The sequence below is a fragment of the Hylaeus anthracinus genome, unplaced genomic scaffold, assembly GCF_026225885.1.
Source record: "Hylaeus anthracinus isolate JK02 unplaced genomic scaffold, UHH_iyHylAnth1.0_haploid 11981, whole genome shotgun sequence".
Lineage (NCBI taxonomy): Eukaryota > Metazoa > Arthropoda > Insecta > Hymenoptera > Colletidae > Hylaeus > Hylaeus anthracinus.
This window is the reverse complement of record NW_026534329.1, coordinates 1,282,126-1,492,715: the sequence shown is the minus strand read 5'-3', so window position 1 is coordinate 1,492,715 and position 210,590 is coordinate 1,282,126. Positions and strand designations below refer to the sequence as shown.

The following is a 210,590-nucleotide window of genomic DNA, read 5'->3' as shown; positions in this document are numbered from 1 at the left end:
ATATAGAATCGATGAAGAGGTGTATGCATTTAGGTATCATTTGCGTAATATGAAATGGTGATACGATCAGAGTCCTGTATTATTGGGCACCTGCCAACAGTCATTAACAAACAATCACTGTATCGATCACCAAAATCGAGATTGCTATGATTTGATATCGAAGCACGAAATCAAGCCTATTACATCCTAAATAACTACATCAGAAAGAGGCTATCATTTGAAGAATGCCAAAATGAAACGCATTAATTTGTGTTCATCATAAATTTCATTGATTATTCAAACTTTTAACTCACAATACTATGGTACCAACGGCGCCATTTTCGCGCTCCAAAGCTTCCAACACGACGCAAGACCGCATCGGGGGCGCTCTGCGCCCTCGTCGGCCATTAATTCAAAGTGGAACCGTATTGCCCCGTTGATTACAGTTTCTACGCAAAAATGCCAGCACTTTGTGCCACCGTCTGTGTCCGATTAGCGTGTACAATGCTTCTCGCGTACTTAAGGTCGCCCGATAAGATCGACCCTTTTCGCGAGAGGACTCGCCGCAATTTTACCGTCACACCCGTGCACGGCCGCGGTTGATGCATTAGCGCGATTATGGAGCCCCAATTTGTTGCTGTTGCGGATAACGGCCCGTTATCGACGGCTACGATCGTGGAGCTTTGCGCTTCGCACGAAACCAACACGCTCACGGTTACGCCACAGGACTTATGATTACGTCGCGCTCGTGCACGACCTGTCGTTCACCGTGATCCCCAGATTTCCTTTTGGTTAACTGACCACCCTGGATCGCACCATTGCGTTTCGTCGAGAAACCTTTAGATGGATCACTCGTCCAAGGTACTCTGAATATAATTCAGTCGATAAAACTCTTCCATGTAGAACCACGAATTCGGTGATCGCCTCTTCGATTATATTGCTCTATCGAAGCTTTACCTTGTATACTTAAAAATCAAATTAACGAGTAACCAAATCACGAGAACACGGTCCAATTTTAGACTCGAATCATCGCTGAATATCCCCGTCTGGAAGAGACGCAAGGCTTCCTTCAGGAAGGCTGAAGCCTCGGCCAGATGCAATTGCATCTCCCTTTCCATTCGGCAGTAAAACGATCTCTGCCTCTACTCTCCTCCCCCCCCCCCCCCTCGGCCCGTGGGTCTCTCACGCTCCGCTTGGCGGGTCGAAATTAGAAAAGTGCCGGTATAAAACTCAGGGAACGAGTTAGTTACAACCTATGGCCGAACAGCTGCCGCGGTAACCGCGAGTCCAACGTCGTGGTATCACGCGAGAGAGACGCCAGCGTCGAGGAGGACGAGGATGGACTCGAGGATCGAAGGAGGAGAGAGCTGGACGAGTAGAGGCGAAAAGGAGCACGGCGTCGAGGGGGAGGAGGTGGTGTCTGAGGCCGAAGACAACGACCCGCCACTCAGAGCCTCGTAAAAAGGACGGAATGTCACTGAATGACGGTCCGCGGGTCCATCGAGACCGGTAAGTAATTCTTCGCCAATTACATAATTACTCGTGGTCGGCGGTTGCGCGTTAGGCCGAGCAATGGTGCTGGTGGCGGGCACCAAGAGCGGTCGTTACGATATTTACTACTATATAATGGCTGCCCCTGCCGACGAAGAAACGGGCCGCTCGGCAGCGAGCGCGGTTCGAGCGGCGAGGCGTCCTCGGGCATGCTTCTTCCCACCAGGACAGGTGAGCCACGACGTCCCTTTTCCTCGAACGGCGCCTTTCCCGCGCGACCACTCGCTTCTTCGTGTCCTGGGGTTCAAGGGACGGTAATTCGTGTTTCGCGTTAGGAATGTATCGCCTTCAGGAATGTATCTTGGGGGCAGAGGAATAGGAGAAATGGCTGGAATCGTTTCGCTTCGATCATACCGCTGCGTATTTTCCTGACTATCGAAGCTGCATCTTGGTTCTGTCACAGTGGAGAGGGTGGAAAAGTAGTAATAGTTTAACGTATCGTACATTAGGACTAGTTTCAGGTAACAAAGAAGACCGAGAATATAATTGGAGTATGTCGACTTGGTTTCTCTGGTAATTATTGCATCGAGCGTTGGGCATCACGGCTAATGTCCCAAGACTCGTGACCATTATCGCTGGGGATTGATAGTGGAAGGTTCTAGAGTCCGTGGGGAAGTCTATGGACGCTTCTAACCGGAGGACGAGCGGATTACGTGGAATTGATGTAGCGTTACGAACACCGCGACGGCTGTAATGGATGTACTGCTGCTGGTGGCGCACGATAAGCCGCGAGAATGGATGCACTTTTCACGCATGTAGCTTTCGCTCACGGCGATGCACTTCTCGCGCTGTTGCAGGTGGTTTCCTTGTAATTGTGGTCACTTTTCTTATGACAGAAGGTAGTCCCGTATCGTGCAAGCCTAATGAAACGAGAACCCCGTGGTCTATTTAATAAAATGTCACTTGTCACTTTCATAGCATTGCGCTAGAGTAGCTTCGAGTACAAATCGAAGTTCGTTGACCGAAACCTGTACTCCATTGATCACGAACGCGTTGTAGATCTTCGATCTTCCCACAGCGAAAAAGACATTTTTTTAGAAGAAATGTATAGATTTCACCGACACTCACTAATGGAGGGCCCTGCCTTGTCAACAGGGTACACTGCATTCCTGACAGGGTGCTCTATAGTACCAACAAAGTATTTTATCTTATCGATTGGGTACCCCTTCCAAAGATCGTCACTTAATCGTTTGCGTGGTTACATTTCTGACGAGATGCTAGATGAAGCTGACGATCTTTGTCGTAACAATGTTTCAACCACAAGTGCGGGAATAAAGAATCAACAAGTAACGCGAGATCGACGACGACGACACCCCAACGCGTGATGGAAACGGTCGCTAGACATAGCGCGCGTAATTTCCGTAATTCCGCGCTTTGCTCCCCTTCGCGAGGCCATAGCGATCGGTGCAATTCGCGGTCCGTGTTCGCAACAGGCGTCCCCGTCGAGCACGCGAGAGCTGCGATTAGCAATTTGAATGGCTACAACCGTCATTCCCACCGTTTCCGAAGGCCGTCCACTCGACTATGTACCGAATTCCCAATAAGAGAACGCATTATAGCCCGTGTTGCCGCCAGCCACCCCCTCGTGACCGGTGTTCACGTGCGTGGAATCCTTCTAACGATGACTTTTGGTACGTGGACAGCAGGTAAATACGGCTACGGTGCTGAAACGAGAAAAAGGAACACGGAGACTGGAAGGACGAAGCATGGGGGAAAAGAAAACGCCGACCAAAACACGCGTGACCTGTATTTAAGGTGGTTTCGCTCGCTCTCGGCCCCTGGACCAGTACTTTTCGTTCTTATTTGCAAACCGCCCTCTTCGACTCTCTTTCTCTTTTGCTCGGACTATTTCCCCCTTGCACGCAAACGTGAGAACCTGGATCCCTTATGTTTGCCATGCAAACGCGGCGAGATCACCCTAGATCTCTAGATCCACCGACGTGTAGAGTCACGAGACACTGACGTGGCTGCTATAGGTACGGGGATCGCCAAATCGTCACATGGTGTGTTTTAGACGATGTGGAAGCTTCAGTCGAGGATAGAAATTGTCACATTACTGGCAAATCTAAGCATACGTGATCCAACCTTGGCTCTTTGGTCTGGACGAATTTTCACGCCCGATGCTCCATATTTTGAGATACGAGAAGTGCTAATTACAATCGGTTCGCCACGTACGATCGTTCTCAACACCTCGGTTATAAATCGCGAAAGTAACTGACAGAGGAGCGAACAAGATCATTTCCGCGATTCGAAGCCAGAAGGAGCAAGATGCATCCAAGCACCGGCTCTCGAGCCTGCGGACCGACGACCATAGTGCCTAGAACTCGACTCAACCTTCCCTCTGAACCCCCACCAACGATGCTACGCAGAAATATGATTCCAAGAGCCGCGGGTACATACGTTCTCCATCCGCTACTCCGTAGCTTCAAAGATCGTAACCAAAGACTTACTCCCTCGAGAGACTTCGGGGGCCTTGGCCACGGATCTCCAACGTTTGTTTCTTCCCCTCCACCTCGTCGATCGTCTCGTTTCCACGCGAAATCTCGACTGCCATTAATTCAGCGCCGCCTGACAGGTCACTCGAGTAGAACAGCCCATTACAGATATTACGGAGCCGCGTAAGGCCCCGTTCGTTCCTATCAAATAATTATTATTGTTGTTTGCTTTACAACTCTCCCACCCGTGGTTCTGTGCTTCCTTCCTCACTGCCCCCCTCCCCCTCCCCCTCGCAACCCTCGACTCCATCTGCCAGACGATGGGTCGTCGAGGTGAGCGGCAATTTGTTTCTAAATTTATTACCGATGACCGATATACTCTCCACGGCACTCTTTCTCTTTCTCTGCGTCGGTGATATCGAATTGGGATCGCGACGACGATGATTCTTCGGTTCCCGAGGCTAGGGGTTGGTACCAGCGAGGTCAGTCTCGAGGTTATTGTAATAAATATCGGGAAAGCAGATTGCTCGATGCGTTTCTGTCTGGTGGTATGTTTCTGGGGTTGCTCTAAGCTGAATCCGCCGTATGTCGTTATTTCAGAGGCATTCGACGCTGAGAGTTCGGTATCGATAATTTTCTTAGAACAGAATTTCACTATACTCGTACCTTACCTAAAGCAAAGGAAGTTCGTCAGACATTTCCCAAGGATTCGATCATCAATTTTAAAACCGTTTTCTACACTCTCCATATTAGTCTGAGCACTCAACAACATAGAATAACGCGGCATTCGTACGTTGCTAACGAATGGCGGTCCGCCTCCTGGGTCAGCGAAGCGTCAGGATAGGAAATTAGTGCGCGATTCGCTACTTTGAAACGTTCAGGCACGATGGGAGCCTCCCTCGACGCGGTTTACGATTACGACGCTAATCTCGTTTTAATGACAGGGTCCTGGGGGGCTCGACGAATGATGAAGTGTCAAATCGGGGCCCGAGGTGGGCGTCAGTTTCCGTCCATGGTCCCCGGTTCTCGCGACCAACCCAGAATGGCAAAGGTGATGTATTCCATGGGCAGATTTTTAATTAGCACAGGATGGTTCCTGGCCCTTCTACCATTCCTCTCACCGTGTCATTATACCTTCCGACTGCTGACGGCGTTCCTCGTCTAAAAGAAACTTATCCTCCTCGCCACATGCGCCACCCATTTTTCCTGCCTTTTCCATGACGTTTCACACCACAACCAATGGTCCTGGTGGCCATTTCGCGTGGGTGGGCAGCTTTTGGAAAAATAATGGTAGCTCTCGACGAAGGTGTGAGCGTGACACAGAAAAATTAGTAGATATTAACGTTGAGAACGTGTTAAACGACACGATTTAAGTGTTCGAGTTAGGTGGAAATAAATTCTCGAATCACTTTTTCTTGCCACTCTACTCCTTCTACGGTTTGTTTCCATTCTACCTGTGTAATTTGTTCCAGATTTATTTCTACGGGAATGTAAACACCTGGTGGGTTAGTTTACGTTCGCTTTTGCTCCCTTTGCGCCCTACTCGTTTCGACCGAGGTTTATTTTCGAGTATGCTTAGCTCACGGCTAGCTTTTTCTAAATACGAATGTAATACGGTTTGCATCGCTATTTCTCCATAAAACTCCTAGTCACTTGGCGAGAGAGAACAAAGAGAACACGGCGGAGAATATCTAAATGGGGAAGGAGCTCTGGTGAAATTTTCGATGGAAATTTCGTCCGAGGACGGACACGTGGGTACGCGTAACAGCGGTTTCAAGTCTTGTTTCGAGGTTGGCTGAATATCGCGACAGGACGATGCAACGTCGCGGGCATTCAGCCCAATCCGCCGAAAAGGAACGAGGGTGGCGTTCCTTCATCCGGCTCGTGGCATCCGCGTATTGTGGATTCGCGCATACGTAAGTGTCTGCGCTCTGGCACATGGTGAAACGCAGAAAGACGTCCAGCTTGTCGGGGATTAATGTCACGGTTTGGTATGGTCCACTCGATACTGGCAAGGAGCATGAAGACATAATGCAACCTCTGGGAACTGAGGTTTCAGACCTCTTCGGCATGTCGCGCTATTTGATTCCAGGAAACGATGGAAAATACAAGGGTGGAGTAAAATCTTGGCAGCTGTTTAGCTCGAGGATGCATGAATTTTACTTTCTTACTTGAAACAGAAATTATTTCTTGGATACTCGTGTCGTGAGAATCAAGTAATGACATCGTAGTGAAGTAATGCATCAATCAAAAGATCAAGCTAGAAGCTTCGGTTCCTAGAGTGACACCAAGGGTTCAGCCTCGGTGAAATAGTCCCTGAAACTTCGAGTTACCCCGATCGCGGAATCGGTGGGCCCCATCGGAACCCCCTCGAAGTCTCCATCGCAAGTGCATCCACGGTTTCGCGTCCGTCTCTGTCTGGCTGACGCTTCTCCCTCGCGAAAATGAGAGTTTACTGCCTGGCAGCGCCGGGCCAGAGAAGAAGAACGCTCCTTTGTCTCTTTATGGTCTGAAAGTGGCCCGTGGAAGGAGCGAGGCGCATGGACGGCCGTCGCCATCGACGTTCGGGCCTGTCTTCTTCTTGGACGCCACGAAGAAGTACGGTCGGATAATAACGAGTTTCGCTGTCGTCCCTTTCGCCCTTTCGCGTAGCGCGAGTCGTAAAGTCGACTCGCCTTGCCTTCTTCCTACCCTGGTCCGCCCTGCGTCGAACGTTTTTCTTCACCAGCCACGAGAGATGCGGTGGACGATCGTGTCAAATTTTTATTGCGCCAACGAGAACGTCTCGCTAGATCGCCTCGCCTTATACGGGACCTGGGTGACTGGGAACCGGAGAACTCGTCGAACAAATGCCTCTCGCGATGCTTTTCTCAAAGTTTCACATTCGTACAACCTTTCATTTTAATCGGAATTTTCAGGTTCGAAAGTAAAGCATCTTTGAACGTGTTAAGTTATCTGGTCTTTCGAGCGTTTCGTCGATTCTCGTCCAAGTTTTTATCGAGTGAAATTAGCGTGGAAAACGACGAGAACGAGTTGAACGATGGCAGGGCGATATTACGGCGTCAGTGGTGCCACAACACGGGGCAACGTCGGTTATCGGGAAAGCGGGCACTCCAATCAATGCAAATCAAATCGAGAGCCGTGAATACGAAGCGTATAGTCAAATCAACCGAATAAAAGCTTCATGAATGTAAAAGACTGGTGAATGAAAGCGCCGCGAGCCAATTTGGTAATGCGTCTTCCCCCCCCCCCCCCCCGCGCCGTGGCTTTCCTACCTTCCTCTTAACGGGGTGGGAAAAATAACCACCTAGGCATATCGTGTTACGGTGCTACTGCTTTGGATTCGACAAAGCGTTTAAAAAAATATCGCTTCTTCCTCTCGCGTGGCTTCTCACGCCTCCACTTCGGAGTTTCCGAACTGTTCTTCGGCTTCAAATGCAGGAGCCTTTGAATCTGGATCTAGGTAAAATTTCTCTTCACTGGTACTAGGAGTTCATGTTGCAGTCGATCCGCCAATTAGAGCGAATGTGTAGATTTAGTTGAAGTTTTAGTGAAACGCAATGATTAGCGTGTGACTGATAGAAAGCAGAGACTTTTCATAAATAATGTGTTATGATTACATCACATTTATTTTCAAACCTATATTATTCTGGAGATTCATTTCGAACCTCCCTGGTTTTCAAAAAATTGAAGAATCCAGAGGATTTTACTAGATAAGTTTATCCAGTAAATTATTGTGATTTTTCATCCCCCAAAATTGAAGTTTGAATATATTGCTTGTAAAATATTCTACAGATGATTTTGAAGCCCTTATATTACGGTTTATTCGCCATCGACCGATTTGAAGCTAGGTTTAAATATGCGTTTTCGATTTTAAGCGCGTGCCACTTCTTTTACTTCGGTTTATGAGCCAAGCCATCTTCATATACTATCAACATGATTTTACAAGCGTTTCCCTAAATTACATCCTACCTAGGGCTTCTCATAATTTATTAAAGTTCAAGCACCAATTTTTCTCAGCTCCCAAACACTACGCCAAATAAGTAGTTTCACCATCCGACGTTACAACACGGACTCCCATTGTGCCCCCCAAAGGTTAAACGAAACTCGATTGATAAATGTTCTCGAGTCCCGTTTCCAGTCCATCTCTTCGAGGTTTGCTCAATGTAGATTTCCCAACGTAAAAAATGAGCCCAGAGTCGGTGACCCGATCAACCCGTCAGGATATCGAGTCGACGCCGCGAGAGGGACAGGGGGTTAAGAAAAATCCGTCGTTTAATCGTTCCAGAGTGAGTCTGAAGTTCTTTTTTTCCACTTGCAGTTTGGGGACCAGATGGGAACTTCTCAGACGAAATTGATTCGTACGCCAGCGTTTTGCTGCGATCCGACGGTAATCCAGCGTTCCCGTGGACATCATTCATCTCGCTGCTATACTATTAGTACAGTTATTTATGGTGAAAAAAAGTATAGATCGCCGTCGCCTATTATGTATCGGGACCGCTGCGTCCCTCGGGTGATTTATGCGCCGCTGCAAATTGCCGCTTGTCCTTTGTGAGAGCCAGCAAAGCGACTCTGATTAAAATCCTTTCGCCGGCCGTAATTTAACGATGCTTAGAAGCGGTCCTTAGAGAGGGAAGGTGGGGACGTCGCGCTTCAAGAAGCTGGAAATCGTCCTCGATCTGTCTTGTCATTAAAAATGCGCGCAATCCCGCAGCGAGGTTCAACGATATAACAAGACAAATAATAACAGAGAGAGGAAGAACCCTAACTATCCTAATAAATTATGATTTATTGATTAGTAAAAATGTTTACAACACTTTCAGGAAAGTCTAAATAGCTCATACACGATTAAAAATCACCAAAATACAACCACAACACTTCTCATCATCCCAAAATCAAACGTAATCATTTCAACACCATATACTCGACATTCACTTCCTCAACCGCAAGCTAATCCAGTCTAGAACCAGTCTTAGCTCGTGTCTTAACGAAGCTCCATCTGGGGATGTCTTAACGAACTCGTCACTTGGAACATCCAGTCGCATAAATCGATCATCTTTGATAAGAGAATCTCCCAAGAAAACAACTCGACGAGGTCCATTAACAGGGGCAAAAATAGCGCCTCGGTGTATGATCCTTCTTGTCGTCCTCGTCGTCCAGGGTCTTGAAGTGGAAAGTCGGATAGCGACGAAGCCTGAGCAGCTCGTGCTCCGTCTGCAGCATCAGTAGCTCGGCGTAATTATCCTGCAGCTTCTTGATCAGACGGGATCGCCTCATGATCATCCTTATCTTTCTCTCCATGTGTTCCCGCTGCCTGGCCTCGCCGATACGATCACGGCGCAGCTCCATCTCGCACCTCGCTACGTTCATCTCCAAGATTCGACGATCGAGCTGCTCGTTCTTGCTTCTGGTGATCGAGATCTCCTTCTCGATAGACTGCAGCCTGGACCTGTAGCCGACTACGATCTTCTCGAACTGCCTCTTCGTCGCTTCTATGTCGTCACTCAGATGCTCAGGGGTCTTGTCATCTGGGAAGCCTCTAGCCTTGCGCTTCAAGTACAGTTGCATCTCCTTGGTCACCGTCACCGACTCCAGGAATCGCAGGTCCTCCTGGAGGTCCTCCAGATGATGCCTCTGGCACTCGTGCTTCCACTCCTTCAGCAGAGTACCTGGAGGAATATTAAGACTAGATTAGGTGATGAAATTGATGTTTCATTGTAGTTTAGGAAAACTTAGATGATGCTTGAAGAGTTCTGATACTTTAAAGAGTTGAGTTGCTAGCAAGATTCTATTACAAAGTCCTAGTATCAGTTCTTATCGATATCTAATCCAAGTCAATTTTCCACAAAAGCATTCGTACCTCTCCTAAAGTTGAGCAGCTGTGACAAGGCCTCCAGTTTGCACTCGCCAGCTGCCCGAATGAACTCGTTGACGCGTTCGATTTCGCTTCGCGTAACCAGGATGGCTTTCTCGGTGTCGTCCAGGTCTCCATTGAGTTTGATCTCCAGTTGTCCCATTTTCACCACCAGCTGTATCTCAACGTCCAGGTCAGAGATTCTTCTGTGCCTCCTCGTCTCGTCAAAGTCTCTGGTCATGTTATCTATGTCGACTCCGCATTTCTCGATCTTCTGCTCGAATCCATAAATAACGTTCTCGACCTCTATGATCTCAATCTCCTTTGCTCTGACCTTCAGCTCCATCTCTATCCTCTGGCGACGCAGTCTGGTCAACGCCTCCCAGTGAGAGGACACTATCGTCGGTGGAAAGACGTTTGGCCGAACGTCCAGGTGGTCTAGGGCTCTGAGATACTCGTTGCACTCGGATGGCAAGTACGTAGACCTAGTCCGAGCCACCACGTGGCTCTCCAGATCCAGGAAGTCGGATGCAGTCAGGTTCCGTAGGTTCGTCCTAGGTCGACGCTTATACTGGCGCTCCAGCAGCTCGGTTTGCAGCTTGGTCAGCGAGGAAAACTCTGTTTTGAATCTTCTTGGCATTGTTTTTTCTCTAGCGCTCAACGTCTCGTGCTGGGAGATGAACTCCTGGTGAACCTTTCGAAAAGCTTGCACGTGAGCCTGCAAGGTAGCCTCGTATCGCCTTTTCTCCGAGATCTGCTGCTTGACCTCTTCTTCCTGGCGCAGGGCTTTGATTCGATGATAGTTTCGCAAGTAACCGCGGACGTATCGCAAATGTATCTGATTTATGGCTGACTCGATGCTTATCTTCAGCTGTGGGATCATCGCCAGATTCAGTACGGCGGAGAATTGGTTATTTCAATAGATGATTATTGATTTAGATTGATATTTGATTCATCAAGATTGTTGGAAAATTTCTAGGAATAGAAAGTGTGGAGAGTGATGTAATTTGGTGAATCAAGAGATAGGATTATTTCTTGTTACCAAGTCTAACAAATACATCTCAGGAAGCCTTAAAATTTTGTGTTTGTTTTGCTATCGAGGCAAGAGACCTGCAGCAACACATTCGAGAGCTCTCCATAAACTATTCAATAGGTAAAAGTAATGATAGACATAGAGATACAGGAATGATCGAACCTACCCTAAACAGTTCATCGAGTTTCCCATTGAACTTGTCGACCCCCTCCCGTAGGAGTCCCATAACTTTGATGTACTCCGCATCTAGCATTCTGTTGTAGCGTTCCCGTTCCTCCTGGAGGAATTTAACGTCCTTCTCGTATCGTTTCACAGTTTGTATGTCCTCCGAGGTGTAGTTTTCCGGTTTCTTCTCCAGCATGCAGGCAGGCTTGGGCACGTCTATCTTGATGATGTCCTCCCATCGAACCTCCAGCACGCCGTCCATCATCGCCATTAGCGCGCGCTCGCGAAAGTCGTCGGCGAGTAACAACAGTCTGATTCGTTCTTCCTCCGCAGCCTGCTTGTCTAGCATTCCTTGTTGGGACGGCGAGATGTAAGGTTTCGCGTCGACCTCGTGATCCAACACCGTGATAATCCCTTCTGGCCTCTCCTACGCATGCAATACAAGCTTTACACGCCTGACTACGCTTTCAAGACGGAAGGAAAAACTCTGGATTAACTATCTAGAACGAGTATTAGGAGATAGGCATCATCTGTTGGAATATAAAGTCGATGAGGACTGGATAATTGCAAGTTTCGTCGCAAATGAGGTTTTCTTCAATCGCTGATTATTTTTGGAAAGATAAATCAAGGTGAAAGTTGGACTGTCTCATCATCTTCTAAATTCTTAACACCGAGGAGCTTAGTACCTGCCAATGCCATCGGAGATGAGGTGGAACGTACGACAGGGATCGCTGAAACATGGTTTTCAGTTCGGAGTTTATGTGATGTATCCTCTCTATTCTTTCGCGTATCACGTTCATCTCCCTCTCCTTCAGCGCGTACACTTCGTCGAACGCTTTGTTGAAGTAAGCACGAAGCTTCTCGCTGTCGTGCATCAGAAAACGATTGTTTATCATCACGTGATCGAACCCATAGGATTCCAACTGGGAGTAACAGGGCGACGTCTCGATGAACTTGTAAGCAATTGTTCCTTTAAGCACGCAAAGAAGATACAGTCTATTTTATTCAGGTACTCTCACGATTTGAAAAAGTATTTTGTTTCTTACCCTCCCACGCCCTTTGAGTGCTAATTTCCTCTTCAGTCACTTCCTTGTCCTCTTCGTCGTCGAGCAACAAGTCAATTCTCAAGTCCTCTTCCCTGTGCAATGTTATTCGTTTGTTCAGCTCAATCTGAAGCTGCTCCTGGGTGTACACCTTCCAGGGTTGAAAAGTGTCACCTTCCATGAATCTCCTCACAGCATCTTTGCTGAAGTGCGCCCATTCCAGGTGGGCCTTGGTCAGTGGATTCTCAGCAACCGAAGGATAGTTGGTCACTTCTTGACTACCTAACATGGCGGTCAGAGATTTACCCACAACCACCTGGGGATCCCAAAAAGTCCTTCTTATCCAGCTGGACACTCTGTCCATCTCGCTGCAATTGTGCTCCATCTTCATACGAATATTCTCGCACGTGTCACGGCCAGCCTTTAATTTCTGATCACGACCCGTTATATCCAAATCGAAAGCTGACAAAGGGAGCTTTTCGATCTCTGGACAGGTCTCGTTATCATCCAACAGTTTCTTCACTTTGGCTTTCAGAATATCGAAGTCTCTAAGGATGGCTGCCCTTTCTTCGGCGCACTTGACTCGTTCTTCTTGCAACTGCATCTCGTCCCTCCATTCTGTCCAAGTTTTGTCACTCTCTTGGGGATCGGGGATTTCTACCTTTCGCCGTAGCAACAGATCCTCGATCGCTGGATCGAGGCTGGCGTAGTCCGAGAGTATCTTCTTCTTGTGCTTTTCGTACAAAGTATAGTCTACTCGGTGGGTGGCTCTCTGATCATCGGCAACAGGGGACGTTGGATTCTCCTACGCTGATGAAAGGAAGAAGCGAAAGAAAGTTGTATTCGAGGATTGGAGTTTGATCTCATTTCGATAAGCTAATAAAACTTTATGTAATCAAACAATGGTGGTTTAAAAGTACAAAAGCAAGAGAACCTTTTTGTCGTCAGGTGCAGGCCTCATGGCGACCAAAGAGCCATTGTACCCTAGACAGACGATCAAGTTCCCAGACCTGTTCGCCATGGTCTTCACGCTGCCAAAGTCTGCCCTGTGATGTGTCATGAAGTGCGCGAGTATGCGCTGCACATTTTTGTCCCTGACGAAGGCCAGACCATCGAAGGCAGCGGTGGTTATCCAATTTCTATCGACGAAAAGATTGGCCAGTTTGACGTGATGCCCTGTCATCAAACCATCCAGCGCTACCACGTCTTTGAAGTCCTGAATTCTCTGCATGCGCAGGAATCGAGTCTTGTAAGGTGATCCTATAAGGATCATGGCGTTTGTGGGGATCTGCCACAGGGTTTGGTAAACGCCAGGCAACTCGAGAACAGCGGTGATGTTGGTGATCAGGTTTCGATCCTCTGGTACGAGGAATAAGGCCAACTGTTGACCAGCAGAGTAATGATGTTTTGACATGAAGAGCATTAATACGTTTATTCTACTGTGTCCCTCGTAGATCAGAGCGTCGACGATCGTTTGATTGGGTTGTAACAGAGCTTGCACCGTGTACGCTTTGTTGTCACGATTGAGGTTGATGCAGTAGCAAGTGCCAAGCATCTTCTCGGCGGCAAGGAGGGATCTGAAAAAAGGAAATGTTTATCGAAAGAATTTTTCGAATATATCGAGATGAATGAAAATGAAACACTGAAGAGCTTTACCTCCCACTATGCGAGAACTTGATTAAATCGAGAGGAGTTTGCTGCAACCTCATGCTGGCAACGACCTTAGGTTCTTCAGGATCAAGAAAATTAACGAAAACCAGTCCACCCTGCGACGTTCCCAGGACGATCATCGGATAATCAGGATGAGATGCTTGAGAAGTGATCTCCCCATCGAGCTCCAGATCCATCATCGACACGACAGTCCCACTGTAGCATTCAACGACAACCAATTCCTTCAAATTATCGGTGACAACAAGATGATGGCACCAAGGGTACACAAAGTCCGCAAAGCGATATATAGCGCCGTAGTCCAGATACTTCTCGATCACTGGAGTCGTGCGTTCCTCCGAGTAGCCGATCTTCATCAAGTAGCCTTCCAACGTGTGGTAGAAGAAGCAGTCGTTTCTGAAGGGGTGGGTCACCAGGACACACGGCTTCGTCATCGATTTCACGTACCACACCTTTTCCCATTTGCTGGTCCTTGCATTTTTCGCGAAGAAACGAATCTGACAGAAGGTCGTTCGCAACACGATCCCCTCTTGGAACCAACGCACTATTGGTAGCTCTAAGTCCAAGCACACGCCGCAACGTTGAGACAATATGATGCGGTAAATGTCACTGCCGTCGTAATTGCTCAGAAAGATATGACCTTCTGAGTCTGTAAGGGCAAGCAAAGGATCGCTGGATGTTGGAGACCAGTCCACCCAAAGGATTGGTTGTTTGTCTGGGAGATTCACCTCGTGATCTGGAAGGTGAAAGGTGGGATTGCTTGGAGATTGAGATTTCGAACAATTTGCAATCCAAGTTTGAGATAGTTTGAAGGCTATGGTTTATTTAGAAATACTGGGGGCACTTGCCTTTCAACGTCACCATTTTTCCCGCCACATCGAGCTCCCAAGTGGTTAGTTTCCCACAGGTCTTGCCCATCTGCGCGATGACCATTGGACCTATCTGAGTGACTCGAATTATCTGGCCAACGTTGTCGCGAATGGACGTGTTCACGGTTACGAGCTTCTCGCCAGTTCTCCAGGACCAAAGGATCATCGGGAATTGGGGGTACGAGCCAACAGAGACGAGCTGATCGTGCATAGTGAACGCAGTGGCCAGATAGCCGGATTGACAGCCACCTACGCACTCGGAGATTTTCGTCATGGAAGGGTAGGCGTAGACCAGTATCCTAGGCTGAATGATCTTCTCAGCAAAGCAGAAGATCGACAGGATCGAGTGTCCTGATAGACACTGCGCGCCTTCTCCAGTTTCTTGGTTACGACACCAGCGCAGACTCAGCCTCTGCAGAGGGATGTCGAAGAAGATGAGGTTCACCCCTGTGCACCAAGCGAGGGTGTTCTTTCCGATGCAGACTATGTCTTCGATTCTGCTACCGCGAATCCAGGCTGGAATCCAAAACTCCTGTTGCATTTTTTATAGCAATCAAGTAGGATTCGTCGAGGTTGGGATTGCGATACGATGACAAGTAACCTCCTGAACGTCACGGGACTTGAGTTGTCGGTCGAGAAACAGTCGAAGAATTTGTTGGGGCTGTTCGTAATTTCTCTGTAACATTGTGCCTAAAGCGTGAAGTCTGATTTACAGTGGTATTGATCAAACTTCCTAAGAGTTTTTGATTTAAATATCCAATTTATTAATTAATTTCTTATTCAGCTTCATCTGATATGTTTATATTTCCATCGAGGAAGCGGTACGATAAAAGGGACAAGGATCGATATCAAAAGCGACTAGTGTCGAGCAACCGGGGGTGGCTAGGATCCTCTGCCAGGAGCCAGCAGACCGACCTCGGAAGAATAGTTTGGCAGGCTTAAGACAAAAGGTGATTAGGATACGCGCAGTCGATGGTGGTTTATAAAGACCCCCATAGCGTGGCGTGATGAGGTCAAGCAGCAGGGAGTCATCCGTATACCGAGAGCCGATCAAAAACTTATCCTTGCGACGTGATATACTGCCAGTGGATGCCTGCCGACCTCTTCCTCCCCTGTTCCTTCCTCTGTTCGACGATCTGGTCCCGACTGACTACTAAAGCGACTGCTTGACCGCCAGTGATGGACTCAAGACGTTTCGCGACGGCAGAAAACTGAATCCTCAGATCTCGAGGAGCACTTCAATCTTCGATAATCGTTCTGATTAAGCTTCATGATGCCGAATGAGTCATTGGACACAGAGAACCCTTCTGTGCTGAATACTGCACCTAATCAACATAAACAGTCCATAGATTTAGTCTTCTACGAAAGATTATGAGGTTTATGTGTTGACGAATTGAACATTCCTTGCAATGACGAAGCTTACGGTAAACGAAGTGACTGAAAAGCTGAAGGATTATTTTGCACAGCTACTTAACATTGCTCGAGAGCTAAGGAGAGAGAATCGAATGTCCATCACTACCGGTCTAACTGCGTTGCCCTTTCCCCCCGCTTCACCTTTCCGTGAGCGTTCGTTTAGCGAGCGTTGCATATCCATTGCCCGGAGATGCGTGGCCCGCGTGCCCGAACCCGCGGCTTCGCCATTAAATTGACGCCCGCTGAGACTTGTATTTGCATAACCCGACGCCATACGACCGATCCTATCGACGTCCTCGCGACTGGCTGCCGCCTTCATCGCGGCTCGCGCGACCCGCGTGGGAACCACCCTTTCTATTTTTTATTTCACGTCGCCACAGAGCGGCGCTAGTATTGCGCTTTGGATTAACTTTCAAGTCGTTTTTTCTGAGAGAAGAACAATAATTTTCCTCAGTATTTATGAGCTCTCTTCTTTGGACCCTGCTCGAGCGATGGGGTCACCTCCCGAGCAACCAAAATGTCCACTCCCGACCTTGCGAAGGAAACGGGCGACATAGCTCCTCGGTTTGGACGTACACGTAGCAGCACGCGTGCAGGGACGGTGATAGTCTCTCGTGCGGTACGCGTCCATGGAGTGTGGGAACACGGGTCGAAAGACGAGAGAAACGGCGTGGAGAGCGACGAAAGGAACGATGGAAAACGAGAAAAACGAAAGGAGAAGACGAGGAAGCGGCCAGTCGTGGTAGGGGAACAGGGCGAGCGACGGCGGGTAGCATTTAATCAGAGCCCACCGGTTGAAGTGCACACGACTAGCAAGTGTACGTATACAGGGCCCAGCGTGTATGGTCCGGTTAGTTTTTGCTTGGGAGGTTGCTTGGAAATTGGCGCCAAATTAGTAAGGAGGACGAGGCGAGGCTCACGGTGCCTTGGGCTGCGTGACGCGAGACATTAAAAGTAACCTCTGCTCTCTCGTACACCCCCGTCCCTCCGCCTGGACGGCCACCCTCTTCGCTCCTCCTACGGTGTTAGCTTCATTTTTTCCTCTCCGTCTCTATCTCTCCACCTTTGTTTCGTGCGGCTCGTTTCCTCGCGCTGGAACGACCAACACCACCTCCGCGGCCAAGGAACGGTCAGCAGCTTAGAACACTCCCCTCGCGGTAATCACGGCCGTCCGAGCTGAGCGAAACGCGCGAAAAAAGGAAGGGAGAGAGTGGAAATCGCGCTTACGCCTGGTCCAGAGCTCGTGCACCGTGCCCGAGAGGGACGGGGAGGGCGCAGGTGATAGCGGTCGAGGTGGTCGTTGCTCGAAAAAGGGTATCACGCCAACCTGGTCCCCAGGAACGATGGGTAACCGTGGCTCGTTCCGCAGCCACCATAGCGCACGAAATGCCTCGACTGCCGAGACCAAAAGTCTCTCACGGGACCCTGATCACCGGCCCGCCGTTTTTTTCCCCGTGAGAACGCCTGCAGAACCTGGGACCTGCCTCCTCCCTCCCCCGGAACTGGAGCAGAAACTTATCCCGTTCTTTTCTTCGTCGAGCATTTTTTGGTGTCTTCGAGAGTTTCAAACGGAGCTAGTGGTCCACGAGAGCACGAGTTTTGTTTGGTTGTCAAGGAGTTGATTATCTATCTTTTCTGTTAAGATGAAAAACAGAAACGTGAATTATCTCCTTTCTTCTTCTTCATGTTATGACTGCCATTTTTCGCGTAACATTGTCACAATTTCGATAATAAACCAAGAACAGAAGCCTCCAGAGCACAACGACGACGTCCACTGTCGGCTAAAGTTTGAAACTGGTCGAGGAAAGGAGCGTCTGTCGACACAGTCGAAGGCAAACACCGTTCCACCGAAGAAAAAAAATAGCGAAAAATAAAAGAAACTATTCTCTTCATCTGGGAGCAGCTGCGTTTTAGTAAGTTGCATGTCCGAACGTTCGAACCGAGCGCAGATTATAGATGAGTCCCCTGGTGATCACAGACAAACGTTTAAATCGCTAAACGTCGAATTAGACGCGATTCACTGTTCCGCCAGCCGTAAAAAAATAATAGCACGCCGCGCGCATAGACAACGGCTAGCTCCCGATCTTTTGGTAGCGTTTCTCCAACAGCTGCCATTTCCGACGAAACACCCTCCACCTCCGGAGCTTTATTTTTTCGCTGGTCCCGATCTTTGGTATTAATTCTCCCGAGATCTGTAATCTTCGTTCGACTGCCTCCTCACGAATCCTTCGACGAATCGAAGCAGCGCGTGTCGAGGCGTATCCTTCTCCTTTTTCTGGCCACGTTGTTATCCACGAAAATTTGGCCCTTCGTCCGCGATACGCGCGTTTCACGGTCACGGTGGATTCACCTTTCTTCTTTTGTGGAGACGGAGAAATGGGAATCATCAGCATCTTCATTTGGAGGATTGAGAAGTCTTTCTGGTGCACGACTGATTTACTCCGGGATGTTCGGGATATTCCTAGGGTACTGAGACTACTATGAAAATATTCTTCACTCTTGAAGAGCACATGCTGTCCAAAGATACCCTTCTGTTGATCCTGAAAAGGTCCGTAATGCCTAACACGTACGCATTTCTCTTGGCATTATACATTGAATTAACGAAATTGTCCAAACAATTATAATTTAGGCTAAAGGAGTCGAAGGATTAAACGGTGGACCACACACGAGGTCCGGGTCACTCGAAGTCACTAACATCGATTAGCATTGCAGTGAGCTCGCCGGTGGCGTGACGGCGGTGCTGGCAACAGGCGTGAAAAAAAATGGATGGGAAGGCATAAATGGCCGCGGATCTATCGTCGGGAGCTGCTCGACAAAGCCGAGCGTGGACCATAGAGTTGCCACGATGACATATGAGCCACCGGACCTCTTTGTGTCGCCTTGAATACCTCTTAAATTGGGGAACCAGCCGTCAGAGGCTACTGAATATCGTTGTTGATATGGCCGCCACGCTCGGGACCGTTCCGCGATTTATCACTGGCCCGAGATGCCTCGGACGTCTCGCAGTCGTGCTTTGATTCACGTGAAAATTGTACTTGCAGGGATTTCTTCTTGTTGGCTCGCCTCTGGTCGTGTCCCTGAACTCTTTAACAGGTTGGTTACCAAGCTGAAACTTGTGAAAATTTGTACAGAGTTAAAATTTAATTTTTTTTTTTTTGTTTCCATTGTTATCTCACCTTTGGGGTTAATACTTTTAGTTCCTTAATGAAAACTCCTGTCACCCATTTCTGGGTAACCAACGTGTTAAACCAAATAATCACCAACGATTCTCTACATCCTTCTCGTTCTTCGCTCGATACAGAATTCATAAATGATTAAACCATCCAATGGGAGCCATCAATGTCAAGTCTGCTTCTCTCTCGATTCATTTCCCGACCGAAATCGACCCTGAAAACGCCACGAAGGAATCACTTGGGCGCAAAAAGACCGCGGAGGTAAGCCCCCTCGGCCACTCGACGACCGCTAAAAATTGTTGACCCTCCATGCGAGAGGCAGAAGGGGGAGAGCGGATAAGCCAGGTAGATATATAAGAAGCAGATGCGTCTGTCATTAATATGAGCCGGCTAAGCTATTAATAACCAGTTAATGAGGCCTCACGTCCCTCCCCTCGTGTCGTATGTGCGTGCGAGACTGGCTGGTACCTATGGCAGGTAGGGATGCTACGTACGCACACGTCTCTGCACGAACTCATGCTTGTGTGTAACAAGCAGTACTGTGCTGGTGGGGTGTGCGATCGTCGGGTCGTCAAAGAGTCCTGGTGGATCTTGTGATTTATAATCGCGTGTGTCTCCCCTTCCACCGCCCTTGACACCCTCGGTTATCCTTCCCAATGACGGGAAATTTCGCTTTTCCTTCTCCAAGACCACGCGATGTAGTCTTCTCTGAAACTGAGGGTACGTACAATGGGTTCGAGTGGTATTAGCTCACTCACTTGTCTTATGATAACTTCATACGCAAAGTATGTTTTACGTACTACATAGTCTAGCCTTAAGTATCATGTAGCAATTAGCATAATTGCACATAGCACACAACTGCCGAGCTGATAGTCCATACAGCACAAGTTTCATAATATCACTTCTTTTCTCAGTTTTACGCCATCTTGTCCCACCTTAACGAAGTACCACCTAATGCAATCTAACAAAGTCGCTACTTAATTAGGACGTCTCGAGAGGGGGCTGCTGATTGAGCGGCTCTTTTGTTCGATATATTATCATTGTTCTTCTGGAATCGTTTGTTTCACGCAAATAACCAATTTAGTTGGGTAATCCCATTATTGTTATTCTCGAATTTAATTAATTCGCCTTGCTTTAAACTGAGGTAGCACAGAACAGTTGCATGGTCGCTGTAAAATCGCCCGAATGAAAGTACATACGTCAGATTCTGACAGTAAAAAGACAGCCGTTCGAGGATGCCGTCTTATTGCGAATTCGCTGTCACGACGCGACTAGATGGGAGACAAACGGCTGTCAAATTACACGTTTGCCGTGCGGGCAGTTAAAGGTTAATCTGGAAACTGTTGAGTGAATATCATAAACAGCGTGATTTCCAGGAAAGTGAAAGGTGTAATTCACTTTTCTGAACGATGATCTTTCACTTCGACCTCCGACGAAGTTGTAACGGATCGAGGAAGAACGAACGCGATGCTTATGGTTACCAAAATTTGTTGTATAAAATTGTGCTAAAGACTTCTTTTCATTTATCGAGACACGTTATACTTGACGACTTGTACCGACTGGTGCTCGAGAGCAGAGATAAATGCGATGCTCGGTGTCATAAGTTTTCCAGCTGCTCGTAGCACTCGAAGGAGGGCATCTCGTTTCGTCCTTTGCTGTATTATTATTGGCTGTATTAACAGTGCACCCGGAAGACTTGCGATTTTCAAAACAGGTATCGGATGCGGCGCTGGTGCCTCGGTGCTAATTAATAGCACCATCTCGAGCAGTAATTATCTTTATTTCGAGAGTATCGACATCCGCCGCCGTTCTCGCAACGCCAAAGTGACGCTGGAAAAAACCTAAACAACGAGGTAGCCATCGATTGTTCAATCACGTATCGGCATCACCTAACGACTTGATAACAGGAATTACCGAAAAGGCAAGAACCGTTATTTGCCGATCGTTTGAAAAATTTCCCTTGCGTAACTCGCGAATCAACTGTCGCCATAGCGTGAAAACCGGAGACTAGGAAAGGTTGGGTCAGTGGTTCTTAACCTTTTTAATCGTGGTAGGACTTCTGAGATCTAGGTTGACACCATGTAGTTAGGTGGCACGTTTTTCATTCGGGTGTATTGCTTTTTCTGTGGTAATAATTAGTTTTCTAACTGATCTTATTTTGTTCGTTGACTTAAAACAGGTGCTCTTTTCTCTGTGTAATTTACATTATAATAACTATGAACGTCCCAATTGATTTTTAATTGTTAAATACCGGTCTCCGATACTTGGTTCTTTTTTTATAATATCCTCAAAAATGATTCAGATAGCAATTCCGCTGTAGGTAAACGAGAAATGGTGGTCAAAGGAAAAAATGGCACGCGATCACGATCATCGAGACACGATTCCCATCGTGCGGGAAAACCTGGCGGTTAGGTGAACGGTAATTAAATGAGAACCCCGGCGTACGAAACGCAGGAACGCCCACGCCATGCATCAACCGTGACGTGGATAGGTATTGCTGCTGCAGATGGAGAAGATGGTCCTCGAAGATATAGCCTCGGTTTCTACGTTAGTTAGGGTCAGCTATCTCGCGCGACCCATCTCCGCCTATCCAATCACACACCGCACACCGCAAGTATGGCACGCAAGCGATAATACACGGTGTCCCAATTATCCCGCGACACGGCAGGGCCCACGCTCACTCCCTCTCGCCTCCGTGAGAGAGGATTTTCAACACGCCCCTATCGCCCCCACCGATCCACGATCCACGGATGCACACCTCGAGATCCAAACGCTTACCTGGCACAGGCGTCTCTATTTCTCCTTTTCCGTCTATCTACCTCTATCTCTCTCTGGTTGCTCCTCGAAGGCCCTGTGCTCGAAAGAAGGACATGGGATACATTTGTGGTGAATCAACCCCTTCGCAACTGTGGCTGTGAGTTGAATTATCTAGCGTGGTATGGATGGTTATGGGTACTCGAAAAATCATAATTCAAACATATACTTGTTTGAGGTGTTCATATTTCTTTGGTCCCAATATCCAGCTCTGAGGAATAGTCTATGTCCGGACTCAAGTTTATTTAGAATTGGAGCAATTGGTAAGATAGAAATCCAAGATTCGGAGATCTAACGCTACAGACTAGAGATGCTCTTTACTTGTTTAAATGTTGAAGTACGTTTCAACCCCCTCTTCGAATAAATTGTAAAGGACCTATGACTTCTGGTATCGACTCTAGGTTGTCGATGCAGGATTGCGTGTTGGATACACGGTACGAAGGAGGAATAAGTCGTCGATGCGATAAGTGAAGCGAGGCCAGCAGCGATAATCAGCAAAAATAAGAGCAAGGTGGGCGTAAAAGGTCGACGCATACTCGGTGCAATTATCGAAAGACAGCGATGGAGGTTAACCACGCCTCTGTCCCCTCTAGCGACCAATCGGAGCTGTTGTTGGTGTCGCCCTGCAGCGGGGACACAGCATGACATTCCAACTCGACGAGAACGAATCCGTTCGCATGGAGAACGTTCCTTCGAGCAAACTCAGCTCTCTTCGACTTCCTTTTCTCGTCGACTCCAAAAACTGACTGCTCCATTTTAATCACTTTCTGTGATTAGTAGAATCGTCACACTGTCCGAAATGTAAAGGTTACAAAGTTTACATAACTTAGCTTGCTTTGAACCTGCACATACACCACTTTTTCAAATATTAGATAAAAAATAATTCAGCAAGTCTTCGTTCTCATCCTCCTCCCCATTTTCGTGTCCTCGGCCTAGCAGGATCTAAAAAGGCCTTTGAAGATTCGGTGTGTCAGGGACACACCCACGAAGGGCGGCGACCCTGCGTGGAATCTGTCGCTGGCGAGAGGGTCGAGGCAGGTCGGTCGTCGGCAGTTGGTTGACAGAACAACCCTGTCTGGAAGGAGGTAACCCAGCGACAAGGGTCGGGGAACATCCAGAGAGGGTAGGAGAGTCGCAGGCTGAAGCAGAAGGGAGGGTGGCGCGTAGAGTGACAATCGAGAAGACTGTCACCGAAGTTGGGCGAATCAGGAAGCCTGGCGACGTCCTGGAGGACAGGGAGGACGTCAGGGCGCAAGCGCTCGTGACCGCTGGACACGCGGGCGACACATCGATCCGCGCCTCTACAACCTCCGTCTCGTCCACCCACGCCTTTCCCCGACCTCTTTTCCTCCTTTGCGTCCCTTTCCGCTGTCTCCCTGTCCTTCCTCTCCCGTCTCCGTTTATTCCTTCCACCTCCTTCGTATCATTATTGCTACCTGCGACGAGGGGTCACGACCTGCTAGAGAACCCTCTGGCACTCGTCACATCGAACCAGATTCAACCATTCGTCAATGATAGTTTATCTAATTTAGTAGGAATTTACTGTCTTCACTAATGATATTTAATTGTACACTTTGCTTTGAGGTTCGGTGGACTCCCAACCATCGATTTTACTTTTATTCAGAAACAATATAAGGTGTGCCATCCTTTTACGAATTACCTGCATTACACGTGTGACTGAGTTCGATTCTGATTCCCATCCAAGAAATAATCGTGGTATCAACGTGGCCAGAGGGGTTGCGAAAACCGATCAGCCAAAGGGGTGGAAGAATCACGTAGTTAGCCGGCTACTGCGCTGATAAGCGTATCGATATCGCTCCTCTGTTTCTCCGGTGCAATCTAGCGTGACCTTTACTATCAGGCTGCATTGACATCCGGTTGTCAGGAGCAGACTCGACGAGCTATAAAGTTCCATCGCTTTGAGCAGTTTTCATCCACCTCCTGGAGGCGGCGCGCGCGGACGATCGATCGCCTTCTGATCCATTTAAGTGATTTTCGCCTAGAACTCTGCCCCGCGATATCAATCGGCGTACTGGATTCTGTAATCATCGTGGAAAGCGATGCTGTATCGCGGGAGAATTTTTTGTATGAACTATTCAACCCCCTATGAAGTGACCGAGTACTTTTGTATCGAACTTGGACTCTCGATATTTGAAATTTTTGTCATCTAATAGTTAAGTATTTATAAGGTTCAAGGAACTATTTCGTTTGGAGCAAGTACCTCGCAGGTACAGTAAATTTATTGACAGGTTTTCACGAGTACCAATCGACTCTCACGCAGTGAAACTTCACGATCGAGCTTGATTTGGGTGTATATTGAACTAGAACCCATCTATGAGCAACCAAGAATCCGAGATGCTACTCGTTGGCGAGAGTCGCGAATACCTACTAGATATCGATTCCCTCTTGCACCTCCGTCGGAGGTGGTCGGGTGGTGAGGAGTAGGAGGTGGGTACTGGCCGACAGGCTTACTCGCGTCTCACGGACGACAAGAGGGTGATATATTGCCACGAACCACCCACCCCTACCCTCTCTGACGTTCCTTCTTCGTTCCGCGTTTTCCACCGATAGCGATGGCTTCGACGCGTTTCGAGACAAAACTAAAACTGCGTTCTTGATGTGCATTAGATATTTTATTTTTCTTTCTGTTCTGTTGAAAATCTGTTGAAAATGTCCAATAGAAGCATTAACACTGTGGAGTCTTCGGAAGACTTTTAAAATGTCGTCGATTGCCCAAATGGCCAAATCTGAGGGAAAGAATCTAGATCCCATCGCTATCTACCACCCCATCTCTATATCTTTCTCCAACCCTGTATCAGCACTTCAAACTACCCCCTGCTCGCTACCCGTTCCAAGCTTTATTCGAAGGAAGATCCATCTCCATAATGCCCCCCCTCCCACGTCCTCCTCCGCCTTTTCACACGCTCTATCGGCATTGTGTATACACCGTGCTGGATACTCACCTCCTTTTACTGCTTTTGAGTGGAGGTTCTACGAATTCGCGCAAAGATGAAGACGTTCCTTGTATTCACTTCCGCCAGCCTATCTGGGATAGTCACTCGTGAGTCTCTGGAACAAACCAGTTACGATTAAAATGGCGTATTAAACGCAGCTTTAGTCGAAGCAGTTAAATACTCCCAATCTCTGGCGAACCGTGCAGAAACCGGAAGACGATGATCGACACGCCTGGCAAAGCAGTCAACTGAAGAGCAGGTAGCGTGCAAGGATCCTATCCTTTCGCTCGGGATCCGTTTTTCCTGGGATCTAGTAGAACGCGTCGATATCTACATTTGGGATTTCACGCGAGTCAAAGTCCCTGGGGCTGACGAGGATGGCCGCTGTTGGCTCTCCTGGTGTTCTCACGCTACGCCTTGCATCTCGGCGACTTTTTTCTTCCTGCTCGTACAGGAGATCCAGGGAACACGAACCTTCGGGGACGAGACTCCCTATTATGCGAAACCGATCCGTGGCGCCCAAGATCGGCTCGAGTTTCTGGGTGTTTCGGTGTGGAACGCTGCAACGAGCAAATAAGGATCCTGGAGACAGTCCATGGAAGAGATCCGAGGTATTGAATCGCATCCTGGTTATCGTGTCAATTAACGATGGAATACTTTTAACGAATTTTGAATTCGTGCTACGTACTTTACGCAAATCCGTGTGTGACATGTCAGCAGTGAGATTCTCAGGTTGCGCGAAATCGCATAACATTGGCCTTGCAAGCCGTGCGTACGCGATGCTGTTTACGAAGATATGAATACGCATGAATCACAACGCGATAATTCATTAACCGCTGTGGTATAAATACAACATAACATTTTTGTAAAGCTTCCTTGTACTTCGATTTAGCGAATCTTATCAACCTTCGTGATAAAAATCTTGATTAATTCGCTTGCAAAATTTAACAAAATTTTACTTACATTATAAACATTATCTATTCGTACTTCGCAAGTGTATTTTCCTTATCTTTACTTTGTTTAACGTTAACTGCGTTTCCTATTTCTGTGGAAAAATACAATTACTTTTCTGTTCAGTTTGACGTTGTTCGCGTTATCGGTGCAAAGTCAACACCAAAGCCTCGAATATCATGTAATCCAACTGAAGTCAGTTTAGGGTTAACGCAATCGACTTCTGATAAGGATGAGGCGCTTATAAAATCGTTCCGTCCATAACAAATCGACATTTGTTATTCGAACAAGTGACTGTGTACATAATCGTGTTACTTCGACTTACAATTTTTCGACAATTACGCGATATGGAACGTGAGTGCTCTGTAAATTTAGAAACAGTGGAAAACATAAAAAATGATCGATACACAGTAACAACGCTTCTGTTTTATCAATTTCAGGAGTAACTCTACCATTGCTCGTCGCTGCGATGACGCTGTCGAATATTCTACCCAACGTTGCATCTGCAATCCTAACCGAATGTCCAAAAGTTGGTACCATTTCAATTCCTCACGAGACTGACTGCAACCACTTCTACGTTTGCGTTAAGGGAAGGAAGGCGTACCTGTCTCAGTGTCCAGTCTCGATAATTACATTCACAGAAGTGTTCGACCCGGTGACACAAACTTGCGTTCTCCCAGCAGGTCACGACTGTGGTAATTCACCACTTTCGTCTAAATATGTGAGTTCGGTGCCTGTCGAAGTGCCCTACGCGTTTCTTCAAGAGTGCGCTGGAATCAGCTGGGGCAACGTCACTCACGAATATGATCCTACGATGTTCTACTCGTGCCGCGACAAAAAGGGATATCGGATGCAGTGTCCGTATCACCGTTGTTGGACCACTTTAATGTTCGACCCAGTGTCATCAGACTGTAATTATCCATCAAAAGTGAAATGTTGGAAAGCGCCTAGTAACTCGACCGAGAGCTCGTCGACTGATACAGCTACGACAACCGTTGAACCGTCAACGCCTAGTCCAAATGCCACTGAGAAGAAAACGGTTGGGAATGCTATCACGGAATACACGAAGCAATTTATTACTCTTTGGATACTACTTTCGAAATCTTGAGTCTAATGAGGCGTAACGACAGACGTAACGATTTTTTCAGAAATCGTTAATCATACTGTTTCAATAATAATTATAAGACGAGTTAGTGTTACAAGTGACAGATGTCAAAAGGAACACTGAAGATATTAGTTCTGTGTTTTGCAGTAGATGCATCAAGAGATGACATGTATTTTCCATCATTGTCCTTCATAGGTCCTGCATTCAGTTATATATTATAATTCTTAAAATATAATGCTTTCTTTGTTTCGTACTCACGAATACCACCTAGAAAATTGTCCTCTAGATCGGAACACTTCCTTAATCCTTCAACGGCAGTCGATGACGTTTCAGTCACGAGCTAATTCCTTAGCTTCCCCCTACTTGTTGGAGTTTCCTTCGGGAACATGGGTTCAGAATGCTGCAGAATAAGCGGGATCCTCAGTCAAGTTTCCTGTTTTCGCGCATGCGATACAGCCGCCTGGAATTGAAATTTCACCGAAGGATAAAAAATTATGAAAATCCACGGCTAGGAGGCGCGGGCGTGCACACACCTGCCACCCCCGTGCCGAGTTTTCCGTGGCCGTGGGGTCGGGAACAGATTAAGCTTTAGAAAGGAGATTTATGGGCGAGCGTGTAACGAGCAACTTTTTCATACGATGCGCACGCCAGGGTTAGCCTCCGGGGGTGGGATTAGCATAAGATCCGGCAGCTGCAGACCGCGCGCGCGACGACTCTGCTTCCCTTATCCTGAGGAACCCGCCCTTCATGATGGTACCATGTCTCCTAAATATGCGTCGTTCATCTAGTAATGTCCAGTTAGAGCATTTTCCCAGGTAGAGAAATAGCTTGAGAAAAGAGATAAACAATTTCAGGCATAAGCATACGATATAAAACAGTATGAAGAAGAGCACAAGTCACACTCCTATTCCTACCAACTCTGACCACCTCATTCTTTGCTCTCGTTACCGAAAGCATTAACAGCCAAAGACACCCCAAATCGTATCACTTTCGCCACACCACTCCAGCTACCCTATTCCTCCCTTGAGGTCCTAATTCTCGAAAAAAATCAGCGTCAGATACTCAGGGCATCCGCTTCGATTATCCTTCGAGGGAAGTATCCAGTGGCTGCCGTCTCCCAGAGTACGTCCGATAGATCAGGAGGATAAAATCCTCGGGCAGCAGGATAAAAAGTCCCGTGGAGAGACGAGCTGGAAGCGGGGCTGGGCGCGCGAGCGCCAGAGGAGAGGGTTACTTAATTGAATACTCGGAGCGAGGATTGATGCCCTGTGTCAGTAGCCGTGTACAGAGGCATCGGCGTAATAGACGTATTACGGGGGCCTTTACGGGCAATTATGCTAAGGCCGAAAGCCTGCCCTCGCCTCCCAGCCGTCACGTATAGATAAATGCACACGGGCGTTGCGTAAGTCTAGGCGCGCCGCGCCGATTGGTAGCAGGAATAATAATACCAACGTGCGGCAATCGGCACGAAAGACGCCTATATTCCTTGGCTGATCGCCGATCTTTGTCCCGCCTCTGAAAATTTTCCCCGCGGTTCGTTCCGTAATCATAAGGATGATTCGCGGACGTGGAGATCGCAGAGTAGCTATGAAACGCTATCGTGCACCATCATGCTGAGATTTCTCGGTGTTATTTGGATTCCAGGAGCCGATTCTTTCGAGGAGAGGTTGGGTGCAATTGAGAGGTCTCGAAGGATTTGAATGGATGGCGAAAGGTTGCGAGACAGATTGGAATGGGGGACAGGTGATTTTGATGATTGGGGGCGTGTGTGGGTTTTGTGTGTTGTTAATAAGTAAAAGCTCGTGCAACTTAAGAAAAGGTACAGTTTTCTGTAAATATCAGGATGAAAAGTAACGTAACAGCGGTCGGTTGGCAACGCGAGCCCTTCCGTTTGTCCGTAGGTGCTCCCGGTCCGCGATCTCGATGGCTCCTCGACAAGCCAAGAGGGGAAGCGGTAAAGAGTGAAGGACCTGGAACGGGGAGAAGCAGGAATAAAGTGGAGTAGACCGGAATAGAGTACAAGGTGTATGCCTAGAAGGTATAGAGAGAAAATGGTAGCCAATGGCGTTGGCTCGGCGTCGTTGCTACAGTATTGAACGTCTCCTACGTGGGCTCCAGATCTCTCTCAGCCTTTACTCTCTCTCTCTCTCTCTCACTCTGTCCGTTGCTCCTCTTCCACCTCCCCAGTCTCTCGACCTCCGTTTCCTCCTGGTCCTCTCTCGTCCTCTGCCTCTTGCCTGCCCCTGCCCCTCGAAACGGTCCAGGAGATCCATCCGTTTCTCTCTTTCCCCGCGGCCGTTCCACGCCGTCGCCACCGCCTGGGTTCCGTCTCTCTGTCCTTCCTCCGTCGGCTTCTCGTGACCCGACGACGTCCTCCCTCTCCTCCTGGTCCCAGGGTGGAGGACCCTCCCTGGTCCTCCCTCCCTGCTCCTCTTTGCCACGTTCCTCCTCGTCCCTCGTCCCGACAGGGGATGGCGGAGGCGGGAGGGCCGCCGTAACCTCTCTCCATCGGTGAGGATCCCCGTGAGTCTGGCAGCCGAGACCTCGGTGGTGGTGTGAGACGGCCGCCTCCTCTATCCTCTCATTAATATCCAGAGACACGACCTCGGGAGGTCCGAGCCGGGTCCGCGAGCTGCGTACTCCTGATTGGCTGCTGCTCGCGGCGACATTTCGACGGACCTCTTCGCGCCGCAGCCAGGAATCGGAACTACCTCCGGAATGATGAGTATTTGTAGAGTATTTCACCTCGGAATTTGCTCATAATTAATTTGGTGGAAATTACTCGTGAAAGTAGGAATATCCAAGTTTTTCATGAACGTAACAGATCGTCAATGCTTCGTAACAATTATACGCAACCAGCTGAAACCAAACGCTGCAACCATTCGGAAGCCATGAATAATACTCGCGAAAGCCTTTATTTAAAAATTGTACGTAATATTTATATTCATACGTAAAAACGTCCCTTTCTTTGAAGCGAACGTCTTCTAATCAGTTTCAAAGTCACCATCCCCAGTTGCAAATAAAAAAATAACCATCTCGATCCAAATTCATTTTAAACGGAGCCAAATCGATTCAACAAAAGTTCATACCTGGTCCAGACGCGTCCAGTTTCATCCAGAACGACCACGCGAACGTTATTCCGAACTGTTTTTCGCGTGAATTCGTTCCAAGCGAGGTCGAGTCGCATCCTCGGGGGTTGAAGCTTAATTTCTGCGTTTTCGAGCCGCGTGGCGCCAGATCCCGTAACGTGATTCGATAATTGGCGTAATCTGGACGGAGAGGCCTTTCCTTATTCCGGCCATATGCCGTCCGAGTACACCCTGCAGCTACGTTCAGAGCTACCCGCTGTAAAACTTCCTGCTGGACGTATATTTCTTTTTCTTTCTACTGTAGAGGTTGGAAGCCCAGGAAACAGTCGGCACTCGCTGCCACGGGAGTTGTCAGCGAATTTCGTTGCATTTTTTTCTTCGTACTCGTCTTCCACAGTGCTTCCCGTCTGTTTGTGGATGAACGATCAACAGTTGCAGGTAACTGTAAGACTTCTTAGTGGCGAAACTGTGCAGGGAATGTCTTCTACATTTTGTATTACGAATTAATAATAATTCTCAACGAGACTCGCAGTAATCTGCATGGTTTTTAAATCTTCGGACTTGTGACGAGCTATTAAACAAAAATTAAAACAGCTAACGCAAGACTATCATCAATGGGTACGAACACTAACCCAAGTAGAAAAAGTGAGTAATGGACAGACACGTTGGCCAGACCAAGCTTGAATACTTGTTCCATCGCGTATCCTAGAAATTTTCATTACTGATTTCTTTAAAAAGGCATTCTGACACAAAGACACTTTGTCTTAGACTTCCAATTTACTTTTATTTGATGCACTATGCTTCTACTTTTGCACTGACGAGTATTACCTTCATTTTTATTCAGACCTATCGACGCAACGTAACGATCCAATAAGACAAATGGCTACCAGCTAATAATCAGATGCTGAGCAAAAGTTTCGCTAAAACCGTTGTATTTAACTCCAGGGCACGGTTCGACGGAATGCAATTCCACGTTCCCCGCAGCCAAATGCATTAGCCAAACGCTGAAATGTTATGGCGGCCGGGGAAACTTTTTGGTGGTGGAATCTGGCATTACGGGAACTGATTGTTCACCTTTTGGTCTCTGGGAAGTCCTGAAAAATTCGAGGAAACCGTATTCTGACTTTACTCGACAGACCAAGCATCCTTGACTATGATTGAGGAGTGGACAAGACGAACATTTTCGTTTCTTAACAGTAAAAAAACGGAAATTTAAGAAAGTAAACGAAAACTCATACTGTAAGTATGTATTCAGGGAAGGGAGATGGAAATACTTTTTTCAAAAATATTACACGCTAATAAATAAGTTTTCGGTGTGAATATTTTTCGATTTATTCGTTAATATTTCTTATAAAAGTATAATTGTTAACAGAACGTGATTATGTCATAAAGCTCTTGTGAATTCACTTCAACAATTTTATACATTCAACAATCCAAATTTCTCAGCTGACTTATCACTCGTCGTTCAGTAAGGCAATCAATGTACGATACGAGTTAAATTTTGAATAAAAGTATTACTATATTAATTACACTGTAATCACTTTTGCTGTGGTATTCACTTCGGTCCCTCAGTTACTCGAAGCAATGTAAAATGAAGTCAAATGCAACGTAAGCAACTTCTTAACTCTAATAAATATCATGTGTATTTGTATAATTTTATAAACGATATAAACTCCAGGAACAGAGTACACGTGACACGTATTAAAAATATTATTTTTTTCTATACGATACGATAATAAAATCGTTTTTAACTGTAACTAATACTACAAGCTTTTATAACAACTTTTAAGGCTAGAGTATATTCATTTCTTAATAATAATAGTTGTATAATCTATCCTCACATTAACGAATACAGACGAGTTTTATAAAAATAAACTACATAGTTCAGAAGTTTGTACAAATTCACATCGATGTATTTAAATAGACGTATAAATATCATCGATTATATTACTTCACTAAAAGCATCATATTTGTATCGTCTCTTATCGCTACTTATTTATCACATTATTTATTTATTTTTTATTTATTTTTTTCAACATTTTCTTCAATTTTTTTTATATTCTTGCCTCAACTCATGAAACTCAATTTTCCTCTATGGGATCATCGACATCCATGGCAGTAACTACATCTTCTGGGTCTGTATTATTTTTCAACGTTCCGTCATTGCCTTTAATCGTTGACGATTGCTCCTTCTTGTCACTGCCGTTCTCCGTTGGAACCGTGCCTAAACGACCTTTGCTTTCCATCTTAACATCAGACTCGTCTCTCTCGGATACCCCCTGATCCTCAGCCTGTACGTTTTCAGAACCGTCTTCAATTACGATGCAGTCACCATCCGATGCATCATCTTCACCCTTCTGCGAGTCCTTGTTCACAGATTTCTCGCTGTTGATAAAGTTTTTCAACAAGCTCTTCTTCGACGACTTGGAAAACTGCTCCCCTCTCCCGACAGAGATCAGAGTCGCCCTCTTTGGAGTTTTACCCTGACTAATCCTGTTCGTAGGAGTAGTGCGATCAGGTTTAACGGTTAATTGTTTCTTCATCTCCTCCTGAGTGATCTTTTTCGTGAACTGTGTGATAAGTGGCACGTTCTTCTTCTCTTCCTTCTCCGTCTTCTCAACAACCTCGATGACGTCGCTTTTCCTCGTAGGAGCCAAGGTGTACGACCAGCGATTGGGCAGTGAAAGCTTCTCACCGAGGTACTCGTTTTGTATATCTTCAGGCACGTACCAGCAAAACTTCTTATGCATTGGGCCTTCTTCTGGGCACAACATCCACTTGCCGATTTTTCGGATTTTTCGGTACACACCGTACTTTGACATTTTGTTCTCCTCGTTCTGCGTGCTCCAATAAGATACGAATTCCCTAGCGAGGAACTTGCTACCGTGAGTGTTGCCGTGTATCAGTCGGATCAGCTCGGGCAGAGCCTCTTCTGGTATTTTCGTCTTCTTCGACGAGGACGCCGCTTGTTGCTGTGTGGACAAACCATTCTCCGCAGCTTCGTTTTCGGTGGATGTTGGCAACGTCACCGGTACCTGACGCGCCCAGGCCTCGTGGGCTGACAGAAAGTCCATGGTTCTTTGCGGTACTGAAAGCAGAAGACAATTTTCTCGAGGATACGACGCGAATCGCGCCATCGTAAGGTACCGACGCGCGCGTGCGACGGGTTGCCTATTGCTAGGCGCGCCCAAGAAGAATATCGCAACATATTTCCAACTGTTTTGATCGATTGATTTCTTTGCCTGTTAATGAAAATTTCATAATACTCACCGTTTCCTAAGAACGTATTTTCAGGGCCCCTCCACACGCAGCCAATTATTTTTGGTTTTAATTTCGACGTCTTCGTGTTTCTCTCGGTCTCAAATTGTTCCCCCAATACCTTTAATTTATATTTTTGCGTTTCAGGCGACTGCAAACAAACCAAAACAAAGTTCGAAAATCAGATTCATTTTATAAATAATCTTTAGTATAGAATGTGTATAGAAACACTTACCATGTCCACCTTCTCTTCTTCGTCAGCCCTTAATTCCTCATCGGATAGGTACCTGAAACATTGCACAAGAAAAACCAATTAAAGACAGATGATTTATAAAAACGTTAAAATATAATGAAACTCTCTCTCTCTCTCTCTACTCACCCGTGAGGTACCATGAATTCATTGTCCACGTCATACTCGTTATCATCTGGATTTTCTTCGTCCCGTTCTTCGTCGGAACCATGCAGAGACTCGCCTGGCTCCTCTTCCTCCCACTCCTCGTCCGAATCTACCTCGTAGTTGAACCATTTCTGAAACAAGAACGTGGAAGTTCCCTTTAATAAAACCGGAGGACCATTGTGGTTCAAAGTTTCCCCTTCTTTTCTTTGCCCTTGTGGATTTACAAAATGATTATCAAATGAAGCAGATATAGCGAGAAAACAGCAATCATTGTATAAAAAATAAATCATTGTAACATTCTTTTTGGATCACCTAGGCGTCCTTTAGACAGGCGTCGTGGTTTGATAGGAGCGTCACGACGCATCGTGCAAGGCGCGGTCGTTTCTCGGCTCGTTATCGTCAGTTTTCCATGCCGTTTATTTTAGTTACGATCACGGCCACTGGATTTCACTGGAGTCTGCTATGATTAAGCAGGACGTCGGTATCAATGCGACTTCCTTGACGAGCGATAATCGCGGCTTCGTGTCGACCAGCGCGAGTGCGCGTGCCGGTCCACGCTTGTTTCTCTGATTCTTTCCTCTTATTGTTAGTCACGGAGCAATTGGAGCCGGGAATACGCGGCGGTTCTTCTCTCTCAAAATGTAGATAAATTCTACCCCGTGTGAAATCGATTATTCCACCTCACGGCGTATTTTCACCATCGACAACCAAATCGTTCGAAGGGTATCGAATTCGAGGAAAACGCAAGAAGGCATTAAGGGATAGAAAGCTGGCGACCTTTGGCGCAGCGGTGAAATGTGTGACATTCTGAGTACTTTAAACGATCCAGACGACGAGTAATACATCCAGTCGAGACACGACGGTAATCGAGTCAATCTACAAGGTGAAAGCAATCTTCTATTTACCAGAGACCCACTCGATCCGCATTCTTGGTCCTGATCCGGAGGAACAAGTGGTTCATGCAAAAGTCAAGAAGATGGACGAGTATGGAAACTAACAGCGTTAACATCGAGAGGAAGTCACCGTGTCGCTTAGGAAAAGTTTCCTTTTGGAAGAAATAATACATTTTTTACTCTCTAATATACGTCAAAGATCGAGAAGCTAAATAGACTCAAACTTTAATCTACGTCTCGACTGTCCAAGGAACAAAACCTTCTCCATTTTTCTCTTTTTCTGGATCGTTCAAAGATTAAGGAAGCGACGAGCGCGCAGCGTTACTCGTCAAATGCAACTTGGTAGCTTATATTTGTAGCTATTTTTACTGATCTATTTAAAGCGATATCGCGTCTAAATTCTACATTATACGACGATAAGTGAGCGAAAGTTCTACGCGGGACGAAGACAGAATACGGTAGAAATTTCGTGAACGCGATTAGCCTCGATTGATATCGCCAACGACAAAACCAGCAACGTCTTCTCGATCGAACGTATCCGTGGTCGAAAAGTCGATAAATCGTCGGGTTTCTTCTCTTTTGTGGCGCACCACGGTGCGATTCTTTGTTCGATAAATCAACGTCGATTTCATCCCCGCGCAAGCATCAATTACAAGAGATTCCCGGGACATTAATTTATTATTGAAGAGAGAAACCGCGAATGATCGGCGCCCCTGCGTCGTTGAAGACGTAACGCGGAAAACCGGACGGAGAAAAGGGAACCGGATACCAGTTGGGCAGCTTTCGGCAGCGACGAAGAGGTAGGTGCCCTTTATTTACCCCCGATTAATAAATGACAATTACCACGTTGATAAAAAGTTATTTTTTGATGAAAATGTTTGCGTTATATCTTCAAGCATGCATCATCTCTCGAATAGAGAAACACTGATTACGAAATGTATCAAGTGAGGATAGAACAAAATTCGTGAAGGAGTGCCTTTTTTCGAGCCCGCAAGCATCCCTAACTCCTTAAGCCAGACGACTGCAAACGATGAAAGAGTGAATTTCACATTAATCACGAGTAGGGTGGCTGATCTAACGTTTCCACCGCGGCGTGGAAAAGCGTGCGACGTCTGGCAAGATGCACCCAAATGCAGTTATCAGGCTAACGCGATGCGTGACGTTAAATCGGTGCCTGGCGAAGTGACGTACATTATTTACAGCGTGTTGTCACCCGCCGGGCCATCTGTAATGGCTGTTTTATGCCCCATTAAGATTATGGCCGGTGCTCCTCGTGGTGCACACCGGAGATTAAAATCCCTCCGGTCGGGAATTGATTTATTTCACAATTTCGGCTCTCTCGCGGATTTTATTGCTCGTCCATTGCTCTGCCACCGTTTAACCGAAGCTTATTCGTTTATTTAAGGTATGTAGGTAATACAACGTCGATTTTAATCCTTCAAGGGAGGACATTCTAAATTATGAATTACGCCTTATCGCATGGGACGTGAGAAACGGAGAGAATCGTTTATGCAAAATTACATTTTTAAAAAAGCAAGGTATATTGCGGGTTTCGCGATATCTCGGTATCGAAGAAACCGATACTGGTTATTGGAACTCGCAACGATTGCAAACGAGCACATTAAATCGCGAAACTCTTTTATCGAAGCGAGGTGACGCAACCGAGTGCAATTAATAAATATCCCTGGAGGGTAGATAGGGTCAATCTTCGCGAACGGTCAAGTAAATTTTAGACACCACGATTATACGACCGGGGCATGGTTTAATCGTTCTACGACGACGAGAGTTGTCCAAACGCGTCATTAGATAATCGTGGTTGCTATCTGCGAGCGTATAAATTTCGTGGAATACATGTTACCATCGTCGATCAAAGTTATTTAGAAAAAACAAAATGGCGGAGAATGTAAAATCGACGATACGCGTTTCTTGTTCATTCATGTTTTGTTTTATTTGAATAATATAGGAATTCCCTGGCGCGTCCAGCTTGATTTTCTCGAATCGCTTTCGTCGTGAGCGAGTGTAACGGATCTCGAAGCGTTTACGTTAAAAGATACGCAACCCTCTCGCGGACAATCGAACAGATAAGAGACAAACGATAGATCGATGTCGACGTACGGTGGTCTGTTTTTCATAACGCGTGATAACCATTAGCACCGTCTACGCAGAGCATCCCTTAACTTTTTATAGTAGAGAATGATGATTTAGAAAATGTCCATTCAAGAACAAAACTATTATTTTAATAAACTCCCTTTGCAAAAAATCACATTATGATATCCTCCACCACTTTAATTCATCTCACCTTTCCTCTGTATTAAAGGTCTTAAAACTACACGAACTTTGATAATAATTGTCAGCCTACTTTTCCACTCATCTGTTAACGAGTATTTTGTCGCGAAAGCGCGTAAACAAACGTACACGTACACGATCGAACACGACCAAAAGGAGCGAGCATTCGTAACGAAAGGTTATTACGCAGGACGTTACGCTGCACCTCTCGGGTTGCAGCGTGCTCTTGACTCTTGAATCAATGCAAAATATATATAATTGTATCTAAGGTCAGCCTCCCTCGATACGGATAAACGTATTACAAGCGATTCAGAGCCTAGTGGCAGTGACTTCGGCCACTTTATCGCCGCTATGTTCTTCTTGTCGCTCTAGGTCAAAGCCACTGCATTATATAGACGTTTCATTGATACATTCGTTTGGAAGTGTACGAAACGGAGATATACGTGACGCAAACAACCTGTATAATCAAAAAAGATGGTCCTAAATAATTATTCCGCGCTTCAACGACGACTAGAGGACCTTGCATGGAAATTTAGCAATGCCTCAGCAAGTGGGTAAAAATATTTGACAAACGCGAGCGAAGCGAGTCCCCCAATAAAAAGTGGAAAAAAATAGCGCAGGCCTTTGGGACCATGGTGTGCGAATTTCTTGCAAAGCGTGCAGAGTGACGGTGGAAAAAAACGAATCAACATCGTCGCCGTCGTCCAGATAAGCGTCGAGAGGCCACGTGCGGTCCACGCTCGGACAATCGTTCGGTCATCAGCGAGGATCGCTCGTCCTCGTCGGGAAACCTCTCCCGCGGGTCTGTCTCGCAGAAATCTCGCGAGAGAGGCGCCGATTATCGGACAGGGTAGTAGGTGGTATCGTAAATAAGCGAGTTTAACCGACCAATTAGCCAGGAAGCCGATTCGCTGGCGCGTCTGACGGTGTTCTGGGATCGGCTGCCTCGATCCCTGGGGAGAGCCACGGTGACGGCGCCGGGTGGCACAGCCTCCGATTATCTCTCGAACCGTGTGCCCTGTCATACGACTCGTCCGCGTCTTCTGGATCCACGAACGCAGTCTACACGCGTCACTCGGCCGCGAAACTACCGGTCCAAGAGGGTGCAACCGTCAGCGCGACTCCTTGCACGCTTGAACAAGCCTTTGGCTCGCGGACGATCGATAGGTCCTCCTCAGGAGTGGACGGTGTTCGTCTTGATCGTCTTCGGAGGAGTAAATTATTAGAATTCATCCTTGTTTATCGGTTCAGAGTGATCATAGTCGTTTGTTGGACCTGCGAAGCTGATAGGTCCTGGTTTAGAAGTGGACACTATCGCTATCAGATACCATAATATATATATATTTATGGAGTGAAGAGAACAGAAGCTTGGTGTTGAGTTCAAGAAGATTTTGAGTGATAAATAGCCGATACTTTGCAGACACTGATCAGTATTTAACGAGTTAGCTGCTTGCCTTATCCTCCACAGCGAGTGGACACTATTCGAGTGATCATTCTCAAAGTGACCGCTCTTGTATTCGACACTGTGATGTAATCTTCCTGGGACTATTGCATATCCAAACAGGAAGTCAAGCGTCGTTACAGTACAAGAAGACTTTGACTCAGACCTCTTTTGGCAAACGAACGCTACCGTACCAATCATCATTAAACCCAAACCTTGTAGGCTATATTTCAAGATCGATAGAAATTGAGATCGAGTTATTCGAATAAAAGTCCCATCAGAGGATTGTTTTCATCCCATATCGAAGAACGTTTGTGATCCGATAAACGGCGAGAAACAAATAGCGTGAAAATCTCTACAAGCAAACAGAAGAGAAGTTTGTTAGCCACCGACTGATTGATCTTATGAAACAGATATAAAAGACTATTTCAAGAGTAGAGTTGATTGAGGAAAAAGAGGCGCGAATTGATTTGCAACTTGTTCGTCGCGTAACGTCGGGAACCTTGTAACAGTGGAAATCGGAAGTGATAATGCGCAAAGAAAATCGAGACAGTGATTGATGGTAAAACAACTGTATGCGAGGAATTAATAGAAACAGATACAAAGAATTAAACTGCAGCGTTGATTTAGCGAAGAAACGATTTCAAGTTCCGAATCGAGGGTAAAATGATAGAAGAAGCTGCGATGTTCGACGTGAGTACAAAACGACGTTGTCTTCGTGATACGTAGACTTTCCAAACATTACACATCGTCCATTACATAATTAAAGAAATTAATTAAATTAAATGAAATTGCGTCAAGCGTCTGCTCTAAGATTAACAAAATTAGATTTTGTTATAAACAAAATATTCGCATAGAATTGATTTCTACAAATAACAGCGAGATTGTATGTCATAATTGAAGGCTCGATGCGTTCAGACGCAATCAGTATTAATACGTCCCGAGGCTTCCGGGTGGAAGCAGCGTCCAATAGTATCTGGACAGCAATGTTTCGCCACTGATACACAATATCAGTGTTCCATCCGACTGATGAAACTGCGTCGCTGACGGAACAGTTTGACGTCCAGACATTACTAGACGCGACTCGCATCGAGGAACCTTAAGTCATTGTGCCAAAATAATATGATCCAAATTGAATATCCACGTGATACGTGAGAAATGGCAATACTTGTCTCGCTAGAGAACTTGATCGCAAACTTGACTTTGACTTGACGAAATTTTCTGAGTCGTTGGCATGTTCGTACTGAAACGACGTTAACAGAGATTGTTACATCCTGCAATAGCGACTATTACCGTTGGTATCTATCGTATCTGACCAGCACAATCCACCATAAACGTTCGAACAGCTATCGCGACAGAAATAAACGAAAAGGAGATCGTTCATCTCGGCCATTCCATATATTTCCCTCTTTCTTTCGGACTCCGATATCTCGAAATAGAATTGAATTTTAATCGACAGATATAGACCGTTCGCATTGCATGACTTATGGTCGGTATCGCCGGGCAACCGTGCGATTAATCCAGGCCAAGCGTCGCGGTGCTCCCGCAACAATAAACAGTCTCGAGCGTCATTCCGTCGTTCAAACATTTACTTTTTTTTCGATTCAGATGACGGACGAGTTATTGTTCTCCGCGTTGGGCCTGACCACCGACACAGGTATCGAGAGGCAACTATTCTCCTCCAACTCCGTCACATGCTTGCCCAGCGACTTCGAGACGTCGTCTTGCAGAACGACGCCGTGCAGCGACGACTCAGAGACTATCGACAGACACGTGACCAACGTCACCAACTCTATCGAGTGTTACACGGACCTGACTTGCCCTACGAAGACACCATGGAACGAGTGGTCCAACACCTCCGCGTCCTCAGGTACGTCGTAATTTAATTCGGAGGTTCTCAATGTTTCTTAGCTCGCTGCATAGTCTAGAAGAAGGTTCAATTGGCATGTTAAAGACTATTCAAATATCTATTGAAATCACTTCTTGATTATTGTTATATGCAGGGTGTCTGAGCGAACTAAGCGAACTAGACTCGGAGTTGGAATGGTGCCTAGATAAAAGTTGGAACTCTGGGCTACCAGAGAGGACACCGTTGTGCACAGCGGGTTGCGAGGGTTTTTTACACTTGCCTCTACCAAACCCTCAACAAACGTTTCAACGGGAGGAACCATTATGGGTGCTTGGGATCGATTTGAGAGCACTCGAGGATACTTTAGAAACGAGTGGAATAGGCAAGTTTGAAGCATTATTGAAATATGGCGGGGGGAAGAACGTTTAGACTAAAATCGAGCTCGAGAATCAACAACAGAGGGACCACTGAATCCGTAAACATTGATTTAGGATGAAAGGCTGCTTCAGTTCGCTGTCAATGCAAACCATAATTAACTTTCCGATCCTTTATCTTCTCTTGTCATTTAAGTAATTCCCATCCTCTAACTTCCAACGTCTGTCGATTACAGACTACAATAACAATCAATTAGAGGAGAACCTCATCTCATCAGCAGCTACCGCAGCACTAGCAACACACGACTACACTAACCGCAGTCTGGCCAATGCGGCGGAGGACCGATGCTTCCCTTGCACTTACCAAGGATGCGTGAAGGTACATTTCAAACCACTCAACATTCGAATAGAATTTCACTTGGCAAATTGCTCCACAAATGAACGCTCCAGTAATCCGCACGGCGAATTATCCTTCCTATAGACGTTAATCGCACTCTTCTTCTCTTCTGTTCAGGTATACGCGAAGGCATCTCACTTGAAGGCCCATCTTCGTCGTCACACCGGGGAGAAACCGTTCGCCTGCACATGGTCCGGCTGCGGTTGGCGCTTCAGTCGGTCCGACGAGTTGGCGAGGCACAGGCGTTCGCATTCAGGCGTTAAACCATATCCTTGCGAGATGTGTTCCAAGAGATTCGCGCGCAGCGACCACCTAGCCAAGCATCGCAAGGTGCACAGAAAAAACGCGTATCCACTGTTCCACGGTGGCAGAGGACTGCGCGGCGGGAAGAACATTTTGCCAACGGAGATTTAATAAATTGTCCTTAAGTAAAGCTTGACAGACACCACCGGACGAATAAACGTTGAAGGAATTTTCTCTGTGGTTTCCATGATGTACTTAATCGAGAATTACCAACGTCCACTTCGATGCAGCGAAATAAAGAAGCGTTGAGAGAAACCGATAAAAGGGATTAAGTCCGACTACCGCTGTAGTCTAACTTTAAAATGGTTCGAGCTATCGCATCAAATTGAATAAATATTAAGAAGTAATAATAAATGTTGTCGAAATGCCTTGTCTTCTTCAATTATACCATATAAAAGGCGACAAGCTTTGCTGTCAGGTGTACTCATACCAACATACTACCATTCCGAGAAATCTATTCTGTTATAATTATTTCTGTACTCACCGTATCCCTCGAGAATGGTTTTCGAGGGTTAATACTGCAGCTTCGCTTTCGCCACGTGCCCCAATATGGCGGACGCCTGTTTTCTGAGAACTGAAGTAATTTGGTCCGTTGTTTCTCGATGACGATGTTTTGCTTCACGATGTTCGAGTTGCCATCATTTTCATCGTCTATAGACAAATGAAATACGATTATAATACAGTATTTGGAACCAAAAGTTTGCGGAAGAAAATGCGATGTTTACCTAACAAAATTACTTCGTCATCCTTTGCTTCGAACGGCCATGTTTTCGGTGATTTGCGCGGGATAACTTTTTTATTTTTGATCTCATTCAGATACAAGTCTGACATTTGTATATTTTCTTTGTTGCATTGTTCATCCAGTGACAGCTTCTCCTGCTCGCTTAACGTTCTTCTACAGACTGGAGCCAATTTCATGTCCGCTTTTACTTCGAAAGGCATAAAGTTTTTGCCTTCGGTAGCGCTTTCCTCTTCAACGGATTTCTCCTGTTTTTTAGCAACAAAGAAACTGGTGAAATTCGAAGCTGCCTTCTGCTTCTTACGTTCAGCCTCCATTTTTTCTTCCTCCTTCTTCTTCTTCTCGTCCTCTCGCTTTTTACGCTCCTCCTCCTTCGCTTGCTTCTCTTTCTGCTTCTGTCTGTAAACGAATTCATGTTATCTCAGAAATCGATGAAAATTCGCAAAAGCCACGTGAATCGCTACGATCGTAAATATCCGTACTCCATTTCCATTTGTTTCTTCAGGTCTTTCATTTTCCGTTCCATCAATTTTTGCTCTTTCTCCGCTTTCTCTTTCTCCTCCTTCTCGCGGCGTCTCTCTTCCTTTTCTTTCTGTCGATTCTGTCGTTCCTCTTCCAGTCTTTTTTCCTTTTCCTGGACAAGTAAAACAATGCGTTATATATATATATATATAAAAAACAAATTTATTACTTATATAAAAATGTTGCAATTTACCAGCTTTTGTTGCTCTCTTTCTGCCTTCTTCTGAGCGCTCAGTAATTTCTTTTCTTGTTGTTTCGGTGTTACTCTCTTCTGTTTCACCTTGTCAACTTTGGGAGTCTTGAGGATAGTTGGACTATGTACTTTTATATTTTGCTTTGTATTTTCCTTCGATTTCGTATGTTCCTCTTTGTCTTCTTTGTCAGAAGACAGGATGACAATATCGGAATCGGTACGAGGAGAGGGAAGTTTCGTCAATTCCAGTTTCAGAATCTTATTTTCTTGAAAACTAGGTTTTGTACTCTTTTTCGTGTTTTCGGTTGATTTTGTTTGTTCGTCTTTGTCTTCATTATCTGAAGACATATCGGAATCAGAATGTTTCACCTTTTCAAGTTTGAGAGCCTCGAGAATTTTCGGACTACCAATTTTTTTACTCTTTTTTACATTATTAATTGATTTTATTTGTTGTTCTTTGCCTTTGTTGTCCAAAGAGATAGTGACATCAGATTCAGAAGGGAGTTTCACTTTAAGATTTTCGTAAGGTTTTGGGCTACTGGTTTTTGTTCTTTGTTCTGTATTTTGTTCATTGTTCTGACAACTCGAAGAACTATTTGTAACCAAATGTTCAGCTTTTTTCCTCTTAAGAATAGATTCGTCCTCTTGGTTTTGTATAAAATTCTGTTGATTTCCTTTCAGATTCTCCTCATCTTTGTCAGTTTTTTTTAGGAACTGTGATAATGGACTTGACTTGACTTTATCCATTGTCTCTGATCTCTTTTGTCCTGTTGAGGATCGTTTTGGAGTCCTATTCTTGCTTGTACTTTCCACTTTATTGGATATTTTATTCTCTTTCACATCCACTATTTCTATATCATCTACCACCTCCTTTGATTTGTTGCTCTCCTCCAGTGAATTATTAGCATCATCTTTTAATTTATTTGCAATATCATGATTCTTATTCATTTTTGAAATTTTTATTGCTTTTGGATTTGGGCAATTCACAGATGGCGATGTTAATTTTCTTTTTTTACTTTGCACACTGTTTTGTGACTGTTTGGGACTTTGCATTTGAAATGGCAGTTGAGCTGAAACATTTCAAATATTTCAAACTAATATATATCAAGGATTACAAGAATGGTTGAGTCTTAAAACTCAATCAAAGAAATTGTCTTGTCTACGACTGTTCATCTCCGTACCTTGTTTCATCTTCTTTTTTTTGGTAGGAGTAACTCCATCGATGTAGCAGTCATCTTGCTCATTAATGTCCATCATTTTCATCTCAGGTGTCCTTATAACGGATAAATATAAGATAACCTCCAACTCCATTGTGTAAACAATAGAAGAATGAAAATGTAAAAAATTGTATTTTGTATTTATCTTACCGCGATACTCTCGAATATGCCCCTTATTTTATAGCATTTCCACGAGTAACAAAATTAAAGAGCAATCTGTCAATGGCACATTACTATAACCTAAGTAATACTTTATTAGGTAAACGCGAAAGACATGAAAACTAAGATTAACGTATGAACATTTACCCCGTACAAGTTCCAAAATTAAAGTGTTACATAAAGATATTAATTTAATGCACTTCAGTGTACTTTTAAAGAAATAATACACCGAGAACACATTACTACCGGATCGGAATCGTAACAAAATCCGCGGGAAAACAGGTAGTGAGTAGGGGAACAACTAAGCCTGCTGCCTGTATCCATGAACATCAACTTTACTAGATTCATCAACCCAAAACAATATTTGGAATCTCATGATTGGTTAGAAAATGATGAATGAGAAAATCCAAATTTTTCAAACAGCAACATGTCAATGAATTATTTAAGTGTCGTTACTATTATTTAAGCCTTTCCTGCACAGCTTTGTTGTTGGGCGACACGTATTACTATAGTTTTATTTATTTTTTTTAGTGGCGCCATCGGCGGGAAAACGGCTAAGTTTGTAGTGAAAGTAATTCTCTCTATATTCGCCAGATGGCGCGTGGTTTAGATTTAATGGCGCCATCTGTGTGAAAACGGCCAAGTTTGTTGTCAAAATAGTTTCCAAAGTTTCTATAAGATGACGCCACAATATATTTTACAATATTATTCTCTATTTTTCATAAATTCGTAATTAATGCAATTGTTTGCTTTATAATACTACAATACATACCTCAATTTATTGTTTTGTATGAATAGAAATTTAACACGGAAATATTTAGTGATTTTTTAGTTAGTAGCGACATCTTATAGAAATGGTGGGAATTAATTTGACTACAAACTTGAGAGTTTTCCCATTGATGGCGCCACTAAAACTAAACCACGCGCCATCTGGTGGATACGGAGAGAACTATTTTCACAACAAACTTGGACGTTTTACCACCGATGGCGCCACTAAGACTAAAGCACTGAGCAATATGTTTTTATTTGTTTTCTTAAAATGCTAGGCTCAAATCATACACCAGAGTTAACAGTTGTTACAATTGTACATACAACAATTAGATAAGACACTTATTGATTAACTTAGTTATGTATACTAGTTTAGTGAGTTGTGTTCCAAGTAGCCCTCTGGTGACTGGTATAGAATTTGTCACCACAAGTCGCCACAGTCGTCATATCAAGTTCGTTCGATGAGTATCGGCTACCGATCGGGCGGCTTGCGAAGCCGTTTGGTCAATAAGAAGTCCGTCGCGAAACTTGAGAAAGTAGAATGTACATGTTGATGCGAACAATACATCGTGTATCAGTGCGATAAGTGGCGCGTGTTTCTATTTCACGCCACGAAGGCTACGCGTTAGACAGCGATGAAACCGTGCTACAAATAAAAGAGGAACGTGTTATCCTGGATCGTCGAGAAAAGAACAGTCTCAAGAGGGGTGTTTTTCTATAGCCAGGGAAAAGGTCGACCGTTGTCCGGATTCTATACAATGTACCGGCGCCCCACCCCCGTCGACTGTTTATCCTTTAAATCTAACCCCTTACGACGTATTGGAGGGTAGCACGCGTACTATGTACGAGTATTATCATCGCTGTCATTGCTTGCCAGGTAAGACACGACATTGTCAACTTGCTCGTACTGATACAATCACAAGATTGTGCCTCCTTTACCTGTAAGCTAATCGTTCCGTCGCTTTGAGATGCCTCCTTTACCTGCAAGCTAATCGTTCCGCCGCTTTGAGATGCTCCCTTTACCTGCAAGCTAATCGTTCCGTCGCTTTGTTAGACGAAATGCAATCCGTCGTGTCTAATGAATAATCTGTGATCTTGACATTTACCAGTCGCTTTTTCCATAGAGAAAAAAGAATTGTATGTTGTACTCTGTACCTGTAATTACACCGACGGCAAAACAAAGTTTCTGTAGAATCCAGTATGACTGAGAATTTCACAAGAATGAAAGAATCGTGCACTGCGACGTTTATCGTTAGTCCCTGACTCGAATATCGAATCGATTTACAGTATGCCTCGATGTACCTTTCGTAGTACACATCGTATTTACTACGCGTAGTACTTGGTGAATACAAACGACGGATTGATTGCCGTCGGCTAAATCGAGCGATATTAACCGCCGGATGGAGAACATTCACGAGAATAATATCGATGATTTGTCGTTGCGACGGTATTTTGTACTCGCGAACATTGCAACTTTAGAATAGACACCGATGTTAGCTGAAATATTATTTTCTCTCTTCGCGATCGTATTTGTCGCGTGATCGTAATGGAATTATTTTTATTTCGAATGTAACTCTGTTCGTATATTTCACGACACGCATAAATAAATATTGATTACACCTCAACACATTTGTCCATATTTTCCTTACACTAAAAACTACTTATTGTCTTTTGCTTCTGAAGTTAGTTTTTACGTTTATGGTAATGCTTCCTTTAGTAAATCCTTGCACTTTATTCCTAAACATCTCTATTTTTGTTTACTGAATCTTTATGAGTCAACATCTCAATTCAGATCATTTTTTATTTATCTTCAACTAATACTTTTCTAGAACCAAAATAGATAAATTCATTTGTTTCAGTAATATTCCACTTATACTAAGCAGTTTAAACCATTTGTTACTGCACACATTACCTTTCATGGTATCTATGACTTAGTACATAAGTTGATATCAACAAATTCAACATGTATGCGTTAAAAATGCAAACTGCCTGCCAAAGTGAAGCCAGTGGGGAGCCTGATGATCCAAGTACTCATCATCAGGAACCTGCTAGACCTCCAGTGCAGGATTGTAGTTCATTTGACATTGTTAGAGCAACACAGGTAAGTGAATGTTTACCATCACTTATCATGGCTTGATATGTTCTGTTCTTCAAGAAATGTATTTTTTCTAGTTTGGGGCATTGGATCGTGTGACAGAATTAGTGGAAGCTGGTGCTGATGTAAATCAACCAGATTCAGAAACTGTAACACTATTACATTGGGCTGCAATAAACAATAGAAAGGATATTGTGAAATATCTTATAGCAAAGGGAGCTGTTGTAGATGCAATTGGTGGAGAGCTTGCTTCTACACCATTACATTGGGCTACAAGGTTAATTTTACATTATAATGATAGGTTTTAACTTCTTAAATGTAAGCATTATGATAAAATAAGTATCATTTATTTCCAGACAAGGCCACTTGGCTACAGTTGTGTTATTGATGAGAGCAGGTGCAGATCCAACTCTCAGAGATTCAGAGGGATTCTCTTGTATTCATTTAGCAGCACAATTTGGTCATACCTCTATTGTTGCTTACTTAGTCGCGAAAGGAGTAAATCCAAATATGCCAGACAGAACTGCCATGACACCTCTCATGTGGAGTGCCTATAAAGTTAATAGGTACATACAAGAAAGTAATAGGATCATTTGCAAGCGATTATATTAATTATATATCTAAAAATTTTGTTCTTTACAGTTTAGATCCAACACGCTTGTTGCTGACCTTGGGAGCGTCCCATTCGCTCGCGGATAATTTACACGGCAACACAGCTTTGCATTGGGCTATTATTGCTGAAAACAGTACAGCAATATTCACGTTAGTTAACCACGGCGCATCGCTAGATGTGCCGAATATGCGAGATGAGACAGCGATGACCTTGTTAGGTCGTCACATTGGAGCCGCCTGGTTGGGACACAAAATCAATCAGGAAATCAAAGAAAAACAGGGCAGATCAAGAACGTGGTGTAGAGATAAAGTATGTAGATTCGTCGTTTAATTCCTTACGAGCCGGATTACCGAGACGATCTTGTCCTCTAATCTGTATTTCTTTCCTTTCAGAGAATGCGTTGGTACTGTATGGTCAGTACGCCATTTATAGTTTTTTATGCAATCGGAATGATTTTCCATAGCGGATTGGAATATCTAGAAAAAATTGGTGCCTTTATTATACTTTATATGGCATTGTATTTAACAAATCATTTCGTGTTTGACGAACGATTGTGTCATATTTTACCGATGTCAATTTATCTGGCTACGAAGGTGAGTGCTTGGACATTTTTCGATGTAATGTATCGCATGGATTCATGATGGGTTTGCAGGGATCGACTTTTATATGTATATCTTAGGTAGATAAGAAAACCTTCTTATCGCGAAACATCTTTTTCGGATAACACGCACGACAAATTCATACAATGATATTATCAACAACTACAAATATTCCTAACACTATGTATCTTGATTGATGTTCATTCCCTTTATTGAAAGCCAATATTGTTCATTTTTCTTATCGTATTTTAGATTAAGATTCCTCGTACTCCATATTGATATCTATCCGCGTTTTACTAACGAATACAACTATCATTTATTCTGAGAGATCAAGCAAGTCTTATAACTATTATTCGTATATTATTTTTTATTTGTTACAGATGTGGATATATGTTACATGGATATTCTGGTTAGGCTTACACGCTGCATGGTATTTGTGGTTATTACTGGTAGGAGGATCGGTACCATTGTGGATATGTTTCTTACAATCCTGGAGGGGCGATCCAGGTGTAATTACAGCTACGCACGAGGACAAGTTGAATGTAAGATTCAAAGAAACGATTGTATTTTCTCTATATAAAACATGTTCATTAAGTTCTTTATTTTTCAGACGATTATAGAATTAGCAGAATCCGGAGGCTTCGAGCCGCAATCATTTTGCAGCAGTTGCTTGGTCAGAAGACCTTTGAGGTCCAAACACTGTTCTACGTGCGACCGCTGCGTAGCGCGATTCGATCATCACTGTCCTTGGGTCAATAATTGCATCGGTGAGTCAACGGAAAACAAAATTGTTGAAAGATTCTTTACTTTTGTAATGTGTCTAAAGAAGCAGTAACTCTAGGCCAGTATTTCTCAAATTAAGAGTTTTTGAACTGCAGTTTGAGAACCACTGGGCTAGACAATCCAACGTAACTAACGTAAATTTTAACGTTCTTCCATTCTTGGAAACTGATTTCAGGTGCGCATAACCACAAGTACTTTCTGGTATTTTTAGTGTCGTTGTTAGGGCTCTGTATTGTTATTTTATCCGCTAGTGTACAGTATTGGCAGTTTGAATGTTGGACAAACTTAACAAATGGGCACACCGCTGACAATTATCTGGTCGCTGCAGCTACTTGCGACGCTTGGGTAATGTGGATCACGGCGAACACATCTCTGCATTTCTTTTGGGTTGGTATGCTGCTCGCATGTCAGTGTTATCAGGTAAGGTTATTCGAAATTTTCGGTTATTTGCATTATTACCCGAATTTGTTCATAATTGTTTTGTTTTATTAGATCATGGTTCTCGGCATGACAACAAATGAACGCATGAATGCTGGACGCTACGCACATTTCAAGCAAGGGAACCCCTTCCATCGCGGTGCCCTTCAGAATATAGCTGATTTTTGCAATGTGAGCTTCTGTGGAGTGAAGGCAAAACCCAGCTCAGACTGGTTACACAGTTTCGACCATAAACAAAGCATCGAGAAGTTGCCCTTACTCGCTACAAAAGACAACTTCCAATATATATAGGATTTTTCTTAATGGTCGAAGAACTAGCATGAAAGACGCGTAATCAGCCGTCAGAAGCTAACAGTGGTGTCATATCATTTATGCCTGAAGCACTTCCGGACTACCAAAGAGTTACTAATGAGATTTGGAAGTGACTTTTCTGGAAGAGTAGTGATTTTGCATATACAGATTTAAATTGCAGGTAATATTGTAAGTAATTTCCTACAGTCAGTGATTAACGAATTTTAAAATTCATCTATTATAAAGACTGTTCTACGACGTAAGTATGCATATCCCCCACCATTTTGCGTATTGTATCTTTCAAGCATCGAACGGTAGAACAAGTTGCACAAGTACTTGGATTTCATTTTTACGAAACATTTTAAAGTATCCCTTTTATTTTTACCTGTGCATTCAAAGATACAAACTTACTCGATACAAACTAAACGTTAACACAATCAATGAAATATAGTTTCCATTATATTACATTGTAAATACCTAAATTTTTATGTAATCATAACGTAATCATTAAATATGAATACGTTACAGCTTGATAGCAAGTCTTTTCTTCTTTTTCTTTTTTTTTTTAAAGTTTTTGAACACTTTATTCTAAACTAAAATTCGACAGGTTCGACTTATAAATAATTTACACGCGAAAAGTACAATTTTAATCGTATCGAGAAATAATAATAACTTTGTAAGAAAGAGCCATGACAGTCAGTTCTGCGAGATCGTTGTATAATGTATTTTTATCGGTATTATTTATTACAATTATTTGTACTTTGTAACTTTTAAGAGCTATAGAAAATACACAACAGAAACATATGAACAGCAATATTGTAACAGTTTTTGCTAACGCGTTACAAGATTATCATATTTAATAAAATATATAAAAAAAAAACACAGGAACACGAAATGTAAACGAAACGTCGAGAAAATTGTCAATAAAAAGTATTGACGTATATATGTCTAAGGACACGTGATCATTGATGGAAGAATAAAAATCAAACGCTGCATTATACGGTTATGATGAAAAATTATATTGCATAATACTGTTGGCTATGTAATACGTTTTTTCGTACTTACGAGTAAGTTTACCTGACTTAAGTGCCATGCTTGTACACCTCGAAAGACATCCACGTGACACGTACAACTTAACACTCTACCCTTATAAGATTTGATTAACGTTAATTGTTATATCTAATTCATTATTACATTGCGTAAACAAAAAACATTTTAATAATAGCAATATAAAATATTTACAGCATATAGTGTATATAAATTGTTTACAATGTCTGTTTCAATGGATGTCGCACTTTAATAATATCGTAAAATTTTCGAGGAACTATCGTATTAATTGCATGTAGCGTTAAAGAAAAGACAGGAAGTTAAAAAAAAGAGGTTCAGAACATTTTTCGAATCTTTTGTACCATAAATTACAAAAGTAACGATAGATGTATAGCGAGTAATTAAAGTGAGTCAAACATTGTTTTACATTCCAAAAATGTACTTCGATCTATAATTGTTAGTTTTTCTTCTTTCATCTTTAATGTTAACACGTTGTTAAGCATGTACGCTCCTTGAAGGCTCTTGTTAATGCTGCTGCGAGCTGCTGCGCGTCAATTTCACTTCTTAGCGAAGTGATTAAATCAAAGTGATTTTCCTTCAAAATTGAGTTCATAATTGAAAGTCAAAAATTTAATTTGAGCTGAAAGTCTATTAAAAGACACTTCCGTCTACGATTACGCTGTTAATTATTAGCACTGAAGACTTGAGCGGAAGGAGCGCATATATTTTTAACATCGTATTTCAAATAGGTGCCTAAATGTCTGATTATTATCTTATAAGAATTTACAAGAAGCATTATTACGAATCGATCAAGAGTACGAGTGTATTTTATGTTTAAGGTCTTATTGCAAATAAGTTTAAAAACTCAATTACGTCTTCAGTAGTGTCTACAAAACGGTACATCGTGTAATTATTCACTTGATCGGAATTGAGAATTATCTTTTTCGGTAACAACCGAATATAACAATTATATTTCACATTTTATCGATGGTACTACATAATTTCGCCATTCTCAGGCTGTTTTTAACTTGTGAGACAAGTTAGATTTTCTGCGAGTTCTGTCCGTCACTGAATAAACACGAGTTTTCAATTTTAAACGCTTGTACAGAATGTCAAAGTGGTGTTTGTACAAAACGTACACGTAGGTTTAATAATGGAGTCAGATGGATATTAAAAAACGAATACTCCAACGTCAGAATTACCTACAAGAAACGTGTATAAATATTATAAATACGAAATATAAGTTAAGTATAATTACACTGTACTAGACTACTCGTTGAACAAATGCGTTTGTTAAATATTTTGTCTTCTTTCGAAAGAGTGGTGTACTGTTTAGTATTTATACTTGAATTTTGTTCTAGTCCGATGAATATTAAGGTAACTTGATATTTAGATTTTTTTAAGTCATACGAGTGATGGAATGCACCCCCCACTATTTATAATAAGTAGCTTTCTCATTTTGTAGACGTGACAAAGAAAAAGGATTTCGTAACGATCGAAAATGAACCATTAACGAATAAAGAAAAAGAAATTCGAGCTGTATTTATAATATTTTGAGAAACATATACGCAACAAGTGGATAAATACAGAACAGAGGAAACTTTTATATAATTGATATTTTTCAATATTTCATTTGTATACCGCAAACGATTTGCTTTAAAGAGTATAAGAAAACCAAGAATTGATTACCCACTAAGGTCGCGAAGATATAAGGAAACAAAGGATTTAGCAAGAATCAAGCACTCGGATATTTAGACGATAGTTGAAGTTTCTGAAAAGAAAGTAATTATAGTTGTAAAACATTTTTGTGACTTGTTACAAATTTGAGAATTATAAAGCTTTTCCGAAGCGTTATGTCGCGTTAGATCAATTTACAGCTATTGTATTGAATCATATTAGGGTAATTATACCATTCTACTTCCAATTGAATCAATGTAAATAATAATCTCTTTTACTTCTAACAACGTTCTAAGGATTAAAAATGTTCCGAAGAACGAAATGTCGAAGGCATACGAAATTTTGGTAAATAATTAAAAAATTAAGTAAAAATGACTATGTGTTATAAAATAAACAGAAAAATAAAAATCGTTTATTTGTCATTCATTTATGTTCCACCAAATTTCATTGCAGCAATAGTAAAAAGTAAAAGCAGTTTTATTTATAAACATATGAAGGTACGTAACTATACTTGTTGCTGTCAATTTGACAGTTTAGTTTCGAATTATATCGTGTTACTTTAATTTCAATCTTGTTTAATTTGTTTTCAAGAAATGAGTTTATCATGGTTTCTGCGGAGGATTGCCTTTATACAGATACAACGGAAGCTTCTAACATAACGTCCTTGCAATCCGACAGTTCTGCGATCATTACTAATACGAAAGATTGCTTTCCCGAACCTATAAATAAGGAGACTGATGTTTTCAAAGAATATAATTGTACGTAATCCAGAAATTTAACGACTACTGAAACTTAAGCTGTCAAAATATCGTGTAAACTTAACAATTTAAAAAATGTAAATTAAGTACTATGCATATTAAGTTAAAGAATGTAAATGTCGCGAGATACATTCAACCGTAAACCGTGGTGTACCTCTGGAACAGCATGGAATGGCAGATACAGTGCAGCAGTCACCTAAGAAAGAGCCACTGATAGACCAGCATTCAATGCAAATTCAATCCACCATGCCATGTTTATGCCATGCCCGTGAGATGTAATGCAATCATTTCTATTCCATGTAGCAATTATTAAATTACCAATTCTTGTCTTCTTACAGTGCCTACACTTTACCTCTGAAATATAGAAAAGGTAACAACTGCAGCTATTTAAATCCTTTTACGATATAAACACTTGACATTTTTATTTCAAGATCCGTCGCATTCGAAACCATTTTGGTGTCCCTTTAAATGGAAATGGCCGAAAACAGGATGCTCGGAAAGGAAGGACACAACATATAAAGTAAAATTGAAGCAAACAAAGTGTCCTCACTATGCAGAGGTATACATTTTCACGTGGAAGTACGATTTCTTTCTTTCGGATTAATATTATTCATTATTATTATTATTATTATTATTCAGCCGTACATGTGCTGTGAGATATCGGAAGGTATACCAAACAAAAGAAAATCCGATGACCCAAAAATGACCAAACCGCCAAGAATCGAAAACAAACATATAGATAAAGAAATGGGGACAATGGAAAAAATCGAGATTTATTACTTCGACCATGGTAACTCTGCGTAGGTATAACCACACAATTGTTGTTATTCATTATTCGTGATAAAGGACCACTAAACAGGAATGAAAAAATTTCTATTAGTTATGTAAATAAAAAAACAATGTGACTTTATTGTTTTGTGTGACGCGTGCGTTTATCTAAGGCCTGTGTGACGACGCATTTGATACACCCCTCAAATCGTGTTGTCGCCATTTTTTTTTTTTTTATACAGTTACTATCGAACGACGGATTCACCACCGATATTAGCCACTGAAAAATGTGCAGAGAAGACTGACCAGGCGGCGACTCGTTTCTGGGCTGAGATATTCGGAACGATTCACATAGGCACCGCTTTCGTGACAGCGTTCATCCTGCAACTAATACGCTTCGTACTCTACAGCATAATTAGGCCACTCACCGTGGGCGTTTTGCAAATGCTCGCCGACTACTTTATAAAACCCTGTCTGTCGATCGTCTTCAACGCTCTTATACAACCAGTGTTGATATTATTGTACAATATAGCGACGTCTTTGAGGGATCTCTGCGAGCCTATCGCTGAGGCGATGGGTCTGTTCCTAAGGGAGTTCGCCAATGTATGCGCGGCGATTAGAATTGTAGAAGTGAAACAGTGTTCTCCTTCTGTTCCTTGCACTTAACGAACACATGCAAAGAAAAGTCGATCAAAGTTGACTGGTGAGTATGAAGGAGTTAATGCTATTCTAATTTCGTATCTACATATTTCGTTGTGAGGTAACAGGTGATAGAAAAGACGAGTAGACGATTCGCGATCGTTTCGCTGACCTCATCTTGGTTCTGAGAAGCAAGCGATGATGATTCAATGGTAATCCAGGAATACCAAGATGCCAACCAAACTAGATGATAGAACAGCCTAAGCGACACGAGTTTCAACGAATATAACACATGCCTTAACACCAGGTATATATTTGGTATTACTTTAACTTTACAATATTATTATCGTTTCATTCATTGTGGTTTCATTATTTTTTTTTCTCTTTTTTTTTACAGAACAAATTACTTCTTATAGCAACTAACTTTGTCAATAATAATCAATAATCATCCTTCGTCTCTTTCGTATATCTTACTGTTTAATAAATTATGTACAATCTCACAAACAACAAACGGAGGAACCTAATTACATCTTGTAGTTGTTCACACTTCGCTATGTACAGGTACTACTGGTTTTTACAGAACTGCGCTTTCGCTCCACCTGCGTGTAGTCATTTATCTATAAACTCGGTTGTTCACGTACTCTATTTAAAAAGGAAAAGAAAGAAAGAAAAAACCAAGGGAGAGTGAAAAGAAAATGGAGAAAAACAAACGCCTATCGTCACCTAGTCTCAGGAACTGCAACCTCTTGCTTGCTGTGCATTGCGATCTAAGTGGTTGTGGTCGGAGTTTCCTGGATGGCTAAGGTTTGTGAAGGCGCAGATGATGATGTCGAGTCACCTGCAATTAGAAGAATATGTTTAGCAAATAAGTACTAACGCAGTCGTTAATTATAATGAAGCACCTGTACACTCGATATAAATAAATAAATATATGCTAAAACCTACGTTTTAATTTAATTAATATCGTATGTCAGCTGGAGCCATGGTATCTTCGTGCGTGACAGTGTTAATTTTAGTGTAAAATGTGTTCTGATGATTTGGTCCTGCCAGTTTAAGAGAGGTGCCATATTGACCTCTTTTATCGCACCAAACCGGCAGACCATGTTAAGGTGACCTACTTTAAGTGGACCATCCTGTATAACCGAGTTGGCATTACTTGATAAGAAATGCTACTCTGAAGGCCACGTCAATCATACAGGAAGATAAGTTATACTCTATACACTTAAATACAGCGTCGGTTCCGATAAAGATTAATGGTACCACGTTGTTTCATTGAATATTGTTTATCTATACACGTACATGCATTGAAGAACCTTATTTTCAATACGTTAAGCAAAAACAGGGTTCGACAATTTTAATGGGCACGCTTTTATCGCAGGAGTGCCTCGACGCTCAAATGGCGAAACAAAAACATCAACAGTATATGGACGTTCTTAAGCTCTTATCTAGCCGTGCGTCATCCTATCCACTTATACAACCGTGCGATATTAGCGGGCTGGTATCAGTAGTATCACTATGTTATGTTTCCACTGAGACTCTGTAATCCTATTACGATAGATAAATAAATACGTGTCTCTAGTTTCTTTGTTAATGATGTATCAAAACGATAATGAGAACAGGGAATTCTCGAGCAATAGTTTTAATTAGTTGGGACGTTTCGCATTGCGTATGGGATACTTCGATAAAGCAACTAAGGAATAATGATAACTCTTCCAACTATACGAATACAAATGGCGAAAAATAATAATGTAAAGTATATACTTACACCGAAGAAAACGAAAAGTAATTACCGCAGTTATTAGTCCTTATTTTTTAAATGGGTTGGATATAATAAAAATATATACATTAAAAATTATACATTTCCATGCAGAGAAATTGAATTATATACACTCAGTCCCGTAAGTATTTGTATTCTTGATACTTGTGGGACTGACAGTGTATGTTATAGTGAATGTAATCTTCGTTACTACAAATTTATATACCATCCACTGTAACACGATAACATATATAAAAATAATATATTGAACGAGTATAAAAACTAAATATACGAGCAAACGTGAATCCTCGTATTCCGAGTTGGGGTATTATATAATAATATTGATGTACATCAGACAAAGCTTACCCAAGAGGGCAGCTTCTAAGTCCCCTAAGATCTCCGTCTCCTTGGGGTCGATAAGGTTGAAGCGTTGATTAAGCAGCGTGAGGTGGGCAAACACACAGTTGAGGTGGGCATGCAGCCCCAAGAGTGCTACCTCTCTGAAGTGGCAGTGGTAAATGTGTGCCACCACGTGGTACAATAGCCGCAGGATCTTACGCACTATCGATTCGAACGAGCTAGGAAATTCATTTGCTGGAACAATATGGAAACCGACCAATTAATGCGATTATACCTCCAAACGGCGCCCACACTTGCCAAGTTTCTCTTGCGAACCAACGCTACACACGCGATGTTTGTTTCGAATTTTGTAAATATAATCGTGAACTGGTAATAGTCGACGAGACTGATAACTCACCATATTTCGTAGGAAATATAGTTTCATCGCTAACGGTGCGTTGTGTAAAAGTCATAACATAATCTATATACTGTGGCGCTGCCACTCGCGTTTTCTTCCCTTTCTCGTCGAACCACAAATACGTCCTGAAACGATAAGAAAGCGAGTTACTCGTCTGTTAAACACCAATTGTTAGTAACATCGCCGTATCAAGTCGGAGGACGAGGGATCCGAAGTTTAATTCATTCCTACCTCCCCCTAGCGGAGACGGCGGGGATAACGTAGTCTCAACTCGGTGGACAAACTTCGTCTCAACTTGATGGACGCTACATTAGCAATTTCGATCAATTTAAAAGCGCAGTACCTTAAGCCAGGACCAGTCATGTCGGGACAGCCTGTCATGGTGCAGAACTCGGATATCGTCCCGTAAACGAGGTTGATATGATCGAATAGTGCGAGAGTGTGGGAGGCCAGCCACTCGTTATAGTCCAAGCCTGGCGGTAGATCGACCAACATCCTCAAGTCCAGCTCGGGCAGTTGCCTTTCGAGGGCCGCCTCCTCGAGGTACAGTTTCGGATCCTCTGTTGTTCCCGCATCCTTCTCCTTTCGTCGGGCTTTTCTACGAACAGCGTTCAAATCGCTCGTTTAGTTGCAATCGCCTAAAAGGCGGGGGAGAGAGCTCTACCGGTTCGTTCAAGCGATCAAGCGAATTGTTGCTTAGCAGAGGAAGCCCGCGTGACGCGGTCAACGCATCTACATAGATGCTCGGTGCGTTTGTTAAAAGAAATTCATTTTTAAAAGGCTTGGACCATTCGAATGATACATTATTTCAATACTTTTGTGATTGTGTGGTCGAGTGCTGTGAATAAATGACTAGTAGAATGCGCCATTATTCGAATATGCGAGCATTCGAGTAAGAAGGTCTTTGGAAACATCTCAATAGAGTATAATAATCAACGACGAATAATTCTGCGCATCTACCTTGCGCACCAGCGCCTCCTCGAGAATCCAAGCGACCTCCAACATTGGAAATGGAGGAGTTAAAGCAGTTCCGAGGAAGACAGAAATTACGTCAACGCGAGTAAGCGTTGCGTTCGCATGAAATACGAGCCACCTGGCGAGGGATATAGTGCACGATTACGTTAATGCGCAAACATCTTCCTTGCTCTCCTTCCTCGCTCAGGGTTACCCTGGCCTGCCTCAATAACGAAACCCGGAGCCCACTAGATTTCTCGTTGCCTCGAAGGTCACGTTTTGTTTATATTTCACGAGCATCCGCCACGGAGCTCGTGAAAGTTCTCAATTGAACAGAGAGAAGGCACGTATTCGACTAATTACTAGGGAGACAAAGCTGAGAAAAGTTCTCCAGTGAAATCAATGGAAACGGACAAGTTCTCAAACTCCATTGCACCGATTCTGTGCCGAGGGGAATCCTCGGTTCGAAACAAACATAAATGACTTCTGTAATTTATTATTACGGATCGTTTCTTTTGTTACGTAGGCGATGCATGACGCGATAACACTGGTTTTTATAAGTTAAAGGTAGGTGTTGTTGATGTCATAAGGCGTGATCCAGTCAGTCGTAGATCGCGGGGCTTTACCGTCTATGGCCTGGTGCACCGAGCATGAATGTTGCGAATGCAGTAGCTCGTTAGTAGATGCATTTGTCTCTGTTTCATTGTATGAAGTTGTGTGAATGTATTAGATTGTTCTAAAAGTTTCGTTTCGTCATGTTTTACGTTACGTTACCGAGTTGTACATGATCCATTTTCCTCTATCCACAGTGAAACCTTAACAATTGGTTCCTAACGACCGAAGAAATCCTTTATATCAGTAATCGTGTTGTAATCGAAACGACACTTTAGACTTGCAACACTCGCGTGACTCTGGGAAACGTCAATTATCGCGCAAGTATCAATAACCTCGTCGCGACACATAATTTGCGATAGACGCAATCATCACTGTACGAACTTCGCACGCTATATCTTTGATTATAGGGAAACGTAACGCGTGATTCGCTTGAAATTACATTCCATTGATTTCGGTGCATCCGACGACTAATTATCGACGAGACACGCGACGTTGTTCATAGCGAACTGTGAATGTCTTTTGTTCATAATAGTAGACATGGTAACCATAAACGGAATTTTTTATGTCCATGTTTAATCATTTTTCCTTTAATATAGCCACGTGAATCCTTTTCATCGTGATTAATTCTTTTTACATTTTCTGATAAGAATAAAATTCTTGTCAACGAATAAAGAGCAGGTCAGATTGAACGGATAAAAGTTGTTTCTTCATGGTTGCCGTGGTGGTCCCATCGAGGGCACATTACGGTCGACCAATGGAAAACAAATTGCAAGCCAGCGTGTAACTCGAAAAAGCAATCTCATTTCGGGACGAAGGACAATATTACGTTGCCCTAAATGTACTCCACTTTAGAGGCCGGTCCGCAACGCGATTTTCCCAGGCATTTCCTCTTCCCCAGCAAGTTTTGGAACACGTTCAAGCTCATTAGCCTGGTATCGCTAATACTGCCAGCAATATGTTGCTAGGATGTTCCTGCGCTCGCGTCGATTCTATCCTTCACCTGTCGGCTAGGCATAATTAGGAAATAAAATCTAATAGCATCGACGAACCACTTTATCTTGGCTCAATTTGACAGAACACCTTTCATTTTGACTCAAGTGTACAATTGTGTAGTTTATATTCGAGTTAAAGCACTTCTAGAGTGCTTGTTTTGATTATTATTAAATGTTATCGAATTCAAAAAAAATAAGGATCTGAGTTAATGGGGGAATCCAAAAACCTTCAGAAATGTTGCAAGTGAACCAGAATGAAAATAAAGAACTGAGTTGAAAGGATATCATAGTTTGAATTGCTTTTGGCGACAATTTTAAGACCAGGATGGTAAATAAATTATTCCAAACGGCAGAGGACACTTAGGGGTGTTCCAAGTGGACCAAACTCTAACTGGAGAGCAGGAAAACGAACCCGTACGGTTTTCAGGTAATCGCGAGTCCCGAGCAGGCTTGTTCCAAAATGTTTCGGTGCACTTGAGGAGAGAAGAGGCGCGACACAAGTGCATCGCCTCTTCGCCTGTCCGCTCGGGTGTCTTGTAATTAGCAAGTTTCCATCTAGCCGCTGAAATTGTGGCGTTTCGCGAACTGTCTCGCTGCCTGTACAGACCTAATTTAGCTTAGGCAGAATTAAACTTAAATTTAACCGAGAATAACTGGCGTCAAGACATAATAAACCGAAAGCTGACTAAATTCTGGCCGACCTGATGGCACTTAGTATCCATGAGAATTTTAAATCCAGTTTCAATCGAAACTTGTATGCGATTGCGTTTGAAATAGCTTGGAAAATAGATATACAAATTGTCAGCATCGTTTAAGAGATTGAAATTCAACACAGCATGACCAAAAATAATTCCACAGCACGTGCGGTCTGAATAAGTTAATTAAGTCTCGACGAGACTGAGTCGAAGTAACGTTCCCTGACCCGCTATCCGACATTCCCTTAATCCGTGTTTAACTAAAACAGAAGCCGCGATACAACTTGGATCCACCCTGAAACTAGCCACCGTTGATTTTCAGAGTATCCCAAATAACGGTCGATAGCCCAACGAAATTATTTTAGGCAATGCCTGGTAAATTGCAAAGTTAACGAACGTCCGCTAATTTAGACTTTGTAATATATTATCGAAATATATATAACGTATATTTTACATGAAGTAAAATTTGCTAAGCGGATGAATACTTATACAGTGGATTTAAGATCAAGTTTCAACGCCAATTAAAATAAAATTTTTGCAAATCCTCGTTAATAAACAAGTTATTAGTAACAAGGCGCGTGCAATGCGCGCCACATTTTTAATTGCGACACGCGACATATTTTATCAACGTCGCGTCACGGTCGTTTCTTGTTCGAAAAAAAAAAGTAATCATATTTTAATTAAAATTCACGGTTTGTCGCGTTGCAATGACACTGCACCGCCGTCATCGTATGCGTTGCTCGTTTGACGTCCAATTAACTGCGGAAAGATGATAAACCAAGGCTTTGCTGAGAACTTATTTCAATAATTATATCAATACTTTGCTAAGTACTCATTTCATAAATAATTACTTCGAAAATTTGTTAAAGTAAATATTTATCAAGTGAAGCATAATATCGTGATTATAAGAATTGCGAAGACAAGTATTAATGTTCCTGTAATATACTTTTTTTTCTAATCGAATGGCTGGGCCACTTCTGTCGGATGTTTTAGTATGCCAATCGATTAGGTGATGTAATTTCAGTCGAAACGAAACGACGATGAGCGTGAAAAAGTGACTGCCATCGGTCTGATAAGGATTCGTTCGAAATGTAAGGGAATAAAGGAACTTTAATCAATTAGTTATCGTCCGAGGAGAAGCCTCATTTGTCCTTAGGAACGCTGAGCCGGAATCGGGAACAGGGAAATGTCCATCGAAGACTTGGTGATAGATTAAAAGCGGATTGAATGGAGCCAGGTAGCGTTCGGTACCGTTCGACCGCTCGTACAAATCCGATAATTCGTTAATCTGATTAGCAGGCCAGTCGATTAAAGACGAAATGTTCTGTACGCGACGGGATTAACATAGTCATTGTTCACCAGACGCAATTACAAAGCTGGAACACGAATCATCCAGGCATCGACTACATCTGGAATTGGCCAGCGCTATTACCAGGTTTGATCACTGCAAATATTTAGGTATACCCTTCAAAATGAAACTATACGAATAATCGATAATTTTCTTACTAGAAGGATCTTATAAACTCGAATGGAAAACAATATCACGTTCTTACATAAGAACTTATTTGTAAATCCCTCAAAAATCATTCTAGTTATTCTAGATTCGAATTAAAATAATCGCGAGGCAATATTGTTACCTTGGTTAATTGCCACGAATTTCTCAACTTCCTTACCTTTGAGACACCTTGCAACAAGTTTGTAGGTCTACATGTAAAACGAGATGTACCGTCATGTTCTACAGGGACTGTAACCGATCCTACCTTGTCAATCTTGTACACCGAACTGTTCGTTCTGTATCTGTCAAGGTAGAATAATAAATAAAATAAAAAAAGTACTCGAAAGGTGGAAGTCCCAGCGTGTGGGAAAAATTTCCATGTATATGGAAGCATCGTAAATCGAACGTGCGTCGAATGTTCCAAGATTCGATTCCGTGGGATGGGATATATATATTGTGTAGAGCTGCCTAATCAGTTTCCCGCCATTCGTGAAAACTCTAATCGCATGCAATGATAACTGGAGGCAGAAAATTCAGCACGTCTACACTTGTCAAATGCATCAGACCTTTCCTCTACGAAGCTCATGCCGCTGGAAAGAAGCTACGCTTGGAGAAAACTGGCCCAACTCGTTCTTCCCCGCGAATTCTCGACGTCGTTCGCCTTTCCAATTAATTAAACCCCGATCCGACAACTGCGACGCACCTTTCTTTCATCGTTCCCTTCAACGTTTTGCCAGTTTTTGCCAGAAAGTCGCTAACTAAGTCGCTAAACACATCCAGTCGCTAGAGACAGGTCGTTGCAGACCATCGCTAAAGTCTACTCTGGTCTACTTAATAGTAATTAAATATTAACGATGATTAACCTCGACGGGGGATAATTAGATGTTCGAATCTGGTGGATGGTTTGATAGGACTTTGCATAATTGTTGGCTAATTAGTCTAATTAACTGCGAGTAACCCTGTATTCCGTGAATGATATTGTATCGTCCAAAACAGACATTATTTCTTGGATACTTTTATGGTTTCTTTTTATTAAAATCAATCACCTTAAACATCACATGATGATAGAAGCTTGTAAAACAAGTAACTTCACTTTTATGAACGGTAGCATATTGAACTGTACTCTTAAATATTCAATTCCACGAGTATCGAATCGATACTATAGATCCTTTTATCTACCAATTCGTTTCTCCCAGCAATTTTTCTCAGAGTCGTCGGTTGGTTCAACCGCAATGTACATTCAATCGGTTCCTCGACTCTTAGGTCGATTCCCCTCGATTTCCATCGACGAACAATAAGAAAATGTCATGGAAAATGTTCTCAAATCGGACTGTTCTCGCGAAAACGGTCGTTTGGTCGCGTGATTTCGTCGAAACGGAAACAGAAAGACACCTAAGATCGACCAGCGAAGCGCTAAAACGAGAAACGCTTCGTTCCTCGGTGCGTGATCGGAGAACTATGCCATGCAAAAACATAATTAACGATTTTCAGCCGGCCATACACAGACAGGCGTAACAGGGTTGGCCTGGAAATCGTTCAACTGGAAACGAGGCGATTTACCGTATTCGAATTGCTCTAAACGATGAAATCATTTTTCTATTCGCTTCTTAAACTATACTCTTCAATTTCCAAGTACAATCAGTTACTCTAAAAAAGATAAACACACCGAAGAATTCACTTTCTCTCGGGGATCTTTGTAAATTATTTGGATACACTTCGCTGTATGGTCCACAAAGACGAATTTTCTCCGAATAAAAATTATTTTAATTCGCCTTAGTGGAAGAATCAACCCCGTTTCTGATTGCACTGTTATTTTCGGCCAACTCTTCGCACGGAGTGCAAAATTAACAAGTGTTGCAGATGATCTCCAAAAGTAAAGGATTCGTTGAATTTTATTTGGTACGAAGTAGCTTCATTTTTCTCATGGTCCTTTCGTGTCAAACAAAATGCGATCAGTTCCAATAATTTCAGAGACCAGTCTGTTACATCTACTATTTTACACCTTGCATACAGAGGACGTCCGCAAACGAAAGAGTTGTGGTTTATCGGATAGGAAATGCAATTTTTTACTAAAAAAGGTTCCAGTAGACGTTCAATGGTTCTTGAGCAATCTTAGGTATCGTACCTTGAACGCCGTGTGTTATTCCTTGTACGGTAAAAACGAGCCTGTTATCTCTGAACAAGTCCAATCGATACAAGCGCAACAATGATAACCAGGCTCGAGTTATTTCTGTTGCTCGATAATGACAAATTTTAACAAAGTTACAGAATAGAAAGTGTAATAGTAACAATAGAAAAACAGTTCATTTTTAGTTTATCATTTCCTTTTAATTCGTCTAGATGGGAATTTCGCCCATCTCTGGTAAAAGCGAATATACCTTTATGCACGCGTAAGTTGTTATTCAAAGTGCGTCACGTAATTGATTCAGCTCGTGCTTCTTTTTCCATTGAAGATAAAAAAAGAACGATAAAAAAAAAAGTTAAATGGTATAACAACAAGGTCTACTTTCCTACAATCTCCCTCGTTCGATAGCAACAACAGTGCACACGCAAACTGCAGTTATACTTCTTTCCTTTAAGTATAACAGGATTTAGTGGAAGTTGTTCGATGAACGATAGACTAGACACTATTCGTATTTGATTCGGAATAAGGCAGTACTTTCAATCCACTGGAACAATATTTATTAAAAATTGCACTCCCCCCCCCCTCCCACGCTCTTCCGAAATATATTCAAGCTAAACGATTTGGCCGTTCAAGTTTGCTCCCTACTACTGAGGCTTTTGTTAGACACGCCCTCAATTTCCCCACCATTCAGCTTAACCACGTGCTCTTGTGCACAGTGCGACACAAAAGCGTGATTATTCTTTCTCTGTCAGCAAGGGAATGCAACCCCTTTCTCAACGATTCCTAAGGCACTAAAACGTAGTTATCTTAGTTGTTAACCACCTTCCCTTGCTGGCCAATAGAAGTAAAATGCACCACAGTGGTGGAGCCAGTAGCAGTGAACTCGAACGGCCAAACCATCCTGACCAAACTCAGCGTTCTTTCGTTGGAGGGCCCTCTGGACGCATATACATACACATAGAGATCTAGACGTGACTAGACGAGGGACTCACGCGACAAGCTCGCCGAAGAACCTGATCTTCCTGTGGCAGGTGTCGAGAAGGGAAAGTCGCGAGGAGGCAGTGGAGCCGCTGGCGGCGGCGCCGTGGTGGACCGGCGTCGGCGGCGCCGACAGCGTCGAGGACGTCGAGGCGGAAGAATCCTGGAGGACGACGCGCGCCGGTGAGCGCAGCATCGCCGTCGTGGTGATCGTCGTTGTGGAGGACGATCTCTTCGGCGCCCCGTCCTCGTGCCCGAGGATCTTTTCACGTACGCTGGGTATGCACCAAATCTTGTTCGGTTCTCATTGAACACCGCCCGCGACACCTAATCGCCTGGTGTTCTCGCCCGTTTACCCAACGACTTCCTCAAGGAACAAGAAAATTGTCCACGTGCGTTTTCCTTCCAAACGGAAAGAATTCTCACCCTTGTTTCTTTCAAACTGTTACTTCCACGAGTTCTTAGACATTTTCGGAAGTATCTTTCGCATAGTACTCAAACCAGCTTTATTTATAGCGGATTTCACAGGCGTTCATGGTGAGATCCTCTTCTGGGTCGAGGTGAAACGACATCGAGAGCATGTCCACTGATTCAGCATTGGTGATTAACGACGGAGGCCGAGGAACAGTGCTTTCGAGGAAAATTGTGGTCAAAGGCAGACCTCGATTGTTATCCTTGGACTGGGTGCGCCCCCGATTTCGTTAGCACGACAGGTATTCTGGGGAACAATCGTTGGCCTTTGCCTAACGGAGATCGTCTCATTGGCAAGTTTAATATTTTTCGCTGCACTCTATACATACCAAGTGTAATAAAAATCAGAGATTGTCAATTGAATGACGTTCTTTCTAACAATAAATAAAGATTAGATGCTAGCACCGTCGTCTCGAGATCGGTACTCACCTAACAGGACTTCTCCGATTGGAAGCGTTGAACGATTATTTTGTAAAAAACATTTCAAAATATCGACTGAATTTAATATAACTGCACTTCGTAGACGGAACTTTGTTTGTTGTTTGGTTTTACCGTTTAGGAAGACTTAGAAATATCGAGTCAAACACCTGCGTGATCGAGAGAAAGGTACAGAGTTGAAAAAATAGTGGGAGTTAAAAGAAAACATGTGGTACAGTTCGATAATTGTAACAAATTTTTGTTCCAAGGAATCCAAAATTTAACCGCCCCTTCTCCTCCAAAGGTTAACTTTCAATTCTTTTTTGATCGAAAATATGAATTTGCATAAACATCCGCAGTCTAGGGATATGCAACGTAGGGACTGAATTCCCTGGATTCCATTTTTCGAGAAATGTAAACGAAAATTCACATTAGTCACAGAATGTTCCAATATCATCCAGCAGCAATGATATATCGCTGGACGAATGGGAAACGTTCGAAAAACAAAAGGGAATGAGGCACGTAGGACCTCGGAACCAGGGAATCGTAGAACCTCGGTACCACGGAGACGATCGCGATTACGATTCCTCCGCGGATGTTTCCACTTGACCATATCTCCCCATCCTTCTCTATCTCGCCCCTTTTCTGGTTCTCTGTCTACCTCTCTCCTGAGCAGGAATGCAGAGGAATTTTTCGAATATGCGCTACTGGACCAACGCCAAACACTCGAACGTGGCGGCGTGACTTCGTCGCAGATTGCTTTGGTATCTTTAGAGGATCCGAACGCGACGTGCAACGACGGGGCGCGAAAAAACCACCCTAAAAATCGACCCATCGCCAGTGGTGTGACTAGGAAGCTAAAATACTTCAAATGGTAAATAGACTCCTTAATCGTAAATCGTATTCTAGAACTGCTTAAATTTTTTAATTGCTCCAGTTCTCAATGAAAGATTTCGTTACGATACCGAGGACGAATCAAGGCCCATCGATTCTTGGTATTCAAGGTATCGACCCATAAGCGTCTGCTTCAACTCGTTTAAGTGTTTCACCGCCAGTGTTTCAAGAATTGATCCTCACGAGAAACATTATCCTGCTACTAAAAGTCTGATTATTTTTTCACGCGTTACATCGAGCAGTAGCTATAAAAAAAGGAATATACAGAAAATGGTTGGTTCGCGGAACGGAACGAATCTTTGGCAACCAGGCGAGCGGTTAATTCTTTTCTTTCTCTCTTTCTCGAGCGGAAATAATACAGTGTTCTCTATGGTGGCTTGGTTGGTGATCCGTGGCTTCCTACTACACGCGTGCTGAGACGGAAATAACGAGTGCGCGTCGAATGTAAGCAAGACCATAAATTCGGCCCGATTTATCGACCCCTCATGCGCGATTAAAGAAATGCCCACCTTGAGCATCTACATTTCGCACAAAGTGCGCCCGTATCCTCGATATTTATCGCTCAACGTTTCCGTGGTAGCTTTTGCTTCTTTATGGAATTCTCCGATAGAAGACGACACATAGTTTTATCCTCGTCTTACGAAAAAGGTTTCGCGATTAATGCACTCCCAAAATTCGTAAGTTTCCCATTTACAAAGTTCAAGGGAGTACATGCATTTATGTGAAACGAGATATTAAATTAGTATGTTGATTAACGGATTATATTCAGCATACATTATGTATAATTTCTGTATGTTTTTCATTTTACTGTTCATAAATGAATAAAATTCCGCAGTCTAATCATCATATTGTAAATAATGGGGCATTCTAAGTGTGTTTCAGTGTGATGGCTGTCACTAATGATGATGAATCCTATCTTCATTAAACTAATCGGGATTAGCAAGGTTTTGCGTGGCCTATCCATTGTAGGGCTAAAGAAAGACCAGTCTTCAAAGGGGTTGCAGTGCGTATTGGGTCAGACGCTCTAGTTAGACTTCGCGAGGTCTGTGTCTGGCCAAATACCTCTGCCCTGTCCTTATTCTACTTACTCGCTCTATCGTACTGTGGGAGCTGCGAATTATAAACATATGTATAATAATAATTACACGATGGCATAACAAGCCTTTCATCAGACACTTTCGACCATTTATTTATGAACATCTTCGATCATTTAAATTGTTCCATATAATAAAGAAATTACGTGTAACGGAATAAGGCACGTTGAGTAGAAGATGGTTCCTTTTAAAGAAAATGAGAAATACAAAGGAAAAGAGAATCCTTTTTAATAACTCGAGTGGCTATAAAACTCCTTACTTAGCTACCGCTGTTTGTCTGGTTTATAAAGGAAAACAAATGTTTCAAAGGTAATGAAAACTGAAATTGCGAAAACAAAATTAGCCTGATCTTTCTTTTCTCCAAGCATACAGAAGAAAACAAACTAAAGCCCCGTTGGCTTGAAACGACGTCGAATCGAAATATCCTTTCTAATTTCGACGCTGAAACGTGAAAATGATATTTCGCGTAACGCGACTACGTGAAATATCTCTGATCCAAACGCTACAAGATTAATGACATTCGATCATCAGTATTCTGGTCGAAAGTCGCTACGGTATAAATAGATTTTTCGTCGACGAAGGCAAGGTCAATTCCAACGGTGGCAACAACAATTTACATAACCAAAGAGGGAAAGCAACGAGACGCGCGTTCTTGCGGTAATTGGATGAAAGTATTAACGATGTAATGATGCAATGTAACAAAACCATTTTCGGAGCGTTGCACAAATTGTATCATCAGGGCTTATGTTTCGTCGTTGAAAATTTTCCCTGAGGGATCCGGTGTGACGATCAAAAAATTAAGCTTGTGCCTTTCAGAAATTTTTGTCAACTCTATAAAATAAAGAACGACTCCAATATTGTTTCTAATGATAGTATTGTTTAAAAAGAGTATAAAAATATTTTTGTACGAACATTACAATGGTGATGGTTTAAGTTAAAGTACCCAAATGCATTCATGAACCAAGCCTGGTCCGCGATGAGAGACTATCGACTTTCATCGAGATAACAAGTGAAATGTCCGAAAGTGTTAGGAAAATGAACGTTACTTTGGAAGACGTGTCGACAAGGATTTAATTCTTGGCGATGCTCGGCCGTCGGATTGGGTCTCAAAGAAATTCGATTCCAAGTTAAGAATACGCAATCAAGGGACAGCTACCAAGTTCTCTTGCATCCTTTTACCATCAAATTACGTGGAAATTGCTTCTCAGCGTTAAACTTGATGACTGTCCGAATAGCGTTTTCTATCTAATTTCTTGTTTGCCTTTTATTCCTCGATCGTGTAAGCGCTGGCTCGATAGAGCAACGCTAAACGGCTGAGATAAAGTTGAGTAAAGATGAGCAGAGTCGTGATACGAGCTGTGAAATACTTTCTTATCCGCGGGAGCGTTTCTTGTGTCGATAAATCGAGACTATATAATGTTTTAAAAGGTTCAATGTTGAATGTCTCGCAATATTTGCTAATGTGAAACTGATTTAACAAGAACCACGATGAAGATATTTAAAATAACATCCATTGTAAATATTTATGTACTAATTTCTGCTTGAGAGAATCAAGCTAACAATTTCCCATCAAGAAAATGATATATTTCCCTTGTAATGGTTATTGAAATTGAAACTTTGCGTGAAACCAAGCAAAACCCAGATACACCTGCTGACAAACTTGCGTGGAGTTGCTCCCATTTATTGAACGTATAACGAACGGAAGAACAACAATCGTCGGTGCACACTCTGAACAAGTTGAAAGCTAAAACTGATGCAGTGAGAACACCGACGAAACATTGGCCTGGCAGAAACAAGAACTTCCTTCTACAAACGGTTCTCGTAACGAGTTTGTTAACTAGCAGAAGGGCTAACGCTAGCGATTGGTCTTGCGAGGGTACTTCTTCGTACATTCGAAAGATAAACGTCTCCCAAAGAGTTCTAGAAACGGCTCCGTAGTTACGTTGCAACGTGATATGCAATTGCTGCTCAACTGTGAATGTAGTAGGAAAAAACGAGAATGGAGATAGAAATAACCGAGAGCTTGTTGCAAAGTGGGAAGAAAACAGAAGAAAATAATATGTATATATATTTTTTCTTAATTAGCGATAGAGTGAAAGTCGAGGGTATATATATTCTTTTAATTGGCAATAAAGTCAAGCTTGAAAATATGTGTTTTCAAAATTAGAAGTAAAGTCAACCTTGAAAGAACTGACGCTACCTTATTTCCCAAGATTCTCGGACAGGATGACTTCAGTGATACATCACGTGAGCAAAAACTGTCTGACCTAGTTTTCTCGTACTGCTCCTGTCAATGGTTGACTGACACGTCGAGACACCTGATCGAGTACTCAAACCCGAAGAGCATGGCGTCCATTACAACTATCCAAGAAAATCAAATTTACTTGAGACAGAGGGGGGAAGGGGGGGGTGAGGACTCGTCATACTTGCCAGGATACCCAAACAAGATAGCTTCATCAAAGAAGCGTCCTAGTTTCATCGCCAACATCTCAGCGTCCTTAACGAAAGGGAACACTCTTGAGACTCCAAACATCATTCCACGGATGAATTAACTAATTACGCGAGGGAAACACTGGTGCATTGGCCAACTCGTAATGTGTTTGCGATGAAGGGGACTATTTAGAATGCACGGGATGCAATAATTAATTAACGTGGACTTTGCCATCGCAGGTTATCAAGTGGTACTTGCCAGGATACCCTTTGTAGCTGAATGTCTTTCTGATAAAACGGTAATATTATTTTCAGTGTCATAGTGTCGTTCAAGATGACCCAGAGATGGCCAGTGATCATACTGATTATACTAGTTGCTAAGGAATCATAGTTACGAATTACGTCTCACTCAACTTTGCAATAGACTAATACGAAGATTGTGATGCAAAAAACGAGAGTAGTCTCGTTTCTTCATTAACATCTTAATGCCTTTAATTGAAGTGCACATATCACTCCATCATAAAACATGAATGTTACTCTATTAACGTTCGTTACACAGAGCGCGACTGGTAAATGCCAGCACTTCGATAACAGCCCCAATTGGGGACAGTACCTCTCCGATTCGAGATAAGTTAACGTCTTCGCCGATATTCAATATCGCAAGGGTTAAATGAAATTGAAGGAATTAAGTGCAATTGTAAGAACAGGATGAAATTGTACTCCCACAGGGCATCTCAGCTCAATTCAAATTCCACTAAATGACTAAACTTTCGATCGATTTCTTGGGTAAAGGGACGTTCTCAATTTTCCAAAACAACCTTAGAAAATTCCTACGAAATCTTCGTTAAAGAAAACTCTTAAAGTGCAAACAGTTAACATCTCTCTATCCTCATACAAAATAGACTCCAGCATTACCCAAACGAACCAACAAATTGGAAGTAAAATTCCCCCGAGGCCTGTTTCAGCTGAGTCAAGATTGACTCGGAGGAAATACTCCGTTCCTCGCCTCGGAGCAGTTCAACATCTCCTGGCTATCAAAACACTCGTACGAGCCAACATCAGCGACACATTCCGATAGAAAAAACGAGTCTGTCCCTAAATGCAGCTCGAGTATGGTCGTAGTAGCCAAAACTGAGGAGTCGGCTTGGACTCGTTTCAAACGAAAGCGGTCGTGTTGAATGGAGGTCCAACGAATGACCAACTGAATGAGTAGAAAGAGTGGGGTGTATGAGGGTATGGGCTTCCAAAACCGTCGCGAAACCGTCGACCAGCACACGGACGATTGGTTTAGGGGACGATAATCCGTCAGTCGCGACTCGTACCGTGTTCACCGGTTTTCCATCGAGGAACCGACGGCACTCGACTCGACTCGACTGGACACGTGTCTCTGTCGGGAGTTCGAACGAGACTGAAACAGAAGTCCTTGCGCTACCCCGCCATCCCCCTTCCATTGCGTCGCGCACTAGGCGCCATGTCGAATGGTGGGGGAAATGGGAAGACCATCCAGGCGTGGGAGTCCCATCACCCGGAAACGATGGACAAAGAAGCGTGGAGGAAACGCGGGGAATCCGGTGTCTTTGTTTAAGAGGGCATGGCCAGGCAGAAATCTTGAAATTTTCCATTTTCTTTTTTCCATTTTCTTAAGATACACGATGGTAGAAACAATCTATGAAAATGTCAAGCTAATCCGCTTAAAGTCGAAGAAAATATTCGACTTCGTACATAGGTCGCTCCGAGCTGATGCAAACCGAAGTCGACGATACATTCGTAAGCTGAATGCGAATATTTATGCAAACTTATATGCTTCACGATACAGAAAAATAATTTAAATTTGAGTAAAAGTATGCCTTATCTTTTAATCGGTATAACATCTGCAGGCTATTCATGATCGATGAAGAACTCGTTCGACCTCTTAGGTAAACTTGTCTTTGCAGATTTGGGTAAAATTTTCGTGACCTTAAACTGTCCAACCAAAAAAATTACAATGTCCTTTACAGACTCGATAAAGACAATTCCCGCGAGGGATATTTTTCCCTTCGCTCCACCTCCAATAGTATTTTCGTATTCCGTGAGGCAACCGAGACATTTAGGTGTGCCCTTTACGTGCCTCGGCATAATAATTTCGAGTCTTATGCATCTGCGTTCCACGCTCGACGTCACACTTTTACGCATTCGTTCTAATTTCGCTGTGAACGCAAAGTATGATTTTAAATACGAGCACCACTTGTATCGGGTGAGAACACTGCACGACAACGAAAGTTCGTTAGAATATTCGGGGCATTGCTATTCTACCCTAAACATTTCCGTTCCAATTAGCTCTTAGTTGCAATTAGTTCTGCTAAACAACAATTCACATACAGGATTATATCGAACGTTCCATTTCAATCTAAAAATGGATTTAACCCGAGATTACGTATTGAATACATTAAGTAGAAACAAACCATTATAAATAAAGAATTTAATTAAAAATAAAAGCGGCTAAGAAGTAAAACCAAAGGTGGTTATTATTATCTCGAGAACGAGCAATCCCTTACTTCCCCTGGAAAATAATTTTTCATCCATATTATTGGTCACCGAGTTCGTCTCATTATACTTCATCACGATATAACAACGATATCTTGACTAACAACTGTTGCAAAAAAAAAATCAGAGTCTGGAACATCCTGAATTACTCAAAAGCTTCGACCTAGAATTTAAGGTTGAATTGGTTACGTGTAGGTTCACGTGAAATCGCTACGTATCTGGGTTGAATCAAGATTGACTTTGAAAAATACTTACATCGAGCTTAGCGCCGAGATCAGGAGTTAAAATGGGTCATGGTTCGGCTCACGAATTATTTACACTGAATTAACATTGACGAACGGAAAGTTTAAGAACTGCTTAATAGCGTTAAATAGTGGAATCGAGTCGTTTGAGTAAATACATTGGATGAGAAGAAAACGATTAGAAGTAAGTCAATTTCAAATAAAGATTTGTTATAGAATAAGGGTGGACAAAGTTTTATGTACTGTTATGCCTACATACTGAGTACGGTGGAAACACCCAGGTCGTAGTGCACCAGTGGGAGTGAACTTGAAGATAAGATAAAACCAATGGATTAGGTCGGGATTGAATCTAAACAAAATCTGGGTCACGTTTGGATCAAGTTATAAAACGGGGTCTGGGTTAGATCTAGGTTAGTATACGTATGCGAGCTTCGAGATAAGGGCTTAACCGTCGGTTATGTAAGGATTAATCTTCATTACGCGGGAGTACAAGGCGGAAAAACGACAAAACGATACCATAAATCAAGGTGATAGACTCAAACGGAGCGATAAATGTGAAAGAGCAACGCAGACATACTGGCAATTTCAAAACCTGTGCCCCAAACGAAAGTTTCTGTGGTTAATATTCATTAATTTATTAAGTGTACAAATTTATTCTCTTGTTTTTTCTTTCTTGAAGCTTGAGTGATAATTGAATTGAAAAGCAAGGAATTAATTTCTACACGTAACAAACACAAACAAAGCAAAATTTTCCAAGCGGAGTGCGCACAGCCGTCGAAAATTTGATTGCGAATATAAAATGTCCCATTTGCCGTGACGGTATCGACGTGACACCGTTGGGATGGAATTATGACACCGACTGTTATCGTTGGAATTACTGCGACCCCTGTACATTGCGTTCCCCTTTGTATCGCAGAGATTGGGGAAGGAAGAGCGGAGAAGCACCCAGGACTAGGAATGACGTACAAATACCTACATGCACGCGACAAAGCTACGTAGAACACGTTATTGCAACGACAAACAGGACGAGGCTGCCGAGGCAACGAAGCGCGATGGGAAAATACGTAGGATAGGGAAATACGTTGGATGCGGACAAAAGATTCGAGGCGTCGACGCGCTGGCTACGAACTGATTGAAACTAGCGTCACTCAGCCCGTTCCTAATAATCTCCACTGTTTATTTCCACGCTCTTGTTGCTGCTATCAGTACCTTTCTATGTATAAATTTTAAGCCCTGCAGATTGAAGTGAGACTAAGTCGATTACTTGAAATAAATAATCGGTAACACCTGATGTTTCGAGGAAAACTGTATTACCTTTAATTAAAGCAGAGTACAAAGCTGGCAGACAGGTATCTAACGCGTGATAAGTATGAACGAAGCACGTACCGTCACGATGCGACAGATGGGTAGAATTAAAAGTAATTTATTATCGGTCAGGCAGCGTGCATATTAGTAGAGCCTAGATAAGCAACAATGAAACACGCGAGAGAATATGTTTATTGATCACGTGGCGTTTTAATTTATTACGAGGGAGCATAACGATGTCCACCCACGTTACGCCGATATACATCATTGTTTGTTGAAATCGCGACGATCGGGGATAATGGAATATTGACTACTCCGTGCACAGTTGGTTCAAATGTTATTTCATAATTGCAAAGTCGATTCGAACCCGTCGCGAAAATTAAAATTACGCGATAAAAGCTCCTTTCGAGCGTTGCTCAATTTTCATTCCGTTACAGTATTACGATTTTCAGTCCTCTGGTATGTTTCATCGAACATTTTAGTATTAAACAATTTGGAAATAAATCGTAAGAAACAGAAGGTATCTCTGAATCAACCTAATACGATTTAAATTTCCGTGGCAAGCAAGCAATTCCAACAAAAATAAACACACCGACGCGAGCAGCCTCGAACGTTGCGTCTGGTCCATTTCTTCCCCTTCGTGGAATCCACACGGCATCGAGTATCGGGATGAATTTACGAGACACACTCTGTATAGCACGAGGGGCCAGCATAATTCATAAGGTCGCGTAATACTTTGCGGAAGAGTGGGGTCCGTGCAGAGAGAACGGAGGGAAAATTGGGAAACGCGGGTAGAGCAAAGTTGCGGAACAGAATGGACGCACAGCGAAGGGCGAAGGGTGCAGGGAGGGGCGCGAGGGCAGCAATGCGACGGTAGTTGCGCCGCGACGCGCTACGCCGTGTGTCGGATCAGCTGTGAGCTGGCAAACTCGAGTCAGCTGACTGGCCTGCCCCTCTGCTGCCACTCCAACTCTGCGACAATCAATATCCCGCTCTGCCCCCGCGATTCTGCCCGCGGCTCCCGGTCTTCCTACTTCGAGATCCACACACCTTCTGTCCCCCACTTCTCGACCCGCGAAGCATCTTCGGAGCCCGATTTATCAACGCCCACCTTCGCGATGCTTCACGCGCGCAGTGGAAAACTTCGGCCTCTCCAGTTGAATCATCGACCGCGCTCTTCGCGAGGGCACACTTCGATGATACGCTACAATTCCCAGAAGATGGATTTGCAACACGTTCTGGGAAACTTTTGTTACTTCCAGCGAGTGCTAGTACAATTAGCACAATTTTTAATCTCACCTCGTAGCAGTCATCTTCTCATTAACGGTCCAGCAACTATGCCCAGAGATCTATACTCCTTTGCACTCGGATTTCCCCTCTGGGGGAACTATTACTGATTACACGATACAAACAGTAACCGTTCTCGTCTAAGAAAAACTCTTCTAAATCTCTCATCATGAAAGTCTCTATGATAAGTCATGTCAAGTAACCAAATGTCTCACCAGACCAAATCATTTATGGTGATAGGCAGATAGGCCAAACACGTCGTAGGACGCTGACCATCTAGATTCTATGGGAAGACCTGGGTACTGGTTTCTGTCGGAACGAAGGCAACCGGAGGAGGTCTTAACTACGTAATTATCCAGACAATCGAGCATTTCCCGGTGCAGGGAAGGAGAGGTGTAGAGGAGGAGCCGGTGGTTCGGAGATTGGCGCCAGCCTCTGTCGTTCTACTCAGACCGGCAGGATTACAGAGAAGGATGCGATCGATGGATGAACGGCGCCCGAGAGGCGCCTCGCCGTGGCGTCGGGTCGCTTGCTTTCGCGACGAACTGTTCCTACGTTTTGTTTACTCGCTCATCCCCCGTAGACGATCGCAGCCATTAGTTGCCCCTATGCCATCTTCGACCCCGTTCTGCAACAACATTAGCAAAAGCGTTCCATTGGACGACCAAGGACCCCCTGCTTTCGATGAGGAGTTGGCGAATGACGTGGACGGTTAGGAAGCACCAGGGTGCAGTATCCTCGGTCTTGATATGCAAACTATAGCGATTTCTCATTAAGAGTTTAAATGAAATGATACGCATTCGCTCGTATAAATTCCTTCTTTAGTAACTTCGTTTAAAACATCCATTTCCATCCAGTTCCATCTTCGATCGACGTGTCCTTCTTGTACATGACATATATACACCGTTTGCACCCCTTATATCGCTCCCTTGCGTCGAAGAAGGTTTCCTTTCTCCAAAAGGAGCGGAAGTCCATTAATCGGCTCGTGTTACGTTGGTTTCGCGCTACCGCCATTTTTCGTCTCGAGGAACACACTTAGAACGCCACGAAAGGTTTCATGAGGACGTCTCTTTGCGGAAAAAGTAGAAAGGTCCGAGTATATCTAGCTCTAACAAAGACAATTTTCACGACGTAAGACGCGAGACTACATACAAGAACTCGATATCAATTAATTTTAGGAAAAATTCAATCGAGGAACTTGATATAAATTTGAATCGTCGCGCACTTCTGCTCCTCCGCCTCTTATTAGTCGAGTATTCTATTCAGAGGTTCGCAAAAACTGTCGCGAGTAACAAAGAAGCGGAAAAAACAAAAGATAAGAATGTGTACAAAAGATCGTCGGAGAAGCTTCTTAAGCAGCGTTAAAATCCCTCAAGGTGTTTTTCAGATCGTCGCCTCCTTTGTACCGCAAACAAAAATGCATTTCCGGTACGTAGCGGTGTTTGTTAGAGCACGAGAAGTTCGTGTCAAAAGGGGAACTGAAATTTTCAGGACTGAGACCATTACCAGGGGTACAAGTTGTTCGTTTTCTTGGTTAAAATTTACTTCGAAATGTAGGCGAAACGGTTAATTAAGCGAAGTACTCCTTTTTACCTGTTCGCGTGATGAGGCGAAGGACCACCATTTTATATCCGACTTCTTCTCCAGCGTCGACGCCATCAAACCTGCGAAATTTCTTGCAAGTTACGAGAGGGAATTGAAATAATTAACTACCGTCTAATGTAATTACTTCCATCCACTTCCAGACTGCGTAAAAGATAGTAGAAACGGTCTAGTTAATAAAAATCCTGACGCTAACGGTGAGTGTCTTTCGAGTAGAAAATGCGATATATATCGTAATTTTGAACATCGTGTTCTTTTATCGAGGAGGTCTACGTCAAGGTGAAATTTAAATTGCACAGCGACGATCTCACCTTGTTGAAGCCTCCATAAAAACAAAACGAATGGTACAAGGAAGATTCAATGGATTCTAATTCCTGCTACAGTGGACAAACAAACCGGCCTTCAAAAGTCCTCGATCGAAAGCAATATTTTACGTAATACTCATTGCGATCCAAGGTCACCAGGGGATTGTTATAGCCCGCGAATCCGATTTCATATTCCATCGCGTCACACGGCATCGAGCAGCTATTTCAAGGGCAACATTTCCTCGTCAGGGGATGATATGACTCTGGAATTCCTTTCAGCCGCTGGTATTTCCGAAGTGATCGATTCGCTGGTAATCGAGGAGGATATTCCGCGAAAGTGATCGTAGCCGTTGAAAGCGCACGGAAGACTAACGAATGAAACTGGGCCACGCAAACAGCCACGAATACGACCTCTCTCTCCCTCTAGCTTGTTCTGTGTTAAGGGTAATCAAGGTCGGTATGCGGAAACCCTGATTCCTCAATGTCGACCTGACACTTGGTGATCGTAGCCTGTTTACCATCCTTCACGCGAAACGGTTTATTGAACCCTATCTACGTAATAAACATTTTTTTTTTTTTTTTTTGTTCGACGAGCACACTTTTGTTCAACATTTCTAAATTGGGGTCAACCTTGGCGTGCTCTTGAAATAAGTAGTACGTTTTTATAAGCGAAAAGGCATCCGAAAGACGAGCGTCGCGACGTCCAATAATAACGGGGTATCGACGCAAAACGTCGCCAATGTTTACCCCGTTTTCCGCTAGTCTGTTCCGGGACGGTTGCGGCGTGGGCATTAAGGTTAAATCAATGTTTGATTTCCGTGCAGCCCTGTTCGTTGAAACATCACGCCCCCATAATAAGAGACGGAAGCCAAAATTAATACACGACGCGGTTCCAATCTGGACATCGGTGTAGATAGCGTCGACGAAATTGAATTTTCACCGGAATATAATTGCTGCGCAAATATTGACCGGCGACCCGCGGATAAAAATTTGTTATCCGTTCGATCGCCACGGGATGAACTCGTTCAGAATCGGATACGTCGGTTTTATGCAATTTTGAATAAGCACATCGTCGACTGTTTGTTCGATCAGTGGAAGGTAAGGCCCTTGCGCAGAATAAATTTAACGATTCATTAGTACTAAACGTAGGTGATAATTAAATACAAGTCAATGTAGTAGTCTGACTTCGGTCCTAGCATTCAAAGGGTTAAGTAAATACGATTGTAAACATGTGTCCCACGAAGAGAACTTCAGATCAAAGAGTCCAAAGCCTAAACAATTAACAATTTCTAGTAAATCGTCCTTTGATTTTCAGGAACATTTTACAGGAATCGTTTGAAATATTTAACGCTCGTGGCGGCTCCGTTGAAAACGATCTCGCGAGACTAGCGGGGAAAAACGGGGAATCAGCACGTAGAAAGTTCAGAGACACGCGAAGCATGAAGCCGCAGCAATGTACGGGCATCGTTGACGTAAGCTTCGAAAGCCGCACGCGCGGTCAGCCTCAGTACGCTTCGCCGTGTTCCACGCACAGCGACGACCACGGGCACGTGCTTCGGACCGACACGTCACACATCCGCCAAGTTATTATGTCAAACACATACACGTGTAACCAGAAGAGAGAGAGACGAGCCTTGGTGGTCGCGGAACCGCGTGCAGCACGACACGCTGCATCGAAATTGAACGTATCGCGGTGCAAATGAAGCAAACTGGGGGGCCTGAAAGACCCTAACGATTTCATTCTCCGGGACCATTTTAATCTAGGGTTCTTGTACAGCCTTGTATCTTAACTTTGGATACAACTTGTATCTTAACTTTGCCCGTCTTTGTGTCTACAGGGAAGCGTCGTTTTTCGAAATAATATTTGGAATTAGTTTGTGAGATATTTTAAACAATTGTCTGCTATGAAAATGATGCTCTTGTTAGAGTCATCTGTTAGCGTCGACGTCATTGTAGCTATGGAAGAAACTGATGACGGGATGCGTTGGTTCTTGGTTTCTAATTTTAGCTTATTATGCTATAACCCGGCCGTTTGCTACGTGCCTATAATTAAGCTACAGAGATAGCCGAGGGTCTATCTAATTAAGTTACTAAGTTAGCCAAAGTCAAGGTCGACGTGGCTTTAGGCAGCCTGTCTTCCTGCAATAGGAAATATTGGTTTCTGAACTCCTCCTCTCTCATTGAGAATTAGAGATAACTGTTACATGTACATTATTCGTCTTACACACTTCAAGTGTATCATTAACAATGATGCGTTGAATTGTCGACTAAAAAAAATTAAAAAATCATACCCAATGGAAAGGTACACTGTTCTTCGTTTTTATCGACGACACAAATATATCTACACGCCTGTTCAAATTGTTTTCTTGTATAAGGATAAAATTATCTTCGCAGATAATGTTGCACATTTTTGCTTTATAGAATATTTCATATATGAAAGCTTTCAACTATAATTTACACGCGTCCAAGGTGTCTTCTCTTCTTAATAGCTCGCTAGGTATTCGAGTGTAATCAGAGTTAGCAAATACAAAGAGTTACCAAGTTCTTGTTTACAAAAGCATTTCGGAAACTAAACAGCCTACGAAAATAAAGATAACTCTTGGGATTGGAACGACGTTCCGCGAATACGTCTATCGCTGTTCCGCTCCAATGCATGCTAATGGTAAAGTTCTTTGAGTTTTATCTTGCTTGTCTCTAGATAACGTTCATTTAGCACAATACCGTTCCAAGAAACACTCCGTAGATCGTGAAAATTTACAACGAGATATTTCTTGAATCAGTCGTTTCGAAATCGTGTCTAAAAATAATACTTCCTGGCCCGCACAAGACAAGCAGATGTGGAATTGATCGAAGAATATCCACTTAGGATCTATGAAACACAGGTGTATATATATCTAAATTACTTTAATTCGAACCCATTCGATTCGTGACATTTAAAAGGGCCCTAATGCTGAATACCACCGCTGATAAGAGTCTAATTCGCTTCGCTCCAGCCAATTGTTTGCACGTGTCTCATTTCGCGTCGACGCGTCAAAAACGTTTTCTCGCTTGCTTGTTATCGCCTAGCTCAAACAATCCTGGCGTCAGCAATGGGCAAAACACTTATCTTAATTTCAAATAGAGCCAGCGAGACAAACAACCGTTTTACTAAACAAAAGTAGAGTTGATATTTCAGAATGAAATACTTGACGATGAACGAATAAAAAATTATTTTATTTTGTATGTTTCTTCGTTTTTATTCTTCGGTTTTATTCGTGACCTATTATTCGAATTAAAAAAGCTATTTAATTCACATCGTCACCTTGGACGCTCTTTATTACTAGTATGGGTACAAAGTGCAACTACTGCACTGATATACCAGCGTTCAGGCAACGATTTTAACCGCTATTCGCGTAACGTGAACAGTCTTTTTTTTTGGATCGAGTAATTACTCATCATTAGCCTCGAGGCGCAACTCCAACAGCAGAATGTTCGCCACCTTTTTTCTTGGCACGTAAATGCTTCCTGTATCTCAAGGAACTGAAGAATCCAAAGAAAAAGTGCTCTCGCGTTCCTGGCACTCTAGTCGATTGACTCGAGCTTCCATAAAGAAATTGAAATTTTAGGTCTATTTTCATTTAACTTTAGTTAACCTACACCAGCACTGTGCCTCGAACAGAAAAACAAGGAATTTGACCCGATACAAATTATATTTGACGCCAGGCGCAGAAGTGGGGAGTGACCTTGAGCGGCCAATTGAGCTTAATTCGATTGTAGTATTCACGCAGTAGGTCAGAACATCGCACGTGAATCGAGATAGGATTCGAATGGAATTGAAATCATTCCGAGTTGATCTCCTATCCCGATACAACTGAGATAGCCTGACTGTAAGTGTAGCAGTAATAAAGATGTGTGAAAATAATAATAGTGTTAGAGTGATATAAAAATACCACCGATTAGGAGATTCGTATCATAACGAGCCACTTCCCATTGGTACGAGTCACTCGGAACAACTCGATCACCTGTTGATTACGCGAGGTATCGAATTGTTCTGTTGGACAGATTCCATCATGGGGTCTGAGCGAACCGAATCACCACCCACTCGCTTGAGGATTCCTGAACAAGAACATGTACAGAGCGCAATATGGACGCTAGGTACACACCGTTGCTATCTGAGAAGAATGTCTCTGAATGAGAAAAGTTCCACAACTTCATAATTAAACAGTAATGTTGGAGTGATTCTGATAACGTAAATAGTTTTTAGAAAGGCTTCTCAAGGGTAAAAATTTACCCTTAAAAAAGAAAATTCTAAAGAAGTCAACAGACTGTATTCTAAGTTTGGTTAGGTTCCTTCAATTCCAAAGTTTCAAGAATCCTAACATCAAAATCTAATCAGTAATCAAGCACCCTGCGAAAGAAGATTCTAGTCGGATGATGACGGAGGGGGGGGGGGGGAGGGAGGGGGGAACAGGTTGATCCCATCGCTCGCCAGAGGCATCCTTCTTGGCTCTCCAACTATAGAACTCTCACTGACCTGCAGAAGCACGTGACTGTGTCCTCGACGTCGATAGAGAGAGACGTGTCGATGGCCGAGTACTTAAGCACCTTCCTGCTTCCCAAGCCGAACATCGAACCGACACTGAACCAACTCGCGACCAAAACGTAGGGAAAGGAAACACCGAAGAAAGGGAACGCCGGCCAACGAACTGCGAGGTGGGGGAATTCGAACGAAAATCAAAAGAAGAGAACAAAATACGGGGGAAGAGAATAAGAAAGAGGCTGAGGCGGAGGGAAGAGGGGAAAACGCCAGGAGTCGCGACACTAGATCGACGGAAACACACAGCCAGTCAGCAACGGAACACAGACTGACGTCGCGGCGTTCTCCAGGCGTTCGCCAGGTACCAGCGCCGCGGTCGCTATCGGCTATCGGGCCGTCGCCAACGATAAACGGAGAAAGCTACTCGCGGATCGCGCCAACACCGAGGAGGGGGAATTCCCGCGGTAGGGAGGGACGAGGGAAGGGACGGAGAAACGAGGGGGGCAAAAAAGAACCGAGAGGAAAGAGGAAAAACGGAGGCGAAGAAACGCGTTTCGCGCCAACAGTCCAAATTGATGTCAGAAGGGACTCCGTTGTGAGTCTGAGTAAAATATTGTCTGAGATAGTATCAGGTTGATTTCATACGAAATGTGGTTTTCTTAGTGTTTGAATTACGCGACATGGTGTTAAAAAAAAATACGTATCGATGTACATCTTATCTATGCGCGAGTTGGAGCAGCCCTTTATTGGCAAAAATGAAAATTTGAAGGAAAACAGACATCATGACAGGGACAAGGTATGGTATCACAGATTAGCAAATTAAAATCATAGGAAAGAATGAGGAGTAACAAGAAGAAGATGTCTCGGAGGGGATAGAATTAAAGTAGGAAGTGTACAAGCGCAAAGATTGAAAGCGCAAAAGGATAAAGATTGCTCCAAAATCATTTGGAGTAGATGAGGTTGGAAATGGACGCTATAAATATATAGTAAGATACTAGATAGATGAACTAGCGACTTTTTTGATGGACAACTGACGAGGTGAGCCTAGCCAAAGATGGAAGTTCGTGCGTCGAAGGCTGCGCTAGACAGAGAGAGAAGACGCAGGTGAATATAGGAGGCGTGCTCGTGCGACGAAGAGAGAATCCGTGCACAAAAGGGGCTTCCTCCCTGAGGATGGTACTTTTGTTTCCGTCTTTGTTCTGCTCGTGAACGTTTTCTCCAGCTTTCCCGCGCCGCTCTGCTCGCCTCTCTGTCGGTTTAATGTAATTACCAAGAGAAGCTAGCGCTCGGCGAAACCGAACAAGTTCTTTCTCCTCAACTTCCACGGGACGGGATCGTGGTACCTGTTCCTCAGGGTCGCGGGCAATGTGGGTGCACCTAACGAAGCTCGAACGGAAGGCTGTGGACGAATCGTCGGATCGATTCTAGGAAGACTGATGAATTATTGGAATTTCGTGCGTCGTCGCCGAAAATAGGTTACTTCACCTTTCGATGCCGCGAACAAACGCGTTTAACAAACATTAGGACCGTTTGTTTACAAAAATTTACACGTCGCAAATTGATTACATTTAATCATTCCGGTTATATAAATAATACTACGTGATTCGTGTCTGAGTTTGTGACAGGAGCGACGACAAAGACGGGACATAGTACTACACGTCTTATTACACGCTTTGAAAGGCTAGGTACAAGACAAACACATCAGTCCACGCGTTACTACGTCTTCCAATTCGAAACGGTCGATTATTTTTTGCCTGTTAACTGCTGGCAGCTGCTGATGTAATGGTACTTGTTTTTTTCGTTCTATAGGATGTCTAAGTCAACAGACATTCGACGTGTAAATCGGTTTCGACCATCCTCGGTTACGTAAGAATACTCTCATCATCCTTTCTCTTCAATTTCCGGTATCCAGTGGTGGACTGATAAACGACAACAGCTGACGATTGTTTGTTATCGGTCAACCTCGATGGTTCACATCATTTTTCGATACTAACCGAAGACCTAAACGTGTAACAAAAATATCCAATTAATTTTTATGATATTGTAGACTAAGGACCTCAGGGAGGAAGTCTAAACGAAGATTAAGCCACGGAGATTTGAACATACTATCATTTACATTTGATATAGTCTTGGGTATGAGAGACGCTGATACTACGGTATGCAAAGAAAAACATTTTATTTGGCTTCCCAGAATAATTACAACCGTGTTTCCATTCTCAACGTTTCGACCTTTGGTTTTAGATCCTCGTTCAGGAAATTTCCAAGAGTTATGCAACCAACATTGAATTACATGAATAATTTTGAATTTGCTGAATAATAATGCCACGGGTCGCGCGTAACAGGGTAGAATATTATTGGAAATAGTGAAACAGTGTGTTTCATCTTAAACCATGATGCAGAGCTGCGGAAATAAAGTAGTTTATTTGTTTTAATTCATTCTCGTATACAGTTACATAGTTCTAAGTAGGGTGAAACTAAGTAACTTTGTTTTTGAATAACGTGCACCGTGTCTCGCGTTACTGGATGGTGCATACGTGCATTATCGCGGTATATGTATATATTTTCTGCGCGAAGAAGTGGGCGCAACTGGTTCACGGGCTTCGCGCGTAAAATACTAAAGGTTAAGGTCAATCGATGCATGATATTATTATGTTTCGTAATGCATGACATAAGTGAGAAATAAACCGTCCTTAACGAGTCCCAATCTCAAGGAACTTCTCTTGCGACGAGACACTCTTTGTAATTCTCTGAAGCAGCGGTTGATTTAAATGACAAACGCCAGGGAAGTGATTATCGATCGATGTTATCCAAAGGTCAGCGATTCTTTTAAAGATTAATGTAATGAATGCATTTGTGTATCGTTTAATTTATTTAATCTTACCCGCGATATTTTAGCATGCAATCCAATGTGAGTGGTTTTGTAAATCTACAAATGTAGCTTGGCGCACACAGTCGAGAGATTCCAACGCACCAAGAGTATCAGGATTTATTTTCTCGCAAAGTATCAGAAGACCGAGAATGTAGGACAAGAAAGTTGAACAAGAGTCTCGACGGAACCCGACCAAAGTTAAAGAAAGCTTCAATGGTGGTTCTTCGAAAAAGAAAAAAAAGAAAGAAACGGGCAATGGACGAACGAAGCCCGATAAAAAAAAAAAAAAGGCGTTTCGTTGGAAGAAACGTTGATAAAAGAGAAGAGAAAAGAGGCAAATTAGTCCGCAGGACATATCGGTTATCGATAAAAATTCTGCCAAATGAATTACGCGGAACCTCTGCAGTATCGTCGATAGCCACGATCAGGGAGCCAAAGGGACGAAGGAGATATGGAACGTGAAACGCGAGACGCGCTGTCGGGAGCCAATTCGGTTATCCCGTTGCCGGCAACGAGATAAATATCAATATTAATCAAGTCACGGGTGCGTAACGATGTAAACTCGCGGTGAATCGTTCAAATCGCGACGGGATTGACGGTTCTGAAAGCTGACAGGTTCACATTGCTATCAAGGGACTGGATAAAAAGATAAGCATTCCTGTATGTAGCCATAGAGCATAAAACTGAATAGATGCAATATTTTCTGATACACTTCAACAACTAGGAAAAGAAGAAGAACAGAAGATGTCGACATCGATCTCAACAGATTAACGCAATCCTACGGTTAGCGGAGCTTAACGAGAACTTGTTCACTTCGATTCCGTATAAAGGCAAGAATCGTAATCGAATTTGCTCCAAACATTGCGCAACAACGTTGTTTGCGTCAATGACACCCCTCGTGTTACGGCAACAGTTTATGCGCCATGAAAATAAAATGGATAACAAAATGATATTTTCTATACTTTTGCATTTGCGCGTTTTCTCATACATTTCGACCATGTTTCGACTTGTAAGTCCGTAAACATGCGCGCTCTGGTAATTAATGATTAAAAGGTAAGAGTTACGACAGTATCGGATGCGCGGTGGTTGAGGTGACCTTGAACGGCCAATGACTGCTTCAACTAAATTGGGTAACCCAACACGATGCGGTCAACTGCTGGTAAGTCATTGAAGAACTTGGCGAACTTGTCATACACTTACCTTCATGATCATTTCACTTAGCAAATGGTTCTTCTGGGTTATCATCGGTACCTGACTTGGTTGTTAGAACGGTAAGCAAAAAGTTCACGTGCTGAGTCGCACTTCGTCATAAATTACATTCCCGTGGCGCACCCGGCTACCAGAAAAACTTGTTAATTACGTCAGCGACCACCTACTCCGCGTTTCTCTTAGGCAATCAGCGTTTGTCCTCTGTCTTTTTCAACCGGGGAAGACTAATATTCTTTTACTCCGCAACGGTGATTTGGTTAGACTCTGCGTGGTTTCCTCTTAGTTAAATGGAATTTAACTCTTGAGTAATTGTAATAAATATTTGATGTTTTCAACCTTTTGACTGAATGCTTTTGAATTATACGAGGCTGTTGGGATTTTGTTTAAAACGTCGTTTCGGAAGGGTAAAAAAAAGCCTTCTTTGTCAGAAGCACGGCGCATAAGACGATATTACGCGATAAGCGTGTCTGTGGATAAGCGACAACCCACACGAACAGCTGCATGTATACTCTATGTAACCCGTATTGTCGGCGAAAACTGTTATCGCGAAAACCGTTGATAAAACCGTTTTATCTACGCAGGCAATATACATCGTCGGCCGTGGATTTAAAGTACAATGCGCCACGACCGGTTTTGTTTTGACGTTCCCAATGTTTATCTGATAACCATTGCCGCGAATAAACTGTAACCACGGATAATTTTATTTAATCATCCATCTCGGTTTTTAGTTTTTATTGTCGATAAATGAAGTACTCAAAATGTGTTTTATTGCAATGTTTGGAGGCCTCCTCAGAAATATAATATAGTATTACGTACCACGTGAAAAATATTTTTGAATAACCGTCAGCAATGAAATAAATAACTACGCATATGGCGATCTAGGGTAGGCTCGCGTTTAAAAATTCACCGTCTTCGAAATAGACTGCTGGTACCCGAGGACCGAATTCAGGTTTCCAGAGATCAAAGTTGCTCGATAAATTCAAGTTAACCTACCGATGGAACAGCGATTATTAATGGTCTCACGTCGCGCCGAAACGACAGGGTGTCCAAACAGTTTTGGCGAGCGAAGGATTCGCTAGTGATTCACCGTGGCAAACCGATCGCCAGCTATGAAAGACCAGCGTGAGTCATCATGGCGCTCGGTTTCGAGCCAGCGACCACCACTGCTCACTTTCCTTGTTGCTCGGTGTGCAAACACACATAGTAGGTGGAAGTGTTTTCAAGAGTACACGACGGACACGTATACAAGCCGACCGGCCAGTCACCGAACCATTGTCTTTTGTTTTGCTCGAGAGATCTCTCTCTTGGAGAACAACGTCTCTAGCCCCCCTATCTTTTACGATCGAGGAACGAATTGCCAGGTCGGAATTAGCCGACCTTTGCTTTCGTCTTAAGAACATGGAATGGCAAAATTGTATTCGATTAATACAGGAATAAGAATATCACCATTAGCATGACTTGCATCGTTATTTAAGTACGTCTAGTATCATTGGAACAATTACTCATCGACCTCTACGTGAAAATAAATATGTATGCATATGTATACCGGTTCTCCAAGGAATACGTCTTGCATACGATAGTAACTGAGGACGATCAATATTAAATATACCTATTTGTATACCGCAAAATATATTAGTATAATTTGCTTTATTTCAGAAAAGAGCGAAAGGAACATACATTTTTGCTTTGATCAGTAACAACTCTCCAATTTCGTACAAAATCTTCTAAAACATTTCATCTACTCTGTCTAGAAATGGAAATTAGGAAATAAAATTCTAAGCACAAGTACGTCTCGAAGACGGAAGGGAAAGGAGGATAAAAAAAAACTGGTTTCGTTTCTTTAAATCCCTGTTTACATCACGTGCACGTGGTCCGCGATCGAAGTAGGAAAAAGGGGAAACGTCGTACAACCAGAACAAACGTGCCCAGCGGTGTATAGAAGATACTTTTCCATTGTGTCGATTTCGTTTCCTTTTATTTTTATCCCGGCGACATTCGAGGAACAATAGGATCGCGATCGTGCGCAAACGTGAAGGTCCTTGAATCGTTACTGATCCTACGCAATTCACCTATTATCGTTTCGCGTTAACATTTACCAGATTGGAGCACACTTCCCCACGAGTTTCTCCTTCTGTTCGCTGGAATCGATAATGCCAGTCACTCGATGTTGTAATTAGAAATATTGACCAGCTTTTATCTCTCTTATTTAGAGGTATGGTCTAACGTGACCTTCATTTTGAAAGTCACGCCACAGGAACTAGCTGGAGGATCCAAATTCTAAGATATCACACAAGGAAGCTCATCCAAAGTAACTCTTAGTTTCGGAGTTTGCTTTCAAAAATAGAAGTTACAGTTTTAGTAAAAACATTATTGACCTTATTTTCTTATCGATTAGTATTTCGTCATCATTAGAAGCATCAAACACAATTAGGACCACCCGTTATATAGTGCTAACACGTCACTTCACAGGAAACTATTTCAAAGAATACATTACAAAATTATTCATGCTTTCCGAGTATAACAATACTCCAATAACAAAAATTAAGCATGATAATTGTTCACATATTAGAATATCGCTACATCGTCTTTATTAAGATACTAACACAGTTAGTTCCATATTCCATCGTTGCGGTGCGACAAACCATACGTTTTTAACTGTAACCGCAAAAAGTAGACCACAAACTGTTATCAATTTATAAGAACATTTTTTCACATCATTGAAGGCAACGGAGATACATATTTGGAGTGGTCACCTTAAATGGAACACCCAGCATGTATATATCACGTCACGATTGATCAACACCGTTCTATTTAAGGGTATTTCGCATTAGGCGACGATAAGAGATCATTTTATCGCTAAAACGTAGACACATTCGTGAAAATATTCCGGTATACGGTTACAGTACAAAAAATCTAACTTAAAATAAACAATGCACTACATTTTTATACCACATCATACTTTATCGTAAAGAACAACATGTATCGGGTACCATACCGACTCCAAAACCAGCACGATAAATACGTGCACGTGTCATAGTACATTAAATAGAGAAAGAATAAAGAAAAGCGATATGATATATTTTTGGATCTAGGACATACACGTACCCACATTTCTATTTCTACGGACAACCTAAAAAGAACAATGACCATACACTACCTTACTCCAACTGTCTAACTACTTTCTATCTTAAGTAACGACTTATTGAACGCTGATAAAACACTATCAAAAATATCGACAGGGAAATCGTGGAACAAATATATAACGTATAGAGATGAGCAAAATTTTCTTCATCGAATAAACGTTATCGGTTTTATGGAAAGTCGCGCGCGATTCACGTTTACGTAAGTCGTCCGAAGCAAACGATATACGCTTCCTCTCCTACGTATCGAACGATAAAAGGTTGGAAATAAGAAATCCAATCAAGATAACGTAACTTCTCGGCGCTGAACAAGCACACGTAAAGACTTTTTTTCCCGAACTTTTTCGTTCGATGTTGTCCTTTCGTACAGCAATATCGATATTCTCGACTTACGTTGGGTCTTCTAACCTTATCGACGAGTGTAATCGACGCTGTCATTGTCGTTGTCACTGGTTATCGCGAAAATGCGACCGATGGTGCACGTTGCGAAACACTTTGTGTCGGAACAGCGATTCTATATAACACGCGTTATTTCGTGACAGTGGCGGACGAAATTTCTGGGTTGTCATTGCGCGCGGAGCTGTTGAATTTTTCGCATCGAAACGACGGCACACGGGGATTACTTTCTCACAGAATAAGCGAGAGGACACGCGATTTTACCGAGAGCGTCAACCTCGACAGGGAGGTTAGGCCGTTCGACGGACAACGAGGTTAATAGTTCCTTTTTCTTTCCCTCCCCTCTGCGACACATCGCGAACGTGAATTCGGTTTTCTCGGAGGGAGGAAAATTCGCGGCGGATCGCGCGTGGAATAATTTTGCTCATGATACAGAAAAAAAAAACTTACCCCATAAACCAGTCCACGGTATCGCGGAGATACTCGGGTAACCTATCCAGCTTGGATGATTTTCAGTTGGATCACCGCCGAGGAAAGTAGCACGAGAGTCGAGAAAACAAAATAAATTCTCTCTCTCTCCACTAGCACCAGCAGCAGCAGCAGCGGCGCACGTTTCGCGATCTCGTGAAATCTAACATGGCGAAGCTCTATTGTCACCTGTTCCCGTCATGCCTCACTTGTGCCCTCCCCCCCCTTCGCCCCGAAAATACTACCGATTTATCGCCGCCACCGCGTAACCTCGCGCGCGTTCACGCTTTCCGCTCGGTTCGGTGCTTCGTTACGCGTTACTCGACTGGCTGTGTTCTCCGTTGTTGCTGAAACTTCCTGGCGTCCGACACCACACCGCACGAGGAATGTCCGCCACGAACAGCGCACAGCTGATCGCCTAACGTCGCGACGAATACACTCGCGCAACCCCCCGTTTCCCTAACTCACTATAGAGGGTAGTACCTACCACGACCATTTCTGCCGAGCAGTTCTCGACACAGACTGAACGATAGGCAGATGGTAACCTACTGCGCGTCGGTAACAGACCCCTGGCCTTTTTAAAATGGCGGATCGACAGTAACGTAGCCAGTAGTCACGGGGCCAGGGTGCCAATACTAAGGTACGTGCAGTTAATCTTTCCTCCACGTTAACGCAGTATTTACTTTTACTTTCTTCTACCTTGACTTTTACCGTCTCTAACTTGACTAAACCTTTAATGTTTAAAGTTTTGCCTTTGTTATACTACTCGATGCTTTCATGGAAATGTGTACTTACGTACATTCTATATTCAAATCCAGATGGCAGCACCACACGGAACTTCTTTCGGATCATTCCATTCCGGATGTTGGTTAAAACGATACAAATTGGAGGATACACAAAGTTCATAACGAGGTTCTATGTGGAAGAGTGTTTAGCTCCTATTGTACAGTCTTTATATTAGAAGCATATTCCAAGGTATTCAGTTCAATATCTGAAATTTTCAATATAGCAACGATAGTCACACAAAAAGTAACAAATTACATTTCAAAAGGAATTAATATAGTATAGAACAGTCTCCTGACGTAGGTTAGAGTTATCCTCTAATCTTATATCTTCAACAATTGTCTTGTGTGAAGTGGGTTTTAAAGTAGATAAAGGAAGATATTGTAACCCAGTACAGTACTGGGAATGATTTGTCTATCTTATACATCTGATGCAGGGGCATTGATATTCGCTAAATAAATATATTACATTAGTCTGTGTAGCAATATATATTATTTCACAATTTTACACGTTATTCATTGATAAGAATATTTACAATTTTCGCATTAACTATTAAAAATAAAAATATATTTACAAAATCGACAATATACGAAACAACAATACTTGAGCAAAATATTGTTGAAATGAAACAGATTAATCTGAATAATCTGACGACGAGCTGTCCTCGTTTATGTTAATGATAATAGGTTCTGTATTGTTTTCAATAATATTGTCTAGTTCCCACATCATTGTCTCTACTTTTTCTTCAACATGTTGGACAGCATGTTTCCACTTTTTTAAACTTATCGAATTCGCTGCCTCTACGACCAAATGTTGAATATCGTTAAATTTAGCGGTGTTACTATACGATGCTACGTAACTTTTAATTTCCGTCCAAATCAATTCGATCGGATTTAACTCGCAGTGATAAGGCGGCAGTCGAAGCACAGTTTTACCGCTTCTTCTTGCCAATTCGTCTATGACATAGGCATCGTATTTACTTCTTAATGTATTTACTATCGCGAGCAACTCGGCTTTCAATAAATTCTCGTCAAATTGAATATTCTTCGATACTAGCCAGCTTTTAATAGTTTCTATTTTAGTAGCAGTGGTTGGGATTTTTTCAACCTTTCTGCAATGGTAGTGAGCGTCATCCAAGACGATTACGGAATGTTTTTCTAATTTTGGCAGAATCTTTAAAAACCAGTTTTCAAAAGAGTCATGGGTTATTTCTTCCTGGAAATCACCAGACATTTTCGACTCGAAAGCCCACATCCCCCCAGGCACAAAACCGTCTCTGCTACCGATATGACAAACGATAAGTCGTTTTCCCGTGCTAGAGGAATTTTTCACGCCTGTGTATAGTCCCGATGAAGTAGCTTGCATCGAGGGACTAATGGTCTCAACTTTCACAACATGTTGCCTTGTACGGTCAGCGTTTATCCAAGTTTCGTCCAAATAATATATCTTGCGTCCGTCGTTCCTATAGGTTTTTATTTTTCTCAGGTACTCTCTCCTCCACACTACAATTTCCTCTCTGTCGAACAACATGCTACTTCGCCCTCTACGAGCGTGTTGAAAATTCAATATTTTCAATAATTTATACAAAATCGTTCTATTAACGTTAGGCACATCGTTGTCATCATTCACAACTTTCAGTACTTTGTCGGCAGTAGGAATTTCGTTTTTCAGATAGAACTCGTGCACCTTCCGCCGTATCGCGTTTTTGTCTAAATCGTCTATCGCATCGATAGTCCTATCATAAGTCCTTTTCTCTTTGGGAATCGATAACGTGCGTGTTCGTTTGTATTCTCGAAGAACCCTATACACGGTAGACTTACACACCCCTGTAATTATCATCAGCGTGAAAACACGATTTTTCGTATTAAATGAAACACTTTCACACGTTTCAGGGCCATTTTTGCCACTAAAATCAATTTTTTATCAAATCTTAGGCACATTCAAAGAACGCAATTAATATCTTCATCGTTTAATAAAATTTGAAAAAGATCGATTACGCGGCAAAAGTGACCCAAATCAATGAACCCGTTCATTCAAATGTATCGCATTCGCTCACGGAACTCTTTCCACGGTAATTAAAATTATTCTTCTTGAATCATTACCTGCAATGGTTGCAGCTTTCTGAACGATATCTGTTATTAACATGGTCGAATTCTCTTGAATCAAACTCTTATATATGTTCAGAATCAACTGTTTTTCCTCGACGGATAGGTGCGTCTTTTTAATTCTTTTATTAGGGGGACCCAAAGTGAAATCATTAGTATCAATTTCGTCGGCAGTTTCCGTACTGGACATAGTATTTGATTTACAGTAACTGAAAGTTGATTTTTAACTTTATTCATGCGAAAGACGCAACGTTTAAAAATGTTTTGAACTTTTAATATATGTAACGGTTCCATGTTTTATTTGCCAACACGAGGAAGAAGCTGATTTAAAAACAGTAGAGTGTTAAAAATGTGTACTGACCCCGAAGAGGATGAAGCGACGAGGTTTTACATCGGGTAAGACCCGAAGGTTTTGTCGCTTACCCTCGCTTTTTCCTGATCACAACACATGCGCTGTGATTAGTTTACATTTCCAGCGAAAGTTTAAGGAGAGTTTTCTACAGAATAATCCGATGCAATTGCTCTCTACCGAGAAATAAATCCTTATAGTCGACGACGCGAACTAAGTTTATACTTACAGATAAAGACGATCTTTCGACTCTGAAGCTTTACATGCGAAGACCGAGTAAATGATGCGCTATTAACGGACGGTATGTACCGTCTGACTTGCTGTATGTTTAACTGGAAAGATGGAGCGGACGAAAACACTACTGCTTGCTTGAGGTTCACGTGATCATAACCTCATTGGTCCGCTGTATCGACGCGCCGATTAGCCCAGGGACGAACAGTAGCGGATCCGTCGGGATGGAACGTGAATAGACTTAACAAACGGTTAGAGAACCGTTTGCAGAGCTTTCATTTTACAAAACTGCTCGTAATATTGGTAATAGCACAATAAAGGATGTACAAATACAAAGTATTCTTAGATTATTCTTCTCCCTAGAAGCATCCAATCACTAAACTACACTAATACTGGTTCAGTGGGGCCATCGGTGGGAAAACGCCAAAGTTTGTAGTCAAATTAGTTCCCATTGTAGCTGTTAGATGACGCAAAGTGTTTGTTAATCAGTGGCGCCATCGATGGAAAAAGGCCCAAGTTTGTAGTAAAGTTAATTTCCATTATTGCCATTAGATGGCGAGATAAGTATTCGTACATTTTTTTGTTATATCCAATAACAAATTAGTGAACAAGCATTGTAATATTAAAATACGAATGAGAATTATTTCTCAACCCTTCATTCTATATTTTTTTATTAAAACAAACAAATGGCCTCATCTAGCGTTGACAGTAGGAACTATTCGAGGACAAACTTGGGCGTTTTCCCACCGATGGCGCCACTTGATTGGAGTTTCCTGCAAAAAATGGTATTCATTCAAAAATGAAATTAATATTCCCGCTAAAGTGTTATTTTGTTTAATAAGAATATTAGTTGCTGAAAATGGTTAATGTCACATCTGGAGTACATGTCGGAAAGGTTAAGGAATTGTTGTTTCTTTGTACTTAGGTTCATATGTACATAAGTTGTGTGTAAAATTATAAATATGGATAAACCAGAGCTAAAGAAACGCGGTTACTATTCCGAAATCGTCACTGGTAAGTAATCAAGTAAAAGTAAAGCAATATCTGTATGAAATTATTAATAGTACAAGATTTCTGTAAGTAAACGTATAATATACAGGCACCGCGGAACATCCCGTGAGACCAGAAGTAGTTCTGTTAACCACTGCACCCAGAAGAACCAAACTTGCTTGGCAAGTTTCCACCGAACATCACAGTGCTCGCGTGCAACAATTAAACGACGAAAATACTTACAAGCTCCTCGGCGAAGCTAAGAGATGGATGAGCTTCCCCGAGGATCGATCAATCGTGAGCAGGAGATAATATATACGTATATACATGAATATTATATAAATTTGTTTAAAAATACGGATAGAATCGTCACAACAATGAATCGAATAGAACCCTGAACGAACGTTTCTGCCACTGTTTAAATTGAAAAATTGATTCTATCCACAAGACGTTTCCCGCGACAACGTTCGCGCCCAAAGTGCAAATGGAGAGGAACGTGGTGCCAAAACGATTGCCGAGAAACGTTGAGATGGAGAGACGGCGCAGATTATACCGAAATTTGAAAATCGAGGACGCTTTGAACGAGGTGAACGTCACGCCAAAGGAAATGCTGCCTCCTTCCGCTATTTCGCCGCTGCTGTCCACAGAAGAAATTTATGGCTTGTTCGCCACCACCCATATCCTTCCATTGGAGATCTTCGACGACGAGGAATACGACTGCAGGTAGGGGATCGATGGAAGTTTCGAATACGCTCGAAATCTAGATCACCACCCCACGGTGTAGCGAAATAATCGAACAGATTGAATCAAGACTTTCCTCGTGGTAATTTAAGCATTCATTTTCCACGTACATGAGCAGAACAATCGAGGATTGGATAAATCTTGGCGTCATCGATGGGGAACGGTATCCATTGCCAGCCACGGTATTTGTTCCAAGATTTCAGGAGGAAGACGAGAGATTTCAACATATAGACGACCTGACGGTGCACCTATTTTCTTGGCACAACGCTGCAGTCACCAATTATGATTATAAGAAGAAACTGTGGACGGTGCTCACTCTGGATGGAAGAAAGCGGAAGTATTTCATACCAAGAATCTACATCCGATTTTATGCTGAGAACCCTAGGATTTTTGCCAAGAGAGTTGCCGTGGCTATCGAAAACAGACGAATCGCAGAGGCATCCATAAAGTAATAACTGCAACGCTGATCCTTATACAGAGTATATGAAAATATACAGAAAATGTTTCTACAGGTACAATTTCTATTTGGACTGCATGCAGATGGACGGTATGCAGATTTTGAACGAAGAACAAAAGGAAACCATCATTCGCCTAACAGTGATACGTAGTCATTTCAAGAGAAAGAAAAAATCGGCAGTGCGTAGACATTTCTTGTATAAATTCGCGTGCCACAAGGATTAACTCAACCTTGAAAATATATTGTCAAATTTCTCTGTGTTTTTACATCGAGTTTTAGAGCCACACTGTACATCGCTCGTTAATTACCGTGTGTTTCAGCTGATGGACGAGATCTGTCTGGATTACCAGCGTACAATGTGCGATCTCATGTGGAGGCAAATGATAGAACGAAATCCTGAAATGTTTAAATTCATCACGTGGACTCCCTGCGTCGAGACGGAAGCGGCGCCAGAAAAAGGAAAAATCGATACGAGCATGGAAAACTTCACGGTGATCTTTTCGCTCGTTAATTATGCTTGGACAATTGCTCCTACGTGGCTTAAAATGTGAAGAACTTTTGATAAAGTACAATAGCGAATAATGTATATAATAATTTTCATTTAGGAAACAAAGAAGTTCACTCATTGGATTACGCTGTACGTGCTGAGAGAAGTGTACGAAGCGATGGCCTGCGTTGTGGCAGAATGCATCCACGTGTCTAGCATGAATCTCTTTGCTTCCAACTTGGGGAAATTCATGCAGCTGGAAGAATTTGAGGATATCCAAACCTTGGCCATTACAACCGTCATCAAGTATCTGAGAGAGCCGTGGCTGGAAAAAATATCGCAATCCGTGAGATTGTGTTTAAGGGACGTTGGGAAGGGTTGGTTCAATCTTGAACAAAAAGTTCACGGTGTCTATGACATGATGAAGTTAAACCGTTTCATGAATCTTGGCACTCTGCGTATGCAGGTGTGTACAAATCAATGAAATTGTAGTGGAGCTAAAAACATCAGGGATGAATAAACATATTATGTTCGTGCATTACGTTTTTTGGAATCTGAGAAGCATGCACTTCGGATTCTCGTGGAGAATTCTATCCTGTCGTACAGGGAGAGTCTAGAGAGTCCTGCATTGTGTGTGTTAGACGTAGACGAATCCTTCGAGTGGGGGAAGAATCTCGTCGAAAGTCAATTTCAATCTAGGTTCAAGCCTATCTTCGCGATAGAGATTCAAATGAACGATCGCGAGGTATTCTATTCAACGAATCCCAACGAATTCGTAGTAAGTACACGTTGTTACCGTGACATTTTCGAAGTTCTTCGTGAAATCAACATTTTTCTGTTCGATTCGAAATAAACTCGAGAGTTTTTCCAGCACATAACACTTTTTCGTTTCTATCAAGGAAACGATTATATCGTTGTACGACAACGCGCTCACCATGTGCCATCAAGTTCGTCAAGTGCATCCCTTCCTACTTCTCGAGCTCAAGTTCCCAGTCGATCTTTTCTTGAGCTCCGTTGGTTTGCTCGAGGAGCACGTTTGCGACGTTCGCGACAGCTTGAAGTTGGCTTATCAAAAGTCCGCCATACCATTGAGAGCCTATGCGAGGAAATATCATAAATTTCTGGATCTCTTCAATCTCGACATTACCAATTACATCGAGTAAGTACCAAATCGGATTCCTTATACTCCAATACACTCTTGAATATTCCATCCTTTATGGCGTTCTAACTCGATTGTTCCGCAGCATTGTATTAAATTCTATTATACTGCGCAGCGAGTTCAAGAAAGAGGAAGATCTCACAACGGCGGACATAAAGGAAGCGATAGCGACGCAGATCTCGTTAAAACATAATATTGAGGTTACTATACCTAAAAGCATCATCATCGGTCCATTCTACGTGAACGTACGACCCTTGAGGCACGTTCTCACTCAGAAACGCCACGATTGTTCTACGGGGTTGCTCGCGATGCTCACAGAAAGGTTACGCACAGAGATTGATAAAATTCTGGATGACTATAGAGAAATCAGGATTAAATTGAACGAGGTGCCGCAGAGTATCGAGCACATATTCGAGATGCGCGAGTGGATGGAGACCATACCGCTTCGGGTGCAGGATCTGGAGGGCAGAATGGACACGTTGAAGTTCGACTTCGACGTTCTGGATAGCTTCTGGTGGAACTTGTCGGACGAGGACTTCGAGGCGAAATGGGAGGCTATTGGATCTCCTCTACAGATACAATTGCAGGTGAACAAGCATCATGTCGACCTCTTTTCATGTTTTTTTTACAATATATACATTTAACGTTCAGATCAAGGAAACTAACGAACGATTCGTCGAGGAACAGGAGAAGTTCTACAAAATTCAAGTGCAGGACGAGGTCCTCCTTCTCGAGAGGATAGACACTCTGGTGGGCAACGTTCAGAACATTGCTCTTCAATCGGACATCAACAGGGTGCACGAGACAGCGCTCGACGTTAAGCGCGTTTGGAAAGCGATGATGGATTGTCGCGAGACGGGACTGCTGCTCAACCAACGACAAAAGTTGTTCGGAATGAAAGTCGTCCCCTTTGAGCATTTGCACAAACTAATAAGGGAATTCGAGTCGTACAGGAGTTTATGGGTCACCGCTTCAGGCAAGCATCGAAGCGTTAAACTGTGAACCAATATCTATTGTAGTCTATTCACAGCTTCCTGTTCTCAACGAGATTCTCTTCCAATGCAATCGAATGAAATCTCGATAATGGCACTTCCAATGTAATGTGCAGGGTGTTCCTCGTTTATATAGAATACCTTCGAGTCTCTTCGAGGATGTAGACTCACGTATAGCTATGTAATTAATTGTTTTACAACGAGGTGTAATTGTTATACGCAGACTGGCTCAGATGGCACGAGGTGTGGATGGACAATCCTCTGATCCACGTCGACGGCAGTCAGGTAGACTCCCTCGTTATCGATATGTACCGAATAATCACTCGATCTATCAGGACGTTCCAGGAACAGCCACGTAGGTTGACATGGTTTGATTAAATTATTGAAACGTATAAGACACTCTGAGAATTTGTATTGTCTATTGAACAGAGGTGCAAGCGATAGCAACAACCATAAAGGACCAAATCGACGAATTTAAACCTTATATCCCTCTGATACAAGCCCTTCGAGAACCAGGAATGAAGGACCGTCACTTCGAACAACTGAGCGCCCAAACGGGGATACAAATGACACTTACGCCGATCATAACATTCAAAAATCTCTTGGTACTCGGTATTCACGAGTTCGAGGAATTGGTGAAGACTGTCGCTGACACTGCAGCGAAGGAGTACGCCACAGAACGTACCTTGAACAAAATGATCGCCGAGTGGGAATCGATCATAATGGAAATTCTTCCTTATAAGACTACTGGTGAGCATACAGAGAAACTGACGAGACAAAATCGCTATAATTATTCGCAGTACTACAACTCCAACTTTCGTTATTTGTAGGCACGTACATAATTAAGATTGCAGAGGAGACGATGATGCTTCTCGACAATCACATTCTCGGAGTGCAGCAGCTTAGTTTCAGTCCGCTGAAGACCGCTTTCGAGGACGAAATCAACGAATGGGAGACCAAGCTGAAGCTGACGCAGGAAGTGCTTCTTCTCTGGCTGAGCGTTCAGAGGTAGGGCGTGGACTGTAACGAAATAGAAATGAAACGTTTGACGATGGAAGTGCGGTCCATGTGCAGGGATTGGCTGTACTTGGAACCAATATTTACTTCGGAGGATATCACCACGCAGCTGCCAGCGGAAGCGAGGAGGTACAATGCCATGGAACGAAACTGGAGACGAATTATGAAGAATGCTCACGAGAATCCTTACGTAATCCGAATCCTTGCTATCGTAATATCGATAACTTTGGTATTTCACGTTCGTGTACCGTATCGAAATTCTTCTCGTGAACAGATCATCAAGATCTGTCCTGATAAGAATCTTCTGGAGAGCCTGCAGGAGTGCCACAGCCTCCTGGAAGTGGTGCAGAAGGGATTGTCCAACTACTTGGAAATAAAACGAAGAGTCTTCCCGCGGTTCTATTTCCTCAGCGACGAGGAGCTCCTCGAGATCCTGGCTCAGGCGAAGAACGTTCACGCGGTGCAACCTCATCTGAGGAAGTGTTTCGAGGCGATACAGGAGGTCAGGTTCGAGAGCGACTTGGAGATAACGAGAATGTACTCAGCAGAGGGCGAGGAGGTGATCTTCCGGCCGTCCATGTACCCCTTGAGAAGCGTCGAGTATTGGCTCGGTGACTTGGAGAAGGTGATGCGTAATACCATCAGGGAAATCATTCGAGATGCTCTGAGTGTCATCGATTCGACCCCGAGGAAGAAATGGGTCTACATGTGGCCAGGACAAGTGACTCTTTGCTGTGGTCAGACTTATTGGACCGCCCACGTTGAAAATGGAATTCTACAAAACAGACTCAACGACTATTATCAAGAGCTGCTGGGACAGGTGGATAATCATGGCTTGGACATTTATTTTATTTCATTTGATTGGGTTCCGGGTGAAATTAACCATAAGTACAATGGAAACATTACTTTTTATCAAAACCATCTGAGTGATTTTATTGAAATAGGCAGCTACTAACGAGAGGAGGGTATTTGTGTCCGTCTCCATCAGCGAGTAGAGCCTCTATAATACCTCTGTAATACTTTCAGTTTTCTATGATGCAATCTCGCATAAGTCGAATATGATCCATGTAAATTTGGCCTGTCGCTTATGGATCGAGTGGAAAATCCCATAATTTTCACTACACATTATCCTATCACTATATCTCTCATGTCTGTTCTCTGGGCGTGCTTCGGATTCACTTGAGAATGGATCTCCAATAACTAGAGATCCATTCCATTATGTTTCTAATCCAGGCTCTGTAATGTCGGATGTAGCGGTAGATCTCATTCGGAGTGATATCAGAGGATTAATTGAAGCTTTGCTATTTGCTATTTGCATTGAACCTGCAATGCCTCTGATGTATTAAAGTAGTACAATGTTACCAAAATGTTACTTTCATTAAAAATCGATTTTGATTTGGTCATAGACACTATGGAAATATTAACATTGACTGAAATTAATGTTGTGTGCAATGTTCTCGCATTTGTCCATCTACCACTTAAAACGATTTGATTAAAATTGGCAATTAGCCACCTTTCCCCTCGTTAGTAGGCGGTGTCTATGTTCTAGTGGGCGTGGCGAGCGGAGAGAGACGGTTCCAGTAGATATCTTCCGTCTTTTAATAAGAAGTATAAGTGTACTTTAAATAGTCATAGTTTAATTATTTGAACTAAATACACAGCTTTTTTAAAATCAGTATTGGCCTAGCTAATTCTGACGGGATGGAATTCTCACGCAGCTTAACGATCTACGGGAACTGGTACGCGGCCCTCAAACAGAAATTCAGAGGTTAATGCTGGAAGCCGTGATTACTATCGAAGTACACGCCAGGGACGTTCTGCACACGTTGGTTGTACAGAACGTATCGAACGTCAACGACTTCGATTGGATATCGCAGCTACGATACTACTGGGTGAACGACAGCGAGCTGAAAGTGCGAGCGGTGAACGCCGAATTTCCATATGGGTAATTTGAATTCTTTTTCCACTTTTCTACAAAACAAGCAACAGCTAATTTAATCCCCTCGAGGGGTAACAATTAGGAATCATTGACAAGTGTTAATGGGACCACTGTTCAATGGATATTGGTTGCGGAAAATGGGGCAATATTTTGTGAACTCTAGAGATCGTTACTGGTCTGTTATCAGAATTGCATGCACGACAATTGTGATTATATTTTTCGAAGATACGAGTACCTGGGGAACACTGGCAGACTCGTCATCACCCCCCTAACCGATAGATGCTATCTGACCCTCACTGGAGCTCTGCATTTGAAGTTTGGCGGCGCGCCAGCTGGCCCAGCTGGAACTGGAAAAACAGAAACAGTAAAGGACCTCGCTAAAGCATTCGCTATTCAGTGCGTGGTTTTCAATTGCTCGGATCAATTGGACTTCATGTCGATGGGGAAGTTCTTTAAGGGCCTCGCAAGTGCAGGTGCATGGGCGTGCTTCGACGAATTCAATAGAATCGATATCGAAGTATTGTCCGTAATAGCTCAGCAAATCATGACGATTCAACAGGCGCAGCAAATGCGTGTCGATACGTAAGTTCTTAAAATGACAATAAAATTAAGTTCAGGATGCTTTGATGTTCGTTAATCGAAAGTCTCATAATTAAAACTTACCTTTCAGATTTGTGTTCGAAGGAGAAGAAATAGTCTTGAAGCCGTCTTGCTCCGTGTTCATCACTATGAACCCCGGTTACGCTGGTCGTACAGAATTGCCAGACAATTTGAAGGCTCTGTTCCGCCCTGTGGCCATGATGGTACCCGATTACGCTCTTATTGCTGAAATTTCATTATTTTCCTATGGTTTTTCCGAGGCAAAAGCTTTGGCTGGAAAAATAACGACAACGTTTAAATTGAGCTCCGAACAATTAAGCACACAGGTCAGTGATTATTAAACCCTTTTCTTTTTCCTCCCTTTTTCGTATTTTAATTGGCCATACCATCTCTGGAGATTTTCTAAAGCGTTACGTACAGCATTTAAATCACGCTACTATTTGCATACCGAATTTCAAGGCGCAATACTTCTTTTATCATCGATTCGAATTACAGTTCACATAAACGATTAGAATAAATTTACGTTCCTCGACGTTGTTAGTTTATTTTCGTTTAGGATCATTACGACTTCGGTATGCGAGCAGTGAAGACGGTCATAGCAGTTGCAGGGAATTTAAAAAGGGAACAGAAAGATTTAAACGAGCAACAGATCTGTTTACGAGCTCTGCGAGACGTAAACGTTCCGAAGTTCCTCAAAGACGATTTAACATTGTTCAACGGTGAGCAGCTTTTATTAAGACCAACGTGTTGCGCCCATTCAACTGTACATGCAATTTCATATTAAAACCTTCTTTTAATACCACTTCAATCTGCATGGAAATACTAACACGAAGGCGTACACTGTCGACCAAAAGTATGAGAATGGTTTATTGTTCTCGAGAAATACTGCGAATGCGAGATAAATTCTTTCTTAAACCAATACTATCTGTTCCAGTATTTATCTACCAGTATATCGTTTATCTTTTAAAGAAATACACGTTTGCAATGATACGCGATACGATACTTCATTATTCATGCACTTTTGAACAGCAGTGTACTTGGAGGGCACGTAGACACTTTAAAGTTGAAGCTTAGCTCTTGATACCGGTTGTTACGCAAATGACTAACGTTCATTTGTCCGTACTACTCTTACTTTAATTAGGCATCGTCTCAGACCTCTTTCCGCGTCTGGAGGAGAAGAAAGTAGACTACGGGATCCTAGAGGCGGAGATACGAGCAACGATCGTTAGGATGGGCTTGGAGGAAATCGATGGTATGAATCTTTCTTGTAACTATTAACTCTTCCAGTATTTATTTATTTGAACACACAGAAGAATTATCTCTGATTCTTTAAGATACATATGAACATTGTCAGTTCATTTTGGAGAAATTAGCTTGTCCAGTCTCATTAATATACCTGAACATGACTCCTCCGTTAAAATGTCCCGATTAATGCGACGTCACCATGTGACGGGACGGGCTGTTATACCTATTTATACGTTAGTTTATGTGCTGCTTTAGGTAAGTAATGAGGGATCGTTTGTTACCTTTGATTGCGCGTGAAACACACAGGTGAACGCTACAACCCCTGAAAATGTTACGCTCAGGTGCTTTGTGCCAAATACTCATTAAAATAGATTGAACGCCTCATGGCAAACAGGGTGTCTCGCACGAAATAAGGTTGTGGTTTTCTTACGTGTACCTCTATATAATTTTGATTCATACAATTTTCGCTTTGGGATATTTTTGACGTATTAAATTATTCAACTTCGAGTTCATATACCTGTTTTAGGTAATTTCAATTAAATGTTCTCATTAGTTTCTCAGCATTTCTCCCTTCATAGGAAAGTGGAAGTATTAATATGGCGATGCCAGTCGGCTGAACAGTCGGCTTGTATTATGTTACGACTACCGTACCTTTGACGTTGAAATTAATTTTACGTAATGCACACGCACGGGGATATTAAATTTTGGCACTATAATCGTTTGAATATTCTATTTAATCCTTTACTCTTTCTTCTTATTATTGAATTCGGATATACGTTCTAATTAATGGGTAGAGATAGTCCTCGGTAACTATGTATTTCAGAATCGATGTATTCATTTGAAGGCCTGTAACGATCTGCCTCATTAATTTGAACCAGCTTAGAAATTGTATACTAAACATCTCAACAGACCAAGTATTCAATGATAAGCCTTCAGGTTGATACTGTTTAAGGCTTACGACTATAAAATGTGTCTCGTCGATAGAACATTTGGATGTTTCCCTATAATTTCCCTGCCTTCATCAGAAATTTCACCGTATCGATATCGTTAGCTTATACAGAGTTAAAAAAGTCGATAATTTAACCACTGAAGCTCCTGGAAAACGGTTATTTTAACAAGCGAAGAAACTCCAATAGTTATGGACCTTCAAACTCCAAATGAGAATGAGTTCGAGTGATATAAATTGAGTTGCATGTTAAGGTACACACAGTGCAGGAACGAAAGTTGTTTTAGGACCGTGTAGTTCAAACGTTAGGCTCGTCCTGGATCTCTTTCAATATTACGTTGGGTACTCACGGATATTTTTCAAATAAGTTGTTTTTAGATAATTAAGCCACCCTGTATGATACACAATGTAACAACTATTATTTATTTTAAATATAAAACCTTACGAGTCGATCGAATTTTCACACTAAAATTAATGGAAGAGTAGAAAAGTAAACTTTCCCAAATCTCCAGTTCGTAATTTCCTTAGAAATAAGATGATTGCCGAGGCGTTGGGAGGTCCTAGCTTAATTAACGCTGCCATAAAGTTTAATAGAGGTATCTGGAGTAATCAGAGTGGGAACACTTGGTTGAATAACAGGAACCTTATAATGGAACTCGGTTTTGACAAGACTCCGTGAAATGTTACAAGGTGACGTGTCATTAAATTCCGTTTCTTTGATTGCAGAGTTCGTGAGGAAAGTCATCCAGCTGTACGAAACGACGGTGGTGCGACACGGATTAATGCTCGTTGGTCCAACTGGGTCGGCGAAGACGAAGGTAAGTGCTATTCCATAACCAGAAGAACCACTCGAATTAACTCGATCGCGAGGATCCTCGATCACGGATCACGTAGTCGAAAATCCCGCTCAGAAGGACGCTCTCCATTCGTTCTAGCAACTTCGTAGGATTTCAATGAGACCTTGAGTGTCCTTGTGAAAGAATAATTTTCAAGTCCCCTCCACGTATTAGGAAAATGTTCCTTCACTGCATTTTTCGTTATAAGAATTTGCGAGTTGTTCCGAGCGTCGTTATCGACGCTAATTTGTCCTAGAATAGGAAAATTCTCGCTCGATGAAGGGCACAGATGCTTTGCACCTGAAATAACGAGCTGTTCTCTGTCGCTTTACAAGCAATTTTCAATATGTTAACGCGGCGCTTGCTGTTAGCGTTCACTACGAGTTTGCTTCGTATTTTTATTTCAACACTTGTTTTGAACAAAATTAATAACAGCGACACACAATTAATCAAACGGTATGTAACTACGTCTGACACGGATTGAAAAAGAAAAGTGTCGTGAACTTTGCGTCACTTATACGCGAAAAAGATTATAAATTGATTTCAAATATTTATTTTGTCACTTCGAAGCGGCGCTTCCGTAAAATCGCAGTGTTGTTTAGTTGAGTTTATTTAGGTACGTTTTATACGCTTAGAATATTAATTTTGCACGAGTTCTATCTTCTGCAATATTTTGTAAGTTTCCAATTCTCGTGTCGCAAGTTTGAACAATTTGAACAATTTGAACAATTGTCCCAGTTTCGTATCAGCACGCGAATGTCAAAGATAGGAGATGTTTTTCGTGCTTCAACTGAAGAGGGAACGTTCTAGAAATTGGTATAGGGGTTATACGGCCACTTTACGTATCGTAAAGGCGTGTTTCAGGGATCAGTCGACGAAAACAAGTCGACGAATAAAATGAATCCCACGAGTTGCTTTCAGTTAGGCTTGTTCCGGTTTCTTTCCATGCGAGGCAGAACTTTGATACGATAGCTCGAGGAAACCTATGTTACAATCGGAGAGGATTGAGTGCTTCCCTTGGCAGACGATGATGACGAAGGTGGCACCCCCGAAAATGGCGGAAAGGCCTACCACGGAGATTGAGGTTCGCTGTTCGTGTATAATAGGGAGAGATAAACGGGGATTTAGAAGCACCCCTACCCATGTCAAATTGGCTATCGCCGGAATTACAGCAACGTCGTAGAGACAAAAGGAGCATCAGTCGATGCGAACAATACCATTTGTATAAAACACCCTTTCGCGGGGCAAATAAACCAAAATGGGAGAGGATCGAATAAAAACAAACTGTATCGCTTTTATTTAGAGGGTTTTATCCTCAACAAGTCCCCGATATTCCGCGAATACACATTCTAGCGTGAAATTTCGTACACAGTTGTCAAAGATTGGATAAAACTTTAGAAGTAATAAATAGATCCTCTTTTGCCAGAGGATAAAGTTAATTTAGTTGTATTGTCTCGAGCAAAAGAATGTGAACTGCAAGTTTACGTTATATTCATCAACTTGAAACGAGAGCAAAAAAAGTGGCGAGTTAAAGGAGAATATCGATAGAATTTGAGATAATTAGAGAAGATTATGAATGACGGTATGCAGAGGAAGAGATGCTTGATAGAACATTCTTCTTCTTTGGTATTTCTTCGTATCACCAGCAGTAGATGTTTATTTATTTACAAATGTATGGAATGAAGGTCACAGTGGGTTAAGAATAACGGTGTGGCAAGACTGATCCAAAAAGTTAACATTGTTCGACTTTTTATTCGCAGTAATAAACTATACTTACAGATTCTGAGAGGATTACACATTTACATTTGCGAGAGTGCTGTGTTTACGTGTACGTTTAGCGAGTTCTATTGCACGATGTTTCGTGTAGCCCTCAACTCGTCGACAGTAACGAAGATACATTAAAGAAGGTAGATTCTATCATGTTTCCTTAATATCCGTAATACCGTTCGCAGAGGCGTTCGAAGGATAGTTAAAATTTACATATTTTATACAACTATATCGACTAACACGTTGCTCGAGGCGATTAGAGGATCGTTCTCATTGAAGGAGAAAAAATAATCACCGCTATGTCGTACTGTTATACTGTGTTATCCTAACGAATTATTCCTTTTAGTAATGTTCAACATAAAAATTCAGCAACTCGAATCCTTCTTTAAATCGAACGATAAATCCTATGAAAGTGATCATTAATTGCACTAAATCCTCGCCTACGTCAAGTAATACTCAAATGTCCTCCTCTAATTGTGTCGAGCAAGATAATCATAAATATAGTTTTAATATTAATGAGATCCGACATTATACATACATATATTACACGTTACTCTAATTACACATCGATTCGCCTGCATCGCGGCGCTCGTATTTACAAACTACGTAGGACACTGGTGCTTCCAAGGACGATGCCTAGAGTGAGACATGTATGTCACAGAAGTTTGTCGTTTGTCGACTAACACTAATTAGCAACGATCGAGGGTACTGCATTTGTACATACACGCCTACAAATTACGTATCTGAGTTATATACATACGCGTTCTACAACTATATACATTTACAGGGTAGATATATTGTGAATCATTGCCTCGTCGAAAATTGTATTATAGTTAATTGCTGTAAGTGTGGTGAAAGTATCTTAAAGTAACGATACCTTAAACGATTATTATCCATACGTTGTCATTTAAGTTAATGCAGAAGAATCTTCCTCATCTGTCTATATCCTGCATGCTTATCTGTATAAACATCCACGGTATAGTCATTACGTTGTAACATTTACGATACAATTATACGTAGCATATACTGTTTGACATAGATTACCTTATTAATTGCATTTACAGTATGTTCGCTATACACGGTTAAATCTAATTACATATACATCTCTAAACTCTTATAATTTAGATTCTTATTATTTAAATTCTTAATGTATACAGTGCGTTTGCCGCATATATCTTGCCATATTTTCATAAATGCATAAACAATTTATGCAATTTATTCATTATGCTCTTTTCTATACACGTTATCATGTACATGGGAACTGAACGTCACTTGAACAGGTAACAATGACAGTCGATTAGCTATATCAAACTGTACGGAAAAGAAACAATTAATTCTGAAAGGAATGACGCCGAATGCATGATATTAGATCAGACATGTTTTTTTGCATATTGATGCACACGTTCAATGCAAACTTGGAAATTTTGTGACGATGGCGCGTGCTATTTCGCTCCTTCGTCCTAAGTGTTATCTTTTGGCACTCAACCTCTCTTCATCGACACTTAACAGCATTTCTCGATGTATTTTTAAAATATTGACAACCATCCAGCAAGAATGGCGAAGACACTAAAAGTGAAAGTGACTCAGCCGTCGAGAAGCACGAACAATTCGATAAATAAATAACAAGGCCTGCCTGCTGACGTGGGACTCTTGAAGCTCTATAAAATACATTTTGTGAAAAATATAAATCTCAATGATTGCCAAATATATGGCACCAACTTCGTCCTACCACAAGGTTCATCCCGTTTACAAATTGAATAAACAAACAAAAATATCATAAACCTCTATCGTTTGCCTTTGCATGTTCAGCGTTCGTCGTGTCGAGTTTCAAGCGAACCAAATATCTCGCGTTCACCTTCCCTCTCCCAGACGGGACACGTCTCGTCGATAGCAGACAGGTCGATTAGCGGAAACACTGATAAATATTCGGAAAGCCATGGAAAGTCGAGCAACGTCGGCGGCCCGTGTAAATCAGCTATAATGGATGTGATCTTCGACGCGGAAGAAACAGCCAATCCAAATATTGACGTTGGCACCCAGTGCCGCGACCCTTCGTTCCCGTTTCAAACTAGAGAACCTCGATGATGTCTTGATCGTTGGATAATTCCATTTGCCTCTTTCTAGCGAAGAAGTGCGATACCAAAAGTTCAAAACGTATCTACGTTTGCGCGCGAAAAGAGTGAATCTCTACTTTCTTAAATATCAGTTCGTTTCTAGTTTATTCGAATTTCTGCTTAATTAATACAGTGTTTGTCATGACAAAACATCGTGGAACATTTAGCCCAGAAGGATATCAAAATGCTGATGTCAGCATACTTGAAGTAACACGAGTACTTCTGTGACTCACTGCGCTGGGTAACAACATGTAATTTCACACGATATACGAGAATTGTTATCGGCAATCTTAACGACTCCATTTAGGGAAACGTTTTCGTGATTTACTCGTTTTCACAGATTCGTAGAACGCTACGTTTGGATGGTTAAGTATTCATCCTCACGCAAGATTTACACACAGACGAACAATTTCATTTCTACCCCTCGCGTAGGTTTATTAGCGGTTGATTGGATTGTTGGAAAATTGCTGCATAGAGTAGAGGTCGAGTTTCATTTATTCACAAAGAAACCATACAATTTTTAATCTTCCCTCAGTCACATATTCGTTTGAAAAGAAAATGTTCAAACAAAAGCATGTTACAAGATGAACTTGATTTAGCCACACGAGGAGCATTCGTTCTATCAAGGAAATTGACTATCTTTTTACGAGGCACTTATGCCCGCTGGGTAATACATCCCCGTTTAACTTGGAAAATTTCGCTGAAATTTATTCGTCGTAAATTCAAACTTTCTATTTTTCATGCAGATCCGTAAAAGTTTTACAGCTTTTTCCCGTGGAGGGGGAGAAACGTTCCCCAGACATGAAGTTTAAGAAATTCTTCCGTAAACGTTGATCGAGAACAGAAGACAAAGACTCGCGAAAATGTTTTCCCTCGAAGGTTTCAAATCGAATACTTCACCGTATGTAACTAACACCGTATTATGTAACTTGTCTTACATTCGACTTCCAACTCTCGATCAGATAACTGCTTCCAACGCAAACATTATTTTACCTTTCCGTCGGCCCATTGCTTTTCCACACCTTGCGCCTCTCTCCTTAGAAGTACTAGGTAGTTCGAAAGTCGGCGGTCACGTTTCCTTGGTCGATTCGTAGCTTTTCACGCCGCGAGCAATAATTCGATCTACTTCAACAATTACAGTAATTCACGTCCTTTTTTTCCAGTTTAACAGCGTCGATATTTACGAGATATTTTCCACTCTCGTGGGAACGAGGAATGGTCGAACTTTTTCCAGTAACTCTTAGGAGTCTGTATCGTTTTTCGATACACAATCATTTTAGACAACTTTTCGTGAAATCCAATTATCCATCTGTTTAAGTATTTTCAAAATTTTTTCACATATTTTACATTATTTACTCGTATATCGTGTTCGATTTTCGTACACTTGCATATCTCGTCGCTCAATTTAATATTTAAACTTGCGGTTGGTAATTTCGCCCATTAAAAGGAAGAAAACTTAACAAGTTGCAAACTAATATCGAGGAAAGTTCTGCCACAAAGTTACCAGCTTTATAATCTTGTTTTTGTACTCCACCAATAAGCCATCGTAACGAGTTCATCTCTCGATAATCTAACTATAACAGCGTGCCGTTTCGATTTTTATCGGAATCGTATCGATACATTAATTTTGTCTAAGAAATGATATTATTTTATTGATTGAATAACTTTCAAATTGATAATAACAAGTCTCGGTTATGGCTAAGTCATCGTTGAAGATGCTCGTGCTCTGTCTCTCGGAGTAGAACCGTTCTCCATCGATCGCACGATTTTATCTTTAAGCAATTATTTATTGTCTCCCTTGGGGCGATAGCGCGGGGGCCACTGATAAGGAACGCCTCGTATTCGTTACTGATAATAGAGTTTGTCAACAATCGCTTAGCAAGATATCGATCTACGATGTTCTGGTGGCGCTTGTAGCTCAATGTAAAACGTATTGCGTCTACTTACGAGAGAACATCGAGAATTTGTCAGACGCTAATTACGATGAAACTTAGCACAGATGTGCAGTGGTCCAACCTGGCAACCGAGCTGTATTTCATTGCTGCCACGTTCCATATCAAAGGAGAAACTAGCCCCTGTATTGCAATCACTCATTCTAGTCACTCTATATTGCTCTTGTATTGTTAGTGATAGTGAAACTTGTTTCAAATAAAAATTTTACTGTTTATAAAAATGAATTCTGTGCCTCTATGTTCAATATTTTATAACTCTAGTTCAAACAGATGTCATTTCGGTACATTAATGTACGAACCTTCTAAATCCTTAACTCTTGTTAGGCGTGTAGTGTGGTCATAATATGCATTATTATGACACACAATTTAAATATGAGAATGTTATTGAAACATTGCTCTAGCGCGGAGTTTCGATAATGCGCGTTTCCCTGAGTCATTTAGGAACAATTCATTGCCAAATATTTGCGAAACTTTCGTATCTCGTACTTGTGCCGTAAATTAAACAGATAGAGAGATATGGTAGAGAAGTGATAAAGAAAATTGCTTCAGGTAAAAGACAAATATAACACAACACAATATTTTTGTCGAATTGATTTCGAAGTTATCACTTTCATTATTATTACACCATTTACGCTTAGCGACTCGACTAAACGGGGGTCTCATCGATTAAATTACATTTTGAAAAAAGAATAGTATCCTTTGGTACAATTTCCTTCTCGATATTCCAGATTCTAGCTTTTCGAAGCGGATTGGATCGGAATCCAATTACTTGACGATTTAACGTATTACGGTGAACAATTACCGTTTCTCTGTGTCATATTAGAAATAAATGTTTGCGTTGCGTTCGGTTCGAGATCCATGCAACTCGAACCATCATCTATATAACCCATTTGGCGATTTAATTGGATCGAACACGAGCCAGTATCGAGTATGAATGAGACCCCATCCGTTTCAGAGATTTGTTCACTGAATTGTTCGATGGAAATAATACCGTAACAAAATTGCACACGCGGGTTTCTGCGTATTTCTATTAATTACGACGGATGCATGCCGGATTCTCTTCCAAACAAATTTTGCAGATCGATGCTTCGGTCGGATACGTATGCTCTGATGTTGCTGCGACAGGTTTCATTAGTAAGAATAAATACAATGGAAAAAATAACACAGATAATTTTTGGAAATTAAAGCTGTTAAAAAAAAAAGATGGTAAAGAAAGCACTTTTTAAATGTAACAAGCATTTAGTAACAATTTTCCTTGTAAATCGATCCTTTCGTCTGGTTTGTATACATGGGACACCCTGTGGGTGGCCTGTCAGATAGCAAAGGAATCGTCGTAGGCCCAGCACGTTCTAACGATCCCTTCGGTGATGGCACTCGAGATCTCGTCAATCTCCCGTTTCATCCGTCGAGATAAAAACGTTGAGCTGGATTCTTCTTCTCCTTCTTCTTCTTTTTTTCGTCGACAGGCGAACACCTCTCAAGGATTTCAGTGGCAAGCTCCGCTGGATGGTGAGACACCGTCCTTGTTTTTCGTGCTCACGTGCGAACCGATGTCAAACTTTCCCCGAATACGTGACGATCCAGTCCAGTGTGCACGAAAATCCTGGATAATCCACCGGATTTGATATGAATTCGACGCGCGAGCAAAGTTCGACGTGCAGAAAAAGCGAATTTCGAATAATCAACGACGAAAACACATGTTCAATTCCGTAGCCTGCGAAAGTTTGTTTTGGAATAAAAGTTTCGATGAACGGCTCGTGGATATACTATAGGATGCTTTCGTACTTCTCATTCGACTTTTGCATCATTTATCCATGAGTGTTTAGTTATCCAGATATTCCCACAATGAACCAAGAAAGAAGACGATTACCTTCGTTATGGAAAGAAAATGTCCAACGCTGTCGCGTCGAAAGGAACACCTTGTGTAGTCAAGTACACGAAACGAACTTTCATCGTGATTGACTATAGCGATCAACTTCGAGTGGAAGCTACACGCGCTGGCGAGAGTGCTGTTGGAATTTCAATTAAAAAGTTGTTTGATGACGCCCTTGATAATTACTTTTTGTTTGCACTATTTACTGAACTCAACGGTGTTGGAGGAACGACGAAACGTAAACACGAGGGTGAGAGATGTGTAAAACTATTTACCCTCGTCGATAGTGTCGCTCCAGAAGTGTCTCTTCGCTACGAGTAGACAATTTTGCGAGCGCTGGTTATTTCGAACGAGTGTTTTCGTTTAGACAAAAGCATAGAACTTACTTGAGATTTGTTTAATTATCGATTAGCATTCTTCATTGTTTGCAAAATATTCTAAAACAACAATCTTAATGATATCTCTACAAATTAAAGATCAGATTAATGCATACGTAGCATTGGTATATTGATTTTATTACGGTGACTCATATAAAAAAAAAATGGAGTCAACCCTACACGCGAAGAAAATAAGAAAAGAACGAATAATTCTGCAATTTATACGCAATTACCCTGTCGACTCGAGCAAATACGATTTCTCCCCTCGTAATATTCCAAGAAAACTTCGCTCGAGAAAATTCGAGGCATTCGAAGCCGAACCGCGTACGGTTGATTTAGCAGCTTCAATAAGAGCTTAGGCGAATCTTCCGGGCGCGATAAGAAACGGGAAACCATCGCAACGGCCTCCGCGACGTGCTAAATCTCGAAAACTGCGTCATTTCCAGTGAGAGATCCAGCAGATACTCGTAGAGGTATCTTCCGTTCAATTGCTATTGCGTACGCTTAGCCCTAGATTGGAGGCCTGTCCTTTCGGATCGGATTTAAATCAGATTTGAATCAGTCAGAGCATTAGCGACTGCGGTTTCCTTTATACCGGTGCGATAACGAGAGATTGAGTGCATCGAAAGGGGCACGTTTTCCAAAGCTATTTGGCGAAATAAATCACCCCATTGTTGAACTTAAAGGAATGCTACTCCGCTAGTAAAATAGATTCTACGCAGTATATTGTCTCGTACCTTAGCAAGTGACTTCCAAAATACAAGTTAAAGCGTCTGTGGCTCCCCCAATTTCAACGACTGTACAAACACGTACCAGTGATCATCTATGCAAGAAACGATATTCTATGGTTCCACTATGTATAACTGTACTCCGTTTCAAGGTGCCAAACACGATTATAGTGGGATCGTTACAATTGATCTCGGCTTTCATTCAACATATATTCGCGTACTTAGAGCAAAATTCAATTTCGTATCAAGCCCATCGAGAGTGGCCTCGAACGATCAGTCGAGTCGCATTCAACTTACCAACCGTGCATTAAATTCTCTCATTCGTTGCATACCCATCTGTTCGAACCTATTGATAATACAGAAAAAGCTACCTTCCTCAAAACATGCATACTTTGATACCTCAGAGGTAAACTGTGCCTATTCCAAGTTTTGGAGATTCAGAATAAATACTAATACATCGCTTAACTAACGTCGTCGCTTCCATTGCCACTTGAAAATCTGAAACTCCCAAGGAATCAGCATAGGCCACCTCCAAAGTACATAAAAATTGTATTTATCGAGGACAGGTGGAAATTGACCTACATTCAATTCTCAAACTGACCAACGTTAAATTTGACGATGAACAGGTTGGACCAATTGTCCTCGAATGTCATGTTTCCAAGGGGACGTTCGATTCGTCGATCGAATTCGGTGTTACGCGAACGTGATCCCTTGTCGAGCAATCTGTCATCTTCAAGACGTCTGGTTTCACGGCATCGTCCTGTCATCTATATGTATCTCTGCGGATTGCAATGATACCTGGTCATGCTCTTCAGCACCTTACGCAACAGCTGTTGCAGACAGCGACGGAACGTAATGCCGCACATGGCGTACAGAAGGAAGTTGATGCTGAAGTTGGTGTAGTAGAGTAGCATGAAGAATTGTTGCAGGCACCACAGAAGATCTGGGGTGTCCTTGCGGGCCAGGCTGAAGAAGAACACGCATAGTCGGATCACGTAGCTGGAAAAGAACGGGATCCTTTCTCAAGCTGGTGGATTGAACGTTAATTGGAGACTAGGAATGCGGTCAATTGAGAAAATTTAACGAAGAAAAGGTGAGAAGGGAATAATTGTACTTTGGAAGGGATGAAATATGTTGGTGTGCTATACGACGACGTTTGATATAATATAAATGATATGGCGATATAATAATATAGTGGAATGATGTGAAAATCTTTGAACTGTACGACTATCACTTTTCATTTTGTATTATGTAAGTAAACGTGATCAGTTCAACGGTGTAAGTAGTATAGGTCAGCCAAGGGTCAGACGCAATGTTTCTCTAGCTATAGAGCGATGCTGCTAATTTGTAATAGTGAAATTTTTATTTTTATGTAGAGCCAACTAGTTAATCAATGATATATTATAGGTGATTATTGCAAATTGTGGTGGTGTAATCAATATAGGGATTGTTTCGACAAAAACGAGCGGATTGAAAACGAAGTTTCGTATTGGAGAATACCGAGGTTGAAAGATAGAAGCGTATAGGTGCAATCGACTATACATTGATTAATGGACGCCTCTACAACTCATTGTGTCAACTCTTTTTTGTCTTTGTAAATATCGACAGTGGAGTAATTTGTTCCCGATCGATTCCGCTATATTGCTTTATTCCTTACTTTCTGTCCAGCTGCGAACTCGGATGCTGTTCAATGCTGCGAAAGAAGATCGACAACACACAAAGAAAAATAGAAATGTTAAGTATGAAGTGTTTATTCAAAATTTCTGTAAAATTTTCAATTTCAAAACTTACGAGAAATTTTTCAATTGAGAATATAAATGAAATTTTTATACAAAGTTAGATTAATTGCAGCCAATCGACCATAAAATACACAAAAATTATAAAAATAATTTTTATTCATTTAATAACTAATAACTTACCTTGGTAGATTAAGGAGAATGAAGACGGTGCTTATGAGAAGCAGCATTTTTGTGATGCTCTGCTGACTCCTCGTCGACACGAGATTCCTCGATGATGACCTGATATCTGTAACATAGAAAAATATAAAAAAAAAAATGTAACGGAAACGAAGGGAAACTCTTGTGTGAAATTACCGTGGCTACTCGAGCTAATTTAACTTTGTCATTCAACGACCTCGTTTTTCATACCGATCGTGTTCAGATTACGCGCTTCAAAATAACCGTGAAATCATAGAGTATGTAATTCTAAAGCAGAGTTGTCGAGGCGCATGAAACCTGTCGAACACAACTCAAAATTACCCTTTGACTGCGTAGGTAGTTGGGAGTACTACTAGACAGAAACAAATCGCAAAGACTTTAATTAAAAAACGGGTAGCAATCCTTTTACCTCTACCATATCCTCTACCAGTGGTTTTAGAGATATCATTCTGATCAATTGTACTTTCACTTCACTTTTATTTCATTCGTTTTAACTTCTATTCGTATCAAGGATGCAAACGAGAATTTAAAAGTAAATTTGTTCGTCCAGTTTGGAATTCTAAAATATTTCGCAAAGAAATATTTGTACAATGGAGAAAGTTACTCGATTCGAAAACGTGAATGCTAATGAATATTATTGTAACCTATTATTAACATTTATTGGAGAGCGTGTTAAAGTGCTTGGTAATCGCATTCGACTGCTCTGTACGATTGAACGTTTATAAACGCCGGCACGTGGAAAGGGTTTAATAGTAATTGTGGTTATTTATTCGCGAGCTTTCCGCTCAATCGCTGACCAGATTTACGAGCTTATAGGATTATACGCGTTGGATACTCGAAAAGGACGTTTCAATTTAAGCATTTTCTTTTACAGAGCAAAAGTAACGAGCTGTAACACTTCGATTTACAGTGAGAAAGCGTACTATCCACCTTCCGCAATATTTTCCCTCGGAAGCAGTGACATGTCGCAAACTCAGGATGAAATTTATAGCATCTTTCTCTTTTTACTTCTCTTATGATATCGGACAAACTGCAGAAAGAGCTCCGAAAGCACAACTTTTGTTTCTACAGACTTTATATCTCGCAAATCCCCAAGCATAGAAATCCATCGGATTGAAATCTAAGGAAAATTCCGGGCCAGATCAGGCGATTTTTGAAACGTCGAGGGAATCCTAACCCAATAACACGTTCATCGAAATGTGTCTTTACCTCCTGCAAAACGTCTTCAACTCTCCATGGGATACCTCTCTCCTGCATAAACCGATATCGCTCGATCAAATCATGATTGTCGAGGGATAACTACATTCTCTCCCTCAAAAAACTAAACCTTCTTTGGGAAGGTTTTTATCGCGATGTATGGGTGATACATTGATGGCCTGAGTTGGGTTCTTAGCGATATGTGATATCATATAGTGATACGATATGTTGTGACGATATTTTTTACATAATACTAGTTATTAGACAATCCTGTACATATATGCTATATTCCCCTGTAATGAAGTTTTATTCACTCAAATCCTCTACCTCTCAAAATCCTGATACGGTAAAGAAACTTTATTCCCAGATTCGAACTCACACCTAAACGTCTGTAAGACACGCTACGAATTTCTGAGGGGAACGTAACTTTCTTTTTCGGTCGAGTAGCCTAATCAGAGAAGAAAAGGTACACTTACGTATACAGCGAGCCGCTACTTCCGGCTGCTGGCAGGCGATCCTCGGCGTGGAAGGTAGCGCAGAGTTGGTCTGCTGTCGGGAATGATGGGAATGGTTGTTCTTCGACGAGTGAAAAGATTGCTGGGAGGGCGGCCTTCGACCTCCGACTATTGGTCCCATATTGATGCCGCCTACGCCATTGTTACTGCTGCTGGCACTCTGGAAATGAAGGCGTACGGATTCGAAGCGTTACTCTTTAAACGCAAATTATATTAATTACGTTGAAAAATGTACAAATAACTTCAAAATGGCATAATTTGGTGAAAAAAGATTGCTCACTGCATTTACGGATCAACCTCTATACCCCTCTGCTTTGCTCTAAATTACGTAAGCAATCGTTTCCGGACAGGATCCACGATCTCGATTAGTCTCGGAAAGGTACGGTCTTATCCAGAATTTATCAAGATCGATGTCTCCGCCTAATATTTATTGTCTGTACAAACCTCTTGGCTAATATTTTATTTAATGGCAAATCTCCACTTTATCTTGATGTCGTGAGTTATTTGGGGTTCTGACCAGAACCTTCTCCTCTAACTCTTCTGCTTATATTTGTATTTATTTTTGTATTATTCATACAAGATACGAATTATTTAGTCAATTCAATTGGAAGATGAAGGTGATTATAAACAGAGTGAAACGTAAAGGAATAGCTTGCTTGGGACTGTAGGAAAGTAACCCTCAAGCTTCTATATAAACCAGCTTTTTATGAGCATTTACGGAATCGTTGGAAGCCAATGAGTTCGTATCATAACTGCAAAAATTTCGAGCATACGTAAGGGCATTCAGAGTTTCACAGTCAGACAATAGACGTAGGCGAGAGTACATGTTACGTGTCTCATCTGTTACATCACCAAGAGAGAAGGCGGACAATGGATAGGATGGTTTCGAGTAACGTGACGGGACTTTACACGGGACGTTGAAATGATATAGAATTATGCTCTACCTGTTTAGTATGCACGGCGAAAAAATGAGGAAAAAATATGACAGGAGATGAAGTCAAAATGCTCGTGCGTGGCCAGACGAGATGTGGGCATGTTTATTCTATCGATGCAGTCGTAGTGGAGTTCCACTTTGGTATAATTAGAACAAAATATTGAAACTCTTATTAAACTGCATGCTTGCCATTTATTTAACCCTTTCGAATTTTTATGTACCTACTCCGTTTATTTTACGCGTTTATTCCCCAATTAACAGGAAGGGCAGATTTAACACGGAATGGAAAAGATAACAAAGGCCAAAGTAGCGAGACGCAGCTGGAACTGTGGAAACCCAACCACAATTACAAACACAACGTCAAATGATTAAGCGTCGTATCTAGCGAACGAGGGATGTAACTGTAACAAATAAGTCCTTGCGTAGGAGAATCTGTCTGTAAATTTGAAACAGTTGCAGGTGGAACAGACGTAGTACGACGATAATTGATTTTCTAGAAATTCTTCCAGTTTACGCATTGATATGCTTTGTAGCGACAACTCGCTAACAAGAGAATCGTCGACCAATTTTGAATCTTTTTTTAGTTTTAATTGAATAGCCAACAGTACCACGAATCGCGTTACAGGGAAACGAAATCAAGGTTTGCTTTATTCGATACACTACATGTCGATTGCACCTAAAAGTAAAAATTTATTATACCAAAAACGTGTCCTACCCGATAAATATTAATTAGGTAGAGTTCGATGTACATGTAAAATCGACGTTAATTTTGAATTCCATTGAAATTACGGATAGATTGCAACAGACGCATCGGAAAATGATCTGAATCGAATCAAATATGAAATGATTGTAAATGATGTAAAATATTTCGTATAAACTCTTACAATTCTGCTGAATGACATGATCAAAAGGAGTTTTCATACCCCATTTTTCAAAGGATAAAAAACAAAAACCCTGCGTATCCTGTCAAACACGAATTTATCATTGGAAATTATTTAGAATTCTATATGCGTCAGCAAGACATTAATAAATCTAGCAATATCAAAGCTACCATACTATTGTCCAATTTGCAATACATTTAAAACAAATACGGAGATTTCCAATAAAAATTTCAAAAGTTATATCACTTATTAACATTGTAGACAATGTTTTCCATTATGTAATGTACATTATGTCAGAAAGTATGACGGGCGCGACGTTTCAATTGTGCTATACTGTAGACTAAACCATCACAATAGATGTCCACGGGGTGCCAATCATTTTTTATCCATGTTATCAGCTACTGCAAACATTGTCTTCATCAGTAGCGTATCGGAAACTCGTAACCTGTGAGATCATAGAGAATCCATCCACTTTACAACCTCTCACTTGCTCCCGTTCGACTTTTAATGAAAAGTGAAAAAAAATTTCCAACAGAATACACGTAATGACAATTAAACTTTGCAAATTTTTCTTCGTGCATTATCTACAAGAGCCATCAGAAAGTGAATACGTAATGGAGAAGTTCTAACAGGCACCTCGAGAACCGTTCAAGGTTAAAAATCGTCGGAACGGGCGACCGTTTATTAGATTACTTCCTTCGACATAAATCAACGTCTAGCCTCGCCAATTAAAATTTGTCGTTGTAAATTGCCTCGCAAAACGCTGTACGCCCAACGTATCGGTAGACGCGTCGTTCAATAATGAGAGAACAGTGACTTACTCTCTTCTTTATCATTTTCAATGGCAGCAAAGGCTGAGGGCAAGTAGTAGTTTCGCAAACTCGAGAAGTTTGCGATCCCCGACTTTCACAACACGTGGGGAAGATTACACGAGTGTCGTTCAACTATCGGCGTTCGACTTTATATTAGTTTTGCGCTGATCTTGGACCGTTCAGTATTTTGATCAATTTCATAAATGAATTCTTCGAATTCTGATGTTCCCCACTTTGAAATTACGAAGCTGAAATTTGGGAGATGAAGGAATGGTATTCGAACGTAGGAAAAGTATCGATAAAAATTAGTAAAGTCTTTAGGAATAGAACAGAAATGAAACTCCTTTTTTCTTTCTACCAAGAATAATCTGTACTCTATTCAACGAGTACTTAAATTAATCTAAGAACGAAATAAGTAATCCAGTGCCATTACATTAAGAATATAATTAATTCAATGCCTCTTTTAACAGAAACGATATTACATGGAATAAAAACTCTCCAATGACATTTGTTCCGGATCTTAATAAAGTTCATCGCAAAAGAGGAAATCTCTTCCAATGACATTTGTTCCGGATCTTAATAAAGTTCATCGCAAAAGAGGAAATCTCTTCCATAAGGGATTTTCCTCAGAAACTAATCGATTTAAGCGATTCGTCGATCCCATTTGCAATAATCTTCATTGTTCTTGCGTAAAGAGCGGCTTAATTTGATCGCGGGGAATATTTTCTTTGATGTTCCCTACAATATAGCTTCTGTATCACGGTAGTATTAATAATTATGGAAATCGGACCGCCGAGCTTTAAGTCAAACGAATTTCTTCGAATGGAAATGTAAACAAGAAAATATTGCATCGTTTAAAGGAGCTAAATGTTCTTTTCATTGCGTCACCGTGTCTCAGGCTACATGGCGAATATACAGGGTGCTCCACCAGTAGTGCCTGTGTCATTTTTGAATAAAGAAAGAAGAATTGCTTAAAGTTACATGAAAGAAGAGGAACACATTTCAATTTTTTTTTATTATATCTGACTGGTGCAAAACGAAGTAACGTCTATTAGTTATTCTGTCTTGTTAAGTTATACGATCTTAAAATAAGTATCCCCCGAAAAGCTGTATCGCATGAATGGCGTTTCCTGTATTAGCTGCATAGTTAGATTCTGATTAACTCGATAACGACTTTAATCAGAAATCGATAACACCAGACGCTCTAGAAATCCGTAATTTTTGCGAGCTATTGTTTGAACTGAAATACTTGATACCATGTTGTACAGGTATTAATATTTTTCTTTCTAGTAATTCAGCTATGTAATCAGTGAAATGAAAATAGAAAATTAAAAGTTCCAGCTTCAACAGCACTTTTTAAAACTCCAATATAAAAACTCTTTTTAACCCTTCTTTTTCAACTGTATTCTTTCTGCATAGGATTTTTCCAATTTGAATCAATGTCAAGCTTTCGACGTGTAAACGTACCATTTTCCGCGTGCTCAATTCATCATATTCGTTATTTCGATAGAGCTCTTGACAAATCGGAATTGCCATAGAAGAATTCAATATTGCGCACAGGTGAAAGATTCGAGTATTGATTGAAATGTGTCATTACAATACGGTAGACTTTACTACGGCAGCATCTGTGTACGGTGTTTAATATTTAAATTTAATATGACGAACATCGCAGGGAAATGCAATATCAATTTTAATGCCAATTTAGAACTTCTATACACAATCGTCGTTACCTTTGCCGATGAAACTGCAATTTATGTTAGGAAAATAATGTATGGTTATTAACCATAAAACTAGGATATCATTTTAACGATAGGCTACTATAATGCGATCGTCGTGTATACCAATAATAAAATTAATGACTGGATTTGAAGTTACCGCCTCGCTCGAGTATTAGACGCTCTTCCTATCACCTGTGATTCGATAAAATTTCATGTGTAGATCGCTCATGCACGAACCAGGAGCAAGTGCGGGGCAGATTTTTCAGGTCGAACAGTATGAATAATTCAGTAGCGCGGTCTGCGAAGTGTGCTTGTTTCGAAGCCGTGAAACGAACGATATTTGACGAGTCGCCAAACACTTCCGTCTCGATGATTCGGCAGATACGAGCATTGGATCATTCTGCTTTTCGGGTCACGGTCTTGTGCCGATGAGAAAAGCGCACAAAGATACATGTAGGTTCCATTGAGGTGCATTCAATATTCGTACTACCATACTACTGTACCACTGTACATCCTCAGGGGCTATGACTGTGCTTCCCCGATATACTCGAGCTCCTTTTAAGCCCGTTGGTCCTGAGTGCCATAGACTAATAAGAATATAACACGTAAAAGAGATAAGTGTATGGAAATCTGTTTCGTAAAGATCAGTAACAAAGTTTCCCCAAGTCACAAATATTGTTCAAAAAAATGTTATTGACCTCCATGATCTACGCACTGGGTAACCTCTTGAGGTAATTTTACAATACATTTTGGAATTGAAACATATACCATAATTATCTTTAAAGAATTAAACCATCTACCATATGATTTATCAAAACTCGAACCCGATCTACACGTGGATTGGATTATTGAAATTGGAGATAAATTGGGATAAATTGCGAGCGATGAAAGTCTGAATGAGATTCTAGGAACTGATCCACGTGAAACTGTACCGTCGATTGGCTCGCAAATACGTGCTGGTTTATCCACGGCCGTTGGTCAATTGGCAAATATTGGAAAAATAAGAAAGATGGGTAAGTGGATTTTTTGTCGATCGAATTAAGTTTGAATATGCTGCAAATGGAAATAGCTGTTTCATTGGGACAAATGAACAGAATCCAATTTGCAAATTAGTCCCTTCCAGAATGGGAAATAAACTCAACATGTAAACATACAAACAATATCATTTCAAAAGTGCCTAGATTTGTTTCAAGCATTGTTTAGAGTACACAGTGAACAGCTCATATATAAAAGTAAAAAAAATAATTTTTCCATGGATCGATCTTCATTGTACTCTGTATAAACGTGTAATGAAAGACCTTAGCAAAAACTGCTTATCAATTTAATATATCAACAGCGGCACGTTACCTTTGAAAGAAGTCAATTGACGTAATTCTTCTCCTTCAAAGTTGCTGAAGTCAACCTTTGCGAGGTTGCAAGTTAATAGCGTGCTTTCGTTTGTGCTGTTAAACTAATATTCATCAAAGTTTTTTAAGCGTGTTATCAAGGTATTGCGAGAAATGGGCGTTGCGTGAGAAACGTTTTTCTTTTAAAATATCGTAATATTTATAACTCAAGTTTCAATACGTTCATCTCTTTCCCATATTATTGTTTTACTCCGATTTGAAATTCGACATGCGATTTTCCGTTTCATTTGCTTTATGAAGATCGTCAAAGCAATCGAATCATTTGTTTGGTAACATGCAACGAAGTAACGTAAGCAATGCATTTTAATTCCTCCCCCTTTTTCCCTTTGGTATAGTTATTCCGTGTTACGAGATTCACTAAAGCCATGATGAATACTGTTTCCATCTAAATAGGATTATAGAGATTAAGCCAGTGGATGGAGTTAAAACCGTTGAATCTACCAATCGACCAAGTTTATATTAGTTGATCGCTTCAGTAACAGTCGCAGAAAGTATCAGTCATTATTTTAAATTACGGATCGCTCTGGAAAATAATACAATTGCGCGCAGAGTGCATCATTACAGAGAGGATTCTTGTAGAAGTTTTTATTTAAATATCAGGATTTCAATTAGGCATAAAAATACGAATTTCATACTGCCCTTAGAATTGCTTATATTTGTTTTGTTGTAATTCATGAAATACAGAAAGTACTATACAGATTATATTTACGTTAAGTATAGAAAGGATATGTATCGTATATCGAATATGTTACGGTTTAGCTTCTGTATACATCTAGATACAGTGAGTACTACACAAATTCAGCCTATCAAACCTATCATTTAATTTCTACAATGGACGTACTTTAACACGTTCAGAACGTGGTAAGTACAGAAAGTACTAAAATTTCATTATGTCATTTGTCTAAACTTCTACCCCAAACTTCTGGACCTCTCTTCGATCAATATTCCCCCCTTTCGATGTAATATGTCAACATTCTTACTTGTTCGATTAAGAAAAGTTTCACTCTTAAGCTTTACATAGTGAAATAGAACTGTTCTCCTCGCCAGTTTCCGCTTTCTGAGCCAAACTACTCCTTTCAATCGATATTCATTTCAACACAGAATCTCACCGTTCCCCGCTAGTCGATTAACAACAGTTTCCTAAGTTTTGCTAACGTCGACATCGCCAACAGAAACTCCATTGTCCCTAACCTTGAAGTTCAACCAGAACCCATTGTCAGCAGTGAGCACAGCGGTCTTCTTGCTGAATCTCATCGGGATGGTGGTTTTAGCGCAGGGCTCGATCTCACAGCGCAACAGAAGGTAGAATAACATGATCTTGTTCTCCAGCAAGGCGAACCTGTTCCCTATGCAGATTCTTGGGCCTATACCGAATGGCATGTAAGTGTTCTGAGATATTTCAGCGTTCAGGAACCGATCGGGATCGAATTTGAGTGGATTGGGGTAGATCTTTGGGTCGCGTTGCGTAGCGAATGGCAGAAACCACACGACATCTCCTGGTTTCATGGTGATAGGTTTCGAGTCTGGGTTTGCTGGCTCTAACTCAAACTCTTTCACGCAAACACGATCCAGAAAACCTGCGGCAGGGTAGAGCCTGTTGGTCTCATCTAGCACCGCATCCATGTATTTCATGTCTTTCAGAGCGTCGTAGGTGGGTTTCCCATTGGTCTTGCGCATAACATTCTCTATTTCCGCTCGCAGCTTGGCTTGCACGTCTGGATTCGCTGCTATTTCGTGAGCAGCGAAGCACATCAGGTTGGAGGTCGTGTCGAACCCTCCCAGGAAGAAGACGAAAGCCTGGTTAGTCATTTCGTCGATAGAGAGTTGTCTCCCGTTGGTATCCCGTGATTCCATCATCAGCTGGATCATATCTGGACGGTGGACATTCTGTTTATAGACAAAGAGAAGTCATAGTAAAAGGAAAATGAGGAAACATAATGGTACCTTAATTAGGTACCATTCGCTTACCTTCTCTCTCCTTGTTCTAACCGCCTCATCAATGATACTAGTGAAGTATTTGCGAGTCTTGGTACTGAACACTCTTATCTTGAGTAATTTGGACAAATTAGGGAAGTTCCTTCCCAACAGAAACTTCAGCGACCTAATGGGTGTGATGGCCATGCTCTTTTTAACAAACACGTAAAACTCGTTGTCCTTATTTTTCATGGAATCAACAGCTATACCAAAATTGGTCGTCGCAATCACGTCGGTACTGCATCTTCCGAAAATGTCCTTCAAGTCGTAGATTTTGCCATTTTTTGATTCCGCGGCAATGTGCTCCGCGAATCTTTCCACGCAATCCTTCATCAGCGTGAACATGGTCTTCATTTTAGAAGAGGTGAAAGATGGGCTCAGGAGCTTTCTCATTTCTCGCCAGTGATCACCGCGAAGAGAGAACAGGTTCTTCCCCATCAGAGGGTCCAGCTCCTCGTCAACCAAGCCCCGATGGTCGGTGAAGTTGTCGAAATTCTTGATGGCGATCGATGATACTATGTCTGGATCACGGACCACTATTATTGGCGTGGTGAACATGTAGAATCCGAAGTACTTGAAGTTTGGGAAGCTATTGTACAACTTCTGAAGATACTCAGACATGCATACACGACAGAAGATGATCGGTGCCATGTTCCCCAGGATAGGAAGAGGCGATTTGTGCATGATTCCCATGCGCTTGAAATAGTTCATTGATTTCCATACATACTGATAGACGAAGAGGAGGACCGTCACGAAGAACAGGGCTGCCGTGACAAGATCCATCTTGGTCGTGTCTCGATCGTCAACTGAGTGAAGATGATAAACACCGTCGTTGTTCACTCGTGATTGAGTCTAGTTAGCAATCGAGAGAGATTGCGAGCCCGCGATGTGACACTTAAGCCTCGATAACTGACTCTTATATAAGGCTGTTGATAAGAAATATTAAGGTGAAGCGACTTAATCGATAAGAAGATGTCTCGTTTGTAGTCTACGTGAGTCTTCGAATAAATAAGAATCGAGGTTGGCACTAGGTTCTAATTAACTACAAATAGGTTCTTATTATTTAATTAAAAGTGAAGGAAGAGAGGGACAATTTCAAGGCAAAACTTTAGAATTGACATCTAGCTAGGTTACTTTAGTACAGAGGATTCTTTATTCTCTTAAATAAACAGTATGTTAACAAACAGTTTGACCATAGTATCATAGTATTTAATCTTAATACATAAGTATATCACAATCAAAGCATTTTCCAAAAGAAGCTTCCCTTTATCCAACAATTCTATTCTCAAATAACAGCTTCATCCCTAGCCTTGAAGTTCAGCCAGAACCCATTGTCAGCAACCAGCCCGAATCTCTTTTTGTCGAATCTCATTGGTAACGTGGTCTGAGCGCAGGGTTCTATCTCGCAGCGCAATAAGAGGTAGATTAACACGATCTTAGCCTCCATCAAAGCAAATCTCTTCGCTATGCAGATTCTTGGGCCTATACCGAACGGAACGTTAATGTTTTGAGGAACGTCGTCGTTCAGAAACCTATTGGGATCGAACTTGAGTGGATCAGGGAAGTTTTTTGGGTCACGCTGGATGGCGAAAGGCATGAACCACACGAGTCCCCCTGGTTTCATGGTGAATGGCTTCGAATTCGGAGTCGCTGGTGGAAACGTGAATTCTTCCACGCATACACGGTCTAGTCGTGTCACTACAGGGTATAGTCTGCCTGATTCCTTCAGGACTGCGTCCATGTAAGTCATCTCCTTGATGGCATCGTAGCAGAGACTTCCACCTGTCTTTCGAACAACTTCCTGGATCTCTGCTCGCAACTTGGCTTGCACGTCTGGATTCGCTGCGATCTCGTGAACAGTGAAGCACAGGAAGCTAGAGGACGTGTCATACCCTGCCAGGAAGAAGACGTACGCTTGATTTGTCATTTCGTCGATGGTTAGCTCCGTTCCGTCCTTGTTCCTCGCCTCCATCATCAATTGGATCATGTCTGGACGGTAGATACCCTGTTCGTGGAGACAGATCAAAAAACAACACTTGAGACATTCTAAACTCTCAAGATCTTCTACAACGTTTTAGATCTTCAACATTTTTAAATCATTCAATAAGAGCCATTGAAGAGGAGCTGTAATAAATCGAAGACATGCGTGCTATTTCAAACATTCAAGAGTCTCGAGTTTTCAAGGGCACCCGTTCTAACACTATTTTTAACAATTTCAGAATCACGCTACGTACTTCCGATGTGTTCACGTTCATTCGTATCAACTACCAGTCCAATTACTTGATAACCGTGCCTCGTAACGACCGCTAATCTAACAAATTTTTTGCCTTTTTCTCGTACCTGTTCTTTCCTCGTAGTAACAGCGTTTGCAACAACACCAGTGATGTAACGGCGATCCTCATCGCTCATGATCTTAATCCCAAACAGTTTGGTCAATCTAGGAAAGTTATTTCCTATCATCAGCTTTAAGGACTTGACAGGCGACAAGTTTATCGAGTTTTCAGCGAATACGTAGAACTCGTTGTTGGGATGCTTCATTGAGTCGATAGCGACCCCGTAGCTGGACGTTGCGATAACATCGGTTGCGTATCGTCCAAAGATCTTCTTCAAGTTATACACCTTCCCTCCTTTCGATTCCTTGGCGATGTGGTTGGTGAAATTATCTGCGCAATCGACGATCAGGTTAAACATGATCTTCATCTTGGAAGAGGTGAAGGATGGACTCAACGTCTTCCTCATCTCTCGCCAGCGATCACCGCGAAGAGCAAACAGGTTCTTCCCCATCAGAGGGTCCAGCTCCTCGTCAACGAAGCCGCGATGGTCGGTGAAGTTGTCAAAGTTTTTCACTGTGATCGAGGTGAGAAGTTCAGGGTCGCGAAGCACTATCACGGGCGTGGTGAAATTATAGAATCCAAAATACTTGGCATCCGAGAAACGATTGTACATCCGCTGAAGATAATCTCCCATGAAGATACGACGGAACAAGGGAGGTGCTATGTGGCCTAGGATCGGAATCCAAGGTTCGTGTGGGATTCCCAGTCGCTCGAAGTACTTCATCGGCTTCCACAGGAAGTGGTACACGAGGAGGAACGCTGCCACGAGGGTTAAAGTTGTTGCACACAGGTCCATCTTCAAAGTGTTTTCGAGACTGTCACCAGCTAGTCGATGATCCTGGTATTCATTCACGACAGACTTGTGGCGCTGTTATATAGTTTTCGTAACAGCTTGTTACATAATACTATACCACAGAACATCACGAGCTTGCTATTTTGTATAGAACGCCTTATCAAGGTTAAATGGAACTCTGATTTATAATGATGGCTTTATCAATACGGAACACCTAAAAACAATCGTTAACAATGCTGAACCAATGAATAATTTTAAAAAACATTGTATTTTAGAAATTCTCAGGTAATTCCAATGATTTATCGACCTCCATAGGAGACGATAGCAAAGATTAGATTGTTGTTAGCAGATCCATCTCGATCGAGACTCGAAGAGGATCCCGTCCCAAGAGAAATTCGCGAGAGCAGCGAGTCGAAACACTTGTTGATACTCATATCAGGACGACAGGAGTGGATGAACACTCCAGTATGACAATTATGTGGCATACGACTCCTGGACAGGTTTGCTAAAAGATTTGGAGTGGATTACGAGATAAACGTTTCGCACTAGTGAAACTACATACCCAATATTGTACGTGTACTATTCTCAACTTTGTTCGATACACTTTATCATATTATCACCGAGTTGTTTACAAAACTAAGATTCTACATGCCGCTAATCAAAACAAATAGAAAATAGATATAAAATAATGATGAATGACTACGCGCTAATGATAAAAAGATAAACAAACGTTTGAATATTTGATAAACTCTTATCACGCAACCGGCCACGAGTTGTTCATATAAAGAAGCGAGGTTACAAGCTACTACATACACGAGATATCTAATCAGATTTAATTTAGGTATGCGTCAGAAGTCACGTGCTGACCACTCATATGCCTACCCCTACAGTTGGCAATATAATTTTTAGTTACGCTGCGTTCTTCGACGCGTAAAAAAGTACTTCGGAACGCTATTCATATTTTCCTGGAGCAGCTCATTCGGATTTGATCTAACATGGATCCGTTCACAGCAGCTCTAATCCTTGCTACAGCGACTCTATTAATCTATCTCTACCTGTGGAAGCCGATGAAGTACTTGGAACAAATGGGAATCCCTCACGAACCTTGGTTTCCGATCCTAGGCAACATGGGGCCCATCATGTTTCGTCGCGTCCACTTCGCTGAACATTTCCAAACAATGTACAATCGTTTTCCAGACGCCAAGTACTTTGGAGTCTACAGTTTCATCAAGCCTACGATAGTACTCCGTGATCCTGACTTGATCGCTTCAATTACCATAAAAAACTTCGACAACTTCACCGATCACGATAGCTTCACAGACGAGAAAGTGGAACCTTTGTTAGGGAGAAACCTAGTCGCCCTTAAGGGCGATCGTTGGCGAGAGATGAGGAAGGTGTTGAGGCCAGCCTTCACGTCCTCCAAGATGAAGATCATGTTTAACCTGATCGTCGATTGCGCGGATAACTTCACCAAGCATATCGCAAAGCAATCCAAACAAGGGAAAGTGTTCGATTTGAAGGACAGCTTCGGTAGATACACAAACGACGTTATCGCGACCACCAGCTTTGGGATCACCGTGGACTCGATGGAGAATCCTGAGAACGAGTTCTTCATGTTCGCCAAGCAGATTGTACAGGCTTTCTCTACGCAGATGTTGAAGGTTATGGTTATACGAAACTTTTCTAGACTGGCAAGGTTCCTCGGTTTAAAATTATTCAGCGATGAGACTCGGAGATACTTCACCAACGTTGTTGCCGAGACAATTAAAACGAGAAAGGAAAAGGTTGGTATCTTATTTGGTCCACTTGCAACATTTTTCATTCATCAGACTTTTGATTACCACTCTCCTATATACGAATCTTGTATCAAGACGTTTGAACTATGTCCCAAAATAGGGTATCTACCGCCCAGACATGATCCAGTTGATGATCGAGTCCAGACACGCGGACGGACAAGAGCTCAACATCGATAAAATAACGAGCCAGGCGTTTTTCTTCTTCCTGGCTGGTTACGAAGCGTCCTCGACCTTGCTGTCCTTCGCTGCTCACGAGATCGCCGTCAACCCTGACGTACAGGCTAGATTGCGAGCAGAAATCGAGGATGTCATGAAAGCTACCAATGGAAAACCCACCTACGACGCTGTCAACAACATGAAGTATATGAGCGCAGTGATAAACGAAGCTGGCAGATTATACCCTGCGGCAGTCGCTTTGGATCGACTCTGTGTAAAGGAGTTCGTGCTCCCCCCCGCAACAGAGAATTCCAAGCCTGTGACGATGAAACCGGGAGATGTCGTGTGGATCATACCATTTACGCTCCACCGAGATCAAAAGTACTTCCCAGAGCCGAAAAGATTCGATCCTGATCGGTTTCTGGCGAAAGAGATTCCTCAGAACGTGTTCGTTCCATTTGGTATAGGCCCAAGGATTTGCATAGCGAACAGGTTCGCCTTGATGGAGGCCAAGATTGCGTTGATTTACCTTCTACTACGCTGCGACATAGAGCCTTGCGCGCAGACTACCATTCGTATGAAATTCAGCACAAAGACCTTCTCCATGGTGCCTGAAAATGGATTCTGGTTGAGGTACAAGACCAGGGAAAATGGAAATGCGTAGTTGTAAATAACGTTGATACTGACGAAGCTTTTGATTGGTCATAACATTGTTTGAAGAATGGAAGAGTTTGAATGATATATACGCAACTGATAAAGCTTGTCTGGATGGTGTTATAATCTTTCTTTCTATACAATTTTTATTATACATATTTTATAAACGTATTTTATCTGATCTCTGAAAAAGTTTTATTAAAAACAATCAAATATAACATAAGAGAATAGGAATTAGTAACATTACCAATTATTTTTTAGCATATGTTCCATGTTTCAGCAGTGAATAAATTGACTTCTTTAAGATACGTTAGTGTATCCTAAGAATACTTATAATTTGATTATTCAATGCAGAAATGCAAATGCAACTTTGCTTGCTTTTCATTTGGCAATCTGCATAACAGAGAACTGCTAACATATTCCATACATTACATGATGCAACAGAATATTTCAATGAGCAATTATCTAGCGCTACTTGTCTGCGAACAAAGTATTGGGTAATCAAGGTAAACGAACTGGCTATATGTATACATATGTGGACGACCAGCACGCATGAGTTTTGTGGAGAGAGGCAATCCGGCGTAGTATAAAAGTAGGGGGCATGGATGACGTAACTCGCATAACAGGCTCAGTTTCTCGGTCAATTGAATTTCATTCAATTGTACTTTTGTGTACATTGATACGGCCGAGAGCTTACGGTCAAGGTCATTTTGTGGTAATATGACAGGTCCCAATTAAAAGACGACCAACACACATTTCTACACACATGCATATACAATATTTTTTTTTCAAACAGCTTTTCGCAATTTCTAGGCTCAATTTATATCTGAATATCGAAAAAATGCAAAACGTTGCAATCTCGAATTTGTCTCGATAGTGATACTCTCGGTATAGATTCAGGAGAAGCTGCAAAAATGCAAAAAAAAAAATAAAAGAATGATTCAATCGAAACATTCACTCTTGCGAAACCTTATTTAATTTCGCGTTGGTTACTTTTTATTCACTCGATCAAAGTGGTTCACTCTGAGCGTTGACAATTGTACCTGTGTACGTCTTCGACTATAACCAACGTCAATCGACGATTCCAATCAGCAGGTGATGGTTTCAATTATAATCGGGAATCTCAAGTGACATACAATGACTCCAACTACATATCAAGTTGCAAATAACAATTTATAAGAGATTCGGAGCAGGTTAAGAGATAAATGTTTTATTCAAATACATTTTTTATTTATCAGGTGTAGCATCCAAAGCTTCATCGACATCAACACTGACGACAGTTACGCGTTTCCATTTTCCCTGGTCTTGTACCTCAACCAGAATCCATTTTCAGGCACCATGGAGAAGGTCTTAGTGCTGAATTTCATAGGAATGGTAGTCTGCGCGCAAGGCTCTATGTCGCAGCGCAGTAGAAGGTAAAACAACGCAATCTTGGCCTCCATCAAGGCGAACCTGTTCGCTATGCAAATCCTTGGGCCTATACCGAATGGAACGAACACGTTCTGAGGAATCTCTTCCGTCAGAAACCGATCAGGATCGAATCTTTTCGGCTCTGGGAAGTACTTTTGATCTCGGTGGAGCGTAAATGGTATGATCCACACGAGATCTTCCGGTTTCATCGTCACAGGCTTGGAATTCTCTGTTGCGGGGGGGAGCACGAACTCCTTTACACAGAGTCGATCCAAAGCGACTGCCGCAGGGTATAATCTGCCAGCTTCGTTTATCACTGCGCTCATATACTTCATGTTGTTGACAGCGTCGTAGGTGGGTTTTCCATTGGTAGCTTTCATGACATCCTCGATTTCTGCTCGCAATCTAGCCTGTACGTCAGGGTTGACGGCGATTTCGTGAGCAGCGAAGGACAGCAAGGTCGAGGACGCTTCGTAACCAGCCAGGAAGAAGATAAACGCTTGGCTCGTTATTTCATCGATGCTGAGCTCTCGTCCGTCCCCGTGTCTGGACTCCATCATCAGCTGGATCATGTCTGGTCGGTAAATACCCTAGCACATGAATGTCTCAAATAGAATTCGTAAGAGTATTCGTCTGGCAGTCAACCTGTTAATAGTGGGATACCAACCTTCTCCTTCCTCATTTGAACAGTGTTGGCAACAACACTGGTAAAGTATCGATGTGTCGCCTCGTTGAACATCCTCATACGGAGCAGTCTTGCCAGAGTAGGAAAGTTCGTTATCAGCATCATCTTCGCCGTCTGGTTATTGAAAGCCTGTACAGTTTGCTTGGCGAACACGAAGAATTCGTTCTCAGGATCCTCCATCGAGTCCACAGCAATTCCAAAGCTGGTAGTTGCGATAACGTCGTTCGTGTATCTACCAAAGATGTCCTTCACATTGAATATTTTCCCGTCTTTGGAGTGTTTCGCGATATGCTTGGTGAAGTTATCCGCGCAGTCGATAATCAGGTTGAACATGATCTTCATCTTGGCGGACGTGAACGCTGGACTCAACACCTTCCTCATCTCTCGCCAATTGTTGCCCTTCATAGCGAACAGGTTTTTCCCCAACAGAGGATCCAATTGTTCGTTAGCGAAGCCAACATGGTCGGTGAAGTTATCGAAGTTCTTTATGGTAATTGAAGCGATCAAGTCAGGATCACGGAGCACTATCGCAGGTTTGGTAAAACTGTAGACTCCAAAATACTTGGCGTCTGGAAAACGATTGTACATTGCTTGGAAATGGTCGGAAAAATAGACCCGACGAAACACGATCGGCGCCAAGTGGCCTACGATCGGCAGCCATGGTTCGTGGGGGACACCCACTTGCTCGAAGTACTTCATCGGCTTCCACAGATAGCGGTAAACGAGGAGCAACACAGCCACGACGATTAACGCTATTGTGAACGAGATCATCTTGATCGAGACTCGACAGACAACTTCTCGAAGAAAATGCGGCTGAGTGGCGAAATAAAGCGTTTGCTTGCACGCAGAGGAGCGTCGCTAAACTGGCATTCGCGCAGATAGCGGTGATCTAACGTCTGAAAGTGGTGGTCACGTGGACTCGTGAGTCACGCGTAAATGAAATCAATGTTTGGCGCGCGAAGTTACTTCTGCACGCCATTACCTGAGAGGGAATGACTCGAACCATGTTTCGAGATTAAGCTGTTTCACAAAATTTAAAGTCTGGTTATCTGTCTAATCTTATCATTGAGCAGTTCTTGATTGACCAATAAAGAATTATTCGTAAAGCTGGAGAAGATACTTGGAAACATGCAAGGCAGAAAGTATATTCCAAAAAGTACTATTACAAAAGTGAACACAGGTAAAATAATTATAAAATAAAATAACGCGTTATTCGAAATAACGTACCAAATAATATGTACAATTTCAGAAGTGCCCAGGACCCACCCTAAAATTCGCCATTGGCGTCATTCGTTCGCAACACAGTTTTGTTTTCCCTGGTCTTGAAATTTAACCAGAATCCATTCTCAGCAGCCAGTAAAACGCTCTTCTTGCTGAATCTCATGGGGATCGTCGTCTGAGCGCAAGGCTCGAAGTCGCAGCGCAATAAAAGATAAAACAATGCAATTTTCAGCACCATCATAGCGAATCTATTTCCAATACAAATTCTAGGTCCCAATCCAAAGGGAAAGAAGTGTTTTTGGGGTATTTCACCGCTCAAAAATCGATCAGGGTCGAATCTGAGCGGATCTGGAAAGTACTTTGGGTCGCGTTGAGTTGCAAACGGCATGAAACCTATCATGGTACCAGGTTTGATCGTGACAGGTTTCGAATCGAACATGGCTGGTGGGAATTCGAACTCTTTCACGCACACGCGATCCAGAACTGTCGTCACAGGGTACAGTCTGGCAGTTTCGTTTAGCACCGCGTCCAAGTACGCCATGCCTTTGATAGCATCATAAGTCGGTCTTCCATCTGTTTTCCTCGCAATTTCCTCGATTTCTGCTCTCAATCTGGCCTGAATCTCTGGGTTCACGGCGAGTTCGTAAACAACAAACGATAGGACAGTGGAGGATGTCCCATAGCCAGCCTGGAAGAAGCTGAAAGCCTGGTTCGTCATTTCGTCGATCGTTAGCTCCTTCCCGCTCGTGTCCCCAGACTCCATCATCAGTTGAATCATGTCTGGACGGTAGATACCCTGTTTTGGGACATAGTGTATATGTCATGACAAGTGAGTTTTCTATGTAAGGTTGAGGGATTAGAGGGAATAATAAACATTGGATACAGATGTAGAGAGAAGGTTGGAAGGTTGAGATTTTAGTAAATGCAGGAGGCTGGATTATTTTGGCAATAGTGTAGTAATTGTTTCATCTGCTGGCAAGGTGGCAAGTGGATAGGATGGATCACCCAGACCTAATTCAGACCTACCTTCTCCTTCCTCATATTAACAGTCTCGGTAATGACTCGAGTAAAGTAGCTACGAGTTTGGTCGTCAAATACTTTGATCCCGAGGAGTCTCGCCACACTTGGAAAGTGTCTGCCAATCAATACTTTCAGCACCTTGAGAAACGGGAAATCTATCAGCTGCTTAGCGAATACATTGAACTCGTTGTTGGGGTTCTTCATGGAGTCGACGCTGATTCCAAAGCAGGACGTTGCGATCATGTCGGTACCGTATCGACCAAAGGTGTCTTCCAAATGGTACACTTTCCCATCTTTGGATTCCTCGGCTATATGTTTGGTGAAGCTGTCCGCGCAGTCGGTGATCAGGTTGAACATGATCTTCATCTTGGCGGCGCTGAAGGCTGGGCTCAACAGCTTCCTCATTTCTCGCCAGCTGTCGCCTCGAAGGAAGAACAACGTCTTCCCCATTAAAGGGTCCATGTCCTCGTTTCCCATGCTGAGGTGGTCGGTGAAACTGTCGAACTCCTTGATAGCGATCAATGTAATCAGTTCAGGATCACGGAGAATTATCACAGGAGTGGTGAATATGTAGAATCCAAAGTATTTAGCGTCTGGGAAGCGATTGTACATTTTCTGCGCGTGCTCTCCGAGGAAGCTACACCGAAAGAGGACAGGCCCAATGTGGCCTAGGATTGGGATCCAAGGTGCGTGAGGGATTCCCAGTTGCTTGAAGTAATTCATTGGCTTCCATAGATACCGATAGAGGAGCAGAAACACTGCCACGAGGATTAGAGTCGTCGCGAACGGGTCCATGCTGATTTCGAATAGAGTAAACACCTAGTTTACTAAGTTTATCGAGGATTCCCAGGAATTAATAGAGGTATTTAATTGACTTCAGACAAGGCTTCAACCAGGAGGCTTTTGTGAACTTGACATGACATACCTGTTTCACTTCTATATAATTAATAGATAATAGACAATCCACATCTAACCAAAACACTCGCAGAATTAGCGATAAAAAGCACACTTGTTGATGCGCCGAGATACATTATGCGACTAACTTTGCGCTGGCAGACATGGAAGGAAGGAGTGGTGATCACATGACTCATGAGTCATTCGTGGATTTAATAAGAGTGGAACATAGCAGCCTACATGCAACGAGAATAACAATGTTACACAGAACTTAAAATGTTGTCTAGCAGGCGCTGCATTGCGTGGATCGACGCGCGAATCTTGATTGGACATACGGTGTTAAGAAAGTGAAAAGAAGATCAACATATGAAATAATAAACAAATGCTTTCAGTAATGTGCTTGACCTCTTGATTAGTATATTGCTGAACATGTGAAATTAAAATTAACGAAATAAACAACTGGTCGTTAATGAGATCATCTACTTAATAGCTGGTAGTTATAGCTGATTATTGGAATAAGAAATGTATTCAGACACTTCGAATGAGAAAAAACCTATCACAAAAAGTCTTCCAGCGGACAGAGTACTCGTTTCCTAGCATTATGCCATAACAGCAATCACGAGCAAAACAAGTCAAGGTTTCACATAGCAAGAAGTTTTCGCATAAAGTTGCTTTCATACTTGCTTCAGGAAAAAACGATTCAACTATACCGACCAACGTTTGTTGAATAGATGCTAGTTACCAAAATTAATTAATTCGTCATAATCTTCAACAATGAGACACGGAAACAAACAATAGATGATCACCCAGTGATCTATGTAACTCACTATGTAACAACTGCGGATTTCATACATTTATGATATAAACTAATACTAAATATAACCAAAAGGTATGCACACTCATGCCAAACGAAGTATTACATGTAGTGACTGATGATCCGTATTGTTCACTTTTCTCGTCAAGAGAAACTAGAAACGAGATCAAATATTCCCATGCAATTCAAGTGATGCACTGAACAGTCTACGCTAATCAATGGAAATGATCAATCGGCTTCATGTCAAGTCCGGACCTACATGTTGCACGTCTAATTATCTTTGTCATTCACCTTGTTCATCGAGGTAACAATGACCATGCAGGATCAGAACGAGTGCGATAATTCGTATTTCGGAGAGGGTTAGGTTTGTCTCCAATTCGTATTCACCTTTCCTCTCCTGGTTTTCACCGCGCCGGCAACGACGTCAGTAAAATACTTCTGCGCCTGTAGGCTCATAATTCGGACGTTCAGCAATTTGAACTATAAGTCCAGTATCTCGTTGACAAATGTACAGAACTCGTTGCCGAACGTCGTTGTTTGAGAAATTTGAATTTGGATCGTTCAATCGATCAATACTGCTCCACTATTCGACGCAAATTAGTAGAGCATCATCGGCAATATTATGTCACGTCAAATAATCTGCAATTGTTTATAGAAATCTAGCGCGGTCACGTTTCACTACCTGATTTTTCAAAGATAGAAGTTTTAATGACGGTTGTCATTGTTTCATCAGCGATTGGTCCAAACACGTATCAGTTTTGTAGCTGGTCAGCGCAACGGGACCGCTCGGATAAAATTATCACGTATCGCTTTGAATGCGTTATGACTATAAACGAACGAGCGCGCTCCAATGAATCGCATCGAATTGAAGACCATGGAAAGTCGAATGTTTTTCCTCTGCCCCGCATTTTTTTCAACGCCAATCACAGTCTTTTTCTATGCGTTATAGTTGCGAACACGAAATGCAAAATGCAATTTTACATACAGATACATTTAAAAAAAAAACAGGTAATAACGTGCATTCGCGTATTTGAAATTAATTGAAAAGAAAATTTCGTGAGATTCCTCCCTTTTTGGAATTTTGCAAAATCTCCAAAGATGATTTCGATTTCCATCGGGTCATCGCGAACGCTCGATGTCAAAATGAAGTTATGACAAAAGGCCGTAAATTACCAGTTGTCCACGTGGCGTGAAAGAGGTTACCGTTGGCTGGACGTCTGCTGGAACCGCGTACATTTCAATTACTTGCAGTAATTGAGTCCCCGGCGTGGGTGGACGTATACATTCGTTACAATCGGCACACGGTGCCCGTCGACGGAGCAAAACACGATTGGCTCGTGAAACGAGACATTGTGTAGTTCGACACACCACGAAGAGATCAATTCGCGGGCAAAAGGGAAACACTTCGAGGTTGTATCTATAAAGATGAATGGTGACGGTTACGTAAGCTGTGAGATATTTATAAAACGTTCCAAAATAGCTGAGAACCTCGATAGCCGCAGCCGTCTTCCAACCAATGGGGGCGTAGGGACAAATTGTATGGAAAGTCAATGAAATATGTAGACAAGCCGGAAAGAGGCAGCCAGAGGAATCTGAGAGGGTTCCAGTTGACTCCAGACCTCAGATATACATTTAACAGAATTGTAAAAAATTATTTAAAAGATTCAGAGAAGAAGGAAACATTAAAAGTTACGAGTTGGCTACCTAAAACTTTCGATTTAAATATTATGGAACATGTTCGGGATTAGTTGAACAGGGCTCGAAGAAAAAGGCTCGGTACGGATTTCAGAGGTGGTAAGACTTCTAAGCTGTTTATAATAATTTCACGCAGACGCTGAACCGGACCTTCTAAATCTGGACAGAGCAAGGTTGCGTGGCATAAAAACGCCATCATTGTTGATTGTAATCAGAGCTGGATAAAATTTCGTGGAACAGTATTTCAAGTACTGTTTCAAATAATAGCGACGTGTAAAACCGCATTCTAAAGTCGAATGATATAATTTTATCGCATCGAGTTAATGTTTTTGTTTAAATGGTACAGGATGCGACACGAATCAACTAAATACAGACGTGATAAGAGTTTTAAATTAAACGAGTGTGAAATCAATGGTGGCGCTGTTAAAAATAGATTTCCAATCAATGCGCTCCTACTGCAAACGACACGCCCCGATTTACAGTGACTCATTGTCATTTGTATCTTACCTTATAAATTTTGCATACGCAGAATTCACTAGAAATTCATAAAACATGTTCTACGACATGCGAAATCTTTGCTTACTGTTTTAATCGAACACGAGCGTAACTCAAATTCGAGTGGGATAACAATACACCTGTTAATCCTGCATTCTATCCGCGTTCCTCGGAAAACCAGTTTTTCCGCAAAAACGGCTTTCGCGTAACGTGAGGACGGATGAACTATTTCGAGAATTGTTGATACGTTGATCTAAGCACGGCGGGCGGATCATCCCGCGTGACTAGAATGCTTGCTCGAATAGTCCACGCACTCGCCCCGATGACTCTTCCGCAGCAGCTCTTGTTTACGTTTGCCGATCTCTTGAACAGTGGTTCTTCGCATTTCTTTAAACTTCTGGCGTGATATAGAAGATACTTTAGAAAGTAAAAAAAAAACACACGACGGAACGTCGAACAGAAACACGTGGACAAATTACTCTAACTTTTTTATCTTGTCTGTGGTTTTTTTATCTATGTACACTGTAATAAGTATCAAAAAAAAGTTGCGAGTCTGTTAATGAATATCATTAGAGTGCTGTATTAAGAAAAATTGTTTATATAATAGTTTATTTAATTCACCAGTAATAATTAGACTGCGGATGTTTATACCAGTTTGAAAAAAATATCGAATTCATCTTGCCATTGACCAATCGCGGCGTAAACAAACCCCAGCAATGGAAATCATCGATGAGATTGGACAAATATATTCTACATCCGTGATCTATGCTTTGTTTGAGTTACTTTGTGAAAACTCGACTTGTTTTCGCATGGGACGTCTCCCAGCGGTGGGTAAGAAAAATAAAAAGTCCTCGGGTCGTTCAACCGGAGACAGGAGCCTGCGTCGCGGCACGCATTCAAAATAGTGGCTTCCATTAGCTATCGAATCTTGAGACGTAAGGGCGTCGGTTTTTACTACCTGCTGATTCATCGTGCGCCGCTAGAAATAAATTAAACGTCCGGGGAAAATATAGATTACCTACACCCTCGTCTCTGTCGATGTCGGGTGAAAAAATTAAGCGTCTTCGACTATTCCCTGAGTCGACGTCGCCTAATTTCTAGGTCACCGAGAAGTCGAGCGTTTCCACCTTCCCGAAGGGAGAAACAACATCCTCCCCAAGACGTCGAAGATAATTAACGAACCGCGTAGATGGTTCCCGCGTTGCAAGGAGAAAGATTATCCACAGACTAAGGCGAACGTGTAAGGGAAACTTCGAGTTTAGCACTCACCGGAATTCGATTCAAGTTGATGTCAGACCTTTCCCTGCTGGGCCAGTCGGTGGACGAGGAAGACGTCTCCTTGAACCGCCTGCTGAACTTTAGAAGATTCCTCATGATCATGGTGTTCATTACGATAATCAGAACCAACGGGGCGATTAGACTAGCGATGCTGTCGATGATGCTGATAATCTTCATGGTCTCCAGATACTCGACCTTGAGGTCGCAGTACTCCTCGCCCTCTCTGTTCAAAACTACCCCGGCTGTGACGAAGGAGTACGAGTGGCTAGCCAGTGCCAAGATCACCAGTACTAGCACGATCGCCTTTGCTCTGGCGATGGTGCATATGTGGGGGCGATGCAGCGGGTACTGGATCGCTATGAATCTCTCCACGGTGAAAGCAACGATCAGCCAGACACTCAGGGAGCTGCAGACGGCGCTCACGTAGACCAAGGTCTCGCACCAGCCGTCCTTGTTGAACACCTTCCAACCCAGAGTGTTGTTCAGCCAGACCAGCAGCAGAGTGATCAGGAAGCCAAAGTCAGCGGTGGCCAGGGCGGCAAGATAGTAGCTGGAGCTGCGTATCCTGAGGTGGGTGTTCAGAAAGACTATGCAGGACAGCAGGTTGCCCACCAGGCCCAGCAGGATGATCGAGGGGATGTAGTATTGATGGAAGAAGTCCAGGAGGAAGTACAGCGAGTGGCAGGCCTCCATCGGTTTCTCCTCGAAGTCCAGACCGGGATCGAAGCTGCGGTTCCTGTACGCGTAGTGGGTCAAATTGGCCCATATGGTCGGAGAGACCGATCGCCTCGGACGAGTCGAGACGTCCATGGTCGATGACTCTTCCGCACACCTCGCGTTTAGGTTGAACGTCGACGTCATGGAGAACATGGCTCTTGTTGATCGCGGAAGCGGTGAGTCGACCTGGTATTGAAAGCTCAGAATTCTTGAAAGCTTTCAGTTCTTCTCAAGGATCACGTGCTACATGACAACGCGAAACTTGGCGTTTAAGTCACCGTTTCTCCCAAAGCACCAGTTTCCACGTCACGACACACCAGTGATCGTCAATTAGTACGCTAGTGCGTGTTTTGCCTACATTGGCTAGCTTATTCGAAAGCTTCGACGAAACTCGTTGCGGCAGGCGTGATTTTTGAATTAAACTTGCTAGGAGCGCTGGTTAATTACACCGTACAATGGCTACCGGCGCGGCGCCCTGCTTCCCGCACAGCGAGACTTGGCTGAGGTTAGCGTGCGATTATCGAGGCTCTGCTCGGCTCAAGATGAATCGGCACCCAAAGGCGAGTCGCGTGATCTCCGATCGATGATCCTCTGACATCCCGTGCGAAGAATACGTCACCAGTGTGAATGGATGCGCTTGATTACTCCACCTTCGTCTCAATTTCGAGGTGACGAAGAGCTTTGTGCTCTGGGGAGCTGCAAATTGCTCTGTTTAGCCTATCGATGTGTCTACGTTTCGATTATCTATCAGCAACCGCAAAACGATTATCAACTAGCTGACAAAAGCAGTCCTCCAACCGACGGAATTCGAAGACTCGGCAGAACTTCTCTCCTTTGTCGCGAAGTTTGGAAATTAAGCTGTTGGGAAGAGATCCTCTTTGATCTCAAGTAGGGCAAAGTTTCCGAGCGAACAACGCGTTAAACTCTCCGCAAAATCGCGCCTTTCAACGATCGATGTCTCTTTGTACTTTACTTGCTGGAGCAGTTGCACGTTCGACGAAGTAGCTTGCTTCCCAAGGAATCGCCACGCAGGATCAAACGTGTGAAGGAACAGGTAGACTTTTCCTTGCCGAGAGATTCTTCTTCTTTCAGCAACCGTGTCGAGATATGATTTCTAATAGGAGTCCTTTCCACTCGAACGCTTCCTGTTGAAAGTATCTCTGCAATATCGTAACAGAGATAAGAATTGGAATGCTTGTTATCTTGACACGTGTCCTGCTATCCGACCTTTCGCCGTGATGTTTGACACCCCCGACACTTTGCACTTTGACTTTACCCAATCGAAAGTTCACCAGGCGTAGAATCTTCGAATTAGAATTTCCGTTCACTTGCTTTCTTCGGTTTCTCTGTATCGTTTCTGTGACTAGAGCTATATTCGATCCGCAACGTTCGCCAGATGGAATGTCTTCGCGTCCATTGATTTTAGAAAAGTCTGTTTTCTTATCCCGGCACGAAAGACTTTTATGCTTTGTGTTCGCGCGGCACCCTAAACCAAATAACCCAAACTTTTATTATGTCAGACGTTAATGCGACCCCCCTGGCGTTTCTTTCGCGGAAGTTCCCCGTTGAGCTGATTCCTCGCAAATCTCCTCTGTTATGGTTGGCGCTGGCTGAAAAATCGCGATTTGTCCCTTCGCGCACTACTGTCGTTGTAGAAAATCCTCTACACCTTTATTTTAAATTAACACTTGACGTTTTAGCACACTTTTTATCCTTAGAGCACTTTATTTATCTTTGTTTACAGTTTACCTCGGGTCGAGATTAGATTCCAAAGCAAACTACGTTGCGACGCGTACAGGTCCTCTAGATATACGTAATTAGACCGTTACAATAATCCTCGAAATTTTCTAGGATATCAACTTCACTTTGTCTTTCGTACCGTCTTACATCACTTTGAATTTGAAAGCATCCATCGACGTCTCGGCGTTCTCCCAAGATATCAGTAATCTTCCAACGGTTATACTAACGGTAATTATTCGTAATTTTTAGCTAGGTCGTCGAGATTCTTCTTTATTTGTATATAGACCGAGGATCCAGCGTGTCGTTGGATCCACTGCAGCCACTGTCGCGACAGATCGTGAATCCTCCCATTCTTTCGGGCGGGATTCGCCTAAACTGAGTGCCGGTACTCGTCTTCCGAGTCTCTGCACCGGAATCTTAATCCACGTTCGTGGCCTTGACGGTCCGCCTGCGTCGTTCTATAAATCTTCCACCCGCAAGGTCGAAAATACGTTACACGTTCCAGGAGTTCAACTGGTTCAACGACTCGCTCGATTTCTCAGCGACTCCTATGGATCTGGCGCACGAAAACGTCAAATGACGTGTCATTCATCCTTTAACCCACCTATCGTGTGTATATAGACATCTACAGGTCTTTGTCTCAGCGAATAATCGTGACGGATGTTCGATTCCTCTCGGTTATCGATCGCTACGAACAGAATAGGTTGGATTCAATCTTGTCAATCTTGGGAAGATAAATACTACTTCCGGCAAGAATAATTGTAAGTTTCCCTCGTCCGGGAGCTGTCTGTTTGAAAAGTGCTTTGTGCAGTACTTGGATAACAGAGGTAGATGAAATACTTCACTTCCAGTTTTTCTTCTTGGCGTTCGATCACTGTGAAGAGAATAACGCTAATTGATGGACGTGGGTTGTCGAAATGACGCGAAGGTAAAGAAGACCTTCCTCTTCCAGGAACAATATTCGTGGGTTTTTCCTCGTTTGGAAGTTGTCAATTTAAAAAGGGACGTGTACAGTTCTCGGATAGTAGAGGAAGATGGTTACTGCACTTTCGGTCCTTTTTAGATTTTGGTCACTGAAGCAAAACGCTAGTCGATTGACGTAGTTCAGTTATAATAAATCACTTGTCACTCTTCCGGAGTTCCACTTCGAGGAAGTATATACTTTGTTTTTCTTCGTGTCGTGGCTGTCAATTTAAAAATTCGAGCACTCTTTAATCGATAAAAGAAAAAGAGATTCCTTTACTTCCAGATGTTCATTTTTGTTTTCTATCCAACTGATTCAATTCACACGTTCTCGCGATATTAAAAATTGATTTCTAATACTCGTTCGGTTTTCAATGGCGACGATCTCAAGAATCGTCGAGTCTCGATCGAGATTTTCGTTCGAGGTTGGCCGCAAAGCCGGGGGACGCGGTTGAAAGCGAAATCAGAGCGTCGCGCGACGGAAACGACGTCGGATAAACTGGAAGCACGATCCACCGCGAAGAACGCGTTTGCCGCCAGACGTGTGGCGTCGCATGCGCTTTGAAAACTCCCTCGGCGCGGTGTCGTCGACGCTTGGCGTCCCCGGCGCCGACCACCGCTCATTCATGAGGCCTGTCCATTGCCAGACTACACAGTACGATAAGTAACCAGACGAAATTTCTGTTACAAATGGTTTCGATATGGCTCCGTCACTTTTCCACGTGGATTTGGTGATTGAATTAATAGTGACTGATGTGGTTCATTTAAAAGGGAGGTAGCTATCTTGAATGCGTAAAAACCATCGCTATTCTGTGGCTATAATTAAATTTTTTGATTAATTTTCATAATTTTCCAGCTCGTACATATCCTTGGTTTGTCTTGAAGGAAATCCAATTTCATTCTTTCCTTCTCTGTGATGGAATCTTTCCCTTCGCTTTGATGGGGAAGAAGGTTGTGTGCTACTCGGTAGTCTGCGTTGATCGTTGTACCATGAAGAAAATCAACATACTTTTTCCAACCCCAAAAGGATGCTGCCAGAACCTTTCCAGCCGAGCGTGTTGCGTCTGACATCCACCTCCTTTTTTCCATGGGGCAGAATTACATCATTACCCTAATGCGAGGGGAAAATAACTATTACGTCAATTATTTCATTATTTTTAATTTACTTTTTTGGGATTATTCTTTAGAGAAACATTACAGAAAATTGGGAATTTCATTCTTCTTGTGTCTCGAGCCTGCAACGTTATTTATCCCTACCTGAATTTTTACCGCGGTCTTTGAGAAAATATGGGAGCATGGTGAACACGAACCGCGTCGAAACAATTTATCTAAATCAAAATTAATAAACCTAGCGTTGGATTACCGCCAGAACGTGTGCGCATTCCACCTAATGCGAAGCATGACGCCTCTGCTAACGATCTGGCTTCTCAGGCGCGACGTTAAACATCAAGGATGAGGGACATTTTTCAAGGACGACAGGGATGGAACTTTACCTTGCTATCTCATAACATTTCAGGCTTTCTTTTTTATGCTTCTACATAAATTAACGACGCAGGCGGTAGAGAGAAATGGAGAAGAAGAATGTTTCTGTTCGCAAGTTTAAAATATTTATATAAGAAAGATTGAAAATGATCTTGCAAATGGTTTGAAAAGAACACAATGAATGTTTGTTTAAGTGTAAGGAAGGAAAATACTTAATATCATGTAATGTACTCGTCGACATCTCTAACCGGAGGTCCTTAGAGTCCTGCGAATGGCAAGGAACGTGCTTGGCCGTTTGCATGTACAAGAATGCAAGCATATCATTTTACATGCTGCTTGAGTACACCTCCAGGAGTTTACTATGCCCCGGAAACGATATGTATGTATATAACGTCGTACGTTTTGTTATTGGTGAATCTAGAACGCAGTTCTGGGAAGTTTCTTCTAAATTAAATTTTCCTTTGTGGAAATGGATCTTTCAAATTGAATTCTTCATCGAGAAATACTGGTGGCCATCTGGCGAGCTCATGACTCCTCGAGAAAATTGATATATACGTGCCAGAAATAAGAATCAGCCACATTTCTTAAATTTAACTTCCATTATACATTTGACGATAACAGTTGCGTTGATACGATACTTTGTTCTCACGGTACGTCACTTTCACCCTTGCGAGATTTAGCACTCCAGCCTGACGCAATTTGGAGACCTGACGCAATCCATTCAGTGTGTACGTCCCCAAAATTTTTCTTTGTCGAAGTCGGACAATAGCGTCGAAACTAATCAAACTGAATCAAAGGGTGTTGCGCAACAACCTTACTCTTTCACCCAGCAACCGTCGACGAATCCTTACGCTTCTATGACTCTGTATCAATAAAATGATACTTATGTAAACTTTTCTAATAAAATGTTCAAAATTGCATTTACCTTGAACAAATAAAGTATCGTTGCGTTGCCTTTATGTAACGATAATGTTGCCAGAGTAATTAGCATCTGTTGCTTGTCGTTCTTTATTTAGTAACTACAGTTTTCACACGAACGTGGAAAACTTTCGACCATATTTTGGTACCTATGCAAATGGAACTTTATTGTGCACGTTTCATTGAAGTAGGGTTTCAGGTCTTGTTAGATAGAATTGTAACCTTAAACGAAGTAATTACGTATGTATAAATAAAAGGTTAATTTATTTTGAACGTTGAAGGGCGCTGGAAACGTTTGAACAGCAATGTAGACATTGCAAAATTGAAATGGAAAACCATGTTTATTATCAATAAAGCGACAAACAGAAGCTTTTATTATTCAGACAAGAATATTACGATGTCGAACATTATTTGTCTTCTCGTTGCGAAAAATATATGTATTGTACGACCAATTGCAATTTATATAATTGATTTCACACTCGTAAAATATAATACAATAAAGAGAAACGAGGTATGAAAATTGTGTATTGATATTTCTTTACTGCTTCAGGCAGAGACCACCCCTACTACTCTAGTTAGATGTGATTTTAATTAATATTCGAGTCAGAATTGGTTTATATCAAGTGAAATTAATTTAGTACATGTTATATTCAAAATACAATAAATATTATTTGAAATATTAATATGAAGAAATGAAGAAATTGAAATTACGTATGCGTGCCGCAAACGTGTGAGATTTGCATTGAATTGCGTAGCCTTAGCTACGCCATTTCTCGTCCCGTCTCGACAAGATGAACGCGAAGATCTTTTTTTTATTGAACATTAAAGTCTGCCCAAGTGATAAAGTCTTCGAAATAAATGCAAACCCTCTGGTTACGATTATGAATCAAGAAATTTTTACTCATTCTCGGAAGCATAAAAAAAAATGATTACGTTCATATTGTTTTAATTATAATATAAATTCCCAGATTTAATACAGTGGTGTCAATTTCATACAATGGCGCAGGAATGCATTCACTTGTCTTTATTAAACGTAATATTGGCAATACTAAAATGTAAATGATAATATTGAAAGAGTAAGAATGAAATATTGAAATCAACGTAACATTAATCCACGAAGCTTAAAGCTGATGGTTGAATAGACCAAAGGTCGGGAAAAAAGAGAAAATTGATCGTTACTCGCTGAATTCAGCTTATTACAATTGCAATTGCATAACAAGTGAAAGAGCGTGGTTCAACGAAAAAGCTGATTCACAATTAAACTCATATATTTGTTAAAGTTACTTTGTTCTTTAACGATAGCGCTTCAGCTGCATCTCGTTGTTTAAACACATCATGCATATTCTCGATAAAATTATATTTCTCTGAGGACGTGTATAAATTACAACATAATTACCAATATTATTATTCATATTTGTTCAAATTCCCTCGTGGTTAATATTCCAGCGATATTAATGAATGGGAAAATTATACCTACTAGGAGTAAAATAAACCAAGAAGACGATCTACAAAAAAAGACCACATAGTTTTATTTAGTTTTAGAAGTGCAATCGCACTTTAAATATAGCGAAGTGTATAATAGTAATCTATACTCCATTTCTTTAAAAGCGACGTTTATATTCTATCTGAGATATTTTTATTTCCTACAGTGCTATCAAGTGCTGAAAGAAGCCTCGACGAAATTGAAAGGTAAGCTACAGCCCAGCGGAAGGCCGTTCACGCCCGTGATCACGCACGTGTTAAATCCAAAATCGATTACTATGGGGCAGCTGTACGGGGAATACGATCTGAATACGCGAGAATGGTGAGCGAATTTTTGAACTAACGTGAAACTAGCCTTTCTGCGATTTTCTATGGAACTCTGTTCGTTTCTTATTTTTAAAACGTCACCAGCATCTGGAATGGAATTCGAATTAAACTACGTAGGTATCGGGGACGAAGGAATCTTGCCCTTCGAGGAAATAATTCACACGTTTAGCAGGAATTAGAGCCTATGAACATACTGACACTGTACATGATGCATAAATCACAGCACTAAAATGGAAACCATGTTCTATCGATAGTGTATATTCGCAAGGAAAGCATCAATCATTTTGCTTCCATAGTAGATCGTGCAATCAGATCTTGCGGAGGCTTTCTCGACCTACTTTCTTTCAATTAGTATTGTTACTGGCTTTCAAATGTGCATACCATGTAGTTTCATAGATTCACCGGAAGGTTTGAAAACACGCTGTTATTGATGATGGTCCTGACACCTTTAATAAAGCGAAGGAGTACGCTAGGGGTTGATGAGGACCTTAGATTACATCTCCAGAATTTAACTCTAGGAACACAGTCGTGTCTTATGAATTACACAATAAACTCTCCAGATTTGTCACTTAAAAATAAAATAATTAAAGATATGTTGTCACTTCCCACATGGTTTAGCTGATGGATTAGCCACTCAGGCTGTCCGAGCAAACTTCTCCTTAGACGTGAGCTAAGATTGAATATAACACACAGAAACCACAATACCCAATTCTATTGTACTCTAGACTTTTGTTCTGCCCTCCAGGACCGATGGCATTTTCTCAACCCTGCTGAGGGCTGGAATAGCCATGGACGATGACAACAAGCGCTGGTACGTGTTCGATGGTCCAGTCGACGCTCTTTGGATCGAAAACATGAACACGGTGCTGGACGACAACAAAAAGCTCTGTCTGACCTCTGGGGAGATAATGAAAATTCTACCAACGATGACGATGATGTTCGAAGTCGCTGATCTGAGGGTGGCCTCGCCAGCCACTGTGTCAAGGTATAGCGCTCAAGTTCAAGTGGGAGGAAATGGCTGTGGGCCATAAAACGGTAGTATATTAACACTATATTCGTGGGAGACGTAAAAATACGTCTCATAGACTGCGCACCATCTGCCAGCGACGTAAAACGTAGTCTTTCGCTTACGTTTCATGGGCGGTTACTCATAGCCCTGGAAAGCTTATATTCTTTTAGGGGAATGTACCTCTCATTCGTCCTAATCCTTTCTGGACCGATGACTCCATATGGCATCACTGACTTGGAGGTTCATAATTTTATGTATAAATTTCGCAATGGTTTCATTTCGTATCACTGTTCGACGGGTTGATTCTAAAGAGGATAATCTCTTGAATTAAATTTGATCAGTTGAGTGAAGGTACACTCACGGTTTGCAATTTTATCGTTCGTTCACTCTAAATGGCACTCCATTATTTAATTAGAATGCTGAAATTTTCAATGCTAATAGCATCAGTGAGGCGTCCATTATTGTCATTTAATTAAAACATGGAATTTAGTATACAGACAAGAAGAAGGGAAAGAATTTCTTAAACGTTTAGGAAGCTTGAGTAATATTTAACAACATAATGACGTTACTATAATTAGTACAAAGGACGAATTATTATTTAGAAAGGGTATTTTCCATCAGTTTCTGATAAATTAACAGTTCCATAAAATTCGTTTTATTTCGTTTTATTATTTAAGCGAGAGATTTACTTTAGAGAAAACCTGTTAAATATTTTCCTCCCACGATACTTTGTTCGAAAGTAATTATACAAATCTAAATTTTCGAAATTTCTCGAACATTTCAAACTGTTCAAACTTTGTCGCTGCAAGGAATCCAACTGTGACGGAATGGTATGGTTAAATTCATCTTATATTGAGATATCATTAATGATCCACGGTAAGATGTTTCGAAGTATGTTTCAATTCTGCACGATGTTTTTCATCCCCTTCCGCGAGATACAGCCGTTATCGGAAGTCAAAGCCAAGCACGAAATAAATTCGAGTTTCGTATAATCGAATCGCCTCGAACTGCTGTTCGCATCAATCATCGATGGCTATAAATAAAATATGAAACGTGTACGGCTGAAAATAAGTGAACACATCCGGCCATAATAAATGGCCATGATCGAAGGAAATGCTTAACCTTCAAGCTTGAGATGCTCCGAGATTTTATTTAAAAATTTATATGTAGGAAAAAATGAAATTTATTTTTCCTAAACAAACAATTAATTAACTCTATGCAGTTTTGTAACATAAGTTTTTCTTTAAAAAGAGGAATTCAAATTCATTTAGTAGAATCGATCGCCATGAAACAGTGAGTTGATGATAGATAGCGTGCAAAAGCTAAACAGTGCTCTGCAGTATTAACTAAGAAATTAATTGCATGCATTTTATCTCATCCCCTCAGATGCGGGATGGTGTACTTGGAACCGGAGGGTCTGGGCCTCGAACCGATTATTAATTGCTGGCTGAAATCACTGCCACGAGTGAGTACTTTATCAATCGATGCTAGCTAATCCTGGCGTTAAAGACTCTGAAAAATAGCAGCAACTAAATTTATACTGTACCTCTACTCAATACTCTACTCTGTTAATAGCAACCACATTACTCTTCCAATTTGAATTATTTAGAATTTTCATAGTAGTATTTTCGAATAATCCAATTCCAAGGGCATTCACCTTATCAAGCATAACGATTCTAATTCCCTGCCCGCCTCATCGATTTTCTAATTTTAAGACCCAAGTTTTGCACGTACATTCGGAGTAAATGCAATTATAGTTTCGTTAAACTCTGAAGGCGTTGCACTCCGTTTCTAATTCACTTACAGGTTAATTGCATTGTCCCTCCAAAGGAAGAACGTTCCATCACGCCCAAAGAGTTACTTCTCTAAATAGATTATTGTTTCGTCATTTTTCATTTTCCAGCGTCGCTCAGTTTTGATTAATTTAGATATATTAGGACACAGAATTTTAATTAAAACGCATTATTTACGAAGGATTCGATTTCCCTTAGTTGAAGCATTCATCTTCCACAGAATTATTCATTAAATCGAATCGTAAGAGATCTTCCTGGTAGAATTAGGTGTAGCATTTTGGATAATTAATCGCGCGAGGAATCGATGTGGTTTAATTATTTACGAGGGATGAAATTATCTCTCTAACGAAGAGAATTTACGTGGAAAAATGTTCAATTGCAGAACATGGCTGATTACGTGGACAGAATCGCTGAACTGACGAGTCACTATCTACTTCCTGGTTTGAAGATTCTGCGCAGCAACTTGAGAGAAATTGTGGGCACCGTGGATTCTGGAATTGTCCAGTCTTACATAAATTTGATGAACTTCCGTATCGGGCCGATGGCTGGTCGCGATGGGAAACCACCCCCAGCAGCTCCTTTTCAAAATCTTATTCGTAAGACACTTTTTTGTATAAATTTTCAAGATCAAGGATATTTCTAATTCACATATTCTAAAGGTCTCTTCTCGTGTCAAAGTCACCCCACAATAATTTCATTCTCCAAGTTTCGCACTACATCAAATTCAAATTCGAATCCGTCCATTGATCGTTTTTAGCCGATTTGCTCTCGCCCTGGGCAGCTTTCGCGGCCGTTTGGAGCGTGGGTGCAAGCAGCGACTACAACAGTCGTCGTATGTTCAGCGAATGGATCAGAAACGTCCAGAATATTCATCAACACGACCTGCCGTTTCCCGAGCATGGCTTGGTGTTCGATTACAGGTGATCAAAGCGTTGAACAACGCGATGCAGTTGCGTCGTCCTTTGTTCTGATAGTCTTGAATGTTCATCTGTTTAGACTGCACGACGGTGGTTTCACCGATATGATCGATAGTCAGGATCCCGTACCGCCCAGGTGGTACAATTGGTTAGACGATATCTCGCCGATCACGATTACTCCAGAGACGAAGTACGCAGGTAAATTTTCCAATGTAATCGATCGCGAGTGTGAAGGTAGCTGGATTAATTGATGTAGGAAAGGTCTGTAGGTGTACAAAACGTACAGTTTATAAAATGTTTCTTCCTATTTTTGATAATATTTATATATAATCGAGAAATTTTCAGAAATTTCCGTTCATTAAACTTCCCTTGATCCGAAATAATTTAGAAAGGATATTTATACACTGCTCGAGGTAACGACTAGAATGACATTACAGACTCTGCGGAGGCTGCATTATTTAGCAGCTCATCCTACATTGACCCATCTAAAACGTCCTCTTTCCATTATGTATTTAAACGCCGAATCAACGTACACCACATGGTCTAACTGCAATGTCGTGTTACTTATAAATAGCTTGGGAATTCACTGATTTAGAAAAGGGTAAATTGAGTGGCAGTGGATATGAATAACGTTTACTGTTACATATACATAAGTTCTACACCTAATATTGCAACGAAAGAGTTTATCGTTCATGGTAGACATCGAGGTACCTACAATGGACAGTGTAAGAAGCGCGTCTTTGCTGGGTTATTTGCTGATCAACGACTCGAACGTGCTGTGCGTCGGACCCACCGGAAGCGGAAAGACTTTAACCGTAGCTGGGAAGCTCTCCCGGAACATGCCTAAGAAATTTATTTGCGATTTTATCACGTTTTCCGCGCGAACTACTGCCAATCAGACCCAGGTGCGCCATAAAACTCGTTATACAAACATCCAATATCCAGAGAATAACCGTTTAACCCATCATGCATTCCATTCGCGAAATCTGTCGAGAGTATTTGCAAGGCAAATGTACACGTTGATTAAAAATTTCATTTTTTTTTTATTCGATAACGAAATAAAAGTGTAAATTTTACAGTCTGATTTAATATATAACTTTTTCACATATTTGTAATGTACTTTAAGAACGCAAGTAATTCAACGTTCAATGCTACATGTGTTTTTGGTAATTTGATAAACTCTTGTAAAGAATGTTTTACAAGCAAAGAGAGAACAAAGAGTTCCCCTAGGACTGTAAGTGCCTGTCGGATGGGCTACTTTAAGGGCGAGAAAGTTAAATTGTTTACGGTTTTTTGAAAAAGGATTTGATCGATGAAAAGTTAACCAAGAGACGAAGAGACGTTTACGGGCCACCGCTCTTAAGGAAACAAGTTTTCTTCGTCGACGACTTGAACATGCCTGCTCTCGATACGTACGGTGCTCAGCCGCCTATTGAGTTGATTCGGCAGTTTATGGATTTTCAAGGTAAATGTATTCTTTACGATTTTCAACTGTTTCCATTACACATGTCAGAACATGTAAAATATTCGCGCAACTGTGAAATATTTTACTCGTTATTTTTAACGACTTTGAATGAAAGTATACGCGTAAATACTTGATAAAAACATTATCATAATCGAATCTAAAGTGACCAGGCTAGCAGCGTTCAAGGGACGATCGCAATCATGTGTTGGTGTTCGATTAACGCTCACTGAAGATAAATGGTACTTTTAATAAAGGAATACTATAGAATAGAAGAGTAAATGAAATGAACGACGAACGTTTCAGGTTGGTACGACTTGGAGGAGATCGGGTCGTTCAGACGAATCGAGGACGTAAATTTTGTGGGCGCGATGGGACCACCAGGAGGCGGTAGGAACCCAATAACCGCCAGACTGTTGCGACATTTCCATTTCATTGCGTTCCCGGAAATGGAGGACGACGCCAAGGTAATTCATGAGCCATTCTTTGATCGATTAACCGACTACCGACTTACTACCCCGAGGAAGTCGTTAGTAACGATCGAGAGGCAGCAGACAGTTTAACCATCAAATGTCAGGATGTAACCATCGTTATTAATTTACTATACGACGACGTATCGACGAACGATCCGTCAAAAATAAATTTTCAAAAGTTTCCCATACACGGGGCGTCGCACGCCTAATGGGTTGTGCGAAAGAAAAAGAAGGAGAAACGAGAATAATTTATCTTCGTCTCGTGGACCATGTCAGAGCTTTGCGTTTAGCAATCACGGTCTAAAATCTCTCAAACTACACCACTTCAAACTTTGTTTTTCAACCTTTTGCATCTAAAGTTGGCCTTTCCGATGTACAGTCTGCCATACAAGTCTACGTATCCCCATTCAACTCCAAAATGACTTCCAATTACAACTTGTGGGGTTACTTTGGACACATTTTCGAATTTAAACTTCATCAGGCTGTCGCTCAACATTGGAGTAACAATCGCGTGGTACATAATCGTATAAAAATAATTGAAAAGCAAGAGAGAATGGATTCCTAATGATGAAAACTATCTATTAAATAGTAGAAATTCAGCTCTTCAATTTGAATTTTGTTAGAATCAAATCGAGCGACTTAATTCCAAGTTACGACACTTCACAGTTTCCTACTTAATAGTAATATGTAGTATAACAAAGTCATCTTTGGTTAACGTTAGCAGGTGTTAACTCTTTTGTATTCACGAATACAAATTTTAGTAACAGTTTTACAATTCAATACCCATTGTCCACGCGTCGCAATTTGTGGAGTGCACAAAATCTTTTACTGCCGACTGTACAAAAAGACTGATCTCGGGAATGCTCTAGTCTGCTTCGCGTTCAACTATTTACAGTCGCTACTTCGCGCGAAGAAACATCCACATGGTGAAGTGTGTTGGAATAAGTTCACCGAGGCGCCGACAATAAAGCTGGACAATATCCCTTCGCTGGCTCGGAGGGTGTGACGTTTTATTATCTTTTTACGACGTGCACGAAATCTCTTGTTACGCTTTTTGCGGTCGACAGCCTGAGATAAATTCGTTTATCTCTCGACGACAGAGGTCCTTATGTGATGTTGAATTTTAAGTCACGTGTATATTATATTAGAAGAAACATATCATATAATCATCATCCAGAGCGAAATGATTTCTAGAATACCTTCGTTTGGTTACAATTCTAACTGTGCGTTATTTTATTAAACAGAGTTCTCTATAATTCTCGGTAGCCATCATCCCGATGATTCTCTGCACGATGGCTCCCATTAAGCGTCTGGTCGACTTCTCGTAAAAACTTGTACGCTGTTCTCCTCGTAAGTGACTAATTTAGTTAGAAAATTCCATTCGTGGAGGATCAAAGAAACAGGAATTGTTCGTCGGTTTCTCGAAGACGAAAGGACTCCCAAGGCAAGTTCCAGAGCGGTGTTGCTCTCGCTTTCCAGTTTTATTCCATCGAGTCGTCAATCCACGCCCACGTGGAATAATTGGCGCTCCTGAAAAAGACTGACAGTGCCGATCGTGGCCAATGTTTGTCCTCCTACCCTCTCGCGGTGTGCAATTAGGTCTCGTAAATCGTGTCCGACGCCGAGCCATAATTTATCTTAATCAGCTGCTCGACCAATAACAAGGGACCGTAAATACCCCTGCGTAGCCACCGTAGAGGGAATCTCTTTTTCACCCCCCGTGCACGCTTTAAAGGGTTCGGGGCAAGGTCGATCGGAGGGCGGGCGACCGTTTAAGCCTTGGGAACTTGCGCCCGTGACGACTCGTGCGAGTATGCGAATGTACGCGGCCCTTAGCTGGAATTTTTCCTCCCCATTTCTCGAGAAATTCAAATTACGGAATGTTTCAACGTCCGTGGAACCAAGCAGGAGACATTTTCTACGCGGGAACGCGCGCCTCGTCGAGCAGAAAACACAGAGGAAATGGAAACACGAGATGTTCGGAAAGCGAGGCACCGATGACATACACGGGGTATCTTGGGAACCGTGGTACAAAATCTACGATGGTTCATCGCGCGGGAGCGAATGATCTTAAGAAAAATGGATGCTGAAGTTTCCGTTTTTCTTTCACGACCCTACTTGGTTCGAAGACGGCCACGCTAGGGGTTGGAAATCGTATCTCGAAAGGCTTTGGTGTAAGAAGTTCAACTGCCTGCGAATTATTCGGACTGAGACTTTAAACAGATCTTAAATTCGATGAATTCATACGTATAAGGCTGCACAATTTAATCTCTCTGACGTGAAATACGAACACACACCAGTCGCCATTCTTTTTCTTTTACTTGGAGCTCTTGTCATTCCATGCAAAATCTCGTGCATTCTTGGAAATAAATGTGACGCGCATACTTGTGATTAAACATGCATTCCAGTTTATAACGCAGATGAAAATTGCAGTATTATTCGTTAACGAAATAAAGAAATAAATATAGGAAATGGAATTAAGTAAATAAATGAATAAAATGTGAGGTAACAGATCGCTACGATAAATGACACTGTTCTCAAATTGTTGAACTAGTTGAAGAGTATCATGTAAAAGAGCTTAGGGAGTTTATTTAGTTGCAAGAGAGAAGCATGTGTGCTTGTGGTCGGGAAAGATAAAACGAGCGAAACTATGCATTTGGGAAAATGGTGGTTGAGAGCCAGCTGGGAAGGAAAAGACGCGTGAAACTAGACCCGAGAGGTGTAAATAGCGAAAATAGGAGAGACTGGGCGTAATACTTTATTACCTAGTAACACATTCACTCTCCTATCTTTCTTCCTCGTCTCTCTGGGATTGCGTACTTAATTCCTCATTGCTGTCATTTTAACTATGTACGAGGTGTTGCGACAGCGTATCTCGTTATTTAAACAGCTTACGATTACGATTACAATTTCATCAAAATAGTTGTGTACGAAATTTAATAAGCTTCAAGGGTAAAATTTGTACTAAAAGTACTAACTTTTCCAGAAAAAGGATTAATGTTGTATCTTGAAACATTTAAAGGCTAGAATAAACAATTAATAATTTGGTGTTTTATCGTTACGCCAGAGACACATCTTCGGCACAATTTTGCACTCGTGGCTGTCCGTTACGAAGGGTTTTGGACACATGCTGAATACGTTCGTTGACACAACGCTGAATGTGTTCACCACGATAAGCAACGAATTGCTGCCAACCCCTCATAAGTCCCATTACACTTTCAATCTCCGTGATCTCAGCAAAGTGTTTCAAGGGATGCTCATGATGAACCCAACGAAGATCGAGGTTAGTTTCTCGTTTACGAAACGAAAATTAAACGATGAAATAATGAACATCAAAGTGAAAGAATATTGTTTAAAAGTTTACAATTAAATGATAAAAAATGTTGCTTTTTGCAGCATCGTGAAAAGTTGCTGTTGCTTTGGTACCACGAGAATCTGAGGGTGTTCAGCGACCGTTTGATCAACGATACCGATCGTAAATGGTTCGACGATCTCCTGAGAAATATCATCAAGGATACCTTCGAGAGTGATCCTGACATAGTGATCGGAGACGCAGTATTATTTTACGGCGATTTTTGTGGAACGAGCAGGGAATACGAGCAGATAACCGACGGGAAAAAAGCACGTATCTATTTCTCTCCATTGTCACACTTACGTTTTCCATCACGTTTCTGGTATAGCGATTTCTATTGTAGATGGAGAAAATATTGGACGAATTCCTGGAAGATTATAACGCTACGACAACGTCCCCCATGAATCTCGTGCTTTTCCAGGATGCAATAGATCATATCTGCAGGATCAATCGAGTCCTGCGACAGCCACGTGGAAACGCCCTCCTTTTGGGGATGGGGGGATCAGGTAATGCAAAAAAAGTATCGCATATATAGCAATGCAAACAGAGTGAAACCGTTGTTTATGTCTAAACGTGGACCATTCTAAAAATTAGGTCGACAAAGTTTAACGAGGCTCGCTACACACATGCAAGACTACAACTGCTTTCAAATAGAGCTCAGCGGAACTTACACCTCAAACGATTGGCGCGACGACATTAAGAACACGTTGATGAAGGCTGGAGTGCAAAATCAACTTATGGTCTTTTTATTCTCAGACACGCAGGCACGTCAGCCAATCGAATTTCCATACCCGATTCCCTGCCAATCACATTTTATTCGCGGATCCATTTCACCGAATTCGTCCCCTTGGATTGAATTTACCTCAAAGCGGACTTCGCTTACAAATATGCCCTAGAAAATTTGCATTTCAAGTACTTGCCCCAAATGAGTGTGTTTTAAATTCTCATTCGCCTAATGGATGGATCAGCGGGACGGATAATGAAATTACTTTATCCTTTTCCACGTAACAATTGTCTTGATTCGTGGAAATCCTGACGTTTAGTCGTTTCAACGTTATTAAGATGTTTCATAGTTTTTATGGAAAGCACGAGTCTATTCTTGACCTAAATTCTGAATAAAATGGAAATGCATTCGTCAGGAACTAAATTCCACTTACATCGTTCCTTTGTCAGAGCACTGTCCGATTTTGAATAATGCTTCATTACAGATAAAAGACGACTCGATGCTGGAGGATTTGAACAGTATTTTAAATAACGGCGACGTACCGAACATATACAAGGTGGATGAGATGGAGAAAATATTTCATTCCATGCGGGGCGCCGTGCAAGAAGCTGGCCTACAGATCAATAGGAGCAATCTTTTCTCCGCCTACGTGAAGACGGTCAGAAATAATTTGCATGTCGTCATCACTATGAGGTACAACCGTATATTTAACTTCAGGGGCACAAGAATACGTCTATTTATTTATATAATACCTTACAGATCCTCTTTAGAATTGCAACATTTAGGTTAACCTACCACGAGATCCTCATAATTAATTAGTGTCTGATTCAGATCTCCACTGGTCCGTAATGAATTGAATCATTCGAGCAATTTGATTTCATATCTAACGGCTATTAACGTACAGCCCCATTATCAAATTGGCTTCCAATTGTCTCGACGCGACCCAAGTTAACGAAAGATTTTTGTAAACTCGCAGCCCCATCGGAGAACTTTTCCGTTCTCGCATCCGACAGTTTCCAGCATTGGTGAACTGCTGCACAATCGATTGGTTTTGTCCCTGGCCAGAAGCAGCGCTTCAGGTTTGTAGCGTAATTTACCGTCCCTTATGGCTACGTTGCCGCATTATCACGTATGCGAGTAATGCTCTACGAGACTGTCTATTCAATCGTGAATAGATTAGGTACGCGATGCACGTGTTAATAGGTGTTTGTCCGCTATCACGTGGGCTTGTCAACCATAATCGTTGTTATGGAAAACACCATTTTTCCAAATTAAACTTTCCTAATTTCGATCGATATCCGAAGAAACGGCAAGGGTGGAGGAAATCGTTGTCCCGATAAACCGCCTTTGTACAGCAACCATAAAGGCCTTTATTGTGTAACGTCTACTGATATTTTGCAACGATATCACTTTCACGAGTCCACAAGAGGCTAGCATTTCAAAAACGATCCATATTGAAAAGGGATTTTAGGTCTTTGATAACTCCTGCGTCGCATGCCGCGCATACGACAGCATGGCTAGTTCTATTGCATGGATCAAGGATTTCAAAGGTACCAAGGCATGCATGCACATGTAGCTTTTTTAATTTTACAATAGTTAGATAATATAAGATTGAGCATTGAGGGAATTTAGTACGTTCATGGTCAGACACAGAACAAGTAAGAGCAAGGTCCATGTGGAAACAGACTGTATATAGTTAGACACCGCGTAGCCACCGTTAACGTAACTTTGAACGCCGTTAAACGTTTCCAATCACTTGGAACATTGCCTGAGAAATTATTCGGAACGAACGTTATTTTCCGAACTTTAAAAGTTTTTATGAATATCGCAGCGATTCCATTAAAAGTTTTCGAATTTCATCTTCGTTCGTCGCGCTAGTCGCTAATTTACATATTATTGCCGACGTGCAATATGGAAAGCGTTTACGTAGCTTGAAATTAAATGAAACAATTACCACGTTATCGGTAGTAAAATTACGTCGAATTAATCGCGTGGTAATTGTCGACATACCTTGCATATTTATGACACTGATCGGTCGATACGAACTTGACCGATTACTAATATACGACAGGGGAGTAATTGGTTCGTTTATGCGTCGATTATATCGAAATAACGCCATCCGATCAATTAAACGTTGCCATTAATTAGCATCATTATTCCGCGAACGCGTGCATAGCATTTGTGGAGTGGTTACAAAAACTGTAATTTACTCTTTTCCTCTCTGTGTTGCGGATTTACTGTAAATATACTGTCAATCCTTCGAGATACACGATCTTTCACTCGATTCTAAACTTCGTTTATCCCATCGATCCGTTAACGTTGGTTTAAACGTAGCCACGATCGAAGGTTAGGTCGTTTCGCATTATCGACAGCTAATCCTTTTGCCACAAGTCGGCTTTAAAGTATACACTGCCGCTCAAAGGTTTTCGATCACTTGTTCAGAGTTACTTTTACGGTGGCTACGCGGTGTCTGACCATATATAGTCTTTTTCCACTTGGAGCTTGTTTTTGTCGATGCCTGACAATCCCAATTTCACAATTACAACATTTTTGACGGCCGTGTACACCGGATGACGCGAAAAAGGCCATCGACAGGATGATACTGACGTTCCATGCGTTTTTGTTTCTCAGAGCGTCGCAATGGGATTCCTGTCCGACATCAAAGACGACTCCATCACCGAGGGTATCCTGCGATCGATCGTGAGAATGTGCCAGTACATGCATTCCAGTGTGATAGACGCCAGCGATCTTTATCTAAAGGTAAAACGACGAATGGTCGGGTGATCAGAGAAAAAAAAATGATTCAATAAGTGTCCGATTAGATCACTTATCCCTAACCACAAAGCCCAATCGAACGTTTGTAGCTGTAAGAGTACCTGTCACAAAGAAAGTATCGATCTCAGGACCTACGTTAATTAAGCATTTTTTACTTCTCTCAATGAGTTCTACAACCCTCTGAGATCCTTTTTTTCTATCACCCTGTGTATATACGATAGTATCCACAATAGCTCTCGCGACCGCGCAAACAAAGTTCCAAGACCAACGAGAGAAAAAGAATCGAAGGCGAGCGACTCCCCTTTATTGACACCACACAAAGTAATTATTATCGTTTCGAAAAGCTTCCGTCTCTGGAACTGACTCCTGGCCGCCCGTTTAACGCCGGTGTCGGCTAAATAGAGTCGATCGAAAGCCCCTAAGTGGATCGCCGCGGAACAGAAACGAAGTCTTTGAAGTGAAACCGACCGTGTATAAGAATGGCCGTGGTTTCAATCCATCGCGTTTCACGTTGGCTCCAAGTTTTGCCGCTTCACGTTGTCGCGCGGAGAGTTATTTACTGCGACCAATAAATTAGAAACACGACAGGGTGAATTTAATGGAGCCAGCACGAAGATATATCGGGTCGCCGCGGGATCTCCGATGGATCCCTTCTTATGAGATTCGAGTACCATATTTAATACTCAACCGACTTCTCAGCGAGCTGCTGATGACAGTTTACGGGGTTTGTGGAGCTGCCAAAAATAAAAGACACGTGTATTTTTCATTTTTGTGATCCGTATAACTCATGCTGGGGTGAAATTATCGTAAGAAGTTTCGACCCTCGGGGATGCAAGAGGAATGGGGAGTATTTCGCGACAAATGTTTATGTGTTTTAGTTGGAAAATACGTGTAAAGTTGCAGGAAAGATTTTTGGACAAATGTGGTTGTTTCTGGATGAAAAATACGAATGGTGGGCGGGACGATAATAAATTATATTATTCTCGAGGGTTCGCGGGAGATTCGTGGACAAGCTTCTGTGTATGTCTGAAATCTGGTCACTTTTAATTAATGTCATGTCAAAAGAAATAACATCAAATAATTTTATCATTCATAAGAAGACATGTGTAATAACAAATTCGTGTAGGAAACTACCCATCACAGTCCTCCTCCCTTCAGCAGACAAATGGATTATGACGAATCCTGAACAAAGAAGTAGATTGTATCAGGCATTGGTCAGACACGTAGAATATGGTCGTATTTCATCGTGCAAAATTAATGTCGCATCAAATAGAATTGAATCTTTGATTATTTATCAAAGTAACTAAAATCCACCATACGTCTGATCCAACAATTGAAATGCACAATTTTTCTGATCCGACAAAGAGAATAATCTATCATTGTTCAGCCAAATTAAAAATACTGAACTATATTGTACAACAAGTTAATTTCTATGTAAAAATATTCATAACTTCCAAATTACAACACGATGCAAACAACTTTCGCATTTCTTACTAAATTTATTACTACGTTACCCTGGATTAAAAACTACGAAGCATTTGTCCCCCGAGCTCGTTCACATCCCCAGTCGTTTTCAAGATAATGCCTAAGGGTTGGAACTTTTAAAGGGTAACCTAATCCCTTAAGCTTGAATTACTGGGATCAGGAAGGGAAATACGGGAGCCTTATGTTTGGCTGCTCTAAAAAGCTGTTAAGTTTCATTAAAAGCGACGCCAAATGCGTCGTAGGAGTTCTTTGGAATAATGGGAGTTTTAATTGCTGATTAATAAACTGCCAACAATCTGATTTAGTATATTTTCTTTAGTTTATTATACTAACAAGCAAACTCTGAATGAATTTTCATGGTAGATACCTTCAGAACAAAATTAATTATTAAACAGACCCCTTTGTTATAAAAGTAAGATAATATTTACCAAGAACAGAATATTTCTCCATAAATGTCACCAATGGTTTCGTTGGTTCGCGGGACTGGAATACAGAAAGAACAAAGTCGGATTATCGCTATTAAACATGCATCGACGAAAAAGATTAATTTTGATTCCACCGAGCATTTCACTTGCGTTATACTTTTTTAATACCCGCATGCAATACGTGACAGTATGCAAAGAGAAACTAGGAGATAAATTCAGTATGTAGAAAGTGTCAGGACGAAAAGGCACGATATACGGTTCAACTGAAAAAAAGGTAAATCCTCTTGGAAAATGTTAAGTGAAAGGCTTACGAGGTTCAATTTAATCGCGGTTTTAATTTGCACGTTTCTATTTGATGTTCAGAGACATTTACGTTTAATACTTTTAATGACTTCAACTAGTGGAAGGTAAACTATTTAAATACTACAACTCCGACTGGATTTTTGAATGTTAAATCGTAGACAAGTATTTTATGGCTTTGAATAAAAAATACAGGCGACAAGAAGTGATAAATGGATGTGTTGAAGGTGTCAGATAGTTTGTTCTATAAATTGTATTGCTCTAACGACAGTTACGGTATCCTTAATGGAAGAAGTTTCGAGGAACCTAAACTCTGTAATTTTTATTGCGCAGGAATTGGATCGCCACAACTACGTTACTCCTACATCCTACCTGGAACTACTTTCCGGTTATGGGGATCTCTTAAGGAAGAAGAAAAACGAGTTACATTCAGCGGAGAGTCGACTGTCTACAGGTTCGAGACGAGAAATTAAATTTTTTTCTATTTCACTTAACTTGTAGTAGACGAAGGCAAACGACATCATCTCCTGACTCAACTTTCTTTACAAGATAATTGTATTTTTTCATCGATATACTTTTACTTACATTTCAGTATTTGCTATAAATATTTTGCTTCCGTATCCAATGAATCAAGCAATCATTGAATTTACTCTAACCATCGGAAATACGGTTGATCAATGTTTAATATCTATAAAATAAACTGGGTCAAAACGTAAAATGTATACATAAATTTTAACCAAATTGAAAATATTACTTTGAAAAGCGTTCAATTAATTTTTTTTATTTAGTTCAACTTATTTTTCTGTTGGTTACGAGACGAACTGGTTACGGTTTCATCTGTGAATTAAATTTTAAAAAATTGTGGATTATAAGTATGCTATGGCCCTTTGTGTTTTAATAAGTGTATCGCTCAGGATAGACTGTTTATACGTTCAGTAATTATTAAACTGAAAAAAAAAGTTGGCTGGAAAATATCGATCCAGAATGCCAAAGAGGTTCAAGGCGACCACGGCTCAAAGGTAAAGGACCTGGGTTGGCTCGTTATGGAGCTGATAACTTAATCAAAGATTCAGTAATACGAGTTGGCGATACGTGCCAGCGTTGGACTATCGATCTCCTCTGCTCGCCAGCTATATATATATAAATCTGAGATTGGGAACAGTGGAATCTGCGGAATTTGCGGAGACGTTCGAAAATGAAATAAAAATCTGCTGGAATAACAGAAACGCATTTATACCACGACTTTGATTAGCGCGATTTACGACTGCTGTCAAACTTTGACTATTGAGACATCACCCTTAAGCGATGCTAATTCTCTTTTATTAGCGTGACCCAGAAAATCAGAATTGTTTGTCCGTCTATACGCGAGCACTATTTATTACCGCGTTTCGTTGTCAAACCAAAGATAATTTCAATAATTAGAATGAATATTTTTGTGGAAAATGGCGACTACCTTTTCTAACAAGCAATTCAGCTAAATATTTGACAGAAATTTTCTTCGGTCTCGTCTAAACAACGCTGTGGGTTGCATGGTAAGAATATTTCACGATTTACCAAGAATGATTTGACTTAATAATTCAAAAAGCCCGTGTCTATTACAATCGTGACGTCCACTAGTGGAACGCTTTATTTTCCCGTAAATTCTCAGCCAGGCGTGTAAATGACGGAATTAAATTCCGCCCAGATGTTCCGTTCACTCTGTCGCATACGTAGAACGAGCAGTCTTTAAAAAGCGTTATTTAATTCCGATGACGACGGGAGCTTGGCGAAAAGTCGATCGGAAAATTGAATATACCTTGCCCCCTCTTGTACCTACAAACCAATCGATACGCTTTTAATCAAGGGGGAAAGCAAACTATTAAACAAGAAAGAAAAGATTGCCGTTTGGGAATTCTTTCTGAAGAGAATAAATAACTAATCTAAGTAATATGTAGCTACGTGTATTAAAAGTAGACACTTCAAAGGATGTTTATTGTCAAATATAGATTAACATATTAGGTGTAGAACTATTGTACACTCAATAGATTCTCTTCTCATTCGTAGGTTTAGACAAACTTGCGAGCGCGGAAGTCGAGGTGAAGCATATGCAAGAATTATTGGCGAACATGAAACCGCAGTTGGAGAAGGCAGCAGCTGCAACGGCCAAAATGATCGAAAGAATCACCCACGACACTGTTAGTATTGGCAGTTGAAAATAATGACAAATTACAAATAAGATAGATAATGGAAAAGGGCTGTTATTATGAATATAATACAATGAAATTAAATAACCATAATATTGGCCCTCTTTAAATTGAACGATAATTCACAGTCTTTTCGCGACTATAACTTAAACACTGTTCACCCCTGTTAGATCGAGGCAGAGGAGACGAGAGCACAGGCGAAGGAGCAAGAGGACGTGGCTGCCAAGATGAAAATAGCGAATCAAAAGATAAGGGACGAAGCAGAGGCAGACTTGAGTGCGTTTGTATTCCTTTTATGACCATAATTCTACATGTATGTTGAACGAAACAAATTTCGTGATTTCCTTTTTAAGTTTGTTAATCGAATTTTCCGATTTTAATATTTCAAAGCTACATTCGCATGCAATTCGTTTACTAATGGTCAGCAGTGTTTCCTATTACAAACACAAACACACACACAGACACACAGAGCGATTCTCGAATTCTCAGCAAATTCCACGTTACGCTATCATACGAGCATCCAGTATGGAGTTCCGCAGTCACGTTGTTAATCATACAATCGATATCCCATTTGCCGCAGGTCTGGCACGTCCGATGTTGATCGCTGCAGAGAAAAGCCTGAAAGCCCTCAATAGGAACGACATCACGGAAGTAAAAGCGATGAGAAGGCCGCCAGTAGGCGTTCTCTTGGTCATCGAAGCTATTTGTATCATAAACAACGTGAAACCGCACAGGGTTAGCTTGTCGATTGCTTCAATTTTCTGTCAACCACTATCAAAGTAATAAAAATCAAGCTTCTTACACGTGGAAATCCTACAATATTTCGCGCAGATAGAAAGTGGCAAATTCAGCACAGAAGTGAAATTAGATTATTGGACCCCTGGCAGTCTGATGCTCTCGGATCCAGGTCACTTTTTATACACGATGGAGAATTACGACAAAGAAAATCTCACGGAAGAAATGATTAATAAACTGAAGGTCTACATTGAAAACCCAGACTTTCAGCCAGCGAAGGTTTGCTTTACCGTTAAAAGCAATTTCTTCTGCCAACCCCGACGAGGGCTTGTATAATTCGATAAAAACATGATTGCATGCTGTCACAGCGTTTGTAATGTTTTTGTTGCGATAAAAAAAGAATCTCAAATGACTGAATAATCGTCGAGAACGACGCCTTTGCAGATCCAATACGTCTCGAAAGCCTGTCACTCGTTGTGTTTGTGGGTGCACGCCATGTACAACTACTACTTCGTGAACGAGAAAGTGAAACCGAAGATGGAGGCGTTAGCCAAAGCCGAGGAGGCGCTCGAAGAAACGGAAAAAGCCCTATTAGCCGCTGTAGAAAGGCTGCGACAAGTGGAGGAGGGTATCGAGAAGTTGAGAAACCTCCTTCGTCTGGAAGAAGAGAGAAAAGCGGAACTGGAGAGGCAAAAGCAGCTTTGCGAAGATAGAATGGCAAGGGCTGTCAGACTGATCGTCGGTCTGGCTGGGGAGCAAAAGCGTTGGATGTCGACCGTGGCTGACATAAATACTTCCTTGAAAAATGCTGTCGGTGATATCCTACTTGCTTCAGGTAGAAACTATTCTCTCGCTTCTCGAGACAAGTCCATATAAGTTACGGTAATTTTTCACCTACTTCAATCGTGACGCTCGGTCCTCGTAATAGAAAGTTCAACTTGTTCTACAGGTGCCATAGCTTACCTGACACCCTTCACTGACAAGTATCGAGTGACTCTCCTGTCGTCCTGGCATCAACTGCTGCAGGACGTGCCGCATACTCCAGGCAGCGATCCTGTGTCGACCCTGGGCGATCAGGTGGAAATAAGAAAATGGCAGATCGAGGGTTTGCCTAGGGATACGTTGTCCGTGGAAAACGCCGTTCTGGCGATGCACTCTAACCGCTGGCCTCTTTTTATCGATCCCCAAGCGCAGGCGAACAAGTGGATACGTTCACTGGTGAGTAAAACTTTTTTCTTGTAAATCTACGTAATTTGAGATGCGCTTGGGCTCCCTGCTTTGGATTGAATTTCTCCCAGAGTGAACCAGAGGATGCCGCACGACCTGGAACGATTCATTCCATTCCTTATCCTTTTAACTGTAATATCTGACTTTTTATATGTACTTAAAGAATCGCATGAAAGGTGTAAAAATGATGAAAAAATGAATTAACGTCATCATTTTCATACTTCGTTGATTATCTGCGCATTTTTATTGGCATTGACACACTTATTAGCGATGCCAATAACCTGTAAGTAATTCCATTAGTTAACGAAGACTCGTATATAGTAAATCTAATTTTCGCAAAGAGACGTCTCCCAAGATCCTCGAAGGTAACGTTTAAAGCAATTTAATTGCTTTGCCTTTTACTATAAGGGAGTAGATGAATATTCTTGCAATCGAGTTTGGCTGAAGTAATACCTCGCGCGTAGAAGGCTTGAAAGTTCCATCAAGCTTTATTCGTGTTTTGTACGATGACGGTCACCTGAGCCACGCTTTACGAGGGAAATCATTATCGTCGACGCTTCCTCACCCTAAGTCTCTCGTGATTTACAGCGCGTTTAACCGTGTTCCCGCGTAATTAAACTATGAAAATAAAGTAAGAGAAGCTCTCAAAATGAAAGGAGAACGCAAGGGAAATTAAAAAAGAAAAACAACGTGATAACTATAGGGTGCAAGTTTTTGTTATAAATTATACATACGTGTCTGATCAAAAATTCGATCATAATAAATATTGAAATTTCTAATGCTTCAACGGAGAACAGTATAAGGACAATGGGATATCTATCGCCAAGATGGCGGACAAGGACATCTTGCGCGTTTTGGAGTCCTGCGTGCGATTTGGAAGGGCCTGTCTCATAGAGAACGTTGGCTTGGAACTCGAGGCTGGCTTGGATCCCATATTGTTGCGATCGTTGTTCGAGCATGGTGGTCTGATGTGCGTTAAAATAGGAGAGAACATTGTCCCCTACAACTCGGACTTCCGTTTGTTCCTTACCACCAGACTCTCGAATCCTCACTATACGCCGGAAGTGTCCGTGAAAATACTGCTGGTGAACTTTGCGCTCACCACCACGTAAGCGCCAAATTTTTGGGGAAATTTTGCTCGTGTATACGAGAATGCGATACAAAAACTTCATTTATTTGGTAAAAGTGGCTTGGAGGATCAGATGCTGTCGTTGGTCGCAATTCAAGAACGACCGGACCTCGAGCAAACGAGGAACGCTCTAATCGTATCCAACGCTGAAATGAGAAGGGAATTGCAGGAAATAGAGGATAGAATACTTTATAGATTGTCGGTGTCGGAGGGCTCCGCTGTCGACGATATGGATCTCATTCTCACCCTGGAGGCGTCCAAAGTTAAAAGCGAGGAGATCAAGGTACGTGAAAGAAAAGAAAATACAGTGATGTGGTCGTACTTTGTACATTTTTTCATTTTGCGCTTTCATAGTGACGCATAACTTGTATATGCTTAAGGTGAAAATGCAAGAGGCAGAGATCATTCAGGCGGACATCGAAACAACCAGATCGCTGTACATACCCGTCGCGATCAGAGGGCGAATACTTTTCTTCTGTCTCTCTGATCTACAGTACGTCGATACGATGTACCAATACTCTTTGGAATGGTTCGTCGAAATCTTCAACAACAGCATAATCGCCACGGAAAAAAGCGGTAAGCACCACGTTATTATGTAGAAACCGAATAATACTAGAATAATAACCGAGTAACAGTATCGTGACAGTTTTAGGAGCCCTGCGCGTCACTAGTAATAAATTTTGATAAAACTTCTCAGACCGACGGGGTATCGGGAAAATATTATGGAATGTGGATTCCTTTTGCGACAGACATTAACGTTTTTATCGCTAGGCCACCCACGACTGCATTTCTCGCCCTGAATGAAAGAAGAGCGAGAGAGGCGATAGCAGAGCGACAGAAGCCAAAATTTAGAAGAAATTTTTCTGCTCTGATAGTTTCCGACACACCATGCAATTTTATTGGACGAATGGCTACAAAAATTTATTAAGACTAGATTCATAGTCGGGTCTCTTACTAATTACATAATCGATTACATTTTCCAGCGGACATCGCGAGCAGGGTCGCAGGTATTAATCGCAAGTTCATGTTCTCCCTCTTCTCGAACGTTTGTCGCAGCCTGTTCGAGAAGCACAAGTTGCATTTTGCGTTTCTTGTATGCGCACGGATACAAATGAACGACGAGTCGATCAACCTGATGGAATGGAGGCATTTTTTGGCTGGCCCAGAACCATTACACGTAAGATCAATTTCACTGAAGAACTAAAAAAAATTCATTCTAAAAGCCAAGTACCAAGGAAAATTAATTTGAATTATTTAATTAATTAATTAGAATTAATTCTGAAAGATCAAAACTTGTTATGCATTGAAATTAATAGAATTGGTATGTGCCAGGCGGAGCAGAAAAATGTTTGCCATAGTGTCGATTCATTCGATGCAATTTGGTCCGTTTCCCCAAATTTTCACAGGTGCATCATTCCACCAATCGTCACTCTAGTGTGTCAAAGGAAAATTGATGCAAATGAATTCACCATTAAATGAAAGTCTAAACACCAACGCTTTTAATGATTCCGTGTATTTAATGTGAATCAAAAACAAAATATCGTGTTGGATTTTAGAAAGAAAATTCCACGTGTTTGATCGAGATCAAAAAGAATTTAAAAAAAAAAAAGAGATTTGAACGAGTAAATACAATAAAACGATCCCACGTGCCCGAATCAAATTCAAAAAGAGATACGAAGTTTGGTAAAAATAAAGTGGAAAAACTACGTGAAAAATGTCACCACGCTTCTCCTCGTCAAAGAAAATGTTCACACTTAGTTTTATCCGACGTGAAAATTTAAACTCTATGAAATTAAAAATTGCACATACTCGCTGTAAATTGAAAGAGAATACCACACCGAATTTTAGAGGAAAATGCTTTATACGAATAAATTCTCTAAAAATATTTCACCTTTTTCCCCCCCTCATTTATCACGAATAACTACCGAAAGTGAGAATTTCCATTCAGCGAGAAGAGAAAAAACAGACAAAAACCGCGTAGAATTTCACACAGGTCGTATTGCTTTCAACGAATAAATCCGTTCCGAGTTGCAAACTCGAAAGCCTCGAATTCGATCGTGAAGGATCGAGGGATTTGAAATGAAAGCGAACGATGGAATAGTTCTCCTCGTTCTTGGTGAAGAGAATTTTCGATTCACGGAATTGATAAGCGGTGGCAGGTGCGATATGGTTTCCCAACGATTCGAGTTTCGAGTTTTTTCGCTTCTGTGCCGCAGGACAGACCGAATCCCTCCCCAGGATGGATTACCCCGCGATGCTGGAAGGAGATACAGGCGCTGGAGAGCCTTCCTAAGTTTGCCAACTTCGTAGAGTCCTTTCAGCGGTCGCTGACCGAGTTCAAAGCAGTCTTCGACGCTCAAGAGGCGCATCTGTGAGTAAAATCGTGTCGCTTGATCCCTTTACAACCCAAATCGATGTATCAGGTCGTTGCGTAATTTTTTATATGATTTATTACCCGCATTCAAGTAGGTTTTTGGTGATTTGAATAATCAATTCATTAAATTACATTATTATATAATTACATAATCGTTAATTAGATAACATATTGCCTGTCACTGGACTGATAGACACGGAATTGAGTTCTCTGCATTTGGATAAATAGAAATACTGGTCAACCGTGTCCGCGTTAGTAGAATAGGATCGCATATGATCAGACCAGCGAGCAGCGCTCGTGCACAGTGTCCATTCGAGTAGAATGGTGCTCGTTCATCGTCAGACGAAAGCCATAGTGCTGCCTCGCAGTCGCACAAATCGCACTAGTAATGCACAAAGTTTTATCGTAATAAAAAGAAGGTATCATGATTTATACAACGTGGACACGATAGAATAGTTCTTCGATTCATTGGATATGAATTGTATCATTCTAAAGGGCTTTGCAATATACTTTACAATATCGGAAACACATCGAAACGACCATTTTTAGGGTCAACGAGTGTCAACGAATACAAACAAAAAATTATTAATAAATTTCGTTTCACTTAGAGCCCCGTTCCCAGCGCCATGGGACACCAAGCTAGACGACTTTCAGAAGATGTTGATCCTGAAATGTCTTCGACCTGACAAAGTGACTAACGCGATGCAGCTCTATCTGTCCAAGCACTTGGGCCGAGAGTTCGTCGAGCCACAAACCACGGAATTATCCGCGGTTTATAACGAATCTTCACCAACCACACCGATAGTTTTCATCTTATCCACCGGCACAGATCCAGCCGCTGAACTGTACAAATTCGCGGACAGGTTGAAAATGGGCACGAAGCTTCACGCCATATCTCTGGGACAGGGCCAAGGACCCAGAGCCGAAGCCATGTTGAAAATGTCAGCCGAACAGGGATTTTGGTGTTTCTTTCAGGTGAATAAACGACCTACTGACGAGATGGAATTATTTTCAGGTGTCTACAAGATTAAAATCGAATATATCTTCGCAGAATTGTCACTTGGCGCCAAGTTGGATGCCAGAACTAGATACACTAGTCGAAGTTTTGTCGAGAGGGAAAAGTCATCGCGATTTCCGCTTATGGTTGACCTCGGCACCATCGCCGGATTTCCCTGTCAGCATACTTCAAAACAGCACTAAAATGACAATCGAACCCCCTCGAGGCATAAAGGTAATTTCTGATGTTTTTAATAAATAAATACCATGATTAACAGTAAACATTTTTCCTTGTTCAGGCAAACATGTTTCGAGCATACCTGACGCAAGTGATCGAAATGCAAAGCTTCCTCGAGTCCGACCATGAGAAAACCCCGCAATTCAAATGGCTGGTGTTTTCCCTAAGTTTGTTCCACTCTGTTCTCCTCGAAAGGAGAAAATTCGGGCCTTTGGGTTTTAATATCCCGTACGAGTTCACAGACGGCGACTTGACCATATGCATATCGCAACTTCACATGTTTCTTTTGGAATACGAGACTGTGCCATTTAAAGTACGTCGTTTCTTTAAATTCTTATAAGAAAAGTGTACATTAACTCCAATCGCGATTGTAACGTTCAACTATTCCGCCAAGGTGCTGATATACACGGCTGGTCACATCAATTATGGCGGACGAATAACTGATGACTGGGATCGCCGATGCGTTTTGACCATCCTCGAGGACTTCTACAAACCGGAAATCCTCTCCGAATCCTACACATTCGACGAAGAGGGACACTACTATCAAGTAATGCTCATACACCTTCAAAATTGTATAATAATCGAAATCATTTCTTCTTCGATCTCTCATGCTTTTATATACTTCAGTTAGCAAGCACGGCAACGTTCGACGAGTACATCGCCCTTATAAAAACATTCCCTTTGAACGACGACCCTTCGATGTTCGGGATGCATCCGAACGCTGACATAAGTTGCGCACAGGCAGAGACTTATGCTTGTCTCGATACTCTTCTTGCTCTTCAACCACGTGAAGTCGGAATTGCAGCAGCGAGTACCGAAGAAGTCACTACTCAATTGGCCCAGGACATGTTAGCGGAGATACCACTAACATTCAACTTAGCTGCTATGCAAGCAAGGTACGTCACAGATTTAAATGAAACGTACGAATGTAAGGCATATTGAAATATACAAAGAACGATTTCTTTTTCTCATACACCCTTCGTAGTGAAAAGCGTAATAATTGCATGTTTCGACTCGAGACACTGACTATAGTTAAACATTTTAGGTACCCTGTCTTGTATGAAGAGTCATTTAACACTGTGCTGCTACAAGAAGCCATACGTTATAATGGCTTGCTGGAAGTGGTAAAGACAACATTGGTGGACCTCTTGAAAGCCTTGAAGGGGCTGGTCGTAATGTCCCAGCAACTGGAAACTGTGGCGAATAGCTTGTACAACAATAGAATTCCAAAAGTTTGGCAGGATAAGGGTTACCCTTCCCTGAAACCTCTCGGTAACTTTACCACTTCCTCTTTCATTCGTACTTGAATAACTCTTTCACTCAATGCTCGAATGTTCGATGTATATTTATTATTTCATACTAACGGATTTATATTAAATTATGAAATACCAATGCAGGTGCTTGGTTCTTTGACTTGAAGGATCGAATCGCATTTTTAAGGTCTTGGGAAGCTCGCGGTATACCCGCGGCTTTCTGGATTTCCGGTTTCTACTTTCCACAAGCTTTTTTAACCGGAACATTGCAGAACTTCGCACGAAATCATGTTATTTCCATCGACACTATTGATTTCAGTTTCCAGGTATTCCTTAATTAACATATATTCTCAAACTTCGTGAACCTCAATGCCAACAGACATCTACACAGTCATTTTTAATATCGTAGGTATTAAGTGCAATGCCCCAACACAGGCCAAAAGATGGATGTGTTGTTTACGGTTTGTTCCTAGAAGGATGTCGATGGGATAAACATTACTTGAACGAGTCCCTTCCGAAGGAGTTGTACACTAGTAAATATTACTACAGGGAACATGTTAATGATCGAAAAAATCTTCCAGATCATTCACAAGTAATTTTTCTTTCATAGACATGCCTCCGATTTTACTTCTACCGGAAGTCCACCATCGAACGCCCGTAGGAATTTACTCTTGTCCTGTTTACAAAACTATTAATAGGGCAGGAACATTAAGTACAACCGGACACTCTACAAATTTCGTTTTGGCGATGGAAATTCCTAGCAGGAAACCTCAAGCTCATTGGATCAAAAGAGGCGTTGCCATGTTTTGTGCTTTGGATTATTAAGACCTTCTAGATATTATTTCTTTTACTTGTCACACATTTGAAATAAAATTAAACCACTCGTTACGGTAATGGTATCTATTATAAAGCTACGATCGACTTCCACTATTGTTTCCAAGAAGTGGAGTGAAAATTATTCTATTCTTGAGATTAATAGATATACACAGACACCGATAGAAGTATTAATATTAAACACATATTTAAGAGAATTGCACTTTAATAAATTGAAACCATTTTCAAATGAGTAAGGAACAGCGTGACTTGGAATTCCTAAAACTATTTTACGTATCGTTTTCATATAATTTTGGGTTCTTCCTTTTCGATCTCTTGTGCTCCGCGGTGCTCCATTTGATAACCCACACCCCAAATATCACAGCTACGAAAAGACATTAACCGATCACAAGGGGATCAATTTACAAAATGTGCAAAGGTATAAAAGTCTCTTCGTCTATTGAATATATTTATGATGTGATTAAAGAGTGATTTTGATCTTGATCTTGGTTCATCGTACCTGGTGCCATTGATGGAAGAGCTCGAATTGCTCGTTTGATCATATTTGGGAAACCGTGCGATACCGATTTCGCCCAAAATCTTTGTTCCATGGAAGATAACGTGTAATACGCGACTCTTCTAATTCGAATAGGCAGCTGTCCTAATTCTAAACCCATAACGAATGCTAGTTTTTTGAATTCTCGAGATCTACGAACCTTGAATATCTCCAAATGTTAACGAATCTCGTAAACAAAGAAACGCGTACAAATCGATCTTGTCATTGTTTTCAAATTTGAAGTATGTAGATTAAAAGAAAATGTTTTCTTTGGCTCTGCTGAATACTATTGTAGATAAATGTCCACAGTGGAAAGAATAAACTTCTTTCGCTTCACTTTATTCCATATAAACTTCGTTTATATAATTACGATTAATAAAAGGACATGTTTTATGTTGTCATAAATATTTATTCTAGCAAAATACATAGAATTCTACAAATTAATGGTAGCATTGTATACATTAGATGTACACGAAAAATGTACAAAGATGGTGGTGGAAGTTTCAAAGGTGTTCTTTATTTAGAAATTGTTTCCTAATCTTAAAAACTATGATTGCCAGCAGGCATATGTTCGAGGACTTTCGACGGAATAACAAATTTTTCGGGATTCTGTTCTAATAAACATCCGAGAAGACGCGGTACAGACAACACGGTACCAGATATTATGGAAGGAAAATTTCTTCCAGCCGATGTCTGATACGCTATCAGTAGTCTTTTGCTAAAGTAGTCACCGCAGATAGAGATATGACCAACCTCTACGTATTGCTGGGAAAACGAAGACCACAATTCGAAAGACACGCGCATCGTTTCCCAAGGTCGCAGTTCGGATGCAGGTCTCACGACAATCTGATAATGACTGCATATGTTGTCGTAGAGTTGACAAACAACATTTAGTAGTCTTTCGAACTGGGTACGATACTCTGCGCTATTCGTATCTTTGACTAATGCAAACACATGCGCGGCTGATGTTTGGCATACGGTGAACAAACCGATTGGCGCGGTACCGGATGGAAAAGGAGTGTACTGTTTTCCCGTGGAAAAGTATTTGATCGGAAAATGGTTTGGGTCTATCAGTTGTTTCGCGTGCATGGCTAGAAATGCAATTAAACTAGCACCTCCGACGAGGTGCATACGATTTGGGGAGTTGTTCTCTACTTCATTATGATTATCTATTACGAAAGCTTGTAACGGATCCTCGTGATTCAAACCTGAACCTTCTACGACCAAGCTACGGCTGAAATCCGAGCCTATTACTCTAATCATATCATCTGCACTAAATATCGTCCCTGCATAATTTAATACGCCGATTTCAAAGAGAGCCGCGTCATTGCATAAGTAATATTGCATAGGATTTTTATATTCCAATAAACCGAGACTCCTTCCAATTTCGATGTGATTTTTCTTTTTTCCTGTGGCCGAAAATTCGTGCAACGCACCCGCACGTCTTAATATTTCGGGAGAATGAAGCGGAGTCTTTTCGTCTATTTCATTTGGTAATTTCAACATTCTTTCTACGACACTTTCGCTTAAATCCCATATGGTTTCTTTAATGTTTCTTAACTCTGCTTTCAACGCTTGACACTGGAGAGTTAATTTCTGAAATTCTGCGACTTCGTCGCTGGTTAAATGATCATTGGTATGGTATTTTCTCAATTTACTTTTTATGTCATCAGCTTTCTTTTCTACTCTAGATTTAACAGAGTCTAGCGACTTGTAAAATTCCCACATTTTCTTTACATCTTCGGCATTCACGTTCAGTCCTCGTGATGTCAAATCTCTTTGTAATTTGTCAATGTCTGTTAATTTATTATCGAAATCCAAATATGGCGATATAAATGAAAAGCATTCCGTGGCTTTTCTGCCCGAAATATATAACGCAGAACTGTATAGTCTATAAAAATTTAATGGCACACTGGCATGTCTCACAGTAGCATGCTTTACAACACTGTGAATAATACACGTTCGAAAAAAATGTGGTAAACAACTTGCCATTGTTAATATGTAGTAAATCACCGAAGGATTTAAAAAATATTTTCACGACACATAGACAATTAATTGAATCTAAACAAGTATCACTTTGTCCACAAATTTATTCTTACACATCTGTTTTAGCCATTTTAGCTTGAGGCAACAATTCTGACTCTGTGTCCATTTTAAAACTATCACGAGTTATAGTTTCAATTTTGCGTTTTTGTGGGCTAATATAACTTCCTTTTCCAGCAGCTCTTTCAGATTCCTCTATACTGTATGGTTCCTGTTCAAGAGCTTTTAATCTACGTTTATGCACTTTTGTTGATAAATGATCCTGTAAAGCTGTGTCATTTATAAAATACCTCCTGTAATACCAAGAAATAATTTTTTGATTCGTTTGGCTGTTCTAACAAAATTCTAATTTTATTCAGTTGGGCTATGCACAAACATTTATTACAAAAAAAATCGATAACGTGTGAGAAGCATTTGAAGGTTAATTAACTGATAGAAACACGAATAGTGTAAGTACTTACGCGCAATGTATACAATAATATTGAGCCGCTCCTGGTTTCTCTAAATCCACTTCTTGATTTAGCAAATTTTTAACATTTTCGTCTTTCAAATCCTCGTCAATCTATATTAAAAATAATACAATAATAACTGACGATCGTCAAAAGCACATTATCCACGTGACATGCTCGAAAATTAGGTTAGGTAACCTCACCTGGTCTAAATCTTTCGCTCTTCTTCTTGTTCTCCAACCCTTTTTTAAATGAGTGTCTCCATGGTGATATTTTTTGCGTTTGTACGTCATTTTTAATAAGAAAATTAAATATTCTAACGAAATCAAATCAATGACATTGTCACAGCACTATTTAAATGAGTAATTTAAAAACAGTGGCGCCATCGGTGGGAAAACACCCAAGTTTGTAGTGAAAGTAGTTCCTACCCTTGTCGCTAGATGGCGAGTGGTTTAGTTACTGTGGCGCCATCGATGGGAAAACTTCCAAGCTTGTAGTAACAATAGTTCCCATTGATTCTATTAGATGGCGCCGTTAACTAAACGATCGATAACTAACCCTACAATGAGTAACAATTCATAAAACTGATAAATTTGGCATAATCACATATGCTCTTCCTCTTTTTGACATTTTTAGTGAATGATTATAGATCACAGTTCAAGTATGAACAATAAATTATTATCAATATTCATGATGTGGTGGACGCACTCATCATCGTCGATAAGAAGATTTATGAAGACCGTCGATAAAGAAGAATTAACTGTTAACTCGATGATACTCGATGTTATTCATTTGATTGTCTTTTGTGAAACATAATTTAATTTTGTTTGCCTTTCAAATATTTAAACACACTTTCTGTCAATCCATTAAGCAAGAGAGATCGTTTAAAAATAAATACCAGAAATTGTTATTCAATCAAAACTTTTATTAAGTCTACATTAAAATATAATATGGGTAAACCTTCCCCATAATGAAGATGTCGGTGGCTCCATCGTAGTGCGACAATCCGAACTATTGTTCCCATGAACTTGGGCATTTTACCACCGATGGCGCTACTGATATTAAGAGAGTATATATAGATATACAGCGTATACTTCTATATAGACTAGGGCGCCGGCGCCATTGGGAGCCATTTTGCTTCTCTTGCTATTCTGTGGTGCTCTGTTTTTCGTGGTATCGTGTTGAATTCGTATTATAGGCCCGGTCGACTGGATTATTACGTCTCTTTCGAGATTAACATTTCACCCAAAGAAGAAACATGTTCGCAGTTCAGAACGTAATTAGGAAAACTTCGCAATTAGGAAAGCTTGTTCTGAATCAACGCAGAACGATCGTTGCTACACCTCCGAGATGTAAAGTACCGAAAGCCGTGAGTATTATTTTCGTTGAACGTAGTTACGTACTTAGATGGTTATACAATATATACAGAAATGTATAACACAGTTTCCCTTTTAACTATTTAAATAATATTTCGACCAACTTTAATCCCCTAGTATGGCGCATATTTTTGTTATGTAATGTTTCCAATTTATATGTGTGTGAGAAATATGTGATTTTGTTAAAGTGATATATGCAGTGTGTATGAAGAATAAGTGAAAAATCAAGTTTGCAAAGTTGTACAATACGAATGAGCTATCGAGGCATGTATGACTGATAGAAACTGGTGAATGTTAAACTTGTAAAAGTGCTTCTTCTCAGCAATCACTGACAATATTTTTGTCGTAGGAGCGGTTGGCACTTGGAGCATTTTTGTGGGTAGGTGTGATGACAGTGCCCTTATACATTGCGTGTCACGTAAGGGACTATAATGGAACCAGATATCAAACGGATTCAGATTAGATGTATTAGATGTATGCTTAGAATTAATCTCTTGCAGTAGGAACTGTTTAGTGATACAAAAGGAAATGGGAGGAATATCTCCTCCAGAAAATATCTAAACAATGTATTAAAATGTAAAGTTTGGAACACCGAATTAAATAGAATTAATTATATAAATCGTATTATGTAAATCCTTTTAAACCTATTATATGAGGGAAATATTTAAAGATTATACAGTACAAGAGTAAATAAAGGAATAACGAATTTGTGATATAAGATTCAAAGTTAATCTTTATTTATGCTATTTAATTAAAAAATATACCGTGTATCTGTACACAAACATTTGCACATCGTGCGAATTGTAATTTCTGTATTTGCACCGTTAGAATTACGGGAGTTGCAAACATCACAAACTCCCTGATTTATCTACAGTGTTAAAATAATTAATTTACACGTATATTATCAAACGTATTAATACGGTTTGAGTTTCACAAAGGGAGCATTACCCTCGCGGCGGACGAGTTTCGAGATTCGTTTTTCCGATGGTTCGTTAATCGTTCAATCGTCGACGATGTGACGTTTATTTTGGCGGCCGTGTTTGCGTTTTTTCAAACACGTGGCGCAACATTTGTCTTGAACGATCGATGACATGTCGCACATGCGTCTGTACGTTGTGCACATCGAATTTGGTACGATGGTGTCCCTGCATTCTGAAACATATACAAATATATATGTCTGTATTACTTAAAACAATCAAAGACAGTCCTAAGAATACACTTAAGGGAAACTTGTCGTGTTTCGGGTGAAAAAAATTGATGCGAACGCTTAAACTGTCACGTTTCCGATTAACGAGGATTCTCGTTATGTAATTACCAGTTTTATCATTTGGACACTGCCGCCTGTGATAACAACGTCTTGTATCGATTGGCCTTCTCTCGGGGTTACAGTCGTCGGTCAGTAATCCCGTTATACGATCGCGACACTCGACTTCTCTGCGTTTAACGCCGAGTCTCGATGAGCAAGACGCGTTGCAGGATCCCCAACTTTCTGCAATTATGAATATAACGATTTACATACGTTTTATAGGCCTTGAGAGAACGCTACATGTACGAGAACTGTTTTATTCTATTACCAGTGACCCATCTTCCACCCTGGCACAGTTCAACAGTGGTCGGTTTGCTTTCGGGACTACAGTCTCCTTGTACCGAACAGGTCACTTTTCTGCTTCTCTTTCCGTTGGCACAGTGGTTCCATTTCGAAACGATCCATTTCGATTTGGTATTGTACATCGAATTGTCTGGGTTCTCGTCGACGACGTTGTCGAACTCGAGGATTTCCGGTTCTTCGGTAGTCAGACCATCGACGATCGCGATACCATCTTGATCGTTCGAGCTTACGTTGTAGAAGGAAGCGTCCTTGTTATCCGCGTAGACGATCAAAGGGTGGTCAGTGGTGGAACCGCAACGCGGTAAATTGGGACACGGGCTAACTTCCTCGGGCCTCGCATCTTTGTTGCAGTCTCGGTCGGGCAAAGCCAGGTCTGAACGATTCGAACCCATTCCCGAGGAGACGCACATTACCGATCGCTTCCGAAGGGCACCCTCTCCGCAAGTTACAGGACACATTTGCCATGGCCCGACCCACCATCTGATTTTATGATATTTTATCATACGAGTGATAAGAATCAATCTCTCGTACGTTAGGTACGCATGTTAATGCCAAGTTGTTAGGATAGCGTAGTAGATGTAGTTAGGATAGCGCGTAATCGTAGGAATTTTACCTGGCAGGACAAGGGTTCAGGTTGCACTCTCTCAATATCGGTTCTAATCTTTCGATGGCCTCGCAAAAATGGTCCTCGACGACTTCGCTCTTCTTCTCGGTGCAGAGGGCTTTCGAGATTTGGGTACCGCCTCCGCAAGTGGCTGTGCAGAGCGACCAATCCGAAAATACCCAAGTATATTCTGGCGCACGATCTGGCTCCTTCTTCGGAACAGTGTATTCGTACCTCAATCCGAAATTGCGATAATGTCCTCTGGAAATCAACTGAAAAGATCCGTTATCGCGAATGAGAATTTTTTCCCTTCGAACTTTTACACTTGTTTTCGTACATAGAAGTTAAACGGATCGAACGAAGTTTTCGAGCAACGTTTGATAAAGTCGACTCGGTCGCTTTAAATTTAAATACGTACATAGATTGCGATGTCCTCTTTGATAGGGCCAGGAATTCGGATTTTCTCCCTATCGCGATCACGTTCGTACAAAGCTGGAGTTCCAGCCACTTCATATTCTCCCGCTAAGGTGATCTGCCTGTCCAGTTAGAATAGAGATCTAAATTCGTTAAAATGTTTCACGTGTTTCGCTTAAATTTCAATATTCGAGTACCACTGTACATTCGAGTAAAAATGTTTGCTACGGTATAATTTTATTATTAAAAAGACGTCTAATTCTTTTTCGAAATATTACCCACCGTTTCCCATTGAGGAAGTACTTGTCGGAATTCGGCACACCTATGCCAATGTAGTTCTTGCTGTTACCGATTTCTTCGATTTTGATGTTTCTCGAGCCAGACGAGACAACGACCACCTGTTTGTATCCCGGACCATCGTTCTTCTCGTAAACACCTCCAGTTGTTTCGCATTGGGTTCCGTCCCCGTGGCAAATGCCACACCGGTCTTCGGTGGCGTCGGAATCGACCGTCCAGTCGCAACCGACCTTCTGCGGTTCCAAATTTTATTATTCGAAACCCGGTAAGTAAACGTCGCATGTATCGTTATCGAAAAGAACATACTAACTCGACAGATTCCAGAGATACACATGTCCCTGGTACCAACGTTACAAGGTGTACCATCCATAGCTGCTTCACCCCATGGAACGATTACGCTTTCCTCTGTATCGGTGCAATACAATTCGCAAGGTTCCGCTTCAATTAACGACGATATCGATTATTATACTAGAGAAGTGGCGAACGATTTAAGTCGATCTAGACTAGTCTAGATTCTCTAGAAAATCTAGTTTTTCGTGGCAAACAGTTAAACGATCGATTTTCCGAGTAATAATTACTGTATGGACCGATTTACCGTGCGAAAGTCTGATCGTTGGTTAGGATGGAAGGAAATGTTAGACTGTGTTTCGACGTTGTCTATTAAATGGATATCTTACTTTGATCGAAATATGGTAACCAGGTGTAATTTTTCCCCTTGTACTCTTTGCCGTCGTAATTGCTGCACTGAACGGCTCTGAAGCTGGCCGTGCCTTCCGGACAAGCTTGCGTGTTGCAAATTTTGTATCGACGCCTCTCACCGATACAGAACTTGCCGCCGTGCGCTGGCTCTGGATGATCGCATTTCCGCTCGACGATCGAGACACCCGCACCGCAGCTTCTCGAGCACTCGCTCCAAGAACCCCATTCACCCCATCCTCCGTCGATTTGCCGTGGCCTGTCCACGATCGGCACGCACTCTTGGTTTTGACACCACTGCGATAGGGAAATATCGTTGTCAGTGATGCAACCTCGGGCTCGTCTTTACTTATTACTTATCGATAAGCTTCGAATAGTTAGGGGATCGTTTCTTTTCATCGTACGTACACACTCGCGATTTTAACGCACGATCTAACTTCGAGTTGGCGATATTTTAATATCTCTATGTTCAGGGTGGTTATATCTTAGTTTACCTACGATCGATCTAGGGTTTATTTCGAACAGAACGTTCACGAAGCGTGGAGAGATTTCGATCATCTCGACGACGATACTCTAATCGCTGTACTCGCAATTTCATCCAAGTATCTCTCGACTCGAGTACGATCGTAGAGAAACCGTTTTTTATTCAGAAAAGTAACCAGATACGATCGTTCCCGTGGTTTGTAACGTGTTCAAGCGCGCGAAATAATTAGCAAGGGTAAACTGCGAAGAGAATACCAAAGTTGGTATAGTTTTTGTACCATGTGTTTCCCACAGTGGGTTCCTGGAGCAGCTGGATGTAGCATGGTGGTGCAAGTACCGTCAACGATGCACCACAATTTCGAACAGATCTGTAAAGAATATTATCGAGCTTTATCGACCAGTCCGAATTACCTTGCATTTAATTGTCTTTTGTTCGTATCACCTCCTGCAAGGGTGAACAAACGGAAGCCTCTCTGACGCCGAATTGAAGTCTGCATTGATGCTCCGCGTTGTACATCGCGCCAGGCGGTAAATCTGGATACGCGTAATCGTTGTCAGCTGGTTCGTCTTCCAAGCATTCACCTTTCCCTTGGCTGAAAGAAGAGTATAGGTATTCTTTCCAACCGAGCTGTATCTTTGATATTGTGTTCGGTCACCTAAACAGACTTACGCCATCGCAATTATCGCGTGGATGACTCGACGAGTTCGAGATTTGGACGTTTAAAAGCATTTTGTGTAAAAGTGGTTTGTCTACTCTATTTGTCTTACTCTAAAAAATTTGTAATGTCTCTCCTGGAGCATCTCGACCAGGCCACACCGATGGTGTCGACTTCGAAGGTTGGTGTCATCACGTGCAGGGTGTCGCCGTCTCGTTTGCTGCACCCGATTTTCTCCGTGTCGTGGTACATCCCAAAGCTGTAATTTCAATCGAAAACGGCAATCGTACCCTTAGTTTCGGCTTGATCGTGCACGATTACACATTCGATTTATTTATTGGATGGTAGGCAAACTGTTGATGACGTCTTGGTGTTTTGATAGAAAAAACGAAAAAGTGTTTACCGTATCGTAAACTATTCGTGAGAATTGTTTTCAAGTTATCACGGCTGATTTTGCTCACTTGTGTCCCAATTCGTGAGTAATCGTATGCGCCAGGGTGATTCCGTTGTCCTCGTTGACGCTGCAACTGCGTTCCGGTTGGCACATTCCGGCTACGTGGGCCACCCCCAGAGTGCTGCACGGCGTGTTGGCCCTCGAGCAAATGTCCTCCCTCGTCACCAAAATCGCCACGTCGTGGTGATTCGGGTGCGAGTCGTCCGACGGATTCAGTTTCTGTTGCCATTTGCAGAAATTGTAGAGCGTCCTATCCGCGTTCACCGTGATGTCCAATCCTTGCTGAAAGAGACAACATACCTATGTTTTAAACGCATAGTCATCGATATAAACTACCGAGAGGTCTATCTTCAGTTTCTTTAAATATTATACGTATATGTATAATTTATGGGAGTAATAACTGGTCGAATTCACACGTACTTCTGCCTCGTCCTCCTCGACGAGAATAATTCTAACCACGACGACGTTGATGAAATTCCCGATGGTGGGGTCCAAGTAGAGCGACGACACCATGTTCATGATGGTCAGCAGATATGTCTCGACGTCGCCGTCCTGATGGAAAGCCATCATCGTCGTGTCGGCGACGACAAGGGCCTCGACGTGACGGGGTCGGCTGATCGATCTTTTGGAGCGTTGCCATCGTTTCGTCGGATGGTGTTTCCTTCTTCCTCGTCCTTGAACTTGAACGAGACCTGGCTGCGTCTGCCACTCGAGCCGTGTTTCCGTCAATCTCCTCGGCTCTGTGCAACGTTATCGATCTTTGTTACCTTTTAAACGAAGGTGACGAGAGACACGAACATCGAAACGTTCTTTTCTACATGTAATACAAACTGAACGATGCTACGAGGATGAGAATTTCGTATTCAATGTTTATTAGTTGCTCGATTATCGAGTAATTTGAAGAAATCGGATCAAAATTTCACAGGAGATCCTCGATCTTCCTTATATCTATGTGGTCTATCTAGGAATCGGGGCGGGCACGTGCGAGCCCAATCTCGAAAAAGACGTACACGCGTTGGGCACGAAAGACGCGTTAGCTCGGTCCCTTAATTTATGCAGATTGGCTGATCGCAGCCGTGCAATTAAGATTTCATTCGAGCCTATCCCGATAGATCAGCCGACTTACCGAAACGGATATTCGTTGTAGCTAATTACGGGTTTGCAGCGAATTGGATTATCCCGTGTTGGCCGTAGCCGCGTAGCGGTTCGTTCGATGCCGCCGTGTATCAACTATCAACCGTGGCAATCTTACTTCTACCACATACATGCATACGTACATACGTATATCAACCACCTCGCAATCGTTTAATCCCCCGAAACACGAACTCGTCGCTCGATTAATCACTTCCTCTCGGAAATTTCACCAAACATCTAAAAAATACCCCTGGTATACGATTTCGGACGAAATGGTCAAAGGGACAGGGTGTTTGCGATCTCGTAACTCGTTCTTGTGGATTTTCAGAGATAGAACGCCTCGTCTATCAAATAAAACCTAGTCACGTTAATGCGAATCGTATCGAATCATCGATGTAAACTTTGACGCGATCAATATTTCCAGTAATATATCAACGTATCCAACGGCGAGATAATTTGTGGAAGAAGCAGGACGGATCATTGGCGCGGATATTATCGCAGGTGTCCCGGTGGCCGCTGGACAAGCTCGTAAATATCGAATTTCGATTTTTGTCAAGTAAGCGTGGTCAAAGATGTTCGCGCCGGCAAAAAGACGCCCATGTCGTCGCATGTGTCGTCGAAACGCCCACGTTCTCTATCGCAACGCTCCGATTACAATATATGCGTAGACGGCATAAATAGATGTAATACGTGCCGCTAAAAGAAGAAGAGCAAGACTTGGATGCTGGAACAGGAACGATCTCGAAGATGAAGAAAAAGAAGGCGTCGCGTCGGTCCGTTCTCACCGTAGGCGTGGGTGCCATTCTCACCCTTTCTTGTGGCGCAATTAATTATAACTAGCAATGGAAACGATGCACCTGGACGAGTAAAGTTTTTTTTTTTATCCCACCGAAGAAAACAAATATCGTCGCTTGATCAGAAGGTAATACGTTATTTCTTAATCGAATCGATTCGTACGCGAACCAGTGCCAAAATTGGTAACAAAGATGACAGCAAGTCGAGCGTAATCTTCGAAACCATTGCTATATCTTACATCGATGTTATTAAGTCGTACAATTAGAATGGCAAAATTCATCGTGATCGTAAACAATCGCATCGATAAGGGGATGGAACGCATTCGCATGTATCTCGCGAGCAGAACCGACAGATAAGGATACGGGATTGAAAATATTGTATCGTTTAATTAGGGATCGCTGTAATAATATCTGCGTCTGGGATACGCTCGAGCGGCACCTTTAATTACACAGCTCCGCGATTAACGAAAGAAAAATGTTCGATCGGTAACGTTCCTCGTATCCCGGAGCGATTTCATCCGATAAGATGTTCGGGATCGACACGCCCACGTCTTTTGCGGCTCGTGTATCCAATTACTCCGTGGCCTCGGACGCGTAAATGTACGTAACGCGAGAAATCGGAAGTAAAAGAGGGGGACTGGCCAAGGGAACGAGTTAGAAACGTGCGAGGGGAGTCGAGGCAATATCTGGGATACCGATCGTGACGAGCGAAATTTTCTCGTCCTTGAGGAGAGTTCGTGCGGTTTGTAAAAAGAAAAAGAGTTATAAAAAGAAACTTGGTTTCTTTGCCAACAAAAAAATCGTACAAATTTTGTCCAGTACCTAATAGAAGAGAAATGTTTAGATACAAAGAGACGTAATATCTGTGAGTAATAAGGTAGAGGAGAATGGTGCCGGTGTATTCTCACCGCGAGTGCCACAGTTTCTCTCGAGTTTTCTCTTCTTTTTTCGTCGACGCTTGGTGCGGCCGGTTGCTGCGGCGCCGATTTCGAGCTGCGGCTGCTCGGAGGATCTACGGAACACGAGATGCGGCCTACCGAGCACAGAGTGGAGATTCCGTTGCCGCCCGCTCGCAGACCGATCCTCGGCGCCGGCGTCTTCCAGTCTTTCCTCCAGGCTGACTCGTTCTTCTTCCGGGGAAACGGCGACTGGTTCCAACCAGAACTCCCCGTGCTCGCCGCGCAGCATACCCGCCTGAAACACGAAACCCGCTATCATGTTACTACGAGTCTCTTTGTTCTGATTTTGCCTTGCCACCGGATCATCCCGTAACTAACGCGAAAGAATGTTCGTTTACAAACGGTGTCCCGCTAGAAACATCGGGTGCAAACGATTCGAGACGAACTTTATCCAGAGATCCAAACAAGGATTACGTCGGAGATCTCTTCGTTACCGTATGTTAGGGTACAACGTTAATTTCTCGGCAACCTAATAAATTTGTATTTTTAAATCGTATTCTACGACGGATACAAGCTTGAACAGCTTCAAACGGCCACCTCTCGTTGGAAAATAGGCTGTGTATACCGTGTAAAATACAGTCGTGAATAATGGGTTCGAATGGGAGTGGCGAAGAGGAGCGAGAGCAATAGGAGAATCTGAAATACAAGTCGCGCTGCATCGTTTCGACTATTCCCCGACGCTGACCGTGAAAAATCACGGCGCCAGGTCTCGAAGAGAGGCGCCGTCGAAGGACCCCAAAGTGGAAAAGGTCTGGGCGTGATTCAGCGCCCTACGGGGCCTCTTTCTCTCCTCTCCTCTCTTCCCTTCTCGGTCCTTTTGCTCCGTCTGGCCCCGGCTCGTCACGGCTCGGCTCGGATCGTTTCTTCTCTTCCTATTTCTTCATCTTCATCTTGTTCTCCGTATTCCGTGCCGCCTGACTTGCTCCTTTCCAGCGATTCTTTTCATTTTGTCACAATGGCTTCAATTACGCCACTAACATTGTCGTAGAGTCGGTTAACGATCAAGTCCGATTTTTTTCGCCTTTGGGTGGATGTCGTGCGCGAATGTTGCCGTGTTTAGAAGTTCATTAAGCGTTAAATTTATTGTAAACCCGGCATTTTTTAGCTCGATGCTAACTAGTCGAATCTACATAAATTGCTTGTCGCATAAATTCACTGCCCCGCTGGCAATTTACACAGGGAACCGGTTAACTGGCAAAACTTTTATATTTAGTGTAACTTTATTTTTTTCGCGGCAGGCTCGTCGAACTAAGCCAGATTTATCTCAGCAAAGGTGTAGCGTGTTTCCGTCTTATCGGTAGAATCGATTTCTCGGTTTCGACATCTCTTTTGTATACATATGGCCGAGAAGAAAGCTGGCCGTTAGCGGGGAATACGCTCGAGCTATATACGCGTATGTAATTTCAATGAGTCGCAGCGGAAGCAGCACGCGAGAACGATAAAGACGATACGATCCGAGACTGTCGTAGATCATTCCGTAGTATCTGCTAAATAACGATCACTCTGAACGTTCGAGCGGAACCCGCGCAAATGAAGTAATTTCGTTCTAGCGAGGTGTTAGTCTAATCCACCGAATGGAAATGGATGAGGACATTATCGATTCTGCGATCTGCCGGTCATTCGTTAGTCGTTCTCCAGTGCATGCGTGTTCCGGCGGACTCGTCGCGGGAACTGAATACGTCCAATCATAAGTAAATATGTTTCTACGACGCCAAAGGCCTCTAGCTGTCCATTTCGATGGCTTTGTTCGTTTAATTGGTCCCTCGAGCGTTTGACCGACTGATTTTAAGATGAATGAGTACACGAAACGGACGCATCTCGTCGTTCGTTTCTACGATCCGATTAATCCCGAGCGTCGGCCAATAATTTATAGCCTCCTATGCGTTACGTTCCGCACCTTCCTCTCTGCTCGTTTAGCAACCAACCTCTTCGTATCCGTCCCACTATAATCTAATTGCCCCGAACACGCGACTGCATTCGAAGATTCTCGTTTCTCTTCGCGAGGAATTTCGAGCTTGGACGAAAATTAGACGCGACAATGCTTTGCCAATTGTAAGCGACGAGTTTTCCATCGAAACGTAAACTGACCCCTCGGGCCACTCGATGGAAACGAGTTTACCGCACCGCAGCGATTACGGCACTTGTATCCATCGCTTCGTTATCGTATTTCAGAGGTGTTTAAGTTAACGACGAGCACGTAGAAATCTGTGTTAGTGATTCCGAAAGAAACGGCAAAGGCCAAGCAGAATCGACGCGATCTAGAGAGCGAGCACTGTGGGATTAGCACAATGTGCGGAACCGACGCGATGCGGTGCGATGCGGCGGCGGCGGTGGCGGCGATCAGATCTGGAATGGTTCGATTGTGGATAGTTAACGATGACCAAGCAGTCATTATTCTCGCGCAGTAACACGTTGCGATTGTTAAGGCAACTTTACCGTGCAACTCAACAGCTCGATCGCACGTATAAATTATGGTTGTACGACCAACGAGGTGTATCGATGGGCGGTCGCAATACTGTCGCTCGTCGACGCCCATGTTTAGCGGTTCAACGCTGGCCTTTTGCTTGAGCAGTAGCACCTGCGATCGTTGGTTGAAAAGAAAAGCATTTAGGTAACCGTAGATGGTTCACATTTTGCTACTGGAACTGTTTACAACTGAAACAAATGCGTCGTCCTGGGCTACTAGGAGCCTCGCAGATTCCTTATGGGACAGAGAGTCGACAAATATGCACGATTCATGGTCTGTCAGCGAGCGATAATCTCAGGCGATCCACGCGAGCGTTTCTCCGTTAACTTTCATCGGTCGCGCAGGTATGTCGTGGCCGATTTGTCACCGGCGCGAACAGTTACCAACGAATGTCAAAGCTGATTGAATTTGATTGCTCGACGGCCTGTAAAGCATCGCGTTATGTCACGGCAACAATAGTCGCGATTTGTCGCCTGTGCAATTCTTCGTTTCGCTCCTTTGTTTTGTGGGCGCATTTTTATAATTCCACGAGGTCACCGTATACGCCCATTGCCAGTAGATTAAATGATTGCATCTGCGTCGTTTCATCGTTGGATGCTGTCGATACTTCGTTTCTATTTCTTCCTCGTGACTCACTTGTCGCTATATGGAAAGAAAAACGTGTAATCTTTACGCCATTGGAGATAACTATACCGACGACTCTATTTTTTGTTTCACTCGTTTCATTTCGTGTATTAAAAGCTTTATTTCGATACTTATTAGGGATAACAGAGTTCAATTCTGAACTTTACACAGAGTAGAATATAGTAGTTATGGATGTTACGGTTGAAACTGTGAAAATTTATGAAATAGTCGTGCGAAGCGTCGCGTGGTTCGAGTAACTACCGCGAAGCGATAAGTATATTCGAGCCAGGTACCGGGATTATGCCCTTCTGCCTCGGTAGAATTTATTAACGAGCCAATAAATTATTTGGAATGTCAATTGCGCTATATCGTTCGCGGTACGACTTGCAGACTAATCGTACGAAGGATCGACAATGACATCACACCCTGCGATCGACCACTTGTTCTTCTTACCGAACGCAAGACGCATTAATCGCGAACATGGGTGTGTACGTACATGTGTCACGAAGAGACGATAACGCGACAAGCGTGATTACGTCTGCGATTCCATCTCGGAAAAACTCTTTTGCTCGTAATCAATCGGTACGTTGCTCGTTAATCGACCAACTTCTTGGAATTTAATTATCGCACCTGAAGTCATCGACGCCTGATCGCGCTCGTTAATCGATATATCGATCGACGTGCCAGGACGACTGAGATGATTTTCTCGTTAAGGATTTCAATTAAGTCGTTGAACGTCCCATCGAGACAAAGCTGCCGTTTGAAGCTTCGATACTCTGAAGGCATCTCCTCAGTTACGATCGAGTCTTTTTAATATCAACTTTGCAAAGTCTTGAATAATTTCGGAATTGCAAAGCGTTGCTCAAATAATAGACGAACAGTTCTCCAACAAGTGTCCATGGTCTATGGAAATTTCAACGCTTATAAATTCACCGCGCCTTTGTTTCGTTACACGCGTTTCTTGTCAAGTAGAACAGATACAACAACGAGATCGCAACCGGTGAATAACGATCGCTTTTATTTCAACCGCGACAGTAATCGGTCCATTCAACGCGTCGTGGAACGTAACACCTTGATCGCGAGAGTTCGCGGAATCTGTTCCAAGGCGGACAGTGCAAGAATAACGAGATCAAGGAATGCCTTGCTCTCGCGATGCACGCGCGAGCATCGATAGTCGATCACGTGCGTTTCTGTGTTACGTAGGAACTAATCGGACCCGGACACGAATCATCGATAACCCCAGCTGTGCGAACCGGGTGCTCGAAAAACCTATCGGCCGGTACGAATTTACGAGTCGTCGAGTGTCGAAAATATTACCGTGACGTACACATCAACCATTCTGTCAGCTTAACCGATTCCATGTCATTCGAACCCTTCGCCCATCGTACCTATCGTTACACGATACTTTAGACCTCGTGTCACCGAATCTAAAGCGCACGCCCACACTTCGAAACGTACCTTCCGAAGGTACTAGGTAACAGATGGACGCGTAAACCACTGTTGGAGTTGCTTTGGAAATTATGTACGTGGCTAAGAACGAAGCATCGAACTTTGCACAAAAGAAAATCTAACCTACGCTACGAACGAATTTTTACACGAAGAATTTACGTGAAACGTGTTACATAGAAAGAAAACGTGTAACGGATCCGCGTGATTTCTCGCTAAAAGCCATGCGAGCTCGTGTGCCCGAGGGTGGTTTTAAGATGTTTACGACTACACGAGGCAAGGGAGTAGACTCGCAAACAGAGTCCAAACGGAGCGAGGAGGAACTCGAGCGAGGAAGGAAGAGAAGAATAAGAGGAAGGGAGTTAGGATCTCGATAATGATAAATGCTTCCTGCGGAGGAACGTGATTTATGCTGTCATTAGAATAGTCGCCACGAACCTCCCGTGTGGGTGGCGCATAATGATCGCTACCACGTAAGTAGCTAGGTACTACACGCGCACACGATCTCGGCGGCTATCCGAGGAGGTTTGCAAAAAAGGCTCCCGTTGCTCGATGATTGCGACGCCCATAAACACGGTCCGCAACGGCGCATTGGTCGCTTATTATCCCAACGTTGCGTCCGAGGCCTTCCACATTTCTCGGATCCTCGTCGCGTTTCTCGATCGACGCATTCCGAGGGACGTTCCTCTCGAGGATCGTCGATTCGCTCAGTTCTTTCGAAACATTTTTACCTAGTAACACGACGATCGACGAACGAGAGAAGATCGAAGACTTCGAGACTTGGGTCTGTCGAACAAAATCTTCAAGCCTCTGCCAAGTTTCCGCGGATGAAACTATTCCAATTCGAATGCGTTGAATCGTCTTCTTCGAGTTTCTTCACGCGCTATTTATCTCAGGCTAGTCGTTTTATTTGTTTCGAATGTTCAACCGCTTACGATTCTCTTGAGCAGACGGAAGCAACGGGATCCGATTTTCTAAGAAAACTTACTTATCTTGGAAATAAATTTCAGGAAGGAAAAGGTCTTTCGATTACGTTTATCTGGAATTGTCGAGACACAGGAGTTCCGTTTACCGCGATTCGTATTCGCGTGAGCGCTCAGTGCAGGAAAATATGATAAACGCGACGCGCATTCCGCAATTTTTCGAGATGTTTCTCCTCGAGGAGGGGTCGATTGAACCGGTCGATTAAAAGTCTAATTGCCGAAAGTAATAAAGACCACCCATCGTCCGGTTTGATCCGGCGAAATAGATACATATTAATTGGACGAAGGGGCTACACTTTTGCGATTATCTATTACCGATAATTATATGTTCACCGTGTATCCAGACGCGACACCGACACCGCGACACTTACCGCGGAACCTGTTTTTCTTCAGTGGCGAATATTGAATCAAATTGCGCGTCGCGTGCATGCGAATTTTACGCGAACCGTATACGCGCTTTCTAACCATTCGCTACCGGCTGGACTCGATTTGATAATTGACGTAAAATGTAATTACGTTAATATAATTTGTTAAGGAAGAAACATCGCACGATAAGATGCATGTCCACGACACATTGTGCAGTCGTGACCCGGTCTATCGTAGCTAGAAATCATTCCTCGATCCTTTAACGACGATACCGCACCGCGTCTAGGACTTCGTGCGATTCGAGATAACGGATAAAGTAGCCGCACCTTTCGGTATCCCGATGATACCTTCCACCCTTTGTTGTTTCCACGGTCTACGAATCGTCGTTCGTATATCTTCGCGAGGGAAAGCGGAGCGATAAGATTCGCGTGTTGGTGTTACCGTTGTTGATAATACAATAGCCGGCAGCTGGCTTCCGATAGGTTTACTCGATAAGGCTACAGCGATATTTCGAATTTGTCTTTGGAAAAAATGTGCTCGCTGCACCGTGACACGGAAAGATGGCGGTGCAAAAATTTACCTCGAAGCTGGTAGCGCGAACGTAAACGCTCGCGGAGATAGGCGTGCGCGCTTACAGGTGGACGCGCGGTCTAGGTGCGCCGTCATAAATCTGCCAAGCCATGGCAAATTAAATCATTATCTGGAAGCTGCGAGCAAATTGCGCCGATGCATGCTCGGTGGCTCCTCCCTCTTTCGTATCCGTTCTCTCCTTTTTCCCCACCTCCATCTTCTACTCCTTTTCTTTCGTCCTATTGTCCTCGCGTTTCTTTTCCTTTGCTTTCCGTACCCATCTCCGCGTTCTTTCTTCTTTCTTACGCGCCGTTATCACGATTTTACGTCCGCTATCCCTCAGCCACCCCCAACCGCTTCCCTTTTTCGTGGTAAACTTCGCCGAAGCTTTCTTCGATCAAAAGAGGTACTAGCGCAGCTGGTACTAGCTGGGTGCCGAGAATATGCATACGTTAATATTCGTAAATTTTGCCTTTCGGTTTCGCGAGTCGGAGAAACTATTCTGGCCGACTTAGAAATGTAATTTCGTCGAGCCCAAGATTCGACCCACTTTAACCGCGAAGATACACAACCGACACCAATTCGCCCTCTTTTGTGCGGGAAGACAGAAATGGGATGGAGAACGTTTTAATAAATATTACATTCTAGGGAAAGTATCACCAAAGATGGGAGAGAAATTTTCAAAGTAATAACAAAGTGACAAAATACCATTGTTTACGCCTTCCTTTGCAAGCACGTAAACAGGACGTATCGTTTACCATTGGGTTTGCTATTTAGTAGGTCGCCTGCATTTTCTTCGGAATTTACTTTGCTATAGCAAAGCGTTGGTATACGTTATCTGACAGATGCCACGGGTGAACGAAGACAAAGTGCACGCGAGGAATAGAAGATGCAGCTAAAGGTCGTGTGTTATTTTCTAACGGAACAACGATATTTTTTTAAGCGTTCGAAACTATCGGTATGTATTCTCTCGCATAGTAGTTTCGCTATGCGTTACCGTTCGAGTAATGACAACGAGTTCGTTCGCACTCTATTGTTGTTGAATATAAAACGATAAATAATACTAAACGCGCAACGAACGACGATCGTATACAATTGTAAAATAAAATCCATTGTTTTCTCTCCTTTGAAATTATCGATCTGTCTTGGGGCGTTTCAACGTTCGACGAGCTAAATTTAAGTAGAACAACTGTACGATATATCAGGCGAACGAAAACTGCATCATTTTGTTGTCCTATTCTACTTACCAATTTTAACTTTTTCAATAAAAGTTTCTAGAAACTTTACATTCTCCTTTAGCTGCTTCGTTTAGCGCTACTGAATAAAAATAATTATAAATAATTTTGCTTCCCCGATCGAAAGAGTTTCGAGATAAACGGAGAGCAAGAGCAAAGAAAAACTCACCAAACCGTCACAGGCCGACAAGGTAACTTGAGAATTTCGATGTCCACGAATGAATCCTCGATAATGGCATTTGCTCGATCGATTCTTCGGCAGACTGCGGACGTGTACGTCTCGTTTTCGTCTTTCGACCACCATTCGAGGCCCGATGAAGTTATCCACGGCCGTCAACTCGAGGTGGTACACGTTACCGGTCACCGAGAACCGATAGTGGACTACCGATCCATCCTCGTGGTGGTGATGGGTCACGTTGTGCGAGACGAGCTCTCCTCGGTGGTTCACCTTTCGCGGTATCACGATCTCGTGTCCGTGAACGTGTTCCTGCAGAGTGTATATACCTGAAGCGAGAATAATTTCGATAAGTATGGTCTTGAAGTGAATCTTTAAGATGCAATAAAGAGTATGAAGTTGAAAACAAAATTTTGCTACTTATGTATCTTTTTGCAACTATACTATATGTCTCAAATTGTCTTCACGTTATGTATCTCAAGTACCAACAGGGGTCTTCGCCCCGTTAATAAATAAATAAATTGTGCCAACCGAGCTCCCATCGTTTTGGCAACGTTCCTTCTTTGGTCAAGCAATATAAAATTGAACAATCGGTGGAAGAACCGCGAACGAATAATTATCGGAAACATTGTCGAGTCGAAAACGATCGAAAGTAATGGCGTGGCAAGGGCGGTCGAGAGACGGTGACCACAATATGAAAAGCGGTCTGTCGATCGGGCGACAACGCGAGGTCGAACAGACGACAGTTATGCACCGTAAAAACTGGTGTAATAATTTCCGATTGATTTAATGGGCCGCACATGCGCTCAGGCAAACCGTTTAGAAAGGAACCGTCGTGGATTCGATTAACGCGCCGTTTCAGGGCTGCCATCGATTTTCACTCGGTCAATTTTGAAAGGTGACCAATTTTACTTTATCGATAGCCTCGCAACCTTTTGCGCGTATAAAGAGAATGTCTCTCGAGTAATTTGTCAAGACCTTGTTCGATAAATTTCAATCACGGATACGAGGGAACAGCACGGGCAGATGTCACGGAAGCTTGAAAAGCGGGCGCAACGATACTACGCCTCGGCAGATTATAATTTCCATTTTTAAAGAGGGTAAATTGTCTTCAAGAAGGGACAATCTGGAACGGAATCGTTCGTTTCATCGAAGACGATATTCGATCTCGGTATGCAGATTGGATCGCAACGACGTTAACTGTCGGCTTGTTCTTACACGAAGACATATTACCGCAGCTGAACCATGCCTGCATTCTCGACGTCCTTTCCTCTCTGTTCTCCTCGGGCAGAGGTTAACCGCAATTATTCTATTAGGCGTTAGATCACCGTCAACAATAGTAAACGAAGGAATCGATCGATGGAAAGCACCAACGCTGAATGCTCGATGGATCTTACGCGACATTTCATGGGAACGATAACCAAAGGTTGGACGATTTACACTGTTTATCGGTTAATTTCATCTCTATGCTAACATCGAGTCCTATTCAGCCTGTTGGCTATCCGAAGCATCGGTTCGACGCGTAACCGCGAGGAGAATTATTCGCGTTACTTGGCTTATTACGAGCGGGCTGGAAACGCGACAGAAACGTTCCCGAAATTCCAGCGGTTCTATTGCCGTATAAATTTTCCAAAATATACGGTCGTCGACGAATGATTAATGTAAACAGCTGTAATTAATGATGCACGGCTAAAGGACGTGGAATTATACGCGGATCGCGAATGGGATTATCGTGGAATGAATTGAATTTACGACTGTTCGATTTTCTCCGCGATATCGACAGTTGGAGAGACCCGGCGCGGGTGGTTGAAATCTCGGAGTTGGCCAAGTCATCGGTAGCTCGACGAGAAAATATCTCGATCGATCGTGCGACGACGCCGACGCCGACGCCGACGGTAAGTCGCTTTCCACGCTCGATACAGGTTTCTGCGATGCGGATAAATAGCTGGACGAAGAGAAAGAGAGAGGCACCATCTAGCGCGTTCGGTGAACGGTATAATCATCATTATCCTATTATCATTAAAGCCGGAAAAATGGCGGGCGGACCAATCAGCGTACGCCTCGAGCGAGTCGGGGTTAACCGCAGGTGGGGACTCGGATGAATACTCGGACCTCCCATACAGCCTCTACCTACTGCAACGATCGTGGTGCACACGATCCAGGACACACGAGTGCTGATCCTTCCCACACCGTGCCACGTTGGTAGCACCGTATGATCGCTATGTACACGACTTGCTTAATTACGCAGAATAGATGATGCGTTGCGTCGTTGCTCCTCCTAATTACCTATACATCGTTCGTGTTTTCAGTTATTGCGTATCTCACCCTACGCAACCACAAATTAGACCATCATCGTATGCTCTTCATTACGATCCTCTAGAATTTTTAAGCGAGAAATAGTTGAATGTTACGGTCGTCGACAGCGTTAGATTCTCAACGAGGAAGGTTCGGTCCAAGAAATTCGGGCAGACAATTTGAAATTCGTTAAACTGTTCGTCGAATTACCCTAGTTTCCCGAATGAAATTTCGACGAATTGACGCGGGACGCGTCCTAGTTATACCGGGGCTCCGAATAAGAGAACCACGACTCTACTTCGGAGCGTTGAAAACATTCGAGCCACGTCGAGAGTCTGCGAGCATTCGCGTAGCTTTAGATTCCGGTTCCAGCGGGTCGTGGGGGACTGTGGTCGGAGTTCCAGGAGTCAAAGTTATTAGTCGTCGGAACGATACTTTATCGTTGATACGTGGTATTACGGTAGAAACCAGTTCTCTCGAATGACTCACTCTCCGGACCCATCTCGGACCCATCTCGTTCAGCCCCGCAAAAGTCTTCGCCCATTAGCGTATACCTACCTACTTATCGAATTCGTTAAGCTCTCACGATAGCTGCGGAAACACGCTGCAACCTCGGCACATCCAACTCCGCGTCACTCCTCTGATTCGAACTCTTTTATATAACTTTCTTTCGGAGGAGAACGGTAATTGACGAGCGCTAATTAAACGCTAATTTGCCCAGTCGTGTCTGCAATTTTCTACGTTACAATAACGATGTAAACGCATACTTTCGCCTCCTTTCGGTTTTTTTCTCGATCGCTGAAAACGAAGTTCCAGTTGTAAGGGGAGCGAGTACATAATATGGTTATCGCTAGATAATACATCAACGAAAAAAATAAATACCGTTGTAGTTTGGAAGAAGGTTTGTTTCTAATAGCGATGAAACATTTCTTTCAGCCATAAGAGCACCCGTACGCGTTTCTTCGGTGCAACAGATGGCTTCGGTTTTACGGAGAATTAGACAATTTCGACGAAACGAATCGTGACTCAAGGTTTCGCCAGTATAGTTGAATGCGATCATTGCGTTTTATTTTCGCGACTAAAGAAACTTTGCTGAATTTTCTTTGCAGGGGGGACGAAGAAAATTGTTTCTGAATCGAGCTACAGATTGCTATTCAAAACACGTGAAATCTCTGACTATTTTAGCTACGTTTTGTGGAAAATATTTCTCTCTCGAGTTTTCAGAGAAAAGATTCGACTCGTGGATCGAATGGTGCGCGACGGAAAGTATTCAGTAGTAAAAGGGTTAATTCCAGCCGACGCGACGCGGCGTGCATAAAACAGAACGCGGTCTACCGAACAATTTTCCGGGTATTCATCGTATCTCCGGTCGGAATAGGGCTAAGTCAATTCGAGACAACGATTAATCATGCCCATACAACTCAATTATTGTCCACGCCTTCTTTAACGCAACGCACTCTGCCGCACGCGTGCACGCGTTCCATTGGCTCGACGATTGTTCTCCATACCGTGATCTGCACTTGTGAATATCGTAAGTTTCAGGTTTCGAAAGTTTTACATTCGAATATGTTTCGAAATTTGCTAAAGTATACGTAAACCATGCGAGTTGATCGGCAGTGTCGAGGATAATCGATCGAATACAATTTTCGCGCGACCCGACTCTATGGGAATGAGTTTTTTAAAGGCAAATCTACCTCTCGCACGTGGGTGGCTATCGAGTGAGCACAATCTCGGTGAGCTGTCTTGGCTCGTTCGGTTTTCATTAATTATCTTAGGCACTTTTGCAGATAGGATCGCGCTATTGAGCAACTTTGACGCTTGAAAAAGTGGAAACTTTCGGTTTGATGGATTTATGGGAACGCATGTGGACTTTGTACACCAGAATTTCCTCTTTTCCTCGTTGTCGCGGGATTATAGACAAGTACACGTGCACGTGCATTTCCAAATTGAATTGGCACTTTGTTAATCTCGTTTCCAAATTCCTCTCTTCTCAACGATTGCTCGAGTGGCTCGAATAGAATGTCTTCTTTGTTAATAGCACTGTTAAAAACATGAAACACGCCCCTTTGTTCTTCGAGTACTTACCCCGTCTCTCGTTATCGTGAATCTTCCTTATCAGCGGGAAGGAGTTAAATTACGACGACCGGTTGACGAATTGTTATCACGAGGGCGGCGTGCAAGCGCGGCGTTGTCTTTGCTGCAAAACGCATCTATCTTTCGCCGGACTAATAAATCCCGCGTATAACCACTCGCGGCTATTTACGCGGCCGCTCTCAACTCTCAAGTTCTCCACTCCGCGAGGTACACGAGCGCGCATCTTATCTCGTTAACCATTTTCGCGAAACAACTCTCGACATATTTTGGTGTTTGGTATACGATACCGTACCATTTTCTCTATATTATCCAAATGCTGCTTCGTGCAAACATTGTCTCGAACTCTTGTTGGAGTGGCACAAAAGAATCCAGGACCAACTGCAACAATCCTCACTGCTGTAACGACGTTTCAGAAATGCACTATCCAGATGTATACGACGAAAAGAAAAATAGAATATTTCGAAGGCAATTCTATTTAAAAATAGAAGGGATGGCGCTTCATCGTGACATATGCAGAAGCTGACGGTCGTGGGTGAAAACGACGGTATCTTTCGAAAAGGATCGCACTCCCGTTCCACTCTCGAGACTTGTTCGCGTGGGTTTCCTTCGTTATTGCCGATCAAGAGAGTACCAGCCCACGCATGACGCCGTGTTCCTCCCATTTGCCCCCTCAGGTGCGAATCGTTCGCTCATCCTTCGTACCTTCCCTTCGTACCAATTTTAAGTCGATGGTGCAGTGGAACTTTTTCAAATAATTATTCTAATTTATCGGTTCGGTAGAAATCGATCTTCCACTGAAGAAAACAAGAAATTTAACGCTACGCGAAATAAAGAAGTTTTCAGGACAATCCAGTAATATCGCAAAGGCAACGACTATTCGTTCGTTATCACGATATAACCAAATATTCACACGCGTTATGCGCAAGTACGCAGTGCCAATATTTACTCTAATATCCTCGCAATCCCCTAGTTAATGTTTACTCTCCATGGATACGCAATCCGAATCCCGACATCGTTCGAATGTAGCTCTACCTCGAGTCTTCCAACGTCGTTCTTCTCTACCATCGAATTTTCTGCTTAGTTTAAAGTTGCAAAAGTAAAATATAAATCTTATTCGAAAGAATCATAATCTCTTTAATGCCAGGATTACTATTTGTGGATCTGGTGCCTCGATAAGCTTAACAGAAGCTAGAGATATAGCGATGAGCATCGATTAGTCCAGTGATTTGGTACTTGGTAGTTGTACCAAAGAAAAAAGTTTCAAGTCCATTAATGGTGCTTTTACTTTAACTGTTCTGGATCCAACAGAATTATGTAACGATTTTAAGCGAGGAATGGGAGAAGAACGAAGGTGGCGCTGTTCGGGCGGCAGTTTCGAATGAAAATAAAGATAACGCTTCGTCATCGAGTGCCTACGCGAGTCGGCGGCATTCACGTTTCAGCGTTTTCGGATTTGCACGATGTAGCCCACGCGTGGCGTGCCTTTTAATTTCCTGCCACTTTCGCATCGGGTATAGCATATGGCCCGGCTCGGCGAGAAAACGAGAGAAGGAAAGACAAAAAGCGAGCGTGTAGCGTCTATTGATGGCGGTGCCCACGCTTGCGCCCGCGCACCATCGCGCCAGCATTCATCGAACATCATGCGTGTACCCGTATAGCGGCACAGGTGCGTGCCTCTGTTGATGCCTATTTCTCCACGATTTTCCAGTCTTTCCATTCCTTGTGTCGGGCTAGATTTCGTTTCGATAACGAAATCTATCTGCTATCAGACTATACAACGAACGACGATGAGTATCGGTAGCCCTGAGAAAAGGCTTAAAATTCTTTCGAGCACATTACACGGATCAACTAATCTTTCTTTGAAGGGAAAGCAAAGTGAAATTAGTATTGAAATTATTACGAGGCATGCTTGAAAAATTCGAGTATTCGAGTATCCTTTCGATACGTACGGAAGAAGCAGATTGTAGTAAATCTTCGATCCTTCTTTGCGAAACTTGAACCGCGATACTATGTAATTCACAGACTTAAGATTTTACATCGGCTTAGAAAGTTTGCGGGAATCTGAAAACCAGGGAAATCTCGCAGGAATCCGAGGTGTTCAAAAATTGACAGTTCGCGATTCCGGAGACACTTTCGAAGTTTCGAACGGTTCATTTGTTTCGAAGGCGATGAAAGAGAGATAGAGTTTAACAAACTTTAAGAAACCACGAATCTAATTACCAATTGGACTAGTTTCTTCGATCGTTGGTTTTGGTGACCTCGAACATTCTTCGAATTTAAGAAATCTTTCAGAAATTTTAATATCTCGATGGAAAGTCAACTGTCGCGTGTCTACTTTTTCTGTGGCGATGCATCATCTTTTCTGTAATATCGGGTCGAACGAATAAGATAAGTTTACTTTATCAAATTTCGCAACATCGTGAAACGAGAAATGGAGAGAAATCAAACGCGCTTCGAGTTGCGTCGTTTCAATCGGTACGCGTGTGCGTACAAGCGAGAAACACGTGCCCGCATGTCAAGAACTTATTCAGAGAACGAGAGAGCGACTTTTCAACGGGTTCGGACCATGAATGGGCGATCGGTGCTACAGACAAGCCGCGAGCGTTCCTTTTTTCGTCGGTTTTGCGGATGCTTGGCGCCATCCCAGGAATTCCACTTTTTTTTCCTTGGATAAAAAAATCGAAAGACGTCCCGAACAACCGTCTACGGAAAAACTGCTTTCGATCAGGTTTACCGATTTATGCATGATTCTCAGGAAACACCCAAAGATTCTCCTCAGTTGGGAACAGGTTAAAGCTTCGTAGGGTCTGATCGTAGTTGGTGTTCAATTTCAAATTAAGGAGAAGTTGCGCCAATTAGGTTTCCCAATATAGCTCACGATGTTTGACAAGATGTAATCCATGCTTACAATTATCAAATAATCGGTAATTAATGAGCTTCATACGATTAGAGAGTGATGTAATTTAAATGCAACTTGGGAGATTTTTCGTTGGCCCACTTACATCATTCTACTCGCATGTACTCCCTTGAATAGTTGGAGTAAGCTTCGTGACGCACGTGGCAGACGAAGGAACAAGGCTTCAGCTAGCATCGATTACTTCAAGGCGCGATGTCGCTGACGCCACCGCGTAAACGCGTCTCCTTCGTTGACTGTAATTTTCTCTTCCTCGATCGCGATAATTGCTTCCTAACAACAGGCTAATTTCGAAATGCAAGTCCGTTTTACGACGCTAATTCGACACGACGCGACTCGACTCGACTCGCATTGTCTCCGCGCCCACAAGACGAATAAATATTTACGAGCGGCTTGTTCGCTTCGTTCCATTCCGTTGAGTTATCTTCATTGAAAAGACACCGTGGGGGTCTCTCTATTTTTCATATTTTTTCGCTGAGAAGAAGATGACGACTCAAAAATTAGTACATAATAGAAACAAAGTTCCGTTGAAATAAATCCAAGACATCTCGATGATGCGCGATTCGTTTTAACGAGAAAACCACCCTTCTATACGACTCGATCTTGATATACATGATACGCGGGGTGAAATACGAGTTTCTTACCGGACGTTGCTAATTCAATTTTGCGTGCCAAGTACATATTTATTTCGTATCTTTGCCTTCAAACTTGAAAGCCGAGTAAACCTGATCTACGTTGATTCTAGGAATAAGAAGAGCAAATGAGTCTAGTTTAAATCTCGTGTACCGTCTATTAGTTGTCCAACGCAATATTTGTTATCGCTTAGTTCGAATTAACGAGAGAAAATTATTTGGAAAGGTGTCCTGTTACTTTTTCGACACGGTGGCATCCCTGTGGGACGCGATTTTCTCTCGAAGAATCGACAGGCGATATCTGTAAATCGCTCGATAAAAACGCCGTCCGGCCCGGTGTCGGAATCGCGTTGTGTCGGGAACAGATGAAAAATGACAAAAGCATACGGAGAGGTCGATTCGATAGCTCCGCATCATCCGTTCTCTCTCGAGTTACTTTTGTACGAGGACTTGTCACAGCCAGTTCTCGCGCAGAATCCTCGGTTTTGCTCAAGGCAGTTCTCCGTTAAGTGCACACATAGCGTCCAATTACGATTTCGAGACATAAACGAAAACAGATCGAGCGGATAACAGCGATGGGGAAAAAGAAAGTGGTTCGAGCCACGGGCGAGAGAACGATCCACGTTCGCGAGTGTCATCAAATGTTAATCGTCTCTTATTTATGCTTCCTTTGCGCCCTAGAACGTCTCCGAGCAACGGTTGTTAGCGAGCGGATTTGATTTTTAACTATGTCGATAAATATTTCAAATACGTCCCGGAGACACGGCTAGGCCTGTAATTGATTGTCATTTCGTGATAGCCAGCCACCGACACGAATACGCGCTTCATCTTCTACGAAGATTCTGCTGATCTTATCGGAATATCAGCCCGACGCGAAGCCGCTGTCTGGCGGACGGCCAATTCACATAATTTCTAGCCTCTGTTTTGACATAACGTGCTAACCAATCGCCGATTCTGCAAAAATTTGCCGGATTTCGTACCACCTCGAAACGAGGGTAACTTGGATTATCACCACAGCGATTTTCACTTTCGAAATCCACCATTTTCCTCGATTCGTTCGTTTTCTTACTATAATGTAGCGTCGAGTGCGGTTTTCGAACTCACCCCGGACGTTTGGTCGATGCAGACGAGTTTCAGGCAATATATGCGCAACGGTGATGAACGCTTGAAGTATCAATGGATAGCGCATGGTTGTGGCTAAATTGAAAGTGCACTTTATAATAAATCAGCAAGGGTCGGTAGGTCGATAAACTCCCGTCCTTTAAGCTGTCGTCTGTTTATCTGTAACAATAAAATATAATTGCAAACTCTGTATAAGAATCACAGTGTACTCGAGTACATTCGCCAAGATCTGCAAGGCTTTCGTCGAGAATCATAAATTGAAATGTATAGATAGTAGCAAGAGCATGTAGCAAGAAATCGATCTACTGTGACGTAATTAAAAATTACGTATAACACGAGCGTGTAGACGATACTCTTACCACTTTCCGGAACGCGTAATGATAATAATTCCGACAACGATAACACAAAATCCACTGGAACGCATCGATTGAGAAACACGAGCGTTGACCGAACCTTAATAAATGCGTGGCTTGTTTTATTCGAATCGAATCGTTACGCTGAAACCCGTTCGAAACGTTTATAACGCGAGCGTGTAAGTACGCGTTTAACGAACAAACCGTCCCGTGCGTATCAGATGAGGCCACTTAGGATGCGACTGTGGAATATTTATAAGGAAGACGCGGTTGTAAAGGGTTTCCTGTCGTTCGGATTGAGATGTCGCCCGTATAATATGCCACACAAGACGAGGACATCGTCGAAGATTAACGACACGAGTGCATCGTGAAATTCTTTCGACCAAGCATGCACATCGACGAGCAATCGGACTCCGCTCGCACGGCGTTTCTCCATCGAATGTTCCTAATAAGAGTTTTAATAGATATCATTTGAATAATTTTCCATTTTCCATTTATCATCGAATCGAACCATTGCTACGTAACAAGAAACCGTCACAGACACGCGCGCATCACCGGATAATAACGCTTTTTTCCCTCGTTTGTTATCATGGAATATCGTGGTACAACAGACTCGGGTGTTGTTCCATTCTTAATCAAACAAACCACTCCAGTTATTCCATTCGTCGATTAAAAATATCCTTTGAATTCGACGTCGAACGTTTTCTATATTTTTCTATCGCGAATCGACAATCGTGCAACTACCCAAATATCCTAACATTCGCTTCAGATGAAAATGGCTAATAAAACAAAACCGTTTCGAATGCTATACGACGGTTAACAGTATTGTTCTTTGAATCGTTTCACGTTTTGTTGGACGGTTGGAGCAGACAGTGAATCGAACTAAGAGAAAATTGGAGGTGGCAGGATCCACTCGAAAACCTCGAGAACGTGGGCAATCGACGTAGACGACGAGGACGAGGAGGATGGCGACGACGGTGCAAGAAAATGGTCCGCGAAGTGAGAGGCACCGGAAATGCGTTTGAGTAAATGTTGGAGCGCGTGGGTACTCGAACGCGTGCGAAAATGCGTACGCTCGAGGAAAAGAGGAGCGAGCGAGAAAACGAATCAGCGAAATTACCATCGGACACGTTCGAACGGGATTTACTCCTACGAATACGTATCGACGCTCGCCTCCGACTAATTCGCTAATGTTAATAGCAGTTAATCGACAGGCTGCCACGACCGGGGACGCTGGAGTCGTTCGAGACGAAAACGGCGTGGTTGTGTCGAGCGTTGTGCAATGTTGCACGCTTAAGCTTTATTATGTTAATATAAGGTAAATGGTCTAATTTACTAATTTATCCAAACAGTTTTTTCGCAATAATCAAAGTACAAAACTCTGGCTTGATATTATTGTTTACCTACAATACGTTGTTCGTTTTTCAATGCGGAAGTTTAATTAATATCGGTGAAACGCAAAAAGAGGAGGTCCGCTGTCGGGTATCATATTATAGATCGAAGCGCTCCAGACTATGATAACAAACTCTGTACAATGGCTATACCGATACAACTATCGTTTGATATGTGTATTACATTAAATTTGATAACCCACGTTTAATTAATTTCAAATTTGCAACGCAAGTTAGGAGACGCGTGTACCTACAAGGATGCAACGAAGTGCTGGTAATTCTAGTGCCGATTCTGTTCGTTGTGCAGAATTTTCGAATTAATTCACACGCGACGAATTTGCATCAAGTCCTGATAAAACAATACATATACTCGTATATCTAGCGGTTCGCGCATAATTTACGACACCGAGAGATGGCCGTCGGAACGAGAAAATGTTCTCGCCAATGGCGACAGGTACGCCCGCGTCGAAAAACAACGGGTACGTCGTCGAATAAAGCGTGATTCACGCCAACTCGGGTCGCGATGCAAATCGAAATTTATTCCTTCCGTGGTTCCTTGCGGAACGACACGCCTGAATAGTCCCATTAGATATCAGCAGCGGAGGAGGTTATTCAAACTCGTGGAAAAACGTGAACAGGAAGCAGTGGAAAGGAAGACCAAGATTGCTCGAGAAGCTCATCGAGCGGAGTGTAGCAAGATCCAAAGGGTCAGGCGTGAACCGGCTCGAAGAGTTCGTCTCGATCGCGAGTATGGGGGCGACCGCGACCGCGCGGTGTCAGGTAAATATTCGCGTGTGATTTATGCGAGGTATGCGAACCACAAAGAGCATTCATTCAATGGCCGAGACGCCACTGGCGCTGCCGCGACATCAACACCGCGACATCATTGTTTCTCGAGTGATCGATCGGAGTAGAACGGGACTTTGGTTATTTACGTTTCCAAATTAATCACTACCACCACCATTCACTGAACTGGTTCGTTGATAGAATAGGCGACATCCCTCTTCTTCGTGAAATTACGAACATTTCCCGATAAAATTTTCCCGATTCTCTCCGTAAAGTGTAAAATTCTCCATTGGCCCGTACGCCCATTAAGATATGCCGCGCGAATTATCGCATGTATAATTAATGAGATGTTTATCGCGCGTAAACAATTATTTCAAGGTGCAATCGCTTTAACGCAGAGAAACGAATTTGTGCATCGTTCGCTCTTCGTGTATTTGGGCGCGTTTGAAGCTCGCGGCCGAGCGCGCATAATTAATCGGTTCAACAGCGTACGCCTTTGGCGCGTTAATATGCAATCAATATAAAGTGAATTCACCGAAAAGAACGTTTTCGAATCCAATTTTTCACTTCGAAACGGCTATTTTGATTGGTCTATTTTGTCGAACAGACGCCATTTCAGACGACTACCAATAAATCTGAAAACAACCATCTATTAACTTTTGAACGCGTTTGGACGGTTGCTCTGCAAAAGGATAAATCGAATTTCGATGATTTGTATCGTGTTTGGTTAGCGATTAGGCGGTTATATCGACAGATCAGAATACGTACCCAACGATCGTGTCGGGTTTCTGTTCGGAGCACGTGGTGTGGAGTTTGACGGCGACGATGGACTACTCCGAAACACCTGCTCGCACGTTCTCCGTAGGTACCAACGGTCCCGTGGATGTAGCACTGGAGATGTTCTGCCACCCCCGTCTCACAAACGAGCGATCGGTTCATCGAGTTCTTTGGTTCATCGCCTGACGTTTCACTTTTCGCCGGAAGTGTCGGTACGGATCATGGAAACGTGCTCGCGGTCGCGGCCGCGTTCGCGCCCGCGGTACGGAACGAGGACCCGTGGGGGAGGGTCTGGTACTCGGGAAGGGGGAGTGCGCGGGTCCACCGTGAACCACAGGTGGGAGAAATATAGAGAGACGCAAGAGGAGTGGATTCACAGAAGCCGTGGAAGGAACGGTGACTCGAAATGGGGTGAGAAAACGAAGGGGGTAGTTTTTCTAGCAGAGAGTCAGAGTGATCCTTCGCCAAAGGAGGTTCGGAGGTGGAAATAGGTACGGAAACGTAGCGAAACCGCGAAACAAAAAGGGGAAGAGGAACGACGGAACACGGATACCGACTCGGCGGTGAAGTCGTGGGCACGGTCGCCGTCACAACACTAGTGGTCTGGTACACTCTTCCGATGCTCTACGTACACACGATCCTCCTCTCCGTGTCCCTGTTCCCTCTCGGTCGGCTGGCCCTGCACTCGCTCTCCTCCCTCCTCCCTTCTCCCTCCTCCCTCCTCCTGCCTCCCCCGTCTCGCGGTTCGCGTATGGCACGTCCGTACGATACGCGGATTACGTATGGCCTCTACTGCGCGCTCGCATTCACGTTCGCGTTCGCGTTCATGCTCGTGCTCGCAATCGCGATCTCGCCCCTCTTTTCCGCCTCTTCTGACTCGGTTACGTTCAAACGGAGAACTCGGTGGTTCCCACCTATGTACCTCGGTCGGCCGCAAAAGCACGGACCGAGAATCGAGACAGGGCAATCTACTAGGTAAGACTAGTTCCTCCACCCAGTCGTGGACCCGTTTTCCGCCCGACCGCTCTCCCTTCCTCTGTCTTTCGATCTGTTACTCTTCCAGGCTCTCCCTCTCCTCCCGTCATGTCGACTTCTCTCCCTATCCGTTGCTCCTTTTAGCGGTTCGTGTCTATCCCTCCTTTTCGATCTACCTTCCCCTCTACCGCGACTATGATTCTCCTTTCCGCGTCTTTCTCCTCCATTTGGCGACTTTTATCGGGGTATTTGATAATCGCAAATTCATTCGACGATTTCCAATTCGCACATCCAACGCTTTCCCACGCATCATTCAACTACGATTTTCGGTCCTCGTTGCTCTTTACCCGCGCGACTTCGTTGCAAATTTATTTACACGTCGTGCAATCGCGCATTGCGAAATTTGTTCCCTTTCTACCCGTGTCTCGAGCTTTGCTGCTGTCGCTTTGTTTTATTCCTGGTTCTCATTTGCCGTGTACGCGCACGTCGTGTTTATTCGCGCGACATGTTTTCAACGTGTATCGCGCCTAACTTTTTCCTTCTTTCTCTTCCCACGTCGGATCTTTTCGGTTGTTTCCTCTTCGAATTTCGTTCCCGTTTGTTTTGCCTTTAATTCGTTTTGTTCGTTACGGATCGCGTGTGCGAGCACCGTGTCCATAAATCTCTCTCGTGACGCCAACTTTTTCTCTTTGCGATGTATTAAAAAGACGTACGGCAAGACCTCGATTTAACGGATTTCAGATTCAGATGTGTTTCCGAGTTGTATACCATTCCCGTTACTTCCCATTCGGATACTGCCGCGAAAATTGTCCACCGAATCTCGCGACGTCAATGTCTCGCCGATATGAATACATAATAACTCGGAACAAAGACGGAAGGATTTAAAATGTTTTACGGTGTATTCGATATAGGTATGACATATCTAAATAGGACGTTTGTGGCTGTCGAGAATTGGTTTGTGCAATGTATTCCCTCGCAGACTGAAAAAAACTTGGACTTCGCTTGGCGCGAATAAATTTTGAGCCGCTGACATCTATGTTCCTCTGGTTGAATAACGTTCTGGGTACAGACGATAAGTATTGACGGTAAATGGTCTCTTTGTCCATCATCTTCTTCGACATCGACTACGTCCTTCCGTCGAGTTCATAAATACTGGCAAACGATCGATTGTTTCTCTTGATCGCCATGCCGCACCGTTTCGCGAATCAACATAAATAATCCGTTCCACGGCTCAGCGCAGTTATAGTCAGCCATAATCGTATGTTCCCTTTCGAGTTTCGAATCGGGGAAATCGTAACGGGATCAGAAAAATGCGCAGCGTTACATTTCGGAAAACTTCGAGTTCTGTGTATCTTATTAGCCATGCCTCGGACGCAAATAATAATTAGAAGTGTTATTTAAAAGAGCGTATTCGATGGTGAATCGAACTATGGATAAATAAAATGGCGCAGAAGGACCACCCACTTCGTATTCGCGATCGAGGTCGTTTCCGTTCGACTGTACGAAATGCAACGACGAGTAAGATTCGTTTACTCTCGCGTATGACAAACGATCAGCCATAACGTCGAATTAACTTCCAACCGGTCGGAGTACGTTTGATTGAGTCTACCGGACCGCATCCGCCAAGAAGCATCGAGTTCCTATGCGCGGTAGCAATCGATCGACTGTAAAATGCTTGCAAGTAGGGTAACGCGATCCAGCGGGTTGTCGAAATTTTTTGCTGAACGCCATACGTTGAATCCATTCGTAGTAACTCGAATGATGCAACTTTTTTCAATGACTTTCGTGCAAGTTGGAGAAAATTTGGAATTACTACCCAAATTACTGGCGAGACGAAAAAATATCATCGATACATCCAATTACCGTTCCGCTTTTTATTTTCGAGTTCTCGCCATTTAGAGTCCAGGGTGGTCGTAATGATTTATCGAAAAGATCGCTCGACTCATCCGATCTACGTAATCCGGTGAGAGAGCAACGTAAAACCCGCTCCAGTTTTACTTGCTCGTCTCTGTTGAACGAAAGCATACACGAGACGGAGAGAGTCTGTCTCGAGCCGGATGGTAAATTCTCCAGGGTGGTCCGTTCGCGCTCGTCACCGTGGTTGTTGATGACAACCAGTCATTGGCCAGGAAATATTGCAATCAAGGCTACGAATCCAACAAGGGAAGAAGGTCCATTCGAAATGCCACGGTAAACAGAAATTTTGTCTGGGGGCAAGCACGCGCGTACAAATCCTCGAGAAACGTGGCTACTTTAATTTCAGACATTCTTCTAAATGTTTGTGGTGTAATATCGCAGAGGAAGTGATGTTGATTGTCGCGTGGGTATGACTTCTGTACGCTGTTTTCAGAGATTTTGATCACCGGCTATAAACGTCGACGCGACGAATAACGGCTGTTACTGTTTGGAAACAAGTGCATGGAAAGTGACACCAAACGATCACTTGGTAGTTTACTAAACGTTAGATAACAATAATTATTATCGTTCGTGTAAGTTTCTACAAGTACTTGTAAACCTTCCTATAAATCCTTGTTTAAACGTTGAGTCGTAAAGTCGCCCGACACGATAATTGTACTTGTTATAAATTAACATAATATAGCTGTTCGAGAGTTCGAGTTACGAGTTTTTGAGAGGAATGAGATTCGAACCGTGGCTAGAGAAATACTTTTATGGTACTACGTACCGTTTCCTTCACGATCGCATAATGAAATGCCTTCTACGACGCGAAACCACTTGTCGTTCGGATCCGAACAAAGTGCAACAAGTGTACTCGAAACGATTGCCGTTAACCGAAGCTGAGCGTAAAATTGAACGAGTATCGACTCCGATAATGCGGACGGTAATATAGCGCGGTGTCGCTTTTATCTTTGTTCGTGGCTCGTCGGTCCGTGAAACCTGCAACACCGGACCATGCTTTTTGCGGTTCGCGTTTCAATTTATATTTACCGTATAGTTCGCGTCTCCGTTAAAAGGCTTTTCCAACAGAGTATCGAGTTCGTTCGCGATGAGCGAAACCGTATGCTACCCTCGCGGTACTCCATACCAGATTTGGGGAATATGATACTCGCCTTCGGTTCAATTACAACGGAATAGATTGACTTTGGTTTACGATCAATTTAGTAATTATA

General features: G+C 42.4%; 19 protein-coding genes and 4 long non-coding RNA genes across 37 annotated transcripts; 11 read left to right on the top strand and 12 right to left on the bottom strand.

Annotated features, from left to right (window-relative positions):
* Positions 1-9,065: 9,065 nt before the first annotated feature.
* LOC128885568 (cilia- and flagella-associated protein 43-like) lies at positions 9,066-15,138 on the bottom strand. The gene is made up of 8 exons (XM_054139666.1): positions 14,577-15,138; positions 13,717-14,464; positions 12,995-13,637; positions 12,064-12,865; positions 11,704-11,987; positions 11,019-11,444; positions 9,826-10,690; positions 9,066-9,634 (listed from the first exon to the last, which is right to left on the bottom strand). The coding sequence occupies exons 1-8, from the start codon at positions 15,136-15,138 to the stop codon at positions 9,066-9,068; spliced, it is 4,899 nt and encodes a 1,632-aa protein (XP_053995641.1).
* Positions 15,139-26,117: 10,979 nt separating this feature from the next.
* Positions 26,118-27,260, top strand: LOC128885363 (uncharacterized). Its single transcript, XM_054139376.1, has 2 exons — positions 26,118-26,256; positions 26,343-27,260. Exons 1-2 carry the CDS (start codon positions 26,250-26,252, stop codon positions 27,008-27,010), a joined length of 675 nt encoding a protein of 224 aa, XP_053995351.1. The 5' UTR covers positions 26,118-26,249; the 3' UTR covers positions 27,011-27,260.
* Positions 27,261-31,405: 4,145 nt separating this feature from the next.
* LOC128885349 (chromatin assembly factor 1 subunit A-B-like) lies at positions 31,406-44,535 on the bottom strand. Its single transcript, XM_054139347.1, has 11 exons — positions 44,272-44,535; positions 44,116-44,205; positions 43,930-44,021; positions 42,749-43,818; positions 42,516-42,667; positions 42,020-42,432; positions 41,779-41,945; positions 33,734-33,882; positions 33,590-33,641; positions 33,367-33,505; positions 31,406-33,184 (listed from the first exon to the last, which is right to left on the bottom strand). The coding sequence occupies exons 3-11, from the start codon at positions 44,009-44,011 to the stop codon at positions 32,178-32,180; spliced, it is 3,231 nt and encodes a 1,076-aa protein (XP_053995322.1). The 5' UTR covers positions 44,012-44,021; positions 44,116-44,205; positions 44,272-44,535; the 3' UTR covers positions 31,406-32,177.
* Positions 34,304-41,664, top strand: LOC128885359 (Wilms tumor protein homolog). Of its 2 annotated transcripts, none has more exons than XM_054139360.1 (5): positions 34,304-35,444; positions 39,980-40,241; positions 40,375-40,602; positions 40,831-40,973; positions 41,109-41,664. In XM_054139360.1, exons 2-5 carry the CDS (start codon positions 39,980-39,982, stop codon positions 41,403-41,405), a joined length of 930 nt encoding a protein of 309 aa, XP_053995335.1. In that variant the 5' UTR covers positions 34,304-35,444; the 3' UTR covers positions 41,406-41,664. The 2 variants fall into 2 exon arrangements, with proteins under 2 accessions (XP_053995335.1, XP_053995334.1); XM_054139359.1 differs by lacking the exon at positions 34,304-35,444 and adding an exon at positions 38,171-39,064.
* A 629-nt stretch (positions 44,536-45,164) lies between the features above and the next one.
* On the top strand, positions 45,165-52,850 carry LOC128885350 (palmitoyltransferase Hip14). The gene is made up of 10 exons (XM_054139348.1): positions 45,165-45,769; positions 46,752-46,993; positions 47,065-47,264; positions 47,344-47,553; positions 47,630-47,909; positions 47,993-48,193; positions 48,580-48,741; positions 48,810-48,966; positions 49,158-49,402; positions 49,475-52,850. The coding sequence occupies exons 2-10, from the start codon at positions 46,856-46,858 to the stop codon at positions 49,709-49,711; spliced, it is 1,830 nt and encodes a 609-aa protein (XP_053995323.1). The 5' UTR covers positions 45,165-45,769; positions 46,752-46,855; the 3' UTR covers positions 49,712-52,850.
* A 139-nt stretch (positions 52,851-52,989) lies between these two features.
* LOC128885365 (uncharacterized) lies at positions 52,990-55,296 on the top strand. The gene is made up of 2 exons (XM_054139379.1): positions 52,990-53,993; positions 54,204-55,296. The coding sequence occupies exons 1-2, from the start codon at positions 53,839-53,841 to the stop codon at positions 54,625-54,627; spliced, it is 579 nt and encodes a 192-aa protein (XP_053995354.1). The 5' UTR covers positions 52,990-53,838; the 3' UTR covers positions 54,628-55,296.
* Positions 55,056-90,616, bottom strand: LOC128885360 (MOB kinase activator-like 2). 12 transcript variants are annotated; one of them, XR_008459596.1, is made up of 9 exons: positions 71,596-71,689; positions 65,868-66,025; positions 64,982-65,757; positions 57,457-57,711; positions 57,114-57,238; positions 56,723-56,950; positions 56,391-56,404; positions 55,324-55,438; positions 55,056-55,199 (listed from the first exon to the last, which is right to left on the bottom strand). XR_008459596.1 is itself a non-coding variant. In XM_054139364.1 (9 exons), exons 3-8 carry the CDS (start codon positions 65,161-65,163, stop codon positions 55,368-55,370), a joined length of 900 nt encoding a protein of 299 aa, XP_053995339.1. In that variant the 5' UTR covers positions 65,164-65,757; positions 65,868-66,025; positions 71,596-71,689; the 3' UTR covers positions 55,056-55,199; positions 55,324-55,367. The 12 variants fall into 12 exon arrangements, 11 of the variants coding, with proteins under 11 accessions (XP_053995339.1, XP_053995347.1, XP_053995336.1 ...); XM_054139364.1 differs by having other exon boundaries at positions 56,366-56,404; XM_054139372.1 differs by lacking the exons at positions 64,982-65,757; positions 65,868-66,025; positions 71,596-71,689 and adding exons at positions 73,298-73,344; positions 77,224-77,294; positions 90,118-90,291 and having other exon boundaries at positions 55,056-55,438; positions 56,366-56,404.
* LOC128885367 (uncharacterized) lies at positions 84,159-85,881 on the top strand. Its single transcript, XR_008459598.1, has 3 exons — positions 84,159-84,209; positions 84,295-84,866; positions 84,949-85,881. It is a non-coding gene; the product is annotated as an uncharacterized LOC128885367 (long non-coding RNA).
* Positions 90,617-90,622: 6 nt separating the features above from the next.
* LOC128885368 (uncharacterized) lies at positions 90,623-93,985 on the top strand. Of its 2 annotated transcripts, XR_008459600.1 has the most exons (3): positions 90,623-90,775; positions 90,954-91,110; positions 93,604-93,985. It is a non-coding gene; the product is annotated as an uncharacterized LOC128885368 (long non-coding RNA). The 2 variants fall into 2 exon arrangements; XR_008459599.1 differs by lacking the exon at positions 93,604-93,985 and having other exon boundaries at positions 90,954-91,405.
* Positions 91,392-93,731, bottom strand: LOC128885358 (uncharacterized). Its single transcript, XM_054139358.1, has 4 exons — positions 93,602-93,731; positions 93,385-93,458; positions 93,021-93,232; positions 91,392-92,744 (listed from the first exon to the last, which is right to left on the bottom strand). The coding sequence occupies exons 3-4, from the start codon at positions 93,211-93,213 to the stop codon at positions 91,552-91,554; spliced, it is 1,386 nt and encodes a 461-aa protein (XP_053995333.1). The 5' UTR covers positions 93,214-93,232; positions 93,385-93,458; positions 93,602-93,731; the 3' UTR covers positions 91,392-91,551.
* A 1,092-nt stretch (positions 93,986-95,077) lies between the features above and the next one.
* LOC128885567 (dynein axonemal heavy chain 1-like) lies at positions 95,078-96,015 on the top strand. Its single transcript, XM_054139665.1, has 3 exons — positions 95,078-95,316; positions 95,453-95,782; positions 95,847-96,015. Exons 1-3 carry the CDS (start codon positions 95,078-95,080, stop codon positions 96,013-96,015), a joined length of 738 nt encoding a protein of 245 aa, XP_053995640.1.
* Positions 96,016-96,147: 132 nt separating this feature from the next.
* On the top strand, positions 96,148-173,966 carry LOC128885565 (dynein axonemal heavy chain 1-like). The gene is made up of 54 exons (XM_054139664.1): positions 96,148-96,282; positions 96,397-96,744; positions 96,841-97,056; positions 97,178-97,437; positions 97,523-98,024; positions 98,089-98,413; positions 98,653-98,784; positions 98,859-99,179; positions 99,260-99,437; positions 99,504-99,636; positions 99,721-100,266; positions 101,165-101,391; positions 101,611-101,967; positions 102,056-102,311; positions 102,542-102,704; positions 103,127-103,237; positions 104,903-104,994; positions 147,911-148,065; positions 148,816-149,055; positions 150,466-150,544; positions 151,255-151,468; positions 151,630-151,792; positions 151,869-151,987; positions 152,489-152,694; positions 153,092-153,254; positions 153,558-153,718; positions 156,792-157,007; positions 157,121-157,345; positions 157,420-157,582; positions 157,671-157,840; positions 158,285-158,493; positions 158,777-158,879; positions 160,432-160,560; positions 163,119-163,239; positions 164,829-164,959; positions 165,139-165,244; positions 165,549-165,703; positions 165,800-165,982; positions 166,148-166,538; positions 166,653-166,921; positions 167,728-168,038; positions 168,117-168,342; positions 168,440-168,635; positions 169,043-169,236; positions 170,276-170,430; positions 171,042-171,408; positions 171,485-171,664; positions 171,729-171,980; positions 172,062-172,214; positions 172,295-172,563; positions 172,713-172,939; positions 173,065-173,246; positions 173,330-173,453; positions 173,531-173,966. Exons 1-54 carry the CDS (start codon positions 96,148-96,150, stop codon positions 173,743-173,745), a joined length of 11,424 nt encoding a protein of 3,807 aa, XP_053995639.1. The 3' UTR covers positions 173,746-173,966.
* Positions 112,138-141,486, bottom strand: LOC128885357 (thyrotropin-releasing hormone receptor-like). Its single transcript, XM_054139357.1, has 4 exons — positions 140,433-141,486; positions 117,434-117,632; positions 115,743-115,848; positions 112,138-114,822 (listed from the first exon to the last, which is right to left on the bottom strand). Exons 1-4 carry the CDS (start codon positions 141,309-141,311, stop codon positions 114,591-114,593), a joined length of 1,416 nt encoding a protein of 471 aa, XP_053995332.1. The 5' UTR covers positions 141,312-141,486; the 3' UTR covers positions 112,138-114,590.
* LOC128885352 (cytochrome P450 9e2-like) lies at positions 123,859-126,068 on the bottom strand. The gene is made up of 2 exons (XM_054139352.1): positions 125,192-126,068; positions 123,859-125,110 (listed from the first exon to the last, which is right to left on the bottom strand). The coding sequence occupies exons 1-2, from the start codon at positions 125,978-125,980 to the stop codon at positions 124,364-124,366; spliced, it is 1,536 nt and encodes a 511-aa protein (XP_053995327.1). The 5' UTR covers positions 125,981-126,068; the 3' UTR covers positions 123,859-124,363.
* LOC128885353 (cytochrome P450 9e2-like) lies at positions 126,324-128,390 on the bottom strand. The gene is made up of 2 exons (XM_054139353.1): positions 127,538-128,390; positions 126,324-127,202 (listed from the first exon to the last, which is right to left on the bottom strand). Exons 1-2 carry the CDS (start codon positions 128,324-128,326, stop codon positions 126,483-126,485), a joined length of 1,509 nt encoding a protein of 502 aa, XP_053995328.1. The 5' UTR covers positions 128,327-128,390; the 3' UTR covers positions 126,324-126,482.
* On the top strand, positions 128,876-131,237 carry LOC128885354 (cytochrome P450 9e2-like). The gene is made up of 2 exons (XM_054139354.1): positions 128,876-130,107; positions 130,220-131,237. Exons 1-2 carry the CDS (start codon positions 129,319-129,321, stop codon positions 130,937-130,939), a joined length of 1,509 nt encoding a protein of 502 aa, XP_053995329.1. The 5' UTR covers positions 128,876-129,318; the 3' UTR covers positions 130,940-131,237.
* On the bottom strand, positions 132,088-134,094 carry LOC128885355 (cytochrome P450 9e2-like). The gene is made up of 2 exons (XM_054139355.1): positions 133,007-134,094; positions 132,088-132,929 (listed from the first exon to the last, which is right to left on the bottom strand). Exons 1-2 carry the CDS (start codon positions 133,793-133,795, stop codon positions 132,210-132,212), a joined length of 1,509 nt encoding a protein of 502 aa, XP_053995330.1. The 5' UTR covers positions 133,796-134,094; the 3' UTR covers positions 132,088-132,209.
* LOC128885351 (cytochrome P450 9e2-like) lies at positions 134,154-136,123 on the bottom strand. Its single transcript, XM_054139349.1, has 2 exons — positions 135,272-136,123; positions 134,154-135,041 (listed from the first exon to the last, which is right to left on the bottom strand). The coding sequence occupies exons 1-2, from the start codon at positions 136,058-136,060 to the stop codon at positions 134,292-134,294; spliced, it is 1,539 nt and encodes a 512-aa protein (XP_053995324.1). The 5' UTR covers positions 136,061-136,123; the 3' UTR covers positions 134,154-134,291.
* Positions 136,002-136,646, top strand: LOC128885369 (uncharacterized). The gene is made up of 2 exons (XR_008459601.1): positions 136,002-136,127; positions 136,254-136,646. It is a non-coding gene; the product is annotated as an uncharacterized LOC128885369 (long non-coding RNA).
* A 711-nt stretch (positions 173,967-174,677) lies between the features above and the next one.
* LOC128885356 (serine--tRNA synthetase-like protein Slimp) lies at positions 174,678-176,281 on the bottom strand. Its single transcript, XM_054139356.1, has one exon. The coding sequence runs from the start codon at positions 176,279-176,281 to the stop codon at positions 174,830-174,832; it is 1,452 nt and encodes a 483-aa protein (XP_053995331.1). The 3' UTR covers positions 174,678-174,829.
* An 80-nt stretch (positions 176,282-176,361) lies between these two features.
* LOC128885364 (zinc finger protein 593 homolog) lies at positions 176,362-177,175 on the bottom strand. The gene is made up of 3 exons (XM_054139378.1): positions 176,985-177,175; positions 176,794-176,894; positions 176,362-176,625 (listed from the first exon to the last, which is right to left on the bottom strand). Exons 1-3 carry the CDS (start codon positions 177,072-177,074, stop codon positions 176,385-176,387), a joined length of 432 nt encoding a protein of 143 aa, XP_053995353.1. The 5' UTR covers positions 177,075-177,175; the 3' UTR covers positions 176,362-176,384.
* A 647-nt stretch (positions 177,176-177,822) lies between these two features.
* Positions 177,823-178,776, top strand: LOC128885366 (uncharacterized). Its single transcript, XR_008459597.1, has 2 exons — positions 177,823-178,150; positions 178,507-178,776. It is a non-coding gene; the product is annotated as an uncharacterized LOC128885366 (long non-coding RNA).
* Positions 178,777-178,872: 96 nt separating this feature from the next.
* LOC128885347 (A disintegrin and metalloproteinase with thrombospondin motifs 10-like) lies at positions 178,873-207,190 on the bottom strand. Of its 2 annotated transcripts, none has more exons than XM_054139346.1 (17): positions 206,479-207,190; positions 203,163-203,339; positions 194,118-194,452; positions 186,207-186,492; positions 183,791-184,110; positions 183,378-183,652; positions 183,029-183,175; positions 182,703-182,853; positions 182,539-182,628; positions 181,759-182,074; positions 181,392-181,486; positions 181,067-181,314; positions 180,789-180,906; positions 180,380-180,642; positions 179,732-180,246; positions 179,473-179,646; positions 178,873-179,309 (listed from the first exon to the last, which is right to left on the bottom strand). In XM_054139346.1, exons 2-17 carry the CDS (start codon positions 203,245-203,247, stop codon positions 179,158-179,160), a joined length of 3,570 nt encoding a protein of 1,189 aa, XP_053995321.1. In that variant the 5' UTR covers positions 203,248-203,339; positions 206,479-207,190; the 3' UTR covers positions 178,873-179,157. The 2 variants fall into 2 exon arrangements, with proteins under 2 accessions (XP_053995321.1, XP_053995320.1); XM_054139345.1 differs by having other exon boundaries at positions 181,392-181,519; positions 206,479-207,189.
* Between the last annotated feature and the right edge of the window lie 3,400 nt (positions 207,191-210,590).

Bases quoted from the DNA above. Each gene is read 5' to 3' on its own strand.
- LOC128885568 (XM_054139666.1), bottom strand. From the start codon at position 15,138: ATGCAACAGGAGTTTTGGATTCCAGCCTGGATTCGCGGTAGCAGAATC. The intron at 14,465-14,576 runs GCAAGTGCCCCC...TTCACCTTCCAG, and splicing joins AAAAATGGTGACGTTGAAAG to ATCACGAGGTGAATCTCCCA. The intron at 10,691-11,018 runs GTAGGTTCGATC...ATGATCCCACAG, and splicing joins AACTCGATGAACTGTTTAGG to CTGAAGATAAGCATCGAGTC.
- LOC128885359 (XM_054139359.1), top strand. From the start codon at position 39,038: ATGATAGAAGAAGCTGCGATGTTCGAC. The intron at 39,065-39,979 runs GTGAGTACAAAA...TTTTCGATTCAG, and splicing joins AAGAAGCTGCGATGTTCGAC to ATGACGGACGAGTTATTGTT. The intron at 40,242-40,374 runs GTACGTCGTAAT...TGTTATATGCAG, and splicing joins CAACACCTCCGCGTCCTCAG to GGTGTCTGAGCGAACTAAGC.
- LOC128885349 (XM_054139347.1), bottom strand. From the start codon at position 44,011: ATGAAAATGATGGACATTAATGAGCAAGATGACTGCTACATCGATGGA. The intron at 41,946-42,019 runs GTAAACATCGCA...ATTTGTCTATAG, and splicing joins TGACGAAGTAATTTTGTTAG to ACGATGAAAATGATGGCAAC. The intron at 33,883-41,778 runs GTGAGTACAGAA...TTCTTGTTTCAG, and splicing joins AACCATTCTCGAGGGATACG to AAATGGTTCAACTACGAGGT.
- LOC128885350 (XM_054139348.1), top strand. From the start codon at position 46,856: ATGTATGCGTTAAAAATGCAAACTGCCTGCCAAAGTGAAGCCAGTGGG. The intron at 48,194-48,579 runs GTGAGTGCTTGG...TATTTGTTACAG, and splicing joins CAATTTATCTGGCTACGAAG to ATGTGGATATATGTTACATG. The intron at 48,967-49,157 runs GTGAGTCAACGG...AACTGATTTCAG, and splicing joins TTGGGTCAATAATTGCATCG to GTGCGCATAACCACAAGTAC.
- LOC128885365 (XM_054139379.1), top strand. From the start codon at position 53,839: ATGTGCTGTGAGATATCGGAAGGTATACCAAACAAAAGAAAATCCGAT. The intron at 53,994-54,203 runs GTAGGTATAACC...TTTTTTATACAG, and splicing joins TTCGACCATGGTAACTCTGC to TTACTATCGAACGACGGATT.
- LOC128885360 (XM_054139362.1), bottom strand. From the start codon at position 65,163: ATGCTGCGCTCACCGGCGCGCGTCGTCCTCCAGGATTCTTCCGCCTCG. The intron at 57,712-64,981 runs GTGAGTCCCTCG...CGCTGTTCGTAG, and splicing joins TTCTTCGGCGAGCTTGTCGC to AAAAGCCCGACGAAAGGAGA. The intron at 56,951-57,113 runs GTGAGTTATCAG...ATATTGTTCCAG, and splicing joins TATATTTCCTACGAAATATG to CAAATGAATTTCCTAGCTCG.
- LOC128885358 (XM_054139358.1), bottom strand. From the start codon at position 93,213: ATGTCCAGTACGGAAACTGCCGACGAAATTGATACTAATGATTTCACT. The intron at 92,745-93,020 runs GTAATGATTCAA...TGATAATTACAG, and splicing joins GAAAGCTGCAACCATTGCAG to GGGTGTGTAAGTCTACCGTG.
- LOC128885567 (XM_054139665.1), top strand. From the start codon at position 95,078: ATGGAGAGGAACGTGGTGCCAAAACGATTGCCGAGAAACGTTGAGATG. The intron at 95,317-95,452 runs GTAGGGGATCGA...GTACATGAGCAG, and splicing joins GACGAGGAATACGACTGCAG to AACAATCGAGGATTGGATAA. The intron at 95,783-95,846 runs GTAATAACTGCA...ATGTTTCTACAG, and splicing joins ATCGCAGAGGCATCCATAAA to GTACAATTTCTATTTGGACT.
- LOC128885565 (XM_054139664.1), top strand. From the start codon at position 96,148: ATGTGCGATCTCATGTGGAGGCAAATGATAGAACGAAATCCTGAAATG. The intron at 158,880-160,431 runs GTTTGTAGCGTA...TTTGTTTCTCAG, and splicing joins GGCCAGAAGCAGCGCTTCAG to AGCGTCGCAATGGGATTCCT. The intron at 172,564-172,712 runs GTACGTCACAGA...TAAACATTTTAG, and splicing joins TTAGCTGCTATGCAAGCAAG to GTACCCTGTCTTGTATGAAG.
- LOC128885352 (XM_054139352.1), bottom strand. From the start codon at position 125,980: ATGGATCTTGTCACGGCAGCCCTGTTCTTCGTGACGGTCCTCCTCTTC. The intron at 125,111-125,191 runs GTAAGCGAATGG...GTCTATAAACAG, and splicing joins TTAGAACAAGGAGAGAGAAG to AATGTCCACCGTCCAGATAT.
- LOC128885353 (XM_054139353.1), bottom strand. From the start codon at position 128,326: ATGGACCTGTGTGCAACAACTTTAACCCTCGTGGCAGCGTTCCTCCTC. The intron at 127,203-127,537 runs GTACGAGAAAAA...CTCCACGAACAG, and splicing joins TTACTACGAGGAAAGAACAG to GGTATCTACCGTCCAGACAT.
- LOC128885354 (XM_054139354.1), top strand. From the start codon at position 129,319: ATGGATCCGTTCACAGCAGCTCTAATCCTTGCTACAGCGACTCTATTA. The intron at 130,108-130,219 runs GTTGGTATCTTA...GTCCCAAAATAG, and splicing joins TTAAAACGAGAAAGGAAAAG to GGTATCTACCGCCCAGACAT.
- LOC128885355 (XM_054139355.1), bottom strand. From the start codon at position 133,795: ATGATCTCGTTCACAATAGCGTTAATCGTCGTGGCTGTGTTGCTCCTC. The intron at 132,930-133,006 runs GTTGGTATCCCA...TTCATGTGCTAG, and splicing joins TTCAAATGAGGAAGGAGAAG to GGTATTTACCGACCAGACAT.
- LOC128885351 (XM_054139349.1), bottom strand. From the start codon at position 136,060: ATGGACCCGTTCGCGACGACTCTAATCCTCGTGGCAGTGTTTCTGCTC. The intron at 135,042-135,271 runs GTAGGTCTGAAT...GTCCCAAAACAG, and splicing joins TTAATATGAGGAAGGAGAAG to GGTATCTACCGTCCAGACAT.
- LOC128885357 (XM_054139357.1), bottom strand. From the start codon at position 141,311: ATGTTCTCCATGACGTCGACGTTCAACCTAAACGCGAGGTGTGCGGAA. The intron at 117,633-140,432 runs GTGAGTGCTAAA...CTTCATTTCCAG, and splicing joins TCAACTTGAATCGAATTCCG to AGTGCCAGCAGCAGTAACAA. The intron at 115,849-117,433 runs GTAAGTGTACCT...TCTATGTTACAG, and splicing joins AGTAGCGGCTCGCTGTATAC to ATATCAGGTCATCATCGAGG.
- LOC128885356 (XM_054139356.1), bottom strand. From the start codon at position 176,281: ATGGCAAGTTGTTTACCACATTTTTTTCGAACGTGTATTATTCACAGT.
- LOC128885364 (XM_054139378.1), bottom strand. From the start codon at position 177,074: ATGACGTACAAACGCAAAAAATATCACCATGGAGACACTCATTTAAAA. The intron at 176,895-176,984 runs GTGAGGTTACCT...TTTTTAATATAG, and splicing joins GAGCGAAAGATTTAGACCAG to ATTGACGAGGATTTGAAAGA. The intron at 176,626-176,793 runs GTAAGTACTTAC...TTGGTATTACAG, and splicing joins TATTATTGTATACATTGCGC to GAGGTATTTTATAAATGACA.
- LOC128885347 (XM_054139345.1), bottom strand. From the start codon at position 203,247: ATGCGCTATCCATTGATACTTCAAGCGTTCATCACCGTTGCGCATATA. The intron at 194,453-203,162 runs GTGAGTTCGAAA...TTCTCGCTTCAG, and splicing joins GCATCGACCAAACGTCCGGG to GTATATACACTCTGCAGGAA. The intron at 182,629-182,702 runs GTGATACGAACA...TATTCTTTACAG, and splicing joins TTTGTTCACCCTTGCAGGAG to ATCTGTTCGAAATTGTGGTG.